Raw genomic sequence first — 288,358 nt, forward strand, 5'->3', positions numbered from 1 at the left:
GTTGTTCCTGAAATTGATAATTGAGAAGCCACAACATTTTTAATTAAAGTTGTCAATTTAGTTCCATCAGGTCTACATCGTTGGAACATTAAAATTACATACTGTCCATATCTTTGAATAAATAATGTTGATAGCATTGCAGAGTTCATTGGGTACAGATCATGTTTTGATTTGCTTCTCTAACTAGATTATTAAAAGACTCTGATTGGCAGTCTGGTAAAGTCAGTGTCTATTGTAGTACTACTTGAAAAGGAACAATTGTCGCAGTCATGCTGCCATTTATAAGAAAGGCCAAAAAGATTTTCAACATCTATACCTTCATCTTGCAATACAACAAGCATATACATTAGAAATTCATGACAATCTTGCTGAATATTCTGTGAAAATTGATTTAGACCAGAACATACGTCTAAAACATTTAGAATATCAGAAACACTTTCTATTTTTGTTTTATCACTGCTACATTTCTCAAACACAGTATTCAACAAACAACAAAATGTTTGATCCCAATTTTCAGCAATCTGCTCTTGTAAAGTTTGGAGAAAAAAACCAACATTAACCACTACATTAGCATAGCAGTTGACACCAGAACTGTTTTCAAACTGAAAACCAACAACATCTTCAACAGAATCCTCTTCCTTTCTGCTTACAATTACTGGTTCATCTAGTTTTTTTTCTGTTTGCTACAACCTCGCTACAATTTTTCTAATTTCTTCTTTTTCGGCCTACCGACACTTTTCAAATAAAGGATATTGAGGTAAATTTGGAGCATATTCTCTTCTTAACCTATTATATTCTTTTACACAATTTAGATCTGCACTAATCTTTGTCTCATCAAAATCAATCAAGTATAATCCAGATAAAGTTCTGACTCGAGATAAAACAACATATGTCATACCCTCCTTGAACACAGAACTTCCAATATTCACCAAAGCACTATCTACACTTAAACCTTGAGATTTATGAATAGTCACCGCATATGCCAAACAAACAGGAAACTGTTTTCGGCGGACATATAAATCTTTCACAAGCAAAAATCGAGCAGAACAACGACTCATTTGTTGTACTTCTTCAATTCCATCAAATTTAATTAAAAAAAATTCAATTTCATCTCTATTTCGGTAATTCACAGAATCAACAACATGACCCATTGCTCCATTTACTAAACCTCTTTCCACATGTAAATTCCGTCGTAAAATTATACGACAATTTAAACATGCATATAGACTCTTTTCAAAACCAGCAGTTTTAGATATTGTCTTCTCTAAAGAATCCAATTTTGATTTCAACTTTTCTGACAAAATAATAGTAGCTCCTTCATGCTCTATTCTATCAATAGCTTCCCGTTTTACAATCTCTTGATTTTCTAACTTTAACATTTTGTTGTTGAAGATTGAACATTCTTGCAGAGTTGGCATCAAGCATATCACAGATTTGTTTTCAGCAATTTTCCTATAACTATTCTCTGGGAGAATATTTTTGTTTTGAAACAAATTTGAAAGTAATCGTGCCTGTAAAGCTTCTTTACAATGTTCACTTACTTCTCCAATTCTTATATCTTTAAGAATATTTTTATAATCTTCATCCTTTGCCTGTCGCATATTTTGAAGCAGTTCTGCATATTTAAAATATAACCATATATTAACATTTCCAATGCTTCCTAGGCACTTTCTGGTATCTTCATGCGTAAGCATTTTAAACACTGGTTGTCCTTTCACAGGAGTTAGCTGCAGTAGATCTCCAAAAACAATGATGTGTTTGCCTTCAAATAACACATCATACTCTGTTTTAAGAATTTGTTGCATTCTTAAATGCACAAAAGCAAGCAGTACATTTGATACCATGCTTACCTCATCAATGATAAGAAGTTTCATTTTCTTCAGGACTCTGGAAACTTCACAACAAGCTTCTCCAGATAGCTTGTGCTATTGTAATTTATTATCATGCTCTACTGGCAGCATCAATAAACGATGTAAAGTAATCCCTTTAATGTTATGTGCTGCCAACCCAGTTCGAGCGGTAACAACACAAGAGAGCGATGACTCAGTTCTTTTCTGTAAATAAGTTGCAATTCCTTTAATTAGAAAACGTTTTCTAGTTCCTGCATCTCCACTTACGTACAGTCGGACAGGTTTAAATGACGTACATGAGCACTCTTTTTTCTCATGACATAAACCAAGCTCAATCTGTTCTGTGACTTCGTCATATATTTGTTTCTGCTCAACGTTTAGTTGTTTTCCCAATTCTTCTAAGTTTACTACATCCTCCTGAGCTTGTTCCATTGCTCTTTCCACCTCATCAATGGCAGTGGCAGCTTCATTTTGGATAATTGGTCCTCCGAATGGATCCTGACTCAACGAAGAAGAACTCTGACTGTCTTGAGAACTGTCTCTAGTAATCTCTGCTGCAATTGTAGCTTCTTGCTGTATTTCATCGTTCAACATTTGCAGATAATTAGTAAAAGCAGGACATTCTATAGTATTTTTGCTTGCATTGAAGGAATCTTCATAACTGAGAAAATCTCCAAGTAGTTCCTCTTCTGTACGCCATGGCTTAAAGAGTTGCAAAAGAGCTAAATAGTAAAATTCCCTTTTGTCAGGAGATTCGCAACTCAATTTTCGATGATTAATCAAATGTCCTTTTCTTGGTTTCATCAGACATCCTTCACATCCAATTACTGCATATACTCCTTTATTGAGATCTTCTGTAATATTCCTCTTAAAAGTATAGCTTTGCAGTACTTCATAGAGACAAACATTCTCAAGATGACTATTTGGATAGTATGTATCCAACATGTTTGTCTTCAAAATATCTGTACTCTTTGGTTCTTTCTCTGCCAAATACTCAATTTCTTGTACAGATTTCAAAACTCGGTTTCGTGTTGCAGCAAGACCTAGACTCACCCAAATGATTGTTCTAGATTTGGCATATAGACTTGCTGATGATAACCGATCTGAACATTCAAATGCTCCAATTTCTCGATGCGACAACATCTTCAGACTGTAACTGTACAATTTCTTACTTAGGCTCTTTTCATGAGAAATTTCCTCCCACATTTCCTTCAGTTCTGTCTTTTCTGATTTTGTTATGTAAGACGTTACATATCGAGCCACAGCAATAAAGTTGTCAGCAACATATTGAATATCCATGTTAGCATTCCACATGGACAAAATGACTGGGTTATAGTCATTTATGTATTTTTACTCTTCATTTCTTTTTAAGTTGTATGTATTTTTGGGTGATTTTCTAGTCACAGTATGTTGCAAAGAAGACATAAAAATGTTCACTCTTCCTTTAGATATTACTGGTCGTGAAAATCCAAAACGACATTTTGTGTAGAACTTTTCCTTGGATTTGAACTTTCGACGACAGTATTTTCCACAACGATGGGTTTGAAACCGTAAGACTTGATGTCTTAAATTGTTTTCTTCTGTACTTTTCGGAACAACACATGTAGAATACTGTTCAATAAAACTCATCACTGTGTCATCCGAATCTGTTCCAAATTTGGGAGCATCTTTGATCCATAGCAGCATGTGTATGTGAGGAGCACCTCTTGCTTGATACTCCTTTCTCCAAAAGAAATCCAAAACCTCTCCAAGAGGAGGATTGTTTTTGTTTGTGATAAAAGACATCACAAGAGGAGAGGAGTTAGCCTAACGGCTAAGGCGCTCGACCTCGGACCTGGGGATCTGGGTTCGAGTCTCGGTAACAACGCCAAAACCTCCTGTGATTCTGGGCAAATCACTTAATCTCCCCGTGCCTAAAAAAATAAAAATAAAAGGAAAGTGTGTAAAACTTAATTTGTGCTATGTAAAGCGCTCTGATACCTGATTCGGTTCGGGTCTAGTTCGCGCTATATAAAACTCTAAAAAAAAAAAAACTTCAAATCTATGATTGAAATACCTGCATATATTAACTGGATCCAAAGAGTACAGTTCTCCAGCTGTCTTGTATTCTATATTTTCTATGTTTGCATTTGCCTCTTGAAGAAATTGAAGTAAGTCTTCCAAAGCATACTCAGCACAGCTAAGAGTAAGGAACCATGTAGGAGTTCCTACGTTTCTTAGCATACATTTCAGTTCCCCATGACGACGGTACCAATACTCGTTAGTACCACGCTGACATGCCATGAGATTAATTAGTTGAGACAACAAAATAGTGTCTTGCTGTTTGACTTTATCCATAAAGTCCCTTGCTGAAACATTTTGCAGATGTACTCCACTTTTTAGTATATGGTTCACTGCATAAGAAAGTCCAGACAAGTCACTTTCAAACAGAAGATTAAACAGATATGGAATACATTGGCGAAACCTTGGATCTTCTGCATAAAATCCTAAAGTCCGGTATTCAGATGCAGGAATTCGAACAGGTCGGTCATCATATCGACCACCTTGACCTGTTGGAAATAACTGAGAAAAACAACGAGCTTCCAAGCTTTCTTCCCATACACTAATGGGACTTTCTTTTGCTTCTTTCATTTGGAACAACTCAATAGCATTCCCCATTACTTCTTTGGAATGCAGAGGATGAACACTATAATGTTCATAAATTTCTTCAGTTCTAGACACATCTACTTTTTCAATTTGCCCAGATGAGAAATCACTGTCCTCTTCTATAGTTGTTTCCTCTTCCCCTACATATTCATTTTTGTAGTACTGATTGTTGTTTACCAAATACAACGTTGCCTTTTTGACTTTCCTAACATCCACTAATTCTTGCCAGATTTTCTTACTCTTTGTAGGAACGCCATTAACTAGAATAACCAGAGGTTCCTCTTTCACTTTTTCAACACCAATTGTATCAATATTTTTCTTTAAATCTAGAGGCAAATAAACAACTCTTCCCTTTAATCCTCTCTGTAAATCTGAAGGAGGCAATTTCCCTGTCTTAGGCTCCATGCGAACAATAGCCTGAAATGGATGCACACATTGAATCAGAATAGACTCCTAAGTATGTAAATCAATCAATTCAGAAGGAATGTTTACCAACTCAAGATTATTATGTACAGCTCTAGCAGGCCTTTTGTTTTCATTTAATTTATTATAACAATATTTATAAATACGCAGATCAGACCCCAAATCAAAACAATTCTCTACCAACAAATAAGTTGCAAAATCCTTCCACTCATTATTATTTTCCTTTTCACTTTTCACATTTAAATCAACTAACCTAGTCTGATTCTTATAATGAGTTCGTCGACAACACACACAAGAAAACTGTGGCCTTTCACTTGAAATGACCTTAAACTTTGTAATTTCATGGTCAAAATTTTCTGTACTTAAATTCTGTACATTCTCTTCCACATTACCTTCTATTACTGTATCAGTTTCTGCACTGTCCTCTTTTTCATCAAAGTAACTAAACTCATTTTCTTCACAAATGTTCTTCACTTCTAATACAGATCCATCCAAAAGAGCACTGTTTAACTGTTTTAGCTTAAGTGCTGGACTTTTTGCATAATACAACCTTCTCACTAATTTCCTCACTTTAGTATGATGTACTGCTAACATCCTAAAATGATGAAAAACACTCTGACATACTTTTCTAGAAAGACAAGCCAGTGAATACCCATGCAAGCCTGTTTTTTCTCTCACTCTGCAAGGATCTAACACTTGCAACATCTTAATTTTTTGTTTAAGACTTTTCTTAGTATATGTACGTAAGAAATTGCGAAACAAATCATTTGAATCCTGTCGCACACTACAAATACTACTACAATTCCAAGTGGGGACTCTTTTTCCCGTTTCAAATGCATCCGACTCCGCTCCTGGTATGATACAGAGAAAGATAATATAGGGGGTAATTGGGAAATCGAGGCAGCTCTCCCGTCTGTTGGTGTCAGGAAGAAAGAGGTAGCCCTCTGGTATAGTGAATTGTTGAATTCGGAAGTCACTACAGTCACCCCTCTAAACCAGGTTTGGAGTGCATCTGTCTTTGAGGCCCCTGCCGCTGAGCTCTATGAAAGATCTCTTAAATTTGTATATAGGTATGTTAAGTCGGCCTCACTGAAAACGAATCACTATTATGTATTAAATAGGTTGTATTTTACGCCAAAAAAATAGCTACGTTTGTTTCCCCCCCCCTTTGTGTCCAAGGTGTGATTCAGTAGAAGCCGATGATATACACATGTTCTATGATTGCCCGGTAATTGGCCCCTTTTGGACAAAAGTGGGAGAGACACTTGATAATGTTTTAAAAACAAATATTGGTTTGAACGGGGTGAGGGTAATGTTCGGTCTAGACTTGGAAACTACTAATGAGCTCAGTGAGGAACAGATAGCATTAGCCTTCACTCTAATTATCATCGCCCGTAGAGAAATCTGCATGTTATGGAAAGATCCAGCCCCCCCACTACATGATAAGTGGCTACAGTCTGTTCTTAAAACTGCACGGGTAGAGTTGGGGGCCATACGTAATAGAAATACCATAGTTTGGCTCCCATTGTGGGAATGGGCACTCGAGCTGAGGCTGGTATCCGATTCCGTGTTTGTCCAATGATTACACCGGGCCCCGGGATAAAGGGGTAGCCAGGACGGCTTCGGGTGCAGCAAGGCCCCCGACCCTGGGCACACAAGAGAGAAATACAAAAAAGGTTGCTGGTGTCTTTCTTTTGCAAGTACCAAAGGTGAGATGAGGACAACAAAAAAAATAAAAAACAATTCCAAGTGTACACTGGAGCCTTAGGACGCCTCCCTAAAACTTCATCAGGTAACACCTCTTCTGCATTTCTAGGCACAATTTTTTTCTTTTTGAATCAGACAACCGTCCTTCACCTCATATCCTCGACCACTGGTGTCAACTGCATGCACCAAATCATTATCCTGAAAATAACTCTCTTCATTAAAAAATGGCTCACAACATGAACTATGTTTCCATTCTCCATAAAAAACATCACAAAAATTAGTCCGATTAATTACTCTTTTCCACTTACTTTTTGATTTCAAAACATTGATTGCCTTGTCTAGTGTACGAATTCTATTGATTACTAAAATATATAATTTTTTTTTCATTTCAAAAGCCTGATCAACTATCCTTTCTATAGTTTTCTTTTTCTTATAAAAAACTGTTTTTCTTTTACAATTTTTAAGATTTTTTAATACATTTAAAACAATTCTGTTGTAAAACATTCATTTACGAATGTCAATGAACTGATTTTTACATCTATTAATATAGACAATATTATCTCCATTAACTTTTTCAACATTTTTGCTGGGATTTTGCTTTTTCTTTGCAGTTGCAGAATTTTTTTTTTCCTTTGTGCATTATCTTGACTTTTTTTACATTGAGTTAATTTACTTAAAAAAACCTTTGTTGCCTTACCAGGAGCATTCTTCTTTTTCTCTGTTTTTTAGATACATCTTGTAATTGCGTTTTCTTGGAAAAGTAAGCTATTTTATGTTTTCTTCTTCGAACAGATTTAGTAGGCCTATTGCTTCTTCTTTTTGGAGATAATTACAATCTATTGTACAGAAAAAAGAATATATTATAGACCACTACTAACATACTACATAGCAATTACAATAACTAAACAATATAAACATTAGTTTACAACATAAGTAAGTTTATAGCACAGCAACTGTGTCTCACCAGAGTAGGAAATCATGCAGTGAGTGCTGTTTCTCAGTTTATGGCAGTGCAGAACAGTTTCAACATTATTGTCACTCTCTGCCTGTACCATCTCTCTCTTTGCGTTTGTCCTCTCACCCTCTGCCTGCATCATGTCTCTCTCCACCTGAGTCATCTTTCTCTTTGTGTGTGTCATCTCAGTCTCTGCCTGCGTCATCTCTCTCTTTGCATGTATCATCTCACTCTCTCCCTGCGTCATGTCTCTCTCCACCTGCGTCATCTCTCTCTTTGCGTGTGTCATCTCTCTCTCGCCCTGCGTCATGTCTCTCTCCACCTGCGTCATCTCTCTCTTTGCGTGTGTCATCTCTCTCTTTGCGTGTGTCATCTCTCTATTTGCATGTGTGATCTCACCCTCTGCCTGCGCCATCTCTCTCTTTGCGTGTGTCATCTCACTCTCCGCCTGAGTCATCTCTCTCTTTGCATGTGTCATCTCACTCTTTGCCTGCGCCCTCTCACCTTCTGCCTGCATCATGGCTCTCTCCACCTGTGTCATCTCTCTCTTTGCGTGTGTCATCTCACTCTCTGCCTGCGTCATCTCACTCTCTGCCTGCGTCATCTCTTTCTTTGCGTGTGTCATCTCACCCTCTGCCTGTATCATGTCTCTCTCCACCTGCGTCATCTCTCTCTTTTTGTATGTCATCTCAGTCTCTGCCTGCGTCATCTCTCTCTTTGCATGTGTCATCTCACTCTCTCCCTGCGTCATGTCTCTCTCCGCCTGCTTCATCTCTCTCTTTGCCTGTGTCATCTCTCTCTTTGCGTGTGTCATCTCTCTCTTTGCATGTGTGATCTCACTCTCTGCCTGCGCCATCCCTCTCTTTGCGTGTGTCATCTCACTCTCCACCTGAGTCATCTCTCTCTTTGCATGTGTCATCTCACTCTTTGCCTGCGCCCTCTCACCTTCTGCCTGCATCATGTCTCTCTCCACCTGTGTCATCTCTCTCTTTGCGTGTGACATCTCACTCTCTGCCGGCACCATCTTTCTCTTTGCATGTGTCATCTCACTCTCTGCCTGTGCCCTCTCACCTTCTGCCTGCATCATGTCTCTCTCCACCTGCGTCATCTCTCTCTTTGCGTGTGTCATCTCACTCTCTGCCTGCGCCATCTCACCCTCTGCCTGCATCATGTCTCTCACCACCAGCGTCATCTCTCTCTTTGCGTGTGTCATCTCACACTTGGCCTGCACCATCTCTCTCTTTGCGTATATCATCTCACTCTCTACCTGCGTCATCTCTCTCTTTGCGTGTGTCATCTCACTCTCTGCCTGCACCATCTCAATCTTTGCGTGTGTCATTTCTATCTTTGTGTGTGTCATCTCACTCTCTGCCTGCACCATCTCACTCTCTACCTGTGTCATCTCTCTCTTTGCGTATGACATCTCACTCTCTGCCTGCACCATCTCTCTCTTTGCGTGTGTCATCTCTCTTTGCGTGTGTCATCTCACTCTCTGCCTGCGCCCTCTCACCTTCTGCCTGCATCATGTATTTCCCCACCTGCGTCATCTCTCTCTTTGTGTATGTCATGTGACTCTCTGCCTGCGCCATCTCACCCTCTGCCTGCATCATGTCTCCCTCCACCTGCCTCATCTCTCTCTTTGCGTGTGTCATCTCACTCTCTGGCTGCGCCATCTCATCCTCTGCCTGCATCATGTCTTTCTTCACCTTCATCATCTCGCTCTTTGCGTGTGTCATCTCATTCTCTGCCTGCACCATGTCTCTCTTTGCGTGTGTCATCTCTCTCTTTGCATGTGTCATCTCACTCTCTGCCTACACCATCTCTCTCTTTGTGTGTGTCATCTCTCTCTTTGCGTATGACATCTCACTCTCTGCCTGCACCATCTCTCTCTTTGCATGTGTCATCTCTCTCTTTGCGTGTGTCATCTCACTCTCTGCCTGCTCCATCTCTCTCTTTGCATGTGTCATCTCTCTCTTTGCGTATGACATCTCACTCTCTGCCTGCACCATCTCTCTCTTTGCATGTGTCATCTCTCTCTTTGCATGTGTCATCTCACTCTCTGCCTGCTCCATCTCTCTCTTTGCATGTGTCATCTCTCTCTTTGCGTATGACATCTCACTCTCTGCCTGCACCATCTCTCTCTTTGCATGTGTCATCTCTCTCTTTGCGTATGACATCTCACTCTCTGCCTGCACCATCTCTCTCTTTGCATGTGTCATCTCTCTCTTTGCGTATGTCATCTCACTCTCTGCCTGCGCCATCTCTCTCTTTGCGTGTGTCATCTCTCTCTTTGCATGTGTTATCTCACTTTCTGCCTGAACCATCTCTCTCTTTCCATGTGTCATCTTACTCTCTGCCTGCACCATCTCCCCTCTGCCTGCATCATATCTCTCTCCACCAGCGTCATCTTTCTCTTTGCGTGTGTTATCTCACTTTCTGCCTGCACCGTCTCTCTCTTTGCGTGTGTCATCTTAGTCTCTGCCTGTGCCCTCTCACCTTCTGCCTGCATCATGTCTCCCTCCACCTGCGTCATCTCTCTCTTTGCGTGTGTCATCTCACTCTCTGCCTGCATCATCTCTCTCTTTGTGTGTGTCATCTCTCTCTTTGCGTGTGACATCTCACTCTCTGCCTGCACCATCTCTCTCTTTGCATGTGTCATCTCACTCTCTGCCTGTGCCCTCTCACCTGCTGCCTGCATCATGTCTCTCTCCACCTGCATCATCTCTCTCTTTGCGTGTGTCATCTCACTCTCTGCCTGTGCCCTCTCACCTTCTGCCTGCATCATATCTCTCTCCACCAGCGTCATCTCTCTTTTTGTGTGTGTCATCTCACTTTCTGCCTGCACCATCTCTCTCTTAGCGTATATCATCTCACTCTCTACCTGCGTCATCTCTCTCTTTACTTGTGTCATCTCACTCTCTGCCTGCACCATCTCTCTCTTTGCGTGTGTCATCTCTCTCTTTGCGTGTGTCATCTCACTCACTGCCTGCACTATCTCTCTCTTTGCATTCATCATCTCTCTCTTTGCGTATGACATCTCACTCTCTGCCTGCACCATCTCTCTCTTTGCGTGTGTCATCTCTCTCTTTGTTTGTTTCATCTCACTCTCTGCCTGCGCCCTCTCAACTTCTGCCTGCATCATGTCTCCATCCACCTGCGTCATCTCTCTCTTTGCGTGTGTCATGTCACTCTATGCCTGTGCCATCTCACCATCTGCCTGCATCATGTCTCTCTCCACCAACGTCATCTCTCTCTTTGCGTATGACATCTCACTCTCTGCCTGCACCATCTCTCTCTTTGCGTGTGTCATCTTACTGTCTGCCTGTGCCCTCTCACCTTCTGCCTGCATCATGTCTCTCTCCACCTGCTTCATCTCTCTCTTTGCGTGTGTCATGTCACTCTCTGCCAGCGCCATCTCTCTCTTTGCGTATATCATCTCACTCTCTACCTGCGTCATCACTCTCTTTGCGTGTGTCATCTCACTCTCTGCCTGCACCATCTCTCTCTTTGCATGTGTCATCTCTCTCTTTGTGTGTGTTATCTCACCTCTGCCTGCACCATCTCTCTCTCTTTGCGTGTGTCATCTCTCTCTTTGCGTGTGACATCCCACTCTCTGCCTGCACCATGTCTCTCTTTCCGTGTGTCATCTCACTCTGCCTGCATCATATCTCTCTCCACCTGCCTCATCTCTCTCTTTGCGTGTGTCATCTCACTCTCTGGCTGCGCCATCTCACCCTCTGCCTGCATCATGTCTCTCTCCACCTTCATCATCTCTCTCTTTGCGTGTGTCATCTCATTCTCTGCCTGCACCATGTCTCTCTTTGCGTGTGTCATCTCTCTCTTTGCATGTGTCATCTCACTCTCTGCCTACACCATCTCTTTCTTTGCATGTGTCATCTCTCTCTTTGCGTATGACATCTCACTCTCTGCCTGCACCATCTCTTTCTTTGCATGTGTCATCTCTCTCTTTGCGTGTGTCATCTCACTCTCTGCCTGCGCCCTCTCACCCTCTGCCTGCATCATGTCCTCGTCCATCTGCGTCATCTCTCTCTTTGCGTGTGTCATTTCACTCTCTGCCTGCTCCATCTCACTCTTTGCGTATATCATCTCATTCTCTACCTACGTCATCTCCCCTCTGCCTGCATCATGTCTCCCTCCACCTACGTCATCTCTCTTTGCATGTGTCATCTCACTCTCTGCCTGCACCATCTCTCTCTTTGCGTGTGTCATCTCACTCTCTGCCTGCGCCATCTCTCTCTTTGCGTGTGTCATCTCTCTCTTTGCGTGTGTCATCTCACTTTCTGCTTGCACCATCTCTCTCTTTGCGTGTGTCATCTTACTCTCTGCCTGCACCATCTCCCCTCTGCCTGCATCATGTCACCCTCCACCTGTGTTATCTCTCACTTTGCGTGTGTCATCTCACTCTCTGCCTGCACCATCTCTCTCTTTGCGGTTGTCATCTCACTCTCTGCCTGTGCCATCTCTCTTTTTGCGTGTGTCATCTCTCTCGTTGCATGTGTCATCTCCCTTTCTGCCTGCACCATCTCTCTGTTTGCGTGTCATCTTACTCTCTGCCTGCACCATCTCCCCTCTGCCTGCATCATGTCTCTCTCCACATGCGTTATCTCTCTCTTTGCGTGTGTCATCTCACTCTCTGCCTGCACCATCTCTCTCTTTTCGTGTGTCCTCTCACTCTTTGCCTGCGCCATCTGTCTCTTTGTGTGTGTCATCTAACAGAGAGAGAGATGCCACAGGCACAGGGAACATCTCTCTCTTTGCGTGTGTCATCTCACTCTCTGCCTGCACCATCTCTCTCTTTGCGTGTGTCATCTCACTCTGTCTGCATCATCTCCCCTCTGCCTGCATCATATCTCCCTCCACCTGCGTCATCTCTCTCTTTGCATGTGTCATCTCACTCTGTGCCTCCGCCATCTCTCTCTTTGCATGTGTCATCTCTCTCTTTGCATGTGTTATCTCACTTTCTGCCTGCACCATCTCTCTCTTTGCATGTGTCATCTTACTCTCTGCCTGCACCATCTCCCCTCTGCCTGCATCATGTCTCCCTCCACCTGCGTCATCTCTCTCTTTGCGTGTGTCATCTCACTCTCTGCCTGCACCATCTCTGTCTTTGCGTGTGTCATCTCATTCTTTGCCTGCACCATCTCTCTCTTTGTGTGAGTCATCTCACAGAGAGAGACATGCCACAGGCACAGGGAGAGATGGTGCAGGCAAAAGAGACATGGTGCAGACAGAGGGGAGAAATAATGCAGGCAGACGGCAGATAGCGCAGGCAGAGGGAGAGATGGCGCCAGCACATGGTTACATGACGCAGGCAGTGGGAGAGATGGCGGAGACAGAGAGTGAGATGGCACAGACAGAGAGTGAGATGGCAAAGGCAGAAGGAGAAATGATGCAAGAAGAGGGTGACACAGCAGAGGGTTAAATGGTACAGGCAGAGGGAGAGAGCTTGTGCAGTATGAGAATACATTTCCAATTTCTGCCTGTGTATAACCAATCAAATTTCTTCCCACAAAAATTCAAAACCAAACTAACATTTTAATTGGTTCTACATTTCAACACTTTGAAACTCACATAATATTCACCCATCCCCCACTGCTCTTTCAGCCTGTTACCATGGTAACACTTCACACATCACCTAACTAAGCACACAGGCGAAAAGTTCTTCATACTATGTTGCAGATGAACCCAGCAAGGGTGTTTGACTTCTCAATATTGAGATTGAGAAAGCAAGGAAACATTTGAATAAGTCTGTTTCTGCTTTCCTCAGAGACTATGGTATGGGTTGTTTATACCACAACAACTTGCGTTACAACATGCAAGGCATTTATAGAGGAGACGGTGTACATTTCACAGATGAGGGGAACAGAATCTTCCTCTTGAATTTTAGACTCTGCATCGGTACCTACTTGTAGGTACTTAAATCACTCACATAACACAACAGCTCTTTTTAGAGCTACCCTACCTCTAAGCACTCTAAATTCTTATTTTACTCTATTGTTTTCCACTGTTTTTCCCCGTGGTACGCTCAGGGTACGCATACAGGTAAACGCACATGTAAGCGTACATGTAAAAGCGCCCTGAGCGTACTCCGCAAAATTTTCAACAAAAAAAAAAGTTTTTTTGCTCTTTGTGGTCCTTCTAGGCCCCCTGCCCCCTTTTAATGTTTTCCCTTTTTGTTTTTCACCTCTTGTGTCTCGGAAGAACCGAGACACAAGAGGCGGACTCTCCGGACCATTTGGAATGTTTTCAGACACCCGAGAGCCAATCAGCTTTCCGCTCGCGCACTTCCGTCGCAAGCCGGTACGCGTACCCAAAGCGCTCGAAGCATGCATATAGATATATACATTTTTTTAAAGTTAATTTTCATAAAAACCACTGGAGCGATTTTAACCAAATATCAAAAAGGCCCTACTGCGTACCAGTCCCTACCATTTTGCCAAGTTTGGGCTGTAGCCGTGTCTAATCGTGTCTAATCGTCGTATGGAAATTAACATGGGGAAAACAAATTTTGGGACCCCCCTTTTTTCTCGGCCCCCGCTTCATGAATCCCCCCGACACTTTAAGGGAAGGAGCGGAACGTAACGGGCCATCTTCTTTGAGAAATTAACAAAGAGTCATCCACCGACGCCAAAGTTATTCCCAATAGAATGTTGCAGATTTCCTATGGAAACTAGGTCCTAACTATAACTACCCACTGGCGACCGCCAGTAGGTAATATATATGTATGGGAGTGGTAGAACCTGTTACAACTCGGTTCATCACCACATACAACAATAAAGGCTTTAAGATCCGTAGAAGCCTGGAAAAGTGCTGGCCAATGCTACATACCGACTCAGATCTTACCAAGTGTGTAGCGGATTCACCGCAGGTGACCTTTAGACGTGCAAGGTCACTGAGGGATTCCCTATGCAGGGCGGTTGAACCACCTAAAACGAGAGTGCTGGGCATACAAGGGTTCTACACATGTAGAAGTTGTAAAGCGTGCAAGAATAGCAGAAATGCCAAAGAGATGATATTGTCACCAGGATGTCAGAAGTTTTGAATTAAAGAACATACCTCCTGCAATACAGAATTTGCAGTGTATGCCCTTTTCTGCCCATGTAAAAAAGCCTACATTGGGAGCACGGTCCATAAGGCCAAAATCAGAATCCTGGAACATTTAAGAGCGATTAAAAATGAGGACAGGCAGTACCCAATCGCTCGGCATTTCAAAAGTCACCATAAAAAGGACACAAATCTTTTGAGTTTTTGTGTCCTAGATTTCATCAAAACAAACGAAAGAGGTGGCAATAGAGTACAATGCCTACGACGCCTAGAGTCGCGATTGATTGTACAATACAGAACACTAGCTCCAATTGGACATAATTGCGATGAGGAATTGGAAGTACATTTGGGGTAATAAGACAGATACTAGTAGTGTTTTTATGACGAACATTGGTTTTAGCAGAATAACCAAAGTGAGTTTTCAAGGGGTAACAGTCTTAATCCTTCTGAATGAATAAATATATTTGTAAATAGAGCTTGTTCTTGTAATTTTAATAGTAGTGGATAGGGTTTTATTTTTACGTTACATATTTTGTTTATTGTTTTACAGATTCTAAAACACAAGGAAATAAGAGAAAAGTTGCAGCCATTGTTTGTTATGCAATTTGTAAAGATTCGAGAAATGGATTTGTTTTCTATTGTTATGGTTTATTTGCCCACTTGGGCAAGAATGTAATGCTAAAATTCAGGTGTAACTTAGCCTCTAGAAAATAGACTGAAGGGCGAATACAAAATGCTTGAAATCATGTAATATAAGCCCACAAGGGCAGAATTGTTTTGTTAAAGGTGTTCACACAGTTGAATAACTACATTGTATCAAATCATAGCCGGGTATCGCTTCCTTGAGGCAAAATAGAGGTGTTTATATATGTGGAAATACTGAGCAACAGTGTTCTGTTTAAATTCATTTTGGGTAAAGCGTTAGACATTTTGTCAGAATATATTTGCTTCAGCCATAACAATGAATGGATAATTGCTTATAGTGTACTACATGTGCAATTAAGTTTTTTCCTTTTAGTATCGATTGGTTATACGGAAGTCTGTTTTCACTTGTTATTAATTTGTTGTCAGCACTTAAACCAATGGAAATCCGCAGATCAACACTCGTGATCAAGAGACTGAGTCTCGAAACGCGTAGAGTGAGTTTGCCGGTAACCTTGCAATAAAAGATTGCTTCAAGCACAAGAGAGTTCGTGGCGGCTGTTTTTTCCAAAAAGAACGGAAAACTGTGCAGTCGATTGGGTAATATGTATATATATATATATATATATAAATATATATATATATATATATATATATATGCGAGCTCCCGTGCTCGCACCAATTCAGCCTCTGCTTCCGCTGACAATTTGGACGCTTCCATGAATCTAGTGAAGCTTCTGACAAGGTACGCCAAAATAGATCGGGAGGAAATCCTTAAAGAGATAGAAGCTTTGAATGGTGAATTGGCTAAAATACCGGTGACTGACTACATTACTAATACCAAGAAGGCTATTAAGGAAAGGCTACAAAAACATGAGGACAAAATTAAAGCCCGTAAAATACACAAATTCGCCAGGGATCTGGCAGATTACGAAAACGGACAAATCTTTACTTTTAGTAGGAAATACGATGTAGCCAAAAGGAAACAATACAGTGAAAAGCATGCCAGCAATTCTGGAAATACCGACACCATTAATCTGGTTGAATCCTCTTCTAATGCTGACACCATCTCTACAATGAGTTCTTCATGTGATAGCATTGACCAAATGGGCACCAATAAAATCCATTTAAACATGAGTGAAGAATTGGATTTTTTAGTAGAGGAGAGACTGAAATCATTGCGCCCGAGGACAAAAAAACAATCAAACGAAAGCTCAGGAATAAAAAACGACGAGCACAGCGCAAACGCCGGCAAGCAATTCACAAAAAAGAAAAAGAAAACCTTTTGGAAAAAGAAGGGACAATAATTGATAACACAGTCATCAATCTCAGTAATGTTGAACTTTCCACAGCAGAACAACAACTACTTGCACTGGGACTGAATTACTGTCCAGGAGATAATTTCAATTATGCTAAAACACGCATAGATATTTATTGTTTCATTCGAAAACTAAAATTAAAGAAATTCTTTGCATCCAAAAACGATAAAGATCAGTCTGTTATTCCAGATACCATGAGACAACCAGACACATTGCCTCTGTTAGTCTCTGATACTTCTACCGTACTTTTGTTGAATGAGTGGAATAATGAGGAGGATAACACAGATACCCTGAACAATGTCGATTTATCAACACAAGATAGGTTACGCAGAATTAATTGTATGCAAAAGGGCGCTGGTTTGAGTCCATTTAAGCCAAATTCTACTTTTGTGCCTATTATGCCTAAAGACAGTATCGATACTTATCATGACATGGTAGTGTCAGATATAAAAAAGTTAAATCATTCTGTCAGAAGCAATAGGCGACAACGTAATGTATTCTTTAAAAATCTAGCCTACACTAACTTAATGAAAAAACTCAGTGATAATTGTAGTGTGATCGTTAAAAAATCTGATAAGGGTGGAAACGTTGTTTTGTGGCCTAAAGTTGATTATATTGCTGAAGCACAAAGACAATTGGCAGATGTCGCATGTTACACTAAAACAAATATAAAAGAGTATGAGAAAGCGAAAGAAAATGTATACAAATTGTTATGTCAGTGGAAAAGAGAGGGCCTTATCTCCAATGAAGAGTTCAAGTTTATGCACAATGAATTCCCCAGGCTCCCCATTTTATATCTTATTCCTAAGATACATAAAAACAGAATTCCTGTTCCTGGCAGGCCCATCATTTCCGCTATGGGAAGCATGGGCGAACATATAGGCCAATACATTGACCATTTTTTACAAGAGATAGTTGTCACTCTTCCCAGTTACATAAAAGATACTGGAGATTTTCTCACTAAGACAGACAATATCATTTGGTCTGAAGGGCTGCTGTTAATTGCACTCGATATAGAGTCATTATACACCAGCATTGACCACAGCCAGGGATTGGAGGCCATCAAATATTATTTGTCCAAGCGCCCTATAGAATACTATGCCCACAGCAAAGTTATTCTAACCTTGATTGAATGGTGCTTGCACAACAATTTCTTTCTGTTTAACGACATTCTGTATAAACAATTAAGAGGAGTAGCTATGGGGGCCTGTTTTCCCCCCAGCTACGCATGTTTACATGTAGGCTGGTGGGAGGAGCAGGTCCTCAGGCGTATCTACCTAGACATATTTGAAAGACATATTGTTGGATACCATCGATACATTGATGATGTGTTCCTGATATGGAAAGGGACACAAGAAGAAGCTGAAACATTTATTGCCACCATCAATGATAATCGTATGAATTTAAATTTTACTTCTACGATTAGTCCACTGCAAATTGACTTTCTTGATGTAAGACTTCAAATTAAAGATGGCATTTTAAACACAACATTGTTTCGGAAACCTACAGCTGGGAATATTACACTACATGCAGCCAGTTCCCATCCGAAACATTTGATTGCCAGTATCCCTTATGGTGAAATTTTAAGATTGAAGCGCATTTGCAGTAATCAAGATGACTTTCTAGCATGCCAAGAATCTTTGTGTACGCGGCTTAAACAACGCGGTTACAGCAACAAAATCCTTTCTACTGCCATTAGGAAAGCCAGGGAACGCCCAAGAAGTTCTTTGTTTTCCACATCTGCCATTGAAATCAACACAACTAAGGAAGTTTTGGATACACCTAGATTTATTACCACGTTTTCTAGGCAAGAGAGACAGATCAGAACTATTATAACCAAACATTGGCCAATAGTTCTGACTGATGTTGCATTACAACAAAAGTTGCCCAATGCTCCCTCCATTACTTTTAGAAGAGGGAAATCTATGGGCACAGAACTTGACACAAACTCTCCAGAAACCAGAAAACCTGTGTTGTGGTTACATGCCACTAATGGCTTTAGGCGCTGCACCACGTGCCGCGCATGTAAATTTGGCTGCAACAAAACAAGTTACCAAATACCCTTTCAGACATCCCCAATACCTATAAGCGGCGATTACAACTGCAAGACAGACCATGCTGTATACGTATTAACGTGCACTTGTGGGTTGAACTACATTGGTAGCACTAAGCAACCAGTGCACGTTCGTATATTACAACACCTACGCGCAATTCTACACAATGACCCTGCTTATCCTGTAGCCAGGCATTTTGCGAACTGTCATAACAAAGACATTAACTGTCTTTCTTACTATGTTGTCAGTGCTATCCCTAAATCCAAAAGGGGTGGCAACAGAGAACGCCAACTTAGACAACTAGAAACGAAATTTATATTAGAATTCGACAGTAAGTGGCCCCAAGGATTAAATAACACTGAAGATATGCATACCTTTTTATAGAGACATCATTGTGTAGAAAATTATTTATGAAAGTGTCTGCTTTGCTTAGTTGTCTTGCATTTCCCTTTAGTTAACATTTTGTTAATTTTTGGCAGTTCTGTAAACGTGCATCAGCATATCTTTTCGCCTTTCCTTGAGTGTTGTCTTACAATATACTGGGTTTTTAGTGAGAATTACATCTCTGTATAATTTTAATACCTTTAATATTTTACCCGGACGGAGTATCTTATTATTAATGAATTAGAGATGTACATGCTATAAATGAAGTATATTGCATTTTAGAATATTATTCAAGGTTTTAACTTATTTATATTGCACCGCACTTTCTTATGCTTATTTGCACACTACTACCTTTTGCACTGTCTTACTAGTCCACTTTGTTGGATGTGATTGCACATAGCACTTTTATTAATTTTTCTGGTTGCGTGGATTTATCCAGTCATATTGATTATGCACGAGGTAAAGGCGGTAACGGTAATTTAGCGTGGCATATAGATACAACATGGATTTAACCAGTTATTTTTCTATCAGCATTTATATGACCAACCTGATTTTGTATATAATGCCACGAATTTATAATAGTAATTTTGTGTGCAAAATAGCCTATTAGCAATTAATGATATGTTTTTAATAACAATCTTAAATAATGTCTATAGCATGTACTATTGTCAGGAAAGGAAGAAATACTTTAAACATTATGTTAGATCTAGTCTGTTTATACTGTTTATTCACCTCGTGAACTCAACTCAGGTGTGCACTTTTCACTACTGGCATATTTAAAGAAAAAAATGGCGCTGTATAAGCTGAATGTGATCAAGGGCTGCATAGCCCGAAACGCGTCGTCGCGAGGAGTGACTTGAATAAAATATTTCTTGCCTACATTCTGCTGCAGAGGCCTGAGTTTCCTTCTTCGCCGAGGTCATTCTCTGGAAGTGGTCGGAATTGTCTGCATATATATATATATATATATATATATATATTACCTACTGGCGGTCGCCAGTAGGTATATATAGTTAGGATTTTTTCTCTATGGGATTTTTGAAAATTCTATGTCTAATAACTTTGGCGTTTGTGGACGGAATTGGCTGAAATTTTCTGGAAAATGGAACATTTTGTTCCTGAGCAGCCCCTGAAAATTTGGGGGGGGTTTGTCAAGGGGGGCTGAGAAAAAAGGGGGTCCCAAAACGCGTTTTTCCCATGTTAATTTCCGTAGGGCGGTTGGCCTCACTTTTAGCCCGAACGGCTGAATGGATTTGCACGAAACTTGGCAAAATTGTAGGGACCGGTAGCCCGATGTGCCTTTGCTGGGTCTCAATATATGTGCTGCAGTGGATTTTGAGAAATTAACGTTCAAAAAAAGATATATATCTGTGACAGCGTCCCGGGTAGCGCTCCGTTTCGCGTACTTTTCGCGTTACGGAGCTTTGCGAAGCGAAGCTGATTGGTTCTCCGGCGTCTGTAAACATTCCAAACAGTCCGTAGCGGCCGCCATCTTGTCTCTCGGTAGGATCGAGAGACAAGAGGAGGCCAAAACAAAGGGGGAAATGACCATAAGGGGGCATAGTAGATCCTCCCTGACCCCCTAGGTTTGATGTGGAGGCTTTAAAAGGGCCCCACGGGGCAAAAAAAATAAAAAAAATTTTGTTTTTTTGCGTGGGTAGCGCCCGGTTCGCGAACCGGGAAGCGGTCTGGGGAGCGTACTATAAGGAAAAAAGAATGATAGACTTTTCAAATATTGTATGTTAATTGATTGTTTGTTTTGTTGATTATTTTTTAATTTCTTTATTTTTTAAGCAATTATTTATTATTGTGATTGTGTTTCAAAATTTAATAAAATGTCTAACATTTCACTGTCTGAAATGTCGTTATTTTCATTGAACATAGCTTGTAATGTTTGAGTGTGTAAAATGTCCTCATTTTCAAGGAGGACATCTACTGCTTGCACACATTGCAGTAGTTCTTGGTCCCAAGTTTCATCCATAAATTCTATATAATTTGGATCAATTATTTCTTGGTTGCTGTCTTGCAGGACAATTTGAAATGAAACTTTCTGTTCGCCTTCCATTTTGCCTGAAATTTGGATAAAAAAAAATATATTAGTACAGATAGGGCACTGTTGGGATTAATTTTAGATAGGCAGTTTTTATCAGTGAATTTATCTTTGGGCAGTGTATAGTATCAGAGTGGAAGTAGGAATATAAAAAAGTGTATGTGATTTAACGTAAGTAAATTCATAATTATACAAGAGAAACCTAACTCCATCCATAACTATAACAGAGAAGTCTATCTAAATCTATAACTACTACAGAGGGATAGTATATAACTATCAGAAAAAGTTTACCATATTAACTTATAGTGCACAATATACTTCAGTTTTTAAAATAACAACTTACCTTTACAAAGAAGTTGAAGTGATTAGTGAAAATCCTATTGAAATGTACACCAGGAAGTAGTAGTCAAAATGGCTGTGTTTCATTCTCTTCCTTTATATATATTCAGGTATATAACCAATGAAATGTCAGGTAAAAAAAGTAGAAAATGAAAGTAACATTTTCATTGGTTGTCAATTCCAACACTTCAGATGTGTTTTGTGAAGTAACTTACCTCACGGTATTTAGAGAGGTCTACAGGCTAAATGGCTCAATGGAATTTCAATCAAATTTGTGAAAATGGTAGGGATTGGTATGTAGTATGAGCTAATCTATATTTGGTGAAAGTGTCTCCAGTCGCTTTTCTGTAAATTACTTTCCCACCTTTTTGGATGGTGCGCTTCCCAGGGAGCGACCCGGTACACGAACTGGCGAGCGCCCCGGTACGCGAACCTTAAGCGTTACGGGAGTCCACCATTTTGTGTTTCGGTCGAAATAAGATACAAGATGGAGGGAAAATAATGTTCAGAATGGGTAGAAGGGGACACGGTAGACGTATTTTGACCCCCTAGGTTTTCTGAGGATGGCTGAGGAGGCCCATATGCATACATGCCAACATTTCAGAAGAGCAAAGAGGGAGATTTAAAAAAAAAAACCATCGGGAGAAGGGGGCCTTGAATCGGGTTACTGTCATGTGTGGACTTTGGAAGTGTGCTGCTGCAGGATTTGACATTTGAAATACAAATGCACGTTTTTTTCATACCATTCAGAAGCATGGAGCGCAATGGCAGACAGAGAGAGGGTGATGCAAGTGTTGTGCACCGGCCTGGCAGGTTGCTGGCAGTGCATGCTCCCCCGCCCTACACCCCTGTGTGACAGCCCGGGCTAAACCAGCTTCCTGTGCACAGACACAGCCCCCACCCCAATACTTCACAGGTCTTTAAAGACCATTCCCAATCCCTTGTTAATGACGCTTTGTTTTGTTTTTCACCCCTTCTAGAGCCCCTGCATGGCCACTCTGACTATTGCTGGAAGAATTGGCACTTTACACAATACCAAGCATTGTCAGCTGAAACCCCGAAGAATCGGGTTTTGCTTTCAGGAATCGGGAGGCGGGAGACTAGCCTTGAAATCGGTAGTCTCACGCTTGAATCGGGAGGGTTGTCATGTCTGCATATGTGCGAAAAAAAAACATTGTTTAAAAAAATTTCGCGCGGTTAGCTTCCGGTTCGCGTACCGGGTAGCGCCCCGGGGAGCGTACTTTGTTGAAAATTAGTGAAAAAAGTTAGAGTAAAATAATCATTGTGAGTGATCAGATGTAGGGTAGCTCTGAGAAGAGCTTTTGGGTTTATGGTACATTTAGGTACTTATAAGTAGGTACCAATGCACAGTCTTAAATTCAAAATGAAAATTCTGTTGCCCTCATCTGAGAAGTGAACTCCATCTCCTCTGTAGATATCTTGCATGTAGTAACGCAAGTTATTGTTGTACACGGAGCCCATTCCATGGTCTCTCATGTAAGCTGAAACAGATTTGTTTACATGCTTCCTCGACTTCTCAATTTGTGGACAAAATTGGTTCGACCACCTCCATTTCTGTCTTTGGCATATATTTGAATATACCAAGGCAGTTTGAGGAAAAAGTGCCATCAATTGCTCAAAGGTGTCCTTTAAAAGCATTTCCAGACCTACCCCAGTCAAAGTGCCCAAGTCATTTCCTCCACAGTGCACAATTAACAGGTCAGGTTTTGGCAAATGCATAAAGGTTTTCACCAATGGTATCAATTGGTGACATTTTAATCCTCTGTGGCCAAACCACTTAATTTCCACATCTTGTAAATTGAGGTTAGGTAAATTTCTGTTCTCAGCATACCTCTGAGCCCAATAGATGTAACTATGTCCAACAATCCAGACAGAAAACATGGTGAGAGAAGGTTCTGCTGCAGTCAGATGAAGTGTGGCAATGAAATGGCAGTTGAAAAAATAAGAGTTTAAAATGAAAAAAACTGTGGAGTTTCTGTGTTAATGAAGCAGTAACAGTGATTGGTGGATTTTGATTGCTGAAAACAGAAAGTTAGGGTGCATGGATGAGTTCTTTGAAAGATGTATTTTGAATGGTCAATAAAAAATCATTAAATGAAAGATTGCACTGGATATGCAGGTGCACTGAGAGTTCAGAGTTCAATTGAAACATTGTTGTGTGAACTTGCAAACACCAGAGATCTTCCAGGAGGTGGTTGCTATGCAAAAAAGGCAGAGAGGGCAGAGGGGGGAAGGGTTTTGATTTGAAAAAAGTGAGGGAAGAGTTTTGATTGGGTGACATGAGAGATATGTGTGATGAATTACAGCATTTCTGTGCTTTCTATAGCTGCAGCCTCTGGAGTGCATACCCTTTGTTCTGCTGAAGACAAATTGGTGTATTTCTGAGACTGTTTTGAAACTCATAAAGTATTTGCTAAGGTGAGAAAAGATTTATTTAATTTAGATAGAGAATAGTGTGTTTAAAGGAGAAAATTATGAAGAATGTTGTGTTTTTAAAATGTTGCTTTGTCTCAAGTGTTTTACAAATAGATTATGTTTCTTTGAGAAATTGTAATGGGAGAAAATGTGAAGTATTAGTACTGACAGGGTGTTTTTGTGCATAGGAGCTGTGCAGTGTGTTTTAAAATTATGACTTAAAAATCGTTTTTGAGGAAAAGGAATGCTTTTAAAATTTATGACAAGGAAATAATGGTGTCTGCTTCTTTATAAGGCATTTGAGTGTCTCTGATGTTATTTTTCCCATTTTAATTTAAGACCTTTCTCCGTGGGGCAAATTCCTTGTAAATATGCTCGCACCTGTGCTTGGCAAATTTAGATTTTGAGTCTTTGAGTTACATAGCCATGTTAAAAGTGACCCAAAAATGCTGCAAAGGCAATCAAAAAACGCTTTCATGTGTCTTAAGGACATTTTAAGTCATTTCCCCATGTGCAGTGTTTTCAAATTATGACTTGAAAATCGTTTTTGAGGAAAAGGAATGCTTTTAAAATTTATGACAAGGAAATAATGGTGTCTGCTTCTTTATAAGGCATTTGAGTGTCTCTGATGTTATTTTTCCCATTTTAATTTAAGACCTTTCCCCGTGGTGCAAATTCCTTGTAAATATGCTCGCACCTGTGCTTGGCAAATTTAGATTTTGAGTCTTTGAGTTACATAGCCATGTTAAAAGTGACCCAAAAATGTTGAAGAGAAATGAAATGAAGAAGCAGACACCATTATTTCCTTGTCATAAATTTTAAAAGCATTCCTTTTCCTCACAAACGATTTTAATTTCATTTTAAGTCATTTCCCCATGAATGTAGGTATACAATTGATTTATATGTTGTGTTTAAAAACGTTTTTTGAAATCAATTACATTTCTGGATATGTACTGCTAGAGCTTCATGCACCTTAAACAAACCTCAGGATAGGCTACACCTTATCGTCATCCTGAATTAATCATTTAAAATGCTAGGGACAGATTTATGATAGGTGTATGCCTCTTTTGCGCCACTGTGCGTCACTTTTGTGACGCAGTAGCGGTGCAAAAGATTTGCTATGTGGCGACATATTTACAACTTGATGCATCTAGGCAGATGTGTCATGCTGTAAAAAACCTGTGCCACATGAAACCGATGCAGCAGTGATGCAAAAGATGCACCATGTTGCAAGACAGCCCTCCCTTCATCTCCAACAAGATAAGAAGATGAGTCTTCTGTAAATGTGAAAATTGTTGTATACACTGCTCAACTTCTGTGTACTCTTTGATATGCTAGACTCCATCTGCACTATGAGGTACCTAAGCAAAGGAAACACAGGTGATGTAATTGTAAAATGAGGAAAAGAAACTCCACATTTTTCAATTACATCACCTGTGTTTCTTAAGTTTACGAATGACATTGAGCAGATGAAGTTACGGTCTGTCCACGGACACAAAAGAGGTCTGGCCTTTGTTCAAGAGTGAAGTGGACATGACTTACTTCATTAGTAGGCCTTCACATGTATTATCTCCTCTGTATTCTTCAACAAGCGTAAATTTGATCTGCAACCCTGAGTAGGCCTCACCTTAAACAAACCTCTGGATAGGCCACACCTTATCGTCATCCTGAATCAATCATTTAACATGTTAGGGACAGATTTATGATAGCCGTGTGCCTCTTTTGCGCTGCTGTGCGTCACTTTTGTGACGCAGCGGTGGTGCAAAAGATTTGCTATGTGCCGACATATTTAAAAATTGATGCATCTAGGCAGATGTGTCATGCTGTAAAGTCCTGTGCCACATGAAACCTGCGTCAGTTTTCATATAGGTGTTTTGTTGCAAGGTATGCATTAATTTGCAAGAAAGCCCTGTAAAACTAACACAGTGAAATTTAGAAGATTTCACTGAGTCAGCTTTATAGCATTGCTGAATCAAATCCTTATGCCTGTTTGAAACAGGCATAAGAAGTGATGCACCATGCAATTTGAGGGTTCCTCATGTGCATTGCAGTAGACATGTCGCGCTTATGACGTGACACCTTCAAAAACAGGTTATGTGTAGTGTCTTCAATAAAATATTAAAATATGCTCATAAATTTAGATCAGATTCACATATAAAAGAGCACAGGTAAAATGAATATGAATTCCATTTCTTTTCTGCTATTTCTGTATTCTAAATTTGCCAAGCACTAAAAAATATTCTATGTAAAAATGTCAAGTAGTGTGTTAAGTTTTTGATGACTGTTATTGATTTACTGTTTGGTAATAGTGGTTAATAACATTTTTTATTATATTTTACCACAGATTCAACTGCAGATCATTTCAAGATTTCAGCATGCCAACCAAGGATAGATTTAGAAAGGCTGCAAAACGTCAAAGACAGCAGGTGTATCAAATACTGCAGCAGTCCTCTACAAAAAAAAGTTGTCAAGTCACCAAGAAAGCACCGGGTAAGACCACGAAATCATTCATAAGTAATATTTGTAGTAAAAAAAGTATTACTACAGAAAATGTTTCAGTCCAGAAAAAGAGAAGCAATTTAAACGGAAAGGAAAGGCCAATGAAAAATGTTACTGCTAGAGCAAGAGATAACTCTGTGCATGATAGTAGAAGGAAACAACAGTTTAGGGACATTCGTAAACGAATGTTCCGCAACAGGATAATTGGCAATTTGTTAAAAAATATTAAGAAAGGTCAACAGAAAGTGGTTTTTTATAAGAGAAAAAAAAAAGTTGAGAAAGTTATTGATCAGGCATTTGAAATTAAACGTAAGTTATTTATTTTGATAATCAATAGAATTAGGAAGCTAAACAAGGCAATTCATGATTTCAAAAGAAATAGTAGATGGAAGAGAATAGTTAATCGTAGTAATTTTTGTGAAGTTTTTTCCGGAGAATGGATGCATAGTTCAAGTTGTGAGGCATTTTTTAATGAGGAGAGTTATTTCCAGGAAATGATTTGGTGCATGCAGTTGACACCAGTGGTCGAGCTTATGAAGTGAAAGATGGTTGTCCAGTTGAAAAAGAAAAACTTGTGACAACAGAGACAGAAGAGGTGTTAGGTAATGAGGTTTTAGGAAGACGTCCTAAGGGTCCTGTGTACACCTGGAAGTGTAGTAGTATTTGCAGTGTGCGACAGGATTCCATCAATTTGCTTTGTGATTTTGTACGGACATTTAATAAGAAAAGTTTGAAGCAGAAAATGAAGTTGTTGCAAGAATTAGATCCTTGCAGAGTGAGAGAAGTAACAGGTTTGCATGGTCATTCACTGGCTTGTCTTTCCAGGAGAGTATGCCAGAGTGTTTTTCATCATTTCAGGATGCTAGCAGTGCATCATAATAAAGTGAGGAAATTAGTTAGAATGTTGTATTATGCTAAGAGTCCAGCAATTATGCTTAAACAATTATGTGCTGCTCTTTTGCATGGTTCAGAAGTAGATGTGAAGAATATTTGTGCAGAAATTGAGTTTTGTTACTTTGGAAGTAAAGAGGAGAATGTTGAAATTGACCAAGAAGAAGAGGGTAATGTGGAAGATAGTGTGCAGGTTTCCAGTACAGATAATTTTCAGAGGGAAATTGCGACGTTTCAGGTGAAATCAAGTGAGAGGCCTAATTTCACTTGTGTGTGTTGTCGACGCACTTATTATAAGAATCAGACTAAGTTAGTGGATTTATATGCAAAAAGTGAAAGGGAAAATAATAGTGAATGGAAGGATTTCATAACATACTTGATGGTAGAAAATTGTTTTGATTTGGGATCGGATCAACGTGTGTGTACTTATTGTTGTAGCAAATTAAATCAAAACCAGATGCCTGCTAGAGCAGTTCATAATAATCTGGAATTGGTTGAGATTCCTTCTGAATTGAAGGATTTAAATACTTATGAATCTATTTTGATTCAAAGTATCCATCCCTTTTAGGCTATTGTAAGAATGGAGCCAAAGACAGGGAAATTGCCTCCATCAGATTTACAGAGAGGATTAAACGGAAGAGTTGTTTATTTGCCTCTAGATTTGAAGAAAAACATTAACACAATTGGAGTAGAAAAAGTGGAAGAGGAACCTCTGGTTATCTTAGTTAATGGGGTTCCGACAAAGAATAAGAAAATATGGCAAGATTTAGTGGCTGTTAGGAAAGTCAAAAAGGCAACATTGTATTTGAAAAAAAATAATAAGTACTATCAGAATGTATATGTTGCAGAAGAGGAAGTAAGTGAGGAAGAGGATAGCGATTTGTGTGCTGGTCAAATTGAGAAAGTAGAACCCTCTACTAGTGAAGAAATATATGAACATTATAGTGTTCATCCTTTGCATTCCAAGGAAGTCATGGGGAATGCTATTGAGTTGTTTCAAATGAAACAAGCCAAAGGGAGTCCCATTAGTGTTTGGGAGGAAAGTTTGGAAGCTCGGTGTTTCCCACAGCTTTTTCCAACAGGTCAGGGAGGAAGATATGATGAGCGACCTCATCAAATTCCTGCTTCTGAATACCGGACTTTGAGATTGTATGCAGGAGATGCTAGGTTTCGACAATGTATTCCCTATTTGTTTCATCTCCTGTTTGAAAGCGATCTGTCTGGACTGTCATATGCAGTGAACCACATCTTGAAAAGTGGTATACACATGCAAAACATCTCGGCAAGTGACTTTATGGATAAAGTCAATGTCCAAGACAGTATTTTGGATTCTCACCTGATTAATCTCATGGCGTGTCAGCGTGGTACTAATGAGTACTGGTACCATCGTCATGGTGATTTAAAATGTATGCTGAGGAACTTAGGAACTCCCACATGGTTCCTCACTCTGAGCTGTGCCGAGTATGGCTGGGAAGACTTACTTGAATTTCTACGAGAGGCAAATGGAAACATTGAAAACATCGAATTCAAGACACCCGGAGAACTGTGCTCTTTGGATCCAGTCAATGTATGCAGGTACTTCAATCATAGATTTGAAGCTATGATGTCTTTCATCATGAATAAGAAGAATCCACCTCTTGGAGAGGTGTTGGATTTCTTCTGGAGAAAGGAGTACCAAGCAAGAGGTGCTCCTCATATACATATGCTGCTGTGGATCAAGGATGCACCTAAATTTGGAACGGATCCAGAAGACTCAGTGATGAGTTTCATACAACAGTATTCTACGTGTGCTGTTCCAAACGCAAAGGAGAAGAAAAGCCTAAGAGAAAAAGTTCTACGTTTCCAAAGCCATCGTTGTGGCAAGTACTGTCGTCGTAAATTCCGAAACAAGGACAAGTTCTACACCAAATGTCGTTTCGGCTTTCCACGACCGGTGATTTCTAAAGGAAGAGTAAACAGTTTGATGTCTTCGTTGCGACATAATGTGATGAAGAAATCACCTAAAAACACATACAATTTGAAGAGGAATGAAGAGTCCAAGTACATCAACGACTACAACCCGGTGATTTTGTCCATGTGGAATGCTAACATGGATATACAGTTTGTGGCTGATAACTGTATGGCTGTGGCTCGGTATGTGACATCTAACATCACCAAAAAAGAAAAGACAGAATTGAAGGATATGTGGGAGGACATTTCCCATGAAAAGAGCCTCAGTAAGAAGTTGTACAGTTTCAGTCTGAAGATGTTGTCGCATCGAGAAATCGGAGCTTACGAATGTTCTGACCGGTTGTCTTCAGCAAGTCTCTATGCCAAATATAGGAGTATCGTTTGGGCGAGTCTTGGTCTTGCTGCAACGCGTAATCGAGTTCTGAAACCTGTGCGGGAAATTGAGTATTTGGCGGAAAAAGAGCCAAACAGTACCGACATTTTGAAGACCAACATGTTGGATACATATTATCCAAATCGAAGCAGTCACCTCGAGAATGTTTGTCTGTATGAGGTTCTACAAAATTACATATTCAAGAGGAACATCAAAGAAGATACTGAGAAAGGAGTGTATGCTGTAATTGGAAGTGAGGGATGTCTGGTCAAGCAAAGAAAATGCCACTTGGTAAATCATCGAAAATTGAGGGTCGAATCTCCTGAAAAAAAGGAGTTTTTCTATTTAGCACTTTTGCAACTTTTCAAGCCTTGGCGTGCAGAAGAGGAACTGCTTGGAGATTTCCTCTGTTACGAAGACTCTTTCACTGCCGCCAAGGAGACCATAGAATGTCCTGCTTTTCCCAAATATGTAGAAATGTTGAATGCGGAAATAGAGCAGGAAGCAACGATTGCAGCCGAGATTGCCAGAGACAGTTCTCAGGACAGTCAGAGTTCTGTTTCATTGAGTCAGGATCCACTAGGAGGACCTGTTATCGAAAATGAAGCTGCCACTGCCATGAATGAAGTGGAAAGAGCCATGGCACATGCTCAGGAGGATGCGGTTAACTTAGAAGACTTGGAAAGACAACTCAACGTTGAGCAGAGGAAAATATATGACGAAGTTACCATGCAAATTGATCATGGATTAAGTCATGAGAAGAAAGAGTCCTCATGTACGTCGTTGAAGCCTGTCCGACTGTACGTGAGTGGAGAAGCGGGAACTGGAAAAAGTTTTCTGATTAAAGCAATTGCATCTTATCTGCAGAAAAGGACTGAATCACCGCTGTCTTGTGTTGTTACCGCTCCAACTGGGCTGGCAGCACATAACATTAAAGGGATTACTTTACATCGTTTACTGATGCTGCCAGTGGAGCATGACAACAAATTACAATATCACAAGCTATCTGGAGATGCTTGTTGTGAAGTTTCAAGAGTCTTGAGGAAAATTAAACTTCTTATCATTGACGAAGTAAGCATGGTTTCCAATGTCATGCTGGCCTTTGTGCATTTGAGAATGCAAGAAGTTCTCAAAACAGACTATGATGTGTTATTTGGTGGCAAACACATCATTGTTTTCGGAGATCTTCTGCAGCTGACACCAGTGAAAGGACAACCTGTGTTCAAAATGCTCACGCATGAAGATACCAGGAAGTGTCTAGGGAGCATTGGCAAAATCAATATATGGTTAAACTTCAATTATGCTGAACTGCATGAAAATATGCGTCAGGCGAAGGATGAAGTTTACAAGAATATTCTACAAGATGTTAGAATTGGAAAAGTGACCGAGCATGGGAAAGAAGCTTTACATGCACGATTACTGTCAAATTTATATCCAGAACAAGATGTTGTGCCTGAGAATATATTTCAGAAAATTACTGAGAAGAAATCTGGAATATGTTTGATGCCAACTCTTGCAGAATGTGCCATCTTCAACAACAAAATGTTGCATTTAGAAAAGCAAGAGATTGTGAAACTGGAAGCTATTGACAGAGTAGAGCATATGGGATCAACAATTATTTTGTCTGAGAATTTGAAATCAAAATTGGATTCATTAGAGAAGACTATATCTAAAACTGCAGGTTTTGAAAAGACTCTGAATGTGTGCTTAAACTGCCGTATAATTTTAAGAAGGAATTCACATGTTGAAAGAGGTCTGGTAAATGGATCAATGGGTAATGTTGTTGATTTTGTGAAATACAGAAATAGAGATGGAATTGAATTTTTAAAAATTAAATTTGATGGCATTGAGGAAGTACAGCTAATTGGTCGTTGTTCTGCTAGATTTTTGCTTGTAAAAGACTTATATGTTCGCCGTAAGCAGTTTCCTGTTTGCTTGGCATATGCGGTGACAATCCATAAATCGCAAGGTTTAAGTGTAGACAGTGCATTGGTGAATATTGGCAGTTCTGTGTTCAAGGAGGGTATGGCATATGTGGCATTGTCAAGAGTTAGAACTTTATCGGGATTGTACTTGATTGAGTGTGATGTCACAAACATTTGTGCGGATCTAGATTGTGTTAAGGAATACAATAGGTTGAGAAGAGAGTATGCGCCACATTTGCCTCAATATCCTTTGTTTGAGAAACGTGTGGTAGGCCGGAAACGAAGAAATGTGACCAATACTAGGGAGGTTGTAGCAAAAAGACGAAAAGTCGATGAACCTGAAATTATAAGCAGAAACAAAAAGGATTCTGTTGAAGATGTTGTTGGTTTTCAATTTGAAAACAGTTCTGGTGTCAACTGCTATGCTAATGTAGTGGTTAATGTTTTGTTTTCTCTAGAAAATGTAAAAGAAGAGATTGTGGTCAATTCTGATCAAAGATTTTGCAGTTTGTTAAATTCTGTGTTAGAGAAATGTAGCACTGATAGAACAAAAATAGAAAGTGTGTCTGAAATTCGAAATCTGTTAGACAGATGTTCAGGTCAAACACAATTCTCTCAAAATATTCAGCAAGATTGTCAGGAGTTTTTAATGTATATGCTTGATGTATTGCATGCTGCAGGTGTAGATGTAGATCACCTGTTTGGGCTTTCTTATCAATGGCAGCATGAGTGCGAGAACTGTATGGTATCAAGTACTACTAGTGTAGACTCAGAAAGATTTATATATTTAACTTTGCCAGACAGTAAATCAGTCTCCTTTAATAAGCTAGTAAAAGCAGCTGATCACAACATGGAATGTAGCCAATGTAAATCTGAAATGATGTCAACATTATTCATACGAACATATGGCCAGTATGTCATTTTAATGTTCCAACGATGTAGGCCTGATGGAACAAAATTGACAACTTTAATTACAAATTTTGTGGCTTCACAGTTGTCAATATCAGGAAGGACTTTTGTATCTGCAGCAATTATATATCATGAGGGTCCTTCAATAACATCAGGACATTACACAGCTTATTTAAAGTCTAGAAATGGCTGGTCATTCTGCAACGATTCTGTTTTAATTTTCAAAAACAAATTGCCGTATGACCTTAAAAATTCTTACCTGGTGTTTTTAAAACCAAAATTTTAGGGAAAGAATCTCGGGATGTGCTCTGAGGAATTTCAAGAGGTTCTAATGGCTCCTACACGATTTGGCCTTGAGGATAAGTGTAGTACAGAGACATAACTTCTTACCATAACAATTGACGTCATGGAAAAATAACTGCATTTTGAATGAGTTCAGAAAAACTGTTTCTTTTTATAAGCTAATTGAAGCAGCCAATCAAAACATGGAGTAGAGGGAATGTAAGTCTGCAATGCTGTCTACTGTTTTATATTGCTTTGTGATTAAAAGTGATGTAGAGAATTAAATAATTGTAGTAGTCATAGAGGTAGTGTAAGTCTGCTTCATAGTAAGCAGTATCAGTGTCATAGGAAATGTAGAACATGAGTGAGCAAGAAGGGTAAGATATTACTAGTCCAGGATTGTGAAAATGATCTTCAACATTTTAATTCTGAAAGTTGCGGAAATACTAAATGACGGGATTGGCTTACAAGAATTCCAAGAGTTATAAATGGCTCTTACACGATTTGGCCTTGTGGAAACGTGTGGTAGAGAGCGAGAAGTCATTTATTGTATGTAACATATTTTTCAAAACGATGGAGGTTTTCTTTCAGAAAGTGGCGGGCTGAAAGTAATAACAGCACAACAGAGTGTAAGCTGTTCATAGGACATCCTTCGACGTCATGGAAAGTAAGTTACTTTTGAGGAGTTCTGAATTCTTATTTGTTATGTTGTATGGGTTTTTTAAACACAATCATTTTGATTGTGTTTTTTTTTCCCCGCTGTTATATGATGAATACCTTCAAGTCACTGTTTTTAGTGAAATTTGATACATTCTGAGAACAGCAAAAATAAACCATTTAACATGTATAATTAATTCTGTACTGTTTGTATTTATGATGTACATGTAGAACTGTGTAGGAGGCATGGAGAAGGTGAGGCTTCTGTAAGTGTCAAAGTTGTTGCATATAGTGCTCACATTCTACGTAGTCTTTCATATGATAGACTACATTTCCACAATGAGATACCTAAGCAAAGGAAACACAGGTGATATGATTGTGGAATGAGCAAAACAAATTGCACGTTTTTCAATTATATTACCTGTGTTTCATAACATTACACATCACATTGTGTAGATGAGGTTTAGGCCTGTTCCTGGAGACAGAGGAGGTCTGACATTTGTTCAAAAGTGCAGTGGACATGACTCACTTCGTTGGTAGGCCTGCACTTGTATTATCTCCTCTGTATTCTTCAAGAAACCTAAATTTCATCTGCAACCCTGAGTAGGACTTACCTGAAACAAATATGTGGATAGGTTACACCTTATCGGCATCTTGAAACAATCATTTAAAATGTTAGGGTCAGATTTATGATGGCCGTGCGCCTCTTTTGCTCCGCTGTGGGTCACTTTTGTGTAAAAGATGCACCATGTTGCAAGATAGGTTTCAGTTCATCTCCAGCAAGATACCATCAGTTTAAAATGTATATAATTAGCACTGTGTAGGGGGCATGCAGAAGCTGAAGCTTTTGTAAGTGTCAAAGTTGTTGCATGCAGTGCTGCACTTCTAAGTACTGTTTCATATGCTGGACTACATCTGCACAATGAGATACCTAAGCAAGGGAAACACAAGTGATGTGATTGTGAAATGAGCAAAAGAAATTGCACGTTTTTCAATTACATCACCTGTGTTTCCTAAGTTTACGAATGACATTGTGCAGATGAAGTTTAGGTCTGTCCACGGACACAGAAGAGGTCTGGCCTTTGTTCAAGAGTGAAATGGACATGACTTACTTCATTGGTAGGCTTTCACATGTATTATCTCCGTTGTATTCTTCAACAAGCGTAAATTTGATCTGCAACCCTGAGTAGGCCTCACCTTAAACAAACCTCTTGAGAGGCCACACCTTATCGTCATCCTGAATTAATCATTTAAAATGTTAGGGACAGATTTATGATAGGTGTGTGCCTCTTTTGCGCCGCTGTGCGTCACTTTTGTGACGCAGCGGCGGTGCAAAAGATTTGCTATGTGCCGACATATTTACAACTTGATGCATCTAGGCAGATATATCAAGCTGTAAAAAACCCGTGCCACATGAAACCGATGCAGCAGTGATGCAAAAGATGCACCATGTTGCAAGATAGGCCTCACTTCATCTGCATCAAGATACTGTTAGTTTAAAATGTATATTTTTAGGACTGTGTAGGGGCATGGAGAAGCAGAGGCTTCTGTAAGTGTCAAAGTTGTTGAAAAACTGTTTGTCCTTCAATCTTTTCCCTTGTCTTTTCTAATTTTTAAAAACATGTTTTAATATTTTTCAAATGTTTGTTCTCTATTTCACAGATTGAAAGTATAAAAATAACAAGTGACTAACTTAACGACAATTATAAGGTAAATGTTTTGTACTCTTTTCGTTACATTTCTATCACATTCACCTACTATTAGTTCCACAGCTTCATTTCTTTAACCCTCAGTTTCCTGCCTTTGCTACTTCCCTCATTCCTTTCTCTATTACCTACTTACTCTACTCCGTCCACTCTTTTTCTCAGTCCCTCTCTTCTCATAGTTCCTCACTCTTGTTCACTCACTCCATCTCTATTACTCTTAGTGTCTTTGACTGATCACTCTTTCACTACTTGTTCATTATGCTTTTTCTGTGTAGTTGAAGCACACTAAGGGGCATATTATGAACACAGCCAATAAAATTATTGCTGTTTGTATCGGCAGAAAACTGCTGCAAAAGTGGTTTTAGCGGCAGTTTTCTGCCGCAAAAGCGGCTTTAGCGACACATTTCTGCCGATAAAAGCTGCAAAACTTTTATTGCCTATGTTGATAATATGGCCCTATGTTATTTACATTTCTTTGCTGTTTCAATTATTCTTTTTCTGTTACTTCTTCTTTTCTGCTTTCTGTTTTTTCTCTCTGTTATTCCACATGTTTTAATCTTATTTTGAACATTCACTCATATTCTCTAAGAAACTCTTCTTTGTTATTCTTCTACTCTCTTTTTTTTCTTTCACTTCCTTATTTATTTTGTTTTTCACAATTATACCCTCTTCCATCTTTTCTTCGGTAAATAAATCTATTAAAGAGTATCTCTGGTTTACTCCCTATAGCTGTCTTTCTTTTAACATTACTCTCTGTTTACTTCCCTTATACTTACTCTTCTTTTTATTTTTTTTTATTTTTTTGGTTCGCTCCCGGTTCGCGTACCGGGGAGCGAACGGGGAAGCGAACCAAAAGAAATAGAGGTTGCCAGAGTGCTAAACATGCGAGCAATTTTTCATAAAGGGAAGGTAGTTCTGAAAAGAACTTTTTATTTTTTATTTTTTGTTGTTTTATATTTTTTTTGTGTTTTTTTGGAGAGAGGGGGGAAACAAAAATGATTCAGTACAAAGGGCTCAACAGGAGCAACCCAAAAAAAAGAAAATTTAGTTTCGGGGACGTTTTGAACATTGATGATGTTCGTATGCTGTATTTATTAGAGTAACACTCATCTGTCCACATGAAATTAATTTGCCACAATCTAAACATGTCATTTTAATCTTTCCAAAGTTCTACTGAATATTTGGGACCGTTTCCCTTGCCTCTGATGCTGTCAGTGCCACTTCATTGGTGGATGTACTGGCAGGTCGGGGGTTGTCCACCAAATCTCTCATTTGTGCAGCACTATAATTAAGCGGGTGCCACCTCTCCATGTGTCGATGCATGGTATAATTACCAAAACTATATTTTTTTTCGGTCCCTCTGGAGAGTTGTTCGTGGCAGATCAGGCAGGTAACGTATCTGGCATTTACTTTCTTTTTATGTGGAGGCAAAGAAAAAAATTGCCAAATAAAATTGACTTTAACATGGGACGTCCTTGGCATTTCTTTCAAAAAAACCCTTGTCCCTTGCTCCTGTTCCTCGTCTTCCTCTTCTTCCTCCTCTTGTTGGAAGATGACCTGGCCAGTTGGACCTCTCTTCTTTGGTGGTGGTGGACGTGGTGGGGAGCCACCAGCTGCAGCTACTACAGATGCCATGAGTAAGCACGCAAAAACAGGTCTTTCTCTCATAAAAATGAAAGTCGGAGTGAAGAAAAAAAGTGGGACTTTCATCATTTGGGAAAAAAAAATTTTGTAAACCAATGAAAAGTGATTATTTCACGTCATATGATCAAACGTTCCATCATTAGGAAACTAAAAGTAAAATGAACCAATGAAAAGTTTTATGAACTAGTCACATGACCTGTTATGCTTACGTTACGCGCTCCGCGCCGCGCCTCGGATCGTTTCCGGGGCTCTGCGTTTCGCGCCTTGGTTCGCGTTCCAGAGCGCTTCCGGGTGCGATAATGAAGGGTGTCATAAGGCGCATTACGCAGTAACGCGATACGTTGTGATTATGCGACGCGTCACGATGTGGCTTTCTAACGTGGTCAGTGAGGGCTGTTTGAGGATCTGACTGCATTGGAAAGCAATGCGATGCTGTGCGTCGCCCCCAAGATGGAGGTTCCTCGGCTGCAGTGGGGCGCCCCTTGGTTTTTCACTCGCTATGCAGCTGAGGTGCAAATAAGTTTCAGACAGTCTAACAAGCACTCCTCAAAACTTTGAACTATCAGAGTGCATGAGTTTCATGCTCGATCGATTGAGCTAGCCGGATCGGGCAACAAAAAGTATAAAATAGTTATGTAAATAGTTATTTAATAAAATGTTTACCCTGTTACTTTGCTAGTGTGTTGTATATATTTGTAATATTTGCATAGCATTTATCTTATTTTGGGCGGGGTGGGTGGCGGAGTCGAGCTGTCTTGCAGCCATCATGGTGTTGAGTTCAGTTCATCTCACTAGTTTCGTATTTCTCATGAGGGGTTGTTCCTAATGTTTCTATTTTAGCGAGGTCAAAAAGAGATCCCATTAGTGGCCTACTGATTTTGCTTGATTCCTTTTGTTTTTTTACACGATTTTTCGCTATCTGCAAAGACTAAACAGAGTATTGCGACTCTGTGCTTGTTTGTAAATAGAGAATGAACCAAAGAGAACCAATTCTAAAACAGTAAATGCTTGGATAACAATCAATCAAATGGAGAGAGAAGCAGGCACGACGGATTACAACGGGGGCAAAGGCCTGCGTTAACTACCCTTCACTATCTGCAAAGAGAGAGTACTCCTAATAGAAATGAGGGGGGGGGCAGCATTCAAAGCAGATCAGTGTGCATAAACACAAAAATGTTTTTACTTACCACGTACTTGACATTCGACAGCTTATGATATTTGCTATTAAAAAACCATTGAAATTCACTGAAAAAACCATAGGTTATAGACCATATATAGTTAGGAATTAGCATTTACAAAACCTTGAAAATTCACTGAAAAAACCATAGGTTATAGACCATATATAGTTAGGAATTAGCATTTAAAAAACCTTATTTTACTCACACAAAACCATTGAAATTCCATATATAGTTAGTTGCACTAACTATATATCGCGCACCCGCAATCCACTGCTGATGATGTCACATATTACATCATTCATGACATGGTCAGTGACATCACTGATGACATCCCTGATGACATCTCAAATGACATCACTGATGACATCACTGATGACATCTCAAATGACATCACCGACCATGTCATGAATGATGTAATATGTGACATCATCAGCAGTGGATTGCGGGTGCGCGATATATAGTTAGTGCAACTAACTATATATGGAATTTCAATGGTTTTGTGTGAGTAAAATAAGGTTTTTTAAATGCTAATTCCTAACTATATATGGTCTATAACCTATGGTTTTTTCAGTGAATATATATATATATATATATATATATATATATATATATATAAAAAACAACGTCTTCAAGAAGACAATAAAGCCGCAACTCCAGCCATTTATCGTTCAGTTAATTTATTCTTAAATCCATTTGTTCTTCGCACAGGCTTGACTCACGCATTTCGGTAGTTCCCTCTACCTTGTTCTTCCCTGTTGTTCATAGTAATGAATAATTAGGACCTTAAAGGGGAGGAATTCTTGCATCAAGTCCAAACAAAACGAATAATATTATCAATATAGAGTATGCCAGATTAAAAGCCATAAAAATATGAATAGAAATAAACAGGTCGCCTTTTGGACATTATAGTTAGGACCTAATTTCTTCAGACAAAGCAATTTTTGGTTTGCTAATAACTTTGTTAATTCTTCATTACATTTTCAAAACTAGTACGACAATCACTTCAGCTGCTGTCTGGAAAGTTTCATAATGATTCATCAAGTGTGGCAGAGAAAAAGGGGGGACACAAAAACCATTTCCCCCATGTAGTTATCCATTGGGGTTTTTGATCATGACTTCAGCCCGAACCGCTGAACGGAATTACACCAAGTTTGGCGCAAACCAGCTCCTGGTCCAAAAAGAGCTGCTTCGTAATGTGATGTAAATCAGCTCAGTAGTTTTGGAGTAACTAAAGAAAAAAGGTTTATAGATATCTAGGGATGCAAATCCTCCAAGGATCCTACAGTACTAGTGGTGAGATCTGATTGCCTACCAGTATTTTAACCAGGAAGTGTTGGCAGCCATCTTGGGACTTGTACTGAACTGAGTCCCCAGAAAAAAACATAAAAAGGACAAGGGGCAAGGTAGAAATACACTAACCTCCCTAGGCCTGGTGGTAGGGTCCTAGAGAGACCCCGCCTGAGGCAAAAATACTGCAAATCTACATAGGATCTGAAAATCCATTGCAAATTCACTGGAAAGCTCCCGCGCTTGTTTTGCCCTCAGGTGGGCCAGGCCCCGTGTTAATGTTATAGGGGGAGTGGGCACAAGTGGCCCCCCTACCCAGGAAGATTTGGGCCCATGGAGCACCATACCCAGGGCCTGGCCTTACATTTTAAGTGGGCCCCAGAGACCACCACCCCCGCGACACACCTGAAACAAATGCAGGAAGGGGGGTTGCGCAGCCCACCTCCCAGGCTGATTTTGGTCCCAGGGACTGGACAACAAAGAAAGGGTGAGGGGCCTACGCTTATCTCCAGAAACTATACCTCTCCCCCTAAGACAGGAATATTCAACCTGGAGGGCCAGCTTCCCTATGGGGGCCCCAAGTGATCCTGGGGGTGGGGAGGTCGAGGTTCTAGCCAAAAGAATCATTATACTGATAAAAGTTATTTAGTTTCAATGGAAACAAATGAGCCGCAGTAAGCAGATCTGTAATGGGCCATCATTAACATATTTTGTCATTTATATACTGGCTGGGATAAGGTGTCAAAATGGAAGGGACTCAAAATACTTTTCAAAACCCCCACTCTCATTTCTAATAATCACCCTGTGGATAATTTTACATGTGAGTAAGGCCTGCCTGACCGGAATAGTATGTTTGGCAATCATGTATTTGACTGCATTTTTAAAACAGTAACAGAACTTACCTGCAACCTTTAAATAGGTCTAGATATATTTAAACATTGCTAGTTTAATAGAATAATTGTGAAAGTGTTTGAGGGGGGTTCGATGATTTTTGTTTTTGCACTGAGGGGTGCAGCAAAAGAAAGTTTGAAGATCACTGCCCTAAGGTAACTATAACTCATGCCCTTGCCATGCATCACTAATTACCCCACAAATTTCATCACTCATAACATCTTCTATGACTTAAATGATTATATCAGTGCAATATTTGCTGTGACAAATGCTCCGCAGCTGGGCCAGGTCGTAGAAGGGAGGACTTTGTAATATAATAGGGGGAGGAGTCATGTGGGGCCCTCCTCCACAAGCCCATTTTGAGCCAGAGAACCACCACCCCCGGGCCCGGACTGATACAAATACTTCAAGTTGGTAGTAATTAGCGAGTCCTTAAGGCTAAAGTGCACTTTCTTTTGTGCCACTTACATTGCATTTAAGGAATCTCAATTTGCGATTCCCTAAATGTAATCGCCAAATAGGGAATCACAATTTTTGCGATTCCTTATTTTGCGAGTAGGTTTAATTCTACCTGCATTGCTCAAATCCAAATTGCGATCACAAAGGCTGAAATTCTGCAAATTTCCACATTTGCGGTCGCTATTTGGCTTCCTACATCTGGCCCATAATGTTAAAATGAGTGGTGTCACTGAAAACATACACAGGGATATTTTGTTTCTCTATATTTGGGGAAGAAAAGGATACTTGATACGCACTGAATATATCCTAGGTGATGGGCAAGGGACACAGAACTAGGCACAACTTCTGATGTTTTGTGGATGTCGGATGAAAAGTACAGAACATTGGATAATAGCTGAGAAAGGCAGGATAGCCACACAAGGGCTAATACGAGGCTGGAGTGTCATGCCTGTGCCTGCGCGCAACGGATATCCACTGACCTATTAACCAACACGTCTACCTACTTCTGTGCTGCACAGTGTTGTTCCGATCTCAGCCAAGATTCTTCCCCTCGGTTGGCAATGATTGGCAAAAGAAGACAGGAAGACGGTGAGCGCATGTGCGAGGAGTAGCGCATGCGCAGTAGTCCGCTAGTGTTATTTAGCCTCGCCAAAGACGCACAGGAAACGCTTCGCGTTTAGCCAGATTGTGGAATCTCGTTCCGGGTCACGGTGAAGGGCGTCCGAGGAGTTAGCGGTGGTTCCCTTGCATCCTAGTTTCCTGCGTCTTCCCTCTTGTATATCTAGTGAGTTCTAGAAGCTATTCGGCTTCGTTTCATTCAGCCTTTTTGCTTTCTCATTTCTGTCCCTTAGTTAACACTGCCGTGAGCGCAAGCCTTGTTTGCGGATCTGGCAGCCATTTAGTTATCGTGTTCTTACGCAAGTGGTACTCCCGCATTGGTGATATTTGCCTTGTGCAAGTAACAAGGCGCTTTCTACTATCGTTCCTTTCTTTACTTCGGATTCTTATATAGCGGGTTGCAGAACCCTTGAAGAAACCGGCAACCAGGTTTTCAGATGCCGTTCTTTCGCATTATTAGTTCCTGACTTTCCCTTATCCTATTATCAGTTTCTCCTCAGTATCTGAAGGTATACATATTTCCACAGAGCATAATTCAAGAGCAGCGTGGGGAGGTGTTGTTTTTGTTAACTCTTTGGTTTCTTTTACTACAGTACCAAGACTAGAGAAGATTGAAGCAAGTCTGTCCTTGGTGAAGATCGAGGAGTGTTGTGTTTATCCCCCTCTACCCTTGTTTTGTTCCCCTGTTTCCCCCGTGTCACTACTTGTGGGTTAGTTTTTTAACCTGACTCCCGAGAGTGATAGGGGTGAGGCAGTGGGCTTAGCATCGAGCCTCCAGGACACTCCCGAGACAACAGGTGCGTGCATGACATGGAGGCATTCAAAAATATATTTACCAGAGATAAGGTTTCAATTGTGGGTACTGGCAATGCAGGGGCGAATGCAGAACAAACAACACTGCAACAGAAATTGCACAAATGGAAAATATTGAAAAGCAAGAGATGAACAGATTGTTGGAATGGACCACCCTCCAACAGTAGATGGATGTAGATAAGGTCCCCCAGGGGCCTTAACTGCAGGGTAGAGAAAAGCCATGCAATGTAAACTCTCCCGTGTAAACGGACTGTTCTTTGTAGAGATGACAGAAATGAAGCAATACAAGTGCTGTTCCTTCCATACCTATAGTGCTAGGCAATCAATTAGCAGTGTGTGACTTACAATGTCAAAGGCTGCGGAAAAGTCCCCCAGGAAAACTGCAGCCTTTCCTCCGTTGTCAACTATAGCTCTAATTTCTTTGGTGGCAGCTATCAAAACACATACTCTGTGCTGTGATTTTTTCTGAAAGCAAAAGACACATAATTGATGGATGGAATGCAGAACAAATCAAAACATTCACCCCCAGTCAAAAGATCTGGGTTAAATCCATCATTCTTTTGCTCACCATGCCACCCCAGTTAAGACCTGGCCATATGCAAATCAGTCATGACCCTGTGCTTCATGGGAACAGTCCAGCCCGAACTGCCAAATCAGGTCCTCCCTGGACCAGAAACAAGCATCTTAGGACCAGTTTGGGATTTTTCTGAAACCCATATTGTGCGGCATCTAGAAGTTCATTGTCTTCTAGGAAGAATTAGGTGTCTTACAAGTATTTTAGCAGGCATGGGCAGGCATGATGTAAGGCGGTAACTTTTAGTCTAATGGGGATTAGGAGAAGGATTTTTTAGCAGTGTATTGATGGGTGTCTTTTTCCAGACCTTGGGAAATTGACCCTTGACAAGAATACTGTTCAAAGGGTTAATGAGAGGACCAACTTCAGTATCTGCCATTTAATGACATTTTGTGAGGGATCGACAGCTCCTGACTTCATGATTTCTATTAATTTGATCACTTAATCTTCTTTCAACAAAGAGTAATCATTAAGCTGACTTTTATTGGCTCTTAGCACCATCCAACAAGTGTGCTAATTTGTTTTATAGTTTACATAGTGGTGGGTAGTTGTCCTATTTTTCGACCTACTTTTGTGCAGCTTTGATTCAGGTAATGCATGTAAGTATTAACAAAATGAATGTGCTTCTAATGCACCATAACTGTTCAGAGGTAGTAAGAATGTTATATTTTTTTTATTCAAGAGTATCTCTGTGTGCAGGCTGAAAAATGTTCCTACTTAGAAAGATTCTACTAAGTAGATACTAACTTATGTAAGCCATCCTGAGTTATTAGAGAGAATCTTACATGATATTTCCTACAAATCTATATATGATCTGCTCGTTTAGACAACACAAACTAAGGGATTTGTATCCAGACTGATTCCAGACATACATCCCCAAAGGATATGTTTGTCTGTAGACCAGCTAGTTCATAGTGCCATTATAAGCCTCACAACCTTACCAATGAGTGAATAGTTTCTGGCAACTATCGAACATGACAACTCTGACTCCTCAGGGATCATTAAAACTGTGTTCTACTTTTCGCTCAGTCACTCATGCTCACTTTTTTTCAGCGAGATATGCAGAATAAATGGAGGGTACGTTTTCAATAAGCATTTATTGAACCAGCATCCTTCTAGTATAAAATACGTGTGCAGCAACAACAATTAGACCTAAATAGATATTTGGTATTACAAGCACCAACAGAGTAAACATCTGAATGTACCTAGCATGTATGTAGGTGTATAGCCAAGAATACTCCTAGGAAAGAGCCAACTCCATTACCTGTTGGGAGAGAATGAAGGACCCCATCTTGGTTTTGAGTTGGACACCCTGCAACTGATGTCAGACCACTGCGTTCTGGAGTGTCTGCGTGCAGACCTCAGTGTCTCGTGTCAGCATGGAAGCTTCTCCTCTGATTTGCCCAGCGAAGATATGGCACTTATATACCTGAAAGGTACCCTCAGGGGTTCTACCTAGAGGTGTCATGGTACTGTGTGCCTTTTGTCCTAGAATGCCAATAGCAGTGACTTTTGTACAAAGTTAATATGCAGAAGATGGTAATCCCGCTGTGATACTAAGAATCTAGGGGCATATTACCAAGCAATAGCGATAATTATCGCTATTGCTTGGTTAGCGAGAAAAATTTATCGCCGAGCTTCGACGATTTTTATCGCAGATAAACCTTGCTATTAGCAAGGTTTATCTCTGAAACGATAAAAATCGGCCGAAATGCATGAATATCGCTGTAAAGTCAGCAATATTCATGCATTACCGAGCGAATGCTCTTAGCCATGTTATCCACCTCCCATTGGATAACATGGCTAAGAACTGTTCAGGGCAGGTGTTAGCTTTTGGAGATATTCGCGCTTAGCGCAAATATCTCCAAAAGTTGGTAATAGGAGATAGCGATGTTAGCGACTGTTTCCAGTCGCTAACATTTTGGCACGCCCACTTTGCATGTCATTAGTGATAAATTTCTCTGACATGCAAAGCGGGGCCCAAGATGGTCGCTATCTCCTACTAGCTGTCGCTAACTGGTGTTAGCGACAGCTAGGTAATAGGGAGATAATTTTATCTCTGCTTTCTTGGCTTTTAAAGCCAAAAAAGCGGAGATAAATCCCTTGATAATATGCCCCCTACATGCATAATAAATTAGGCTAGTTTTCAAAGACAACCACACACCATTTATTCATCACATAACAAGGTAAAAGGTCAGCGCCAGAGTCATTATGTAGAGCAAGGTAGGACAAAGGTAGGTAAAAGGTTGTGCAGCTACTTATGCCTATCTTGGGGTACATTGGGGCTCATAACAATACTTAACCTAGAAGATTGTGTGCACCAGGAAATAAGATATGCACATGTGCTAGTTTTTCTAGAATAGATGAGCTATCTGTAAAGTGAGCCTTGTGAGAGGCAGGGGGGTAATCCCTGGCATGCAGTCCGAGGGGGCAGTGCTTCCTTTTTCTAATGGACTTTGCATTTATACAAAATATATCCTAATGTAGTATGTATAATTTATATACACCAGAATAGTAGCAGTGTGTTTAGTATAATGAAATGCAATCTATTATATCATTGTGGGGAAAAATATATCACTAAGATTTATAAAGAAAAAACACTTGTTTTATCTGAATGAGATGAACTTTGGTACATAGCACACATTGTTACTTATTTATTAACTTTAAGTCCATTTGATATTATTAGAAAAAGTTAAATCACTACTGTTTTACAATCCCACAAGAGTCTTGCAAGATCATAATCCTTTTTTTAGGGGAAGAATATACACTTTCCTTTACAGTACTTATGCCTTAAAGTCCCCATTAGTACTGTGTGGAGAGATAGTAGACTCTCAAATTAGACCTTTTGACAGTATCACAACAGTGCACTGTTGGGTGTAAAGAGACACTGGAATCTCACTGACATCTCTCCACATCCTAATAACTATGTAAAGTAGACTATGGGGATAGACTGGCCTCTCCATTGAAATCTTGTATTAAGATACCTAGGGGCCCATTAGGCTGTCGGGTGGATTGCCCCTGCCAGGCTGGCGGGGGCAATCCGCCCGACATCCTCACTAGTTTTCCCCCCGCCTTATTAGTATGGTGGGGGGGGACCTCAGCGGACGGAAAGACCATCCGCCGCTTTTCCGCCCTGGTCGCCTTGCAGCTGGGACGGAAACGGAATAATATGGTGGCAGTATCTATCAGACACCGCCAGCCACATTAGCATGGACATTTTACAATGCTTTTCCGTGGCGGCAATGACGCCACGGAAAGGCATGCGGTCTTTACTCTGGGGGACCCTGCGGGCCCCCAGAGTGAAGGAGGGGTGGGGGCTGCACACGGGGGGGTTCCTGTGATACCCCCCCACATTTGCATAAACAAAGCGGCAGGTACCGCGCGGTGCCTGGCTCTTTGTATATGCAAATGCTGAAATGCATTTGTAGCATTGTGGCGGGCGGTGCTGAGAGCACCGCCCGCCACAATGCTACAAATGCAGGATGTGCCCGCCACTGTGGCGGGCACATCCTAATGCCCCACACGGGACCCCGCCCTTATGGCGGGCGGTCCCAATCCCCACTAGGATGACGGGCGGACAGAGTCCGCCCGTCATCCTAATGGACCCCCTAGTGTGTAGACTAGGGTGTAGAGACACTGGCTCGCCACTCACACCTTCCCCAGGCTCAGCAGTATGCAAAGTAGGGTGGGGAAGGTAAACATCTCACATGGAAGACCTTAGTATTCTATTCTAACTATCACAAGTACTGGCCTCTCCACTAAGACCTCGCTCCTGGGCAATAAACAAATATATATTAGGTTGCAGGAATGGATTTGACTGTCCAGTCACAGTTCTCCCCAGGATCACAGGCATATACAGTACTGTGTAGGGAAACCTTCTCCTCTTCACTAGCACCTATCTTCAGAACAACATGGATGTGCAGTACGGTGTTGGCAAGGAGCGGCCTCTCTGCTGACACCTCTCACTAGGCTAACAGGGATTCACAGTGGTGTTGAGGGAGAGAGTAACCTGTCCAATAACACAGCTTCTCACGGTATGAGGTGTCTGTAGTATGATGTAGGAAAAAATATATCTCTCTGTTCATACCTCTTCCCATGCTGACAGGAATTCATAGTAGGCTGCAAGGAGGAAATGCCCTGTTTGCTGAAAGATGAATGGATAAAGAAATGCTGTGGCTTCTAAAGTCTGGACCAACTACATGGAAATTAAGTCAGAGATCAGGATTTTTTTTATTAAAAGAGTGAAGAGTCAAGTCTTATGTTGCTTTCTAATGATTGTTTGTTATTCACATGGAATATTTCAATAGGCAACTTGTTCCAAGCTTGAGGGTACAAAAGAGAAAATTATCTACCTCCGGATCTCCGGATCTGGCCTAAGAACTTTGGCCAAGTGGTAAAGATCTGGAGGGATAGCTAAATTGGATTCTGGAGGACAGACAATCTGGGCCAGATTGGTGCAGAGCCCTCTGCCAAAGGGTCAAGGTCTTTAACAAGATTCTTCAGGTGAGAAGTAATAGAAATTGCTTGGGTAATTGTAAGCTGAGCATGCAGCTGAACAGCTTGTAATTTCTGCAGCATATATTGTGGTAGTTCTACATAAAGGGCATTGACATAGTCCAGTCAGGACACCACCAGAGCCAGAAGAACAGTGATCCTAACAGGCAAGGATAGTAGAGGCAGTATGCAAGTATTTTTAAATTTTACTGAAATAATCTCTGACATTTTGTTTAATTTTGGAATTACCATTATTTCTGGCATTGACTGTTGCCACTACTTGATTCCCTAATAATTTTAATAGTTTTACTCACACGTCTAACTACAGGACTGCTCTCCGGTCCACCACAACTTGGCTGCCATCCTATGCCTTTCAACCTATATCTGTAGCATTTCCTGAAGACAATAGTGTAACCAGGTGCAATAGACAGTCAAAAAAAGGAGGCGGAGTAGCTATTGCTGTACGAAATCCACTAAGGGTTAAACTCCTGGACTCCTGCTCCAACCCTGGGTTTGAAATTATAATATTTCAATTAAAAACTACCTCCAATTAGCCCACTCTGTGGAAAAAAAGTTTTTAGTTCAAAGTTAATGGAATGGCTAGCCCCTCATATCTTAGCAGCATATAGGTTTGTGCTCTTGGGGGACTTTATTTACCATGTAGATAACCAATCCGACCCCAGTTCCATTTGTCTTTTGGGCTTTACCAATAAGTATTTAGTCCCAGCCATATAGCTGGGCACACCCTTGATTTAGTATTCACTGATGCCCTGAACTTAGTGGTGGAACCCGCTGTTGCCCAGGTGTGGACTGATCAGGTCTCCTAAGAGTTAGATGTCCAGAAACCTATTGGTACCCCTATTGGTACCCCTCGTGAGGCAATGGAACTCACGAGACCTTGGAGAAAGGTGGTTCCCTCCACCGTTCTCCCTGCGTTTACTCCTCTTGTTGTAAGGGATTATGAAGACATTGCTCTTGTATTAAAAACCTTTGAGGATTCATTTATACTGGCCTTATATACCATGGCTCTGCTGAACTTATGTAAAATGAAAAGAAACAAGCCTCATGCTCCCTGGTATACAGAATCCCTAAAATCAGCATGCGGAAACCTAGAACGTAAATGGAGAAAATCTAAATTAGAAGAGGAAAAACTTGTCTACAAAACAGTCTTAAGGAAATACCTAAAAAAATTGTAATATTGTCAGAAGGATCCATAAACCAGGCAGAATTAATTCTGCTAAGAATTCCTCAAAAGCGCTTTTTAAGATCTTAAAATAACTCACAAATCCAAGCATTTGCAGTTCTGCAACACCTGTATCTCAGTGGAACTGTGATAATCTTGCAGTGCACTTTGAATAAAAGATCAACAATATCTATAACTCTTTCACAAATAACATGATACCAAAACCATTAGAACCTTCGGAAGTCAAGGTTAACTCTCAATCTTCTATTTTGGATTTTTTTTGGGGGGGAATCTTTTTATTAACAAAATTTGGGAGACCATATCATACAAAGACAATGACATGAGTACATTGGTTGCCATATACAGAGAATCAGTATCAACACATTCTTGGATAGAGCAGGCACGCTTGTTACCCCCCAACGTGCCACTATTCTGCCCCCCACAGCCCTCTGTACCTCCTCCATGGCATCCATACCGTCTCTCGTTTCTTAACACACACCCTTCTCTTGTACACTGTTTCCTCAGCCCTCTGGCACCAATTGAGATCACGTTTCTATTTCTCCACCTACGGGGGTGCCAGCGCCCCCCAGCTTCTGGCAATGTTGCGTTTTGCCAACCTTGCCGACAAGGCCAGCCATATACCCACATATCTGGACCAGTCTGCATCGCCTCTAATCATTAGTAAAAGCCATATTGGATCTAATGGAACAGACTCTCCCACAACCTCCGACATGACTTCGGTAACTTTGTGACAGGATATGGAAACCTCTGGACATTCCCACAATATGTGCATGAAGGTACCTTCGTCCCCGCACCCCCTGACACACAGCCCGGATAGGGCCCGACCGTAGGAGAATAGGTGAGTGTGAGGATAGTATGTGCAATGGAGGATCTTGAGCTGAACCAGTCGAAATCTGACACATAGCCACTTCTCTAGGGCTCTGGAGCACCTCCTGCCAATTCCATCATCCAGAGCTCCTAAGTCACTGACCCAGGCCTCCCTAAGAGAGGTCACGGGATCCGGGGAGTTGTAAATCAATTTGCAGTAGATCGTGGAGGTGGGTTCACCTGGATGGGGTCCAGCAGTAGCCGGTCTTCTTGCGGGGAGTAGTCTGGAATGGAAACCCTCTGCTGTATGTAAAAGCCTCAGGTGTGTGTATCGATGCGAATCGTGCATATCGTATTCTTGCTGCAGGTATTCAAACGCACGAGGAGAGTCCCCCTTCCACACGTCTCCCAAATATTCAATTCCAATCAAGTGCCAGCCCTTAAACCCCGACAGCGTAGCCACATCCCTGAGAGGGTCACCCACTCAGAGTGGGGTTCTGCCCATCAGCCTCCCAGCCCAGCCCAGTAGTTTATTGGCGTCTCTCCAACATTGGACCACCACTTTAGTATGCTCCGGCCAGTTTGGGCGTGACCAACGGGAGTACCGGATGGGTTCACAATTCCCAGGTGGCATTGATGCCCTATCCACTCTGTAGGCTGGCTCTTCCTTCCCTACATAAACCCATTCATTGATCACCTGCATCTGGGAGACCCAATAGTACAACCAAATATCTGGCACTGTAATCCCTCCATTGAAGACTCCTCTATGTAGCTTGCGTAGTGCAATTCTCGGCGACCCTCCCACCCAAAGCAGAGTCTGCACTTCCTGTGATATGTGCTTGAAAGTAGTTGGGGGTATCTGAAAGGGAGTGTCCTGCAGTATATAAATAGGCTGCAGTAGCATCAGCATCTTAAAAAGAGCCACCCATCCCATAGGTAAGAGCGGAAGCGAGCGCCAGTGGCTAACATCTGCATTCAGATGACTCATTTGAGGCCCCAGGTTCCTCGCCAGGAATTCTTTCTGATCCCTGGTAATGTATATTCGCAAATATTTAAAGCCATCCACCACCACCAAGGCTGTGCACTGCTGCGAACCCTGGGGGGGGGGGGGAGCCCGAAAGAGGAAAGCCCACCGACTCTGATCAGTTGATATTGTGCCCCGAATAGCTACTAAACAACTCAAAGAAATGAAGGACCTACGCTATGGAGTAGTACGGTCGTGCCAGGTATCGTACAATATTGTCGGTGTACAAAGAAATACATACTTCCCAATAATCCGGCGCCCGCAGTCCCCAAATCTCAGGATCCCTCATGTCCCAATGAGCCAGGGGCACCAGCGCCAAGGCAAAGAGGAGCAGGAAAAGGGGGCAGCCCTGCCGAGTGTTCCTCCATAGCCGAAAGGACCTAGACAGGGCACCATTCACCTGCACGCGTGCCGTAGGCCTCTCATATAGGAGTCTTACTCAGCTACAAAAGGAGGGGCCAAAGCCCAACCGCTGAAGGACCATAAATAGATATGGCCATTCAATAATATCAAAGGCCATTGAGTCATCCAGCGCCATCAATGCCTTCTGCTGAGACACGTTACCACTAGTCATATTTAACACCCTATAAAGCCTCTGTAGGTTTTTCCTAGTGCTTCTACCAGGCATGAACCCCGCCTGGTCCACATGTACCAAGCCCTTGATCACCAATATCACCCTGACTGCCAACACGTGTGTCAGGACCTTGGCCTCTACGTTGATAAGGGAAATAGGCCTATAGGAACTGCACTGATCAGCTGGCCTACCATCCTTATAGAGCACCACGATTGTGACTGCAATTTGGTACACCAGCAGATGACCCACCTTCCGCGCCTCCAGGAACATATCTAAGAGAGCAGGAAGTATGATTGTTGCCTGCTTCTTGTATATTTCTACCGGGAGCCCATTAGGTCCAGATGCTTTTACTGATCTAAGCGAGCCCAATGCTCGAACCAGCTCCTCCATCGTAAGGTCCGCCTTGAGATCATCGTACGACTCTGGGGGCGCCACTGGCATGTTACAATCCTTAAGGAATTCTGCACAGTCTGTTTCCGACCTCGTGCTCACCGGGGCATAGACGCGCTCAAAGTGGATGTATGACGTTACAACTCATACTTTTACAACGCATGCCATTACAACGAATTTTTTACAACGCAAAAACTTTTACAACGCATGCATTTACAACGCATGTTTTTACAACGCAGGTACCTTTACAACGCATACCATTACAACGTAAGTATTGGTAAGTATATATATTTTTTTTAATTTTAAATAATTGAAAATAATTTAATTTAATTTAATTTAATTTAATTTAATTTTATTTAATTGATTTAATTTAAATTAAATTTTATTTTATTTTTACCTTATACCCCTGTACCCCAAAAACCCAAAACTGACCCTGAACCCTAAAAATACCCCTGTACCCCAAAAACCCAAAACTGACCCTGAACCCTAAAAATACCCCTGTACCCCAAAAACCCCAAACTGACCCTGAACCCTAAAAATACCCCTTTACCCAAAAACCCAAAACTGACCCTGAACCCTAAAAATACCCCTGTACCCCAAAAAACCCAAACTGACCCTGAACCCTAAAAATACCCCTTTACCCAAAAACCCCAAACTGACCCTGAACCCTAAAAATACCCCTTTACCCAAAAACTGAAAACTGACCCTGAACCCTAAAAATACCCCTTTACCCAAAAACTGAAAACTGACCCTGAACCCTAAAAATACCCCTTTACCCAAAACTGAAAACTGACCCTGAACCCTAAAAATACCCCTTTACCCAAAAACTAAAAACTGACCCTGAACCCTAAAAATACCCCTTTACCCAAAAACTGAAAACTGACCCTGAACCCTAAAAATACCCCTTTACCCAAAAACTAAAAACTGACCCTGAACCCTAAAAATGCCCCTTTACCCAAAAACTGAAAACTGACCCTGAACCCTAAAAATACCCCTTTACCCAAAAACTGAAAACTGACCCTGAACCCTAAAAATGCCCCTTTACCCAAAAACTGAAAACTGACCCTGAACCCTAAAAATACCCCTTAAAAAACCCAAACATATAAAATGTAAAATATAATTATATACTTACCAATACTTATGTTGTAATGGTATGCGTTGTAAAGGTACCTGCGTTGTAAAAACATGCGTTGTAAATACATGCGTTGTAATGGTTTTTGCGTTGTAAATGTTTCGTTGTAATGGTAGTGCGTTGTAAAAGTTGCGTTGTAATGGTTGTTTCCCGCTCAAAGTGCGTCGCAAAGGCCTCTGTAATGTCAGAACTGGTGGACTGAAGCATGCCTTCTGCATCACCGTTCCCCACCACCCAGGACCAGTCCCTGTCACACCTCTACAGCCATGCTAAAAGTTTAAGGGCCTTATCCCCGACATCATATAGGTGATGTTGGGTGGCTAGTGCATATGCCTGTGCCTCACCTTCCGCTAGAGCCTGAAGGTCCTGTTGTTTCAACGCCAACCGGTGATGCTCTTCAGCACACAAGGTTCCCTAGCCTCACTCTCTATCTGACTTATCTCTTGCTCAATTTGTCTACACTGTAAGTACTCTTCTTTTTTCTGGGCTCCAATTAAAGCCTGCACCTGCCCCCGCAATAGAGTCTTGTAGGTTTCCCACAGAGTGATATGCGATAGCATTGTCCCCTATTTTCTTTAAAGTACAACTCTGAACTCTACCGGAGCTTGTCACTAACTAGCGGATCTCCCAGCCACCCTGGATCTATTCGTGGGAAGGCTGTTCTGTCAATAATTGGGCCTTTGAGAGTGACGCAGACCGGTGCATAGTCAGAGATCCCCCTCACCATGTGTTGACCACTTGAGAAGTACCCCACCCTGTCCATATGAGTCAACAGATGGTCCAATCTAGAGAAGGACCTATGTCTGGCCGAGTAAATGTTATATTGCCTCAGTGAAAGGTTATGAGCCGGCCAGAGGTCCGCCAGCTCCAGCACCACAGCGAAGTCTGCAAGACCACGTTCCCCCTGTGTACCAGATTGAGAGCCAGACCTGTCCATTTCCGGGTTCATTACTGCGTTTGTGTCGCCTCCAAGAAGTAGGGTGCCTAAGGGGAGGTCAGTTATGAGTGAACTGCGCTGTGGGAGGATTACCAAGTGAAGCCCTGGGGGTACATACCATGAGCTGAATACTAGTAAGTGCCCCTCCCATTTGCCCATGGCAAAGCACCCAGTGGTAACTGTCCAAGTGCCCATGATCACCAGGGGTAATGATTTGCGTACTAGGATTCCTACCCCCCTGCACCCCTAACGTAAACCCAGATTGAGCTACCATTTTATAGCCGAACCAGTCTAGGGCTTTACATTTGCTTCCCCTCAAATGCGATTCCTGAATAAGAACGACGTCAGGGGAATGCCTCTTAAGGCACTGCATCACTAGTGTGCGCGTAATCTTATTGCCCAGCCCGTTCACATTCCAGGACCAAAACTTAACGTTAGCCTGTCACCCATTGGTATTGTGTCGAGCTGTTAGCAATGGGGCACACCTGCTCCTCCACCATACTCTCTGCGACTACCCTCAATGTCTGATGGATATGTAGATATCGAGCTTCTCCCCCTGTAAAGAAAAACAAACAACAATCCCAACACCCCACTCCCTGCATCCCTGCTTGGTGAGTCCCCAACCTCCCACCCCCTAAACTTGCAGGGTGCCTGTCGCCCATAAAAAAATCTAGAAACCCATCATTGAGGGGTCGTAGTCTAGCCTCCAATGTGAAGAGAGATCTGCCTGCTGTCTGGGATTCTCAGCCCCACAACAACGCCCCACCAGGCCCACTCATAGGAACATCTGCCCGCGGCGCAGCTATCTCACTAAACAGGTCAAACAAAAAATGTATGGAGTGCTTATATCCCACCAACATGAGTCAAAGGTCCAGGCCCGAATGCCTGGGGAGCATCATGAAGTCTACCTTCTCTCCACAGGTATCACACCCACCACACACAGAGCTGCGTCTCTGTCTCAGCCCATGGAAGGGTGTTCCAATAGCTACTCATCTGTCCTTTGTCGATGCTTCTAGCTGCTGGGCAAGCCCCCAGCCTCCTGCCCCGACTCCTCACCACCCTGGTCTGTCGCCGATCGGCTTTGCCCTCCTTTGCGGCCCATGGTGCGCCAGTCCTCCAGTCAGTCGCTCACCGCTTCCAGCTTTTCGAAGAAGTATGCCTTTCCGTTGTCAAGGATTTTGAGCCGGGCTGGAAAGCGCATCATGTACTTCATGCTCTATTCCCTAAGAGCTCGTTTCACCCCATCGAAGGAGCGTCGCTGGCGTTGTACATGCAGCTTGAAGTCTGGAAAGAGCCAGCTCGTCGCATTTTCGTGCCTGAGATCGCCATGCATCCACACCGTCTGCAATATGGTATCTCGATCCCTGAAGTTCAGGATATGTGCAATAATGGGACCAGGATGCCGGGTTGGGGCTTACCCCCCAGCGCTCTGTGGGCCCGCTCTATTGAGAAAAACTGCGAAAGGCGTTTTAGCTTTAGATGGTTCCGAATTAAGTCCTCCAGAAAGAGGTCCACAGCTGGCCCCTCCCTACCTCTGGCACCCCCTCCACACGGATATTTCGCTTTTGATTAAATGCCCCCAATGTCCGCCTCCAGAGTGGCCACTTTGTCGAACATTTTGTGCAAATAAGTCCGCAGAAGATTCACCTCTTTGGTGACTGAGTCTAGTTTTGGCTCCAGGGTGCCTTTCAACTTGTGAATTGCTCTCATATTGTCTTTCAGGGTTGGGTCTGGGCCCTGGTCACCCACCTCCTCATGTGAGTCTCCTCCGACCGCCCCATCGTCGTGCCTCATGGTGACTGTGAATTTGCCAATTTGGTTAGCTTGTCTGATCCCCGTCCCCTTGGTGCAGCCCATGACGTAGTCCGTGGATGATAAAGGCCGCTTGCCACCGGGTCAGGTCAGCTCTGGCACCGTCTAGGGGGGTCCCGCCCGAGCTTCTCCGTGGATGCGGCAGTACTTAATATAATTGCGTCCCATCTCCTGAGGGACCTCACTGGCTCGGATGCGCTAGGCAGGGACCCACCAAGGCCGATGGGTGGCTGTTGTCCTCGCTCTCTACCAACCTCTCAACTGGCTGATTCACTTCCAGCCACCACGCACCCCCGAGGATGTAGTCTTGCACCACCAGAGGCCGCGCCCAAATCTCTGACCACTGGGGGGACAGTAGGGGTAATACGTCCACACCCCTGTTATACCTCAGAGACATACCAAAATCACTGCATGTGCCCCAAACCGGTGCGCGTGCACCCCTCGTCTTCGTTACCCGCTGGCAAGGGCTCAAGGGCTGCTGGACTTCACGGCCACGCCCGCACTAACCTGGGGCAGCCACCTGGATGCACTGCACAGCGCTGCGGTCCGTCTACAGTCAAGGCACGAGCAGCTGTCCCTACTAATGCCCGCAAATGGACTCATGGCAGTTGCTCCTCCTAAGGCTCCCTTGCCCGACACTCGCTCCCGTCCTCCGATCGTCGCTCAGCTCAACCACGGCCGTTAGCCTCCAGATTTTCGTTGTTATTCAAGCACCGCCGCCACTCTGACAGCTCACCACTTTAAATCAGCCCTCCAAACCAGGATTGTGTCTGATTTCCGGGGCACTTCCACTGTTGCTAACACAGCGAACTCAGCCTGCGGCCATCTTCCGTGGCTGCTAGCCATGCCCCCCTATTTTGGAATTTTTATATCCTGTTACCCCATATCAAGTATTGGTCCGGCCAAAAACAATCACAACCAGATCCCCGCTGGTCCTTGTCCCACAACTATGTTATTACTACTCTGACTCCTGTTCTGCTTACCCCTATAACAGACCTATGTAATCTCTCATTACGGTGTACAGACATAATATCGACTTTTTAATGTTGAAGTACAGAAATATCGAGTTGTGAATATCGAAGGGACAGAATGTCGACATCAAGAAAATCGGTGACCATAATATTGACCTGAAGGTAAGAAATATCGTTTTTGTTAATATCGAAGTCAGAAATAGTGTTTGCAAAAATATTGCTGTTAATAATATCGATGTTTATATTAGTGTTATGCATTTTAATATGTACTTTATATGTATGTGCTTTTTTTTGTTATGTGTTGTATTTTTAATAAAGATATGTATTACATTTTTAGAAGTTAGTAATTTTTTTCAAGTCAATATTTCATTGTAGTACCGTAGCGGGCGAGGGTTTATAGGGGAATAGGGTAGAAAGTAATTTAATTATACTAAAGTAATTATTAATTTTTATTTATTAGTATTGATAATTAATTAATTGTTATTTAATTATTAATTGGTAATTAATTTTTATGTATTGATTAATCGATAATTATATTAATTGTGTTAATTTTTGGGGGGAGCGGGTTGTGGGTTTATACGGGAATAGGGTGGGAAGTAAATTAATTATAATAAACAAATTATTAATTTGTATCTATTGGTATTGATCATTAATGTATTGTTAATTAATTATTAATTGATAATTAATTTTTATTAATCGATTAATTCAATTCAATTCGGGTCCTGTGAAGCCGTTTTTCAGCCTGCGGTTCCAGCAACACCCTGGTGGGAATTCTGTCCCAGGGTGCAGTATCCTGAGCTTCACCTCCCTCCAGCACTTTAACTCTCATCCCTGAAGAGCTGCGCTAGACCCTGGTGGGGCTCCAAGTCCCAGGGTGCCCTACAATCCAAACCAGCGGCCTCAGGTGTAGGGAGGAGCATAACTCAAGCTGGAGGGCCAGCCTGTGGTTCCAGCAACATCCTGGTGGGAATTCTGTTCCAGGGTGTAGTAACCTGACCTTCACCTCCCTCCAGCGCTGCAACTCCTCCAGATTATACAGAATGCAGTTGCCAGAGTTCTCTTTAACATCTCGAGGAGGTCCAGCGTCAGGCAGCATCTGTGTAGTCTGCATTGGCTTTCAGTGGCTCAACGGGTATTGTTTAAGATCCTTATTTTTTCTCACAGATCCATTCATGGGCAAGGGCCCCTCTACTTGAGGAGACGCTTCACTCTGCATACTCCTAACTGCCCCCTCCGGTCGCCTATTCAATGCCGGCGGGTTATGCCTCGATTTTGACGTGTACGCTTGGATGGGCAATCTATTTCTGTGAAAGCAGCCACTGCTTGGAATGCCCTCCCGTTTCGGGCCACTCTTGACCTCAAGCTTTAAAAAAATTTTTATTCAAAACTCACCTTTTCAAACTAACTGAATAAACTCTCCCTTTTTCTGCTTACGGCCACTCTGCATCGCGCCAGGACACTCCTGAGTATTTGAGCGCGCTATAAAACTATCTATAACATATCTATAACATAACTCTCATCCCTGCAGAGCCGCGCTAGACCCTGGTGGGACTCCAAGTCCCAGGGTGCCCTGCAATCCAATCCAGCGGCCTCGGTGTGGGGGAGGAGCCCAACTTGCACTCAAAAGCACTGCTGCTTTTCCTGCTGGACACGCACTGGCAACACCCTGGCGAAGCCTGAGCCAAGGGCGGGCCCATCTGTGCCAGTCAGAGCCTGAAGGAGATTGGGCTGGGCCATTCCATTTGGTTTTGTTGTAAGTACATCCTTCCGCCTTTGAACTTGTGCATGAACTGCTCTATAAGCAGGGTGTCCTCATCGTACAATTGATCTATATATTGCCACTCAATGACATAGAGCTTCACAATATGTTGTAATTTTGTCCCTGGTGAAACCCCTAAAGCAGAATATATTATAGTGTGACTGAATTCTTGTCCCCTCTCCAAACTGACTATATAAACTGACCTACAAGGAGTCAAGTTTGTTCAACTAAAATGGGGAGGCGTATTTGCTCTGGGAAAAAAGCGTCAGTATCCGTGCAATCACCTACAAGCCACCAGCCTACCTTCAGAAGGCTATAGGGGTGGTTTCAAGTGAGATTGATCTGACTGAAAGACAATTATCAATAACACCAGATCTAGCCCGATCCACCTTTAACACTGATTTGCAATCTGTTCTGCCGGTCATCAATCCAGAGCACCCCAGGTACCAAGTCAGAATACAAGCAATAGTACACGACGTGCAAACCCTGGACTTGCTCAATGGGGATACCTCTTCGGTCTCTCGAAAAAGAGGGAATGTTAAAACTGTCGCAAAAGCTGGAAAAACTTGGAGGAAGGGAGCCAAGGATCCAGCAGAAGATGGGGTGTCAGGAATTGCAGGGCTCGGGGGGCTTATTTATTTATTTGTTTATTAAGCTTGTGAGCGCGACAGCTACCCAAAAAGGGTTTTCCGGCGCTAGATAAGGGAGTGTGCCTGAGCACTGAAGTTGCCAAAGTTCTGGATACTTTATTGATTGAACAGCCAGGTCTTTATGGCTCTATGAAATCGGACATAGCTAGTTTCTGTCCGAATGTTCAAAGGGAGAGAGATCCAGAGTTTAGGGCCCAGAAGGGAAAAGGACCTGCCGCCCATTCTAGTGAGTCTGACTTTTGGCACGCTGAAATAGTCTTGAGATGAAGATCGGAGGCAACGTGCAGGAATGTAAGTGTGAACAAGGGATTGCAGGTAGCGAGGAGCAGTACCACATTTTATTTTATACATATAGCTCAGGGTTTTAAACTTAACTCGACTTTCCACCCTGAGCCAATGTAAGTCACGAAGGTGACCAGAAATGTGGTCAGTTCTGCGACTTTTACATAGCATTCTTGCCGCAGCATTTTGCACCAGCTGTAAATGTCTTGTTACTGCCTTGGTTGCCCCTAGATAGAGAACATTGCCATAGTCCAACCGAGACATGAGGGCATTAACTACCGACTTCTGGGTTTCACAGGGCAGTATCCAGATTATTTTCCTTAGCCATCGCAGAATAGTAAAGCAGATGGCCGTCACCTTGTTAATCTGATGTTGCATAGTTAAACCACTGTCAACAGTAATACCCAAGTTACGAACGTGGTCAGATGGCAAAGGGAGGGAACCCATATCTAATGGCTAGTGCTTGGAACTCCAAAGATCTTGTTTTTGGCCTAAAACTAAGACTTCAGTTTTCCCTGCATTCAATTTAAGTAGATTTTCGTTCATCCAGTTGGAAATTTTCTGTAGTCCTGACTGTAAGAGGGAAGAGGAAGCATGGTCAGCATTTGAAAGGGAAAATATGATCTGAGAATCGTCGGTGTTGGACTTGGCCTTTTCCCCAAAAAAATGTCGCTTTTGACCCCCTTGTCTGAAATGTCTCCCCCATGGGATTAAACCTGTATAGGCCATGAGTGGTGTGAGACACCTTGTTAAAAATGTAATGTCAAGTAATGGTGTGAGACACCTTGTTAAAAATGTAATGTCAAGTAATGGTGTGAGCACTTGTAAATTTCCCCATTTTAAAAATGCACCTGACTATAATGTACTGTTTTTAAAATGGATGCCATGGCCATGGGTTTTGCCACTGTACTGCCATAGGTCAGCAGTCTAGCTATTATTACCCAGCTACCCCTAGCATTTGGAGGGAAAGCCTGGCACCCAGGGTGCAAACCCCCTCCCCTTGAGCCAGTTTAGGCTAGTTCTGCCAACATTCTAGAAGGCTCTGGCACTGCCTGGGAGGAGGGTATAAATAAGAGGGATGTGCCACCAGAGAGTCAGTCAGCGCTGGGACAAGGGAGAGAGGGGACCTGCTGTGAGGTGCTACCGCCACATGGGCCTGTGAGCTGGGCCCTGCACCCCTATAACCCCCCCCTCTGCTGTCCCCATGGGCCCCTGACAAGGGAGGGCTCTTACCCAGGTCACTGAAGCTGTTTGGACCGGGTACCACGCCAGCGCTGTGTGAAGAAGCGCCCAGGAGGTGAGGAGTGTGCCCCTGAGGAACTGCTGTGGGACTGTCTGCCCGCCTTGTGAAGCTGTGGCCCCCTTCAAAGCGCCAGCTGGGGAAAAGTATGCCCCTAGGAACTGTCACCCCCTTTTAAGGCACTGCCTGTCAAGCGCTATAATTGGGAAGAAGCGCTGGGTGAAGTTAAGCGCTGATCTGAACTGTACAGCTGGGGAAGCGCTATAATTGTGAAGCGCTAGAAACTCGAACTGTGCCCTGCATAGCACTGTGTGGTGAAGCGCTGGAGAAGTGCTAAATTCCTGCCCCCTCTGTGTGATCTGAGGAAGGAGCAGTGCGCTGAGAATTGCGCCATTTGCTGAGGAGACTGTGAGGAGAAATAGCGCTGGAGGAGCCTACCCTCGTTTTGGCGCGCTGTCCACCATATGAATAATGAAATAAAGGGAGCCTACCCCTTATTACTGCCGCAAATCACCGCCGCGAACCTGGCGCTGTCAGGGAGGCCCCCCCGCTATGGTGGGTATCGACGCAGCGGCCCCCGGTACCAGGAGAGGGCCGCCGAAGTGAAGAAGGGGCCGCGCTAGGCCCTGAGGCCGCGGCACTCGCGTCACGTGACGGGGGTGCCCGGCCGCGTCATCGGCCCGCCCCCGCCAACGCCGCGCAGGGATTGGACGCCGGCCGGCAGCCAGAGAAGTGGAGCTGACGCGAAGCCCTGGGCCCCCGTGAGGGAGGGGGACCCAGATGAAGTACCGGTGCGGGGCCCCCGTGGTCGAGGGGGAGCCCCGATTGAGAGCGACCGGAGCGGGAGCCTACCTCGCCGGTCTGTACCCCTGTGTGAGGGGCCGGTAGGATAGGCGGGGCCGGGGCACACTGTCGGTGCCAGCCCCGCCTTCCCAAACGAAGCCGGGAGGGAGCCTTGCCTTCGGAGAGAGGCCAGCCGGAGCAGGTGCCCACACTGCCGGTGAGTCCCCCACCCAGCCCTGGGGAAAGGAGAGAAGCCGGCTAGAAGATTGCCTCGCCGGGCAGGGCCCCCACCAGAACAGCGCGTCGCCTGCAGGGCTCCGTGAGGAGCGGGAGCCCTGCCATCTGCAGCACATACAGAGGCCCGCAGGAGCCACCGAGTGAAGGCCGGTGAGTGGGGCCTTACTGAGACTGTGAGGGGGGCTGGAGAGAGCACATCGGGGCATATATCGGTGCCCACCCCCCAGGACCAGTGTTGTGTTGTGGGGACTCACCCCCAGGGACCGGGGTGCCCATACCGAGGAAAAGTGGGCCCCCCCTGGAACCGGACCAGGACCAGGGCCCCGTAAAACACTGGGAGAACCCGAAGCATAGGAACCCCTGAGTAAGGCGCTGCGGGGAAACTCCTTGCCAATGTGGCCCCTTTAAGGAAAGGCTTGTGAACTGGGCGGAAGCCCGAATTACCAGGTTGAGGAGTGCCTAAGAGGGAAAGAACCCCTGGGTAGGGGAATAGCCTAGCTTGCCTGGCCCTGTTAGGACCCTGAGGCCAGTGGTGATACCGGCCTGATCAATCTTAGAAGTATCTCCTGTTGCTGATGCAGTGTTTACCCCTATGGGAAAGGTTCCGACGGCTAGTGAAATGTCTTACATTTTAAAGAAGTGATCTACATGTATTGAAATGTTTATTCTTATTCAACGCCCTGCTGATTCCTGCTGAAGGAGAGGTTTTATCCATGAATGAGTAGCCTTATTCCTGTTTAGTGCTGCAACCCTGGGCTGCCTACAGGTGATTGTTGATGGCTCTACATGAAATGTACTTGAATGACTCTTTAATGGATTCCTTGCAGGGGCGGGCTTCATGAAATGTTTAGGGTGTTATGCCTCAGGGAATGGTCGCCCTGTATGTATATTGAAATGGTTATTCTGACATACACCGTTTGATTCCTGCCTAGTATGTTCAGGTTACCTGTCCCGGTGTGATGCGCTTCTGCGCCTAGTGTTCATTGTAGGCTGATTATCCTGCTAAGGTGTGTGCCGAATGTTAAATGCGTTTAGGCTGATGTGTTATACCCACAGGGATGATGGAGTAAACCAGGTTGTGCCCTTTTATTACAGGTGCTCCTGTTTATGATGTACTGTGAAGCCCTGATGTTTTTCCCTTACAGGGGTTGGGTTGGCGTTATCGTGCATGATGTATATCTATGCTAATGTGGGATTTTAAAATTACAGCCACCCCCTAAGGAAGAGAGCCTGAGTTGGCCCCGCCAGATTGGCCCCAGATCTAATGTCATTTTAAACATCCTTCTTTATTTACAGATATGGACTTACAGACTCAGCCCTTACTTCCCATGTAAATAATCCCCCCTTTATACACTTGGCTCTGGCGCCAATTGGCGCCCTGTTGTGACACTACTGTTTTGCATTTTATTTTGCCTTGCAGGTTGGAATCACTACTAAACTACTTATCTTTTTCCAACTCAAACTGGTGTCCTGCCTCTTTTGTGCTGTGCCTGGTGTGTCCTCTGTGGGTACTGCGTGAGTGCTTCACATGTCCTCGAAGTTTGGCCTGCCCGCTTGGTTCCATGCTACCCCCTTGGAGATTTGGGTAACCCCATTTCTTACAGTCGGCATAAGTGAATAGACTGAGGCCTTCTTGTTCAGCAATATATGCCAACGGTGTTACATAAAGATTGAACAGCAGGGGGCTGAGTACCGAGCCCTGGGGCACTCCGTAAGGGGACTCATTGACTTTCGAGGAAGCTGTATTAGAGAAAATTTGAAAAGTGCGATGAGTAAGAAATGATGACAACCAGCCCAAAGCCGATCCACGGATGCCCATTTAGGAAAGTGACTTTATAAGTATGGTGTGAGATATAGTATCGTACGCTGCGCTGAGGTCCAACAGGATCAGCGCAGCTGTGTCTCCTCTGTCCAGAAGATGACGTAAGTTTTCTGTCACACCCAACAAAGTTGTTTCGGTAGAAAAACCGGGTCGAAAACCAGATTGCGAGGGGTGAAGAATGTCGTTGGCCTCAATAAACTGGGCAAGATGGAAATGAATGTACCTCTCCAAAATTTTGGAGAAGGCAGGCAGAAGGGAAATGGACCGGAAATTAAATAGAACTTTCGGGTCGGCAGTGGGCTTTTTTAAAAGCGGAGTCACCATGGCATGTTTCCAACTTGCAGGGACAATCGCATTATTTAGAGAAAGATTGAGAGTTTTGCAGACCATAGTAAGTTGGGGCGTGTCAAGTAATTTGAGTACCGAAATGGGAAGTGGGTCAGATGAAGAGCCCGATTTCACTTTGCCTGGAATCTCAGTTAGGACTTCTAGGCTAATATCTGGCCAAGAGTTTAAAGTCTGAGTATGGGATGCATTGGCAGAAGTAAGACAATCAGGACTATTTAAACAAATATCCTGAGATTGCTGGGGTTTATTGCAGTGCAGTTTAGATATGCAGTTTAGATAGTTTCTATCTTCTTTGTGAAGAATAGCGCAAGTTCTTCACATTGGTTACTGCTCAGGGAAGGTGGTTTGGCAGTAGTTTGAGAGCCCCCAAGTTCTTTAACTAGTCCAAAGAGCATTTTCGATTTATTTGTGACCTCCGCAATGGTCCTAGCGACATAGCTAGCCCTAGCCATAGTGCAAGCCTTATGATATGACTTCAGTTCTTTTTTGTAAATACCCCCAGATTTTAGTGAGTAATCTTTCCTCCAGATCCGTTCCAAGCATTTACATTTGGATTTAGCCACTTTCAGTGGTTCGTTGAACCATAATGCTGCCGATTTATGGGCTTTCACTTTTTTGCAGGACAGGGGAAGACAGATGTTGATCGCCTTAGTAAGCCAAATGTTTAACTTCGTTGATACAATTTCCACATCATCTGTATCGCTAAAATCCAATGGGAGATGGGTATCAAGGAATTGCTTAAGAATATTCATATCTAACTTTTTCCAATCTCTTTTACAGATATTAGATGTTATGTTTGGGGCGACCTGGATGACAGGGGCAGTGAAACTGCATTTCAATAGAAAATGGTCGGACCAGTGAAGAGGAAGTGCTGGAAAACAATGTATATGGGGTAGATTGGAGAAAATTGGATCGAGTAGGTGGCCACCACTATGAGTGGGACCAGTGTTCCATAATGTGATATTCATTACCGCAAGATCGGCAATGAGATTTGTACCAGTGGCGTTTTTGGTATCCTCTAGATGTAGATTCAGGTCTCCCAAGATAGAGAAATTACTAGAATTCACAAATATCGAGGCTATAATGTCAGAAAAGTGCATTGCCCAAGAGTGTACAGGACCAGGAGGCCGGTAAACTAATAGGCCCGTAAGGGTGAAACACGGATGTAAGACCAGTTTGAAGAGGGCAGCCTCACAGCTGCTCAAAGTGAATGATTCTAGAGTACAATTGAGAGTATTTATGTAAATTATAGCAATGCCCCCCCAATTTTATTTAATCTATCCACCCTGACAATGGCATATTTAGATGGAAGAGCTGCGGCAATGTGTGGACCCGAACTATCTTGAAGCCATGTCTCAGTAAGAAACATGGCATCCGGTAGTTCGTCATTTAAGAGATCAAAAATGTTTCTTTTATGCTTTGATAATGAATGACAATTTAAACTGAGAAGCGAATAAGCGGGTGGAGATTTTATACCAGGTGAATAACGCCGGCATAGTTGCGTAGCATCCAGGAAAAACTTGCAATTGGAACAGAATCTGGGGCCACAAGGGTCTACATGAAGCATGCTACACTTGTGGTTTCCATGGGGTCTCAAGGCAAGAAGTAGGGATGAAGAATAAGTAATCTGAGCTGTGGGATTTAAGCCAAGGGTCATGGCCCCAGGGCCCGGTCGGCCGCGGACGGGCGCAGACGAACTTTCCCTTAGCACGAGCAGCGGGCCCGCTGCGCGCGTCCACTGCACGTTCGCGTTATGCCCATCTTAAATACTATCTGCCCCCAAATGCGGTAAATAACTAGACCGCCAACTCCAAGATTGCCGTTATTACTGGCAACCCGGAAGTCAAGAGCTTGGAAAGTGAAGCTCCCTCCACATCAATCAGCTCTAAGAACTGCGGTGGACCCGGGAGTCACTAGTGAGTAATTCTGCCCAAAAATGATTTCTCCAGGTACCAGAACCCTCGAATGGCAATAAATGTAACTTCAATGAACAATTTTAAAAAGAATTAAAAGCGCCCTCGCGCTATGCAAAAACGCTAGCAGCAAATGTAGGTTTTCAACAGTAGCTTAAAAACACTCTCCGCTGGTTTGGCAACTAGCTCTGGCCAGCAAGTAATGAAATCAGCCGTCTTTCCCTTATCATCTGCGCGTCTGCGTCATGCCCATCTTAAATCATATCTGCCCCCAAATGCGGTAAACAACTAGACCGACGACTCCAAGATGGCCGTTATTACTGGCAACCCGGAAGTCAAGAGCTTGGAAAGTGAAGCTCCCTCCACATCAATCAGCTCTAAGAACTGCGGTGGACCGGGGAGTCACTAGTAAGTAATTCTGCCCCAAAATGATTTCTCCAGGTACCAGAACCCTCGAGTGGCAATAAATGTAACTTCAATGAACAATTTTAAAAAGAATTAAAAGCGCCCTCGCGCTGTGCAAAAACGCTAGCAGCAAATGTAGGTTTTTAAAAGTAGCTTAAAAACACTCTCCGGTGGTTTGGCAACTAGCTCTGGCCAGCAAGTAATGAAATCATCCGTCTTTCCCTTATCATCTGCGCGTCCACGTCATGCCCATCTTAAATACTATCTGCCCCCAAATGCGGTAAACAACTAGACCGCCGACTCCAAGATGCCCGTTATTACGGGCAACCCGGAAGTCAAGAGCTTGGAAAGTGAAGCTCCCTCCACATCAATCAGCTCTAAGAACTGCGGTGGACTGGGGAGTCACTAGTGAGTAATTCTGCCCCAAAATGATTTCTCCAGGTACCAGAACCCTCGAGTGGCAATAAATGTAACTTCAATGAACAATTAAAAAAAGAATTAAAAGCACCCTCGCGCTGTGCAAAAAAGCTAGCAGCAAATGTAGGTTTTTAAAAGTAGCTTAAAAACACTCTCCGCTGGTTTGGCAACTAGCTCTGGCCAGCAAGTAATGAAATCAGCCGTCTTTCCCTTATCCTTGTGAACGATGGCACAGAAAAACCGCAGTGGGTGTTAAATTTGGTCAGGGACCTGCACTTGGAGGAAAGAAATATCATCAAGGAAGAGTTGACGCTCTGACCATCAAGGTAGATAATCTTGCATCCTCACTAGATGACTTAATTAGCAAGGCAGGAGCAAGGGAGAAAGACCCCCAACCCCATCTAAGAAATAGTCATGCTTTAGTAACCTCCTGCAATCCAACTCCACAAGCTCAAAGCATTAGTGAAGAAGTAGTGGCTCATTCAAATACATCTAATAAACCAACTGATAGTACCACTAGTTTGGAAAACCGGGAACTAAGTCGGAGGTGGGTGACTGGTAGACAGCAAAGATCGCCAGTGGAAGATTGCCAAGTGGGATCAAATATGCAAATCTTGGGTTCTAAGTGCAGAACTAGAGAGGGGCAAGATCTGCGAAATGTGTCTGTAGAGGGAAGTTCCTGATTTACCATGCATCAACCTCCCCCCCAACTCCACACCATGGGCCCGATGTAGGTAATCGCGATTTACCTACTCTTAAATACCGAATCATACTGATTCGGTATTTAAGAGTAGGTAAATGGGATGTATGTAATTTCTCTTTTTAAATTACCGAATCTGTAAGATTCGGTGATTACCGAATCGGTATTTACCGATTCGGTAATTGCCATTCATTCCTATAGGCCTGGAGACCCATAGGAATGAATGTCAATTACCGAATCGGTAAATACCGATTCGGTAATTGGGGGAAACATTGAAGGGTGGCAGGGTGTCACTTTGACACCCTGTTGCACCCCTCAATCGTGTATGGGTGCACATGTTGCAGACATACATGCCCTAAGGGCATGTATGTCTGCAACATGGCAGCGTTTGAAAAGCAACAAAATGCTTTTTCAAGGCTTTTTATTATTTACCACCAACTTCTAGTTGGTGGTAAATAACGAATTCTTAAAGCCCTGTAGCACTGATTACAGTGCTACCTACATCTCATAATACAGATTCGGTAATTTTACAGAATCGATAATTTTACCGAATCTATAAAATTACCGAATCTGTATTTTAGGTGGCCCTACATCTCATTTTTCAAATACCGATCGGTAACGGCCGAAATTACTGAATTTCGGCCGTTACCGACCGGTATTTGCCTACCTACATCTGGCCCCATATGTTATAATTCTAACAAATGTGCCAGAACTCAAAAATGGGCAAAGGGAATCGCATTATGAGCTAAAAAATAATTGTCTTTTTTGGCTGTCCAAGCAATTTCCCCAAAAGGATGCGAGAGCAAAAGATTTAGATGGTGATAGCATTGTGATCAATTTTAGAAACCCACAGGTTGTCAGGAGACTCCAAACATGAACTCAGTACATGTACGAAGGGGACATTAGGCCCCTTCCACTGGGGTATTTTTACCCCCCAAGACCAGCCCCAGTTAATTAACTTTGGACAGTCAGTGGGGATGGGTCCAGACGCCAATGAGCAAAATTATATCAGGAGGCAAAAACATATGAATCAACCACTTTTCAACCTTTCACTTGCAAATAGATACGCACCCTTGGATTCCGTTGACTGACTAGAACCAATACTGCAATCAAATTCAGAATCTAGGGAAATAGAACAGACAGCAAGGAGGGCTGAGGGTGTGGAAAATGGAGAGGCCCCCCTAAATCACATTGCAGCAGGCTCACCTCCATCGATAGCACAAACAACAATGGGCCACCAGCAGCTGACTCTATTTCTACAGCTATTCCATCTAATAACAAACCCAAGTTCTATGTCTTATCCTGGAACATTGCGGGCTTGATTTCCAAACAGGGCAACCCGGAGTGGGGGTCCTTATTGATGCACACAACATCTGCATGTTCCAGGAAACCTGGGCTAGAGAAGACACCCATAGACTGGGTACTGCAACTTTTTGCTTGGCAGCTACAAGTGGGGGAAGGGGAAGACTCACAGGAGGGCTTTGTGTCTGGCTAAGGATGCACTGCAAAACAGATTGACACATCCTCACGTGACATACTCTGTGCCATCCTGAGCTTCCCCACCAAGACTAGAATAGCCATAACCAATGTCTACTCCTGGCCAGTCACTTATGGTCAGGAGTCATCAACTCTTGAGCATTTGTCAAGCTTTCTACATACCATCACAGATGGCACCCTGGTGGTACTTGCTGGTGATTTTAATTGCCAGTATTAGCCACTGAAGGACCTAATTGGGGGCGATATTGATGAGGAAGACCAGCACTGGTCAATCCCAGAATTGAATGCCCGACCGACCCAACCTTGGACCCCCTTGGTGCTTCAAATGAACTCTCTCACATTGACCCATTCCTTCAGGGCGTGTAATGGCCGAACCAAATCTGATTCCCCAGCTAACCACACTATTAATAGACCTGGAAGTTCATCCATTTTAGATTACATCCTGCTGGCTACTAAATCCTGGAGTTGGGTGATCGACTTTAAGGTCATACCTAGTCATGACAGCGACCACAATGCCCTGGTCTTAGAGCTGATATCACCTTGCCCTGAGGGTGTCCAAGTAGGCAATCATCATTTAAATAGGCCAGGTTATCCCTGACTGGTTGTAGGAGGCGAGTGAGAAGGGGGGACATTTGTAATTCCCAGGACAAGTTGGCCTCCCTTTACAAAATTGTCACTCTAAACCTTGAAGTTGCTATTCAGCTTAGTTATGCAACAGTCCCTATTACAATTATAGAAGAAATTGGGAGCAATCACAAAGACCTAGGGGTCCATTAGGATGTCGGGCGGTGGCACCACAGCGGTGGTGGCGGGGCGGAAAAACAGCTTTTTCCGCCCGCGAGCAGCGGAACTCATGTCCGCCACATTAGGATAGGTAAACACAGGTAATTTCCCGTCCGCCGCGGAGCGCCGCGCACCACCATCAAAGTGCGCCCGCCACCGCGGTGGTGGGAGCCTATCGAGACCCTCCGCCGCGCCTGATGACGTCCACCCCGCTCGTCAAATTAGGATGGCCCAAACAAGCAGACGCACCGCAGTGGAGACACCGCACAGCTGAAGCAAGCGGAAAGTCGACAGCGGAGCACGAACGCCGAGACCCGACATGAACCCCATGGACCCAGCCCTCCACATGCATCTGGTCATGTACCTGCTGCAACACTATCGCCAGATTGGCCGCCGCGGACGCGGCCGCAGTTACGCCACTACACATATGCACCACACAACACACAAGCCGACACAGGGCCCAAGCACCACACTGGCATCCTGCTGGGGGGCACAACACATCTACATGGGCACCCACACATCACCCACCTCACAACAAGGCACCCCACAGCATCCGGAACACACAACATCCGCCAACCAGCAGCAACGTTCCGGCCACGGTCACGTCACCGCCGCGGTCAACACATGCGCACTATGCAGAAGGCAAGGCCACACCAAGGCAAGGGCAGGGCACCAACATCACAGGGACACACCACCCCAAACCACACTGCACCCCACCCGAGCTAGCCACATGCCAGCTGCTTATCCCGTGCACCCCCATGCACACCAACAAGCACTGTAACAACAAGCACAATACACACACACTGCAACACACAACACACAACCAGGGACACAGGCACTGCAGGATTGGCTGACAAGGAACACACAACACCAGTGCACTCCCCACAGCCCACACAATTGCATACAATCATCCACACAGGGCAAGACAAAACAAACAACAGGCATACAACTCCTGGCTGACACATGTGTGTCTCACACCATATAGGGGCACACATACATACACGACAAACTAACACCCTTCACACTGCACACCTCTGCCACACCCAACACCACACATGCCATGTAAGCCATGCTACCAGGACTAAGGGCCAACACAAGATGACCATACACATACACGCCTGGGCACACAGAAAGGAAAACACACACACACCTCATGACATCGCAACAGCTACAAAACCACTGAACAGCTGCACACCCTGTGCTGCCAGTGTCCCCCAAGGTGACCTGTGAACAGTGTATGCAGCAATAGCAAATCACCAACAAGAAAACTGCATGGCCTGTAAAATAGCCATCACAGAGTACAACATCAGCAGGGCTAGAATGGACTGAAGACCCTGTCACCCCTGTCTAAAAATCAGATGGCCACAAAGAACCTTGCAATGGTGAACTGAAAAATAGAGCATGGTACACAGTCAAGCAAATGCAAACAAGAAAAGGACTTTAATCAGCAAGGAGACTGATAAAACACACACCAGAAGTATCTGTATTTATTCATATATTGCACAGATGTAGCAAAACAACATTAGTAGACAACAGCAAGCCACAAAATCATGTACAAATGGTAGAGACTATGCACAGGTCAAACCCAAACAGGAAGGGCAGAGTCCATGGCAGGTGACACAGCACGTACATGAGAGGCTGCACAGGGGAGAGTACAGCACATCAGAGCAACAGGACCAGAGTCCTTGGCAGGGGAGAGTACAGCACATCAGAGCATCAGGCCCAGAGTCCTTGGCAGGGGAGAGTACAGCACATCAGAGCAACAGGCCGAGAGTCCTTAGCAGGGGAGAGTACAGCACATTAGAGCAACAGGCCCAGAGTCCTTGGCAGGGGAGACAGCAAGTACATGAGAGGCTGCACAGGGGAGAGTACAGCACATCAGAGGAGCAACAGGCCCAGAGTCCTTGGCAGGGGAGACAGCAAGTACATGAGAGGCTGCACAGGGGAGAGTACAGCACATCAGAGCAACAGGCCCAGAATCCTTGGCAGGGGAGACAGCAAGTACATGAGAGGCTGCATAGGGGAGAGTACAGCACATCAGAGCAACAGGCCCAGAGTCCTTGGCAGGGGAGACAGCAAGTACATGAGAGGCTGCACAGGGGAGAGTACAGCACATCAGAGCAACAGGCCCAGAGTCCTTGGCAGGGAAGACAGCAAGTACATGAGAGGCTGCACAGGGGAGAGTACAGCACATCAGAGCAACAGGCCCAGAGTCCTTGGCAGGGGAGACAGCAAGTACATGAGAGGCTGCACAGGGGAGAGTACAGCACATCAGCGCAACAGGCCCAGAGTCCTTAGCAGGGGAGAGTACAGCACATCAGAGCAACAGGCCCAGAGTCCTTGGCAGGGGAGACAGCAAGTACATGAGAGGCTGCACAGGGGAGAGTACAGCACATCAGAGCAACAGGCTCAGATTCCTTGGCAGGGGAGACAGCAAGTACATGAGAGGCTGCACAGGGGAGAGTACAGCACATAAGAGCAACAGGCCCAGAGTCCTTGGCAGGAGAGAGTACAGCACATCAAAGCAACAGGCCCAGAGTCCTTGGCAGGGGAGAGCACAGCACATCAGAGCAACAGGCCCAGAGTCCTTGGCAGGGGAGACAGCAAGTACATGAGAGGCTGCACAGGGGAGAGTACAGCACATCAGAGCAACAGGCCCAGAGTCCTTGGCAGGGGAGACAGCAAGTACATGAGAGGCTGCAAAGGGGAGAGTACAGCACATCAGAGCAACAGGCCCGGAGTCCTTGGCAGGGGAGACAGCAAGCACATGAAAGGCTGCACAGGGGAGAGTACAGCACATCAGAGCAACAGGCCCAGAGTCCTTGGCGGGGGAGACAGCAAGTACATGAGAGGCTGCACAGGGGAGAGTACAGCACATCAGAGCAACCGGGTTAGCAACACACCCAGGTCGCAAACAATGGTCTTGACTAGCACACCGGTGTGGGGCACAGGCGTATGAGGGTGTTGTCAACTCACTCCTGGCTGTCATGCGGACTGGGACCTGGCTGTGTGTCAGGGACAGCAGGCCAACTTGACTGGTGTGCAGAGGCCCATGTGATGTGGTAATAACAGAGGGCCTGCAAGGTGGAGGGCTGTGTGGACCAGGTGACACTGTGGCAAGTGGAGGTGGAGTCATGCACACCCCTGACACAGTGTGGGTGGGAGAGGTTGGAGGGGTGCCCTTCCACTTTTTGGGAACATGAAATGGCTTCCCTGTCTTGGGGTTGATGGGAAGTGGTGGTGACACAACAGGCACACACACCAACTGTCCCACATCAGGGGCAGACACTGGCATTCCCTCTGGTGATGTGCTTGATGCTGCAGAACGCTTGGGCTGGCTACGCCTCTGGACCACCTTACCCCCTCTGGAGGGTGTACCCCCTACAGTGCCCACCTTCCCACTCCACCCAGGGGTGGTGTCTACAGTGCCCTCCTGTCCCTTCTTGCCAGGGCTGGTCACAACACTGCCCTCCTTTTCCTGAATCACTGGCCTGGACACAACACTGCCCTCCTTTTCCTGAATCACTGGGCTGGTCACAACAGGGCCCTCCTCTGCCTCAATGACTGGGCTGGTCACAACAGGGCTCTCCTCTGCCTCAATGACTGGGCTGGTCACAACAGGGCTCCCCTCTGCCTCAATGACTGGGCTATTCACAACAGGGCTCTCCTCCACCTGCCTCGATATACTTTGTTTTTGGATTGATGTGGTGGGTGGTTGTGTCCCTGTGCTCTCCCCAGGTGCAGCCATGACATGCCACACATCCTCTGATCCTCTGTGGGCATAGGTGAGTCCATTTCTGGTGATGCCTCTGCATCATGTGAGCCTGATGTCTGCCACAATGATCTTCTGGCCTTGCTCTTCTGTGACTTCACCTTGTCTGTGCATATTGGGGGGGCCCTGCTCTTCTTTGGGGATGGAGTCTGTGGACGGGATTGTTTGGTTTGGGTCTGACCTGTGCTCCTAGTGTTGTAACGTTTAGTTGACGTAGGTCCCAAGTGGTCACTGTAAATGTACTTGAGCTTGCAAAGCGCACTGCTACCCGTACTAGGTTTCCTGGCGCTGTATAACTCTGGGGAACCCGTCCTGGCTTTCCCTGTGGGATGGTCCCTGCTGGGAGTCCCCATGGTGGAGCCAGGCATCCCCGGAGTTGATGGGGCCGTTGTGGAGATTAGGCAAGCTAATGCCCAGATTTGCCGAGTGGAACCCCTGATTAGAGTAAGCACCGAAGCGAGAATTATGGAGTCCACTGAGCCAAGTACACGACCCTGCCGCGTCGGGAATTGAACCCTGGTCCCGGGCCGACTTCTGCTCCCGGGTCTGCCGCCTCTAACCAGTGAGCCACACTGCTCCACTCCACTGTCATCTGATGTGGCCACTGAATGGGTGGACGTCACAGGCACCTGAGCTGCAATGGGAGCATGTGCCTGTTGGAGGGCTGACGTGACTGTGGCTGACAATGACTGGACTGTACGGTGCAGCCCACCCACGTCAGAGTGTATGCCCTCCATGAATGCTAGAACCTGGCCTAATTTGTTCTCGTTGGCACTGAAGGCATTGAGCAGGGCGGTCTGGCCCACGCAAAGTTGGCGCAGGAGCTCTGCGCACTCTGCACTGAGGGCAGCAGGGGGGGCAGGTGCAGGGGCAGCGGTGCCATGTGTGAATGTTACACGTCCCCTTTTAGTAACACGGATACGGCCAGCACCAGAGGAAGTGGATGGGAGGCTGGGCAGTGGCCGCTGGGTGTCAGATGCTGCAGCAGACTCCCCATCCCCTGTGCCTGCCAACAGGGACGCATCCCCGCTGGCATCAGATGAAGTGGTAGTCTGTGTCTCAGCCACAGATTCCTCATGCACACTCCTGTCACCCTCAGGAGCGCTGGTGTGCTCAGTGTCACTTGGCTCAGTCTCACTCGCCTGCGCTGCCGCTGTTGTGCTGGTCTCGCCACCACTTGTTTCAGGATCATGTACCGCCGTGGTGTCTTGCGAATCTGCATTAGTGAGAGAAACAGGTTTGTGTAAGTGTCATCATCTGGTCACACGATTTCAGATCAATGCAGCACAGTAGAGGCCTAGAGCTACATGGTAACCACCACACCCTGCAATCACTGTGCATCTACACCCTATATAGACCACAACAGTGCCTGTCATGCAGACAAACTGCCATGTGTGAGGCATGTCCATGCCACACAGCACTACACCCTGCCCATGGATGGTGTTTCCCCAGCCCACATTGACCTGCCCCATGGACATGATGTAGCCACAACACACATCACCGCTTACAGCCCTACAGGGAACCAGAGGGGACCACACACACCTGTATTGACTACCCATGCCACAATGCCAACTAGGCCATAGCAATCACCATGTGCCAATCAGGGTTCACATTGTCGTCGGATATATGGGCCTCAACCATCATGGTGCATGCAAAGTAGACAGACATGGTCTAACACTCATTAAGTGGACACTGCAGTTCACCACAATATGGACTCCCCACACCATCACAAAGAAGAGTGACCATGTGTACACAAAAAATCTGTCAAGGACTGAGAACTGCATGCATGAGCAGAACAGTAAGGCCATGGTGGCCCAATGCCTCATAAAGGCACACATCACAGTCGCCACTCACATCACATATCACAGCATGGCAACACACGCACATCACATGTGTCACTGCTGCCACATGCCCTGTACACATGCACCCACTCCCAGACAAACTCTCCCTCCCCAGATACTCACCATCTCTGTATTGCTGCTGATGCCCCTTCAGACGTGCATCCAGGTCTGGATTGGTCACTGCCAGTATGCGTCCCATCAGCGGAGTCATGGTGCGCCGTGCCAAACGCCCTGTGTGTGGTACCATCCCCAAGGTCATCTCTGCCACTTGCTTAGCCAGCCGGCTGATGTCGTCCCACCTCTTGTGACAGTGTGTGTGTCGTCTGTTTGATACCCCCAGGGCTCGCACCTTTGCTGCTATGGCCCTCCACACGGCCTTACGTTGGTGTACCTTGAGCTGCAGGTATGAGAGTAAAGAAGGGCAAATGAACAATTACACAATGTCACATGTCAGCATCTATCATTACAGCAGCCAGACACAGACTCAGGACTCACAGTGACCTCCCTCCCTCCAGAACTGGGGGTACACTCACAAGGGCACTCTGCATGGCATACACATTAGTGAATGCATGCACACAGTGTGGTTCCTAGTCCCCATGATATTCACACAAATGCATGATGCCTCAACACAAATGTATCGACAGCAGTGTGTAATTCAGAAATTGTACAGGGCACTGATGGGGCATATCTACTAATCAGTGTGAAGCAACTGTAGCATGTAAGTTGGCTGATGTTCAATGTTTGGTTGTGCAGCCACTGAACCTACTCTGTGGGTCACACTGACTCTGACTAGAGGGGCACCCTGAAATGTCCTCACAAGCGTTCACTGTCCTGGCATCTAAAAGGCTAACAACCATTGGTTCTGTATGCCCGGGAATGTAACACACCCCACTCACACATATGAGTACAGGCCTAGGAAAGAGTCACATTGCAACACACATACTCCCTGGACCTGGATACAGCTTGTCTGTCAGTGTGTGTCATCACCCCACATCCACAAGCATATACTGCAGCATCACAACTACACGTCTGACACCACCCTGCCCTACAGCTCCCTTCATGGTGACTTACCCCAACATTGGGACCACCAAACAGCCGTGGGTACTGTGCCAGCACCTCGTCCACAAGGACATCCAGCTCCTCACTCGTGAATGGACTGGCACGGATCTTATCTGTTCTTGACATCCCTGTGGATATGGCAGACCTGTGGCGGAAGTGAGTTGTGAGGGGTCCCAGGCAGCAGGCTCCTGAAGCAGCAGGACAGGGTCCCAGGCAGCAGGCTCTTGAAGCAGCAGGACAGGGTCCCAGGCAGCAGGACAGGGTCCCAGGCAGCAGGCTCTTGAAGCAGCAGGACAGGGTCCCAGGCAGCAGGACAGGGTCTCAGGCAGCAGGACAGGGTCCCAGGCAGCAGACTCTTGAAGCAGCAGGACAGGGTCCCAGGCAGCAGGCTCTTGAAGCAGCAGGACAGGGTCCCAGGCAGCAGGACAGGGTCCCAGGCAGCAGGACAGGGTCCCAGGCAGCAGGCTCTTGAAGCAGCAGCAGCAGGAGATGGTCCCAGGCAGCAGGCTCTGTGAGCAGTGGAAATGTGAGGCTCACTCCCACAGATTCATAGCCCCCAGCGGTCATCAGGAAGCTTAAAAGCTGCTATAATTGGTTGTCCGGGTCTGCCTTATTCAAAAGCACCCAATGACCGCCTCCGCGGTAGCGGAGCTCACCTTCCGCGATTTTCAAATATGCATCATGCCACCGCGATCATCGCTGCCATTGGGTGATGCACCGCCGGGGCCAGGCGGTAGGTACCGCGACTCATGCGGCGGAGCATACCCACCGCCATATACACATGTCCATATGCCAATGGCTACCGCACTTGTGAAGGAGGTGGTCCTGGGGTCACACCACAGGGGACCGGCGGTATGTACCGCGACTTATGCGGCAGAGCATACCCACCGCCATATACACATGTCCATATGCCAATGGCTACCGCACTTGTGAAGGGGGTGGCTCTGGGGTCACACCACAGGGGACCGGCGGTAGGTACCGCGACTCATGCAGCGGAGCATACCCACCGCCATATACACATGTCCATATGCCAATGGCTACCTTGGCTGGGTAGATGGTGGTGCTGGGGTCACACCGCAGGGGACCGGCGGTAGGTACCGCGACTCATGTGGCGGAGCATACCCATCGCCATATACACATGTCCATATGCCAATGGCTACCGCACTTGTGAAGGGGGTGGTGCTGGGGTCACACCGCAGGGGACCGGCGGTAGGTACTGCCATTTTCGTACACATTGCTGTGTATGTCAATCAAGGACACTGTATCAGCACCCTGCAGCAACATGGTGAAGGGCACATCATTGTACACACGATGCCACACAGCCATGTCATCCACAGGTGGATGCATGTTCAGTGTGAGACACTTTGGCCTGTGGTTCAGCCATTTTAGTAAGAAATTTGATGGCTGATGATGATTGACAGACTTCAGCTGGTGTAAATGATGTTGTGACGTTTAATGTGTTGTGGGTCAGTGCAGACCTTGACATGGATGGTGTCACTGCATTGTATCGGACCAGACTTGTGCATTCACAACTGCTCATGCACATAACCGGAAGTGTCCCTGCTACTGTGATCATTGTGTTGATGAATGTGTTCCGACTTTACATGATGCATTGAGGTGTGGCAGGTACAGCAGATGGGTATGATAGACATGGTAAGTCACAATACATTGGCGGCTCTTGCTGCACCTTGTCTGAACATGTGAATTGTTCATCCATTGTATCCGCATTCACTGTCCCAGATGTGTTTGTGGCACTTGTGTATTGTCACTGGAGAGGCGTGCCCTCTGTGTGTAGCTATTGGCCAGCCATGTAACCTGATGTGCCATGCATCTCTCTGGAACTCGTTGTTTTCCCATTACATCATTGATTCTTTGTGCTATGCTCATCTCATGATGCTTGTCACTGACATATTCATTTCACTCCTCAACTAGGAGGAGGCCGAATCTACTACGTCACCTGACAGTGCTACAGGACATGGAGAATGAGGCAATCATCAGGAAATTCAGGCTGGACAGACCAACACTGAAGATCCTGTGTGATCTATTGGAGCCCCACCTGCAGCCTCGCCGTCACTATCCTACGGCATTCCCACCCACTACAAGGTGATGGCAGCACTCCACTTTTTTGCGACTGGTTCCTTCCAGGAGACCGCGGCTAACGCTGGGGGATGTCGCAGCCCATGTTCAGCATGGTGCTGAGGGATGTTCTTGCAGCCATGATGCTATATCGCAATCGCTACATACATTTCCCCAGGGGACGTGAATTGGCTGCTGTGAAGGGTGACTTCTATCCCCTAGGCGCATCCCACATGTAGTCGGTGCCATCGATTTCACCCATGTAGGTCTGTTGCCACCGCAGGCGACGGAGCACATTTATCGGAACCGGAAACACTACCACTCCATGAATGTGCAGGTGGTGTGCCTTGCGGACATGACCATATCACATGTGTGTGCAAAGTATCCCGGTTCGGCCCATGATTCGTACATCATGAGGAACAGCATGGTGCCACGGATGATGGAGAATCTGCATCCCGAACGTGCCTGGATTGTGGGTGAGTTTCACTACTGCTATGGCGTGCTGTGTGTCACTTGCTGCACTTTGCTGTACAACATTGCAATGTGTGTTTGTCATTCACAGGTGACTCAGCATATCCCAGTCGGCCATGGCTGTTGAGCCCACTCCGGAATCCCCGGACACCAGCAGACATCCGCTACAATGAGGCCCATGGCAGGACCCGACGGGTAATCGAGCGGACTTTCGGCCTGCTGAAGTCAAGGTTCCGGTGCCTTGACAGGACCGGAGGCGCACTGGCATACTCGCCTGGGAAGGTGTGCAAGATCGTTATGGTATGCTGTATGCTGCACAACCTGGCCATCCACAAGGGGATCCCCCTGCTCCTGGACGATGGTGAGGAACCAAGGCCACAACCTGCTCAGGGACCTGAATCCAGTGATGAGGACAGTGGAGAGGAGGAAGGAGTTGACCTGCGCCAGCAGCTCTTCGAACCCTACTTCACTTGAAGGTGGGTGACGAGGTACAACGTGTACATTGTCTGGTGTGGTTGCTTTTGTTGTGAATGGCTATGCGTGGATGTAACCGATAGGCACACGTTCTGTCACCTATGTGTGGTATTGGTGAAATTGATGTTCCGTACGGAGATGTATGCTGGACCGTATTTGTGCACATCTGCTAGACATTGTGTAGTATGCCTGTGATGTCTTGGATATTTTTTGTGCAGTGATCTGTGTGTGTTGCCATAATGAGACCAGTGACTGTTGTTCTGTTGTGTCTCCCTAGGTGCTACAGAGTGTTCCTGTGCATACTGTACATCATTTTTACACATCATGGACATTATCAACAATGTAAATACTGCACTAAAGAATTCACTACACAAAATCTGGAGTGTCAGGTATTTTATTTTGGGAGTGGACATGTGAATTGTGCGGGCATATTTACATGAAGGTGGGGAATGAGCAGTGAGTTGACAGTCATGGTCGCAGAGATGCAAGACTAGACACCACATGGATGTGGTGACCCAGTCCAACAGAGAGGTGCCATTGCCAAGGCAATGCGGGGAAAGACAGTCCAAACAGTGAATGCAGTTGGGGAGAGGGTTGTCTTCACGGCTGGCTCTGTGACTGGCGTGTGGCAGGTGCTTTGCCTCCAGAGACTCCCAGGCTCTTCTTTGGACGCCCCCTAGATCTTTTTGGTGGTGGGGGGTCTTCTGAATGGCCAGCGGCGTCAGAGGACTCGCCCCTCTCTGTTGGCGCAGGGGAGGATGGTGCACTGTCATCCTGCGGCACAACAGGAGGGGACGGAGGTGGTGGTTGGGACACAGGCCTGTCCCTCTGCAACGCCACTTGCTGGCCCATGAGGTCCACCATCTGTCCCAGGCGGTTATCGATGGACCTCATCAGCAGGATGAGCTCCCTTAATAGTTCATCAGACCGGCCACTTTGTCCCTGGACCTCTTGATAGGCCTGCACAACTCTGGTGAAGTGGTCCAGGGATGGTGTCCACTCCTCCCGAGGTCTGGTGGTGTCCCTGGCCCTCCCACCTGCTCTGCTGCCACGGACATCTTCCCTCGCCACTGGGGGGCCACACACTCTCTCCCTGCCGCCACAGGTGTTGCTGTGGGATGGTCATCCCTAGGGACAGGGAGGGTGCTGCAGGTGGTACTGGTGGTACTGGTGGTGTTGGTGGCAGTGGCAGTGGCAGTGGCGGTGGTGGCGTGGTGGTTGTGGTGGAGGCAGAGGCTGTGACAGCAGGGGTATGCTGTGTTTTTATTGCAGCAGAGGTGGTGGTGTGGATAATGCGGGTGTGGGACCACTGGGTCTGTGGCACACCAGATGGGCCGGCCTGGAGCTCATCATCCAAACTGTCCTGGGAGTACACATGTGAGAGTCCATGTGCCGGGGGTGGAGACTGGCTCTGCTGGTCGTTGGTGTGGTCCTCAGCAGTGAGTTCTTCATCACCTGTGGAGTAGATGGGGAGTGGTCAGTGTTTGTGTCATCTGCAATTCATCATCTGTCTGTACACTAGTTATATATGCAGTTATCAGTAGTACAATTTATGGAAACACCGTGTAACATTTCATAGTGCAGAGGGAACACATTGAGTCATACATGTTGAATGTCGATGCATTGCGTGCAGTTGTTGTTGGTTTTCTAGATGCAGGTACCCCACACACACTTCATGAAGAATTACAGTAGGTACGTACCTGTTAGGTGAGTGTGCAGGGTGCAATGGCTGACAGTTGCTCCTGGGTGGGGGAGGCCTCCATGCTGCTGGGGTGTGGGCCAGGGGGTATGGTGGTAGTAGTAGTGAAGGCCTCCCTCCCCCACACACCCTCCCAGTGAAGATGGCTACCAACCTGTGAGTCTGTTTGTTAAACAGTGCAGTGGCTGACACATGTTCCTGGGTGGAGGAGGCCTCCATGCTGCTGGGGTGTGGGTCAGGGGGTATGGTGGTAGTAGTAGTGCAGGCCTCCCTCCGCCACACACCCTCCCAGTGAAGATGGCTACCACCCTGTAAGTCTGTTTGTTAAACAGTGCAATGGCTGACAGTTGCTCCTGGGTGGGGGAGGCCTCCATGCAGCTGGGGTGTGGGCCAGGGGTTATGCTGTGATTTGAGATACAACCATCCCACCCCAATACAGTGTTCCAATACAAGATGGCTACCAACCTGTAAGTCTGTTTGTTAAACAGTGCAGTGGATGACACATGCTCCTGGGTGGGAGAGGCCTCTATGCTGCTGGGGTGTGGGCCAGGGGGTATGGTGGTAGTAGTAGTGCAGGCCTCCCTCCCCCACACACCCTCCCAGTGAAGATGGCTACCAACCTGTAAGTCTGTTTGTTAAACAGTGCAATGGCTGACAGTTGCTCCTGGGTGGGGGAGGCCTACATGCAACTGGGGTGTGGGCCAGGGGATATGCTGTGATTTGAGATACAACCCTCCCACCCCAATACAGTGCTCCACTACAAGATGGATACCAACCTGTAAGTCTGTTTGTTAAACAGTGCAGTGGCTGACACATGCTCCTGGGTGGGGGAGGCCTCTATGCTGCTGGGGTGTGGGCCAGGGGGTATGCTGGGAGTTGTGATACAACCCTCCCACCCCCAAACAGTGCTCCAATACAAGATGGCTACCAACCTGTGAGTCTGTTTGTTAAACAGTGCAATGGCTGACACATGCTCCTGGGTGGGGGAGGCCTCCATGCTGCTGGGGTGTGGGCCAGGGGGTATGGTGGTAGTAGTAGTGCAGGCTTCCCTCCCCCACACACCCTCCCAGTGAAGATGGCTAACAACCTGTAAGTCTGTTTGTTAAACAGTGCAATGGCTGACAGTTGCTCCTGGGTGGGGGAGGCCTCCATGCAGCTGGGGTGTGGGCCAGGGGGTATGCTGTGATTTGAGATACAACCCTCCCACCCCTATACAGTGCTCCAATACAAGATGGCTACCAACCTCTAAGTCTGTTTGTTAAACAGTGCAGTGGCTGACACATGCTCCTGGGTGGGGGAGGCCTCCATGCTGCTGGGGTGTGGGCCAGGGTGTATGCTGGGAGTTGTGATACAACCCTCCCACCCCCAAACAGTGCTCCAATACAAGATGGCTACCAACCTGTGAGTCTGTTTGTTGAACAGTGCAATGGGTGACACATGCTCCTGGGTGAGGGAGGCCTCCATGCTGCTGGGGTGTGGGCCAGGTGGTACGGTGGTAGTAGTAGTGCAGGCCTTCCTCCCCCACACATCCTCCCAGTGAAGATGGCTACCAACCTGAAAGTCTGTTTGTTAAACAGTGCAATGGCTGACAGTTGCTCCTGGGTGGGGGAGGCCTCCATGCAGCTGGGGTGTGGGACAGGGGGTATGCTGTGATTTGAGATACAACCCTCCCACCCCTATACAGTGCTCCAACACAAGATGGCTACCAACCTCTAAGTCTGTTTGTTAAACAGTGCAGTGGCTGACACATGCTCCTGGGTGGGGGAGGCCTCCATGCTGCTGGGATGTGGGCCAGGGGGTATGCTGGGAGTTGTGATACAACCCTCCCACCCCCAAACAGTGCTTCAATACAAGATGGCTACCAACCTGTGAGTCTGTTTGTTAAACAGTGCAATGGCTGACAGTTGCTCCTGGGTGGGGGAGGCCTCCATGCAGCTAGAGTGTGGGCCACGATGTATGCTGTGATTTGAGATAAAACCCTCCCACCCCAATACAGTGCTCCAATACAAGATGGCTACCAACATGTGAGTCTGTTTGTTAAACAGTGCAATGGCTGACACATGCTCCTGGGTGGGGGAGGCCTCCATGATGCTGGGGTGTGGGCCAGTGGGAATGGTGGTAGTACAGACATCCCTCCCCATACAGGCCTCCTAAGCAGGGTGGCTGGCTACATGTTGGGTGGGGATGGACAGTCTAATGGTGTTTGGGTATTGCAAGGAGGTAATTCTCATTGTGGTGTTAAACATTTGTCTGTACTTACCAGCCTCCGCTCCCCCGGCTACTCCTGTGAGACTTTCAGAAAACAGGATGGGAAGCACCTTCTCCTCCAATGGTGTGAATGTCTTCTGTGGGATGGGAGGGCCACTGCCAGTCACGTTTGCCAGCGTCCAGTTCTTGCTCCTCCTCTCCTTGACAACCCTCTTGAGATCATGCCACCGCTTCATGATCTCCTTCTTGGATCTTGGGGTGGCCCCTACTGCATTAACCCTTTGGACTATCCTTTCCCATATTTGTGTCCTGGTGGCAAATTGTGTCTGTTGGACCAGGCTACCAAATATTTGTGGCTCTACTCTTACAATCTCGTTTACCATGACTGTCAAGTCACTCTCGGTGAATTTGGGCATTTTTTGTGATGTCATGGTGTGTGGGGGTTGAGGTGTTTGTGGGTGCAGGGGTGTGTGGGTGCAGGGGTGTGGTGATGATGTGTGAGGTGTGTTGTGTGGTGGGGGTTTGTTTGTGATGGTGTGATGGTGGTATTGATGGTGGTGGTGTGTGGGTGTGTGTGCTCTTTTGCCTCTCCTGTCAGATGTGGTGTATGGCCTTCTCTTCTGGAGTGATGCAAAGTATTGTGGTCAGTGCAGGGGGTGGCTTTGTACTCAGCTGTGTGGGTGTGTCCAATTGGATTTATGTTGTCAGGTGTGTTGTGGGAGTGGTTCTGTGGTTCTGTATATTTATTTTCATTATTTATGTTTCTGTGTATGTGTGTTGTATATTTTGGGTGCAGGGCTACTTTGTTTACGCAGTGTTAGGCATCACTGCGGTGTTTTCACATTGACCGCCATGTTTTTCATGTTCGTCCGCAGCGGTGGCTTTGCTGCTGCTTGACCGCCATTTCTCCCATTCACTCCTGGGTGCGACCGCGGCGGTCGGTGTAGGCGGTTCCGGCCGCGACACGCTCGGGGATATCGTAATTTCCCATGCGGTGTCTCCGCTGTACCTGTGGACGGTTTTGTCTTTTCCTCTGCTTTTCCGGCCGCCGCGGTCGGAGTTTTGGCATCGCCGCATGCGTCGGGCGGTTTTATTTCGCCCGCTACCGCTGCGGTCGGTTTTTTGCGGCGGTTGATCCTAATTTGACCGCCGGTTTTTCCGCGGTCATGGCGGGCGGTTGTTTTCCGCCTCCATGGCGGTCGGGGTGGTTTTCCGCCCGCTATCCTAATGAGCCCCCTAGTGCGTGACCTGGCAAGTGTCTTTTTTCCTGTTGTAAAATCTAAACAAAAGGTGTCTATGGGCCACTCTTAGTATAACGGCAACTGTCAAAGGGCTAAGCAATCACTGATCCTTGCAATTAAAGCGAAGGACAAGTAATGATAAAAGATAAGTGAATAGCCCATAGAAATACAATCAACCCTGCAAAAAAACAGTGGGAGGATGACAAATTGGAAGGTATGAGGGTGGCTTTATGCTCAAGGGACATGCAAACTTTTTGGAACCTAGTAAACACCGGTTCCAAAGAAGGTAAAATAGAGCCAAATCTTTGGGCAGAAACCTGGAGGTCCCACTTTAAATCGTTATATGCAAGGGGAGAGGAAGAACCAGGCCAAACCATGGGCATATCAACCTGAGTTCAGCAGTCTTCCCCCATTGCCCCAGAAATCACTTTAAAAGAAATAATGGCCGTGTGGAACAGAGTGACTCCCGCTAAAGTGCCTGGCTTAGATAAGATTCCAGGTGATGTCTTCAGGAACAAACCGATTATTTGGGCCCCATATTTCTGGCGCCTATTTAATGCTATTATTCAAGGGATGCCAATTATGACGACCTGGTGAGGGGCAGAGATTATCCCAATTTACAAAAAGGGCTCTCCACTTCTCCCCGCCAACTATCGTCCAATTAGTCTCATAGATGTCTTGCAAAAAATATATGCATGAGTACTTTTGGATCGACTAGAGAGGTGGATGAAGGAGCACTCGATACTTAGTCCTTACCAAGCCAGGTTTAGAGCAAGGATATCCACAATAGATCAGATTTTAAGGCTGCAAATCCTCTATTGGAAAACAGGGTTCCTGGAAGACAGTGTTCCTAGAGGGCGGCAGCCTTTATCTGATCTTAGTGGACCTAAAATCAGCATTCTACCTGGTCCCCAGGGAGAAACTATGGTCCATTTTATTAAGTATGGGGTCCCCAAGTACCTTTGTCACAAGATGAAGCAGCTCCACAAATCAAACTATGCACAAGTCAGACACTGGAAAGATGGTGAGCTCACAGATCCTATTGTTATAGACATAGGGGTAAGGCAGGAGTGTGTTTTGGCCCCAACCCTCTTCTGTCTTTTTACCAATGGTCTTGTTGATGACTTGATCAGTGGGAGGGATGTAGATACCCCCAGGTTGGCGAAACGCAGGGTTCCGGCCCTGATGTTCGTCGATGATACTTTGCTTCTATCCAAATCCCCGATGGGAATTCAGCAGGCCCTAGATATTTTCCAGTCATTTTGTAAAAGCCGAGGCTTGGAGATAAACTCCTCAAAGATCAAATACATGGTTTTTAATGCTGGCGACTCCACACGTCCTAATCCCTGCTTAGATGGGAAACCACTGGAAAGTTAACAGTTTTCAATTATCTAGGATTAAACCTTACTGATAAAATGCAGTGGCATGCCAAAATTAAGAAGGCTAGTTTATGATTAGCCCAAACCTTGGCGGGATTGGCCAAGATGTTAAAGAAAAATACCCATACAATGGTCAGCCCGGTTATAGAAATGTATAAGATACAAGCAAGAGGGGCGGCCCTATATGGGGCAGAAATCTGGGGCCATCAATCACCTGATTCCCTCTCTAAGAACAAAAATGTCTTTATTAGGCAAATCTTAGGCCTCTGGAAAAGTACACCATTGACGCCACTCCGCCTGGACCTTGGGGTAAGTCCAATTGCTGATGAAGTTGCCCTCAGGCCCCTTCTTCAATGGAGACGTTTATGGCGCACACCAGAATTAGTGGCTTTTAAGGATGAGATAAAGGAAGTTAGGAACCAGCAGGGTTGGGCAAAATCCCATGGTTAGCCTATATCAAAAATACATTAGTTGCTCTAAGGATGGGTGACCTATGGTCTAATCCTGAATCATGTTGCCCGACAATTCCCAAGATGGCTCTTTCAAAGCTTTTAGAGAATTCAAGATACATCAGATTAAGGGGAATTCCACCACTGGTATTCTGACTGCACATTTGTTAGAAGTCAAGGATCAATATAGGCAAGAACCTGTCCTTGACATTATCCAGCCACCCCTAGCCAAGATACTTTATCTGCAATTTAGGCACGGGGTACTACCACTCTGTGCCTTCACAAATAACTGGGGGGTGTACAGTCTAAGGGGTGTCCGGTTTGCGAGAGCACCTCTGAATCGGACCAACATGTACTGTTTGTTTGTCAGGTATACAAGAAGATCAGGCACCGATGGCTGCAACAGGTCTGCCGGAATCTCGGGACAACTCATTGTGGGGAGGCATACAGGATATTAAATTACGATACCAGCCTCCCTATTGTGTACTCAGTTTCCCGATATTTATTCTCTATGTGGTGTGTTCGTTCAACTGTACTAAAATCTAGTCTGGCATAATCGGATCCTTTTAAACTTTTAAGCAATCTTTGTCCTTCTTTTATTGCATGAAATGAAAAGTTTTTGATGATTTATTGATACCTTTTAATATTCCACTGCCCAGCATCTTATTTCATTATGTATATCTAAACTGTATGAAATGTGTTGTACCTTTTAAATGTACTTTTATGGCCAGATTGGCCGAAATAAAAATATTTTGAATTAAATTAAATTGAATAATTGATTAATTGATAATTATATTAATTGTGTTAATTTTATTTGGAGCAGGTTGTGGAAACATAGGGGAATAGGGTGGGAAATAAATTCATTCGAATAGAGTAATTATTAATTTGTATTTATTGGTATTGATACTTAATTTATTGTTAATTATTTAATAATTGGTAATAATTTTTTTTATTGATCCATTGTTTAATATATTAATTGTGTTAATTTATTTTAGGAGTGGGGTGTGTGTTTATATGGGAATAGGGTGGGAAGTAATTTAATTTTATTAAAGTATATATTAATTTAGATGTATTGGTATTCATAATTAATTTATTATTAAATAATTATGAATTGGTTATTTAATTAACAAAATGATGTAATTGATGAGCATTTTAATTTAAACCCTCTGCTATCCAACACTTTCCCTACAGTTGCACTCTCTGGAGTGGGAATAGTAATTTTGTCCCCTTCGCTATCCAACACTTTCCCACATGTTGTATTCGCTAAAGTGGGAATAGCAATTTTAACCCCTTTGGTATCCAACACTTTCCCACATGTTGCACTCTCTGGAGTTGGATTAGTAATTTTTACCCCTACACTATCCAATACTTTCCCTACTGTTGCACTCACTGGTGTGGGAATAGAACTTTTTAACCCTACACTATCCAAAACTTTCCCTCTCTGTGTGGGAATAGTAATTTTAACCCCTACGCTATCCAATACGTTCCCTACTGTTGCACTCACTGGAGTGAGAATAGTAATTTTTACCCCTTCTCTATCCAACACTTTCCCTACTGTTGCACTCTCTGGAGTTGGAATAGTAATTTTTACCCCTTTGCTAGCCAACAAGTTCCCGGCTGTTGCACTCTTTGGAGTTGGAATAGTAATTTTAACTCCTACACTATCCAACACTTTCCCTACTGTTGCACTCTAATGAGTGGGAATAGTAATTTTAACCCTTTCGCTATCCAACACTTTCCCTACTGTTGCACTCTCTGGAGTGGGAACATATACATTTTAACCCCTACGCTATCCTACACTTCCCGTACTGTTGCACTCACTGGAGTGGGAATAACAATTTTTATACCTACGCTATCCAACACTTTCGCTACTGTTACACTGTCTGGAGTGGGAATAGTAATTTTATTCCCTCTGCTATCCAATATTTTCTCTACTGTTTTTGTTAATGTAGTGTATAACTTATTTTTAAAAGATTAAAAATATTGCAATTTTTTAATTTGTTATATATATATTTTCATATTTTTATTTATATTATTGTTTAATGTGTACAAATGTATTTATAATTATTTATAAATAATATTAAGTAAGTATATATATTATATTTTATATGTACTCTAGCAGCCCGTCCTGACCTTGTCCGGGAGCAATCAGGCTTCCCCGACCCCCGCCTGCCCCGACATTGTCCAGCGTTTCGGGGCCCCCGCCCGCCCCGTCCCCCGCCTGCCCCGACATTGTCCCCCGGAGCCTTAAAAAGGCGATATATGATAGTCACAGCAGTGCACTATAATGTAAAACCGCCTCACTGTATTGCAGCTATTACTCGAGCCTTCGCCTGGAAATTACCATTTCCATGTGTTTAGAGTGGGGATAAACCGAACCAGATTTCCTGGCTTTCCTTCGGGCTGCTTGCTTTGCCCGTCCCCGCCCGCCCCGTCCCCCGCCTGCCCCGACCCCCGCCTGCACCGTCATTGTCCCCCGGAGCCTTAAAAATGCGACAGATGATAGTCACAGCAGTGCACTTCGGGCTGTTTGCTTTCCCCGTCCACATGAAAAGTACTACGAAAAGAGGGCACATTTAAACGCGGCTCCGAGGTTGACGGATCACTTTCGCCTGTTGGGTCTCTTTGAGCGGGGTTTACCCTTGACGGAGCTCGGCGTGCCGAGATTCCAGCATGGTAACATAATGCCCGCGTGTCAACCTAATGACCCTCAAAACTGAAACGCTGAAATGCTGGCGCTGTGCAGTTAAACTTCCTGAGCTGTTATGAGCATGATCGTGGTAGTTTGGAGCCTTACATCACCCTGTCCCCCGCCTGCCCCGACCCCGGCTGCCTTACCTCAGCCGCCGCTCCTCAGTCCACCGCTCCTCGCCGCTCGTCACCGCTCCTCCCCGTGCCATGTCCGCCGCTCCTGGACGCCGCTTCTCCCCGTGCTCCTGACGTCAGCACGCAGGTCTTGGCCGGCGCTACTTCGAGGGGACTACTTTTTTTATAATGTAAATTTATTAAATATAACGTATTTTTTAACTTTATATAGCCTATGTCCATCTGCACACCCTGAGGATTCCAACGATGTATCGGGTGCCTCAAAGTTCTTCCTTTATAATAGTAGTATAGATATTTCATTGATTTTTACATTACATATATTAGGCGTAATTTTTAAAGGTTTAAAAATATTTTTAGCTGTATTTCTTTTAATTCTATGTATTATTTACTTTCTTTTACATTATTTTTTTTAAATTAAAAAACGATATTTTTAACAACAATATTTTTAACAAGAATGATTTTTTCTTAGAAATTTGTGTACTTTACCATAATGTAGATAGGACTTTGATATACTGGACATTGATATTCTTGTGTCAATATTTCTGTACTTCGATATTCTCACTGTCGATATTCCGTCAGTGATCCCTCTCATTACAGTTAGCTACCCTTCCACTTAAATGGAAGACTGCCTGAATCGGACCCATTCTTAAAAAACTCATGGATGATCCCATGGATATGCTAAATTATAGACCATTATCACTACTTTCTTTTATGTCCACAATTTTAGAGTCACAGGTGATTAATCAACTGGTGTTCCGTCTTGAATCCAATTGTCTTTTGGATCCCTCTCAGTCAGGCTTCCGTGCTTCGCATAGCACGGAATCAGCCTTAATGCAGGTCACTCACAGCATCAAACTTGCCTTAGACAAGAGGACCTCAGCTATGTTAATTCTTTTGGATTTATCAGCGGCTTTCGATACCATCTCGCATCAAATCTTAGTTCAACAATTGGAGGAGATTGGTATCAGTGGCAAAGCTCTGAAATGGCTAGAATTTGTTTTATCAGAATGCACCCATTCAGTGCAGAAGAATGTCTTCACTTCAAAATTCAAGGTCCTAGACAGAGGGGTGCTCACTCAGTCTGGTCTACAGTTCAACCATGTCATCTATCTGACACCTCTGGCCACAGTGCTCGAGTCCTTTGGGGCCAAGATAGTATCTTACACCAATGATACCCAGTTACTCTTTTCCTTTTAGAAAGATGGGGCAATCAATCAAGACTCCATCAACCCCTGTTTATCTACGCTTTTTCAGTGGCTGGGTTCTAATCATCTCAAGTGCAGCATTGATAAGACTAAGATTCTCAGCTTTGGACACAATTTTACCTTCATCCTACAAAATTGGTGGCCAGATGAGGCTCCTTTTCCTAACGCCCAAACTGAAGTAGTGAAAAACCTGTGTGACAAAATTAAACCCTAAATAAACTCAGTAGTCATCACATGCTTTGAACTGTTGAACATAGGCAAAAACTTTTTTGTATCCTCCCCTTATTTATTTGTTAGGCGCACAAATCATCTGTGAGGGGATCTCTCAGCGCCATGGCCGCGGAGGACAGTTTCCAGTGCAATATCGATGTTAGAGATTAATCAGCCAGGTTTGCAGAATTTTGTAAAAGAGAGTAAGATCAGGGCAAGAACAGATGGACATAGGCAGCCGATTCCAGTGATGCGGAGCTAAAAAAGAGCAGGGTTACCCCTAATCTAGTCATATGGATACCTTTGGGACACAGCAGAAGTAAGTATGAGGTAGGAAACGTGACTGATCTGGCCAGTGGTTGGAAGGCACAGGGTGTCTTGATCTGGATCTGGATCTAAGCTGGGAAACTGGGATATACGGCTGTACCAGACAAAAAAGTTTGAAGAGTGCATGCTTTTTTACAGGCAACCAGTGAAAGGAGCGCAGTAGGGCTTACGATGGGGATCGCGGAGGAACATTGTGGATAAGGCATTCTGCTATATTCTGTACCACTTGAATCATGGAAAAGAAGCCTTCAGTCATACTGGCCATTATGGTGTTTCCATAGTCAAGGTCACTCACCATCAGAGCCTGGACTAGGGTCTTCCTAGCAAGCAGAGAGGTCCACTGAAACACCTTCTTAAGCATGTGCATCAGGCCAGTACAGGTTCCAGAATTCTTTTTCACATGCTGGTTTATAGAAAGATTATTATCTAATAAGACAGCTAGATTTTATGGATTTTTTTAGATGTCGGTGGTAATCCTAGTTCAGATGGCCACCAGTCTGCAGACCAAACTGAGTGAGCTTTGCCAAATAGAAGGATATAATTCTTATTTGTGTTAAGCTGAAGAAAGTTTGCAGTCATACATGAAGCTATCTTTCACATACAGTCCTTAAATTTTACTTTAGTAAGTGTCGGATTGGTATCCATTGTGATGAGCAGTTGTGTGTCATCAGCATAAGAGATGGTGTCAAAGCCACATGACCTAATGAGCTTTGCCTGGGGGGCCACATAGATATTGAAAGGAGTAGGCTCAAGTTTGATCCCTGAGGCACTCCTCTGTCCAGGACCTTGGGTTTTGAAGTGAAGACATCCTTCTGCACTGAATGGGTGCATTCTGATAAAACAAATTTCAGTCATTTCAGAGCTTTGCCACTGATACCAATCTCCCGCAATCGTCGTACTAAGATTTCATGTGAGACTGTATCGAAATCCGCTAATCAATCCAAAAGAATTAACATAGCTGAGGTCCCCTTGTCTAAGGCAAGTGTGATGCTGTGAGTGACCTCAATTAAGGCTGATTCTGTGCTATGAGAAACACAGAAGCCTGACTGAGAGTGAACCAAAAGATAATTAGATTCAAGACAGAATACCAGTTGGTGAATCGCCAGTGACTCTCATGCTTCTTTCTGCAGTTCTCTTGCCTCCTTCTGCACCTCACTTGCCTATTTCTGTACTTCTCTTGCTTCTTTATGCACCCTTCTTCCCTTTTTCTTCACATATCTTGCCTGTTTCTGCACCTTGCACCTCTCTCGCCTCTTTCTTTACCTCTTTTGCTTCTTTCTGCAATTCTCTCTCCTCTTTCTGCACCCCTCTTGCCTCTTTCTGTACCTCTGTTTCTTCTTTCATTACTTCTTTTGCTCTTTCTGTACCTCTTTTGCTTCTTTCTGCATCCCTGTTGTCTCTTCCTGCACTCGTCTACCCTCTTTCTGCATCTATCTTGCTTCTTTCTGCACCCTTCTTATGTTTTTGCACCCCTCTTTCTGCAGTTGTCTTGCCATTTTCTGTACCTCTCTTTTTCCTCTTTCTGCTCCTCACTTGGCTCTTTCTGCATTTCTCTTGCTTCATACTATACCTCTGTTGCTTCTTTCAGCAATCCTCGTGCTTGTTTCTGTACCCCTCTGTTGCATCTTTCTGTGCCTCACTTGCTTCTTTCTGCACACCTCTTGCCTCTTTCTGAATCCCTTTTCCCTGTTTCTGCACCTCTGTTGCCTCTTTCTGCATCCCTGTTCCCTTTTATTACACATTTCTTGCCTGTTTCTTCACCTCTCCTGTCTCTTTCTGTACCTTTGTTACTTTCTATGAACTCTCTTGCCTCTTTCCACACATTTCGTGCCTCTTTCAGCACCTGTTCTTTCTGCACTTCTCTCACCTCTTTCTGCACCCCTCCTGTCTCTTCCAGTACCTGTGTTACTTCTTTCTGCACTTCTTTTGCTTCTTTCTGCATCCCTCTTGCCTTTTTCTGTACCTCATTTGCCCCTTTGTGTACCTCCCCTGCCTCTTTCAGCATCTCTCTTGCCTTTTTCTGCAGTACTCTTGCCTCTTTCTGCACCTCTTTTGCTTCTTTTTGCACTTTTCTTCCCTTTTTCTGTCTCCCTCTTGCCTCTTTCTGCACCTCTGTTGGTTCTTTCTGCACTGCTCTTGTCTCTTTCTGCACCTCTGTTGCAAATTGCTGCATCCCTCCTGTCTCTTTCTGTACCCCTCTTCCCTCTTTCTGCACCTCTCTTGCCTCTTTCTGCACACCTGATCCCTCTTTCTGCACCCCTTTTGCCTGTTTCTACTATTCCTGTGCCTCTTTCTACAGTTCTCTTGCCTCCTTCTTCACCTCACTTGCCTCTTTCTGCACTTCTCTTGCTTTTTTCTGCACCCTTCTTCCCTTTTTCTGTATAGCTCTTGCCTGTTTCCGCACATCTCTTGGTTCTTTCTGCACTTCTCTTGCCTGTTTCTGCACCCCTCTTGCCTCTTTCTGCACCTCTGTTGCTTCTTTCTGCAATTCTCTCTCCTCTTTCTGCACCCCTCTTGCCTCTTTCTGCACCTCTGTTGCTTCTTTCTGCAATTCTTTTGCCTCTTTATGTTCCTCTTTTGCTTCTTTCTGTACCCCTGTTGTTTCTTTCTGTACTCGTCTTCTCTCTTTCTGCACGTCACTTGCTTCTTTCTATACTTCTCTCGCTTCTTACTACACCTCAGTTGCTTTTTTCAGCAACTCTCTTGCCTCTTTCTGCACTTCTCTTGCTTGTTTCTGTACCTCTCCTGCATCTTTCTCTACCCCTGTTGCCTCTTTCTGCATCTCACTTGCTTCTTTCTGCACCCCTCTTGCCTCTTTCCGAACCCCCTTCCCTCTTTCTGCTCCTCTGTTGCCTCTTTCTGCAACACTCTTCTCTCTTTCTGTACCTTTCTTGCCTGTTTCTGCACCTCTCTTGCCTCTTTTTGTATCTCTGTAGATTCTTTCTGAACTTCTCTTGCCTCTTTCTTTACCTCTCTTGCCTTTAGTAGTTCTATTGCCTCTTTCTGCACATTTTTTGCTTCTTTATGCACTTTTCTTGCCTCTTTCTGCATCAGCCTAGTTTCATTCTGCACCTCTGTTGCAAAACTCTTTCGGTACCCTCTCCCCTCTTTCTGCACCTCTCTTTTCTCTGTCTGCAGACCTGTTCCCTCTTTCTGCACCCCGTTTGCCTGTTTCTGAAACTGTTTTGCTTCTTTCTGAAATGTTCTTGCCTCCTTCTGCACCTCACTTGCATCTTCTGCACTTCTCATGCTTCTTTCTGCACCCTTCTTAACTCTTTCTACCCATCTCTTGCCATTTTCTGCACCTCTCTTGCCTCTTTCTGCACATCTCTTGGTTCCTTCTGCACTGCTTTTGCTTCTCTCTGCAACCCTCTTGCCTCATTCTGCACCTCAATCACCTCTTTCTGTAACCCTCTTGCCTCTTTCTGTACCACTGTTGCCTCTTTCTGCTTTACTCTTGCTTCTTTTTGTACCTCTCTTGCCTCTTTCTGCATCACTCCTCCCTCTTTCTGCAATTCTCTTGCCTCTGTCTGCACACCTGTTCCCTCTTTCTGCACCTCTGTTGTCTGTGTCTGCAACTCTCTTGCCTCTTTGTGCAGTTCTATTGCCTCCTTCAGCACCTCTGTTTCCTCTTTTGACACCCTTCTTGCCTCTTTCTGTTCTCCTCTTGCCTTTTTCTGTACCCTTGTTGCTTCATTCTGTATTTCTCTTGTTTCTTTTTGCACGCCTCTTGCCTCTTGCATCTCTCTTGGCTATATCTGCATTTCTCTTTCCTCTTTCTGTACCCCTCTTGCCTCCGTCTGCATCTCTGTTGGTTCTTTGTGCACTTATCTTGCTTTTTTCTGCATCTCTCTTGCTTTTTTCTGTACCACTCTTGCCTCTTTCTGCATATCTGTTGCTTCTTTCTGTACTTCTACCTTTTAGTACACAAATGTAGAGAGTATGCTGTTTGAAACACAGGTATTCAAGTATTTATATGTTTATTATTTATGTAACGTGTCACTAGGTAAAAGTAGAGACCTAGGCATGCATACCTTCACAAACCTGGTCAGACTTACAACAGTGATATGTATAGGATTGTTGTTTTATATTTGGGAGTCCTAACATTCTGAACAGTCAATGAATATTGAACCTTCACAGAAAAAGTGAGGTTTAAGACATCTTGGGAGACAGATTATTCATTAGGTTAATTTGTATGAGTCTATTGTAAGGTACATTCAAAGTAGGCCTCTTTCTGCCCATCTCTTGCTTATTTCTGCACATCTTGTGCTTCTTTCTGCACCTTTCTACCTCTGTCCGGACCTCAGTTGCCTCTTTCTGCATTTCTCTTGCTTCTTTCTGTACCTTTCTTCTTCTTTCTGCACCTCTCTTGCCTCTTTCTGCACTTCTCTTGCTCCTTTCTATGACTTTCTTCCTCTTTCTGCACATGTCCTACGTATGTGGGCATAGTTAGAAATTAGCATTTAAAAACCCATAGATATTCACTGAAAAAAACAGAGGTTTCAAAGAAGTTATAGCTAGGGATTAGCATTTAAAAGCCTTAGAAATTAACTGAAAAAAACACAGGTTTCAGGGACGTTGTAGTTAAGATTTTTTTTTAAACCTTTGAAATTCACTGAAAAAAACATAGGTCTCAGGGACGTTATAGTTAGAAATTTGCATTTATAAAACCTTTGAAATTCACTGAATAAACTATAGGAAGCAAATCCAATAATCTAATAATCCTCAGTTGATCATTCACCATTTGGGTCAACACTGCTCCTAATCTATCATTACTAGCATCAGTTTTCAAGTACATCTTAGCTGTCACTTCAAAGTGACCAAGAGAAGGAGCTTGCATGATCCTTTCCTTGATCTATTGAAAAGCCCCCTCGGGCATAACACTCCATTCATTCCATATTCTTTTTCATCAATACTCTCAATGTCTCCACTATTTCAGTAAAATTCTTTACAAATTTTGAACAGTATTCCGCTAGCTCAAGAAAGAATTTGAGTTGATCCTTACTTTCAGGACACGGTGCATCACATATCCCCTGGGCAATACTCTGTTAGGTTGTACTCACTTGATTTCTCATGTCCAAGATATGTAACGTGTTTTTTTCCTGAATTGACATATCTCTTGCTTGATAGTCAACCCATATTCATCCAAAGTTTCATCACTTTTTCAAGCAATGCATCATAACATCATCTTGGAAATACCACACGTTTTCCAAGTCTTCAAAAATGTGCTTCATCACTCTCTGAAACACTGCCAATGCTGAGGCCAGCCCAAATGGCATCCGTAAATAGTGGAATGCACCTAATGAGTTGATAAAGGATGTTAGATGCCTGGAACCTCCATGCAATTTAACATGCTGATATACCGCTGACATATCAAGAACAGTGAACACTTTTCCCTCAGAACATAGTTGACAATATTTTGGAAATATTGGCAAGCGGTTGTCTATCAGCCCAAATATTTCTATTGAAGTCCCTTAAGTCAATGCATAATCTGATTTTACCACCCTTCTTGGGAACCACAACAATTAGGGCTAATCATTCCGATGACTCTATGGGTTCAATGATTCCTTGGTAACAACTTATTTAATTCTTCTTGTAAGGGTTGTTTCATCAGAGGAGGGACATTCCTCACCTTATGTACAACTGGAACTGCCCCATTTTTAAGATTTATTTTGTGAGAGAATCCTTTCAGCAATCCCAAATCATCCTTGAACACATGAGGAAATCTCTTCACCACCCACTCATCAAACATATCCACTTGGTTCACATATTGCGATTCAAACAGCGATAACATGACTGAATATTTTGCATTGTGATTTAAAATGATACCCAAGTCTTTCTGATGACGCCATCCCAAAAGGTTAGAACCAAAATAGGTTAGATACCCCTGACCATACACTACTTGTCCCTCAAATGACATATTTATCCATCTCATAGCAGACATTTCAATTGTTTTCCCACCATATCCTATAGCCTTTATATCAGGTGTAGACCAATCATCATATAAATCTTTAGACAAAGTGTCCTTCGACACTAAGGTATACAACCTCCCAAAAATCCACCAACATTTTTACTTGTAACTCATCCAGACACATAATGCAATGTGTTTTTTCAAATTTCTCATTACATTCATTTTTCACACCATTGAGTTCCTTCACAAGTGCAACATCACTGGAGGCTTGCACAGCATATTCCTCTTCATAAATAGTCAGAAACACACTTCCTCAACTTCCTTAACAGTAACACTCATTGAATTAAATCTTCCCCTACACATCGTAGCAAAATGTCCTTTTTTCCACAGTTACGGCATACAATGCCTTTTGCTGCACACTTAAAACTGGTAGCAAGGAGTCCAGGAGCAGCACACCTAAAACATTGTGTTGCTTTTGCTACGATTTCTTCCCTGCCTCCCACACTGTACATGTCCTTTTTCACCTCTCTAGTAGTGTTCCTCATTGTGTTACCACTAGGCGGCCTTTGTATTTCGAAAATAGGAGCACACTCCCCTTCAACCTTGCGGACAATGTTTTAAGAAATGTCCATTTCCTTAAGCCACTTGGAAGCTTGTTCAATGCCTATCACAACTTGAATAGCCTCCTCAAGATTAAGATCATTCGTCAAAAAATTCTCTCTCACTCTTTTATCATTAGTACATCTTAATATCTGGTCCCTAATGAGAGAATCACCTAAGTTTTCAAATTTGCAAGTTAAGGATAACCCCTGTAACACTACATATGTGTCAATGTCTTCTTCCAACAATTGTGTTCTCAAAAAAAACGTATGTCGCTCCATTACTACATTAATCTTGGAAATAAACCGTGCATCTAACATGTGAATGGACATTTCATATACTTTATTAGGTTGACCATCTCTCATTTCAAAGGAAACCTGGTAGATTTTCTTACCACCTTCTTCCTTCTACCCCCAAATGATGTAATAAAATAGCTTGGCGTCTAACTGTACCATACCTATCACCACCTATAGCCAGCATGCATGTGAAAAATATTTTTTTTCACTGTTCCCACGGAATAGGTGGAGAAACAGGTGTGGCCAAAAAGGATGGAGGTGATGCCATAGCTTGATCAGACATGTCCGGTACCTGTAATAAAAATATAAAACAATACATTGACATAATTAATTAAAACAAAGGAGTAAAATAATAAATTCATCAAATAGACTAACACAATGAGTTAAATAATAAATTATTTCAAATCTGATGTGTAAGTCTTCTTTTCCTTTTTTTCTTAGTACTTTTTCTTTGTGGTTATATTTTGTCCTTTTGTCCTATTTCTATTTTGCTTGCTTGTGAGATTCACTTTTTGTGTTTTTTTTCTTTTTTCCTTGGCCGTCACTATTGTTTCTCGACGAGCAGATGTTGGAGTGGAAAATGAGCTTCAAGTATAAATATTGATTTCCTTTGCTTTAGTACTTATTCATTCATTTTGCAATAATTTTGCACCTGCACTCGATGTTGTGCCCGACACATGCATGCCATTCATTACACTGGCAATCGATGTTGTGCCCGACTCGTGCACACCTATTACATCGGCTTGACGTGCCGAAGGTAATCCCTTCACAAATGCTGGGATTTCCTTTATTATTTTAAACAGTGTGCTGAGTTTACATGAGGATGAAGGGAAAACGCGCATCAGACAATGCAGGCGCTTGTGCTTAGTTTACACACAATAAAAGGAACAACCGCATAAGATGCTTTAAGCGCTCGTGACATGTCACGAGCGACAGCCTTTTAAATGGTCAATCTTCAATAACTGGTGACAACGGAATAAAAAATTCACTCATTACTCAGTCTCATTCCAGACAGGAATCCAATTTCCAACAACCAATATCAATTAAACTGTAATACTTCTTCGAGTTTAAAACAATCTTACCGGCTGTGTAGATCGCTCATTATACAAATTCGATTAGACCGTGGGTGAGAACACCATCCATTCTGCCGGATCACTGACAAAATATCGACCTAGAAAATATCGACCTACAGGAATATCGATGCAGAAATATCACATATACAGAAATTATATAATAGAAAATATATAATATATACATACTGAACAATAAGTTGTAATAATTATTTTAATAATTTATAAAATAATAAAAAATATTATAAATTACAAATACATTTACAAACATAAAAAAACGTAAATAAAAAGTAAAGAATTACGTTTAATAAATTAAAAAAATTAAATATACCTTTAAAATTTTTAAAATTTTTAAAATTAATTATATACTACATTATCTAAATTTATACAAAAAATTAAATAGCTAAATAAATAAAAATACTATTCAAAATCCATAAGTAAAAAAAATACAGTAATAAAAAAGTTGGATAGCATAGAACTTAAAATTACCATTCCCACTCCAGAGAGCGCAACAGTCGAGAAACCATTGTATAGCGTAGGGGTAAAAATTACTATTCGAACTCCAAAAAGTGCAACAGTAGGGAAAGTGTTGGATAGCGTAGGGGTAAAAATTACTATTCCAACTCCAAAAAGTGCAAAAGTAGGGAAAACATTGGTTAGCGTAGGGGTAAAAATTTACTATTTCAACTCCAGAGAGTGCAACAGTAAGGAAAGCGTTGGATAGCGTAGGGGTAAAAATTACTATTCCCACTCCAGAGAGTGCAACAGTAGGGAAAGCGTTGGATAGTGTAGGGGTAAAAATGACTATTCCCACTCCAGAGAGTGCAACAGTAAGGAACGCGTTGGATAGCGTAGGGGTAAAAATTACTATTCCCACTCCAGAGAGTGCAACAGTAGGGAAAGCATTGGATAGTGTAGAAGTTAAATATAACATACTTATAAATAATTGTTGTGAATAAAATAATTAAATATTTAATTTTTAAATAACTCTACATCTTTTGCAAATACCCATTAATAATTAATAAAAACATAATTACAATTGAATAATTAATTAACAATAAATTAACAATAAATACCAATAAATATTAATTAATACATATAAATTACCAAATAATAAATATTGAACACTAAAATATTTTTCAAAACAAAAAACATATCGATAATTAAAAATTGATTAACAATTAAAAATGGTAAACACTAATTTATTTTTAAATAAAAATGTTTTTTTAATGAAAAATGAATTACCAAATAATAAAAAAAATTCCAATTAATAATAAGTAATTAACAATTAAAAATATCGATTACCAATTGTAAAAAATGAATTACCAATTAAAAAAATTAATTGCCAATTAAAAAATGTAATTACCAATTACAAACCTTAATTACCAATTAAAAAAATGAATTGCCAATTACAAAATGTAATTACAAATTACAAACCTTAATAACCAATTAAAAAAATTAATTAGCAATTAAAATAATTAATTACTAATTAATAATTAATTTGAAATAAAAAATTATCAATACCAATAAAAAATAAATAATTACTTCATTACAATTAAATTACTTCCCACCCAATTCCCCTATAAACCCACAACCCGCTACAGAACTTAAATGCAATAATTAATTAAAATTAATTTACAATGACTAAAAATTAATAATTCATTTACTATAATTAAATTACTTCCCACCCTATTCCCCTATAAACCCACAACCCGCTCCAGTACTAAAACATACAATTAAATTAAAAATAACATTTTTATTATACAAAAAATAGTACACATATAATTTAAAACAAATAACATACTTAAAAAACAACATATAACATATACATAAAAAATACATAATAAAATACATAACAAACAAATATCGATATTAGTAACATCGAAATTAGTAACATAGATATAGTTGATATCGATATTACTAACTTCGATATTACTTACATCGATATAAAAAAAATCGATATTACTTACCTTAGGGTCGATATTCTGTCCAACGATATTCTTGACCTCGATATTCTTCACCTTCGATATTTTCAACTCGATATTAATGTAGGTTGATAATTAGGAATCGATATTTTGACTGTGCACCCATTCTGCCACCTTCACAGATATAGCTTGACGACAGAAAATGTAGTTACCATACTACTCCAGATGCATGTCCAGTAGCGTTTATTTCATGTAGATGTCTGCAGCAGTAACAGCTGTTTACACAATGATGTCCCAACAGTACTGAAGCTTCCCATTGAACCACATGAGTCATTAAACTCTTAACCCTACCTGGCCATTCTAGTCCATGTTTACATTGCAGCATTGTGTATTAACACCACTGGACCCCATCCCCCGGGGCTTGGCCTCTCATTGGGGACTGCAGGGGAGCCCTAAGTTCCCAGTGGTCCCTGCCAGCTCCCCGCCTCCTACAGGAGCCGCCATTGCTTTTGGGCAGAAGGAGCTGCTGACATGCTTGTTCAAAAGCAATTCTGCTTTGCTTCATGAAAGCAAGTGCATTTTTCATGCTCTCACTTCCATGAAGTGAAGCAGAGAATGCTGAAATGTGGAATGCCTCTCTGGGTTTTGGGTGACAGAAGGCTGGGAAGCAGGAGTGGCTCCAGATAGTCTAGGTGGGTCAGGAAAGGGCTGAATAGGCTGGGGCTGCAATTGGGGAAAGGGAGGGTATTTCCTTGCACCTCAAAGGGTCTGGTCTGCCTCTGACCATGCCATCTGCACCCCCTGCCAGGAAGTGACACCAGAGAAGGCAGAACTGGTTCTGGCTGGGCACAGACACTCTCTGCCTAGATCAAAGGATTGGGAATGTGCTTTTCCTGGTGTTTACTTGGGACTACAGAGGGGACACTGCGTAATATGTGACGCTATCAGCAGTGCATTGGGGGAGCGGAAGTTATAGTTAGCTGAGCTAACTATAACGGAGGAATTTCATGGGTTTTGTTTGAGAGAAATGTTCAGCTAACTATAACGTGTGTGAAACCTATGTTTTTTTCAATGAATTTGCAAGGTTTTTTAATGCTAATTCCTAACTATAACATGTGTGAAACCTATGGTTTTGTCAGTGAATTTCAAAGGTTTTGTAAATGATAATTTATAAATGTATTATTATTATGGCTTTCTTTTTATACTAATTTCTTATATTTTTAATATAAATATTTATATTTATTTTATTTTTTAGATTATAGTTCATATTCTTATTATAAAATAATAACAAAACTAAGTTGCAAAGTAATTTTTGGATGAATTATTGCTTGACGTCTGTTGCAAGTATAACACAGCTCCAGCAATTCTCTTGGGGCTCTATGCACACAATGTTGTATCAATCCTTACACCTGCTTCAAGCATGTGCAAGGTTTTGACGCAGTATAAGCTCAAAAGTCACTGAATAAAATGTAATACATTTCACTGAGTCACTTTTACGAGGCCTTGCTGCACCCCCTTCTGCACAAGAAAGCCTCTTCTGGCGCAGAGCTTTACAATGTAATACACCCTCCAGATGCATCACATTGTTAATAGCACACACCCTGGCACATATTTTGCACCACCGCTGTGCGCTCAAATGTGACGCAGCGGCTGTGTAAAAGAGGCACAAGGGTATTGTAAATCCGCCCCATACACATACAAATTCACCCAGGCACTTTCACCAGCAGTGCAAATGGAAGCATACACTTGTAACATATTTATGTACATATGATACATTCAAGTGCTTCGGACATACTACAGTATACTATAAATAAACACCTTATAGATTTATGCTGTAGCAGTTCCTTATAGTTCTGCACTTTCACATTCTCCATACACTAGTAACATATTGATTCATTCATTGATGACAAACTTTTACACACTACCATAGAAATATAGTTCTTTCTTTGACTAGTGAAGGTAGTTCTAAAAAGAACAGTTTTTTTTGTTTTGTAATTTTTTTGTGTTTTCTCAACAAATTCCAAGCGGAACAAGAGAATGAAAAAAAGAACAACTAATGTCGAGGACAGCAATGATCCTGCATCCTGCGTTTCATCAAGTCTATAGACTGTTCCCTATAACACAAAAGTTTATCGCAATAAATGCATAGAATTTTAACTTTAGCAAAGTCAGAATCAATATGTGGGTGTGGACTGCTTGCTGAAAATGCTGCTGCCGCAGTTGATGTGCTTGGTGTAGCAGCAGGTGGGTTCCCGTGCAACCTCCGTCATGCAGCTCGAGCAAAGTTCTTGGGGTGCAAGTTCTTCACGTGTTGCACCATATTTGCTGTGCCAAAAGAGTATTTTTTACATGGATCACCCCTTGAAAGAGTTGTTTGGCAAATTTTACAGGTTACTTTTGGAGCATTAACCTTTTTTTGACCTTCTGAAAAAGTGAAAACTTTCAAATTAGAGCATCTTTCCTCTTCTTTGCACGTTCTTCATTAATGAAATCTCCCTCTGAAGAACTGCTGGAAGATGACTCCATTGCTCTTATTATTGTGATCGTCCTTCTATTTGAGGAGATTCTCAGAACAAATGCTTCTTCTTAGAAAGTCAAAGTCGAATAATTATAATGGGACTGAACTTTCAACAGTCGCAATAGGAAAAGTTATGAACCAATCAAATCTCTACTTTTAAAATCACATTGCTTTGCGTATGCTTATGATGCGCTTGCGCAGCTCTTTCAATACGAGTGCGCATGATGTTCTACCGCGATTTGTGTAATTCTTTTTAAAAGTAATTTATGATTATTACACGTATTAAAAAAAATCATAGTTATCCCAAATGTCTGCCCTTAGTATGTACATTAAATACATACATGTTTTAAACCAAGTAGAAACATTGACCACTTTTGCGTACAGAACGCCGTACATGAAGTCACACCGAAGCTTTAATGCGATGCGTAACGTCAAAGCATATTTGTACCGTATGCGCGGGTACGCGCTTTGTATGATAAGCAGTACAAACTATGGTGTGATCACCCTCTCAGTGACAAATCAGAGCTCAGGGCGCGCTAAGGAGAATGATTAGAAGTGCTGACTCATTGCAGATACGATTCTGGGCCTGCCTCTTCGCACATTATAACACCGCCCCATCTCTCCCTGTTGTTAATTGTTAGTGCACACACTCATACTTGCACATGATACATTCAAGTGCTTCGGATATACTACAGTATACTATAGATAAACACCTTATAGATTTATGCTGTAGCAGTTCCTTATAGTTCTGCACTTTCACATTCTCCATACACTAGTAACATATTGATTCATTCATTGATGACAAACTTTTACACACTACCATAGAAATATAGTTCTTTCTTTGACTAGTGAAGGTAGTTCTAAAAAGAACAGTTTTTTTTGTTTTGTAATTTTTTTGTGTTTTCTCAACAAATTCCAAGCGGAACAATAGAATGAAAAAAAGAACAACTAATGTCGAGGACAGCAATGATCCTGCATCCTGCGTTTCATCAAGTCTATAGACTGTTCCCTATAACACAAAACTACCCAGATGCCACCATCTAGCATGCTTGCTATCATTTAGCCTGGAAACCAATACATCACCCAATGGCATGTCTCCCAGGGCCATCATTCTTACAGACCGCGAAAACGCTACCAATGACGGCCCTGGGCTTTGTTTGGCCAGCCCCCGCGCTTCCCATATAATGCGGGCACTGACGTGAGCACACTCTCTTTTGCCTACCTCTGCTGCGGTGACAGACAGACAGTCGAAAACACCTCAGACTCAGCGAAACCGCAGCCTTTCAAGATACAACAAAAGACGACAGAAGCAAAGGTAAGAGAAGACGTCACAACATCAGCCTCCACTGTAAATTGTATATGCATAATGCTATTTTTTTATCCTTCATATGGCTTTCCAACCCCTCAATGGTTTTAAATTGTACTTACATAATTGAAATATTTCTTTATAAGTCACGAGGTCCTATACACCTCTAATCTTAAAAATTGTGCGTGCATAAATTTCTGTTTCCTATTTCTGTACTACGCCACGTGCTTAGGCCTCTATTATTATTAATTGTGCATCCATGATAGTATTTTTTTAGCTGCGACACGAGGCCATCCCAGGCTTCTATTAACTTATTGATCTTCCTTTGTTTGCTGGAGCTGCAACAGTCTAACTACGGAATATTTAGAACCCACATTAAAATTTACTTTTGATAGTAGTTACGCAACTCAGTTTACGATGACTAATCAAAACGCCCTTTTGTTTCCTTCACCAAACATCGTTCAGAAGAAACCACGGCCTATCGAGCAACAGCAATGGAATTCTCTGCAACTTATTGAATATACTTTGACGTATAGAAGTAGAGTTCAAGTCGAATGGTGAAATCCGGTGGTCGCACTCTTTATACAAGGTAAGCACAGCAGCCTAGATCCACAAAGCCTTCATAGCAATGCATTAGAAATAAGTCGCCATAACGGGTGTCAGTAACGCAGTAGGCACTTCCATATAGACACCACTTGAACACCACACAGTAACAACTGAAATATACCAGGTACACCGCACTCGTAAAACTGTAGTGTTAGCTTTATTTGAGAAACGAGAGAGGGTCATATTATCAAAACTTGGCAACAAAATTATCGCCACTGTATTGGCAGCAAACTGCAGCTAAAGTGGCCATATTAGGTTTGATAATATGCTCTTTTGAATTTCAATCGAAGCTCATGTTAGATTTGAAGGACATCTAACATGAGCTTCGATTAGAATGCCATAGAGCATATTATCCAACCCATTATCGCCACTTTAGCGACACTTTCATGCCGATAAAGTGGCAATAATTTTGTCGCCCAGGCTTGATATTATGGCCTAGAGTGAGTAGTGTACAGTAGCTTCTCTGTAAAATCTATAATTACCTCCGAGCAGTGACAACAGATAGCTTACAACAGTCTGACAAACAGATCCACAACCTTATTACGCCACTTTTGATTCACTTTTAACATGGGTAAAGTGATACAAGGAACTAGTAAATATACGTCTAACTTTTCAAAAAAATTCTCAACTCCAGACTCTGCGACACAGTTTTAATGTTGTTTTCTCTCTCATTCTCTCTCTCTAACTCTCTGTGACATCATTTCTCTTTCTCTCTTAAACTTAGACACTGCTGTCTGCTTGGACGTGTAGAAGAATTGTTGAAGTGAAGTTGTGAAGTCTACTTCCTTATGTATTTGGCCGCAAGGTTTATACAACGGTAAGCCCAGAGGCCTAGATCTACAAATCCTTCATCGGATTGCATTAGAAATAATTCGGCACAAAGCGCGTTAGTAACGCAGTAGGCACTTCCATATAGACACCACTTGAATGCGGCACTATAACAAGTAAAATGTCCCAGGTAGACTGCACTCGTAAAATTGTAGTGTAACTTTTATTAATGAAAGTAGAGGGGACCATATTATCAAACCTTGGCAACAAAATTATCGCCACTTTATCGGCAGCAAACTGCCGCTAAAGTGGCCATAATAGGTTTGATAATATGCTCAATTAAATTCCAAACGAAGTTCATGTTAGATGTGAAGGACATCTAACATGAGCTTCAATTGGAATTCTATGGAGCATATTATCAAACCCATTATCACCACTAAAGTGGCGATAATTTTGTCGCCCAGGCTTGATATTATGGCCCAGGGTGCGTAGTGTACAGCAGCTTCTCTGTAGAATCTATAATTACCTCCGAGCAGTGACAACAGATACGTTACAACAGTCTGACAAACAGATCCACAACCTTATTACGCCACTTTTGAGTCACTTTTAACATGGGTAAAGTGATGCAAGGAGCTAGTAAATCTACATCTCACTTTTCCATTCTACAGACTCTGCGACACAGTTTTAATGTTGTTTTCTCTCTCTCTCACTCTCTGTGACATCATTTCTCTTTCTCTCTTAAACTTAGACACTGCTGTCTTCGATGTGTAGACGTGTAGAAGAATTGTTCAGATTAAGTTGTGACACCAACTGCCTGAAATGTTCACCAGCAAGGTTTATACAACGGTAAGCACAGAGGCCTACTACAAAGCCTTCATAGGAATGCATTAGAAATAAGTTGCCATAACAGGCGTCAGTAACGCAGTAGGCACTTCCATATAGATACCACTTGAACGCGGCACTGTAACAGAACTGGAATGTACGAGTCACACTGCACACGTAAAACCGTAGAGTTACCAAAACTTGTAGGGGCATAGTATCAAGAATGGCGATAGAATTATCGCCGTTTCAGTGGTAGGAAACTGCCGCTAAAGCGGTGATAATGGGCTTGATAATATGCCCTTGTGAATTTCCATAGTAGCCCAGGTTAACACCAGAACCTGGACTGCTATGGGAATTCACAACACCATATTATCAAGCCCATTATCACCGCTTTAGCTGCAGTTTCCTGCTGCTGAAACGGCAATAATTTTATCGCCGTTCTTGATGATATGCCCCGTAATGCTTCAGCTCATTTACTCACATCTACATATTTCTAAACTCTAAATTTCTTTTTTCTTTTGCAGATTACCAATCGGACACCTTTTGGAATCCATTTCACAATTTGTTTATAACATTGTTTAAGTTATTTTTCCAGTTCTAATATAGTTATAATTGAGTTTCGTTTATATTTATTGTTTAATAAAAGTTCATAAAAAAAAACTACATACTTCTTTTATTTTGTGGGGGAGGGGTATGACAGCCCACAATAAAAATAAGGTTGAAATACTATAGTAAGATATTCAAGACTAGGATTGAAAACTACTGAGTTCTAACTAACAGATATAATAAAAACAACGGTGAGAAACTACTAAAATGGCGGTGGATGGAGTACGTAATCAATGTTTGGCGCCTCGGCACTACCTTTCAAATAAATATATAAAAAATATTACTATTAATACTGTACAAAAGTACAGCAGCGGATGACACACACGAACCGGGAAAAGAAAGCGACAGATTTACTAACTGATATAAAGAAAGGTTTGCTTGTTGAACTTGAAGAAAAAGAAAGCGTGGGCTTCGAAACGACACTGAGCATGCGAAGAGAGTACAACTGCTACACCAAAAAAAATGGAAAGCTTTACATACTATCATAGAAATGAAGGAGCATATTATGAACAAAAGGCGATACATTATCGCCGCTTTCATCGGCAGGAAACTGACGATAAAGCGGCGATAATGCGCTTGATAATAGGCCCTTGTAACTTCCCATAGCAGCCCAGGTTCTGGTGTTAACCTGGGCACCTATGGTTATTCACAAGGGCATATTATCAAGCCCATTATCGCCGCTTTATCGGCAGGTTCCTGCCAATAAAAGCGACGATAATGTATCGCCTTTTGTTGATAATATGGCTCATTGCTCTTTTTTTGACCAGTAAAAGTATTATCAAGGACCGGTGTTAAAATGATCGCTGTTTTATTGGCAGGAAACTGCAGATAAAACGGCGATAATGAGCTTGATAATACAGCCTTGTTATTTCCCATAGAAGCCCATGTTACCACCAGAACATAGGCTTCTATGGGAATTTACAAGGATGGATTATCAAGCCCACCCTCCCAACATTAATAAAAAACCATAGCACCTTGTAAATTCCCATAGCAGCCCAAGTTCTGATGTTATAAAATAGAAGGGGGTTTCCCAAACAGGCTTAAGGATACTGGCAGGAAAAAGGGAAAATAACAGCTGAGTAGAACAGAAAACCCTGCCAGGGTCAGTTTAAAGGTCCCACTAAGGGATCCTTACATTTAGACAACGGTGACAAGAAGTTACATATCAGAGCGGGCACAGATAGACATACACCTTTTGAAGAAAAATATCTATTTTATTGATCATTGATTAAGCTGGATTTAATATAAAATATTCAAAATGTGAGCTAGGAAAAACATATAAAATGCCAGTTCATTAAGAATCTGAGATATAGGGTGCTATACAATATTTACAATGACATACATCTATACAAGTCCCACTCACTCCCACAGTCATCCACTGCAAATATTCTCACTCACAACCTCAATCAATACACTATTTTACACATTCACACACAAACAGTTATAAAGATGCATGGGAGCCTGCAGAGCAGATTAGACAATGGCTGCTAGGACTGAGATGGTAATATGGAGGCAACATAGGGTACATGAGATGGTGAAACATGGGTTGCATAGGTGCCATCCATATGGGTCACGCCAACGCGCGTTTCGATGCGAAGCCTATTTAGGCTGCACCTTCATCAGGGCGAGGAGGGCCAAGGGGGCAGGGACAAGTACACTGTGAATAAAGAGAAATTTAATTTTAAAAAGACATTCTTATATACAGTGATCATTAGAATTTCTTCAACATGGTACTTTTAAATACTCAAAACATTTTCACATCATAAGTCTGGTTTCAAGATAACAATTTATACACAATAAACATTAGAAAAGGAACGGATTTTTCTGATACATAGTGCTGAAGTAAATAGCTCAAGGTGTATGTCACCGCTCTGATACGTGGGCGTCACTCGGTACAAATATAGGCTCCTCTTGGGGGGTGTGTTCACAGGGGCTCAGTCAAAACATTCATTCAGACATCATATCGCTTTGGGGGGGTAGATCTCTATGGGCCAAGGGCCGTTTACTCTCAGTCACTACAGGTGAGATAATGGGTAGTTTGGTTGCTGGGTCAATGGAATAAACAATAGGGAACCGAATCTAACTATGTGATCGTTACATCAAGAACTTACCAATTTAACACACACAGTGCGAAGATTATATAGACGGGTCACCCCTTCTTGGAGTGACAGGTTCAGCTTGAGGGGAAGGCACTAAGCCGATTTGAAGTGCAGCCTCCGGATGATCTTTCTTCCCCTTTAGGTTCCCCGAGTGGTGGTTTCAACTTCCACAGGGCCCACAGGATGGGCAGTTCTGGGCATGACAAGAAGGAAGGACAGATCAGATAGAGTGCATCCGGGAACGTGGGCGGAATAGGTAGGGTTTAGGTAGGATCACAACTATAGGTTCTGTTCATTCAGGCAAATTAATTAATTTTTGATATAGTACATAAAGGTACCTGAGACGGGGAGGGGAGGGTTTGGATATTTCACCAGAGGACGGGTTCCTTGTTTATACAGCCGTTCCGTTAAGGATAATGATTTTAGGTTGACATCTGTAGGTCGCTCCAGATCAAGGGCCACCCCCTGCGGAGCACATAATTATGCATTAACGATACATATTAATGAGGCAGGGGCAGGGTGAGAGCGATACCAAACATGCAGACTTTCTAAAGTTTATATAGCAGCATGTGCATTCAATGGTAAGGTCTATATATCAGAAAGGGATTAATAAGCTGTAAACAGTGAATTACAGAGCTGCTAGTGGAACTCACAGGATTTAGGGGTCCAGGTCAGCGTCCTCGGGAGGTGGAGCTCAAGTAGAGTCTTTGTAAATTACGTAGGTATGCTAGGTTCTCCTTCAGTGTGCAGCAGCGAGATGCGCCCTACAGGGATGACACATGAGTAAAATTCATCACAAGGGGATGAATTTGGTATGAAGGGAAGGGCGAGCAGGTGGGCTATGGGCGGTCCCTTACCTCGAACTGTAGGGGCAAGGACTCTCAGGACCATCAGTTCACTCCGGGCGGGGGATACGGATTGGTGCCGGGGGCGGTCCTGCCGAAAGAGATAAGACAGCGGGTTAGCGAGGCTCAGTTGAGGGAATCGGCGTCCTTCCCATAGTCATCCTATCGTCAGGCGGGCGGTCTAATTACCTGATATGGGGGCGGTTGCACGGACCACAGGGCGGCGTCCTCTTCAAAGGGTGCGAAAGCAGAGAGTGTCTCTAAATCACGGGGCTTTTATGTGGGGAATATGCCTTATAAATATCAGGTGTTATGTGAGCGCATGAAAAGCGCAGATGGACTGAGGCTCTTTGAGAGATTACATAGTGGCCATAATGGATAGGGGAAAAGAATCGAAGGAGAGCATGATTTTTAAAGAGACCAAAGAACCACCACGGCGGCCATTTTGGAGTGGCTAGTCTTTAAGTAAAGAGGCCTGTAAGGGAATAGAGGGCAGCAGTTCCAGTATAGCTGATGGTGAGGGGAACAAGGTATATAAACACACAAGAGGGCCTTATAATGGGGCAATATACCATGGGCATTCCTCATTATGACCTAGAAGTATTATGGCCTACGAGGGAATAGAGAACAGCAGTTCCAGTAATGCTGATTATGTTGAGGACATGGTATATGGGTACACATGTGAGCCTCATAATAAGGCATTGTGCCATGGGCATTCCTCATTATGGCCTTTGGCGACTGAGTCGAACATAACTATCCAAAATACCTCCCTTTTTCTACGGAGATTAGTAGAATCAACTCCGGGTTGGGCCACAATTTTCTCGAGTATGAACCATCGAAGGTCTTTTTCATTGTGGTCTTCGTCCAACCAATGGGAGACCAAGGGGGCAGATGTTTTTTTGTTTCGGATATTGGATTTATGCTCCCCAATCCTCAGGCGGCATTCCCGTCCCGTTTCTCCAATATATGGGAGATTACATGGGCAGAGGATCATGTAGACAACATTAGCCGTTCTGCAGTTTGTCATTTTTTTATTTCGGGCCACCGAGATAGTTCGCTCAGTGGTACTCACTGATTCGCCTACTATGGCATGCGGGCAAGCATGACATGTGCCACATCTGTGGTTGCCAAAAATGGGTTCAGAATTAGTGATGGCTTTTTGGGTGCTGGTTGTAGTTTCCACTACTTTATCCCTGACAAGGTGGTTTTTTAAGTTTCTGTTTCTTCTGAAAGCGAAAATCGGTCGCTTGAGTGGGGTTTGATCTTTTTCCAGATTAAGTAAATGCCAGCTGGAGTTGATAATCTGACGTATTTTGTGATTCATATTGGTGTGATGAGTCACATACACAAGTTGTTCTGATGAGTCCGGTTCCTTGGGGTCAAACATCGCATCTCGGTTGGCATATCTTGCTCTTTTAAATGACTCCTTAATGAGTTTTCTCGGGTAACCACGGTGTATAAGTTTTTCCTTTAAGATGTCACATTGATATAGATAATCTCTCACATCCGTGCAGTTCCTTCTGATGCGGAGAAACTGACTGTACGGAATGCTGTCTTTTTGGTTCGTGGGGTGGAAGCTGGAATATTGCAGGAGGGTATTTCTGGCTGTGGGCTTGGTGTATAACGATACCTTTAATAGGTTGTCCTGATGTTCCACCCACAGGTCCAGAAATTCAATCCTCTGAACACTGTGATGACAGGTGAAATGTAGGTTGGGGTCAGAGGCGTTAAGCCAGGCGATGAATTCTTCTAGGGATGCATCGTCCCCCTTCCAGATTAGGAAGATGTCGTCGATAAATCGACGCCAGCCTCGGACGTTCTCGTGGAAGGGGGCGATTTCGTTGAAGATGTTAATACGTTCAAATTCTCCCATGTAGAGGCAGGCAATGCTGGGGGCACAACTGGCCCCCATGCTGACCCCATTGGTCTGCTTGAACAGTGAATTGTTGAATTCGAAGTAATTCTCCTGTAGGACCAGTTCAAGACATTGTAGTATAAATTCTGAGTTGGTTATGTCAGATTTGGCACTAAGGATGTTTTCTATAGTGTCATATGCTCCTCTCTGAGGGATGTTAGAGTAAAGAGATTCGACATCGAGAGTTACAAGTAACTCTCGATTGGCGAAATAGGGAGTTCCTTCCACAAGGCTGATGAAGTGTCCCGTGTCTTTAACATAAGTCTTGAGCTCAATGACCAAGGGTTGGAGGAATCTGTCTATATATTTAGACAGAGGCTCAGTTGCTGACCCAATGGTGGAGACTATAGGTCGTAGGGGGGGTCCTCAAAGTTCTTATGTGTTTTGGGGACCCCGTATATGATGGGTATCCTGGTGTTAGTGGGTGTGAGAAATTCTGCCTCTGATTCACAGATCCACTTAAGATCCACAGCCTTCGTCACCCTGCCGAGGATTTCTCGTTTGAGGGCAGGTTCAGGATCTTTGAAAACCTTTTGATAATGCCCAGAAGAGGAGAGGAGGTCATTCATTTTATTGCCTGAATGAACGGAACCTATAGTTGTGATCCTACCTAAACCCTACCTATTCCGCCCACGTTCCCGGATGCACTCTATCTGATCTGTCCTTCCTTCTTGTCATGCCCAGAACTGCCCATCCTGTGGGCCCTGTGGAAGTTGAAACCACCACTCGGGGAACCTAAAGGGGAAGAAAGATCATCCGGAGGCTGCACTTCAAATCGGCTTAGTGCCTTCCCCTCAAGCTGAACCTGTCACTCCAAGAAGGGGTGTCCCGTCTATATAATCTTCGCACTGTGTGTGTGTTAAATTGGTAAGTTCTTGATGTAACGATCACGTAGTTAGATTCGGTTCCCTATTGTTTATTCCATTGACCCAGCAACCAAACTACCCATTATCTCACCTGTAGTGACTGAGAGTAAACGGCCCTTGGCCCATAGAGATCTACCCCCCCAAAGCGATATGATGTCTGAATGAATGTTTTGACTGAGCCCCTGTGAACACACCCCCCGAGAGGAGTCTATATTTGTACCGAGTGACGCCCACGTATCAGAGCGGTGACATACACCTTGAGCTATTTTCTTCAGCACTATGTATCAGAAAAATCCCTTCCTTTTCTAATGTTTATTGTGTATAAATTGTTATCTTGAAACCAGACTTATGATGTGAAAATGTTTTGAGTATTTAAAAGAACCATGTTGAAGAAATTCTAATGATCACTGTATATAAGAATGTCTTTTTAAAATTAAATTTCTCTTTATTCACAGTGTACTTGTCCCTGCCCCCCTTGGCCCTCCTTGCCCTGATGAAGGTGCAGCCTAAATAGGCTTCGCATCAAAACGCGCGTTGGCGTGACCCATATGGATGGCACCTATGCAACCCATGTTTCACCATCTCATGTACCCTATGTTGCCTCCATATTACCATCTCAGTCCTAGCAGCCATTGTCTAATCTGCTCTGCAGGCTCCCATGCATCTTTATAACTGTTTGTGTGTGAATGTGTAAAATAGTGTATTGATTGAGGTTGTGAGTGAGAATATTTGCAGTGGATGACTGTGGGAGTGTGTGGGACTTGTATAGATGTTTGTCATTGTAAATATTGTATAGCACCCTATATCTCAGATTCTTAATGAACTGGCATTTTATATGTTTTTCCTAGCTCACATTTTGAATATTTTATATTAAATCCAGCTTAATCAATGATCAATAAAATATATATTTTTCTTCAAAAGGTGTATGTCTATCTGTGCCCGCTCTGATATGTAACTTCTTGTCACCGTTGTCTAAATGTAAGGATCCCTTAGTGGGACCTTTAAACTGATCCTGGCAGGGTTTTCTGTTCTACTCAGCAAGTTCTGATGTTAACCTGGGCTGCTATGGTTATTCACAAGGGCATATTATCAAGCCCATTATCGCCGCTTTATTGGCAGTTTCCTGCCAATAAAAGCGACGATAATGTATCGCCTTTTGTTGATAATATGGCTCATTGCTCTTTTTTTGACCAGTAAAAGTATTATCAAGGACCGGTGTTAAAATTATTGCCGTTTTATTGGCAGGAAACTGCCGATAAAACGTTGATAATGAGCTTCATAATACAGCCTTGTTATTTCCCATAGAAGCCAATGTTAACACCAGAACATAGGCTTCTATGGGAATTTACAAGGACGTATTATCAAGCCCACCCTCGCAACATTAATAAAAAACTCCAGACAATGCAGGTACCCGGAGCTGGAAGGTAATTTTACATATCACTGCCCCAGAAATGTGGCGTTCCCCGCAATGTGTACGGGGAGAGAGAGAGCTCAAAACATATATTTTTTTGAAAAGACCCGAGGGGTGCCTCTCACCGAGACTGCGGGGAGTAGGGCCGTAACCCCCCCCCCCCGCATACTTCAAAATTAAAACCAGAGGAGTGCCATTCCCCAGTGCTCAAAAAATGGCCCCCGTGATCAGTAATGTCATGAGTAATGTAACTGACCATGTCATGAGTGATGTAATACGCGACCTGTAATGCACTGATTTTACTAGTGTATTGTGTGTCATTTGCGAGTCACTTTGCTCGTTTTTAGCGATATTTTAAAATTTTACTTTTTCATACTGTGTTGCAGGCAGCATTCTTTCAGCCTACCTGCACTCATTTTTGCTTCATTTGCACGGCTCTATCGGCCGTTTTGGGGCTTTACGAAGGGCTAGGAAGTTCCTTTGACGGCGGCCATCTTTGTGAGGGCAAGAGCGGTGGGAGCGCTCTAGTGTCCCACATAAAAGGAAACAGCTGTCTCCCGCGCTAGCGGTCGCGTTTGCGGGAGCTCCGTCCCTTGCGCCGTAGTCTGGCCTGAGTCAGCCCGTCTGCGCCCGTCCGCGCTAAGGCTGCGCCAGGCGCCAGTCCCCCTGCAATTCTGGGGTTATAACCTGCATGGTAGGATGTGCTACTCCAAGCAAGAGTTATTGAATCTTCAGCATCATATCTGCACTTGTACTAGACGGAACCCTGCTCATATCTTGCACCCACTGCCTCACCCTTCCAAGCTATGTACTCTCACTAAATTTAACTCAAAACCTCCTCAATCCACACAGACAACCCTTAGGATGGGACACCTCAATGTCAGATCGATGCAGAAGCATCATCTTGACATACATGATCTCCTAGCTGACTACTCCCTTGATGCCTTATTTATTACCGAGATGTGGCTCCATGACGACATGGACTCGGTCATCAACCTCGCCACCCCTATTGGGTTTACTACATGTACCATGAACAGAAACTCTAGAGGGGGCGGACTTGCACTCATAGCTAAATCGCACCTCGCCTGCCAATTAAGTAAAGCTGACATTAGGGGCAGCGAAAGTGCTAGATTTTCCATTAAAGCCAACCCTCAATTTTGCGCAACTGGCCTCTTGATTTATAGACCCCCTGGCGCGGACACTCCTTTCATTAACTCGCTCCTACAGTACCTGGGCACTAACATCACTAAATCCTCCAATTTTACGATCATAGGCGACCTCAATCTACACCTTGACCGGTACAATGAACCTAAAATCTCCACCTTTCTTGCGGATCTTGCCGCCCTCCAGCTCAATCAACTCGTGAGCGGCCCCACCCATAGAGCGGGACACCTCCTAGATCCCATTTTTTCCAACATTGAGAATGGGATCGCTGATACACCTATTCCTATGGCGTGGACTGACCACCATCTGGTGATCATGACAATCCCTTGCAAATCCGCCCCGACATCTGCACCTACCCCCCAAGTCCAGAAGCGTCCGTGGAGAAAACTCCGCTTGGAGGAGCTTCATAATCTCTTAAGGACTAATCCCCTTCCCCTGAGTGACGACATTGACCTAGGATATGACCAGTTTTGTCACTGGATAATCCAAGCTTTGGACTCCCTGATCCCAGCTAAGTGGGTTAAGGTGCGTGCCCACGCGGCTAGCCCCTGGTACAACTCAGAATTAGCCACTCTGAAAAAGGAATGTAAAAAGGCGGAAAGAGGATGGAGGAAAAATTATGATACCAACCTCAAGCATAACTATGTTCAATTACAAAAAACCTATCATCGTCACGTATGTAGAACAAGGGCGGCGTATTATGCCACCGAAATCGACAGTAGCACCAACGCCTCCAAAACGGTTTTTAAAATTTTAAAAGACCTTACTGCAAAAAAAAACACAATTTCTGCTGCCACCTCTCCAGACCTATGTAACAACATGGCCAATTTCTTTACCAACAAAATAAAGAAAATTTACGAGACCTTCCCCTATTCTCCTCAGTTTTCCGTTACTTTAGACCCTAGTAGACCTTGTCTTTCCTCCCTTCCTACACTAGAACGTGAGAGTTTCTATAAAATCTGTAAAAAAATAAAATCTGGCTCCCCGGCTGATCCCCTAAAACCCGAGACCTTTTGTGCAGCCAATGAGCTTGTCACAGAACCAATACTGAATATTATTAACTGGTCTCTTTCTACGGCCAAAATTCCCTCTAAATGGAAGCAGGCATGGGTGTCCACCATCCTGAAAAAGCCCACTCTGGACCCTACCCTTCCTGAAAATTTTCGGCCCATCTCGCTTCTCCCCTGGCCAGCTAAAATCATAGAAGCACATGTTAACACCATCCTCACCAACTTCCTCCTAACGAATAACATTCTGGATGACTCTCAACACGGGTTTAGAGCTGGTCACAGCACCGAGACAGCCTTGCTTAGTGTTACAGAGGACCTCCGTACCATTCTTGACACCGGCGGAACGGCAGCACTGATCCTGTTGGATCTCAGTGCTGCCTTTCGACACGGTGTCACACGAGGCCCTCTTGATGAGATTGGAGGAAGCCGGAATCACAGGTACGGCCCTCGGATGGTTTAAAGACTTTCTTGCCAACAGATCCTTTAAAGTGTCCACCCCCCCTTACATCTCTAAAGAACACAACATTGGACAGGGGGTGCCTCAGGGGTCATCACTGAGCCCCACCCTGTTCAATGTCTACGTCCGACCACTAGCAGAAGTGGCTAAACAGAGTGGTCTGACGTTAGTATCTTACGCAGATGATACCCAGTTGGTGGTGGCTCTTAATGGTAACAACGGTCTGGAGGCCCATCATTTCAAGCAGACCCTTACTGACATCACCAACTGGATGACGGCGAATTTCCTCCAGCTCAATGCGGGGAAAACGGAGATACTGCTCTTGGGGAAAAACACTGCATCCTGGGGCGGTAATTGGGGCCTGATATTTTAGGCCAACCGCCTAAGCCCAAGGAATGTGTAAAAAATCTGGGAGTCTGGGTCGACTCAGCACTGAAATTCACTCACCATACCAAAAAAGTCGCAGCCACCTGCTTCGGCATCCTGCGCAATTTAAGACCTACCCTGAAGTTCTTCAACTGTCACACCCGCCAGGTAATTGTCCAAGCTACCATCCTTTCTAGGCTGGACTATGCTAGCTCCCTTCTACTGGGCGCTAACCTGGCGGAAACTGCCAGACTTCAGAGAGTGCAGAATGCTGCCGCCAGAGCGTTGGTAGGTCTCCCTCGCCACTCCTCAGTGGCTGGAGCTCTGAAAAAACTGCACTGGCTCCCGGTGGGAAAAAGGGTCCAGTTTAAGGCACTCTGCCTTGCCTTCAAAATCCTTAAAACCGGCTCCCCCCCGATGCTGCGCCCCCTGCTGACGGAGTATATTCCTGGGAGGTCACTGCGTTCAGAAGGACAACATCTGGTGGTCATTCCCCGTACTAATCTAGCCAGAATGGGTGGTCGATCCTTCAGCCTGCTTGCTGCCAAGCTCTGGAATAACCTCCCGGAAACTATCCGTGGCATGCAGGACCTTCTGGCTTTCAGGAAAGCCATCAAAACTCACCCCTTTCAGTAACCGCACCTCTTCTCCTTTGGTGCTTTTTTCTTTATCTGCGTTTAGTTTTGCTCGCAGCGCCGGGACGCCCCTTTGCTGGGGCAGCCGAGCGCTATACAAACCCCAATAACATAACATAACAAACATATGTGACGTCATTAACAGTGCATTGCGGGCGCGCTAGTTATAGTTAGCTGCACTAACTATAACGGGGGAATCTCAATGGTTTTGTATGAGTGAAATCTCCAGCTAACTATAATGTGTGAAACCTATGGTTTTCTCAGTGAATTTGCAAGGTTTTTTAAATGCTAATTCCTAACTATAACGTGGCTGAAACCTATGGTTTTTTCAGTGAATTTCAAAGGTTTAGTAAATGATAATTTTTAAATGTATAAATTATTACATTTCTTTCTTTGTATACTAATTTCTTACATTTTTATGAAAAATATTTATATTAATTCTATTTTTAAAATTATATTATATTTCATATTCCTAATGTAAAATATTAACAAAACTAAATCCCACATTTTTTTCTCCATTTTTTACAATTAGAATCTCTATAATTCCTTTTTCATATTTTATGGGGTAATCGCACTGTATGCGCACCACACTTTGGGCCTCAGTAGGATGATGGGCGCCCGCCACCCTATCGGTATTCGGGACCGCCCGCCATAAGGGCAGGGGTCCCGTTGGGGGAATTAGGATGTGCCCGCCATAGTGGTGGGCACATCCCTAATTTTCAGCATTGTGGCGGGCGGTGCACTCTGCACTCTGCACCGCCCGCCACAATGCTAAATATGCATTTACGCATTTGCATATACAAAGCGGCAGGCGCGGTGCTTGCCGATTTGTACATGCAAATGAAGGGGGTGCACCCCCACCTCGGCCTTCACCATGGGGACCCACAGGGGCCCCCAAAGCAAAGACCGCCTGCCTTTCCGTTCAAGACTAGGATTGAAAAGTACTGAGTTATATTTTCTCTGGATACACTACAACACGGTAAGGAAATCAAACTAAAACAAAACAATGTGTACCATATTTACAAACCTCTTGTAACATTTCCCCATGCAATGCCTACCCCTCTACAAATTAATGCCCCCTTATGGCCCCGGGGACCCCATCCCTCGGGCCTGCCATTTGTTTGTTTTCTAAAAATGTTTCAATGGTGGAGTTCCCGGGGCTGTGGGGGCATACTTACTTTGCCCCAGGGGGTGGCGGTCCCCGGGGCAGTGCAAAAACAACCTTTCTAGCTTACAAAAGAAGGTTCGTGGGAGATCAATTGGGGAACAATCCGCCCTCGTATTTTATCAGCAATGAAACCTTAGAATTGTTTTTCAGGCATATTTGACTGATGTGACTAGAATATCCCACCGTTTTGTATTGACACGCTTAAGGTTAGGGATTGTTCACCATCTTTTGGCTTTCCTGACTATGAAAGAAAGTTCAAATTCTGTATGCCCATGTAATAATATATTTCATCAAAGTTGTTGTCATTTTTTAATGTTCTGTAAATGTTACTCCTTTTTAAGGGAGTTTTATTTGAAACCTTACTTCAGTACCTGTAATGTCATCTATCGATTTGCTCTGCCAACAAAGCATATGCTGTTGTATCATTGCAGTAATCTCAGTTTCAATCCATATACAAACTGATACACAAAATGTCCCATATCTTTGTCACCAATATTCTCAAACCCACTCTTTGGCCTCCTGGGTTGTTCCATCAATCTTAACCCAATCCATTTCCTTAGGGGGAAATTTTTCCTTTCAAGAAAGTAATGACCTGATGATACTTTTTTATCACCTCTTCAGATGGTGCACCTGTTTTTGCATCCCTGGCATATTCATCTTTTGGCCAGTCAACAGTAATTTTACACTCTGTTCACAAATCAGCCAGAACTACTATTTCAAAAAGACCATCCAAATCTTTCAACAACACCTTTGAAACCTTTACAAATCTGTCCACTTGTTTATACCATTCAACAGGTTTCTCTCGCAGTCTGGGAAAATCATTGGTGAATGACAATATATCCTGTTTAGACCAAGGTACATATCCTCCACCTGGAATTTCTCTCATAGGACATGCTCTTTCTACTTGCTCGTTTTCCTTCAACGGAAAAATGGAAGTTCCCTTAACAGCTGTTTCTTCTTTCTTTGTCATCCATTTACTCCTCCCAGGCTCCATAGTTACCCATCTCTTCAAAATATTCATTAATTCTTTTATATGTAAGCTTTTTCCTGACGCATTCAAGTTCTATAAATCCTTGTCAATAAAAGACATTCTATATGTTTTCTGCAGTGCTTTTGATTACTCTATACCCTCACCAAACTTGCTTGCTACTTCAGATAGTTTTTCATGAAAGTTCTTAGCTCTCGAAGTAATACTTTTATAGAAATTCAGTAGCTATTCATCACTATAAGTCACTAGTCTATCTGGACTTACTGTTTCAATAATCATTTCTTCTTAATCTACTTTCAATTGACTCACATTTATACTCTTAGGATGGACTTTTGGCTTCGTCATTTCTTTTATCCAATTATTTAATTTCTCTGGAGAGGTACCTGTCGAGCTTCCTGCAACTGGAGTGGTATGTGGCCCAATTTTGCTTGGGTCTAATTGGATACTTCTCATCAGGGTCTCACTCAATAAATCACCGACTGATAGGTCTAACAGTGTGTTGTTTTGGCTATCTTGTCTATTCTTATTTGTTACTAAATCTGTTTTACTCCTTACACTACTTCTTGGAACTGTCAGTGTTGGTACTTTTTGTAATGTCGTATTCTCTCCAAAGGGTGGAACCACAGGACCAATTGTCACTGGTACCGTCAAAGCTACTGCATTCAAGTTCAATTGATTTAACTTCTGCGCTTGCTCCAATCTAGCTTTATTCAACAAACTTACTTTATTTTCTCTTATTATTCTAGCTATTTCAGTGACTTAAGCAGTTAATGGGGGTACATTTACTATTTGTGGGGCACTTGGAATCACCTCCCCTGAATTTTATTCATATGGTGGAGGTCTTTTTGTCATAATTTCTTCTAATACTTCATTATCCGGTTCATCCAAGTCCTCTCTGGATGTTTCTTTTTTTTCTTCTTCTCTTTTGCACCTGTTAGACTCCCTTCTGTTAAAACTGGATATAGATCCTCGGTCACTAACGCTCCTCTCCATCTTTTCATTTGATCTTCTTGCCTCTCTAAAGAATATCTTGGGAAAAATCCTCTGTATCTTCTATTACCTCTATCTTTCTCTCACTCAAATGCTTCTTTTTCCCATTCTACCAGTGCTTCACACTTTGTAAGTCTTGGATGTGGCTCCTTTATCTCTTAAATTTTGTAAAATCCTCACATTAAACATACCAAACTCAGGGAAAGCTAACATTCTATCATTCTTTGTATATTTTCTCCAGTTCTCTAACCAAACATACGTATGGTACCCTTGCTCCATCATCAAATAGGAGGCAGGCATTTTTGGATCGTAATTCCCTGTCTCGTCACAACTGGTTTGTCCTTTTTAAATAAACACTTTATTGTCTTTAACAAACCAATTTTCGGACCAAACAATTACAGCTCACTACGTCACCACTGTCTGAATCAATATCAACGCGACTAACACCAATCAACTAATCTGGTCTTTGTTCATTCCCGCTATCTGGCCAATGCTAGCGTGGCATTCGTGACGTCCGTTTCAACTCCTTCTACTGACCCTCCCTTTACAATCTGCTTCTAATACACTCCTGCTGCTTTGTCCAATACCGGCGCTGCACTTTTTTTTACATCAATATTACTCCTTCAACTGACCCCTCCTTTACAACAAGAAAAAATCTTACGACAATTTTTCTGAGTTTTCTTAATCAAAATTTCTGTTAGTAACAATATAAAAGACAATGCTACCTTGTCTGCTCCACTAAATAAAGAGATGGTCTTCACTTTTCCAAGAGATTTTCTTACACTGCATGCAATAATAATGACCAGTGTTTACGCACTTCTCTAGCAAGCTCCGGGGAGACCTGTTACTCCTCTGGGGATCAAACTGAGGTTTCACAATAGGACTTTTTGGCATAAACAGAGTGTCCGGTTACTCCTCTCGGGAAGTACTGCCAGAGTTTAAAAGGTTGACCCTTCACTTTTTCAGACACTCTACTTACACATGAATGTCCCTAATTATAACACTGACAGCCCTATCTAGCTTTTCAGTATTATTACAACAGACAAAGTACTTCTGCTGTGTGATTTCTTTACCAGCCTCTTCTTTTGACTACTTCAGGCAAATTCCTTCCTAGGATTCCTCAGGCAACTCTGTACCTGTACTTCTAGGCAACATAGAACAAGACTCTAACTTTTCATGTTAAGACATATAATCAATATTCAATAATCATTGCCAAACCAATCAGTAATTAAACCATCCTTTGCTGCCAAAAATTGGATCCAGCGCGAACCCAATATATTGATCAGGGATAATTACTCAATGTCTTCATACTACTTTGCCCCATACATTCACCCAAATCCCTGATGCACTGGGGTCAAGTTTATGTACCTTTCTCCAACGTTCTTTACTGAAAAACATATTTTTAAACATCCTGTATCTTATATTTCAACATATGTAAATTGACTATTCATCTACTTGGTTGATGAGCCAAATAGCTGAAGAGTTGATGGTAATGAAAATTCTAAGAACATTAACAATCAATAATTTAACTACAAGAACCACAGACTCTTTGGTAAAGTTCAGTAATTTTATCTAGTAATTTTAAATGCTCAAAGCAAACGTTATAAACTCAAACACTGGAAACCTCATGAGAGAGTAACAAACTATTCACAGTCATAACGGAAATAACATCTCAAATATATGCTGTCTAAGAGACATTAGATTCAAATAAAATATATTGACATTAGCCATCAATTTCGGAGGGATAGAGGAAGAGACAAAGCACAAAAGGAAATATAACTGGGACAAATATATATCTGCAATGTTAAATACAAACCCAATAATTCTGTAAATGGGGAAACCACCACCCAGGCCTAGGCAGTAGTAAGGGACCCTTGAACTACGAGTCAAGGATCAAAGGCTCTGGAAATCAGGACAGGCACACGACAGGAACAGCAAGGCCTCTCAGCAAACTGACAAATCTCATTGCACCCCTCTCTCGGACACCTTAACCTACGCAAGCTCGCTCCCGACTGCATCACCTAAATCACACCCCTAAAGCACCTGTTCTTATACTTTAAAATTACATGTCCATCTAACAATAGTTGCGATCTTCACATTTTCTAAGTAAGTGATTGGTTGATTTATTGGGGCAGGATGTCACCCCATCATGAAGTTATTCTTCTTTCAACTATACTATTGTTCAACATAATTTTCCCATCGTCTCTCTCATGAGGTACATATGTTACAAAAATTGTTCTACAGTTTATTAAATTTGGCAACTATTGGTTCCATTTCCAACAGGGACACTGGCATGGCTGGCACTCAACGTCTTTGTCCTTCACCAGGTCAGGCTCATGCACCCTAGTGCAGCATTTCAGTTATGTGGTCACATGGTACTTGCTCGTACACAAATCCACCCTCTCTCTAGTCCTGTCAATATAAGAATATGGAGGACTCTTTAACCGCTAAAAGAACAGGGAATAGACATTTATTAGAGAAATGATGACACAATTTTGACTGTTTACCACCCAATTTGTATTAATTCATTACTAAAGTGTCAGCCTAGCATAGCTTAAGCAGAAAACAGCGTTATTGATGAGTTTAAAGCATCACACACCATGCATTTTACTAATTACATATGAGGCCTTGCCATGCAAAACTCTTTAATCCATTCTAAACACAAGATTATTACATTCATGGTTATTTTACACATTATTTCTGATTAGTTCGTGCATATTTGCAAAGCAAGCTTCCCACGTGTAGTGTAATTATGCACATTAGTCGTTTAGACACTACTTACTGTTAGCACATATTATAGGGGTGTTCAATCAAGCAGGATTCTTTTCGTGAAATCCTGCTTCATCAGTGTCTTCCTGCTCTCACCTCCATGAATAATGGCACCATAATTATGGCGCATTTGCGAGCGGACTTTTTATATACCATTGGAGGGCTACCGTTTGGGCCTGGCGCCCCACCAAGACGCATATTGTTAACGATGGGCAAAACCACGTCAGCTCTTATTTCCATCTGATCGCATATTCCATTATGAGGCTCGAAGCTAGATGGTTTAATGGCGGTTGTAGTCAATTTATGACTTTTGCTGTAGTTGCTGGGCGAATCCACATAGAGAGCTTCTATGTGAGTTTCCCATGCTTGGGCAGAAATATTTGTGATGGTAGGTTGCCGATTTGAAATAAAACAGTTGTTCATCCACTTCCAGAAACTCTTCTGATCATGTGACTTTAATATTTTGTGAGCTTTGATCCATTGGGAATTTTCAGTCCTTCTTCGAAGAGAGAATCTGGCTTTCCAATTGCCCCGACGAATTACTGCTACCTTTTCCTGGGCTAATCTATGGTCAGAGATCTCATTTGTGATATTTTGCATGGTGTAGTTTAGTTTGGTTTGATAGCCGTAATTAGCTCTTTTTGTTTTTTAAAACAATAAACTTTTTAATGTAATTTGCATGGTCTTCGGAGCATCCCTGTAAGTTTTTCCTTTATCTCTTTCAAAAGTTATTCCCAAGATGTTGTCGGGATAAGATTGCCATTTTCCTCAGTAGCTCTAGACGGGATTGATTATACTTATTTATCTATTTTGTCTTTATGCTTAGTCGCCCACCTAAGTTTCTTGATTGGCTCCAGTTTTGCCTCCTCTCCGATCAGTTTAATATTTGACAGATGGCAATTAAATGATAGAATATGGCAGGCAATAATACCATGGTCACTAGCCACTGATGTGATTACAGCGGCATCTCGTGCAGCGTACAAATGCGCAAATCGAGATCCAAATGTAAACTAAAGTAGCCAATCTACACTGAAAGAAGTAGATATAAGCTCCTGGTGAGTCTGTGACTTATCTTCCATTTAAGATACGGAAGCCCAAGTGGATAATATAGGCTGACAGTTTAAGTCCATGGTTGTCATTGATATTGGCTGCTTAATTCTGGGACAGACCAGGTTGAATTATCCAACGCTACCAGGGAGGAACGTAGGTCTGATTCCATTAGATTTGCGTTGAAATCACCCATAATTAGCTATATGTCGTCTGGGTGTTCAGCTGATTATTTGCAGCATTCTGGTAAATGTTGTTTCTCTTTCGGGCTTTGATGGATGGAGGTAAAGGCAGGCTAGGATAATTGAATGCAGGCCCTGTCTAAGTGTCGGAATTTAGGAGCCTTGTTTTGAGTAGTAAGCAATCGCCATTTCCCTTACATAGTAGGGATACCTGAATTGTCAAGTTGTTTTTAACGTAAATTTGCTACTCCTCCCGAAGCATGACCCGCAACTTGTGAAAGTGTTGCGAGCGATTCATAGTCAGTATAGTCCAACCATGGAGTTGAACTCAAAGCCCAGGTTTCTTGCACCGCTATGATGTCATATCCCTTCAGTAATTCTAGAGCGTCCATTTTCTCGTAATTGTCAGTTAGACCCCGGGTGTTCCAAGAGCAGATTTTTAATTTAGGAGATGGATTATTCTTGTTAAAGATGGGCCCCTGATTGTTGGGAGCTAGAGTTTAAGGCCCTTGATACCCAGGACGAGTCTTTCGAGTTCTTTCCCTTGGAAAGACATGTTTGTTTTCCCTCTTCAGAGTGCTTAATGATTTGTATTTGATTATTACTCAATAATCTTGTTCTCGGACCAACCTTGATGCAGTGCAAAATGGAGCTGGTTGTGGGATGTATCTAGTTTTTTCCATTCTCTTACTTTGTTATTATCTTTCTTTTTATGATAGTTGTACTGTGCCTGCTAATTTTTTCAAGATTGACGGATATTTATTTCTTACTGGATATCTTAGCTGGATCCCCCAGTCATCAACACGGTTTTTATTTTCCCTTTGTGCTCTTACCATTTCCTTGTTAGAGAAAGTTACTTCTATTACCTCATCCGTGTCACTGGGGTCTGTAGCAAGAATGTCCTGGTTTTTATGCTCTCTAAACCTGGCATGATTGAGCAGAGCCAAAGAATAGGCAAACAAGAAAAAGAAGAACCAATAGGAAAAAATGAAGGAAAGAAAAGGGGGGAAAAAGAAGGCAAGGAATAAAGAAAGGGAAGAAAGAAGATGGAAGGAATGAATGAAAATGGGTTCACAGTATAAAATATTGTATGCTAAAATCCAACTGACATTCCACCTATGTTTAACTAAAAATTTTACAAGTGCTTCTGCAAATCAAACACGATAAGCTTTGGTTTCCTTTTTGTGCAAGTTTATTAAAGAACCATTGTTGAGACGGAGTCCGGGAACACAATTTGATATGCTTCGAAATAGCAGCTTTCCACTTCCAAAGGAATTTACAACAGCAGTGGAAGGAGATAGTAACTGTTAAAGCTGGAATGGGCCCTGTGATCACTTCAAATGCATCCTACTATCACATCAGGCAACACTGGCACTGTTTTTCTCTTTTTTTCTATATGACTAAGCAATATGTTTTCCATTTCTACAATTTGTGATGATTAAAATACCAGTCTTCTTGAAAGTGAATGGTTGTTGCACATCTCAGCATTTCAAATCAACTCATTTTCCTTGCAGACCAAGAGCTGACAATCTGTATGCTCGGAACTCGTATTGAATAACAAACTGTCCATTGAAGGCATCTCTCGTGAATAGATAGGTCTAGGACACTGTTTTCTGTACCTTTTCATTCTAAGTCCGTCCCTGCTTAACTCGATGCAGTCAGACCACAGCCACATTGCAGTTAGTTACCTACCATCTTGTAATTTAGGCTAAGTTGAATCAGATGAGCACTCCATTTTTTGGCAGTCAATGTCCTCACGATTCAGATACTTTGCTGTTCTGAGACAGGAGTCCCGCTAGGAAATCAGACCTAGACGGCATTCATGATATACCAATTCGTTTTCCATTGCAGTTATTAAAATCGGATTTGGTGGATTTAAACTTTGAAGCACTTTTCTGTGCAATAGAAACCTACTGCCTGAAAATGTCTTTAGTACCGTGAACTGCAAAAAATGTTCCACTGATCAAATAAGTACATATTAAAAACAATGGTTTTCACTAGGGGAATTACCAATATGCTGTATAATTTACATACATTTAAATGTGCATGCAGTACGATGTACATCATTTTTTTCAGTATACAAATGTATATGATGCATGCATTTTGAAAAGCATTGGAGAAATTATCTCTAATGAAAAAGCTCTACAGAGAAATAGATAAAATTTGCCATTGGCATATGCGGAATTTGTTAATCATTTAAGTTTCTCGTCCTAATTCCATTGGGGCAGATCCACAAGGAAGTGCCCAAATATGGCACTGCAAGCCCTTTGGCTGCACCACTCTCGGCACTTCTGAAGCACAGGGATGCGACATATTCACAAGAATATGTTGCATCTCTGTGCTTCCCCCCATGCTGGCGCACAAACCGCAGCCAATAACTGGCGCAGACGCCCTTGCACCATGGTGCATGGGGCACCTTCTTGCACAAAAACAATCACTACAAGCATTTTCTTCGAGGAGAAATGAAATAATTTCTCTTCGCTGCGCCACCTCTAAGGTGGCGTAGCATTCAGACACATCTCCAGATTCGCGTTTTCTCATAAATCTGGAGATGTTTCTTGTTCTATGTGTGTTGCGTGGGAACACCCACAGCAACATCCATGGATCTCCCCTTCAACGTAATGTGCTGCGTGTGAAGGGGCTGTATTTAAAAGGAGGGTAAAAGTCACGCACAGTGGCTTTTCCTGTCCTTGTAAATATGAAGGAGCCCACCAGAACGTCACGAAAAGTGACGTACTGGTGCCGCAGGGGGCTTGTAAATCTGCCCCATTATGTTTAGTTACTAATTAAATCACTCATGTTGTTGTCTCTAGTCAATTGTATTAGAGGAACAGCAAACAAATTAGGTTTTTTTTTGTAGTGCGTTCAAACTTTCAGAAAGAATGTGCATTTACTGCATTACTTGCCGTTTTTGTATGTAACTCTAAAGTGCAGTTGCATATTTAAACCTCACTTGCCAAGTTCCTTGTGAAGTTAAGACCGCAGGCATTATTGCAAGCTTTGCACTGGTCAGGTGCTTGTTTTTCTTACATCTGCATTGGAATGTCTTTTCACTACGAAGCAGAACAAATAAATTGCAAAGTCTGACACAAAGGTTAATGTGTTCCTTATATGCCTCCGTGTTCATAAAACCAGGAATAGAGGTCATTTCTGTGCTGCATTTTTCCGGCTTGTATAACTGATCATTTCACGCCCTGTAAATGCCACGACTGCCACAGTCAACACGTTCACATTCAATGCTTTATGTGCCCAATGTTTGCCATGCGTTTACTTGTCTGAGTAGCATGAACCCCTTTCAAACTACTAGCAGAACAACATATGCCACATTCGGATTCGGACTGTGACAATGTAAAGGATTACGCACTGTGACAATGTAAAGGATTACGCACTCAAGGTATTTGCCGACTATTTTAAGATGCCAAGCTTCTCATTACTAGTGGACCGTTATTTTCCGATCCCTTGTGCATGCCTGTGATTACAAGTTTTGTGGTAGTTACAACATTCCTCGCAATTTTCCCCAGGTACCTGCTGAAAATGTGCAGTACATGCAGATTTTGTCACACACACACAGATATATACATATATATTACCTACTGGCAGTCACCAGTAGGTAGATATAGTTAGGACCTAGTTTCCATAGGAAATCCGCAACATTCTATTTGGAATAACTTTGGCACCGGTGGACGAATCTTCGTAAAAATTCTCCAAGAGAATGGCCTGCTCCGCTCGGCTCCTTCCCTGAAAGTTTGGGGGTGATTCATGAAGCGGGGGCTGAGAGAAAAGGGGGTCCCAAAACGTGCTTTCCCCATGCAATTTTCCGTAGGACCTTTAGCCAGGGCTACAGCCTGAACTGCTGAACGGAATTACACAAAATTTGGCAAAAAGGAAGAGTTCGGTTTGCAGATTACCCTTTTTGTTAAATGGTGTAAATCCGTTCAGTAGTTCCTGAGAAAATCAAAAGTAAAATCATAGATATATCTATAGATGTAGTACGGTACTCTGTACTGTACTCTGTAGTGTACTCCGTACCTTCCCGAGCACGAGCTTTATGCTAATTGGCTGTCAACACTTCAAGCCAGGAAGTGTTACCAGCCATATTGTGCCTCGGTAGAACCGAGGCACAAGAAAGCAGCAAAAGAAATGCGAAAAGAACACGCAAAGGGGGCAGGGTAGAAACACCCTGACCCCCTAGGCCTGCTCAGGGGGTCCCACAAGGACTCCCAAGGCCCCCAAAAAAATATTTTAAAACAATCGCGGGATACGCGTACCCCGTGAAACAGGAAAAGAACCCCGGTCTGATTTTTTGTAATTAGCCCCCGGGGGGACCAAAACCCGGGGGCTTTATGAGTCATGGAAACAATAGATAGATATTTTACTTAGTCATTCGTGCATGCTTCGTTTCACCAGAGGTGCAGAGAAATAGAGAGACGGGCATTTTCAATAAAAGTATTTATTGAGAAGTCTTCTTTCCCATGCAGAAGAAATGAACTGCTACAATCGTAATACTGGCGTAACGTATAATGTGTATAGCCAGAAGAGTATTATAAAATAATACTGTAAAAGCATGGTATGGTTTCTAAGCCATAATATACATACATACATAAATAAAGACTAAACGTACTCAACTGGTGCTTCTAAAATATGCCTACCCCGTTGTACCTAACCTAAGTCTAGTACGAGGGAAGAAGTAAGTGTGGTGTAGCATAAGTTTAGTATTCTTTTGCCAAGAATCTATCCAAGATTTCTCTTAGGGTTTAATCAGCTCTGTACCTTTGTTTAGAAGGAAAGAGGTCTTGTATCTCTCTGTCTCAGGACTCGATTTCCCAACACCCCACAAGGGGAGCTTGGAAACACTGGAGCTGGATTTCTCGGCAAGAGAAAAGACAGTGTGTCTCTCTCAGTGCGTCTGCTGGAGAGTCGGCTTCCTTCGGCACTTGCTGTAGCAGGATGCGTCGGGCAAGTAGATAGTCGAACTGCTCCAAACCACTGTGTGTTTGCTTGGGCAAGTGTGGGCATATTTATACCTTAAAGGTGCTGAGTTTGAAGTAAAGGTGGACATAATAACGTCATCAAAGAGTCTCAGTTCTTTGAAAACTCCATGAGTTCTTGAACAAATCAATATTGAAGCAAGGGGACGTCCCTAACTGCTGAAGCCGAGTTTTCCAAGAAATCGTTGTGGATTTTCGCAAGTAGTGGAAGTAGCCATGCCGTATTTGGACTGCATGAGCAGTTATGATTTCTATGCCTAGATGTAGGTAATTCCCATTTGCAGACTCTTAAATACCGAATTTTACCGATTCGGTATTTAAGAGTCTGTAAATGGGAAGGGTGCAGATTTAGATAATTCCAAAATCAGGAATACCAAATCTGTAAGATTCGGTATTTACCGATTCGGTAAATACTGAATCGGTATTGCCCATTGATTCCTATGGGCCTTAAAGCCCATAGGAATCAATGGGCAATACTGATTCGGTATTTACCGAATCGGTAAATTCCGAATCCTGCAAGGGTGCAGGGGGTGTCACTTTGACACCCTCTAGCACCCCAAGTACAGGCTTGTGTCACATGTGGCACACATACATGCCCTAAGGGCATGTCTGTGTGTCACATTGCACAGGTGTGCATGCACAGCTGTGCATGCACACCTGAATTCGGTATTTTACCACACAATAGGATTGTGTGGTAAAATACCGACTCTTAAGGGCCTGTGGCACTCTCAGGAGTGTCAGCTACATATGGATTTACCGATTCGGTAAATATACCGATTCGGTATTTTACAGAATCGGTATATCACAGACCCCAATATAGCAATAAGTCAGTCCAGGTCCAGGGTGGTCTCTATTATGTGGGACAGTAGAGAGAAAACATCTTTCCAGAACCTTCTCACTCAGGTACATGCCCCCATCAGTTGTGCGAAATCTTTTTCTTCCGCATGGCACTTAGGGCATTGTGAGGAGCTGGAGGGGTCAAATTTAGCAAATGCACTTGGGGTAGTGTAGATGCATCTGCGGAATTTACGTTTTTTTGTCTCTAATTCATGGATAAAAGCTTTGTTTGCTGGCAACAATAATACCAGATTTTATCCATGTAGGATGTTGCAGTTCGCGATCCCCTGTGTGATATAGTTTGCACACCATGCATCTGCCAGTTGGGTCAGTGATCTGCATTGTCAAGGGTCCAAATTCCTTGAGTGATAAGGGATACTTAGCGATCTACATACGTAGGATGCTGTGTAGGCAGTGCATTTCAAAATGGTCCATCTGGGTGGCATCTGCAAATGGGTATTGACAGTATGTGATATTACGTGTCTGTCAGGGAAAAGATCCCCAAAGGTGTGCAGTGCAAAGCGAAATAATGTGAGCTTGACCAGTAATTCGCTAATGGGCGCACGCCAAAGATTGTTGCTGATAGGTAAGGAGGGGGAGTACAGTAGATACTTACTCAATAAGGGGAGGAGCTTACGCCAAGCCTAGCTGGTCGTTCATAAGGTCAGTATGTCATCAGGGTCCTGTTGCATTCTCTGTGGGAGTATGAAATACAAAGGCAATGTGTCGGCTTGGATTCTTTCTGGTATGCTGTATGATAGTCACCTATCAACATGGTACCAATGGTACCTGAATTTTTCACTGTGCTGCTAGGTAGTAAATATAAAAGTGCAGCAAACTAAAGCCACCATGTTCGTATGGTAGTGTCCATGTGTCCCAGCCTATCCGGGGTCAGCAGCCTGCCCACACAAGCCAAAGAAGCAGGGTTTGCAGTGACAAAAAAAAGTTTGTGAGTGGGATTCTAATGTTTTAAACCAAATATGAAACTGAGGTAGCACCACCATCTTGATAATAATGATGTGGCCCGCCACTGAAAACAATAGTTTTATCCAATGGTCAACCTGTGTCAATTTATTTATTTATTTATTAATACAATTTATAAAGCGCGTACGTATGCCCGTGGGCGTCTTGGCGCTAAGAATACTACATAGGATCTCTGAGGGAAGTGGCGCGTAGCCATGAATGCTCAATTACTGATGGAATAACCATGTCTTCACCAGTTTCCTAAACTGGAGGAGAGATTGCATCGCTCGAATAGACAGCGGGAGCGAGTTCCAGAGTCTGGCTGCGGACACCGTGAAGCGCCTGCCTCCCCAAGTGACCGTCCTAGTGCTTGGTACTGCTAATTGATGCAGAACCATTGATCGTAGTTGTCGAGCCCGGCAATAGGTGGTGAGCTGTTCTTGCAGAAATCTTGGGCCTTGGTTGTGAATAGCTTTGAACGTAAGGCAGAGTGTCTTGAATTTAATGCGTTTTTTTATTGAAAGCCAGTGGTAACTTTTAATTACTTGACTAACTTATTTGAATTTAGGAGTTTTGGAGAGTAATCTTGCTGCCGCATTTTGTATCATTTGCAGCTTAGAGATTACCCGGGATTGTGCGTTGGCAAATAGGCCATTGCAATAATCAAGAGATGAGAGCACCAGTGTGCTCACCGCTGTTTTTCCCTCACTATCCGAAAGAAATGGAATGATTTTCCTTATAATTCTGAGTTTATGGTGAGCATTTGCCACTGTCTGATTGGCATGTGCTACAAAGTTTAGCTTCTCGTCGAAGACTATGCCCAGATTTCTGACCTTATTGGAAGGAATTGGTAAAGCTCCTAAGGATGAAGGCCACCACACAGGAGACCATTGTGGGGCGATCTTTCCAAAAATGACTACCTCAGTTTTCTCAGAGTTCAACCTTAAACAGTTGGCCTGCATCCAGTCTTTGATAGCCAGCATACCTTCTTGAAACCGTGCCGCTACCTGTTCCCCATCATTGTTGATAGCAAACACCAGCTGAGTATCATCAGCATAGGATGTGAGGCTCATCTGGTAGGTTTTATTAACTCTTGCTAAGTCCAACACATAGATATTAAACAGTGTTGGACTTAGCGATGAGCCTTGAGGCACTCCACAGGGTAAGGTAACCTCCGCCGATTTAAAAGATCCCAGCGTGACTGCCTGTGTTCTACTGGACAGAAACGAGGTTAACAGATCCCTAGCGCTGGCTCGGATGCCCAGGCTTCCGACATGGTCAATCAGGATGGAATGACTGACCGTGTCGAAGGCCGCCGATAAGTCCAGCATTATAAGGATAGCTGTCCCTCCATGATCTTTAATAGTTCTTATGTCATCTGCCGCTTTGAAGAGAGCCGTCTCCGTACCATGGAGTTTTCGAAACCCAAACTGCGTGTTGTCCAGCAGCTTGTTTTGCTCAAGGTAGTCTGCCAGCTGAATGTTCATTGCCTTTTCGAGCACTTTGGCTAAAAAGGGCAGACTGGCTATAGGCCTGTAATTTTTCAGCAACTCCTTGTCTAAAGATGGTTTTTTGAGGAGTGGCTTTAATAGGGTGTTCTTTAGCATGTCCGGGTATATCCCAGACCCAAGGATTACGTTACAGACTTGTGTCATTGCTGTACTGATGGTATCAATCACCGGCATATAGACCCTAGGTGGACATGGGTCCAAAGCCGATCCTGTTTTAATAGACACCATGATATCCCTAATTTGTTCCTCCTCCACTTCTTTAAATTGAGGTAGTGAGCAGGGAGGAAGATTGATTTGTGGTATCGGGGAGGATGTATTATTAGTCGCGAACTCTGAATAGATGTCGTTAACTTTAGTGAAAAAGAAGTTGGCCAAGGAGTCACAGAGAGCTTGCGATGGAGTGGGTGCTGTGTCTGTGAACTTCCCGGCCAACTGTTTCACTACTTCGAATAGCTGTTTGCTAGAGTTTTTGGCAGAATCGATTTGCTCTCCAAAATACTTCTTTTTGGTTTCTACAATCAGTTTTTTATAGATGAGCTGTGTCTCCTTGTAGCGTATTTTACTGACTTGGTCGTGAGACCCACGCCAGTATCTTTCATGCTTACGACATTCTTGCTTATATCTCCTAAGTTCTTCTGTGAACCAGGGGGCGGAGGGCACCTTTCTATTTCTGGAAATGGTCTTTACTGGGACTGATAGCTTCATCGCATTTCCTATCCAGTCTGAGAATTGTGTGGTAGCAAAGTTCAAATCCATGGCTATGGTCGGGAGGGGGTTATTGGCCAGGCCATAGTTCAAACAGAGGATTTATTTCTTCTTACGATGACTATGAATGCCTAGGTATTTATCTGAATCAACGCACAGTTTTAGAGGGAAGTCACTCATCAAAAGAGTTGTAGCATCCATGAATGGTAACAGCTTGACTTGTCTCCATTAAATATTGAGACCAGAATATTGACAAAAATGCACAACCTCACACAGTATGTTGTCTACATTCACTGATGGGTGTCATACAAATAGCAGGATATCATCTGCAGAGAGAGATTAATAAGGGGCCTGCCTGCCTGAAACTGGAGTCTGCGCTGGAGGTGCCTTGCCTGGAGATGGCAGACCAAGCGGTCCATGGCAATGATGAAGAGTACTGGAAACAGAGGGCATCTCTGCATTGTCCCTCTGAAAACATCAAAAGATGGGGTCAACATTGTAGTTGCTCAAATAAGTGCCATTGGTTGTGAATACAGTAGCATGATTAAGGAAGTGAACCTCTTGGGGAGACACAGTTTCTGAAGTGCATCATACAGAAAGGGCCATTCCACAGAGTCAAAAGCCTTTTCTGCGTCAAGAAGGGCGAGGTGTCTCTGGGGCTATTCTATGGAGCGCCAAGAATGGTGTATCTAGGATAAGTAGAAGGGCCAGGCGAGTCGCCAGGATTTTGGCAAGAAATGTGTTGTCAAAATTTAATAAAGATAAAGATCTGTAGCAAAATCATAGCAGTGGGTCCTCACCTGGTTTCAATAGCAGGATGACGACTGCCTCTTGGAGTGTGGGGGGGCAGAGAGTCAGAATCTAGTAACTCTGCATACATTTCCAGTAGCTGCAGTGCCAGTAGATCTTTATATGTTTTGTAAAATATGCCCATAAGGGCCTCTAGGCCTTGCATCTATCATAAGAGTCTATTGCCTGTATCACCTGTTCTGAAGTGATGGGCTCATTAACAAGAGCCTTGAGCATCCAAAAACCAAACCATGGAAAATTCCAAGAGTTAGCGTTTTTCTATCATTTCGCACGTCTGTGCCTCAAGAGGCATAAAGTTGACTATAGTATTTCTGGAGTTCTGTAAAATTAGCGGCGTGATCGGTCATGTTGGAACTGTGTCCCAGGACTTGTTCTAGGATGTAACCTGCTCTTTGCTGTGGACGCAATAATCTGGCCAGGATTCGGCCTGGGCATTCAGCCTCTCTGTATCGCCGAGCAAGAGCGTGCTTTCCCGAATGTCTCACCACCCAGTCTGCTAGTAAATAGAACTCATCTAGCAAAGCAGAATGGCCATGCAACTGCAGTCCCTGGCTCCGCTGAGTGTCAAGGCTATCAATCTCCCATAATTATATTTGACCCAAGTGAGAGAGTTCCAAATGTTGCATAAAATGCTTGCATGTTTTGAGATGCAGAACCACCAGATGCATGCCTTGAAGCCCTCACACAAAGTGGACTGCCAGTTCACAGAGACCACATTAAGCTCAGATTACTCTACAACAGCCATGCAAAGTTCTTCTCAGAAGGCTTCATCTAATAGTGTGTTACACGAGAATCACCAGTGGTGATCAGGCCTAGTTCCTAGAGGCAGTAGTAGTGTTGTATAGTTCCTATAAAAAGTATACAGGATCTGCGCATTTAGACAACATACACTATAGGGTTGGTGTCGGACAAACTCTGATCACCCACACCGGGTATTTTGGCCCTTTTTTACCAACTAGCTCACAGTGCACCTAGAATCTCCTCTTGTCAAGGAGAGAATAGTTCCTGGGAACCATAAAACATGACAACCCTGATCCCTTAGAACAGTGTAACCAATACACTACCTTTCACTCAGTCAATCGTGCTTACTTAGTCTGTCTCAGAGAGATACACAGAATAAACTTGCTGGACTTTCTCAATAGGCATTTATTGAACAGTTAATATTCTGGTGTAGAATAGATGTGCTGCAACAACCGTTCGACAGTATAAGATATTCATCGTTATAGTACTATAAAGATAAATGGATGGTATAGTTCCACCATCTTGCTATTATCATGAATACATTCAAGTATATAAAACACATGATAAAAGATGCGTACTCCTACAATGCCTCCCTAACTTTGTGTTCTTACGTGTACCTAGGATGGATGTAGGGGTTAAGCCAAGAATCCCTCTAGGATTTAGTCAACCCCATACCTGAAGTATGAGACTATGGGACCCCGTCCTGGTCTCGAGTTGGACACCCCGTGAGGGATGTTAGACCACTGCAAGCTGCAGAATCTGCATGCAGGAACCTCAGCATCTTTGGTCAGTGTGTCAGCAGGGAAGTCTCGGTCTCCTCTGTCTATCTTAGCAAAATGTGATGCATATATACCCATAGGTCTCCCCAGGGGTCCTACCTGGCTGTATTACTGTTTCGGCCTAAGGATGACGTGAGGCATGAACATTATACATAGATATTATACAGGAATTTGTAGTCCTGATGTGCTTCCAAGAGTACTCATGCATAATGTATGAGATTTCGAACTAGGGAAAACCTGCGTTTTGAATGCAGTGTCATATCTAGGTAAAAGGTCAGTCCCTGTAATCCGTGACAAGTGTAATGTAGGGGAGAATATAGGTTTCGGGTAATGAGATTACAGAGGCCTATATTATGGTACCTATTTGGAATATACCAGTAGATTCATGTGGACTGGGGTGTTGTCAGATAGTGTAGGTGGATTCCAGCCAAGGGAGGGTGCGGGAGGAAAGAAGCCAATAACCAATTTAAGTCTAGGTATTGTGTGGTGCAGAATAAAATGTGTACTCAAGGTATCCACATGTGTGTAGTGCCAGGCATCCCACAGGAGATCTGTGTCACAGATGTCATGTAAGATGCACAGTGAGCATGGCTTACTGCTAGTTGTTGAAGTGGGAATATCTAGTTGAGGGTTTACAATCATAATAAAGTCACCCCCATAAAATATTGTAGGCATCGACTTGCCTCAGTAGGGTTAGTAATTTAAAACAAAAAAGCCTGGAGTATCCATGTTAGGGGCGTAGACATTGATTAGTAGTGTTTTATGTACTGCTAGGAGGCCCGTGACGGTTACATATCGGCCTTCCACGTCCATATAGCTAGCCTTAAGGGAGAAGGGAACTTATCTGTGTATTAGGATACATACCCAGTGTGAGTAGGTGCTGCAGTTGGAAAAGTACCTATGTGGGCCCCAGGCAGAGACATACATATGTGGGCATCTCAGAGGAAGGTGTGTCTCCTGCAAGAAGGTGACTTTGATATTATGTTGTGTGAGATATTGAGGTAGCTGTTTAAATTTTTAAGGGTTTTTGCTGACCCTAATGTTCCAGTATAGGAAAGAGATGTCAAGCGTTATGGGTTCAATGTCGCATGCCATGTTCAGTGAGGTCAGTGGATAGCAATACCCTAGTATTTGGAATATATGTGTGGTCTGTTCGGCCTAAGAGGTGAATGGGTGATTCCCATCCATTAACAAACTCCCCTCTCCCCCACCCACACCAGGCCCTCCCATGCTCAGCGAACCTCCCAAACATAACAATCCAACCAATGAGTAAAGAAACAAACAAGAAGCAATCTAAAAAAGTGGTGCAGGTAATGCAAGGAGGTAAGTCCCTGATGGTGACTTTAAATGTAGTAATAACAGTTGGATTAAGGCTAAATATTAGGGATTGTACATACGTGAAAGTTCGCCATTCAGAGTTGAAGTCATGCACAATAGCTGGCTGGACTGACCCCGGGAGGTGGAGTTGCACTTTGCTCAATCATGCATGAAGAGTTCCAAGCTGCTGAAGGTATGTAAGTCTGGGAGGGACCGATCTGGAATGTTGTAGCAAGGGCTCGGTGGTCCTTGGCATACAGCTATCAGAACAGCCCAGCGTATGCTGGTGTTTCAAAACCTTCCACCTTGCTATTAACATCCATAAACAGGCAGGGTACAGCATTTCATGTTTAAGTTCAAGTTTCCTAACCTTGTCTTTGGCATCAGCAAACTTGTGGTGGTCCTCTTGGATGGTCATAGTGAAGTCTGGAAAGAAGGAGAGTCTTATGCCCTGAAACTATATCGATCTCTGTTCTCCCCCCAAAGGGCAGTGTCCCCATCCCTAAAATGTAATATATGCGCAATAATTTGGCACAGTGGGATCCCAGGGTGCGGCCGCAGCCCAAGGGATCCATGAGCTCTTTCAACTACAAACGTGGAGGTGAACTGTTGAGGATCAAAGAGTTCAATCAGGAGACGTTCAATAATTAGATCACTCCTATCAGTGCCAGTGGACTCGACAATGCCTAAGGTTCACAGGTTATTGCGGCAGAGTCTGTCCTCTAGATCTTCATTTTTGATCGCAACTTTTTCTAGCAACGTTTGAAGTCTTTCTAGCCTTTTCCGGGTCGTAGAGGTGTTGCCTACAAAGTGGAGAGACTTTCCTCATGTTGTTCCCATTTGGTGTGCTGGTTATCCAGGCATTCCCCCATTTTGTCCAGCCTGCCAGCCAGAATATCAAATTGGCCATCTGTAGTGTGGAATCCCAAACAGAGGTCAGCCATGATGGCATCTGTGCTAGACTGCTGTTTAGGTTGAGAGTGGCTTGTCACATCATACTCCAAATTAGCCGGGGGGCCCGAACTGTCTGACCCTCCCATCCTTTCAAACTGCAACTTCTGCTGCCTGGGGTTTCCCCTTCTCATGTCGTCAGTGATCACTCCAGTGTTATTCAAACCTGTAATTTCCAGTGGCAATGCACATGTATTTGAAGGCCGAGGGTGCGGGTGGGTTGGGAATTACAAGCATCGCCAGCAGATACTATGGGCCCGATGTAGGTCGGTCGGTAACGGCCGAAAATCGGTATTTTCGGCCGTTACCGACCGGTATTTGAGCTTTGGTATGTAGGGACACATATTTTACAGAATCGGTAAACTTACCGATCGGTAAATTTACCGATTCTGTAAAATACCGAATCGGTATTTCTACCGATTAGATAACTTTGGTATGTAGGTGGGACTCTTCTGAGTCCCACAAGCCTTACCGATTCGGTATTTTAGCATCAAATTCAATTTGATGTTAAAATACCGATTCAGGTGTGCATGCACATGTGTGCATGCACACATGTGCCATATGACAGGCAGACCTGCCCTTAGGGCAGGTATGCCTGCCACATGGCCCCCGAACCTTTTTTGGGGGTGCTAGAGGGTGTCAAAGTGACACCCCCTGCACCCTTGTCAAAATCTGTATTTACCGATTCGGTAAATACCGACCGGTAATACCCCATTCATTCCTATGGGCTTTAAAGCCCATAGGAATGAATGGAGCATTACCGGTCAGTATTTACCGAATCGGTAAATACAGATATTTACCGATTCGGTAAATGGAACATCTGGATGTTCCTACATACCCCCCCTTCTTATTTACCGATTCTTAATTACCGAATCGGTAAAATTCGGTAATTAAAAATCGGTAAATAAGTCCTACCTACATCGGGCCCTATATGCCTACATCACCTCTTTCTGGTTCGTGGGCAGGGTACCTTGGGGTGATGGCAGCTCAGCACTGCAGATTATTAGCTCCAGGTCAAGCAGTTGGAGAATGGTACGGCTGGGGGGGTCACAGCCTATGTATAAAATAATGAGGTCAGTAATGCAGGGCACCAAGTCGGGGAGGAATACTCCCCTTAATATAGTCCAGTTGGAGGTCCCCAGTTCCCAAGGAGTGCTGTCGCCTCACATTTGTATCTCCAACAGGCCGTCACAGGGCCAACATCTATGAGTCCCAGACAACGGCAGTAGAAAAATAAAGGGGAGTATTGCATTCAGCGATGGGGTGTCATATGCACCCCGCAATTCACCGCAGGACATCCAGAATGCAGCAGTCATCTCCTTCTGTACCACAGCATGTCAGGCCCCCTATCCAAGCACCCTGCATGCCCACAGGCCTGCACATGTTGTCACTGCAAATGAGCATCAACCAGGCCTCCCGGCCTTAATCAAGAACCTGTAAGACCACAGGGTGGATAAACCAGGCTGTCAGAGACCCCCCACCACAATGCGCTACCCGCCAATGTCGCTCCAGGCTCGGGGCAACCAGCTAGGTCACGCAGTACACGCGGCGGCTTGATCCTGCCTCTGAGCACACATCAATCCTCCTGGGTTTGCTGCAAGGAGATTGCGGGCAGCACACCCCGGTCATCAGGAGTCGGGCCCAACAGGTGGCAGGAGCAGGTCAGTACCTGATGTGGGAGAGGGGTGGAGGAGGTGCACATCCAGAGAGTGTAATGGGACACTGGTGGTCCGGAAGGGCTGGGTAGCCCAAAGCCACGGGTTCTCCTGCTGCCCCTAGCGCCGCACGGTCTCTGAGATTGGTGCTGGGCTGCCAAATGTGTGGGCATCATCTGATCCACTGTATCTGCCATTCAGTGTGATATACCCCTGGATGCTGGGGTGGTGTCTGCAAGTGCTGCAGTACCTCTGATGGTGTACTATTATGTTGTGCGGGCCAGAATTCACAGTTTTCAGGACTCTTACCACCAGCCCTTCACTGCCGCATGGTCATTATGGACACCGGCATGGCCTTGCCACTCCTAAATAGTTAATAACCTTGCGATTCATCTGCTTCATTGTAGTAATTGTCTGGTATAGCAGTTAGTCCACCTGCAAGTGCTCAGTTTACTAGAACGTAGAAAAGTCAGAGATATTTTGCAATTATAGAACATTCACTGTGACTGAACAAGTTCTCTTGTTTAAGGGAAAGGTTGGTATTTCTAAACTTTATTTACACTCTGCAAACAGCACCTGGATCACATTCTGGCAGCATCACATTATTATTATTCATTGTCTCATTGGTAACAAAGTTGCTACTTTTTAACTACTTTAATCCACAGGGACTAAATATCATTCAAGCATAGGCAATACAGTTAAATTAAAGCACTGGGAGAGTGCAAAAGGGTATGTCTTACAAAGGTTTCTAGACACATAGAACACTGCAACCTGCTTAGGCGTCACACTGCAAAGAACATCTCTATGGTCTTTGAACTAAGCTTCGATATTCAAAAGGGAATAAAGCACCCCTCTAATTCTGTCATATAATCTTGCATCACCTAAGGTTGTTTTTCTGAATCAGTGATTTGGTGAGAATCCCTGATACGACGAATGTCTTTATGTCTGTTTGCCTTATGGTCCTTCTGCCCTAGGGTAGCCATTTTAATCTAAATCACTTTTCCTATTGAGAATCAGAAATGTCTTCTCAGCATCTTATACAATTACGTCTTTTTGGAATTTCTACTTACCAACTATTCTGTCAATCTACAGGATTTTACAGCCGTCAATGCAGACAGCAATTATGGGTATCACCATGGTGGCTGCGAACCGTCTTCCAGAAACGTGAGTCGCTTTCCCATGCAAAAGTTCAGGTTATTCGCAGGTATATTTACACAGACACAACATAGTGTGATTCAAGGTGATACCCAAGATTCTGACTTTTGGAAAGTTAGGAATCACAATGCCTATAGTCATAATTTATATTTTAGATTTTTCATGGGACCCAACAAACTTGGACCTACTTCGGTAAACTCTGAATTATTGCTATATAAAATAATACAAGTTCAAATCCTTGCGATCTTGTAACTATATAGTGATTATTTCACATGATTGTGCATATCATACACTCAGGAGACATATTGAAGCACTTTTCTGTGTGTTATTAGTATAATTATAAAATATCGATTACAATTACGAAATATAATCCATAAAAAATGACGCAGCGGTTTACTATAGAGACGTAGGGCCAGATGTAGGAGCCATTTACCGACCGGTAACGGCCGATTACGGCCGTTACCGACCGGTAAATGGGTTTTCGGTATGTAGGGGCACATTTTTACAGAATCGGTAAATTTACCGATTCGGTAAATTTACCGATTCTGTAAAATACCGAATCGGTATTTTTTACCGATTCGGTATATCCAAATGTAGGCGGCACTCCTGAGAGTGCCACAGGCCTTACAGAATCGGTATTTTACCACACAATCCAATTGTGTGGTAAAATACCGAATCCAGGTGTGCATGCACATGTGTGCATGCACACCTAGCCATGTGACAGACAGACATGCCCTTAGGGCATGTCTGTGTGCCACATGGCTCACATGCCCGTCTTTGGGGTGTTAGAGGGTGTCAAAGTGACACCCCCTGCACCCTTGCTAAAATCGGTATTTACCGATTCTGTAATTACAGAATCGGTATTTCCCATTGATTCCTATGGGCTGCAAAGCCCATAGGAATCAATGGGAAATACCGATTCTGTAATTACAGATTCGGTAAATACCGATTCTTAACGTTTCGGTATTTACAGAATCTGTAATACCTACATCTCCCCCCTTCATATTTACTGACTCTTAAATACCGAATCGGTAAAATTCGGTATTTAAAAGTCGGTAAATATGAATTACCTACATCTGGCCCCGAATGGCTTGAAGAGGGGCGAGGCATGAACAACTTCGCAAGTGGGCGTATAACTTTTATGAGTCACTACAGAATACCCCTGGTGCTACCAGCACAAAGATAAGAAATATTGAATGGAAAACTGTAAGGAAACCTTAATGCTCTATTCAGAATACAAAAAACAGTGCCCAAAAAGAACCTTAGTTTTATGTAAAATCAGAAGGTGTTGTTAATTAATTGCAAGATTAAGTACTGCTACCTTTTTACTGAAATATGTTTATCTTAAAAATCCAAATAGTCCCTTTCCATTGATAGCGCATATTATAGAAAGAAAAACAGCAGATTATGTTTTGCAATTGGACCTGGGGTTTCCTAATATTCCTAAACTATGTAATCTTGTCTCTAATACTAGCCAACACAAAGTTATGAAATACCCTTAAAGGAAGTAAACATGAAATTCGAAACTTCACAGATCGAACAGACAACATTTAGTTAATCAGCTGCTGCCATCCCACTCACTAATCTGTTGGCATTTCCTTGCTTGCTTTTGCTTTTTCCTAAATGCAACCCACAGCTCCGAGCCAGTACAAGTAAATTAGCTGGCAGCTTCTTTGGAGTCTGTTACCATTTTTATTTGCCAGGTGTCACGCGAAGTGCCAGATAAGAAATGATGTTTCTCTGTACCTCGGGTCGATATGTCCCATTATATGAGGAAACAGACAGATAACACATCAGAATTGCTTTGTTCATTTTAATATGCTTTGCCACTTCCATGTCTCGTTCTCCCTGTAATTATCTAGACAAGTTCCACAGCCATAATGAAGATTACAAAAAGATGACAAGTTGATAACTATCCAGGGCTGCGTATTAAAAAGGCCATTCTGCATTTCAGGTGTTGAGGAAAATTAAAAAGGAAAAGCTAGAACTGTGATAACATTTGCTAGAAGTCAGAGTGGCATCGTTCTGCATACAGTGTAAAGACGCATTTAGGATTGCAGCATTGCAGCATGGCTGAATGCAACCCAAGATTAGAAAGTGCCAAGGCTTAATGGTTTTAAAACTCGACTAAAATTGATTTGTTTTATGAGAACAGTCAACATTGATAGTCAGTCTCAATACTGAGAGTTGCATATGAATTCAGAATTAGGGCCATGTTACCTGGTTGCTGCTCTATCAAAGTCTTACATTTCACACATATATAAAGAATAAATATTTTGGGGCACATTTACGACCCCTTGCGTCACTCTGCACCATTGTTGTGTCTCTTTTGTGACGCAGCTGCGGCATAAACGTTGTGTTTCATTTACAACGTGACGCATCTAGGAAGACGCGTCAGGTTGTAAAGCCCTGTGTGATATTATACCTGTGTCAGATATAATGTATGCAGGGTAGGCGTTCCCACAGAGGAAAGCCACGTCAAAGTGACGCAGTGAAATCTACAAGATTTCACTGCGTGACTTTTAGGATGCCACAGCATCAAAACTTTACGCCTGCTGAAGCAGATGTAAGGAGTGACGTAGTGCTGGAGTTGCGTTATGCTTGCGACACAACTCCAGCAATGCATGACTTTTCTATCAACAAATGCGTCAGAATTTTTGACGCATCTGTCAATCCTTGCGCCATGGTGCGCCGTATTGTAAATACGGCACATCCATGGTGACTCAAAGGTTTTGCATGGTGGCGCAGGGGAAGGGACGCATCTCTACAGATGCGTCACTTTCTTGTAAATCTGCCCCTAATTCGTTTGAACAATAATAAAATGTCTCCTATGCTGCATCAAAATGCCCAAAGGTCATTGTGGAAGTAAATATTGGTTTTGGAATAGTAATGAACCTAAGTGTTGTGCCTGGGAGGCATCTATATTCAGGTTGTTCTTGCTAGGGAGGTGCAAACCAGAAGGGGCAGTGAGTGCAGCTGGACTGTTTAATCGAGTCCTTGGTCTGAAAATGTTTTCAGTATTTTAGGAATAAACAGTTGGCCTCGGTGCAAACTTTTGTTGTTCTCTGTATGACTGCTGTGTGTATGTGCACTGTGTGTGTGCTTCGAAGACAATACTCCAGGACCAGGCATCACTGATGTTACGTATGGAATTCTGATTAGTTGATGAAACTAGTGTGGATTTATTTGGTAGTGTGATATTCTGTGGTAGCGGTAATCGAATCTAAACTATGCAAGAAGCATATCGTTTTTTTTTTAAATAGTAACAGGTCTGTTTCTGTCCTACAATAAGTGAGGTTGCTAAGTAGTGATCGTTTATTTTTTTGTGAACTTTGTTAATTGGTTATTTCTCCCCTGATTCCTTTGTCTCAATGGTTGATGTTCTAAATGCAGGTTCCACAATGTGGTTACTCCCGGTAGCCTGAATGAGAAAGGATTATGATCTCCTGAATGCCGTAGAGGCCCTTTACTGAGGTATGCTGTAGAATTTCATAGGCAAGCTTGGGTTTGATGCCTCTTATACAACCCCACACCTTGGTTGTGCTCCTCCATTAATGCATATCCTTTATTAATTGGCATCATTTCAGAACTTAAACTTCTTCATGTGCTGTGTTTACTTTACCATGTTAACAACTGTTTCCTCCATGATCAGACATGTGAGTAGGATATTTATTTTACATGATTGCATCTTTCATCTGAGAACCATGACATTTCATCTTCTTCTATTGATTAACAGTAGGTTTTCATGTATATTGGATGCTTATCTGTCACATATGATACTCATGGATCAATCAATCAATCATTTGTAAAGCCCACTACATACCCGCGAGGGTCTCAAGGCGCTGAGGGGGCGCTACTGATCGAATAGCCAGGTCTTGAGTATCCTCTTGAAGGTCAGCAGGTCTTGGGTCTGTCGTAGGCTCAGTGGGAGGGTGTTTCATGTCTTGTTGAGGTGGGAGATGGATCTCCCACAGGTGGTTGTTCTTCGGATGCGCGGGACGGGGGCGAGTGAGAGGTCGGCGGAGCGTAGCTGGCAGTTGGGGATGTAGAAGGAGAGACATCTGTTGAGTTAGGCTGGGCCGGTCTTGTGGAGTGCCTTGTGTGCGTGGGTGAGGAGCTTGAAGGATATCCTCTTGTTGACGGTGAGCCAGTGCAGGTTTCCCAGGTGGGGGGTGATGTGGCCGTGGCGTGGTACATCGAGGATCAGTCGTGCCGAGGCATTTTGGATGCGTTGTAGTCGTTTGATGAGCTTGGTCAGGGCTCCCGTGTAGAGGGCGTTTCCATAGTCGAGTCTGCTGCTGACGAGGGCCTGGGTGACTGTCTTTCTTGTATCTGTCGGGATCCATCTGTAGATCTTGCGCAGCACGCTGAGGGTGTTGAAGCAGGAGGAGGAGACGGCGTTGACTTGCTTGGTCATTGAGAGCGTTGAGTCGAGGATGATTCCCAAGTGGCGTGCGTGGTCGGTGGGTGTCGTGGCTGCCCCCAGTGCCGTTGGCCACCAGGACTCGTCCCAGGCTGAAGGGGTGGAGTCGAGGATGAGGACCTCCATCTTGTCCAAGTTCAGCTTCAAAAGACAGCTGGTCTTCATCCAGTTGGCGACGGCCTTCATTCCTTCGTGGAAGTTGGCTTTGGCGGTGATGGGGTCCTTGGGGAGGGAGAGGATCAGCTGAGTGTCGTAGGCATAGGAAATTATGTTGAGGTCGTGCTGTCGGGTTACGTGTGCGAGCGGGGCCATGTAAATGTTGAACAGTGTCGGGCTGAGGGTGGATTCCTGGGGTATGCCGCAGATGAGCTCGGAGGCTTTGGAACGTAATAAAGGGAGGCGGACGCTCTGGGTTCTACTGGAGAGGAACTGTTTTATGGATATCATTGTTTATATTCTGTTGTCCCACAGTTTGCTGATATGTTCGCTTGAATGTAATCACATTTCATAGTTGGTATGTACTGGAGTAGCACATGATCCCATGAACAGTCTGAAAAAATGTGTTCCTTAGGAAGAGAGGTTTTTGTTTGGCTATTAACTTTGGTGCCCTTTGACAAATCTTTACTAGTAGTATATTTGTGACTGCGGAGTCTCAGCACATAAAAAGGTAGAACTGCCCTATCTATATGTGTGAAGAGGTTTTGCAGTTGTAAAAATGCTACTACTAAAATGCCTTTGGTAATCAGTCACAAATTCTGTTGCAAAAAATATGTGAGAAAACTAAGACATACACATACCTGAATACTTAACAATGACATACAATGCCATACTTATTCTCTTAAATGACAACCTAAATAACAAAAAAGAAATCCTAAAATTTTATAGAGCAGACAACTTGCTAAATCTGAGACAATGTGAAACGTGAATGATGGATGGGACCTTAAAAATGGGTTCCAAAACATTCACACAGCTAAATACTGTACATGGGGAATATCAAAACATAAATATACATTTTATATGTGCTCAACTACCAAATAAACAAAGCATCACTTACTATGAGCTAAAGACTTTTAGCCAGCCATGATTCAAGCCATTCTAAACCTTTACTCACACACAGCAAGTTTGTTACTATCGTTACAATCAAACGTTATAGAGAGACCTCGAAAATTCTACACTAAGGGCCTGATTACAATGTCTGGCGGACATGTCTGCCTGAAATCGCCGCAGTCTCGGGACCGACAGACCTCTGGTCTGCGGTCCCGACATCGCCATCACAATGCAGCCGCAGATGGTCTGGTTGCTTAATCCCATTTCTCCATGGAAGCATGTGCCGTGGCCATAAACCAGCCATAGCACAAGCTCCAATGGAGAAAAGACAGATTCCGTTAATCCCTGCGCCTCAAGGTGCCTGCCAAGTGGTGTAGGGATTAAGACGGGGCACCATAGGTGCTCTATCACCCCCCAATAGCAGGCCGTGGAGGAATGGGGGCATTGCTATAGGCCCCCAAAGTCTCTTTCCGGCAGGCTTTCCATGTCGGTAAGCCCGACATGGAAAGCCTGTTGGAAACCGACATCATAATCCAGACGACAGAAATGCTGATCTCAGGGATTACGTTGGGGCCACCGACTGGCCGACGGGGTCCTTCAGTCCATCGGAATCTAGGCGGAATGACCAACCAGTTTCAATACCAACCACCTATATTGTTATTAGGAGGTCGAAATTGAAAGCGGACATGCAGGTCGGAAAGCCTCCGACATCATAATAGCCCCTTAGTGTAGAACATTCTGCTAACAGCCAATTTGCCTTTGAAATTAAACAAATTATAGCACTAGCCTATGTCCCTGTCACCGAGGTAGTCAGCCACTACAATCTACTAATAGAAAGCCATTTCTACCAACAAAATGAAGATAAACTTAACCCCCTAATGGACTATTTCATTGACACTTGGGTTAGCAGACTGAATTGCTAATGGCACAACGTAAATCTAAATTCCAAATATCATGGTGGAATGTCTATGATAGCACCTTAGCAAAGGGAACACATATAAATAACGCAGTGGGAAGATGGCATAATTCCTTTTAATCTACATTAGGCAGAACCCAAAATACACTTTATAGAAGCATTACCAAAAAGAGCATAGCTACCAACAACCTAGAATGAAACAATTTATTACTCAAATTGCCCCTAAACTCAGCAAACAAACCAAAAGACTGTATGATATGCTACAATTTAAAGTCAAACTCTTCATAAATAACAAAGGAGTAGAATACTTGAAATTATTACTAAAAGCGTATTATAAAATAAATAGTAACCTTCCAAGAGCCTAAAAAACTACCTTCGACCTAATAAACCAAATGTTTTTTATTTTAAATAATAAATATAATATTGTATTCAAACACTCAAAAAGCAATAGAAATACCAATATTAATAAGGACTGATATAATAAAATGATGTATCAATGATTTAAAATCTAATGTAACAATTGCCAACCAAAACCCAAAAATAGTAATCCAACAAAAATAAAAAAAAAGATTGACAAAAAAAGCCCAGAAAATAATGAATAAATGAAACAAATACAATAAAATTCCATCAAACCAATCCAAAGTATGTAGGAACCATAAACCAAAACCAAAAATAATTTTCTTTCGTTATAAAAAATAAACAAACTCCCAATGGCCATTGCACATGATTGTAGACACAAACCTGTAAAGTTAAATAAATTACCCACCTGCAAAAACACATTACTCTACTAAAAATACATATACATAACAAATAATAATCAGAACATAGCTAATATAAATTAATTTACGAAAAATTACCAAAATAGTAAACAAAAACAAAAACCTACAAACTACTGAAAAACAATAACAGTATAACATCTAAATATACAACAAACCCCACATATAATAATATAGCACCCCTCTAGGCCTTCTCCCTAAACCCCATTCAACCTTGAAACCCTTAAAAAATTCTTTAAAATGGACTTACTTCTTCCGACAAACAGCAGGACCTTACCGCAACCTTGTTCTGGGAAAACAAACTAAAAATAGCACAAATAGAAGATAGTGGTAAAAGAAAATGGCCACTAAATTAAAAAAAATGACTATCTCCCTCATAGAAAGGATTGGGAAACATTGTAAAAATGTTGAAGAAATGTTTCTAAAAATGATAAAAAATATGAAACATGGAAAAACATATCAAAATATATTACTATAAAATATTTAAAATGTAGAAAGTACAAATACAAATAATAGTATGAAACATAAGAATAAATATTGAAAATATGCATAATAAAAAAGTTAAGAAATGTTAATGAACTGTTAATCAATGTAAAATAAAAGTAAATAATGTACAACATACAATACTGTGGGGATGCAGTCGGATAAATTTCCGTTTCTGCGGGGTACCCGCCAAGGGTGCCAATTGTCACCTTTATTATTTGCTTTATCCATCTAACCATTTTTAATAGCAATCCAAACGAATCCGGGTATAGTACCATTTTCATCTGGTTTAAATACCCTCAAAATGACGGTATACGCAGATGATATTGCGGTCTATTCGATAAATATAGATGAGGCAATGATAGGGATTATTACGGAGGCCAGAATGTTTGGTTCAGTATCTGGATATAAGCTGAATACTAATAAGACGCAAATTATTATGAATTATAAACCAAAGGATCAAATTCAAGGAGTGTCAAAAACTGCTACTTATCTTGGCGTAAAAATTTCTGCTTGTCCAGAAGAGATAGCTATGCTGAATTATGAACTACTGCTAAAAGACACAGCTACTGTTTTGAAAAAATGGCATAAGGTTCCACTAAGTTTAATTGGTAAGATTAATTTAATCAAAATGAAGATTCTTCCCAAATGTATATACTTATTGTGATCCATTTCGTATTAATAATCTTTTTTTGAAATGCCTAGCTGGCATACTGAGCAGTTTCATATGGGGCTATAAAAAAGCACACCGGGCAATAGATCTAATTAAATTACCTTATGGAAAAGGCGGCCTTGACTATCCTTATTTCAAAGCATACTTCTTGTCGACATTTATAGGACGTATACACCCCTATAAGGAACCATTTTTTTTCTATGCATTTATGTGAGGAACTGAATCTAAAATGTTTTTATATTGTATAACCGATTCAAATTACTTTAAGAGGGTCAAATTTAAGACTGCATGAGATATAGTATATCTTTGGAGAGCTATCATTTGCAAATTCAGAATGTCGCTATATCATTCCAGACTTCCTTTATGGGGCAATCCTGCTCGCCCAGGAATTTTCAATGATGGGGGAGGGAGACCATGGGCACAACTGGGTATCGAAAATCCTGGTGATCTATATGATAATACTGGGTTCTCATCATTTGTGAGACTTCAACTTCTGCATAAGGTGACGGAAAATATGTGCTTAAAATATTATCAAATTAGAGACTATTTTAAACGCAGTCTCAACATTACTGATTTATCGGACTCTAGCATATGGGAATGTATCCACTTAGCTAAAGATAAATCCCTGATCAGCTCTGCATATAAAAGCTTTAATTCTCAGAAAGATGGTGATTGTAGGAAACTTGCCATACGCTGGAGCCAGAAATTGGAGTCTAATGTAACTGATAATTCTATATCTTCTGCATTGGATACTATCCGTAAATCAGTACGCTCATCTAGTCTAAGGCTGCAGTCATATAGGACTATCTGTTTTCTTTACTATGCTCCTGCACGTATTTCGAAATGGGCAACAAGTAACTCAAGTAGTGATCGGGATAGATGCCCAAAATGTGATTTATATGCAGCTGACTTAACGCATATGTTCTATTCGTGCCCATTATTACTAACATTTTGGAGAGGTCTGGAAAACACTGTGTCCCATAAACTCAATAAAACTATATCATTCACGGCCATAGATATATTATTGGGCCCTCAATCATGTGACCATAACTTGAGAGAACTTATTAGTATTATACTGGCTTGTGCTAGGCTAACTATTGCTCGAGCATGGATCGCACAAGACCCACCTTCGACGGCAGAGTGGTGGTCAATAATAACAGATACATACAATATGGAATGTGCATTAGCTAAAGTCAGAGGTGTAAGAGCATTATGTAAAATGGAAAACATTTGGGGAGAATGTGTCTAGGAATGTGTTAAGGAAACTGTTTATCTGCTTATTTGAAGTTATGCTTGTTCCACATGGATTTTGCTTTTATGTAAGATTATTCACCTTGTGTTTGCCGAATCAAAGTGCTTTAACTTCTGTTGTTTGCCACAACTGCCAGTTTATTTTTCCTTTTTCCTTATTTTTTTGTATGATGAGTTTGTTTCTTATTTGTGTTGCAATTTTGTCCTCATGTCATCAATAAAAATATATTTTTTTAAAACAAAAAAACATACAATACTGTGGGCCTGATTATGACCTTATCATCCCACCGATATCCCGCCTCTTTGGCAGTTGGAAGAACTCCAACAAGCCAACAGGATTCTGACCGCTGCATTATTAGATAAGCAGGAGGCTGGCGATGGGACAGCGGCACTCTTGTGGCATGTTTCAGTTAACAGGGAGAGCCTGAAGGTAATACTGCTGCACTGTAGCACCTGTACTGTTGTGGGCGCAATGTTGCCATGCACCATGTTATCCATATGACCCAGTGCGCACACTACAGTGCAGGCATGGGGGCACAACATGTGCTCCCAGCCACAAAGCCAAATGTGCTAAAACACCAAGGGGCTGCGTTTGGGGCCCCTTCACTGCCTTTCTGCCCACCTATTCAAGACAGCTCATTATAGCCTTTACGGTGCCAGAATCAGCACTGCGTGGAATTGAAGATCCTGTTGGTTGCCATACTTGCAATAGGGCGATTAGACTGCTGGGGAGGCAGCGGTCGGACTGCCACAGCGGGTACAGCAGTCTTGGGAAAGATACAGTTTGAAAAAATAAATGAATGATAATATGTCTTTATTTCATAAAACAGTGTAATTAATAATATTATTGGAAACAAACATATAACAAATTATTTTGTATTATATTATAAAAACTAACAATAGTAATAAAATAACACAAACTATTTCGACAATATACAAATAAAAGTAAAAAATTGTTAGACATTAAAGGGATGACATTTACTGTTCCTTCTCCAATCCAATCAAACTGGTGGAAGGCATGGCACACTAAAGAGGTTACATTTACTATTCCCACTTTCATGCCCTCCAATTTGGGGAACGTGTTAGACACAAAAAGGTTTACAATTCCCACTCCAATTTAAACCAATTTGAGCAAGTGTTGGACACTAACTGGATGACATTTGCTATTCCCAACTCCAATCTGAACCAATATGTGGAAGGCAATGGACACAAAAGGGGTCACATTTATAATTTTCACTCCAATGTATCCCAATTTGGAGAAGGTGTTGACAACTAAAGGGGGGAATTTTACTATCCCCACCCTAATCTAAACTAATTTGGGGAAGGAGTTGTGCACTAAAGGGGTGACATTTACTATTCCCACTCCAATCTAAACCAATTTGGGGCAGATGTTGGACACTAAAGGGTTTACATTTGCTATTCCCAATCAAATCAATACCAATTTGGGGAAAGCATTGGACACTAAAATTGTGACTTTTAATAATCCCACTCCAATCTAAAGCTATTTCAAAAATGTGTTGGACACTAAAGAGGTGAATTTACAATAGGCACTTCAATATAAATAATTGTAAACAACGAAAATATATTAAACAATTTAAATACACAATTAATTCTACATAATAGTACACATAGCTTTTACTATAAATTAAATTTAAATACTATCTAAAACAAATGCCCAAATTTAGAAACCTATATATAGAAATACAAATATTGAATTATAAAAAGTAATGTTTATTACCATTAATGGTGAAAAGAATATTTAAAAAAATCTAATATTCCTAAGCTTTAAACAACAAAATAATAAATTATTATTCCAAATTTAAAGACCATGAAATATAAAACGATGTAATTAAATGTTATTATTTTAGAAATATAAAATATAATTGTTGAATAAAATTATACATTACAAACAAATCTACAAAATAAGCTTTCTTGTAATTTCTTTTAAAAGTTAACATTTTACCTGAATAAAATTTTTAATAAACATGTTGCTATATATTTTTAATTGTTTTAATTAAAAAAATATGTTTACCATTAACATATATATGTATGTATATATATAAATATATATATATATATATATATATAGATAGATAGATAGATATAGATATATATTAAAATGAACATTTTAATTTTGAAAAACTTGAATATTAACAGTACAAAATACATTTACAAAATATCCAAATTATTAATTTGCATAGCTTCAAAATTGATAACATTCATTTTAATTTAAAACATACATTTGTTAATATCTCCCCACTGTTATCCACTAAAAACGCAATATAGCACTACTAAATAAAATGATTACATTATTATATGCATAAAAAAATGAAATATTCAAATTTTCATAACCAAAAGAAATCCTTACTAAAAACACAAATATGAAAAACCTGATACAATAAAACACAGTATAATATGTTACATACTAACTAATACTTACAAATTATGCTATATACAATATTTTTACCTTCAATATTCCTGTTGATGATATTTTTGATGTCCAGATATTCTTGCAAAAAACACAGTTGATGGACAGAATGTAGAACAATGTCATACATTCACCCCAGTACAAGGATCTGGGCCTAAATCCATCGTTTTTTTGCACTCCAAACCACCCTGGGTTAGACACTGGCTATATGCAAATCAGCTCTGACCCTGTGCCTCATGGGCACAGTCCAGTCCGAACTACCAAGCCATGTCTTTCCCAGACCGGAATCAAGCATCCAAGGACCGGTTTCTGGCTATCAGCCTTCATCAGCCTGGATAGCTTGACTCCAGTGGTGTGGAGAGCCTGGAACTCACATCTGAGCATACCCAGCCCACTCGGGGTGAAAATTGCAAAAAACACAGTTGATGGACAGAATGTAGAACAATGTCATACATTCACCCCAGTACAAGGATCTGGGCCTAAATCCATAGTTTTTTTGCACTCCACACCACCCCGGGGTAGACACTGGCTATATGCAAATCAGCTCTGACCCTGTGCCTCATGGGAACAGTCCAGTCCGAACTACCAAGCCATGTCTTTCCCAGACCGGAATCAAGCATCCAAGGACCGGTTTCTGGCTATCAGTCTTCATCAGCCTGGATAGCTTGACTCCAGTGGTGTGGAGAGCCAGGACAGGTGTCATACAGACAGGTTCTGGTCCCGGAAGCTATTCGGTCGCCGCGTATGCAAACTTTGCATCGTACTTGGTCATTCAGACCTGTGTACGAATCAGGAGCCGATTCTAATTTGGGTCAAAGCTGGATCCGGTTTGTTTTCCAACCGATCCGGACTCCTGCAGTCTGACCAAGCGAGTACGATGTGGCTGTATGCTGTCGGACTTGGTTTGGTCGCACTCCCATATAAGTCAATGGGAGCCGGTCGTACGACGCGTACATTGGCTCCCATTGACTAAATGGGTACGTCGTGGACAAGAGCGCCCCCTACAGTGGGTACGCGTCGGTGCCATCCACGCCGTACATGCCTGTGTTGGGGAGACCCATGGGTCTCCCCCTGTCTCTGGGTCATAAGGCTGTGGGTAACAAGGGGTTAGTCCGCGGACCCCCGAAGTCCAACTCCGGGAGCTATTGCAAGCCGGACGCTCCGACTCAATCTGGCTGTCCTAATCGAGCATCATACTAGCTCGGTCATGAAATGTCTCCATTGCACGCCACGGTTTACTTGTGACAGAGTCGTATGGGACGATTCGGATTGAGATTTCGCGCTTGTTTGCATCGTACTTCGACGTCCGGACCCGTGTACGACTTGAACGGAAATTCAGCCTTCAACCCGGATCCGCTAATGCCGAACCTGATTCGGTGCCCTTCCGACCGAGATCGGAATCGGCCCCTCAGTTGTAAACAAGGGCTACGATAAGGGCCGGTAAAGCCAAATCCGATTCAGAGGCCTTCCAAACAAAATCAGAATCAGGCCCTTTATCGTTTGCACTGATTTCCACAATATTTGTCCCTACTTACAAAACTTTGGTATCATGCAGGATAATTTTGTCCATGATTTCCGATTTATTGATCCATTTTTTGTTTTAAAAAAGCAGATCTATTAAATCTTTTGTTTCAAATGAAGGGACAGTGTGCGGCACTATCTCTTTTCTGTTTTTAGTATATTCTGACTTAGTTGCAGGTGATATGATGCATAGTCACATATCTGTTGATTCAGTTAATAATATGTAGGCCATTGTTTTTCCAAATTGCGAAAGGTGTTTGTGTGATTGAAGATAATGACCAGATTCAAAATGGAAGAGACTCAGCAGTCATGTCGCAGAACTCCTTGCGTAAAAAGATAGGCCTGTCCTAGGTTTGTCGATCCGCTAAAATGATTTGATTGCATGCCACAATGTTGGAAAAAAATATTGTGGCAGCCAATAGAGAACCTGAGGACTTGGGCCCTTATGACCTGAAACCAAACATTTGAATGGACACTTTAGGTGGCAAGGTGAGCACACACTGACTGCCAGGCCCATGTAGGAAAGTTTCAAAGGGATCCCACAAGTTTACAATGAAAAAAAGATTTTTTTGTGGGATCCCTGGATCCTTGAAGGATCATTGAATCCCAGTGATGTCCTCCTGTGTGTGAATCTGCAGATTTGCGACTCCTCGAGGATCCCCAAATCCAGAAATGGCCAGGGAAACTTCCACACTTAAGCCTCACCAGTGTCTGGAAGCTTGCACTAGATCTGGTGGCTTTGTGGACTAATGTGTCCACTGTAGGGGACTGTGTTTAACCACATAGTCACAAGTTAAAATCCTGGTGGGTCCACTGAGACTTTCATCCTTGTGAGGTCGATAAAATGTGTACCATTGAGTTTGGTAACAATAAACATCTGTCATTCAGCACCAAGATGCCCTTGGGTGAATGTGCACTTTACAAATACATGTTATGTTATCTAAGGATACCATTTTTGATTGATCAGAAAATATATCTAGAAAAGAGAAGAAGGTTGTGGTAACAGATTAGGCCTTGTGGCCAGTTGTCATGGGAGAGGCCACTCAGGTAAGTTTAGATTAGGACCTGGGAACCACCTCTGTGTATGGACTAAGAATAGGCACAGCAGGAGTTGGCCATCCACATAGGGTTGGGTGACTGACTTCAGATGTGGCACCGGAATTGCATCTTGCTTAGGTCAATGGCACAAGGACAGAGAAGCTTGCCCTGTATCTGTGGATCTCCTATTGAATGCACAGATCCATAAAAATAGTAAGAAAGAAATAAAGAAGATTCTGGGTAAAGTTCTGAGCCTACAGCCAACTGCCACTGCACAGGCCATATGCAGTAGATGTGGCTGCATGCACAGGGTGGAACAAAGGGCTCTGTCCTCCATTGCACACCGTCAAAGCCCATGTACGGGTTAGGGGTGGATAGGGTGCAGAGCCTTCCCCGTGGCATGGCCCTTAGGCCAACCACCCACTATGTATATTCAGAAGCAGTTAGTTGCAAGAGTTGACCACAGTTTAAGGGTTGGTGCGTGGAACTCTTGGATGCAGTATATGATAAAAAGAATCTTTCAAAAAGTAAAGTAATGATTTGCATTGTTATAATACAGAAATCCACCTAAAACCACAGTTACATTCCTGTTAGTGATAAACAATAAAACACTGGGGGCCTCATTACGATGGTGGGCAGGCCGTCGGTAATGATCTGCCCGACACCCAGGTCATAGGTCTAGCTGCCGGATTACAATACTGGCGGTCAGAGTGCAGAGATCGGGGGTAAAGACCCCCACCACTGACAGGATCTAAGCTTATGTCGGGCTGCAATTGCAATACTGTCCCTAAAATGGAAGTGGTGCCTGCACAGGCACCGCAGTAGGGATTAGGAAGTTCCTTTCCGACTGCCTTTTCATGGTAGTCAGACTGCCATGAAAAGGCAGATGGAAACAGACTTTAGGGGCACCAAGCAGGGCTCCCGTCCTCTGTTGGGCGCTGCTAAGTGGCCTGGGGGCACATGTAGTGCCCTCTTAAACATCCATGCACTGTGTACCAGGCACCACTGTGGTTTGTGCTGCAATCCTTTTCCTTGTGAGCTACTTGTAGCACATCAACATCCCACGAGTAGTTCTCCCATGTGCAGTCCAGTATACTAAATTAGACAATTAGAACATTTCACTCGGTTGCATTGAGATAAGAATATTAAAATTTAAATGCATAGTTTTGAGACTTAGATGTGTGCATTTCCAGAGCTCGCAAGCTGATGTTTGAAGAAAAATGGCTGAATTTCACAAATATATTTTCAGCTAATTGATAAATCATGTGGCGCCGGGGAAACTTATTAATATTTATTACTTTGTGCTGAGGCATTACAGCTATGACTGTTATTTATTACCCACAGTGACACCTTTTTTACATTCCAACTGGCACTATGCCTGATAAACTCAGGTGATTACTGCTAGTATTCTTGTATATGGCAGCCACAAATAAATCTTGTCTGGTCATTATTGCAACACTAATGATAATAGTAGCTTCTGATAATTTGTATTGAACTTAAGTAGCTCTCTTTGTAGAAAAGGTTGGAGACCCCTGCTGTAAAATGATTTACATTTGCAATTGCATCTGTTCAATAAGGGTGAGCAGTGTGTTTGGCTGCGAGTTATGTTTGCATGGCTGTTGTTCGACATATTGATTTATAGGGAAAATTGTACTGCATGATATTTAAAAAAAATACCTTTTGATGGAATTGTATACTATGTTTATCCAACATTCATACTTCTAATGGATTAGAAAAAAATTGAAAAATTCTAAAAATACAAAGAATGAGGAAGAAAATTGTACTGTACAATGACAACACAACAGCGCAATATTCTGGAACCAGACCAGACGTTATGCTGATAACTTTATACCAATATATCATCCACACCTTGGAGAAGCTGGCATCGGCATAACAGAACGGAGAAAGACAGAAATGGGCTTCTAGCAATAGCACAATACCTGGAAGCAGTGGCATGAACAGAAGCCTGCATGAAGGAATTCTTCCTTATTCTAGGAGCGGATAACTCAAATACATTAAATGTTTTCCAGTCCCAGAAACCCATCCCTAGCCATTTACCACATAACGTTATTTAGATTTTATGATACAACAGAAAACCTAAGACATCTCTCTAACTACTGGTATATCTGTATCTTACACTTCTCCAGCAAAACACTGGCGAAGGAGGTACCACACAAACTAGAAGAGCATAGTGGATAAGGTACCTCCTGCCATACATTATAAGACGATGGCAAGTCACTAAATATTGGGTGACAATATAGAGAAATGAGACTGAAGGCAAAGTGGTCATGGAACTTCGAGGGGACTTGGAAAATAATTTTGCCATGTGGCAGAGGGTATTTTATTCTTTATAATACATGGTCATGCACCTACATTCCCACAAACCACTTAAATCATTGGCATTATGCTCTTTCTTGTGAAAAAAGAGAGTGGTTAAAGACATGAAGGATAACAGTAGAATATGCTGTGTGAAATTAAACAAAAGGTAGTTCGAAATGTGTTGCAAAATATTTTAGAATCATTTTTCTCATAGAAGGATTAAACAATTATATAGCTCTGAATGTGTAGAAGCATGCAGAGAGTGTAGAACGTTATTGTAATGACCCACAATGAGAAAAATAAACATGTTACCAGGAATTTCTTCTTTCTGCTGTTCATTTTAGAAAACCAGGTTAGAAAAAGGAAAAAACTGTTCTCGTTTTCACGGTGTAAACTACAGCTGTAATTACACTCTGTCATCTGCCTGTCACCCTGGCTGCTTGCTCTGGCAGTAGGCATTATGATGTCAGAACACAATTGTTATACCTTATCATAGGTGAGGAGCTGCATTATTTGGTTATTACAGGTGACCCCAGACGTCATAGCTTTTCTCAAAAAGGGAAATAAGAGGCAGGATGTTCCACTTTATTTGTAAGCTCCCACATATTTATTAACTATTAATGCCATGCCTTAGGATCACCTACAATTGGGCTATATACAATTAATTTAGCATGGGGTTTCTAGACCAATTGTGCTGGAAATATAGAGCATCCTACCAACACTTGAGATTTTGACTTCATTTTTCATTAATTTTGTGTGTTCAGATTCAGGGTTATTACAAATGATGTGGGCCGGTCTGTAAGTACAGTATGCTTCATAGGGAAGCCATATTAGATGTGTCAGTACACCCAGTACTTGGTTTATTTTCGGTAGCTTGACTCTATTTTGGCTGCTACATGGAGAACGACTTGAATGGGAGGTCTATGGATCACGAGGAGCCCTGAAATAATAGGTCTCTCATACTCTAGCTGTAAAACAACTGGAATCTCGACTATATGCCAACTGTCATACAGTGGTGGGCAGCTGAGTTGGAGGTATTGAAAATCATACATTGTGCCTGGAAAGATTCATGCAGGCACTGGTATTTACTTACGTCTCTTCCATATGAAAAATGGTTAGTGCAGAACCGCTAAACTAAACAGGTGTCCAGTAGCAGAGTTTTTTCTTCGTTACACCTCACCTGGCGAGGCTTAGCATTTTGAGACTTCCCAGATTAACTACTGTTGGTTAATCTGCAAATTGGTGGGAACATCCACACTCTACCCAAGGAATGCCTCCCAGGAGAACAGTAATAGAACTCAGTGATTTGAGCAGGGGTGCGTTACTCTGGATTTATCAAGCATGGCCGTCCATGACTTGATAAATCAAACATAGGAGTTAAGTCACTCTTGTGCCCCGTTGCATGCTTGTGTATTTACATTCCATTTTCTATTTACACAAATCACAAAAAAAGCTAAAGGACTGTTGCTCTTCCTCACCACATTCGACAAATGAGGATGTCATGCACACTGCTCTCATGCCTGCCTGACTGTAGGACTGAGAGTGCGCGTGACCTGTATTCATCAGTGACCAGCTACTTGCACGTGCAACAAGACTAAAATCTGACTTCATCTGCATATGTTAATCCACCAGTGTGAAGCTCCATAATTGGAGACCAGCTGGTGTTGACACACAGTCTCTCTTAGAGTGCTGGGAACTGTATTATTAAAAGAACAGGCTTCAGTTGTGAAGACAGAAGTTATTAATATAACTTTTCCTGCTGATTTCATAGTACACTCTCTCCATCTTGGTGATGGTTGTGTCTCCCTTTAGTTGCAATTTTCAGAATAATATTTACCAGCAATCGAGATTATTGATGTTTTAGGACTTATTTTTTCCAAATGCTTTATATTGGAAGAAAAGACTTTGAAAAACATGACTTTCGCTAAAACTATCTAGAGGTTTACAAAAAAACATTTATATCCAGTTGTAAATCAACATTTCCTCATCCAATGCAAGTGGCTGTGACCTGAATACAACACCAGGGACCTGATTACTACATACGTGGTGTGGCCCTCCTCCAGATTAGGAATTTTCTCCTGTCTGGTGGGCTTTTTGGGGCGTTCCCACAGCGGTGCCTCAAAAAATGGGCTGAAAAGTCCATGGCATTCAGCAACTAGTGTGCATGCACACAAGGGGGCACATGTGGTGCCCACTGTGTGCATGCACAGGGCTTGAGACACCGTGAGTCCTTGTAGGGTCCCCTTTGTTTCCTCTCTGCCATGATTTCATGGAGGAGGAACTGCCATGAAAACTGCAGTGAAGAGAAACTTGTCCCACCAAGCGGAGAGGAAACTTATCTGCCGATGCATATTACTGCCTCACCACAGCCAGGGAACAGCAGTTCACTGACTGCTGCGGCGAGCAATGGTGGTCCAGCCGCAGTAACCATAATAGGGCACTTGGGAGACCACCACGGCCTTGGGTATGGCAGCCCATGGACTGCCAGACTCATAATTAAGCCCTTTATGTATGAAATGCCTGTTACTGTATTTGGTTATAATATCTCATATGGTCTTCTTGTTGGATCAGTTTACAAAAGCTAAATAGTTTTCTATAGCAAAGTCAGCTAAGGATAACGTCTGCTGAAAGGGCAATACAACAGTGAGTGAAAGTCAATTAGAAGTCCTTACATTACACTCACAATGAAAACAGATGTAATTCAGAAATGCAATTATAAAGTAACAACATGTATTAAATTTAAACAATATGGAACATCAAGGCATCCTCACTGTACTTTGTTATAGTTATTAGTCGTGTTTATTTATAGCAAATTGCATTTTTCTTTTACTCTTCCTTTTCTCTCTTCTTTATACCTTCATTCTTTTCTCTTTTGCGATGCTTTATACCTATTTCTTTTCTTTAGAATATTTGAATTCATTTTTATGTAACATGTGTTTATGATATGTTATGCTTACCTTATCTGAACTTCTTTTAATAAAAAAATTTTTGAACTGAAGAAGTCCTTACATTACCCAGACAGTTGGGCTCACTCAAGTTGTTCACTCGCTCTTTTCTATTTGTGGCAGATTTTTAGGCCCCACAATTTAAATAGTTCACTAGACATCACTGTTGCTGGTGGTTCTGGTGCTACAACCAAATGCAAAGAGGGTGTCCTCATGACACAGAGGGTAGCACCAGTGGTGGAAATAGACCACCATAGCAGTAGGAGAAGGTGGTGTCCTCCTATTACAAATGAAGCACCTATGCAAAAAACAGCCTTTGTTCACCCAACCAAAAGCTACTCCACATAAACACAAAAAAGCTAAAAGGAAGAAAAATACCCTGAAGTTTACATGCCCTAACTTTGGAAAGTTTCCAGCCTCTCAATCTTGCCTCCAATCTCTTTCTAGTATCTGCTTCCAGGAAAACTATATTTCTTAAATTTTTCTCACTTTCTTTCTCATCAAATAAAGTGTGTTTACAGGTACTAGGGGACATATGTACAAAGTTTTTGTGAGTCAGTGATCAGTCGCAAACTAGTTACTGGTCGCAAAAAGAGCAATTTGCTATGCAAAAACCATTCATGTATGAAAATTTTGAGTTGCAAATTAATTTCAAATCATTATTTTACCATCTCTAAATAACTAATCTCTATTAGGAAATTACAAATTTAGAGCCAGATGTACGACCATTCTAAATTTCGACTTGCAATTTGCGCTCTATTGCGAGCCGCAAATTGTGAGTCTCAATTTAGAATGTACAACAGTGTCAGAGACACTGATTGCAATTCCAAATGGGGTCGCAAATTGCAAGGTTCATGAATATTAATGAGCCACTCGCAATTTGCGACCCCATTTGGAATGGCTGTCTCTCCCAGGGATGGTAGTGTTTTGCCACCGCAATTGCGGTCGCAAAGCATTCATAAATGGCTTTGGGGTCGCAATTCGGAAGGGAATGCACCTTCCTAATAGCGACTCGCAAAAAACTATTTTGCGAGTCGCAATTCATTTGCGACTCACAAAATAGTGTTTGTACATGGCCCACAAGGATTTAGCATGCGTAGACGGGTCAGAAACCCCTTCGCGCATGTAAAATCCTATCGTACATCTGGCCCTTTGATTCCCTATTCACCATTTTGTACATGCAAGTTACCACCAACTCAAACCAGGTGCTAACTGTGTTCAAAGTATAAAAGGTGGCCCAGAATGCTTCTTTGGCTTTCCAAACCGAGGAAGAAATATATATTAAGTACAGGCTATGTAGCACTGCTATACTGAAGCACATAGATGATTTAAAACATCAGCTTGAGAGACACACCTTGTGCATTTAGTCCACCCCGTCCATGTGCATGTCTTATGTAGTTTGCCTATATATATTTACTCAGAAATGCACAGGAATTGCACACCCCCAAAATAGGATTCTGTAGGACATCCCACCTTCAAAATGTCATACCACATATATAGATGGTACAAATGTGCTTATAGGCCCACCATCTTACAGAGAACCTTATTTATGGGTAATTGGCATAGGGCAGCACCAAATCTCTTCTTGCTGTGCAGTCCTGCGCCAATGTGAAAGGGCAGAAGTGCACCGCATTTATAAAATATGGTAGATTCCTGTCCTTTCCACCTGTGCTGGTGCACAATTTGCTGCCTAGCGCCAAAGTAGGCATTGTTGCATCATGGTGCAAGGGTGCCTCCATTCGAGGCAGGATTGTTTTTGCACAGGAAGAGGCACCTTCCTGCACAAAAACAATCCAGAGAGACATTTTCCTCTTTCTGTGCGTGCATGCAGAATGCAGCACACACGAAAAGAGAAAAAACAAGGAGAAATAAAATATGTCTCCTTGTTATGCCTGCTCTGGGGAGGCCTAAGGTTTACATGATTTGGTAAATCTGGGGCAGGGTAAAAATCCATGGGTGTTCTGTGGACAAACCACCACAATGCACACGGAACACCTCCTTAATACAGAGTAGCGCAAGGCAGCGAATTGTGCTGCTTTGTCTTACTCCAAATCTATGAGCACATGCATATCCACTCAGAGTGGATTTTTGTCGCCCTATAGATATGATTAAGAGGCTTGGCCACCAGAGTGTCAAAAAAAGTGAAGTTCAGGAGATGCAAGCCTCTCATAAATAAGTCACTGGGCATTTATGCAGGAATCGTAAAAATGCAAATTCCCTGAATATTCAAGTGGTGTGTGATGCAAGAAAGCTCATATAGTATCCTGATTTCAAGGGAACACCTATGAGTCTTTCATATTGTGACATTGGAGTTTACCAAAGGCGTGGAATTTAACAAACAGGATATTTTGAAGGTGGATATTTATTGGGTTATTATACATTGAGTTAAATAAAATATAGCTTACCTGTGATTTTTATTGTTAAACAAATACGTTTAGTCTGTTTGTAGATGAAAGTATGTATGCCTCAAAGCCATTGCAAATGACACCATGGGCCATATTACAATAAGTGCCCCGGGGGCACAACAGGTGTTTCTGCCCACATTGCGCGCCCCCAGGGCACTCTGGTATTACGAAAGGAGGTGCATAGACGGAGGCATAGAGGCAAAGAAGCTCTCAGGGGGCGCACTCACAGTGCGCCACCTTCCGGTTGGCACACTGTAAATGAGCCCCCTGAGAGCAGCCCTCTGGAGGGAAGAATGGGGGGTCACTGACTGCACCCGTCTGCAAGAGGTTCTCAATTCCCCTGTAAAAGTGCAGGCTGCTGCCGCTGCACTGTAAAAATATGGAGCAGCCACTCTGTGTTTTCACATGAATGCTCTGCCCCCAGCACGTACATCATGATAGGGCACACTGTCATTGTTTGCACCTGGTGCACCTTTTAGCAGGTGCGCCGGGCGCAAAAAATGACAATGCGTAAAACTGCCCCATATCTGTTCACTGCTACCCCCATTGAACGTCGGTAGAATTGGACACATCGTAGAACCAGGAGCATCATAGAAGGTACTTTTGGACTCTTAAAAGTCAATTTATATTTCTGCACAAGAGAGGTGGTGCACTGCAACATTATACAGAAATCAGTTGTAGGGTTGTAGCAACATGTGCCATTCTGCACAAAATTGCAACAAATAAGGGACTAACAGTATCAGAATCTGACTGAGGAGAAAATAGATGACATCCTACCACCTTCCACACAGGACGAAACCTGTGATGCAGAAGGGCGCTTGAGACGTGCCAGGAGAATCAATCATTATTTTCCAAGAAAGTTTGTACATTGATTAAATTTTACATAAATAATCATAAACATCCAGTGTAAGCTGTATAACTAAACATACCTTTATTTTCAGTTAAGCAAGGACATATCTGAAAAGATGCTTCTATTTCCAGACTTTTTTCGTAGAAACAATTTACCATGAAAATGCTGGGTTAGGATATTCGCCCTTTCTAAGGCTTGTGTTTGTAGCGAGCTGACATTTTAGCTGCAACAATTTCAGCAGCACCACTATGAGTTTCGCTTCTCCGCCGAAATAAACTGTGTTGCTGAGATGCTGCTGATATTTTATTGGTCCTCACTTTCCCCCACTCCAACCTGTGTGCCACTTGAAATGCTTTCTGTTTGCATTGTCTCTACTGCATTTGTTACCTGGATTAGGAATCTTGCCACATCCTCACAGTAGTGCCCCATTTCCACCTGTAAACCAACGGTGTGAAGAGATAAGGTGGCTGCAGCATGTGCAGAGTGATTGATGGTATGAGTTAGCCCATCAATGCAGAGTGATGTATGGCCCTCCCTATGCCTTTGCTGAATGTTTCCATGGTGCAGTTCCTGACAAATGGATTTGACGGCATCTGCAAGATCATAGAAAATGTCATTCATCACAATCTGATTGGCAGCATAGGATACTTGTGATATTTTGTAACCCAGTTGTTATGTTTTTATCTAGGGTTACCAGTTTTTGATTACTCATTCTGATATGCTTCTATTGCAGGCACTGAACCTTGAACATAGAGGTTTCTAAACATCCAAAGAGGTGTTGGTTTGGAACAGAGTACTGTGGTTCAGTGTTTAGAAAATTACAAATGTCACGTCGATATCTTCCCCGCAGTTGGCATGGCGTCCTGTGCAATAATTGACGTGATGCGCTCACTCCCTTTTTCTGCTGTCTCTCTATGCTCTATACCTGCAAGACTTATATTTGCAGTATTTGCTGGACTGGCATGGCTTCCACTATCATCGGGGTCAGCTACATGCATGTCTGTATCTTCTGGGTATTCCCCTTCAGAGCGGTCACTTTCTGGATGCGGATTAGTAATGTAAAATCTAATTGACAAGACTTTACTACTTTCTTCTTGGTTGTGCAAAATTTCTGACAAAAACAGTTACATTCTTTTAGTCTTTCTATTTGCTGTAGATTTGTTACACTACATATCCTTTGAAAGTCATCTACTAATAATAATAACTTAGATCTAGTCTTTAGTTTTTTTTATTTCAATACATTACTATTGGTATATGTTTACCTATTTTAATGGCCCCCTTCATATACAATGTTTAGTATTAAAAGTCTACCCTGTGAGGTTCCTGGAAGTCTGAGGTGTTCATTGCACCAAATCCACTGATGGCTTCTGGCTCCAGCGTGCTTTGCACAAGCTACTCTATGGCAGTTGGTGGTGGTACAGGGGGGAGAAGGGGGCGGGGGGGAGGGTCCTCCTCCTTTTCCTCGGCATTCACGCGGCTAGCTTGCCATGTTCTACTTTTTACGAGATGATACCATATCTTCCTTATTTCACTACCGACCTCTAGGGTGACTCCAGCTTTGTTGATCTTTTCTTGCATCCCCTTCCATATTCTTTTCTTTTGGCCCTCAAGCACTGTCTGGAATGACTTGCCAAAAAGTTGTACATGGTGGCCAACACATTCCTCTGTGAGGATTTCAAGTTCCTTTTCTGAAATGTTTTCTTTTCATGCTACCAGCATCCTTCTCACTCTCATTACATATTCATTGTCTAAAAGGCTGGATGGCTAACACACGCTAGGATACAAATTGCATTCTCCTAGGGAATTGCTGCACCAAATTCCTCCAGCTTTAAAGTGGAGGCCTACTTCCTGGTTATGATGTCATCACTGTATGCTCAAACTCTGGTTGCTATTTGCGAATGCCTTCGCTATTTAGGAAATCTCTAAATGGAATTTCCTAAATACCGAACTGACTACATAGCGAATCACTATTTATTTAACAACTCATTTCATACATACTGATTAGCTATTACAAAATAGTGAATTGCATGGATTCGCTTTTAGGCAATTACTGTTCGGTATTTTTGCACATGTGGCCCTCAGTTCTCAAAGCTGCACTACAAAGCTCCCTCATTCCATCAATGTAAACTCACTGGGGCAGATTTACAAGCCCCTTGTGCCACTTTTGCGTCATTTTCCCCATGTTAAAAATGACGCAAAAGTGGCGCAAGGGGCTTGTAAATCTGCCCCACTATACATCTGTTGCACCTCTTCACTTCGACGGAGAGCCATATTTGTAAACACAGTTCAGATAAGCTAATTTCCGAGTCTATCAGTAATCATTAATGCTTTTTGAAAAGCGTAATTCTTTATAAGAAATGTGAGTACAAGAATAACACCTTGTCCTGTCTACCTATTTCTCACTCTGTGTCTGACAGCCTTGACCAACTATGTATGTGGCGAAGTTTATTTTGAGATGTTTCATTATGAATAGGCTTCCTGCAGACAGAACATTGAAATATAACCTGTATTCATTATTGGCACCATGTACATCCTTATTCTGCTTCACAGCTGTTCAGAGTAGCAAAAAGTAGTCATGATGAAAAAACGCATCACTGAAATATTTTCCATCTCAATTTTCAGTGTGCAGTCAGATTTTAGCAATGCTGAGAGCTCTTTTTTCAAAGTTATGAATCATGGGCTTAACGCACAACAAGCTGTTTTGTTTGTAGTCTTTTTTTCCAGACACAGCAGGTTGCTTTGGGAACCACCAACCAGCCTAATTAAAAATACTTTTTCCTGTAACAGAAGCAATTCCCCAAATGCTTTATGTTTCCGCAACCATATGTGCCCGTCAGTCGCTGCATGCAGTGTGTACCTATCCCCATGTGATGTTCAAAACGCAAACACACACATACACAGTGTGCAACTGTGTAATATGCTCAAATATTGCCATTGAGGGGTTCTGTAACACCATAAAACATGAGGCCAAAGGCTGAATGTTTTGTAAATGTCACCGGAATGTAGGGATGGGAAGAAAGGTCCGTATTATACAAAAGAAACCCGTTATGTATTTTTTTTTTATCTTACTTGTTTATTTTAGGGCAGTTCGAAATGCTATTGTTGTCAAAGTGCAGCTACAATGTTCACTGGTTGGAAATCCATAGGCTGTTTTTACTTTTTAGAATAATTCATTAATAAAGCAAGGGATACTGATGAGTGACAGATTCTGTGGTTCAACTTTTACTTTATAATTATGTAAATGCGCCATTTGCTACATACTTTGTCACACAATTTGTAGATCTCTCGAAAAATATTTGTATCTCAAATAGAAATAAATAATCCTGACAGAGAATGAGTAGCATCATTTGCCGTTCATGACGAACGTTGATGATTATTTGTTATGATTACCGACATGCAATATTGTGTTCTGATTACCCTGACTCAGCAGCATGTTTTCTATGCTCAAGGACATGTTTTTGTACTTATCTCTATGGTTTACTGGCACATTTCATTTGACAAAGGCTTTTTCTAAACCAAAACACTTAATTTGACGTGACTACACATTAAAGACGTATTGTTACATTTGGAGTGCTGCAGATTCCTTTAGGAAATGTATTTTCGATGTATGACAGATCCCACAGCCCATTGCTGGCACCGAACCCACTTGGTGGAGGAGGTTGAAAATCATGTGGGAACAATATAGTCTTTCTCACTCTCGTACTCTCTCTCTCTCTTTCTTCCGCTCTCCCTCTCTTTCTTTGTCTCCCTCTCTCCCCTGTCTCTGTCTCTCTCTCATATTTAAAATAAATGCGCCACAAAAACCCTTGTTATTTAAACCACATGTACTGATAAACATTGCATGTAACAATTACATTACACTTGGAAAATACTCATCTATTAGTCACTGAGGAAGATGCATCTTTTGGGTTGGTCACCTCCAGTTTTTGGGGACTGATGTTGCTGTTTTTTTGGCTCTGTACACTTGGTCTCTGCTAACAAGGCCCGATTGCATGTTCTCTGACCCCTATAATGTGTTGAAATTGGTTATACTCCAAATTGGCATACTTAACATACCTAGTATATGGTACAAAGTGTACCAAGGGCTCATAAGTTAAATTTCACTAGATGACTGCAGTACCTACTGTGCCATGTACTATATATATATATATTCTTTATTGTTTAGTTAAAAAAACCATTACAATTTAAAACTTCATCAGTTCATTGTAAAAAGGACCACTGAGTAGAAACCCACTAGAGCATTGTCAATAAATGATGGTCAACATGTAAAAAAAAAATAAAAAAAATATTAGAATTCAAAAATTAAAAGTTATTTAAAACCTTCGAGTGAATTTTAGGCAGATTATCTTCACCTGGAGGACCGGGAACAGTATGGCTGATGTTAGCAGTTTGAGGTTCTGTTGTTAATCCAGAAGGCAGGCTGCCGCCCTGCTGCGGTGGGTGAGATTTGGCAACGCTAATTTCTTCCAGCTGCTTTGACGCTTTGAGGACTAATTTAGTAAGCCCAATGTTCAGCTTGGTGTTTTCAGGATTTAGGGCTGCTAGTGTTGCCTGGCGGCAGGTTCAAACTCCTCGCCTGATCCATTCGCCCGCGGTAGTAGCCGTCTGTCTGTAAGCATGACGGGGCATGCACAAACTATGTGTTCCATTGCTTCAGAATGATAGCCACACATCCTGCATTCGATGTTATCTGGGCGACGCCCCTTGGGCAGGTTCTTTAAAAATGGCCCGTCGCCTATCCTTAGAGCTAAGAACTTTTGTTTCAAGTAAATGAAAAAGTGCTGGATAAGTGAGGCGACTCAACTCCTGGTTTGAAGTTGGAGATTACTGCCCAGGCATGTTTCCTTTTTGACAGAATTGCCCTGTCTGAATGAAATGACCACAGACGGACGCTCTTCTTAATAACAGCCTTAAACGCCTTCTGGAAAGGGGTTATTTCCCACAGTTCTTTGACTCCTAGTAGTTTTAAGCTGTGATCCAGGTGTTGCCGGTGATTCAGGCTGGACAGGCATTTCACTATTTCTCGCCAAAGTTTAACCTCCAGGGAGCCCTCCCTTGAATGGCGCAGTCTATTGCAGAACTTTATAAATGCGCCGGCCTCAACGTCGTGTTGATCCAATAGGCCCAGTTCAAGACGGACATGCGATGGTGAACTTGATTTTGATAGGCGGAAGGCACGTTTAAAGATTTTGGTTATTAATTTGTTTATTAATGAGCTAGTTGTGCCCCTCATAATCTCTTGCCCATACAACAGAGAGTTGATTATTCTCGCCTTCATCACTTTCAGCATAGGACTTAAACTTGGGCCAAGTAGTTGTTTTGATAATTTCGCAGCAGTGGCCTCTAGTGACAGGGCTATGGTCCTTAGCCCTTCATTTTGGTTGACGAAAGAACATCTGTTGTCCAACAAAATACCCAAATATTTATAGTGAGATGTTGGTTCGATTTTTGTTTTGTTAAAGAACCACCCGCCATGTGGCATTTTTTGCTTCCCGAAAGATTGTTTTAGTTTTGGACAGGTTCAATTCCAAGGAATTTCTTATGGTGTAGGGAAGCAGTTTCTCAAGAAGGCTTTGTAGGCCCACTTTGGTGAGACTTAGTAACACCAAGCCGTCGGCATAGAGCAGGTTGCTGATGCTGGTTCCATCTAGTTAAGGGGGATGGCAGTTGACACTGTCTAGTGACAGAGATAGATCTGATATGAACAAGTTAAAAAGAAGTGAAGCCAGCACACAGCCTTGTTTTATGCCGGAGTTGGTACTGATTTTTCTGGACAAGTGGGAGCCTTCGCCCAGCTTAATTCTGATCCAGGTTTCCAAATGGAGTTGGACGATTGCTTTTAACAGGGTCGGGGGTATGCCCCAGGACTCTAATTTTTGCCACAGTAGGGCCAGGGGTACGCGGTCAAAAGCCGCTTTAAAATCAACAAAACAGCAGTGCAGCTGGATTTGTTGGGTTGCCGCTTTCTCCATCAGAACTGCCAAGGTGAGTAAGTTAGTTGTTGTAATGCAAACAACAAAAGAGTGTGCCTTCTTTCAAGAAGAGCAAGCGTGAAGAATCTTACTAGATTCTTTAGAAAGCCCTCACTCACCAATCTAGTTGGTGACATGCTACATCATCGGGCCCCACCAGGAGAGGCCAAGTGCCTCCCCGGTGTGCTTCAATGCCAGAATTACTGCTGAGCCATCTATGCAGAAACATGTAGATGGGATGTAGCCGAACAATCGATCTAGCTTTTTTCATCCTACACCCTGTTTTTAGTGTGTCTGAGTGGCCATTTAATAAAAATTGTCTTTGGACACAATCTAGACACTTTTAATCACTACACTTACACTTGTCACTAAACAATCCTGATCCGCAGTAATTCTCGGTTGAATGGATGAATGATAGCACCTCGCCAAGACTCAGGGACAGTGTTGTTTAGCCAGCAATGGAGAAACAGGGGGGTCAGATAAGCTGACCATAAGTCCACGTCGAACTTGAACATGGCATGGGGAAGATCATTTGGCCCTGGAGCTCCTTCAGTCCTGGCTTTCCCTATGGAACAAGAAATCCTGTTTTTTAACTGATGCGATGTCCCTATGGACTCCGACGGAAAAACGTTGTTAATTGCCGGGCCCTTAATTGTTGACAGTTCAGGCAGCATAGTAAGTGAGTAACTGCGCTCATGTCGTCTTGGACTCCTTTGTTCTAAATGTAAAATCGCCGAGTTGGCTGGGCTGGCTCGGCTATGGACTTCGGAATGGTCATCCTTAGTGTTCTGATTTTTAAAGCTCGTTGATAAAAATTGGCTCCAATCGTCTGCGCTGATGTTTCCACTACATTGACAGTATAAACATTGCTTCAGGCCTACCATTTCAGCCTGACTTTGGCAGTTTAAAACCTGCAATTCAACCTGTCAAAATAAACCCTTTTTGTCAAGTTTAAACTTTCCTTTTCAATAATAATGTCACCTCTATGTAGGCCTTACATCAGAGTGCATAGTATCTAAATGTAGGTCATGTAGAAATGTAATGTTACACATGTCCTTACAGTGGAAAGACCCCAAGAACTATTTTCACTCGAGCAAGGCTGGGTGTTCTAAAGAAAAAGAGTGGAATGCAATATTACATTTAAGAATGCTATCTCTAGATTAGAACATGTTATGTTATAACTATTTATAAAGTGCACAAATACCAACAAGGGTGTCTCAGCACTAGCTACTCCTGAAACAGTGCCAAGGAAAAGAGAAAGACACATTTTAACAGACTTAATTATTAAAAAGTCAAGTTTTTAATTTTTTCCTGAACATAAAAATTGAAGGCATCTGTGATCTGGCAGGGGAACAGACGTGAGTCTGTTCCAAATTTTGAATTCCAAATCTTGGCAGTGGCCACCAGAAAGCTTCTGTCGCCTCATTTGGATCTACAGGCTATGGGAACAACTAATAGATTTGTGCTGGTTGAGCACAGTGGTATGGTGATGGACGGAGCATATGAATCAATCAAACACTCACACCCAGTCAAAAGATCTGGGTTTAATCCATCACCGTTCTTTAGCCCACTCTGCCACCCCAGTTCTGACATGGGTATATGCAAATCAGTCTGACCCTGTGCCTCATGGGAACAGTCCAGCCCGAACTGCCAAGCCATGTCTTCCCTGGACCGGAAACAAGCTTCCGAGAACCGGTTTCTGGCATTCCAGCCGTCTTCAGCCCGGCTTGCTTGAATCCAGTGGCAAAGTGAGCAACGGACTCACGTCTGAGCATACCATGCCACACTTATGGCGGCCAAAAGCGGTACAAAAGGGGGTGGTGATGAACGGAGCATCTGAATCAATCAAACACTCACACCCAGTCAAAAGATCTGGGTTTAATCCATCACCGTTCTTTAGCCCACTCTGCCACCCCAGTTCTGACATGGCTATATGCAAATCAGTCGGACCCTGTGCCTCATGGGAACAGTCCAGCCCGAACTGCCAAGCCATGTCTTCCCTGGACCGGAAACAAGCTTCCGAGGACCGGTTTCTGGCATTCCAGCCGTCTTCAGCCCGGCTTGCTTGAATCCAGTGGCAAAGTGAGCAAGGGACTCACGTCTGAGCATACCCTGCCACACTTATGGCGGCCAAAAGCGGTACAAAAGGGGGTGGTGATGGACGGAGCATCCGAATCAATCAAACACTCACACCCAGTCAAACGATCTGGGTTTAATCCATCACCGTTCTTTAGCCCACTCTGCCACCCCAGTTCTGACATGGCTATATGCAAATCGGTCGAGCACAGTGACCTATTCAGGATGTACATTTTTAAGGATTTTTCTTCAAGAATTTGGGTCCTGTATTATGTATAGCTTTATAGGCAATACACAGTTCCTTAAATTGTATTTGGTTTCTAATAGGCAACTAGTGCAGCTGTCTAAACGGGAAACATCCTTAACAACGATAATTTTATAACAACTTACCTGAACAACAAAGCCGGAACCACGACTTTCAAAAACCACGACTTTCCTTAAGCACGACTTCCCTGAACCACGAGTCTCTCCACTACCCTCCGCTCCTGTATAACGTCACTCCTCAGAATTAAGGGAACATTAGGGGGGGTGTGGTGGGGTATCCCCCCACAAAAAAGGGAAAAAAAACTAATGGTATGGGTTGTAAAAACAAAAAAAGAAGTTGATTTAGATCCGTTTATTTTTTACGAGTGGTTCACGCAAGACGTATTGTAATTACAATAATGCCATCTACTGCCCAAACACGAGATGTTTCATTTCGTGGTTTAGGAATTCGTGTTATTAAAGGTAGTGGTTGAGAATATCTCGTGGTTAGGCTTTCGTGGTTAAGGAAGCCGTGGTTTAGGCAGTAGTTGTTTAGACATACAACCGTCTAAACACCTCAGATACAGACTGAAATTTCGGTGTCCCAGACAATAGTCTGGCAGGGCATTCTGCACTAGCTGCAATTTGTTCAAAATAGACTGCTGAACGTTAATCAGATGACCATTGCAATAGTCTAACTTAGACAGAACCAAGGCCGATAAGATTGTTTTTCTAGCTTCCAGTTTCTTGTCTATTCTAAGAATATAAAAAGATGAGCTGACTACTGAGTTAACATGATGTTTATAAGAAAGCTTATCATCAACAATGACCCCAAGATTCTTGTCCTTGGTTACTGGGACAGGAGTCGGGCCAAGCTAGTCCTGTCACCAAGGAAAAGACTATGCTGGAAGAGATTTCCAAACACAATCACTTCGGTCTTTGAGGAATTTAATTTAAGGCAGTGATTGGACATACACGTACTCACTGCCACCATACCATCGTGAAAGTTGGACCAGACACTGTCTCCGTCTTTGTGGACAGCAAAAACAATTTGTGTATCATCTACGTAAGATGAAAGATCTAAGCCAGCCAATTTGATCACTCATGCCAGGTTGGTCACATAGATATTATAAAGCGTGGGGCTAATGGCGGAGCTCTGTGGTACTTCACATGGAAGAGAAAAAAGAGGGGATTCAAAATCACCCAACTTAACTGATTGTGCTCTGTTGGATAGGAAGGATGCTAACAGAGCTTTAGTCTTGTCCCTGATGCCTATGGAGGAGATACAGTTGATCAGGAGGCCATGATCAACCACATTGAAGGCAGCAGATAGACCAAAAAGCACCAGCGCCGCTGCTCTACCTCCAATCAACGTGAACTGTAGCGGGGCTGAGCCTTACATTTATAGAGTGTTAAGTTAGCATGAGCTTTTTAGAAGTTTAAACGCCATTTTACCTTTTGCTTTCTTGTGCACAGGGCACACACGTTAGTTATTGTTTTGCGTTAGGCTGACAGTTTTGCTTCACATGAGAATAACTTGTTTTTCCACATTGCTAGAATTGCTTTGTAAGCTTAGTCTGAACAGTGAGTGCCGAGGCCTTCAAGGTTATATCAACACTGTTGCTTTTGTTCGAACTGATCATCGCATGTTCGAGACATAACATATATGCAGCTGTGGACAGCTCAGATACTGGTGCCTTTAATAATACACTGTGTAGGCATGATTGAACACACTTGGAGAACATTAGTATGCTGAGAGCTTGGGCAGAACTCGATGTGATTCACTCCTGCTAATCTCTGAGGTATGGGGTCGCCTATGCAAACCTAAGAGACCTTCTTTATTTATAAAATAACCTACTAGCAAGGGAGTGTGAAATATAGGTATATATTTAACCTGTTTCCATTTAGCATTATAACATGCTTTCTCCCTTTGTATTTTCTGGAATAGTACCTATGCTGACAATCTTATTTCTTATCATATGTCTTCTTGTATTAGCTAAGATGCTGCACCTGAGATCACGGCATTAAAATAAACATTTTAAACTTGCTTGTGTCTCCCTTTACTCCCTGTTCTGGACTGGTATCAGAATATAACGAAAGAGTGCTCGTGTTTCCCACCTTACCTGAGGTATCATATGTCACATGCTCTGGGTTGTCTAATCATTGGTGACTTTGCTATAGGACGAAGAGCTAATGTGACACAGATGCTAGACTGGTAGGGGATGTTGGGTACTAAGGTGAGTTTTTGGTACACCCAAATTCACTGAGGTCCTGAGTCTCTGTGCACAGTTCTGTGACTGAGCAGAATTCCTGCAACAGAACGTTATTTCCTCTCTAGCTTTAATGAGGTCAGTTTCTGTACTATGGCTTCTCCTAAATCCAAATTGCATTTCATCCAGCAGATTGTGGGCCGGAATATATTGGGTCAGTTGATCATTTTTGATCTTTTCAGCTAATTTGGCTGGTAGCAGCAAACGTGCAATTGGACAATAATTGTTAGTGTCTTCTGGATCCAGATTTGACTTCTTTAGTAATGGCAAAATGGAAGATGTTTCCATTGAGAAGGATAGACAACGGCCCTAAACATAGAATTACATATATTTGCCAAAACTGGCCCAATTAGCTCAGAAGAGTCCTTTAGAATAGCGGGCGTACAAGGGTCCGAGGGAGAACCTGATTTGGCTGCCCTTAACAGGTTTTTTACAAGCTCCGCGAAAACCAGGGTAAATTCGCTTAAGGAGATATTATCTAAAGATTCAGTGCAACAATTTGAACTTGTTGGGGGACAGAAGAGGCAATGAACTTGGAATAGATGGAATCTACTTTAGTCTGAAAATTAATGGCCATTGAATTGCAGAAAGAATGAGTTGCTAAATTTGCCAGATTAAGAGAAGGTGTCCCAATCATGGTTACCACCTGAAATAAGCATTTAGTAGAATCTTGAACAGCTTCAATTTCTCTTTTGAAGTTGTTGGTTTTCTCCTTAAAAAGGAGATGTTTATAATTAGCCAAGGCTTGTTTATAAAGAAAGTTTTCCAGACTATCGTAGTCCCGTCTCCATCGTCTCTCTTGGTTCTTGTAGTTCTATTTGTAGAGGCTATCTTATAGGGAGCTCGTCTGGCAAATGAGACATGAAGCCAATCTGAATAGCTCAAAACTGCCTGCTCTGGATCATGAGAGAGTATCTACTAAATCTTGTTTAAGAAGCCCCAGGTCAATATTCTTCCAAGCTCTAAAATATTAGGGGACAGCTTCCTAGGGTGGGTGGAATTCATCTTTAGCAGATAGATATCAAATAAAACTGCATGATGGTCCGACCACACCAACTGAAGAATCTCCTTAAAAATTAAGGCATCATTGTTATTTAAGAGGCCATTTAGTATATGACCCGCCGCGTGTGTGGAATGGCCAACTTTCTGTAGAAGGCCTACTGATCCCAACTCCATAATAAGGTGATCAGGGTCTTTTTCAGTATTACCGTCCAAATTAAAATGTAAGTCTCCCATTATAGTTAAACTGGACTCAACAGCTGTAACGTCTACTAGACTGTCCAGGGTTGCTTCTTGGACTCTTTGTGATATTTAATACATGTCCAATTCATTGGTGAAGTCAGGTTTGTAATATATTAAGAAAAAGTTATCTTCAAAAAGTTACCTTTACTAGTCTATAGCCTCTGTAGACTAAAATGCATCAGCCTCCAGCTGGAGTTGTCTGAGTGCCTAGTGCTAAATTAGGTGTGGAAACTGCTCTCAGAGCAGGAGATAAAGGCCTGGATGTGGGATGGTGTTATTGTTCCTCTGCAGAATGATGATTTGGGCAGTGCCCAGGAGCTTGGTGAACTTCCAACAGGCTTTTCCCTGTCACAGGTAAATGTTAGCCTACACTTGGGCAGGCCGTTGCTTTGTTTACCGTGTCAAGCAGGCTCCAGTCGGAGTGGGGTGGGAGCTGCCCCTAGAACTGGTTTTAAGTGACAACAGAGGACGGGTTGCTCATTTCCTTGCCCACACCTCTGGGTCAGTAACAAATGGTTTGCACACGGGAAGAAAGTCTTGGATTAAGGCAGAGAAGAGGGACACTGTGGGATTGTTTGCAGTAGGACACAGATTAATAACTAATAAAGTTGGTAGGGTTACCACTGAGAACCTTTCCCTATTGGTTAGTGAGGGGCCTAGAGTCACCCCCCTACCCACAGACAATAACAGGCATAAATGTGGCTCCCTTAGACACCCTCTTCAAAACACTTTTCACGTATGGAAGAGCAGAAGAAGGACTGCAACCGTTGTTTGAGACCTGTAGGGAGACCTGAACTGCTCGACCTACTGCCACTTGTACCCAGGACCAAGAAGTGGACAACAAGGGTCACTTGGCTGACCTCCTGTTAAGCTACGGGGACACAATAAGCTGAAGTAAGTCCTTTTCATGAAGAGCCCACATGGAACTTCGGTGGACCCTACTGTTGGTTTCTGCTGGAGTGAGTCTTGATTAAGGGTGGGAGCAAAATCCGTTCCGCTCGCGGATTTTGTGGATATTCTGCAATTTCACGATCCACGAATCTCGTGAAATTGCCGAAAAATCCACAAATCCGCTTGCGGGCGGATTTTTTTTGGGCAGTAGATACTATCAGCACGGTGGCATCTTTGTGGATTATTATGCAGGCAGGATTCATTCTGGCACGATGCTCCTGTCACAAAAATTAAACCTCAACAGGAAGCACTTACAGATATAAATAAAGCAGGTGCCCGAGTTGAAGCTCAAATTCAGTCACGCATTATAATCAGCCCAAACAACCAGTGAGCACAGTCTAGGCTAGGCAGGTTTGCTTCCTCCCCATATCTACCGTCTACAATTAGATGTAATCCTTGATGGAGGTCTTTGCATCCACGAGTTTCTCGAGCACAATCCCCGTATACTTGCAGTGACCAGGAGGCTGCTTCCTTCTCATCTGCTGCTCTGATCGGTCTCTGACCCTTTATAATAGGAGGCATTGTGAACCCGCATAGAAGCCCCGCCCGTTTTGCCCCACCACACACACACACTAGGGTATGCAACTTCTTCCCGCCCTTTCCTCACTATGATGGACAGCTCCCTCGAGGGACCTCGGCACCTGTCGGGGCGGTGGCAAAGTTACAGACACACGTGGTCATGCCGTCATGGTCACATTATGCAAATCTGCGAGTTCGCGGATTTTCGTGCAAACCTGCGGATTTTTTCCCGATTTCGCGCGAATTTGCGGACCGCAAATCCACAAAATGCACCCATGGTTAGTCTTGATCCTTAAGTGCTGCTCCTGAGGACCTAGTAGCTTTGAGTGTGTCAACGTGTACTCCTATCGTTATGAAGAACCTAGGACGTAGAAAACTTCTGGGTATGAAGAACTCCAAAGGACCAGAACAAACCTTCTAAGTTGATCAAACGGAGTTGTGTTGCCACTGGGCTGATGATTCAGCTTTTTCTCACTCAGTGCTTTTCTGCAGCAGCAAATCCATTTCATCAGGACATCTTGGAGAAGGTGTCCAGCATCATGGAGCCATCTCCGGCTACAGTTTGCAACCTTGCCACACTGAAGGAATCTGAGTTCTAAAAAATTGACTAAGTCTGAACATGGAGAACTGGATGAAGGCACAAAAAGTATATGGCAGTTGAGAGTACTTCCCTAGGCACAAACCTTTAATTTTCCCACTTGGACATTTCTCCACCTGGGACGTCTTCCATTGAACTTTTCCAATGCCTGTTCGATGTTGAAGAGTGCTTCTTGGATATAACCTGCTGTTTTACATCTGTTAAGGACTTCAGCTTTCATTTGCAAAACTAAGGGCCTGATTTATATCTTGGAGGTCTGCCATGATAGATGTTTAAATCAATATGTCGGCCTGGCAGAGTAACTTCTGTCCGATTTATATGTTGAACAGGAAAACTCTCATCAGTCATGGAGGAGGTAGATATGTCATACTAGCTGTTCCACCATGCATATAGTTATCAATCCACTGCAGTCGGTACCACTCCATTGTTATTGGCATTGCAGTATCCCGCCTGCTAAATATAACTATGTCCATAATCGGGTGGGCTCGCAGTGATGTTGTGTCAGAGTAAATTGGACTTGATCCATTTTGCCATGATATAGCTTTGTATCTAAAAGACTGATGCATAAGTCAGACACTTGATATTAATGTTCTGAGTAATCTCACCTGCAGAGCACACTCTAAAACACACCCCATGTCATAACATGAGCCTTTACATTTTTCGGAAGCAAGCAGCATTCTCTTTTTTGTCACTCTATTTTGCTTTCCCTGTTTAATTTTTTACATTTACCCTACAGTTAGTTGGTTCCCCTACCTCCACATAATTTTTACTTTTAAACCAGGGCTGGCACAAGAAAACTCAGAAACGCAGACACAGAATTGAAAGTCATGGTGGATGATATCATTAGGGTAGAGCCACGGGGCATGGTTTGAGCACCCAATATGGCAGACTTGCTATGAATAGCTACGCTGATCATCCCGATGATCTGCCATTTATCCTATGATGGATCTGCCATCTCCCCTGGATCACTCATGCCTTGTGAGGCCTAACTGATCCGGGGCAGACGGGCCAATTTCTGCCCTCTGGTGGGGACCCCTGGGTCTGTGGCTGCCTGAGAGCCATCCGGGTCTGGTGCGGTCTGCTGCTAGGATGTGAGCTGTACGTGATCTAAGGGCCCGGGGGGAGCCTTTTTTACCCAGGACCTGCCCTGTGCATTTCCCCAGACCCCCACTGCCTTGCCCCTACTGCTGGGACTAGAGCTAGAACTGGTGGCTAGCTGCATGTCTGGCCTACGTGCTGCCACAAGCCCTGAGGCCTGCTGATTCCAGCATGCCCATTGGCGACCATTGAGACCTGGGCCTCGGCTGAGATGTCTGGCAGACTATGGGGGTCGGCCTCCAGTGGTAGGTGCTGAGTAGATCGCACACAGACCCTCATATCTTTTTCTTTTTTTTCCCAATCCCCTGTTCCTCTCCTCTGGCTTGTGCCCTAGATATTCAGCTCCACAATTCCCCGGCATCACTGATCCTAGAGGTACAGGCCACACTAGAGGCACTGGGGTGTTCTCCTACCTCTGATGCTCCCAAGGGGAGGGATTGTTTGATGGAGATATTCCCGGCTGACACCTCTCATGATTGCTGCTGGTTGGAGTCTGGGAGGTGGTCCCTGCATGAGATGCTGTGGTGCTATGCCATGCCCTGGAGGAATTTGATGTCTGAGATTGCTTGTGGTGTTAGATTTGAAATTCCGATCCCTTCAATGCACTTGTTTCATGCTATATTATGGTATCAGTGTATGATTAAATAAACGCCATTTGTATTCACATTATGCAACCCACTGAATTATCCCCATAATGTGCAGGCTTCAGTTAACAAGTGTGACTCCAATTTGTATTTTATAATCCCTATTAGGCTGCTTAGTCTGTTCCTGAACAAGGACTCATTACTCGTATTGCTTGCCTCAGCAGAACACTGTATTTTGTTATTATTTTCTCTTCTGTTCAAGGCTGTTTCTCAACTTACTAATGAATAGGACATTCTGCCCTTGCATACTTATCGGAGTGTGTAGTTCTGCTCCCACGTTAGGAGACGCTGAGGCTCAGCGCGGTTATCTTGAGTTGCCTTTAACATGGACCCATCTGGCAGGTGGTACCTCATCCCTCTGTGCCTTTTTTGTTCATGTTCGGCCCAGGCTGGTAACTTTCCAATGTCGGTGTGGTTGGAGGCTCTTGGTAAGATTCATTATGTGATGTAGACTGTTAGGGGGCCAGTCCATCGGAAGACATCTTAGGGTGCATGTCAGAATGGACTCCTCTGCAGAGTATTGCTAATAAACATATGTTTGTATTCTCTACTGTCTGACTGACTCTTCATTCTTGGGAAGGCATATCAGGTGATTGTAAGTAACCCAGGTGGCCTCTAAGGGCCGTTTCCTTCAGCGGGGCTACCAACCCAATATTTGCAAGGCCTTTGACCTACTCCTGCAGGCCTGCCAAATGACTGGCTGTCATTGACCAGACCCCTGTACCCATGTTTTGCTCACCCTTATTTTCTACAATCAGCATTCAATATCAAAATCCAACTGTGCCTATCTTGTCACCTGAACTACACCCTCTTTGACGGCATCAGCAAACTGACAATTGTACCTATCTATGCCCTGTGGCTCTTCTGCTGCCTGCTTGTGTCCCCACCATGCGGTTACTTTTTCACCACTACAGTCAGCTATTGGGGTATTTGGCAACATGTCCACCTGCCCACCTCACCTGGACACACCACTGAAGCTGCAGCATTCAACTTCTTCCTTAGCTGCTTCTACTTTACCCAGGGGGATTATTTTTGGCCTCTCCTCCATCGACCATTGAGTGCTGCTCACACTGCTGCACCCATAACCCCTACAGGTGCAGGCAAGCGGGCCTACTGGATATTGCCAACACCCAAATAAACTCAATGGTTTCCACCATAAAACTCAATAGTTCGTTTATGAATCAGCGCCCAGGGCGGGCCCCACCGTTTATATCAGTGATAAACTAGACTCAGTGTTGGTAGCAGTTGAAAGACTGGAGTCATTAATGGCAAACACTTGCACATCCCTAGAGATTAAAATCGACAATGTGGCATTAGACCTCACACTGCTCCATGCGGATCACCCCAAACTAGCAGACAAAGTCAAGAATGCTCAACAACACCTTGCCGAACTTCAGCCTAAAACTCATGAACTGGACTCCTCGATACAATCTCTAACAAATAGCATTTACGTCCTGGGGAAATGTGCTGAAGATCCTGAAGACTGCTAAAGGAGCTAGAATGTACGAGTGGGCAGCCTTCCAAAGAAGGGTGAGGGCACGGATGTAGTGACATACACTAAACAGTGGATGCAAGACTTACTCCCTTCCACAGCGCTATCCCAGTTCTTCTCTGTCGAACGTTCCCACAGAGTTCCATCACGAGGACTGCCTCCGGCACTGGTCCCCGTCCATTCCTCTTTTGGCAACTCCACTATTGTGACAGGGATTCTGTTCTGTGTGAAATGCAAAAACTTAATGATGTGACATCTGCACCCGCACTATGATCACCTTGAGATCCTGTAATGGGCTGCCACAGCACACATCGGCCCAGCTCCTTCCACTCATCGCAGCTGAAAACTACCCCTGACCTAGAACAAGTCATACCAGAGAGGCGGCAAGCCTTGCAGAAAGCTGCTACATTGCGAGAAGCCACACAGACCTCAGAACCTGAAGAACACTGCTCATTCTCTTAGTGATGATCCTCCATCACCTTGCACTCCATTTATCCCTACTGAAGTGAAACCTCAGACTGCTGACAATGTTATGAGAGCTATTATTAGCCAGCTGTGCTTTGATTCAATCTTGTCTTGTAACCATGCACTTAAGCACTGCTAATTCCTGGTGATTATCCAACCAACTTGCCTTTGCAGGGGAGGTTTTGTATAAGTGCCCACTTTTCAATTGACATTGTATAAAGACACTCCCACAACTCACCAACCCCACACGCATGACCGGGGAAGGCAACTGGAAAGTTCCCACACATTCCTCCTTTTTGAGATGGAGACACGCCTTCTTGGTTGTTGCCTCATCCCCTCCTATCTTCTCCTCTTGCCTAAAATGTTGTTTGGCAGTTTGGGCAATGGCTGCCAACCCCCACCCAATTCAACAGGTGACAACTGTCCGTTCTTTTGTCACAAACCCGCAATAGGATCCATTTTAACATCATTACTGGGAACTTGAGGGGCATGCACACCCCCTTATGTCGATACTCAGTGTATTCATACCTCAAGTGGCACTCCTACAAGAAATATACTTATCAAAAGCCGAAGCCTCCAAGATATAGCATTGATGGCGCAGCCAGGTTGTTGCCAATACTTTCTTCTCTTATGACAGAGGTGCTCTACTGTGGATAAGGCGGTGATAATCATGGTCTGTTAGGTATATCTGGTAATGCTGCTAGGGTGAAACTAACTCTGTCTACTATCACTTACACCACCTTGTTGTGTCTACACCTGTGCAACAGTCAGTAGTTATCACTGTTCCCTGTGGCCCAACATCTGCAATGAGCACCCCAGTCCTTGCTCCTGCTTTGATATCCAAAACTCCAACATCAACATCTGCAGGCGAGTCAGGGCCCAGTGTGCTGGTGTCAACTCTACCAAGATAACTCTACCTGTTTCTGTGGGCCCACAACAGTAGAGGACCATAAACCACCCTCTTTCACAGAGAGGTAGAGCTTGAAACCCCAGGAGTCACCTGCATTCCCCTCTAACCCTGCAGATGTTGAGCCATAAGCCACTCTGAGATGGGATCCTCATCAGGACCAGTGAAATAAGCTCCCACAAAAATCACCACTAAGAAGCGCAAATATTTTCCTCCTGTGCTACTGCAATAGTTACTTTGGACATGTACTCCAAAGAATTGTGGCTGAACCCTTGAAGATCTCATCCCTCATTATAGTCAATTCATTGTTTGATAGTTTAATAGCTTTTGGGGGAAATTCATAATTTTTCTTGGTTTTCTAATCCCACCATAACCATTATATGTGACATTTATAATTATTTTTTTCATTTTCACTACATTGAAATTGCTTGCTGTGCTACCCTTTGTTGTTTTTTAATGTTTATTATTTTACCAAAGGTTCACATATTGTCAAGATTTGAAATAAAATCCACTTGATTCATTTTACAATATTCATGGTTCAATAGTCATATTTAAAACATTTTCACAGCTTAACTCAAAAAACAACACACACTTTGATGGTTTTAAGAATGAAAAAGGTTTCACTGCATTAATCAGAATCATCCAGTTCTGTTCTTCATATTTTAAAATATCTGCAGGTTTCATATTTTAGGTGTATGCCATTACCGTCACATGACATGCGTTTACTCACACATGAGTATAAGCCATTCATAGGAACAAACTATGAAATAATGACAGGTGAGGAAAAGGGTGGCACATTTAGGTTATTGTGTACCAACTCTGCTAGGGTTGTTCCATGGTGGCTGGAGGATGTCTCTGAAATTGAAACGTTCCCGAAAGATAAGTATACCTGTAAATCAAATAATACAACTACATTTTCTTTAATATTTTCACTATTATGGGATCCAAAAGCATCACTATGTTATTACTAAGTTATTGATGCCTACAATAACATTGCAACACATACATATGAATTCAAACTACTTCCCCTACGAGTGCTTAGCTTAGACAAGAAAGAGGTTTTATATATCTATATTGTAATGTATACTCCACTATAATGAAAGAAAACATAAACAAGAGCTAATACCTTTAGAAGGCAATATTTTATTCAAATCTGTTTAATTAAATCAGTCAGGGAGAAGATTAACTTGTTCACTATGAATGATTTTCCCTGCTATATTTGTTATTTCGTTTTTAAAATCCATAAAAGGAAGTATAAATTGTATTTTGTGCAAAACAGCAATACAGTAAAATTCCTCTATCGCATATAGAAAATGTTAGGCTTAATCCAAAGCAAATTTTTAAGGATAATGACATTTTTGCCATTTAAGTGGCCATTTTCTGTTATTTTCAAGTATTCCCTCTGCAAATGACTGGTGCCTTAACTCTGTGTCATGACAGATGGAAATAGTACATGATACTATGTAGTACACACTCATAAGTTAACGTTGGGCGATCGATTTGCCAATATCCAATGGTTTTGGAATGTGTCAATTAGCACATTGTATATGTCACAGTGACGTTCACCTAATGGAATTTCACTTTCCTCCTAGCTTTGGTAATGTTAAGACCTCCTATGAGTAAGCAGCTTCACCTGAACTGTGGGTTACCATGGCAGAAACTGACTGGTGACCTAATTTCACTCCAGATGAGTTGGAGATTCTAACTGAAGAGGTCATGCCCCAGTATACCCAACTGTATGGGAAGCCACAGCAACAGGTATGAACATCATTTTTCATATTTTTCAGGCTATCAACTAATTTTTATTTTTTACAGAGAGCCATATAGTGTGTAATTTAAACATTGTTGAGATGTGACACATGTTAAATTAACTTCAGAGTTAAATAAAAGTATCTATTCCCAGTTTGATCACATTTACATTGCTAAGTTGTTCCATTAAGTTGTATCAGTTGAAATTTTAAAACAAAAAATGCATTTCATACAGAACCATATCATTCCCTGTTGCATGTACAATCTGCTTACATGGTGATATGTCATCTTTGAGTAATGTTACCTTGCATATAAATTGCAATGGAAAAATGACTTGACGGATAAGCGTATTCTGTATGTACAAATTATAGAGTCAAGATAATTCTTGATTTTCTAAATTCTAATTTAGTATATCATAGTACTATCAATACACTTTTTATACAAGATACACATTTACCAAGAGTAAGGAACACACAGGCAATGTGGCCTAGAAAAAGACATACATAGGTTAGGGACAAGTACCTATACTTAATACCCACCAAGCTTACATTGGGGGGCACAGCGGGAGCCCAAGGGCCCCAGTAACTCCTGCAAGCTCCCATCATGGTGTGGGAGCCAGCATTGCTTTTACCAGGAAAGAGAAGCTATTTATGCTAGAGCAATATGTTTTAGTTTTCCCTGCTTGCATTAGTGCTGGCAGGAAAACATATTTCAGGTCAGGTCCCAGTGTAGGCGTTCATATTTTTAAAGCTCCATCCTGGTGGGAGCAGACTTTGTGTTTGCTCCCGTTTAGCAGGATATTTGAAAATGCTCCAGCCAGATGGGAGTAAACACATGTTTCCCTGCCAGAGCTAGTGCGAACAAGGACACTACTGTGTCCCATGCTTGAGCTGCCTGGGACAAACCAAATGAGCCAGCCCCCAGGGCCATTAAAGACTAAGGGAGGCTTTAATGCATCCCCCTCCCTTTAAAGTTAAGTTACCGCCCTGAGAGATGGGGGTCTTATAAAATACTTTGGGCCCCAGGGAATGTGGTGCTGGGGGCCAAAAACAGCTTAGGGAGGGGGGCCCTTAAAAATATGTTGGGGCCCAAGGAATGCCTGCTACGCTTTCCTACGGCAAAACCTCATAAATGAGGCCCCAGGTATCTGCTCTACTTTCCGGCACTTCAGAGCTACACGCTTGAGCTAAGAACGCAGTGAATCAAATGAGGCGCAACAACATCCACACCATAGGGGTGCCTGAATCCAGTGATGGTACTGCTCTACAGAAAATGACCAACTTCATTGAGACCTGTATTAAGTCCAGGATGCCAAATTTGCGTTTGTCCCGATAGTCTGCCGTGGAGAGAGCGCACCGAGCCCTGACTACCAGGCCTCTACTGGAGACCTCCCCGCAGCCCATAATTGTTCATTTTCTGAACTATAGGGACAGAGACACGATCCTGAATGCAGCCCACTCTCACTCAGATCTGAGGTGCAAGGACGAGAAGATCCTCATATTCCTGGACTATACCAGGGAGGTACAACAACGTAGGTGGTCATACCTAGAAGTTAAGCAGAAATTGCGAGCCATGGGCCTGCAATACTGTCTTTTGTTCCCAGCCAGACACAGAGGCATCCATCTTAACAAGTGTAATTCCTTTGATACTCCTGAAGCAGCGTGGCAGTGGCTCATGGAGGGACAGCAGCTGGATGGGCAGGCTCCTTTTCTCCCAGTACTAGACGCACAGAGCCAGCTACATCCTCCCAATCGCTGCCCAGTTATCGGAGGCACCGCACTTGCTCCCGCCTGCCTCTTCTCAAAGAAGCCATGGCTTTTGGGGGGTCCGCCTGGGGGTCAAGCCACTGAGTTAGAGAACAAAGATTGGGTCATTGGATCCCTCTCGCCAACGGGGTCGGTGGACTACCCTACACTTTAACCGGACTTAGATCCCTCTCGTAGCCCTGTCATCTGAAAGTCCGGGCATTCCTCTGGCAAAAAGCTCCTGTACCACATGTACGAAACAGGATTTGTGTCTTAGGTGAAGGCATCTAAGCATAATGTCTAGCTATGTTTGGGACTTGAACCTATCTAATGACCGATGGTAGCTGCCTTTACGAAGTCCACCCAACTCTTGGATTCCCCCTTTTGTGTGAGAACGAACGTCCACTGTAGTAAATTATGTTGCTTCTAGTATTGGGGTTTCATTGGGCGAGAGATGCTTCTGGGGTAGAAATGTGTGGTTTGATGGGAGTTAGGTCGTGGATTTTATTCAGTACACTGTTGTTTCTTGTTTCCTTTCTTCCTTCCTTTTTTTTGTTTTGGTGCACTTTGTCCTCCATAGAATGCCTGTAGCTTGTGGGCACTGCGTTTAGGCACTGCACTGCCAATATCGGGCCTACTCCAGTCTTTAGGCCAGGGATGGGTTCCCTGGGATCCTGCTCCGCCTCCACGCCCTCCACTCCGCCCAACATATGACCTTCCAGCATTTATCGTGGAACGTTAACGGTTTGGTGGACTGGGTGAAAGGATCCCCCGATCTTCACATTTGCTTACCACCACCTTCCCGAAGTCCTGCTACTCCAGGAAATGCATCTCCTGGGTGATAGATGTCCCTTCCTGGCCCGCAAAGGGTATGACAGGATATTACATGTGGGATATTCCCAGGGCACCAGAGGGGTAGCCATCCTCCTCCACTGTTCATTCCATATGGTGATCTTCCAGGTAACGTACAACCCACAGGGGAGATTCATCTCCTTGCAGGGCACACTGGAGGGTAGGACTGTTGTGCTGATGTCTGTGTATGTTCTATCAGCCTTCCTGGCACTCTGTCTTAAGGATCTCTCTGACTTCTTCCATGTTTCCTATAGGTACTCATTATAATAGGGTACAAATTTCTTCCGAGCACTCAATGTCCAAAAATAACAGTCTTATGATTATCGAATTTTCAATTTATTTTCTTCATTGAAAAGTTCATTTCTACTGTTCCATAACGTTTTGACGCAGCCAACACGTGTTTCGTCTGGTCTGTGTCGACCTTTGACTTCTTCAGGGCTGCAAACCAAATAGTAAAAAATATACATATTCAAAATTAGCTCCACACATGGCGGTTCATCCAATTACATTAATATTCGCAGGTACATCATAAATTTTAAATGATACACCCTCATGCCATAAAGTGTCCATAGTAAAAGTAAAATCTAGAACAAATTCACACTCAAGACACCCAATGTGGTATAAAACATCGATTTGGATATAGTGCATGTAGTCACCAAAGAGTAATATCATTCTACCGTCATAACAATGTAACTCATGACTTTTGTCATTAGATGCGGTCTGATCAAGCTACAATACACCAACATAACATTATTTTGTAAATTTTAAATCAATAACAGTTCTACGATGTTATCATTTGATGTTTTTCTCACCCGTCTATATAGTACCTCTGATTCTGTACTTGTCATCATAGTTGGCGAGTATTATCTACAAACAGAGTTTCTATTGTTAATCTGAACTGTCTAATTTTCCAATCATATTATACTGTGACGAATTCTCATCTTTAACCCCCACCTCAATTTCACAAATATTTTTCCTAGAATCACTTATGTGGTTTGTTTGTGTTGTCGTGGTAACCGACTTCTTTCAACCTGAGCACCTATCTTATATAATTGAATATCTACAAGTACCTTTACATGCAGTGCGCTCAAATATAACTGTTACAAATTCCTTTTGTGTCATTATAATAGGGGGTGACTTTAATGCAGTCCTACACCCTGACTCTCATAGCTCTGGCCTCCCCACTACTTCCAGAAAAACAGGGGCCCACCACCTTGCAGATTGCTTCAATGCCTGGGGTCTCTGCGATGCCTGGACGTCTTAGCACCCTAACCTCCGTCAGTTTGCACACACTTCAATGGTGCACCACATGCATTCATGATAGACCTCTTTGCTCGCATGACTGCCAATTAGTGACCCATGTTAATATCCTGCTGTAGGGTATATTTAAACATTCCCCAACGCATGTTATTTCCAAGACATGGGCTTTGTACAAGCGTTAAGGGTCGTACTAGGTGCATATTTTCGCGACAATGACAGGTCTGTCTCCCACATGGCACCCTTTGGACTCCCAGTAAGGCGACCCTTTGGGAGGCTGCAAAGTGCTTGATTAGGAGAAGGGAACGCCAATGTGCTGCTCTTACTACCCAGTTAGAGGCCCACGCCATACACCTGAAACACTGCCTGGAATGAACCACGAGCGAGGCTGTCTCTCAGCAATTCTACCTCGTCCAGGAAGACATGTCTTTGGTGTGCCTCCACAGCTAGCGTGTATGGTTGGGGGGATAAGAATGGGAAAATGCTTTTTTGGCTGGCTTCCCATCAACAGGTGAACCGGATGACCCCCGAAGTGATGGACAACTCAGGCTGTTTGAGGCAATCACTTCCGGAGATTACAAAGCCCTTCGGTCGTTTCTACAAGAAGCTGTATTCTGTGCTCTCAGATAGGGGTCCAATGGGGCCTGAGAATTTTCTAGCTTTAGTCCCTCTGCCTGTCCTGCCACTGGTGGACTCCTGTGTACTAGACAAACCTCTTACTGCAGAGAAAAAAGGTGAGGCTGCGGGGAACACCCCTGGCCGTGACGGGTTTCCAATGGAATACTCTGTGGCATTCCACGATCTCCTCATCCCTCACTTGTTGGCATTATACGGGGAGGCCTGTTGGATGGACACTTTCCCATGAGAGCTAGATACCACAACCATAGGAATGCTATGTAAGAACCATTCGTCCTACACATCCTGTGCCAGCTACCACCCTATATCATTGCTTAATCGTGAAACAAAGATCTTCACCACAGTATTAGCAAACAGATTAAAATGGGTGCTGCAAACATTAGTGCATCCGTATCAATGTGGCTTTATGCCCTCTTGGAGCATAAGACTCTTCATCCATTGATTTCATGATGCCCTATCCCACTGTCATTGTCTGCCCCAAAATCTACCCTTACTCCTCATTGACTTTGAAAAGTCGTTCCATACGGTGGACTGGTATTATCTACAAGAGGTCCTGAACCGTGCGGGTCTGGGCCAGTGCTTTGCCAGCATGGTGCATGTGTTTTCTATTCTCATCCCACAGCCCCGGTACGTGTCAATAGGGTGCTTTTGGATCCCTTTCCAACACGGTGAGGTACTAGTGAGGAGAGCCCCCTGTCCCCCATCCTTTTTGCCTTGGCCATGGAACTCCTCACCCAACTTATCCGAACGGATTTGCAATACCAGGGCTGAGCCTGGTGGGCGGGGCATGAGGACTGTAATGCATTGTATGCTGATGATGTTCTCCTTTATCTCGTGCACCCAGTGGAAAGTGGCCCTCGCTGCCTCCAGTTACTCAACACCTTCAGAAGGGCTTAGACAACCCAAATGCCCAGGCAATTAAAACTTGACCGGTGGAGGGGTCATGAGTGATGTAGTATGTGACGTCATCAGCAGTGCATTGCGGGCGCGCAAGTTATAGTTAGCTGAACTAACTGTAATGGGGGAATTTCAATGGTTTTGTATGAGTGCAATGTCCAGCTAACTATAACATGTGTGAAACCTATGTTTTTTTCAGTGAATTTCTAAGGTTTTTTAAATGCTAATTCCTAACTATAACGTGGCTGAAACCAATGTTTTTTTCAGTGGATTTCAAAGGTTTTGTAAATGATAATTTTTAAATGTATTAATTATATTATTTCTTTCTTTTTATACTAATTTCTTACATTTTTTAAATAAATATTTTTATTTATTTTATTGTTTTAATTATATTTCATATTCTTAATGTAAAATAATAACAAAACTAAATTCATTTTTTTTATTAATTACATTGTTTTTTCAATATATTAAAATGACATTCTATATAATTCCTTTTTCCTTTTTTTTCTTTTTTGGTAATCGCAACATAAGCGTACGGTGATCTCTCACCATACTTTGTACGGTAAATCGTCCTCTGCGCGTTCCCGCGCACACGTTACGGATACGCTTTGACGTTGCACGTCGCATCAACGCTTCCGTGTGACGTCATATACAGCGCCCCATACGCGTACAGCGCAAGTTTCTAATTGTTCAAAAACATATATGTATGTATTTAATGTACATATTAAGGGAGGACATTATCTGGGATAATCATGAAAATAGTTTTTTAAACTTTTAATAAGCGTATATTACTTTTAAAAGCAATTACGCAAATCGCGGCGGTACGTCGTACGTACTCGCAGCGTAAGAGCACCGTAAGAGCTCCGTAAGCGTATGCAAAGCCATGTGACTTTAAAAAAGAAGAGATTTGATTGGTTCATAACACTTCCTATTCCAACTGTTGAAAGACCCCTCCTATTTTAATCATTCTACTTTGACTTTCTAAGAAGAAGCATCTCTTCTCTGAAGCCTGTCAAATTAGAAGGAAGACAAACATGGCAACACCTATCAACTTGTCTTCCAGCCATTCTTCTGATGGAGAATTAATTGCAGAAGCACTTCAGAGGAAGAAAAATGAGGCACTTATATGGAAGTTTTTTACTTTCCCTGAAGGGGAAAAAAAGGTAATGCTCCACTTGCGACCTGTAAAATTTGCCAAACAACGCTTTCCAGGGGCAATCCTGCGAAAAAATACTAATTTGCCACTGCAAGTATGGTGCGGCAGGTGAAGAACTTGCACCCCAACAATTTTCCGAGAGCTGCAACACGAAGGTTGCAAGAGGACCCACCTGCTGCTGTAGCAAGTACATCAAGTGCACCACCACTACCTGTGGGAAGCAGTCCACACCCACAGATCGAACCTGATTTTGGTGAACTTAAAATCCTTTGCATTTATTGTGACAAACTTTTATGTTACGGGGAACAGTCTATCGACCTGATAAAACGCAGGAAGCGGGAGCATTGCTGTCCTCGTCATTAGTTTTTTTTTTCACATTCCATTTTGTTCCTATTGGACACTTTTTGGGTTCCAGTTCCATTTTTTTGGTTTAAAAAAAAAAACTTGTTGAAAAAATACAAAAAAAAGAAAACTAAAAACACAAAAAAGACAGTTCTTTTTAGAACTACCTTCACTGGTCAAAGAAAGAACTATATTTCTATGTTAGTGTGTAAAAGTTTGTCAGAATGAATGCGTAGTTCATAAATGAATGAATGAATACATTACTAGTGTATGGTCAATGTGAAAGTGCAGAACTATAAGGAAGTGCTACAGCATAAATCTATAAGGTGTTTACCTATAGTACACTGTAGTACCTCCGAAGCACTTGAATGTAACATATCCATATAAATAGTCTATGCTTCAATTTGTACTGCTGGTGAAACTGCCTGGGTGAATTTGTATGTGTTAGGAGCGGATTTACAACCCCCTTGTGCCTTTTTCACACATCTGTTGTGTCACTTTTGTGATGCAGCGGTGGTGCAAAAGATGTGCCATGATGTGTGGTATTTACAATGTGATGCATATGGAAGGTGCACCACATTGTAAAGCCCTGCGCCGGTAGGAGACTTTCCTGCGCAGGGGGGTGGGGTGTTCTGGCGCAGGAACGCCTCCTAAAAGTGACTGAGTGAAATCTATAAGATTTAATTCAGTCACTTTTAGGCTTATGTTGCATCAAAACCCTGCATCTGCTTGAAACAGGTGTAAGGATTGACACAGCATTGTAAGCATAGGGCCCCAAGAGGATTGATGGAGTTGCGTTGTGTTTGCAACGCAAGTCAAGCAATGTGCCACCTTCACAACACAAATACATCACATATCTGTGCCGTTTTTGTCCCATAATACACCACATTGTAAATACGGTGCATCCATGGTGGTGACATCACAGTGCACAATAACTGGCATATCTCTGTGGATGTACCACTTATTGTACATCTGCTGATTACTGTTTGAATGTAGTGAATGGATTACTACACACTGATCAATGAGTCACTACAAAACTATAACAGGAATGACAGAGTGTTTGGTGGAAGTGTAAGGATAAAGACTGGGGAATTGAACATATAAAAGGTAAATTTGCAGGTGCATAGAACAGTGCATGCATAGTCTATAGGAGTTTGAAGCAGTCCATGCCCTAAGGCCCACTTTGCACCACGAGTACTTGGGTACTGACTGAATGATTACAATTCTGCAAGGAGAGTGTGTGGTTGAATATAGAGCAGATCTACTTTTACAACAGTGTATAGAGAAGCACATACTGCTGTATGGTTCACTACAATACTGAAACAGTAGTGTGAGAGTGTTTGATGAAAGTGTAATGATAGAGACTGGGCAATTGAAGGTATAAAAGGCAAGTTTGCCGGTGTATAGAACAGTGAATGCATAGTCTATAGGGATTTGAAGCAGTCCATGCCCTAAGGCCTACTTTGGTGCATGACTACTTGGAAACCGACTGAATGCTTACACGTCTGCAAAGAGATTGTCTAGCTGAATATATACCACCTTCACTTTTAGAACAATGCATACATAAGAGCCTACTGATGCATAACTCACTCTAATACTAAAATAGCAGTAGCAACATTTTTGGAGGAAGTGTCAGGATACAGACTGGGCAATTCATACTTTAAAAGCCACGTTTGCAGATGTTTAGAAAAGTGCATTTGTTATCTATAGATCTTTGAAGCAGTCCATGCCCTTAGGCCTACTTTGCTGCATGACTACTTGGGTAGTGGCAGATTGATTACACTTCTCCAAGGAGAGTGAAGAGCTGAATGTATAACTGCTACACTTTTTGTACAGTGTATAGATAAGCATATGTTGCTATATGGCGCACTACAATATTGAAACAGTAATGGCAAATTGTTTGGAGGGAGTATAAGGATAGAGACTGAGTAATTAAAAGTGTAAAAAAGTTTTCAGGTACATAGAAGAGTATATGCATAGTAAATGGGAGTTTGAAGCAGTCCATATACTAAGGCCTACTTTACTACATGAATATTTGGGTACTGACTGGATGATAAGAGTTCTGCAAGAAGTGTCAAGCTGAATGTGTAACTGCTTCACTTTTAGAACAGTGTATAGATAAGCACAGCAGTGCCAGAGTGTTTGCTGTAAGTATAAGGATACAGACTGGGGAATTGAAGGTAAAAAAAGACAAGTGTGCAGGTGCATAGAAGACTGCATGCATAGTCTATAGGGGTTTAAAGCAGTCCATGGCCTAAGGCCTAGCTTCCTCCATAATTACATGAGTACTGACTGCATGATTACAGTTCTGCAAAGGGACTGCATGACTGAATTTATAACAGCTTCATTTTTAGCACAGTGCATAGATAAGGACATTCTGCTGAATACCTCAGTACAATACTGAATCTGCAATCACAGAGTGTTTGCTGGAAGTGTAAGGATAGAGACTGGGGAATTGAAGGTATAAAACACAAGTTTGCCGGTGCATAGAAGAGTGCATGTATAGTCTATAGGGGGTTGAAGCAGACCATGGCCTAAATATTAAATTTCCTATACAGATTTAAGTACTCGATTTCGTGTTGCAGCAAGACCTAGACTCACCCAAATGATTCTTCTAGATTTGGAGTATAGACTTGCAGATGATAAGCGATCCGAACATTCATACGCTTCACGCTCCAATTTCTCGATGAGAAAACATCTTCAAACTGTAACTATATAATTTTTTACTTAGACTCTTCTCGTGGGAAATCTCTTCCCACATTTCCGTAAATTCTGTCTTTTCTGATTTGGTTATGTAGGATGTTACATATCAAGCTACAGCAATGGAATTGTCCACCACGTATTGAATATCCATGTTAGCATTCCAAATGGACAAAATGACTGGGTTGTAGTCATTTATGTATTTTGACTCTTCATTTCGTCTTAAGTTGTAGGTATTTTTTGGAGACAATCTTGTCTTTCTCGCAAAGATGACATAAGGCTGTTCACTCTTCCTTTTGATATTACAGAACGTGGAAATCCAAAACGACATTTGGTGTAGAACTTGTCCTTAGATTTGTACTTTCGATGACAGTATTTCCCACAAAGATGGCTTTGGAATCGTAAGACTTGTTGTCTTAAGTCCTTATCTAGTGTACTTTTGGGTATATCACATGAAGCATATTCTTAAATAAAAGACAACACAGTATCATCTCAGTCCGTTCCAAATTTGGGAGCATCTTTGATCCATATTAGCATATGTATGTGAGGAGCACCTCTCGCTTGATACTCCTTTCTCCAAAAGAAATCCATAACCTCTCCAAGAGGAGGATTTTTTTTATTGGTGATAAAAGACATCATAGCTTCAAATCTATGATTGAAATACCTGCATACATTAACTGTATCCAAAGAGCACAATTCTCCAGGTGTCTTGAATTCAATATTTGGTATATTTGGATTTGCCTCTCGAAGAAATTGAAGTAAATCATCCGAAGCATATTCAGCACAGCTTAGAGTAAGGAACCATGTAGGAATTCCTAAGTTCCTTAGCATACATTTAAGTTCTCCATGACGATGGTACCAGTACTCATTAGTACCAGGCTGACATGCCATGAGATTAAATAGCTGAGATTCCAAAACATTATCTTTCTGCAGTACTTTATCCAGAAATTCATTTGCCGACCCATTTTGTAGATGGACACCTGTTTTCAATATATGGTTTACTGCATAAGAAAGTCCAGACAAATCACTCGCAAACAAAAGATGAAATAAATACGGATACATTGTCAAAATCTTGGATCTTCTGCATACAATCTTGATGTCCGGTATTCAGATGCAGGAATCTGCACAGGTCGGTCATCATATCGTCCTCCTTTCCCTGTTGGAAACAACTGAGGGAAACAACGAGCTTCCAAGCTTTTCTCCCATACACTAATGGGACTTCTCTTTGGTTCTTTCATTTGGAATAACTCTATAGGATTCCCCATCACTTCTTTAGAATGAAGTGGATGAACACTGTAATGTTCATAGATTTCTTCACTTCTGGACACATCCACATTTTCAATTTGTCCAGATGACGAGTCACTATCTTCTTCTACAGTTATTTCTTCTGCTCTCACATACAGATTTTTATAATATTGATTATTTTTTACCAGATACAACGTTGCCTTTTTCACTTTACTAACATCCACTAATTCTTGCCAGATTTTCTTACTCTTAGTAGGAATGCCATTAACGAGAATAACTAAAGGTTTATCTTCTACATTTTCTACACCAATTGTCTCAATATTGTTCTTTATATCTAGAGGCAAATATACAACTCTTCCCTTTAATCCTCTCTGTAAATCTGAAGGAGGCAGTTTTCCTGTCTTAGGCTCCATACGAACATTAGCCTGAAAAGGATCCACACATTGAATAAGAATAGACTCATAGGTATTTAAATCCATCAGTTCAGAAGGAATATTTACCAACTCAAAATTATTATGCACAGCTCTAGCAGGCATTTTGTTCTCATCTAATTTGTTATAAGAATATTTACAAATACGCTGATCAGAACTCAAATCAAAACAGTTCTCTACCAACAAATCAGATGCAAAATCCTTCCACTCATTATTATTATTTTCCTTTTCACTTTTTAAATACAAATCAACAGTCCTGGTCTGATTTTTATAATGAGTTTGTCGACAACAGATACAAGAATAATTTGGCCTTTCACCTGAAATCACCTTAAAATTTGTAATTTCTTGCTCGAAATTTTCTACACTACAATGTTGTACATTCTCTTCCACATTTCCTTCTAGTAATGTCTCAGTTTCTGCACTGTCTTCCTGAGGACCAAAGTAACTAACCTCAATTTCATCACAAACATTCATTACATCTGATACAGATCCACGCAAAAGAGCACTGTTCAACTTTTTTAACAATAGTGCCGGATAACCATTCGCGCAAAATTGCAAAAAAATCCGCAAGTTTGCGTGAAAATCCGCGAACTCACGGATTTGCATAATGTGACCATGACGGCATGACCACGTGTGTCTGTAAATTTGCCACCGCGCTGACTGGCGCCGAGGTCCCTCGAGTGAGCTGTCCATGATAGTGAGGAAAGGGCGGGAAGAAGTTGCATACCCTAGTGTGTGTGTGTCGCGGGGCCAAACGGGGGGCTTCTATGCGAGTTCACATGCCTCTTGTTTATGAAGGGTCAGAGACCGATCAGAGCACCAGATAAGGAGAAAGCAGCCTCCTGGTCACTGCAAGTACAAAGGGATTGCGCTAGAGAGACTCGTGATTGCAAAGACCTCCATCAAGGATTACATCTAATTGTAGACGGTAGATATGGGGAGGAAGCACAACTGCCTAGCCTCGACCGTGCTCACTAGTTGTTTGGGCTGATTATAATGCGTTTCTGAATTTGAGCTTCAACTCGGGCACCTGCTTTATTTATATCTGTAAGTGCTTCCTGTTGAGGTTTAATTTTTGTGACAGAAGCATCGTGCCAGGATGAATCGTGCCTGCATATTTATCAGCGATGATGCCGCCGGTTGTGCCATACCTATACTCAACTGGAGTACTTTCTACTGGCTAATCATTGAGTGCCACCTCGTTGGGTAAATGTATAGTGCTTTTCCTACACTACAGCTGCGTAAAGGACCAGAAAAGTTGTCTCCAGTGACCACGTGTGTCTGTAACCTTGCCACTGCACCGACAGGCGCCGAGGTCCCTCGAGTGAGCTGTCCATAATAGTGAGGAAAGTGCGGGAAGAAGTTGCATACCCTAGTGTGTGTGTGGCAGGGCCAAACAGGCGGTCGTCTATGCGAGTTCACAATGCCTCTTGTTTTTAAAGGGTCAGAGACTATAGTGCCCATTTTAAAGAAGCCTGGCGCGGACCCGTCTATCTCAGCCAATTACCGCCCCATCTCCCTGCTGCCCTACCTGGGCAAGGTGCTGGAACGCCATGCCACCGCGGTATTCAGCGCCCACGTAGAGGCTAATGGGGGGTTGGCCTCCCGCCAGGCTGGCTTTCGTCCCAGGCACTCGACCGAATCAGTTGTGGTTTCGGTCTTCGACAACCTCAGGAAGGGTATGGATAATAACAAACATCAGGCGCTGGTACTCCTCGATCTCTCCGCCGCCTTTGACACGGTGGACCACACCATCTTACTGTCCTGTGTCAAGGCGGCTGGAATAGAGGGTTCAGCCCTGATATGGCTTTCCTCCTTCCTGAGAGACCGTACCCAGGCGGTCCGGCTAGGAGACTTCACGACCACACCTCTTCCTGTCACTTGTGGTGTTCCTCAGGGCTCCTCCCTTTCTCCCTTATTATTTAACCTTTATATCTTTCCTCTTATTTTCGCTCTTCAGCAGCTTGAGGTCACCGTGTACAATTATGCCGACGACCTCCAGCTCATCTTCGACCTATCCTCCTCTCCTCTCTCTGTCTCCAATTTCCAGTCCACGATGACATTCATCAGGGACTGGATGAACTACAACCATCTCAAATTGAACCCGGACAAAACCGAGTTGGTTCTCACTGGTGGTTCGTCCAGTCCCTGGAACTCCCTCTTCTGGCCCTCCTCTCTTGGTCCTTCCCCCACTCCCTCAACCACAGTTAAAACACTGGGGGTTAAAATGAACAACCAGCTTACCCTTCACTCACAAATCAGCGGTGTAGTTTCCTCTTGTTTCCTCACCCTTCGAACCATCCGCACTGTTTCCCGTTTTTTCTCCCCACAGGCACTTAAGCTGATCATGGCCGCACTGGTGATATCGTGGCTGGATTATGCTAATGCCCTCTACAACGGCATTCCAGCTTACAGCCTGCGGAGACTCCAGATGGTCCAGAACCAGGCGGCCAGGTTGGTCTATGGTCTCCCACGTTATCATCATTCCACACCTCTTCTCAGGAAGCTTCATTGGCTTCCTGTTAAGGAACGTTCACTGTTTAAGACCAGTTGCATGGTCTTCCAGGCTCGTCTAGGCACTGCCCCTGCATTCATCTCCTCGCTAATAAAAGAATATGTCCCCACTAGAGAGCTTCGCTCTTCCTCCAAATCTCTCCTTCAAATCCCACGTTTCAAACGCAAAAAGTGGGGTGGAACCAATTTTTCTACCCTGGCCCCCGCGTTTTGGAACTCCCTCCCTGATCACCTACGTTCTACCACTCATTATTTTACCTTCCGTAAAGACCTAAAAACGTTTCTTTTTAAACAGGCCTTCTCCGTGTAATTTCCCCTCTTTCTACGACAGGTTTCTTTTGCCTTAGTTGCTGATCTCTCCACTAGCGCCAAGAAACCGTACGGTGCACGCTGCGCTCTATAAATGTTTTAAATTGGAAATTGGAAATTAGAGACCGATCAGAGCAGCAGATGAGAAGAAAGCAGTCTCCTGGTCACAGGAAGTACAGGGGATTGCGCTCGAGAAACTCGTGGATGCAAATACCTCCATCAAGGATTACATCTAATTGTAGGCGGTAGATATGGGGAGGAAGCACACCTGCCTAGCCTAGACCGTGCTCACTGGTTGTTTGGGCTGATTATAATGCATGACTGAATTTGAGCTTCAACTCGGGCACCTACTTTATTTATATCTGTAAGTGCTTCCTGTTGAGGTTTAAGTTTTGTGACAGGAGCATTGTGCCAGAATGAATCCTGCCTGCATATTTATCCACGAAGATGCCACCGTTTTGATAGTATCTACTGCCCCAAAAAAAATCTGCCCGCGAGCGGTGTTGCGGAATTTTCAGAAATTTCGCGAGATTCGTGGATCGCAAAATTGCCGAAAATCCACAAAATCCGTGAGCGGAACGGATTTCGCTCCCACCCTTAGTGCTGGACTTTTTTCATAATACAATCTTCTGACTAATTTCCTCATTTTAATTTAATGAACTGCTAACATCCTGAAATGGTAAAAAACACTTCGACATACTTTTTTAGAAAGACAAGCCAGAGAATGACCTTGCAAACCAGTATTTTCTCTCACTCTGCAAGGGTCTAGTCATTGCCACATCTTAATCTTTTGTTTAACACTTTTCTCAGTATAGTTACGTAGGAAATTGCATAAAAAATCAATAGATTCTTGCCGTACACTACAAATACTACTGCAATTCCAAGTGTACACTGGAGCTTTAGGACGTCTCCCTAAAACTTCATCAGCTAACACCTCTTCTGCATTTCTAGAAACAATTTTCTCTTTCATAATAGGACAACCATTTCTAACCTCATGAGCACGACCACTGGTGTCAACTGCATGCAACAAATCATTACTCTGAAGATAACTCTCTTCATTAAAAAAAGGCTCAGAACTTGAACTATGTTTCTATTCACCCAAAAAACCTCAGAAAAATTACTCCTGTTAATTACTCTTCTCCACTTACTTTTGGCCTTCATTAAATGGATTGGCTTATCTAGTGATCGAATTCTATTGATTACTAAAACAAACAATTTTTTTTTCCAATTCAAAAGCCTTCTCAACTAGATTTTCAATACTTTTCTTCTTCTTATAAAATGCTGTTTTTTTTTACATTTCTTCACTTCCTTAATTAAATTCGACGCAACTCTATTATAAAACATTTTTTTCCTAATTTCCTTAAATTGTTTTTTCCTCCTTTTACTATACACTGTATTTTCACAAGATGATTTTCTATGGTTGCTCTCTTTTCTCTTGTTTTAGTTGCAGATACACTAATAGTATTTTTGACATTGTGCACACTACTCTTAGTGTTTAATAATTTCCTAAGAAAAGTCTTCGTTCTCTTACCAGGACTTTTTTTCTTTTTGTTAACACATTGTTCTTCAGGTAAATCTTGTTGATGACTTCTCTTTAAATGAACAGTTTTCTTTCGTTGTTTCCTGTTTTCAGTTTTTGTAGGCATGATACATTTTTTTCAGTGTTGATAAATAGAATCTGTTATAAAATATATATAAAATTACAAAAATAAATATATGAAATATACTATTATATTACTTATAAGAAGAGAGGGGGGATTATGAGGACAAAGGTGGGAGTATGAAAATAGAAGGAGTTACAACAAGAGAAGGAGGAGTATGAGACAAGGGAAAATATGAGGAGAAAGGGGAGTATAAGCAGACACTGCAGTTTAAGGGGATAAAGGGAGTATGAACAAACTGGAAAGTATGACGAGGTAAGGGAGAGTATGAGGAGAAAGGTGGGAGTATGAGGAGAGAAGGGAGAGTATAAGAAGAAAGAGGGAGAGTGTGAGGAGAGAGGGGGGCAGTATAAGAAGAGAGAGAAGGACTATAAAGAGAAAAGAAGGAATATGTGAAAAAAGGCGCAAGTATAAGGACAAAAAAGGAATATAAGGAAAGAGGGGTGTGTGTGTATAAGGAGAGAGAGGAGAGTACCAGAAGAGAGCAGGGAGAATGTGAGGAAAAGTGGAGCATAAGGAGAAAAGGGGTGTACAAGAACAGAGGATACAGTATGAGGAGAAAGGAAGGAGTATAAACAGATGGGGGATTATGAAGAGTGAAAGGGGTATGAGGAAAGAGGCAGGAGTATGACAAGAGAAACAAATATAAAGAGAGAGGACTGTATGAAAAGATGGGGAGTATGAGGAAAGTGCTGCAGAATGTATGCAGGGATTCAAGGAGGAGTAAGAGAATAGAGCAGGCAGTATGAACAGAAAGGGGAAGTATAAAGAGAGAGGAGAGAAAATGAAAAGAGAAAAGGAATATGAAGAGAGACAGGAGAATATGAACACAGAGAGGAGTATAGGACAAAAGAGAATATATACGAAAAAGGCAGTAGTATGAGGAGACAGGGAGAAGTAAGAGGAGAAAGAGGAGAATATGAAAACAGGTGGAGTATAAGGACAGGGGGAGAATGAGGAGAGGAATGTGACAATAAGAAAAGAGGAGAATATCAGGAGAGAGTGAGGAGTATAAGAAAAGAGAGGAGAAGTGTGAGCAGAGAGAGGGGAGTATAAGAAGAGAAAGAAAAGTATGAGAAAAGAATAGGGAGTATGTGCAAAGAATAGCGAGAATAAGAAGAAAGGGAGAATATAAGGATAGAATAGTACATATGAGGAAAGAGGAAGGAATATAAAGAGAGAGAGAGAGAGAAAAATGTGGAGAAAAGACAAATATAAGGGAAGACTGGTTGTATAAGGAGAGAGTGAGTACTATGAGGAGACAATAAGAACTACGAGGACAGGGGTGAATATAAAGACAGGAGAGAATATGCAGAGAAGGGGAAGTATGCAAAAACAGGGGCAAGTATGAAGAGAAAAGAGAAGTATAAGAAGAGAGAAGAATATAAGAAAAAAGAGGTAATACGATGAGAGAGGAAGGAGTAAGAGGAGAGAGGAGAGAGTTTAAGTGACTATACACATTGCATGTAGATAACTACCACATTTCAGTGAACAACCCTAACTCATTTTGCAAATACATATGCAATTTACTACATTATTTCTGCCAACATTACATCAAAAAAAAGTGATGCAATAAAAAAACAAAGACACACAAGGGGCTTGTGAATCTGCCTCAGATTCTATGCAGAGAGAGAGAAAGGAGAAAGAGGAGAGAGCAGGAAGTATGAAGAGAAAGATGAAATATGAATAGAGAGGGAAGACAATGAGGAGACAGAAGGAATATGAGGAGAGACAGCGAAATATTAACACAAAGAAGGGCAGTATGAGGACAGAAGAGAATATAAGAAAAAGTGGGTAGTACCAGGAGAGAAGAAAGAGTAAGAGGAGAGAGGGGGGAGTATGACAAGAGAGGGTAGAAAATACAGAAAAAGGGGCAAATATAATTCCTTAATGTACAAAGATGCACAGTATGATGTTAGACAAAAAAATATGAGACCATGGATTTTACAAAAAAACACATTTACTACTGTAAAACGGGTAAGTGACTGTACACATTACATGTATATAACTACTACATTGCAGTGAACAACCCTGACTCATTTTGAAAATACATATGCAATTTACAACATTATTTTTGCCAACATTACATCAAAAGAAGTGACACAATAAAACAACAAAAACGCACAAGAGGCTTGTAAATCTGCCCAGAGTGTATACAGAGAGAGAGAAAGGAGAAAGAGGAGAGAACAGGGAGTATGAAGAGAAAGATGAAGTATGAAGAGAGAGAGGGAAGAAAATGAGAAGACAGCAGGAATATGAGGAGAGACAGGGAAATATAAACATAAAGAATGACAGTATGAGGACAGAGGAGAGTATAAGAAAAAGGGGGTAGTATCAGGAGAGAGGAAGCAGTAAGATGAGAGAGAAGGGAGTATGACAAGAGAGGGTGGAAAATATGGAAAAAGGGGCGAATATAATTCCTTAATGTACACAGACGCACAGCGAGATATTAGACAAAAAAATATGACACCATGCATTATACCAAAACACATTTACTGCTGAAAAACGTTTAAGTGACTATACACATTCCATGTATATAACTACTACATTTCAGTGAACAACCCTGACTCATTTTGCAAATACATATGCAATTTACTATAATATTTTTGCCAAATTTACATCAAAAAAAGTGACACAATAGAACAACAAAGACGCACAAGGGGATTGTAAATCTGCCCCAGAATGTATGAAGGGAGAGAGGGAAAAGTAAGAGGAGAGAACAGGGAGTATGAATAGAAAGATGAAGTATGAAGAGAGAGGGGGGAAATGAGGAGATAGAAGAAATATGAGGAGAGAAAGTTGAATATAACAACAAAAAGACAAAAGAAGCTTATAAATCTGCCAAAAGTGTATGCAGCAGTGTATGTATACTGACTGCAAAATTGTAGATTTAGAACACAAGCCTAATTCTAAACAAGCAACACTATTAACTACTCTACAACTGAAAAAGTGACTGCACACATTCTACATATTTTAGTACTGCACTTTATTGCACAAAGGTGACTCACTAAACAAATTAACTTACCAAATGATTTTATCACAATAGTTATACAAATGCAGAGAACACATTACTCTTACTAAAAACAAAATGTACCACATACATTCCCTTACAACTTATCAACTCACCTTTGAAATTGATTTGTAGATTAAGAAGAATGCCACTTACACAGCAGATATTCTTATACAGAATCTCTCTACTTCAGTGTTTGCAGCAGAACCAAGAAATGGCACATTTTCCCTCTCAATTTACACTTATATACGGGTAAATAACAAATCAATATCCTTCACACATTAATTCAAAACCAAACACACATTTCTATTGGTTCAACATTTCAAACCTTTCCAACTGACATAACTTTCTACCCTACCCCCAACAGATCATGCAAAATTCAACTGTCAACAAATGTCGAAAGTTCAGCACTCCATAAAACACTACTACTCAACAAGTTTAGACTGTGCATAAGTACTTACTTATAAGTACCAATAAAGAGAAAAGGTCTTATTAGAGCAAACCAACAAACTTGATAGATATCTGTAAAATATATTTTTTTTATTGATTTTTTCTTGCTTAGGTACGCTTATGGGACGACTTACAAACTTCGCACCGTACGTCGTCCGTACGTGCATGGTACGCATACGGTAAATCTACTGTAAAAAAAATAGCCTCTATCACTAATTTTTTATAATCCCCGGGGACCCCATCCCCCGGGGCTTCTTTAAAAAAAAAAATATTAAATACCTGTGCGGGGGGTTAAAGCCCCTCAACACGCCCCAGGGACCGCCACATCCCCGGGGCTCTAATATAGAAAATAGGGGGGTCCAGCCCTGGGGACCATTACCCCTCCTGCGAACCGAACTCTACCTTTTTGCCAAATTTGGTGGAATTCCGTTCAGCCGTTCGAGCTGTAGCCCTGGCTAAAGGTCCCTATAGAAAATTGCATGGGGAAAACACGTTTTGAGACCCCTCCTTTTTTCTCAGCCCCTGTTTCACGAATCAGCTCCAAACCTTCAGGGGAGGAGCGGAGCGGAGCAGGCAATTTACTTGGGGAATTTCACGTGTATTCGTCAACCAGCGCCAAAGTTATTCCAAATAGAATGTTGTGGATTTCCTATGGAAACTAGGTCCTAACTATAACTACCTACTGGCGACCATATATATATATCGCGCTCCACTCCTTTGTCGTACTCCAGGTACCAGAAAGAAAGTACCGCACTCCAGGGGCAAGTTCAATTCATTTATTGACAGACCTCACAGCAACAGACGCGTTTCGGCGGAACTGCCTTTGTCATATATATATATCAAGGTTTCCCAAAACGTGAGCAGCACCCCAGCACTTGCCTTAAGCAGAACGCTTTTATTGTGGTATAGACAGCATACAGTCTGTCAATTTCATTTAGACAGCTTTTCGCCACAACATGCCTGACGCGTTTCGAAGGGGTTCCTTCTTCCTCAGAGGCGTATAGGCAGAAAAGTTCACATGCAGCCGGTCTTCGTCCCAATTTAATGATGCATATTGCCATGCCCCCAGATGGGCTAGGCATTATGGGTTTCGAAGTCCAGCATCTTTAAAACGCTTGAATTGCTTGCACTAATTACTGCCCCAAACATTTCCAGCGCATAGATGGGCCTCAACACTCAGCTGCTGTCCTAAATCCAGTGCAGGCGCTCCCAGTATTCCGGCTCGATAGATTATCAACCCAGCTGGCCCCCAGGTACATGGGGTGGTGCGCGCTCGGCAGCCGGGACAGCCGACCTAATATCAAAAGCTCCAAGGTTTCCCAAGACGTGAGCAGAACCCTAGCACTTGCCTTACGCAGAACGCTTTTATTGTGGTATGGACAGCATACAGTCCGTCAATTTCATTTAGACAGCTTTTCGCCACAACATGACTGACGCATTTCGAAGGGGTTCCTTCTTCCTCAGAGGTGTATAGGCCGAAAAGTTCACGTGCAGCCGGTCTTCGTCCCAATTTAATGATGCATATTGCCACGCCCCCAGATGGGCTAGGCATTATGGGATTCGAAGTCCAGCATCTTTAAAACGCTTGAATAGCTTGCACTAATTACTGCCACAAACATTTCCAGCTCTTAGATAGGCCTCAACAGTCAGCTGCTGTCCTAAATCCAGTGCAAAGCGCTCCCAGTATTCCGGCTCGATAGATCATCAACCCAGCTGGCCCCCAAGTACATGGGGTGGTGCGCGCTCGGCAGCCCGGACAGCCGCCTTAATATCAAAAGCTCCAAGGTTTCCCAAAACGTGAGCAGCACCCCAGCACTTGCCTTAAGCAGAACGCTTTTATTGTGGTATGGACAGCATACAGTCCATCAATTTCATTTAGAAAGCTTTTCGCCACAACATGCATGACACGTTTCGAAGGAGTTCCTTCTTCCTCAGAGGCGTATAGGCCGAAAAGTTCACGTGCAGCCGGTCTTCGTCCCAATTTAATTATGCATATTGCCACACTGCCAGATGGGCTAGGCATTATGGGTTTCGAAGTCCAGCATCTTTAAAACGCTTGAATAGCTTGCACTAATTACTGTCACAAACATTTCCAGCTCTTAGATGGGCCTCAACAGTCAGCTGCTGGCCTAAATCCAGTGCAGGCACTCCCAGTATTCCGGCTCGATAGATTATCAACCCAGTTGGCCCCCAGGTACATGGGGTGGTGCGCGCTCAGCAGCCAGCACAGCCGCCTTAATATCAAAAGCTCCAAGGTTTCCCAAAACATGATCAGCACCCCAGCACTTGCCTTAAGCAGAACGCTTTTATTGTGGTATAGACAGCATGCAGTCCGTCAATTTCATTTAGACAGCTTTTCGCCACAACATGCCTGACGCGTTTCGAAGGGGTTCCTTCTTCCTCAGAGGCGTATATGCAGAAAAGTTCACGTGCAGCCGGTCTTCGTCCCAATTTAATGATGCATATTGCCACGCCCCCAGATGGGTTAGCCATTATGGGTTTCGAAGTCCAGCATCTTTAAAACGCTTGAATAGCTTGCACTAATTACTGCCACAAACATTTCCAGCTCTTAGATGGGTCTCAACAGTCAGCTACTGTCCTAAATCCAGTGCAGGCGCTCCCAGTATTCCGGCTCAATAGATTATCAACCCAGCTGGCCCCCAGGTACATGGGGTGGTGCGCGCTCGGCAGCCGGGACAGCTGCCTTAATATCAAAAGCGTCCAGCTTAAGGCAAGTGCTGGGGTGCTGCTCACAATTTGGGAAACTATGGAGCTTTTGATATTAAGGGGGCAGTCCCGGCTGCCGAGCGCGCACCACCCCATGTACCTGGTACCAAATTCACTGAAAAAAACATAGGTTTCAGGCCTGATATAGTTAGGAATTAGCATTTAAAACACCTTTGAAATTCACTGAAAAAAACATAGGTTTCAGGCCTGATATAGTTAGGAATTGGCATTTAAAAAACCTTCGAAATTCAGTTAAAAAAACATAGGTTTTAGGGGTGTTATAGTTAGCTGGACATTTCACTCGTACAAAACCATTGAAATTCCTCCGATATAGTTAGTTGTACTAACTATATCTTGTGCGCTCGCAATCCACTGCTGATGATGTCACATATTACATCATTCATGACATGGTCAGTGACATCACTGATGACATCTCAAATAACATCACTGATGACATCACGAATTCGTTCAGTAATTTTTTAGAAATATCGAAATTTACAGATATTGATACTTGGGAATTCTGCCATCTGATTGGCTGAGGCGTTACGAACACGAGCTTGCTGCTGCGAGCGGTATGAGCTGTTGCAACTAGGAAGTGTTGGCCGCCATTTTGTGATTCTGTTGAAGCGAGTAAGGGGAAAAAAGGGCAAAAAAAGTGGGAAATAGTAGGGTAGGAGCACTGTAACCTCTGTGGGGTGTTTAGGGTGTGCTGTAGAGGAGGTGCAAAGCGAAGTATTCACCCCTACCGGTGTGAAAGTGGTGCAAATCCGCACATTTATGCATTTCTCTTCTGGGTAATAGACGCCAGTGAAGGGAGGGCTATTCGGCTGCAGAGAAAGATACCACACGTACCCGTGTGTTCTTGAAGGATATTAAATTTGCCGTAAATAATGGATTTTCCGAATATTGGAATGCGTAAATTTGCGGATTAACTGGTGTTTTGGGGATTATTTTAAACAGATATCGGTGATGACTATACCACACAACGAGATTACCCTTCCGGGTTGGAAGTATCACCGGAATTGGGCCTAACTACTGAGGATTCAGCCATTGAGCCCTGAAGAGTTGTAGTAACTGTGTGTGTACAGTCCTACAACGAAACACGTGTCGGCTGGCTGTAAATTATCAATGATCTGATGACCAAATAAAAGAAGATATATATGAAACTCCAAGACTCGACGTTGGACAGATTTCTTTTTGATTTTGTATATTATCACATTGTTGTATATACGTTGTTTGAGTGCGCAGGACTTTGTGTTCATGTTAAATTGAGCTGCTGCTGGAGTCGGGGATTAAACCCTGAGCCTAAAGTGTGTGTGGTATGCTGTGAAGTCATGTGCTCTGGGCGCTGTGCCACACGTGTTCAACTTGTATATGGTGCTTAGGAGGTGTTGTATATTGAGTGCAAAGGTAAATCAATAAGGTATTTGTAAAATACCAACTACTCACCCTTATGGGTGAGCAGAGCCGGGGATCAAAGCAAGAGGTCTGTGCTGCAAAGTGAGAGGGTCTGGCCGCTGCGCAACAGCTGTGTGGAGAATACATTTTGGCGAGGGCTCAGGAGTTGCTGTTATCTTGCCCTAAAATAGCGGGCCTAAGTTGTAAGTTATAGGGTGGCTCTAAAATGAGCCCTTGTGTTCATCAGTTGGCGCTATATATAAGTGCGGATGCACAGCTTCAACTTATTCAGGAAAACTCGGTTTCCCTGATCTGTGAAGTGTACTCCATCACTTCTGTATATTTCCGCCATATCAAAGCGTATGTTGTTGTTTTAGATGGAGCCCATTTTTTGGTCTCTGAGGTATGCAGACACAGCTATGTTGACTTTCTTCCGAGATTCTTCAATCAGAGGACAAAATTGTTTGGACCATTTCCACTTCTGTCTTTGGCATATATTGGAATATACAAAGACAGTTTGAGGCAAAAGTAACATCAATTGACCAAAGGTGTCCTTCATAAGCATTTCCAAACCTACCCCAGTCAATGTGCCTAGGTTGTTTCCACCACAGAGCACAATGATGAGATAAGGGTGTCGGGAGATACAAACAGGTTTTAACCAAAGGCATTGGTGCCACTTCAATCCTTTCTGTCCAAACCATTTAATGTCCACATTTTGTAAACCTATGTCTAAGTCAAATCGTCTCTGTTCTGCATACCTCTTGCACCAGAAAACATAGCTATGTCCTACGATCAACACAAGCATTTTGAAGGTATGGCTGGAAGGCATGGAAAGATGTCTGTAGCTCATTCAGTTCCTTTGTAGAATAAGAGATGTGCTTAAGGATGGGGAACTAGTTTATTTTCACATACAAAACGGTATCTGATCAGGAGATGAAAAGCATGTTTTTTTAAAAGTAGGGTGCACATTCGTTTTGTGAAAAAGCATCTTTGTGATTGGTTAAGAAAAAGCAGTTTGCATGTGGAGTACATATTATAGGGTAAAATGTGCTCAACTCAACCACACCTGCTACTTGCATTTGGAAGGCACTGCTCAAACACAAAACAATCGTGAACTTTTAACCTGCACGTACCGTTGAATGTTCGAGAAAATGTTGCAAAAAAATATTGTTAGGTTGAAAAAAATTGATGAACTTTTAACCTCCACGTGTTGTAGAATGTTTTAGAAAGTGTGTTGATAGAATACGTTGCATTTCTGACCTCTGTGTGTACTTGAATATTAATAAAATAGTTTATCTGGAAAATTAGAAAGACAATAATAGAGAGAAGTTGTGAAAGCTAAAAGAATCAAGGAACTATTGTAACTTGTTCTTTATTACCGACTGGCGGTCGCCAGTAGGTAGTTGTCATTGTTACTGGTCTGAAAGTGGGGTGTTGCTCAAAGTGGCATGGTGCTGATATGATATGGTGCTACACTTGGGTATGAAACCGAGAGTCTAAACCGTGAGTTCATTGCTGTAAAGTGATGTGGTCTGGTGTTTGTAGCATACGTGTGCAAGTAGTGTTAGTAGTCGTTCATACCATACAGGGAGTGGGAAGCAAACTACTGACTGCTACTGTATGTTGATAGTATACCGGAAGCAGGAAGCGAAGTAGTTACGCCTACCGGTGTGAAGACTTGGGGATGAAATCGAGGTGATTGCGGTAAAGGGATGGGCTCTGGGTGCTGTAGTATACGTGTGTAAGAAGCTTTAGTAGGCGTTTATACCATACAGGGAGTGGGAAGCAAACTACTGACCAGTGCCGTGCGTTTATACTATACTGGAAGTGGGAAGGGAAGTACTCATGCCTACCGGTGTGAAAACTCGGGGGATCAAACCAAGCTGATTGCTGTAAAGTGATGGGTTCTGGGTGCTGTAGGATACTAGCTGCTGTAGTATAAGCGTGTAAGTAGTGTTAGTATGCGTTTATAATATATAGGGAATGGGAAGCGAACTACTCACCAATACTTGTGTGTCTGGATTAAACCGTGAGCCTAAATTGTGAGCTCATTACTTTAAAGTGATGTGCTTTGGGCGCTGTAGTATACCTGTGGAAGAAGTGTTAGTTTATGTTTATACAATCTAGGGAGTGGGAAGCAAAATACTTACCCCTACCGGTCTCAAGACTCGTGGAGGAAACCATGAGCTCATTGCTGTAAAGTCATGTGCTCTGTGTAGTATTCCAATGGAAGTCATAGGATAATGTTAGTATGTAATTCTACTAGAATCTAAGTATGTAATGTTAGAATGTAGGGCTGTCATGAGGGGAACCTTGCAGAGTGTGTACACGGTGCTGGAGAAGACGGCTGCCTTGCTGTCTGCTCCTGTTGGTGGTTGTTTCAGGTGTCTTGTTTTCTTGTTATAAAGCTACTTATTGGATCCACTACATAAATTAGGCAACATTGTGCTGAAGACCCATTTTCTTCTTGTAGCTGTTTCTACTCATGCCAGGGTCATCGGGTCATTGAACTGTCATCCGACTTCTGGTAGGATTTATGTTTTGCATTTCCTCTGCTTCTTCACTGCATTCTGGTCACTGTACCACATGTGTGTAAGTAGTGTTAGTATGCGTTTATACTAACAAATGAATCATGGTCCTAGGGAGGGCAACATGTGAGGGGCAGGGCATACAATGTCCCGGGGTGTGCATTTGTGGGACATTTGTGTTTGCTATTAGAGGGCTGGTGCATGGCTTCCACCCTGTGATAGCAAACACTTGTTTGACTACTTGAAGCGAGAGGAGGAAAACCTCATATCGTTTTAACAGAGGGGATGCGGATGGTAAAAATGGAGAGAAAACAAGCGGGGTCTCACCCATTCTTTTAAATGAGGCCTCTGGTGGGTAATGGTCCATGGCCAATCCAATTATTATATTGTGGGGTCTCTGTAGGACTTGGGATTTTAATGTCACATGTAAATTAGGCTTGGAAAGGCACAGAGACGTTTTGCAGCCTAGGGGAGTGCGACCTTCCCGGGTATTGTTTACTAATTGTTTGGGGGGTTCAAGGCAAACTGTCCGGGGCTTTATTTAAATATGCAGGGTGGACCTCGGCAGTCCCTGAAGCCTCGGTGGTCCTAGACAGTGCCTTATTTGTTCGGTAATCACACGGGCAGTACTTATGGTGTTATAAAGTGATGCACTCATAGAACTCTTGCAGTTGTAGAATTACCCAGGCTTCATTTGTCTAATAGTCAGTTAGATTATGTTTGGTAGGTGCACTCTAATATTAGATAAGTTTGTCCTTAAAATCTCCTATAAACAGATGATTTTCACAATAAATAATAGACAAGTGTTGTCAGAAAAAGAAGACCTATACACTTAGTTATTTATTTGAAAAAAAGTAACCTTTATTAAAACACAAATAAATAGAAACGTAACTTTAATAGAAGAAACAGTATAAGAGAAAAACGTGGGTTGGACTCCAGTGGAAGCAGCGTAGGAAACCTGCAAGACAAAAATAAAACATAAGTATGTGTGCTACGTGGAAGAGGTAAAGAAAGGTAGTCCGAATGAAAGGACCATAGTGAGAATGGAAGGGAGGGGGAGTGGGTGGAAGGGAGAAGGAGAGGGAGAGTGGAAAGAGGAGAGGGAGGAGGAGACAAAGCGTCTGCCTACTGCACCCAGCCCTTAGTGTTTACCCTCCCGTCACCCGTTTGTCTAGTATTCTGGGGTCCGCAAGAAAGATTGTGGTTCAGCAAGTCCTTAAAATGAAACACATGAGGCCAGAGATTATGGTCATATTATCAAGGAACTGTAATAACATTATCACCACTTTAGTGCCAGGAATCTGCCGCTAAAGAGGCGATAAGGGGTTGATAATATGCCCATGTGAATTCCCATAGTTCTGGTGTGAACCTGGGCTTCTATGGGAATTGACAAGGGCATATTATCAAGCCAATTATAGCCGCTTTACCTGAAGTTTCCTGTCGCTAAAGTGGTGATAATGTTATCACCGTTCTTTGATAATATAGTCCTACATTATTAGCAATGGGAAAATCGCTTGCATGCACTTGTGCACCCAGGGTGCTGCACACCAACCCCTTCCCCTCCACTGTGCTCAATTGTAGGTCTTGCACACCTAGGCTTCACTGCTCACCTGCCACCACCGGTGTGTCCCACAACGTGTTGGTGCAAGCTCTGAGTCCGGGGTACTTTGTATGGTAGACCAGGTCTCCGGTCAGGGATGGTGTCTTGATACCACAACAGAAAGTGGTGTCTGAATCCCCAGGGCATCATTGCGGGGTCAGCTCCCGCTCCGCCCTTCTTGCGGAAATCAATGGAATGTCTGAAAAGGGAGAAATAATTTAATGGTGGAAACGTCTGGAGGTAAATGAAGGTTTATTTCAAGCTTGATAGAAAAAAGGAGTTGAGTGCATCCTTCGTTTTTGAAGTACGATCTACTAAATGTTAGTGATAATCGTGGTTCAAAGAGGAGATGGAGTGCTCGAGAATTCACAAGGTTAAATAATTATACCTTATACAAAGGATTATATAGAAAGGAACAGAGCGCATGCTAGAAGCATAATGTGCGCGTGTAATGCAGTGGCGGAAGCCTGTGTGCATGTACACTTAGTAATGATCTCACTACAGTGTCCTAAAAGCCAATGCCACTTGTCTGTAGGGCAACACTGCCCGCTGGCTCAGGCCTACAGTACGGGCCTTAAAATTAGAGAGATTTGACTGAATGAGTTCAGAAATCACATCATTACGCATGGCAACATCGTTTTTTGGCACGTGCGCACTGAGGGGGTTGTATGACGAACCATCGCGCGCAATGACATCGCAGCACTTTAGATCGCGGCCACTACATCGCATCGGCCGTTACACCGGCCATTATTTCGTCGCAAGCATTTGCGCCGCAAATGCGGCAATTTCATTGGATCGCGTGTCACATCGGCGATTTAACATCGCGCGACATGACAACGCGATGTGTTAGCCTACAGTTAAAAAAAAAATTCGGCCAATGGGTTTGTGGGGGGGTGGGGGTATATATAGTATTGCCCACCGCGTCTGCAGCTATTTGTGCCTGTGACCCTGTGACATACTTTGGAATAAGTAAGTCTTCTGCCCTCTGTTTAAATCGTTCCCCCCATGTTTTTTGTGCCTTTGACTCGTTTCTCGTGCCCTTCTGTCCTCTCTTCCCCCTCTTTTTCGTGTCCTTCTGCTCTCTGTTCCCCTCATTTTTGGTGTCCTCGGTCTGCCTCGTTTTTTGTGGCCTTTTGCCCTGAGTTTCAATCGTTGTGCCTTTCCCTCGTTTCTCGTGCCCTCTGCCCCCCCCTGTTTTTCGTGTCCTTGCCCGTCTCGTAGTACCTGTCAGGCCAAATAGGAGAAATGAATGAATGATTAATGAAGAGCTCTTGCGTGGATTCATTTGTGGAGCCCCTGGCATTTGGAAATCTTGTTTTTTTACGTCGATTAGTTGTTAGAACACAGAATAGGGGCACTGTTCAAGTGGACAAAAAAACTAAATTGTCTTAGAATCAGTTTTATAGCTCATCTAAAGAAAAACCCTCCAGGCACCAAAACATACTCCCCACAGAGTAATGCAAGTCAACAATTTATATTTGGTGGCCACTGCGCACCCCTGAAACACCACATTCTCAAAAAGGCACAATCCTCATGATTATGATTTATTTATTGTATCTAGTGCTTCACCTCTAATGGGTGTTAAGTGCGCTTTACTTTTTAACAACCATAGAAAATGAGTTTTCTTATATAATAAATATTTAACTTGCATACAAATGGGAGTGATTTAGTAGGAGAGAGTGACAATTGTTTATAGGGAACATTTGAAGATAGGGAGGTGTGGCATTTCCTGTGGAAAACGCGGAAGAGACTTTTTACAGTTGAATGGAAGGGGTGAAGGTGAGGGGTGTCATAGAAAGCTTTATAGCCTGTACACATTTTGTTTGACCGTGCCATTAAAGTAACACGTGTGCAATGCACTCTGTACTATTTTCAGCTCATGCAATAAAATAAGCTCTGGAATTAGTACATGGAAAATATTTCAGTACATAGACGTATGACACGTGCATTGCGACTGGGATCATTTCAATAATATACGTGTGTTCCAGTTGTGAAATGACATCTAAAATTGATATTCTATTTATCACACCAAGCCACACAGTGCTTTATTAGATCGCTCTCTGTATTATATCAGAACACAATTGATAACGTGTTTTTAAATATAAGCCTTTTTTCCAACTCTTTGTTTTGTTTTTGTTTTGCGAAGTAATCATAGGCATTCAAGCGCCTATAATAGAACGCTTCGAGGCACAAAGGGTTTCACAATATTGCTTTTCACCACTTTTATTGTGACACTTTATTATCGGCAGGTCATTATTAATAATTCAAGGACAGGCGAATGCATACGACCCTTACTTATCGTATGTATTTAAAAAGCAAATGCAGATTAATTTTGGTAAAAGCGGGTTCCACCAAATTCAAATGTCTATGCAGCGCCAAATGAGTGTGAGCGATTAAAGCAGGCACTAGGAAAGGGGGCCAGAAGCAGAGAAAACTGCCCTGTAGCATTTCTGCTTGCATAATTTGACGCAAAAGATCATACTCCTTTTAATATGTACATTTTTCTCCAGCCACATACATTTAAATATATATTTTGTGGGGAACTTCTTAATCCTCTAATGTGGTTTCCTGGTTTTTTTTTTACTTGTTTTTTTATTAAAACCGCCTCCACTGTATCAGGGGTTTCCTGATTAGTGCTGGAAAATCAGATTTAATGGCGCTGAAAAAATTTAGATTAATCGTGCTGGAGCAGTGTTTTAATCGAACGCCCTCTTTGTTTATAGCATCCAGGGTAAGCTGGCACCCTCATTGGGAAGCATGCCTGCCCCTCTCTTTGAAGTGCTTTTTTTGTACAGCAGCGCATTGAGGCGGTGCAGGCGCTACACACGTGACCTATGACATAACACGCGGTAAAGCTTCTCAAAAGCACTTCAGGGGTTAAATGTTACATTTAAATGAGGACCCTAGACACACACATTCTCTCTTCTATCCTACAGAGGAGCCCCAGCGCCTATCATACAACGTTTCGAGGCACAAAAGGGTCTCACAACAATGCTTTTCGACGTTTTTAGTGCAACGCTTTAATATGAGCAGGTTGTTTTTAATATTTTAAGAACAGGAAAATGCATGGGATCGTTACTCTGTTACTTTTTTTTTATTTAGCTGGGACTAAAGGGGGGGGGTGACAATGTGATTTCGGACAATATATGAAAACACTTCCCACTGCCCCCTCCATCAACTAAAATATGAAATGGTTATTCAGCAGTCTTTGGAAATTCCAGGAGGCAGAACAAAGTGTGTGGGGTGTCTGGCTTCACGAATTTCAAGAATGCGTTCTTCATTTTTCTTAATCATCAATTGTCTTGAAAGAACTTTGCAATTCAAATCACAGCTGTACTAAAATGCAAGGCAATCAGATAGCCCCCCTCCCAAAATATCAGATATACAAATACATTGTATTAATTTTCTGTTTGATGCATTTCTTAGCTGGTTCACTCCCCCGTGGCCTGCTGGGGAGAGGGAAGGGGAGGGGGCGGCGGAAACACCGGGGGAAGGGGTGTTCCACCCATCCCACCCACCCCACCCATCCATCCAGCCATGCATCCATCCATCCATCCACCCATCCCACCCACCCACCCAGCCAGCCATCCATCCATCCATCCATCCATCCATCCATCCATCCATCCATCCACCCATCCCACCCACCCATCCATCCATCCACTCACCCACCCATCCATCCATCCATCCATCCATCCACCCATCCCACCCACCCATCCATCCATCCATCCATCCATCCACTCACCCAGCCATCCATCCATCCATCCATCCATCCACTCACCCAGCCATCCATCCACCCACCCATCCCACCCATCCATCCATCCACCCACCCATCCCACCCATCCATCCATCCACCCACCCATCCACCTACCCATCCAACCACCCATCCACCCATCCATCCTTCCACCCACCCATACACCCACCCGTCCAACCACCCACCCACCCACCCATCCACCCATCCAACCACCCACCCATCCATCCATCCATCCACCCACCCATCCCACCCAGCCATCCATCCATCCACTCACCCAGCCATCCATCCATCCACCCATCCCACCCACCCATCCCACCCATCCATCCATCCAGCCATGCATCCATCCATCCATCCATCCACACATCCATCCACCCATCCCACCCACCGACCCATCCACCCAACCATCCAGCCATGCATCCATCCATCCATCCATCCAACCATCCATCCACCCATCCCACCCACCCATCCCCTTAAATGTACGTGCTAAATACACTTGCCATCAAAGTTTTGTAAAAAAAGAAGCATTCTTCGTAATATAACCTAAATAAACATTGTCACCACCATTAGTACAATCTGTTGTTGCAGTGTCATAAGTAAATTAAAATACTTAAATAAACATTACTAAAATCATTGCAGGCGCAGTGTCATAAGTAAAATAAAATACTTAAATAAACATTACAAAAATCATTGCCGTCGCGAACCGTGTCTGTCAGCACCAAAGTCTGTCTATGTTTCCGTTAGTCCACCTGTAGTTGCAGTGTCACTGCGACGGAAATAAACATTAAATAAACATTGTTCATCTGCGCTTCATATTGTCATTGTCTAAACATGAGTAAAACATTACGGAAATAAACATTAAATAAACATTGTTCACATATGCGCTTCATATGTTCATATGCGCTAAATAAACATTGTTCATCTGCGCTTCATATTTGTCAAATGTGAGCTGTTGCTTAAATAAACGCTTCATATGCATATATTCATATTATTACGGAAATAAACATTAAATAAACATTGTTCATATGCGCTAAATAAACATTCTTCACCCGCGCTTCATATTGTCACTGTCATATGCGCTGCTTCAGCGCTTCCCATTTGAACCTAATTCGATGCCATCATTTACGATGTATTAGCTAATGCGATGTACTTGCATGCGCCCTGATGACATGCGATGTGATGACGGGAACGATGTAATGGCCGCAATGCAAAGTCATCGCGATGCGATGTATCCGATGTAAGGGGTGCTTCCCCACTGAGGGTGATGCACAAAGTTTATATTACAGCATCAGGATGTGCATCAGATTGTCACATGGAAGATGTCATGAGTGATGTCATCAGTGATGTCATTTGAGATGTCATCTGTGATGTCACTGACCATGTCATGAGTGATGTAGTATGTGACATTCTCAGCAGTGCATTGCGTGCGCACAAGTTATAGTTAGCTCAACTAACTATAACAGGTGAATTTCTCTGGTTTTATATGAGTTAAATGTTCAACTAACTATAACGTCCCTGAAACCTATGTTTTTTTGGGTGAATTTCTAAGGTTTTTAAATGCTAATTCCTAACTATAAAGTGCCTGAAATCTATGGTTTTTCAGTCAATATATATATATATATATATATATATATATATATATATATATATATATATATATATATATATATATGTATATATATATTTTATATTACCTACTGGCGGTCGCCAGTAGGTATATATAGTTAGGATTTTTTCTCTATGGGATTTTTGAAAATTCTATGTCTAATAACTTTGGCGTTTGTGGACGGAATTGGCTGACATTTTCAGGAAAATGGAACATTTTGTGTCTGAGCAGCCCCTGAAAATTTGGGGGGGGTTCGTCAAGGGGGGGCCATGAAAAAAGGGGGGTCCCAAAACGCGTTTTTCCCATGTTAATTTCTATAGGGCGGTTGGCCTCACTTTTAGCCCGAACGGCTGAATGGATTTGCATGAAACTTGGCAAAATTGTAGGGACTGTTAGCCCGATGTGCCTTTGCTAGGTCTCAATATATGTGCTCCAGTGGATTTTGATAAATTAACGTTAAAAAAAAAATATATATCTGTAACAGTGCTCCCGGTAGCGCTCCGGTTCGCGTACTTGACGCGTAACGGAACTTCGCGAAGCGAAGCTGATTGGCTCTCCGGTGTCTGTCAACATTCTAAACAGTCCGGAGCGGCCGCCATCTTGTCTCTCGGTAGGATCGAGAGACAAGAGGAGGCCAAAACAAAGGGGGAAATGACCATAAGGGGGCATAGTAGATCCTCCCTCACCCTCTAGGTTTGTTGTGGGGGCTTTAAAAGGGCTCCGCGGGGCAAAAAAATAAAATATATCGTTTTTTTGCGTGGGGAGCGCCCGGTACGCTTTTGTGCAATGGGCGGTGGTAATCTAAATGATGAGGGGGGGGCAGCGTTCAAAGCACATCAGCGTGCATAAACATGAAAAGGTTTTTATCTACCACGTACTTGACTTATCTCTAGCTTTATTAATACAATATTTGATAATGAAAAATCGACATCAATAGGGTTGTCCGTATTCCCAGTCAGTACCCTTCCCCGCCCGCCATGTGCACAAAGACCGCATACATCCCCCATAACGTCAAGGCTAAGTAACTAGAACGTCATAAGGAGTTGCAAGTCGCTCCCATACTGGCGCCATTTTGGTCGAGGCCAGGCAGGTCCAGAGTATAGTTCAATGTCTCCAATAAGTAGCGGCAGGACCAGAATCCCTTTCGGCAGTTCTGGCTTCGTCATTACGAGCATTAGAAAACAAGACATTATGGGCAATACCACCCTTGACGCAGCCCTTTATTCTACAAGATGGTGTCTTTCAAAAGCCAGGGGTATAGGAGTATGTAACAAGCGAGCCATTTAATTGAAAAAACTAAACGTGACAAACGGTTGCAGAATCAGTGAAGGTTGACTTTTTAATTGAAAGTATAACAGGATCAGTTACAATAAAATCGTCCATACGCACACCATGGGCGAGTATCATGGGTAACATTATTTCGAAGCTTTATTAATACAATAATCAATAATGAAAAATCGACATCAATAGGGTTGTCCGTATTCCTAGTCAGTACCCTTCCCCGCCCGCCATGTGCACAAAGACCGCATACATCCCCCATAACGTCAAGGCTAAGTAACTAGAACGTCATAAGGAGTTGCAAGTCGCTACCATACTGGCGCCATTTTGGTCGAGGCCAGGCAGGTCCAGAGTATAGTTCAATGTCTCCAATAAGTAGCGGCAGGACCAGAATCCCTTTCGGCAGTTCTGGCTTCGTCATTACGAGCACTAGAAAACAAGACATTCTGGGCAATACCACCCTTGACGCAGCCCTTTATGCTACAAGATGGTGTCTTCCATTCAGAAAATATTGTTGGCAGCATTTTGAAAGGAAAGATAAACGGCCGTTCTCCTAGTCTCACATTGTTACATTTATGAAGAATGTTGAAGAGTAGTATGTTGACAATCTGAAGCCATCGTTCTACAAACTCTCAACCAGCCTTGGATGGAAAAATCCTGAAGAATGTACAAACTGAAAACCAGTTTTTGTCTGCATAGCATCAGCAGCAACACTTGAGTCAGCTTTGTGTGAAGCCGCCATCTTGATCCAATCAATACCGTCCCCCTGCACACATTCAGGGACCAGGCCGCATTGCGAGGGCACCGCAAGACGTGTCTTCAGGTCAAACGGATTGTGGGACAAGGTCCAGAATGAAGAGTCACCAAAAGGCAAAAAGTTCCGCCGGACCCCGGGAACCGGCCACCTATGTCGGGGGCGATCTCAAGCCACACCAGGGCAACAAGACTTGGGGAGGGGGCAGGAGCCAAGCGCCCCCTCCGAGTCCGCGCCACCACACCGCCCCTCGGGGGCCTACGTCAAGCGGCTCAGGGAGGCACCGCAGGCAGCCGTTCTTCAGATCAGTGGTCTCACCGGCAAGGCTCCCCTCCGTCAGCAGCGATCGTTGGCGCTGTGGTTGCGGCCGGAGGCCCCGCCTAGTCAACGCCCCGGCCTCTCCATCTCGTAGGCCGCAGAGTAGTCGGGGAGAAATCCAGGGAACGGCAGCATGTATTTGGATCGATGTTGCAGCAGGCTGCCATGTAAATAGTTATTTAATAAAACGTTTTACCCTGTTACTTTGCTGGTGTGTTGTATATATTTATAATATTTGCATAGGGTTTGTCGTTCTTTTGGGCAGGGTGGGCGGCGGAGCCGAGCTGTCTTGCAGCCATCATGGCGTCGCGCTCGGTTCCTCTCACTAGTTTCATATTTCTCATGAGGGGTTGTTCCTAATGTTTCTATTTTAGCGAGGTCAAAAAGAGATCCCATTAGTAGCCTACTGATTTTGCTTGATTCCTTTTGTTTTTTTCTAACGATTTTTCACTATCTGCAAAGACTAAACAGAGTATTGCGACTCTGTGCTTGTTTGTAAATAGAGAATGAACCAAAGAGAAGCAATTCCAAAACAGTAAATGCTTGGATAACAATCAATCAAATGGAGAGGGAAGCAGGCACGACGGATTACAACGGGGGCAAAGGCCTGCGTTACCTACCCTTCACTATCTGCAAAGAGAGAATACTCCTAAAAGAAAAGAGGGGGGGGCAGCGTTCAAAGCATATCAGCGTGCATAAACACGAAAATGTTTTTACCTACCACGTACTTGACATTTTAAAGCTTTTGATATTTGCTAATAAAAAACCATTGAAATTCAATGAAAAAACCATAGGTTATAGACCATATATAGTTAGGAATTAGCATTTACAAAACCTTGAAAATTCACTGAAAAAACCATGGGTTATAGACCATATATAGTTAGGAATTAGCATTTACAAAACCTTATTTTACTCACACAAAACCATTGAAATTCCATATATAGCTAGTTGCACTAACTATATATCGCGCACCCGCAATCCACTGCTGATGATGTCACATATTACATCATTCATGACATGGTCAGTGACATCACTGATGACATCACTGATGACATCTCAAATGACATCACTGATGACATCACTGATGACATCTCAAATGACATCACTGATGACATCACTGATGACATCTCAAATGACATCACTGATAACATCTCAAATGACATCACTGATGACATCTCAAATGACATCACTGATGACATCTCATTTGACATCAATGGTCACATCACTGATGATATCATTCATGTGACAATACAATGCATCTCCTCACACTTTAATATAACCTCTGTTACACCCAGTGTTAAATACAGAATATAATTTTTTAAACCATTGACACACCAATACTAGTTACTACATACGCACTCACTGATTCCTACGTCTACACACACATTCACTCATTCACCCATACAATCATTCATACATACAATCACTCATCTTTACAACACTATCATATGCACTCATACACCTATACAGACACTCACACTCTGCCACTCATCCATGGAGTTACTCACACACCTAGTCAGTCCTGTAAAGAATCAATCACACTTCCATTTTCTAATCTATACAGTTAAACATAGAGTACCTTACATTTTCAAACATATACTAACACATACTTACTCTCTTATACAATCATTGATACAAGAACACATTGATCTGCACAGAGTTACACATCTCCCAGCCAGCCACACACACACTCAGTCTCCCATACAAATACTTGGACAATCAATCAATAACCCATATAGTTACTCATATAGCTACTGATCAACACATGCAGCAGTTTACAGAACAACAGACATAATGATGCACAAATTAAGACAGTTTAGTCACTAACCCATGCATTCAGTGAGACACATTTAATCACTCACTCATACAGTCAGTCACGCACCTACTAAATCCTTCATCCAGACACTTCTACATCTACTCATTCTTCAATATGTAAAACATATTTAAACTTTACAGAAACACACAGTCACTGGATGATGTCATCAGTGATGTCATTTGAGATGTCATCAGTGATGTCATCAGTGATGTCATTTGAGATGTCATCAGTGATGTCATCAGTGATGTCACTGACCATGTCATGAATGATGTAATATGTGACATCATCAGCAGTGGATTGCGGGTGCGCGATATATAGTTAGTGCAACTAACTATATATGGAATTTCAATGGTTTTGTGTGAGTAAAATAAGGTTTTGTAAATGCTAATTCCTAACTATATATGGTCTATAACCCATGGTTTTTTCAGTGAATATATATATGTGACTTGGGGGCGGGATCATACTCACCTTCCAATGAGGGTGATATTGGACACTTCAAAGGTGCAGGCGGGGTGATCACGTGACAGTAACAGCAACTGAAGAAGGCTATTTGCCGAAATGCATATTGCAACGCTGTCCATCATTAAACGGCTCCTGCTTACTTCCCTCTGTGGCCTCTTCTTTCCAACCTGTGAGGAGTCTGTTTACTTATATGTATATATATATATATATATATATATATATATATAAATATATCAGCACAATTTTCTTCCAAACCTCCACAATGGCGAAAAGAAGAAGCGGACCCCACGGCTTGAGGCAGGAAATGATTTATTTAATCCAACCTTCTTTGTATATATATATATATATATATATATATATATATATATATATTTTTTTTTTTTTTTGCATAGGTATATCTATGATTTAGAAAAACTATACTTACTTACCTGTTGATATTTTAGTTTGATATTCTGTACCATTGATATTTAGGTTTCGATTCTATGTGAATGATGTTTTACATATTAAAACACACACAATTAACTTTCTGCAATCCAACTTTAAATCCTGTCAAATAGATGGGATTTAATGGAGAGGGGATTAAAGTTGGAGGGGAGGCTAGTTCACAGTTTTGTGTATTTTCTAAACTTTTCAAGCTTTGTGAAATGCAAAGCTTATAAGGTTCTTTTCTTTGAAAAAATAATAAGCTGGCCTAATCTCAGAACCCTCCCTTATGAACCTTTAACCTCAGGTGGTGGATATTCAGCCTCCACACTCAATATTATTTTTGCTGGAGAATGTTACAGGCAGGTTGTTCAAAAGGTGTTGTACAAAAGGATATTTTTATTAGACATCCACCATTAAGACAGGAAGGTATTGTAAAGGATAGATGATTGTGTGAGCAAGAGATTGCTCTATTTGAGAACTGTGGGCTAGCTGAGGACACTAGTTCTATCTGTAGTTGGAGGTGCAGTATATGGACAGACAGCAGCACTGCCTCCAGGGGTCTAAGTGGTGGTTTTATGGTTTGCACCTAAAATCCTGCTCTGTGATAACATCTCTCTTTGATACTGCATATATGATACCCCCCATTTGGTTGCCACAGAGTGCTTCACATCCAGGATTATGGACATTCTCCACTCTTTGACATAGAGTAGACCCCTTGCATAGAATCCTCAAGGTGGTATCCTTTATGTGGCTAACATTGCTTGGACACGCATACACTTTTCTGAGTGGTAAATGAACAAAGCATGGATGCCTGTTGTGTGTACTAGAAATGTACAATATTTACTTGCAGACGGAATGTTTAGCATTGCTACAAGTGCAATAAAAGTTAAGCGTCATGTTATGAAACAGTTAAGCGGCTGCCTATTTTCATTCTACACTAGAAAGCCAAATCACCTCCTTAATAGAACTCAGACTTCTCAGCAGGTAGGGTGTACTTTCCAGCAACTATACAAGCAAATGTAGACATGGCTGATATGCATTAAAAGGGAAGGAGTCAGTACTTCTCACTCATCAAGAGCATATAGTAACAAATGACAAGGGGATGAGAGGTCAATTGTAATACAAATGCTTTCAGCCTCATATGCTCTGAGTTTTTGGTTGAAAGAGATAAATACTCAGCATGTAGACCCTGACAGGATTATCTAGATATTAAACTATTTTTGAAAGATAAATAGTCTGTTATGACAGCTCTTTGTGACATGGCAGGCTATATTGGGTCATTTCAGCTTCACAATGCTGCTAGTTAGGGATTAGCAGTCCTCTGCAGCAGGCACATTAACCTAACAAACTGTCTGGATCCTGCAAACAAAATAAAGATTTCTAGAGTAGATACATTATCTCATTAGGCTGTATTTAAGTTCAAGCAAATTTAGGCTGGAACAATATCAGTCAAATGTAAGTTGTACCTGACTTGTGATGAACCTACCCCTGCACTAATAAAGCACTATGCCATTTTGGAATCAGGAGTTTCCTCCTGATTCCAAAATGAAAATCTTCCCACCTTACACATATGATGTGTCAAACAAGAATTTGCTATGTGAAAAGATTGCACAACAGTACAGGACAGGACATTGAGACATGTTGTTATTAAGTCAGCAACGCCGTCCCCTTTCCTATTCCTGGTACATAAGTGGACGTTACTAACTAATAGTATTTGGAATCAGGAGTTTCCTCCTGATTCAACATTGCTTCTGAATGGCTATTAGTTAGTAACGTCCACTTATATACCAGGAATAGGAAAGGGGACGACGTTGCTGTCTTAATAACAACATGTCTCAATGTTCTGTCCTGTACTGTTCTGCAATCTTTTCACATAGCACATTCTTGTTTGACACATCATATGTGTAAGGTGGGAAGATAGTTCAGCCAATGCCCATTGAATTCTTAGCCTCCAAGTTTATACTGTGAACTAGTGGTGGTACCAGCTTTCATATCAACTCTTCACACAAAACACTCTGGTGTCCCTCAGGGTTACACCATATCTCCTCTATTATTCAGCATTTACCTAACTCCCTTACCAAACCTGATTAACCCCTTCCGCGCTCATGACGAGCTCAGCTCGTCATGAGCGACGACGCTCGTAAGCTGATGACGAGCTGAGCTCGACATGTAACGCGGTATTTTTAAAAACGCAGCGCGCAGCGGGAAAACCGCTAGCGCGCATGCGGTTAAATCATTCAACCTCATGTGTTACAACTTTACATATGACACCCAATTCATTTTGAAAATGGAGGGTATGGAAGACCTCGACAATTTAAATCTAGAAAGGCAGCTGTACCAACATGCTAAATTCAAGTAATACAAACACAACAAGACATTGTGCTCCAGGCTCCCACCACCTATCAGCATACCACCTTATTAGAATAAATCCATTGGAGGCACTGCCTACTCAGTACTATCTCCTATGCTCTGAAACTTAGTACTAGCCAGAATCCAAATCATCCTAGATCATTTACACATCCAAAGACATTTGAAAACATGGCGATTTCCAATCAATCAATCAGAGGTTTATAAAGCACGCTACTCACCTGTGAGGGTCTCAAGGCACGGGGGGCAGCTCTGCTACAGTCGAAGAGCCAGGTCTTAAGGTTCTTCCTTCCTGAAGGTGTGGAGGCTGGGGGAGCATCTGATGTTGACAGGGAGCTTGTTCCAGAACTTGGCTGCGATATAGGAGAAGGCTCTGGTTCTGCAGATGCTGGGGGTTTCTGCGAGGGCGAGGTCTGCGGAATGAAGGTTCCTCTTGGGTACATGGGAGGATACTCTCTTGTTGAAGTATTTGGCTCCGATGTTGTTGAGTGATTTGTAGCAGTTTGAAGGTTACTCTTTTCTCGACTGGGAGCCAGTGGAGGTCATGTAGGTGTTGGATCATGTGTTTGTGCCGAGGTGTTCTGAAGACGAGTCTGGCTGCCACGTTCTGGATGGTTTGGAGCTTATGGAGGAGGGTTTTGTTGATTCCAGCATAGAGGGCATTGCTGTAGTCTAATCGTCTGGTTATGAGAGCATGGGTGATGGTTTTTCTGCATTCTCCGGGTATCCTTTTGAAAGTCTTGTGGAGGATCTGAACACAGTTGAAGCTGGTGGAGGCAATGGAGGTGATCTGGTGGGTCATCGTGAGGGAGTAGTCGAGGATGATGCCAAGGTTCCGTGCGTGTTCTGGCGGGGTGGGCGGACTCCCGAGGGTGGAGGGCCACCAGGTGTTGTCCCAGGCGGAGGTAGAGGGTCGGAGGATGAGGACCTCCGTCTTCTCCAAGTTGAGTTTCAGGCACCTGCTTTTCATCCAGGCAGCGATGAGGGCCATTTCGGTGCTGTGGTTGCTGCAGAATCTGGACTGGGAGGCGTCTAGGATTGATTTATCTTCGATGGAGGCTGTTAGTAGGGTATTTATGAGTCTCTCTGTGACTTTGGCTGTGAAGGGGAGGAGAGAGATGGGCCGGTAGTTTTTTGAGTCTATTGGGTCTGCCGTGGGCTTCTTGAGGAGGGGTTTGACCTCCACCTGCTTCCAGTCATCTGGGAAGATGCCGGATTCGAAAGAGGCGTTGATGGTTCGTCCTAGTGCGATGGCGGCAGTGGCCCCATGGTATATGTGCAGTGGGCAGCGGTCAGTGGGGGCTCCTGAGTGGGTGTTCTTCATGGTCAAAGTGGTGTGTTCGACAGTGGCCGGAGTCCAGGTTGTGATGATCGGCTCTGTGTTGGTGGTGGTAGCGCTTGGCTGGTTGCAGAGTTCCTGGGATGGTGTGATGTCCATGGCTTCACTGGGGAGTTTGGTGAGTTGCGGTATGACTTTGAAGAGTTATTTAGTGTTAGTCGCGTTGGTGTGGATCTTTTTCTTGATGAAAGTCCGCTTGGTGTCTCTTAGACGCTGGTGGTATTCCTTCAGGGTGTCTCAGTAGCTGTTCAGGTCTTCTGTGGTTTTCCAGTTTCGCCAGGTTTTCTAGAGTCCTCTGCAGAAGCGCCTGACTTCTTGGATTTCGGTGGTGAACCAGGCGGCTTTCAGGGGTCGTTGTTTCCCGGGGTGGCTGAGGGGTGCGAGCTTGTCGGAGCAGCTGGAGATCCAGCAGTGAAGTTCCTTGGCTGCGGAGTTGGCGTTGGTCATGGCGCGGAGAGGGTAGAGAGGAGGGTGGTATTGAGGTGCTCTTCTGTGAACTTACTCCAGTTCCTATGGGGTGAGTGTGAGGGGGGTTGGGTCCGGTGGAAGTGTTGAAGGTGAAGTGTATGCAGTGGTGGTCCATCCAGGGTGGCTGTGAGGTGTGGCTGAACTGGATGTTCATCCCTCCTGCGAAGATGGGGTTGAGGGTGTGTCCTTCTCTGTGTGTGGGGATGGTGACGAGCTGCTTCAGTCCGAGGTTGGAGAGGTTGTGGAGGAGGGAGCCAGGGTCGCTGCGATTGTCAAGGTGGAAATTTAGGTCTCAGAGTAGAATGTAGTCCATGGATGTGATGGAGTGGGGGCAGCGACAAGGTCGGCGATGGTGGTTGCGGACTGGGTGCGCGGTCCGGGGGTCTGTAGGCAAGGGAGCCCTGTAGTGTGGTCCTGGGGTTGGTCTGGATCTGGAAGTGGAGGTGTTCTGCGCTGGCGTGGGGGTCACTCATGTTGGAGGTGGAGAGTCAAAGGGAGGTCTTGTGAGTGATGGTGAGTCCTCCTCCAGGGCAGTGGGGGTCCCTTCTCTGGATCTTGTAACCATCGGGCCGGAGGTGGCGTTTGTCCAGGTTTCAGTGAGGATCGTGACGTCAGGCGAGAGTGTGTTTAGCAGGTCCTAGATCTCTAAGGCGTGTCTGTGTAGGGAGAGTACATTGAAGAGGATACATGTCAGGGCTCCGGTGGTGCGGGCGTCCGCCGAATCTTCAGCGGTCTTGGTGGCACAGTCGATGGTGAAGGATCCCCGGCAGTGTCTTCAATAGAACTGTCTTTGGGTGGTGTTCAGTGTTGCTCTTTGCCAGTCGTTGTGTCCTCCATGGTTGAGTGTGTGGAGGGCCGCAGAGCTGTATTGGTGGGGTTCCGGCGGAGATCCAGTGTTCCTGGCTCTGGCCGCAGTCGGGTCGCAGAGGGGCGCAGACAGGCTTGCCTTAGGCATGCCTTCGGTGCACCAGCGGCGTGACTGCGCAGCGGCTGCCATTAAATAGGGGAGGGGAGCGGGACTGGGGTAGGGAGGCGGGGTTTAGGTACGTACAATTAATTTTACCACAATCATTATTGTTCAGCTAGTTAAATTGAGTGTGATATTGGATGTAGGGGTGGTCCCCCTTTAGTTCACTTACTCCCCTTTTTCACCCCTCATGGTGTAAAGACAATTAAGCTACTAGTCAGACAAATGAACCATTTAATTATTAAAGTTGGTCCAAATATTTGTGCGGAGTAACCTATTAAAATATCAGCCTAAATTATGGATATTTTTAGAATCCAACTCCATCTAGCAGTTAGTAACTGTCCCCACGCATATTTGGGCCCTCTACTCAATATATTTTCACATACCATGAGCATGAAGCCCAATGCAATCCCTACTCAGTGATTTTGTGACATCCTGGTGGACTAGCTGTGTACATCAAATGCTACTCTATTGCCAGATCTAATAAATTACTCTGAATAAATTCTAATAAAAAATCCATTGGTATTCTCCTACTTTCAAATCCTAATGGTTCAAAAACAGCAAGTATCAGGCTTTGACCTGTGTATACATCCTTTTAGCTTTCTTGGCTTACTTCCGCTCTAGAAAGGATTAGAGGTATATTCCTACCAGAGATAGAAGTAAATCTGTCTCCAGGGTGGAAAAGGGGAGACCAAACTCTCAAATATGTTGGAGGTGTATGAAATAGGTTTCTCCAAAGGGGCAAAAATACATTTTCCCATGAAGAACAAAATACCAATTCCACATCCACCTTGGTGAGCCTTTTCAAATGGTAATTGTGCACTCTGTTCAATTAAATATGCATAAATACTCAGAATTATGAGCACTCATTTCACGACTTTCATTGAGTACTCCTGGAATTCATTGAGAATTGTATGAGTTGGAAAATGTACACCAAAATATAGTTGTTTACTATAAGTGTAGCTTATCAGTATCATTAAATAACATGAAATATGTTGGCTAGGGTACAAATGCTGGGTGATGCACCAGCCAATTACCACCATCACAGAACTACCTTTAAAACCCCTTTTTAAATGCAGGCGAGTATTTGGATATCTGACATATGGCGCGCTTATTCTTTGTAAAAATCTCTTCAAAATGTTTATATTTGCACAAAAATCTGAAAAACATAACAAGCGCAGCTGAATTGTCACTATGAATAACAATCACATTTGTGCAACTGTAATAATGAAACAATAGGGATTCTGTCACTCAAACAATCAAGTTGGGTTGCCCTTCAGAAGACATATTGAAGATGGAGTTGTTTTTCTATGTTGGTTCAAATTGGCTTTTTATATGAATGCTGCTAGTGATTGACAGGATCTTATCATTGAAAAGGCAGCAAAGAAAAGCTCAGCTTTCGGAGAAAGGTATTGACTTCTTGTTTCCAGTCAGAATTGTTCCCGTGTAATCATTGCCTAAACAACCGCTAACTAAGGGATCTAATTTCATTTTAGCATTGCAGCAAAACACTGATCCATATTAATAATTATAACAATTATCATAATGGGAATAGTTTTTATACATGTTTTACTAACTAATTAGTTTCTTTTCCTGGAAGGCGGTAGATGGGCTCTCCTTTTTCGACTTTCTCAGAAAGAGTTGGATAATTTATCACAATGAGACCATCACATGGTTTTTCTCGTATTCATTATTCTAGCAGAGCCAGTTCCCATGTGAAATAGATGTGAATGTTCCTGCAAAAGTAGAATACAAAGGACTGCATTTTGCCAAGTATCACAAACATCTAACTGCAGACTGTTAAAGTGTAAGTGAGCCCTTTGTGATCTGCAATGTAATGCATGCATAATAACCAGTAATCACACTACTGCAATTCTACAATTCTACATCCTCGTGCCAGTCCTTTAGTCATGAGAAGTGTCCACAGCTTGGAATCAGTCATGCCGCTCCTTACCTAAAAGAAACAAACACTTCTCCTTTTTGATGTGCCTGTAAGTGGCAACTTCTCCCCAGAAATTTCCAGAGGTACCAAAGCAGCCCAATAGATGACAATTGAAGCATGCACACAGCAACGAGGGCAGGAGGGAAGTAAGGACTGGGAAGAGGTAGTAGATTCAAAGTAATTGGATTAACAGTAAGTATTCCAAGAATTACCTCTTTTCAGTGGTGGCCGGCAAAGGTAAGAGCGGTAGGTCAGTGCGGTGTCTGGGTGGGTTTGACTTCGGGAAAGTCGACATACGATGGAACAACAAGCAGAATGCCACACCCAACATAGGGCACAAGGGCAGCTCAGCCTAAAGTAAGTACTAATGGCAAACCCAAGGAAAAGCCAGGAGAAAGGCCATCAGTCACCCACAAGACAGCAGATCAGTGTCCAACACACAGGGATGATGACAGAGGCCAGACAGGTATGTCAGAATAGAAAAACCCAATAAAGCCAAATAGGCCACACCTCATACACAAAGGCGAGAACCCAGCTTGTAACTGAAGGAGGTAAGACCAAGAGGCAAAAACCACCAAAGCCATGCAAGTCATGTCTACTGCTGGCAGTTGATAGAAGTCAGGCAAGTGCAGGACATCCACAATACAAACCAATGATCAGGGAAGTACCAGTGGATCTGTGGCAAGGAACCAAATAGTAATAGGAAGGGAATATGTGGCCCCTGACCAGTGCATGATTGGAAGCATTCTCTTATGAAGTCTGTGCTTCCCCTCTGAGCTGCTTCCCTGCTACATGCCGCACAACACATTTGCATACACACTCTGCACAACAGTTCTATGTACAACACACACTCCACACCGACATGTCTCCTCCTCAACACTCACTCTTTCATAAAACACACCATCAATATCTGGGACATCATAAAATACCACTTCCCGGACCTCCTCTTCATGACAGAAACCTGGCACATCCTGAGGCTGGCTCCGACATCGTTTTGTTCATCTCCACAGCTTCAAAATAACAAGCAAGACCCAGAGGAGGCCTGGCTATCATCCACAAAGAAAACATCCGCTGCTCCACTACCCTTGTAAACTGCAATATCCACCTGTAACACCTGGTCTTTAAACTTCTCAATTCCAAAAATACTACTCTGGGGGGAGCCCTCCCCTATCCACCACCAGGACTGTGGGCTAAAGTGGTAATCAAGATCATGAAACTCTTCACCCCCTTACACTCAACTCCAGCACTTTCATCCTCCTTGGAGATCTCAACTTCCACATGGAAGACCACACAGATTCCAACATAGAAAACATCCTGGACAATTTTGAATCACGTGGATTCACCAATGCATAAAGGACCCATCTTCATGAACTTCAACAGCATCACAGTGAACAAACCCAACCCTTTCACCTGGATGAACCGTTCCCTGGTCACCCTCAAACTGTACGTCGCCCATCAGCATAGAGCCACACCCCTCAATACCACAAGACACAACTGGAGCAGAATACCAGATACATCTTGAACCACCAAATTCCAAACCAACCGCCCGCAACATGTAGATAACCTCACACAATCCAACACACACAATTAAACACCCTCATTACCTACCACACAGATTTACTGGCCCCCTCAAAACCACCGCCACCACCAGGACAAGACCACAAGAAAGCTATTGCAATTGCAAGCAGCTAGAACACTGTGAAGATAGAAACATGATGAAAACAACAGAAGAACCTCCAAATCAGCCCGCTGATACTACCATCAGCAAATCAGACACCAAGAGGTCGGCTCCGACTGACCGAATCATGAACAGCTTCGTCTATAACATTGTCAGCCATTCAGACACATTCATCTTTGACACATTCCAACCCAACAAGATAATCCACCTAGGAATTATTTCTGACATGCTGGCCAATGATCTCTACAACTGAAACAACCTCAAACATACAATTCATCTACTCAGGAGCCCCATCTCACCCCTCCCAAACTTCATCTTCACCAGAGGGGTAGACTATCTACGCTGCATTCACCCCAATCCTCAATAACTCCCTCACAAAGGCTACTTTCCCAGAAGCCTGGAAACACGTCCCATTTGTCCCCTTATGAAGAAATCAATAGCAGGCTAAAAGGTGTTGGTTAACTACTTTGCAACCTCTCTGCTTCCCTACCCAGAGAACATCTTAGAAAAATGTATCAACAGATGCCTATCAGACAACCTCAACAACAACCATTTCCCCTCGGCCCCTCCAAATCCGAATTCAGCCAACCACAGTATCAAAACTGCTCTCATCACCATGACCTATGATATTTGCATGAACATGGATGGAGGTGACATGGCAGCTCACATCCTGCTTAATTTGATATTTCTGCTGCCTTCGATACCGTCTCCCAAATCATCCTAATCCAAAGCCTCCATGACTCTAGCTTAAGAGTACATGCTTTCCAAGGGATCTCCTCCTTCCTCATAGGATGCACCCAGTCAGTCAGCTTGCATCATACACTCTACAGCCACAAACCTGATCTGCAGAGTGCCCTGGGGATACATGACTCTGTTTGCTGTCCAATTCAAACTCATGGACTCAACATCATTGCTTAGGCGAATGACACCTAAATCATACGCACCCTCTCTGATGGCAATTCCAACACCCAAACAAGCTTTTCACCTGCATATCTGACGTTACCAACTGAATGAAGATCAACAGTTTTAAGCTCAACTAAAACTACTCATCAGAAAGCACATCTGTCTTTTGTCTCTGGCCTAGGGGCCAGCCTAACTCGGACAAGTGCACAACAAAGTCCCCCAAGTTAGCAACCTCAGCATAGTGAGGTACAAATAACACTTGATGACCAGCCAAATGAATCCAATGGCATTATCCAATTTCCCCACCCTCAAACTCCTCAAAAATATCTTCTAGAGGCTCCTTCTCGACACCCAGATATGTTGTGTTATGAGATTAGTGCGCAATCTAAAGCGTCGGGACACTCTTCTGAGTAGCCGTACGCTATACAAAACCCCTGCATAACATAACATAACAGTCACACAGACCCTGATAAACAGTAATTGGATTACGACAATACTCTCTATGTTGGCATCACTGCTCACCTCACCAAGCATCTACATGTCATCCAAAACAATGCACAAAGTTTCAAGTTCCAGCTCACTCTCCAAACACACATTACCAATTTAGGAAATTGGGCTATTGATTGAGGGGGTGAGACCCTACTCAAGCAGCAACCACAGTTTTCATCAGGTTGAAACACAAGCAAACCCTAAATGAACCTGTGCTTAAACCAATGATAGCTTGGCAGAAAAAGCAGTGGGGATTCACATAGAGGCAACGTTTTTTTTGAAGATGCACTTTGCAGCGATCGTTCTGAGAAGTGGCTGGGCTGCTTTGCGAAGTTCTCTGTCAACCATGCGTCATACAGCTGCAGTACTGAGGAGCTGTGAGTTCCTGCGTGGGGATGCATCGTGCCACAGCTGTTACAATGTGACGCGTCAGTTTTGCTTGGATCTCAGCAGAGTTGGGAGAGCACTTTCAGGCCCACATCCAAGGATCCAGGACTGGGTGGTACCACTTGAGGGGCACCAAATCTGAAAAAGTCCAGGTGCTGGGCTGAAGTTGGTTGGAGCCTTTTCCGTTCCTGAGCCCCTGATTAGCTGGCCAACCAACTAGCCCTTGGAGTCACTCTGGTGGTCCTGGGTTCATGATGCAAGTCCAGTCCTTTTCATTCAGGCAGCAGAGTAGCAGGGCAGAAGAGTTGCAGTTCATCTTCCAGAAGAGCAGCACAGCAGTCCTTCTGACTTTTTCACAGGTCCAGAGAGGCATTCAAAAGTTGGGTCTGAGGGTTTACTCTTTTTCCTTGGTGCCAGCTTTGAAGTAGCAGAAGTTTCTAGAGGTTTCTATACCTAAAGGTGTGTGGAATTTCCTCTCTCCGTGCCCTGGCCCCAGCTTATCAGGGGGGGCACAAAAGCCGAGTGTGAAGCCCTCTGTGAGTGTGCTGAGGCAGAGTCTTTGTGATGTGCAAGATTGGAAGGTAACAGCTCTGCCCACTTATTAAGCCAGAGATGGCCCATCCCACCAACACCTATTCCTGATTTGTCTCACTGGATCACTGATAAAACATAAAATACAAAAATATCGAGTCAATAATATTGTATACAAAAATATCGACACCCAATACACAAAACTGAAATGACACAAACATTAATAAAAAAAATCGGTAACATTTTTTTCGATTACAAAATTATCGACAACAAAAAAACCACATAAATATCAATAACATTAGCCTCTTCCATGCTTACGACAGCTCCCGGCCGTCATGAGTCACGGTGGGCGTGTGCTCATGATGGCCGGGATCCGTCATGACCATACCCATGATTCGAATGTCTAGCGGCGGAAACTGCCACAGTGAAGAGGTTAAAATAACACATAACACAACAAAAACATCAATATAAATTATATCGACAACACAAATATAAAAGAATACATATAAACAATACTAAAAAATAACATTTAAACATAAAATAAACTACTTTCAATAATATAATAAAATAACATATACCAAACATTAAAAACAAACAACAAAAAAAACAAAAACCGGAAATTAAAAAAACAAATACACTAAAAAACAAAAACAAATAAATAAACAATACAACATAACAAAATATCACACCCATCAAAATAAACAAACATATATATATATATATATACATATATAAAATATAAAGAAATATGACATTTATTTACACATATTACATGAATAAGCAACACTAATAAACAAATTAAAAATAAACATTAAATAAACATAATTAATATTAAACAAATTAAATTATAACTGCCCAAAAAATTTAAAATAGCTATCTCGACAAACAAATTTAAACTACACCAACAAAAACCAATAGAAAACTCTAACTAATTAAATAAACAATATAAAAGCAACCAATTAATGAACACAACATTTTGGGAGAAACGGACAAACACTCAAGAAGCATGAAACTTTGCGAGACAGAAAACAGAAATAAAAGAGCTACAGAATCAACTATTCAGAAAAATTCTCATTGAAGGTACGAACAAAACTTTTTGACTAAATTAATAAAATTAGCTTAAAAAATGTATACAAATTAACTAAAACTATAACATATTTCCCCTTTAGATTTCACAGATTAAACTTCACTAAAACTCCACCTAGAAAATTCAAAACAACAATTTACTTCCAAAACTAGTACAAAATCAGCATTAACAAAAAATATAAAAACAAAGTAAGTATATGACAACCAACAAATAGAGTAAACTAAAAAATATTTTTTTTTATTAAAAAGGAAAATAAAACTAACAAATTGGTTTCTCTTAACAGCTTCTATAGACTTCAACAAAACAACAACAAAATAAACTTCATCAACTAAAAATAGTAAGTGTTTTTTACAATTAAATAAAAATAGAGACTAAATAAAAGAAATAATCAAATTAAATGTAAACTTTAATAAAAATAACATTTCCTTTTAAACCAACAGAAAAAAAACTGTGAATAAACCACGAATATCCAGCAAGAAAATCAAAGCAAGACAAATGTAAGTTTATTTTCAAATGTAGTAATTATAAAAACATGTTTACTCTTCAATACTTTATAATTAATAAATAAATATATTAATATATTCACAGACATACAAAAAAATGGAACAGGGAGCAAAATTCATCACATCACAAAAGGGAAAACTACTCTGTGCTACATGGGTCTTACTTACTATTGGGACAAGTTACTTAGGCACTGCAGGGAAGAGTCTGATTTGTGCTTCAGCAACAATTCCGCTCGAGTTCTAGCAAGGGCTGGGAAGTTTATTAACATTATTGTAACTGCACTGCACACAGATCAGCACTAAGGAATAGATAAAGAACCTATGACGGACTTCTGGGGGTCAAATCCGATCACCTTGTAAGGTCTAACAATGCACTTTCAGAGATAGTTCAGGAAGAGCTGTAAAAGCAATCTCAAGTTCTTTCTCATATTGCTATTGCACAAATGGACTCTGCAGAAAGCTAGGTATCCCATTTGCAATAAATCTTGGGACATTCTGTTATTGCCTTTTGCACTCTGCACTTTCCTTCTGTCACTAAACCGCTTATTTTGACATACTTGCCATCAACCAGAAATGCTGCTTTGGAATTGTTACTTATCTTGTACTGCTTGCTTTTATAATGTGTTTACAATTATGAATCCCTGTTTTAAATAGGTATCAAAGCAACATTTAATTAACTGTCCAATAAAAGAGATACAAAACTATAAAGAGTCTGCCCTAGTGAGTGATGGTTAGTGGCTCACAAAGAGTTCAACATATTAAAATAAAACAACATTAGAACACACAATCAGGCCAAACGATTGATCAAACTACATATAGAAAAATAGATATTTTTATTCTCGTTTTAGCTTTGTGGTGCATCAAAGATTTAAACAACAAAACAATTCATAACATTTCATATTTCACAAAGTTTCCTAACAACCCCACCTCACCATCTCAACAATCATTCAACATCATCCTTTCTCTTCACTTATACCTCCTTTTGCATTCACACAACTCAACACACAAAACACAGTTCATACAACATCATTGTAATCAATTGACAAGGTAATGCACTTAGGAACCCAAAAAGGGTCTTCTCGGCACAAGGCCGGAGACCCAGATCAAATTTGAAGGATCCGAAGAAACAACGCCGACGGGGTGGGGTAGAACAGAACAGTAAAACCGGTGGCCAATCTGTAGTGTATAAAAAACATTTTTTACCATTTGCATCATGTTTTTTATACACTACAGATTGGCCACCGGTTTTACTTATCTGTTCTAACCCACCCCACCGACGCACAAGCCCTGATGAAGGTGCAGCCATAAGATCTGGCCAAGCACCGAAACGCGCGTCGGCGTTGTTTCTTCGGATCCTTCAAATTTGATCTGGGTCCCCGGCCTTGTGCAGAGAAGACCCTTTTTGGGTCCCTAAGTGCATTACCTTGTCAATTGATTACAATGATGTTGTATGAACTGTGTTTCATGTGTTGAGTTGTGTGAATGCGAAAGGAGGTAAAAGTGAAGAGAAAGGATGATGTTGAATGATTGTTGAGATGGTGAGGTGGGTTTGTTAGGAAACTTTGTGAAATATGAAATGTTATCAATTGTATTGTTGTTTAAATCTTTGACGCACCACAAAGCTAAAACAAGAATAAAAATATCTATTTTTCTATATGTAGTTTGATCAATCGTGTGGCCTGATTGTGTGTTGTGGTGAGCTCAATGTTGTTTTATTTGAATCCGTTGGACTCTTTGTGAGCCACTAACCATCACTTACTAGGGCAGACTCTTTATAGTTTTGTTGCTCTTGTTTTCCCCTGCTATCTGACCTGCATTTAGTACAGGGGGCCTCTCTATTCATTCGTCAATAAAAGAGATGTCTATACTTACACTCACAAGAAAGAAAACCCATTGGAAATATAGGAAATACTACTCCAAATCTTGCTATGGGAGAGCCACAGCAGTTGAAACAAATGGTATTATTATAAGGGAACACAACCTCCCCGCCCCCAATGTCACAGAAAGACAGAGTTGCTTAAGAAACCATTAGAGAAGCAAGCACAAGCTCCCAGCAGACCAGTACCCAAATATTAAATCATTTACTAACTATGGTTCCTGAACATGTTACAGGACAACTACCATCCATCCCCGCTCCACAATGGCTAATGGCAAGAACTAAAAGAGCTACTGCTCAAACACCACCCACACCTCAAACTTTTCCAGGAATCAAAATATCACAAGAATACACAAAGATGAGAAAGCCATTCTTCATGACAATAACAGGCATGAAAAAATGCAGTATTATCTTTGCCACCAAGAACAACATTCATAAGTTAAAAAACTCCAAAACATGGATGATGGGTGGTACATTCAAAGTGTGCCCCAAGCCTTTTTACCAACTCTCTACCATCCACAGCAAATATGAAGACACTAACATCCCCTCCATATAGGCACTACTCCCCAACAAGCAAAATACCACCTACATAGAACTCCTTACAATAATAAAACAACACACCAACAAATATTTTCCACAAAAAATAACAATTGACTTGAACAAGTAATGATTCAGTGAATTTTATAAATATACCCACACACTGCAATACAAGGTTGCTATTATTACTTAAACCAAAGTATCTGGAGACACCTCCAAAAGTCTACTTCAAGTATAGATATAGCCACAAATTGCAACTTTGCTTACAAAAATCAAAAAATGAATAGCCCTGGCCTATATATCAACAACACATGTAGCCAACCACTATAATGTAATTCTTGAAAGCCCTTTCTACCAACAGAGCGAAGCAAAACTAACACCCTTCCTTGACTACTTGGAAGACACCTGGGTGGGAAGGCTACATAGGTCAGGGCACCAAATGCAACCAAAGTTCCAAATCTCATGATGGAACATCTATGATAGCAAACTAGCTCAAAAAGCTAAAACTAATAACACAGTGGAAGGACGGCATAACGTCTACCAAGCCACAATAGGAAGAAGATAACCAACCTTACACAAACTAATAGAAGCCATAAAAAATAACAGAGCTATAAAGAACTAAAGCTAAAGCAATCCTTAACTAAAACAGGCCCTAAACTCAGTAAGCAAACAAAAACAATGTATGAAGACCTACAACACAAAACTCGACTATTTCTAAACACCAAAGGACTAGAATACCTAGACATGACATGATAGCTAAATCTATACTATAAACAAAAAACAATGCTAAACATTATAACCATTTTAGAATGACAATGCACTTAAACAACATCTTTTTTTAAATAATAATTATAATTTTTGTCATTTAAAAACTAAAAACATATATATAAGAATATGATATAATATAAGTATTAAAATAAAAAAGAAACAAACAAACCAAATGTAAAGAAAAACATTTCCCACCCAAAATAATAAAAAATAACTTACAATTATGTTGCAGTAGAAGGTCCTCAAAAATGAACAAATCCATAGTAGACAAATAGAAACATGAATCCATTCGAAAAGGCAGCCCAAAAACATGCAAAGATAGAACTGTAAAAAAAAAGGCTCTAACAACGCGATCATCTCAATTTCGGATACCTCCAAAACCTGAAAATTAGCATGAAAAAAAAGCTCCAACAAACCAAAAGAAAATGTAAAAAGTAATTTGTTTCAAGGAAACAAAATACTTTGTCCTTCTAAAAAAAAGAAATATGATTTCAGCACCATCCGTTCACAAAATGCGTCACCTGCAAAAAAACAACTTGCTGTGTGTTCCCATGGGTAGGAACCCCACAGCATCTAACATCATAGTGACACCCACAGCTGTGCTTCATCAAGACACAGCTGTAATTATCAATACAGCATGCCCAAAATGGATATCACAATATATAATCCCACAAATATTTATTGCAACATTAAATTCAACTTTACACAATTAAACAACACATAACTAACACTATACAACACACTACTACTCTTCAACACTACCTCAAACACATCAAACAATAAACTACCAAAACAAAACCTAACTACACAAAAACAAACAGTTAATGCCCTAACAAATCTAACTACACTACTACTACCTCGCCCCTACCCTTAAACGTAAATTAAATGAAACTTACCTTAACTGATTAAACACAGCTACCAACAGTGAGGTTTCATCTTCCAAATTGACCTAAACACAAAACAGATAGATAGAAAAGTGAGGAAATGGAAAATAAAATGGCAGTGTAATAAAAATGAAAAAAAATGACTGACTCAACATAGACAACAATGGAGAAATAATAAAAGAATCACGAAAATCAATTTTTGTAAAAAAAAAATTATATGCAGAAAATATGTAAAAAAACATGTAAAATGTATATATTACATATTATGGGGTTATTATTGTGGCAGACGGACTAAAGTCTGCCCGCCATCGTTGTGATGACTGAAACCACCTGCCACAATGCTAACTAGCCATGTCTTTCTTTTCCGTGCACTACGTGGCAGGTACCACACAGTGCCTGCCATGTAATACATAGAAATGTAGGGGGGTACAATTAGTACCCCTAAGTGCACCCCCCACACAAGGGGCTAATCCCCGCTAGCCTGTGAATCGCAGTTTCACCACCATACACCGACTGGCAGGGATTCAGCATCGTAATATGGCGAATGGTGCCTGCTAGGCACCGCCACCATTATACAGATGCTGACCACTCCACCAGGCAACCAAAAGCATTGCCTGTGGCTGATCCATGGTGGGCGGTCTTTGCACCCACCACGGTCGCAGTCAACTTCACCCCGCCATCCTAATTTGGTGAGGGGAAAATCACTGTCCGATGGGGGAGGACCCGCCACTGCACGGCTGGCGGTGTAGGGCCTTCCGCCATCAAAATGTCCCCCAATATTATCAAAAAAACTAAAAATATAATATTTAATATATATTAAAATGTATAGTTCTTTGATGTACTCACCTTCAACATATAAAATTACAATTATAGGGCCCCATTAAGATGGCGGGCGGATCGCCCCACCGGAACGGCGGTAGCCACCGCAGCCCCGGCGGGGGCGATCTGCCCGCTATCCATAACTAAAAGACCCCCCACCATATGAGGATGGCTGGGGGGTCAGAAGCGGATGGAGAGACCGTCCACCGCTTTTCCGCCGTTCGACTCGTCGACCGGGCAGAAAACATGTTTAATATGGTGGCGGTGTCTACAAGACACCGTCATCCATATTAGGACAATGGCAGTGATCAGCTTTTCCATGGCGTCATTGCCACCATGGAAAGGCATTTGGTCTTTGCTTTTGGGGGCCCGTTGCGGTCCCCCAGGGTGTTGGGGGGTGCACATGGGGGGTACCTATGGTACCCCCTGCATTTGCATGCACTAGTTGGCAGGCACCGCACAGTGCCTGTCACGTTCTGCATGCAAATACATGACATACATTTCTTACATTGCAGCAGGTGCTGCTGCCAGCACCGCCCGCCGCAATGTAATAAATGTGGGATGGGCCCACCCCTGTGGCAGGGGCTTCCTAATGAGTAAGGCGGGATCGCCGCACCAATGGCGGGTTGTTCCTTTGGCCATAGCGGTGTCCGCCCACCATCGTAATAGACCCCTTAGTTATTATACATGTGCAACCAATATGAGAATGTTAAATTAAAAAAATATATGATACAAAAAGATATTTGTGATTTTTATTATTCAATATATGAAATATATATTTTTTAAATAATAATATTTAATAGACTAAATAATAAAAAAATATGTATGTAAAATATATTTTATATTTTGTAAATGTACACTAAAAATATATGTTATACATATATTATACTTTATAATGTATTCTGAATAACAGTAACCCTTGTAAATCATGTTTTTCAAAATTTGCAAAAATTGTATAACAAAACCAAATGAAAACAATTTAATTGTGAACAACAATAATAAATATGTGTTTGCAAATAAAAACATTAACAATAAAAACTGACAAGTGTCTCCTTTCTTATTTTAATTTACATATAAACTCTAAGAAAATACTACATAATTAACCATAATTAATGACTGTTCCCAACTCCAAAACCAACTAAATTTGGGGAAAATGCTGGATAATACACCATAAACAAATACTATTCCAAATCCAAAACCAACTAAACTCAGGGAAAGTGCTGGATAATAAAACATTAAAGAAATTACTATTCCTAACTCCAAAATCAACAAAACTAGGGGAAAGTGCTGAATACTAAACCATGAAAGAATACTATTCCATCTCCAAAACCGAGTGACCTCATGGAAAGTGCTGGATAATAACCCACAACAAAATACTATTGCAACTCTAAAAATAACTAAACTCAGGGAAAGTGCTGGATAATAAACCTTTAAAAATGACTATTCCAACTCCAAAACCAACTGAATTCAGGGAAAGGGCTGGATAATATACCATAAATAATTACTATTCCAACTCCAAAATTAACTAAACTCAGAGAAAGTGGTGGATAATAGACCATAAAAAAATGCTAATCCAACTCCAAAACCAACTAAACTCAGGGAAAGTTCTGGATAATAAACCATGAAAAAAAGTAAATTCCTAACTCCAATATCAACAAAACTAAGGGAGAGTGCTGGATAATAAACCATAAGAAATTACTATGCCAACTTCAAAACCAACTGAACTCAGGAAAAGTGCTGTATAATAACTATAGCATATTACTACTCCAACTCCCAAACCAACTAAACTCAAGGAAAGTGCTGGATAATAAACCATAAACAATTACTACTCAAACTACAAAACCAACTGAATTCATGGAAAGTGCTGATAATAAATCATGCAAAACTACTATTACACCTCAAAAACCAACTGAACTCCGGGAAAGTGCTGGATAATAAACGATAAAAAATTACTATTCCAACTCTAAAAAAAACAAAATTCATGGAAAGTGATGGATAATATACTTTCAAAAAATTACTGTTCGAAATCCGAAACAAATAAACTAAGGGAAAATGTTAAATAATGTAAAAATTTTAAATATATGCAACTGTAAAAAATTTCAAAACTATGAAAAAACCTATATTTATAAAAAAATATACACTTTTTTGCAATATTAAAACTGTAACTGTATTACAAACATTTTCAAGAATTTGCCCAAATAAAAAAAAGAAAAGATATACATGAAATTAACTTTATTATGGAACTACCGGCGCTGTGCACATTTTTTTGCCCTGGCAGAGCCACATCTGGAAATCCAGGTGGTTAGAATGACAAATAATTGTGCATGTATTCGAAAATGCAAGGCTTGGGGCTTCACGAACGGAATGGAAAGCACAATACAAATACCCTAAGAATTCGATGCCTCATAGCTGCTAGCTGTCCAAAAATAGCAACCCCTCTTGCATATTGGCTCCAGGAAAAACAAGCAGTAAGTATATGGATCGGTTTCAATATTGTCAGTATTGGAGTTAGTGTTTCAGGTATATTCAATACCCCTTTGCTCTCAGGACAAACATTTTGTATATATTGGCAGCTCTGCCCCAGGCAGATCCAGTGTTAAAAAAAACCTTTCTTATGTTTCGTATATGGTCAAGCGCTATAAAAATGCTCATAAAAAACCCAGTGAAGTGTTTTTTTTTCCTTCAACCCCTCTCTACATTAGTGTACAGATTGTTGTGATTGCATAATCAGTTTACGTTGACCATTTTTCTGAAGGCTGAACCCCCTCCAAGCACCTGCGATGATTTCATCTGATCTCTTGGCGCATGTAGTGTTATTGTTGCGCAACACCCTCTAGAGTCACTTATTGAAATTTTTCATATACACTGTTAGTTTGAGAAATGACTCACAAGCGTAGTTTTTGAAAATGTGATGGCTACCTGAGACACGGCAGTATTTTCTGCAGCCGCTGTTGGATTCGGACTTCTGGCACCATTTTACTGATTATGCAGTTTAACTTCCTGCATACATAAGTCAGCAAAAAGCCAAGCAAGGCCTCCCAGTGACAGTGCTGCGGGAGAGGTGTTTATATCTGCGTGGTAGCAGGGATGTGAACTGGTGCTTGTGGTGGCCTTTCGTGGGCGTGGTTTGCTGATGAGTAAATTCTCCCATGATTTGCGTCATCTTGGCTCTGGTGTAAATCCTGTTAGGAGTTGGTTCCACAGAGATAACCATTTCAAAATCCTCCCACGTATTTTTGTAATTCAAAAAGGCCTCTGTGCTCAGCGTTGAAACATATGCAAACTGCAGAGAGTTATTTCTAGCTGTTGCAGAGCAATTACAGAGGGCTCTTAGTAGTAAATGGCCTATAGTAAGGTTACCTGACCAGTCTTTCATAAGGAGGCTGCGCTTTAGTACCTCAGGATTTTTATTTAACTTGCCAATGCATTCTGGTGGGAGATGTAGTCCTGGTACACAGCCGTTGATCCAATGGAACGTAAAACAGTATAAATGTAGGATTAAGAGGCAAAAGCTGTAAATTATGTGGGTGTCCATTTCTAGCTTTGTGTTTATTTTTGTCATGCTTGAAAGTTATTGTTAAAATTCATTTTGGTTAAGAGGAATATTTTTTTCAAATAGCTGATGCTATCAGGTTATTATACGCACCAGATAATGTTTAAACTATTTGGTTTTTAAAAAATATCTTTAGCAGTGATATGATTATGTGTATTGTATTGGTCTGCTGAACTTTATTAATTTGTTTAAATCAAAACTCGGTCATTTAAAAACAATGGTTTGTTAAAAAAATGCCCAGGACTGGAGTGTTGTACCTTTGGGATTTCAAGCTATATGGCGACCTTGGCTATCAGCTGGTAGCGAATGACATTTTATTTAAGATATTTGGCTGCAGCATGAGAAGGTTTTGGAGAACGTGGTGGGTGTACATACAGATGGAGAGAATAATATGCAACTGTACATATTTTGAATGTAGTTTTATGTAGCGTAACAGAGGCCCCTGTGGGCATCAGAGCAGTTTAACATGAATGGGCGGACGCACAAATGCATGTGAGTCTTGTTACCGCTTGCTACTTCTCCATAGCTCTCCCTATCCATCCCACACACCTCTATCTAGTAATAACTGACCTACCCTCTTGATTGGCAGGCAGTGATAAAAATGGGCGTAATGATATAATTTACAGTAATGTCAATTAAGGATTTCTGGGGCCTTGTAGTATTTTTTATACTTACACATAAGAGGAACTGGTAACAATGCATTACAGAACCTTAAAATGGGTCATCTTTTTGTGATGTGGATAATATTTGTTTAAATACCTGTTTTCGCTGGTAGACCTTACCTCTGCTGTTTAAACTTGATCACAGTTTTATAAGTAGGACCTGGTGAATTAGTGCATCTATTTTATGGGTGTTATAACTCAGCTCCAGTGAAGGAAAAGTTTTGAAAATGGCTTCTGCTGCATAGTGATACAGAAGGAAGGGTATCGAAAGGGTGGGTGTGCCTAGGAAATGCATCTGACCAAATACTGCCCAGATGTTGCTAACCCCCACCTCCATTCTTTATACAGATAGGTGAAATTTTGTCATTGAAAGTCTCTGAAGGATGATGTTACCTTTGTGTACCATGTGCTCATGCTTGTCAGACATAACTTGGGCACATCTGTGCTTTCTTTCAACAGGAAATGCCTTACGTAGGTCATACTTATAGTATGAAAACAAGTTGGGTCATTATTCAGTGTGACACAGGTGTTTAGCTGTAGCAGGAGTTGGTCTGTGTGGCATGACAAATGCATATTGACGGGATATGCGTGTGCTTGATTCACAAATCTATTTCTGTGAGTAAGCGTGACTTACACCCTATTTAGTTGTGTCTTACACCAGAATTCCTGGGAGTAAGATAGTAATTATAGAAAAAAAACTATGAGAATCAGGCACTACTAGTGTTTATATTTGTATTTCTCAGGATCATTAAGCATTTTCTACATAAACCTACATGGTAAAAGGAAGTACATTGGCAAATGACTTGAACATGTGGAAATGGCAATGGAATGTGGTTGATGATGAATTGGACTTCCACAGAGACATAAATACATAAATATTAAAGTTGAATATTTCATTGAAGAACATGGTTGTCAATAAAATGGGCAGTGAGTCAAGGCAAAGTGGTTTAAGGAGTTAAGTCCCCACTGACCTCCTACTGTGATGTGTAGTGTAGCAAGTTCGAATCCCTGCAAGGCCAGCACAGCCTTTAGAGGTGAAATTGTATAATATTAATTCTTGTGCTGTGCAGCTCTCAGAAATGGTAGAAGCATGCTTCATAAAAAGATGTTTCTAGATTGACCCTGCCAGACAGCTTGAAAAAAAAGCCTATTGTTCTTTTACCCCGAATCTAAGTCTTCCCATTGCTTAGCAGTGGTTTCTTTTATTGTTGCTCTTATTTGCTTTCCTTTTATTTGATGGATTGCTTTGTCCATTTGTGTTTGTCACTTCCCTGAGCATGGCCTCTTTACCTGTGTCCTTCCACTGCTCACTTTTAGAGAACTACTTTTTCTTTTTGCACCCCATGAGTGTGCATGTTTTTTCCAGTCGCTCTCTCATGTGCTTCTTTCTCTATGTGCACTTGTTCTCTATCACCTGTGTCTTTCTCGCCTGTGCACTGTGTTTTCCCTCGCTTGTGCGCTTCTCCCCATCAATCTGTCCCATCAGAATGCACCTATCCCTCTCACAGTGCTTCCTGTTTCTCTCTCTCTCTCTCTCTCGCTAGTATGCTGTGTGTCTCCCAGTCCCTGTTACTTCCTGCCCCCACCTGTTCCTCCATTGTCTGCTCACCCGACAGTCTGCGAGACTGCTGTAGTACAGTATGGGAGAGAAGCCGTGCCCACTCTTTGCCCACATTATTAATTGGCTTTTGTCATTGTCTTTCATAAATGCTGCTTTCGGATTCGTTAATAGGCTTGTTAGTCCCTCCTTAGTACAGCCTTGTCTTCATTTGTAACCTCCCATAGCTACTGCCCTCTTTACTTCGGTTGTTACAGGGGACCTGTTATTTAGTCTATAAGCCCTATTTACTTTTCTGAGTTTCTCTTACTCCAGGCCGGACATGTGCTGTTTCAGCTGAAACCGCTTTCGTTTCTTAAAGCAGCACGGCCGCCCCGTAACACGGGTGCCCGCTTTCAATCCCTTTCACACAGCATTATCTCCTGTCTGTTTCAACCCCCCAAGTGAAATGGCTTTAGAAATGATTAGTGAATTAATTCATGTGAATTCCAGGGAGTACATAATGCTAATAGGCTCAAGCTGACAACAAAACAGCTGTGTTACAGGTCATCTGCACAAAGCCACCTGCTGGGTTGTTTTCAAAAGCCTGTTTTATTAACAACAACACCACCACCAATACCCCCACAAATACCACCACCAACAATACCATCACCAATACCACCACCGCCACCAATATCACCAATACCACCACCACCATTACCACCTCCAATACCACCAATATTACCACCAATACCACCACCACCAATACCATCACCAATACCACCACCACTAGTACCACCACCAATACCACAACCAATCAATCAATCAATCAATCATATCATTTGTAAAGCGCACTACTCACCCGTGAGGGTCTCAAGGCGCTGCGGTGGGGGATGCTGCTACTGCTCGAAAAGCCAGGTCTTTTCTGAATGTCAGCAGGTCTTTGGTCTGCCGTAGGTGGATGGGGAGGGTGTTCCAGGTCTTGGCGGCGAGGTGGGAGAACGATCTGCTGCCTGAGGTCGCTCTTTGGAAGCGGGGGACTGTAGCGAGGGCGAGGTCGGCAGAGCGGAGCTGGCGAGTGGGGGTGTAGAAGCTGAGTCCTCTATTGAGGTACGTTGGTCCGGTGTTGTGGAGTGCCTTGTGTGCGTGGGTGAGGAGCTTGAAGGTTAGCCTCTTGTTGAACGGGAGCCAGTGCAGGTCTCTCAGGTGAGATGTGATGTGGCTGCGGCGAGGGATGTCGAGGATCAGACGTGCAGAGGCGTTCTGGATGCGTTGGAGTCGTCTCAGGAGTTTGGCCGAGACTCCTGCATAGAGGGCGTTTCCATAGTCCAACCTGCTGCTGACAAGGGCCTGGGTGACTGTTCTTCTCGTTTCAGTGGGGATCCACTTGTAGATCCTACGGAGCATGCGGAGGATGTTGAAGCAGGAGGAGGAGACGGCGTTGACCTGTTTAGTCATGGAGAGGGTGGAGTCGAGGAAGACCCCTAGGTTGCGTGCGTGGTCAGTGGGTGTTGGAGCGGTTCCCAGTGTGGTCAGCCACCAGGAGTCGTCCCAGGCCAAAGGGTTGGATCCAAGGATGAGGACCTCCGTCTTGTCCGAGTTCAGCTTCAGTCGGCTGTTCCTCATCCATTCAGCAACGGCCTTCATTCCTTCGTGAAGGTTGGTTTTGGCGGTGTGGGGGTCCTTGGTGAGGGAGAGTATCAGCTGGGTGTCATCAGCATTGGAGAGGATGTTGAGGTCAAGCCGACGGGCGACGTGGGCGAGCGGTGCCATGTAGATGTTAAACAGGGTTGGGCTGAGGGATGAGCCCTGGGGTACACCGCAGATGATCTCTGTGGCTTCGGAGCGGAAGGGGGGAAGGCGGACGCTTGTGTTCTGCCGCAGAGGAAGGAGGTGGTCCAGTCCAGGGCCTTCTCTTGGATCCCAGCGTTGTGGAGGCATGTTCGTAGTGTGTGGTGACAGACCATGTCGAAGGCGGCTGACAGGTCCAGGAGAATGAGGGCCGCCGTTTCTCCGTTGTCCAGCAGGGACTTGATGTCATCCGTTGCGGCGATGAGGGCAGTCTCGGTGCTGTGGTTGCTGCGGAACCCGGACTGGGAAGGGTCCAGGATGTTGTTCTCCTCGAGGTAGCGGGTCAGTTGTTCGTTGACGGTCTTCTCAATGACCTTTGCCGGGAACGGGAGGAGGGAGATGGGCCGGAAGTTCTTGAGGTCCTTGGGGTCCGCCTTGGGTTTCTTGAGTAAGGCGTTGATCTCGGCGTGCTTCCAGCTCTCCGGGAAGGTTGCTGTCTCGAAGGAGGTGTTGATGACTTTCCGGAGATGGGGTGCTATGGATGTGCTGGCTTTGTTGAAGATGTAGTGTGGGCATGGATCTGACGGAGATCCGGAGTGGATGGTGTTCATGATCTTGATAGTGTCATCGCCGTTGATGTTAGTCCAGTAGGGCAGGCAGTTGGTGCGGATGATGGTCGTGGGGGCGGAGGTCTCAGTGGTTGTCGGGGCGGTCGTGGTGTTGAAACTGTCGTGGATGTCTGTGGTCTTGCGGTGGAAGAAGGTGGCCAGCGAGTCGCACAGGTCTTGCGAGGGTGGGACGTCGCTGGTGTTGGAGCTGGGGTTGGAGAGTTCCTTCACGATGTTGAAGAGCTCTTTGCTGTTGTGCGCGTTGTTGTCGAGGGGGTCTTTGAAAGAGGCCCTTTTGGCGGATCTGATGAGGTGATGGTGTCTGCGGGTGGCATTCTTCTGGGCGGCGTGGCTGTCAGGTGTTCGTTCACGGAGCCAGATCCTCTCCAGCTTTCGGCAGGTTTGCTTGGAGGCCCGGAGGTCTTCAGTGAACCAGCTGGCTTTCTTGTTGGTATGATTGTTGGAGGGTTTCTTGACCGGGGCGAGGGTGTTGGCGCAGTCGTCGATCCACTGTCTGAGGTTGAGGGCGGCGGTGTCGGGGTCGGTATGGTCGGCGGGTGGGCTCTGGGCGAGGGTGGTGGTTAGCTGGTCTTCGGTGACTTTGCTCCAGCAGCGGTGAGGCATCTGTTGGGTACGGTGGTGCGTGGTGGGTTTCTTGAAGGTGAAGTGGTTGCAGCGGTGGTCGGTCCAGTGGAGTTCGGTGGTATGGTTGAAGGAGATGTGGGGGCTTGCGGAGAAGATGATGTCAAGCGTGTGACCAGCGGAGTGGGTGGGTGTTGTGACGAGTTGTCTGAGACCGAGGTTGGCTAGGTTGTCGATCGGGGTGGTGGAGTTGGTGTCGTCATTGTTCTCGAGTTGGAACTTCAGGTCCCTGAGGAGGATGTAGTCCATGTAGGCGTGTGTGCTGATGAAGTCGGCGATGGAGTCGCTGAACTGTGGTCGGGGTCCGGGCGGTCTGTAGATGAGGGTTCCTCTGAGGGTGGTGTTTGGGTTGGTGTGGATCTGGAAGTGCAGGTGTTCGGCGGTGCTGGGGGTGTCGTCGGTGTCGGTTGTGACTCTGAGAGTGTTCCTGTGGACGATGGCGATTCCTCCTCCCGCTCTGCTGCGGTCCTTGCGGGTGATCTTGTAGCCTTCCGGGACGGCTATGGCTATGTCGGGTGCCGAGGTGGGGTTCAGCCAGGTCTCCGCCAGGAAGGCGACATCTGGGGAGGTTGAGTCGAGTAGGTCCCAGAGTTCAACGGCATGTTTTCGGGCAGAGCGGGTGTTGAGAAGGATGCATCTGAGGTGGTTGGGTTCTTTCCTGTTCAGCAGCATTGTGGGGCAGATGCTTGTGAAGCTGCAGTTCTGGCAGGTGAAAGCTCCGTGGGTGCGCTTCGAGGCGGCCAGGAAGTAGGTGTGTGATCGTCCGATGTTGAGTGCGTGGAGGGTTCTGCATCGTAGCAGTGTCGGGCGTTGTGGCGCTCGTGGTGTCCAGGGGTCTTGGCGCTGGGCGCGGTCCAGGCACAAACGGGCACAGACGGGCTTGCCTTAGGTGCGCCAGCAGCGCGCCCGCTGAGCGCGGCCGCGTAGCGGCTTCCATATGAGGAGATGTGGGAAGGAGGAGCAGCTAAGAGGCGGGAGCGGGGCGGCGGGGATTGCAGGTGGGCAGGGCCGCAAGGACGCAGTGGCGGGAAAAATGGGTGGGGGCCGCGGGAGAACTGGGCACAGGAAGGAAAAACAAGTTTAGGCAAGAAAACAAGTACAGGCACAGAGGAATAGAAACAAGTCTGGGCAAGAAAGCAAGTACAGGCACAGGGGAAGAAAAACAAGTCTGGGCAAGAAAGCAAGTTAGGCACAGGGGAAAAATACAAGATTAGGCAAAAACAATGCAGGCAGAGCTGTGCAGCAGCATGGGAAGCGACCTGTCTGCGAGCAGGGTCATAGGTCGCTCCTTTCACCACTGCGCGGCTTCCATATGAGGGGATGTGGAAGGGAGGAGCAGCCTGGAGGCGGGAGTGGGGCGGCGAATGGGATTGCAGGTGGGCGGGGCTGTAGGGACGCAGCTGCGGGAAAAACGGGCGGGCCGCGGGAGAATTGGGCACAGGAAGGAAAAACAATAACACCAATGCCACCAACACCAATACCAGCACCACCAATACCACCACCCCAATACCACCAATACTACCACCACTACCACCACCACCAATACCACCACCACGTCCAGTACCACCACCACTAGTACCACCACCACCAATACCACCGCCACCACCAATAACCCCAATGCCACCACCACCAATACCACCACCAATACCACCCCCATACCATCAATACTACCACCACCACCAACAATACCAATATTACCACCACCAATACCTGCATGGACAATACCACCACCGCCAATTCCACCAATACCACCAGCAATACCACCACCGCCAATTCCACCAATGTCAACACCAATGCCACCACCCCCACCACCAATACCACCACCAATCCGACCAACACCACAAATAACACCAATATCACCTCCTCCAACACCACCAATATCATCACCAATACCACCACCAATATCACCAATACCACCACCAATACCACCACCACTAGTTCCACCACTACCACCAATAACACCAATGCCACCAACAATAATACCACCATCACCAATACCACCACCCCCAATACCACCAATACTACCAACAGTACCACCAACCCCAATACCACCATCACCACCATAGTACCACCACCACCAATACCACCAACACCACCAACAACATCAATGCTACCAACACCAATACCACCACCACCAACACCACCACCCCAATACCACAAATACTACCACCACCACAACCACCACCAATACCACCATTGACAATACCACCACTGCCAATTCCACCAATACCACCACCAATAATACCACCACCAGTACCACCATGAATAACACCACCACCAATATCACCACCTCCAAAACTACCAATATCATCACCAATACCACCACCACCACCAATACCATCAATACCACCATCAATACTGCAAATGCCACCACCATCACCAATACCACCACCACCACCACCAATACCACCACTACCACCAATACCACCACCACCAACACCACCGCCACCAATACCAATACCACCACCAATACCACCACCACCAATACCACCACCACCAATATCACCACAATACCCCCACCTCCACCACCAATACCACCTCCATCACTAATACCACCTTCACCATCAAAACCACCAATACCACCAACACCACCAATACCACCAGCCCGCCCTGCACCAGGAGGTGTAGACAGAGCCCTACTACAGCTGGAGTGTTTTTTATTAGGCCAAAGATAGCAATGCCATTAAGCAATGCCACAGTGCACACTCAAATCATGGAGAGGGCAGGAAAAAGCCCCCCCGCTCTTCCTCCAGAGTCGCAAAATTCCTATCACAGAGCGAAAGGTGTTGGAGTACTTTATTAGTGTTTAAAGCACAGATCATATGAAACTCACACTTTGTGTCTGTGTAATTTACAACACTTACACATCTTCTTCACTGCACTATTTACCACTACTGTGAAGAAGTCGCAGGCTAGTCTCTTCCTCTGATATTTACAATCTAACAAGCGGTCGAGAAGTCTCTTTATTGCACTGCAATAGATCTCGCATTTGTGAGAGTTTAAGCTATTGGTGTTGTAAATGACAATGCCTTTTATTTATGTTTTAAAACCCAAAACCTAAATAAAAAGCATTATCATATACAATGCCAATAGCTCAACCTTGTGTGAATGTGAGATCTATTGCATTGCACATGCTTGCTTTTATAACAGCTACAATTTGTTGTCAAGCTCCTCCTTACTTAAAATCTGCTTTTGCACACATTTCACTCTCTTGCTTTAAATTTACCACTCCAAGATTGGCTTCCATGATCTTGCTATTGATATTGTAAAGTAAAAAAAAAATAAAAGAGCGTCTATATCATGATATTCATGCATGCGCAGGTCACAACACGTGTCGGTGTGTCAGGCAGGTGTCATCATGCATGTGTACACATGAATGCTTTGAAATGCATGGCAGACATCATGCAATAGGTTTCCTATTGTAGGAAATCCATTCCAAGATTGCCCAACATGCGTGTGCATATGTCCTGTCATATGCGTTTGTATTCAGGTCTAAACAAATATTGGCAAAAGCAATAGTTTGGCTATTTAAAAACGAGGTCTGTTGTCAATTATAAGGGTGGACGTAACTGATGGAATCTCTCTAGCCTAATTACTTACAAATACCATAAAAGTACTTGTAACTGCGTGTGATTATGTGTGAAGCATAATCCGACACATAGCGTTATTTTATTAGTGCAAAATACACCCTTGCGTCCAACAAAGTTCCAGGAAGCATTTTTAGCTAACAAATTAGTATGTAATTCCACAGGACACTAACAACAGTAGCCAGCAGCCGATTGCTCTTTTATTGTTCATTGGTCCTGGGGCTCCTGAAATAGGATTTTTGCCATAAATTACTCTTAATACCTGAAACTGGTGTAGTTGTGTAATTTCAAATATTTCGCTTCACAGGAGTAATACATGTTATTACTGCATTACACAACATTAATAACAATCACTGCCACCATTCCTATCCTGGTTGTTGTTAATTTATTATGATGATTATTATTATTATTGATGTTTTGATGTTGTGGTTGCTGCATCTATATTAATTTTATGTAAGTATGTGGGCACTGACCAGAGAAATATTACGCTTCATTAGTAACTGGAGAAACGCATCCTTTCTAGGTACTGCCTAATCCAAGTCAAATCAAAAGCCTTGAGGGTTGGATGATAAAATCTCACCTATTTTTAGTGACCTGATTATACCAGTGAAGAACAGATATATTTCCGGCAAGAGTAACATCCCAGTCGTGGACAACTAATGAGGTGGTTATTAAAAATCTACAAAAAAATACTGAGACTACATGTTATCAAGTGACATTTCTAAAATCCAGTATTTGATGATATCTTTGTTTAGCTTGTATTGGTAACCTGAACATGAGCAGAATGGTTGGCCTGATTACTGATGAATGTCTTCCTGGAGTTCTGGCACCTTTGGGGTGTATAATGATCTCCTGCAATGATTCGAGAAAGTGCTTGAGAGACTTTTAAAGCCAGTTTGGCATGGGTCAGATCAAAAACTGGAACAGGAAAATGATCATAAATCCCTGAACAAAAATATACAAAGAGCAGGGCGTTCTGGCAAGAGCAGGGCTTTCTGCCAACATCACGTTTGTAAAAAGTTACAGGCTTCATTCTACACAGATGAATAATTTAATGAACGAGGGGGCATATTATCAACAACTAGCGATATTTATCGCTAAATAAGCTTAGCGACATTTTTTTTATCGCCGCGCATCGCCGGATTTTATCGCAGAGATAACGAGCTATTAGCAACGTTTATCTCCAAAGCGATAAAATATCCGTCGATAGAGGCGAAATACGTGAATATCGCTGGAAATTCAACGATATTCAGGCATTATCGCTAATAGGGACTTAACCTGAATATCCACCTCCCATTGGATATACAGGCTAAGAAGTGTTCTGAGCAGGCGTTAGGATTTGGCGATATTCGCGCTTATCACGAATATTTTAATCGCTTCGCCTGCATTGATAATAGGCGATAGCGATGTTAGCGACTGCTTTCAGTCGCTAACAGGTTGGGTTCTCCCACTTTGCATGTCATTAGCGATAAATATCGCTGACATGCAAAGTGGGCCCCAAACTGCTCGCTATCACCTAAAAGCTGTTGCTAACTGATGACAGCGACAGCTTGCTAATAGGGAGATGAAATTATCGCCGCTTTGTGGCCGAAAACGTCCGCAAAAGCGGCGATAATTTAATTTCGCCTGCCTTGGTAATATGCCCCCAGTTTCTCAAAAGTTTATAAAGTAAAATACAGTGAAGCTTTCCTTTTGCATCAATTCATAAACAAGATATACGCAGAAAGTTAACCCATATTATAGAAGTCTGTCAAAAAACGTTAAGGAAAATCCCACACAAATTTTGAAAAATAGAGTGTATTTTATCTATTAGTATACAGGACTGGTTTAAGCGCTGGAGGCGACTGGTGCGACAGTCTTTTTTGGCAGCCCCCCGACCTCCTTCTCCATGAATTCCCTCACTACCACCCTCTAACAGTGCACCGCATCTCTCCATAGCCTCCCTCTGACATACATTGAATTTTTTATAAAAATGCTACTTATAGTTCACTCACACGCAGTTCATTGATCTGCATGGTACACCTTCTATGCATCAAGCACATTAATCCTTCGTACTACTTTATGATTAGCAAAACTGCCACTAGATCTCTCACCAGTAGGGGACATTAATCACCAAAGTAGTGTTGACAATGCAAATCAACTTATGCACCAGACAATCAAGAGAATACAATGCCTATGAGCACATGTGCATCCCTCGTGGCACATGGCGCGAGGAGGCTGGTCCAGGCATGACGCCGGAGCAGCAAGGGGACCAGGTGAGAGGACCTGCTCACTGCTTAAGGTTTACTGAAGGTAAAAAAAAGGGTGTTAATGTTTCTTTGGATATCAGCAGCTCCAGTCATTCAAAATCAGCAGTATTCTTTATGGTTCAATGTAACAGGCCAAATTCCACTGTTAGACCTTGTTGGAAAATGGCCTTCTCTGAAGGCTCACCCGAAACATTTTGCCTTCCTCAACCGTTTTCTGAGCTCATTTTTGTTGCTTTTAGTACTATGAGCACTTTCTTACTACTGACCACTGCTCCCAATGTTAGGTGCTGCACAGATGGTGTCCACAGGTGAGGAGAAGGGTTCCGCTTGGATCAGCTCAGTGCCCCCTGAAAGCACAGACAGAGGGATCCAACGGGGTTCAGAAAGGGACAGAACTGGCAATTGCCCCTGCAGTCATAGGCCATTGTCCATGTTCTATTCCCCTAAGGAGGGAAGTCTACCAAGGTATTGAATAGGCTGCCCTGACTTTAGGGTCTGGGGTGGTTTTGGAAAATGGCCTTCTCTGAAGGGTCACCCCAAACTTTTTGCCTTCCTCCCTCTATATTTCTGACCTCATTTTTGTTCGCTTTGGGACTTTAACACTGCTGACCAGTGCTAAAGTACATGTATTCTCTCCTTTAAACATGGTATAGTTGGTTTACACCTGTTCGGAATATTTGTTTTACCTTTAAATTCCTTGTAAAGTGCTAGACTATATACCCAGGGCCATCAAAATAAATTCTACTAGTGGGCTTGCAGCAGTGATTGTGCCACCCACAGAAGTAGCCTTTAAAGCCTATCTTAGGCATGTCACTGCCGGGCCTTAGTGTGCACTTTACTGCAACTTTGACTTGGCATTTAAAACTTCTTGCCAGGCCTAAAACGTCACGTGTATTACATATAAGTCACCCTTAAGGTAGGCCATAGGTAGCCCTATGGTCAGAGTGCTATGTAAGTAAAAGGTTGGACATGTAATTGTATGTTTTGCATGGCGTGGTAAAGACTGTCTATTTTATTTTTCACTACTGTGAGGCTTACCCTTCGCATAGGCCAGTAATGGGAATTTCTTCAATACATTTTTAAGCTGAATTTCCTGATTAGAGGGAAATACCTTTTTCATGCTTGATATGTTTGTAATGGTAGTGATAAATCCTTCCTACTGGTGAAGTTGGATTTCACATTACTGTTTTAGAGATAACACTTTTAGAAAGTGATAATTAAACTTGAGGAGTTAGGTCAATACCTCAGCAAAACCCTAGACCACACTTAGAAGGCTAATATGTATTGCTAACTTTTACTCATGTTTCTCTCAGGCATTTTCTACTGTAAATCTACAGTTGCACCTTAGTTCTGTAGTATGCCATGAATGTTTGTGTCCTTTTGTTTGCTAGCGCCTTGTTAATTTTAATGTATTGTACCCTAAATGCTGTGTGTATAATATTGTACATGGAGATCCGGGTCACAAAGAAATGTGCTGGTTTGACTCAACAATGCATGTCTTCTGCTATATATGGGTTTATGGTATAAAAATAAGGCTTTAATGTTTTTTTGTACTGTATCTGGTAATCTGTTCAATACAAAATGTACAAAAAAATAGAAAGGCAGCTTGATAATATTTTTTGAAATGAGGCAGCACTAAGCCCCCGTCCGCATCGTTCCGTTGTAATGTCAGCAACTTAGACAGTCTAATTAGTTTTTCACTACTGTGAGGCTAACTCCTCTCACAGGCCAGGAGTGGTAATTCCTTAATTACACTTTTAAGGTGTAAATCCTGATCAGGGAAGAGTAGCTTTATCATATTTGATTTGTTTGGAAAGGTAAGGATAAGTCCTCCTTACTGGTAAAGCTGCATTTAACATTACTGTTTTAGAAATGCCACTTTTAGAAAGTGGATAACTACTGCTCTTTGTGCCTGACAACCTACCTTTAATACACGTCTGGGTTGGGTGCCAGCAACACTTATTCATTTCCTCTAGACAGCCACAAACACAGGATGGTGAGGCATCTCAATTCTAAGCACTCATCTTCATGCATCTGCATCTTGATGGGTTTTATGTTGGCAGGGAGGAATGGGAGGGGCTGACACTTCAAAAGGTATTGTCCTGTCCACAAACAAAACACTGGATTAGCCTGGCAAACAGGACTGGGTTGAAAGGGATCCTTGTGCACGTCAAGGAGTTCCTTTGTAGTCACCCTATGTATCACTGGCACTTTTGTGCATAAGTACTGGGTCTCTGACCCCCCTAAAATCAGAAAATTCTGGATCTTGAACCGAACCTCTGTCAGAAGGACTGTTGTGCTGCTTGAAAGACTCGACTTGACTGCTTGTTGCCCTGTTGCCTGCTGTTCCCAGACTCTGCTGGAAGGACTCTGCCATCCCTCAAAGTGATCTTCAAGGGCTCATTGACTTGCCTCCTTATTTTTTTTTTAACTCTAGGGAACACAAAAGGCTTTGTACAATTCTGCTGGTGCTGCTGGACTCTACCTTCTGTGAGTCATACACTTCCCTGAGGTGCCCCCTTTAAGCTCTAAGCCTCAGAAGTGGATTCTGCATCTGTGTTCTGCACAAACAAATGCATTGGATCAACTAAGTGAGAAATTCCACTGCATCGCCCTTCGACTCTGACAAAAAGGCAGCCCGACCACAGAGGACCCACAGCCTGCATGGCTTGATGATGACGCACTGGATGGCTTGATAATGACCCATTTCATTCACTTCTATGGCACTCGATGACAATGCACGACCCCCTTTGCACAGCTCTACAATGAAGCAGTAGGCTCTAGATGTCAACACTTGCACCAGTCAAGGTATTTTTTCAGCGGGGCTTGTCTGGGTCCTGTAGCCAGCCTGCCATTGATCAAGATAGACCTAAACCTTGTATTTGCTTAGGTCCATTACAACCTCAAGTAACCTTTTCCTCGCGAGAAACTTCTAAGTACTATTTTTGCATTTAGTTTCTGAAAGTTCATACCTTGACTTCTACTAATTGAATGTGTGTTGTTCTGTTCTCATTTTGCTCAGATGAATATTCTATATTAGTCTAAGCCTATGGGGAGTCTTTTTATGGTGTATTCATTAAGTTACTGTGTGTGTGTTGCAAAAATACTTTACACATTACCTCTTTAGATAAGCCTGCTCTGTGCCAAGCTATGAGAGGGTGAGCACAGGTTATCTTCTAGTGAGTATCTAACTTACCCTGACTAAAGTAGTAGTTCCTGCCTAGCCTGACTGTAGACCTCTGCCAACCAGCAAACCCATTTCAAGCATTGGTGGCAGCAGTGGGACAGTACTTGTGTTTGTGCAATACCATTAAAAGTTTCAAATTCTCTGTTTTTTTCAACTGGTAATTTTTCAAAAATGACTTCTGCTTTGTCTTTATCAATTTGGGACTCTTTTCAACCATGTAAGGATATTCATTGGTCTCAACTGCCTAGCATACTACACTAGAAATGAGCTGAAGGAGTTCTGCAAGGAGAGGGCGCTGAACCAGGCCGGAAATCTTCCAAAGTAGACCTACAGATAGCCCTCAGAGCCTATGAGGATAGTCAAAAGGCTACAAACAAGAACAAAAAAAGAAGAACCCTGAGCCGAGGGGAGAACCCCCTGCAGCCAGGTGTGGGACAGGGTGCAGTGTATCTACTAGGGGTCTGTCACATTTGAATTTGGACACCAACACCATTGAGAGCCACCACATGTCTGTGCTGAGGAATTTCTGCTTCAAGAGTGGACTAAACATTCTTATGGATGTCCCAAAGTTTGAGTTTCAATTAGCCCTTAAAGTCTGCGAGGAGGTCCACAGAATGCAGTGTGCACCACTGGAAGAATCTGAAGAGGATTTCTTCAGTACTCTTGAAAATGTTGAACCTTGGCTGTACCTGACCTCAGAATCGGGGCCCCAAGAAGGCAGTTGCCACGAGAAGGCAAGGAGGAAAAAGATGACTCTGTTTCCTCCTGATCCCTGTCCCCAGAGGAGCTCAAGGACAGATAGGCTGAGGACGACCTGTGAATGCAGCTCGCCCTGCCGGCTTCAGTGGAGCGAAAGGCTGAGAGAACATTGGAGGAGAAAATGGTCTTGTAGGCTCATGAACTGAGTCTCAAGCTTCTGGAAATCAGTACCCTGCAGATAGGGTCCAGCAACAACAATAATGAGGGCAGAAACACTAATGTGCCCATTGCTTATGATGCTATCCACATAAACAGAAACTTGGCTCCTAAATTAAAAGAGGGGGATGACATATACAGTGGCTTCAGGCAAACAAGTTATCTCTAGAGGGGCAAAGGCTCCTTGAGGAGGTTTGGAGAGCTGGCATATAGAGTCATTCCTTGTGGTGGGCAGGATGCCCTACTTTCCCTAGTAAAGGATGCCCTGGTTAAAAAGTGTGAATTCACCCCCAGAAGAGTGTAGGTTGAGATTCAGGGGCAAGTTGGAATCTGTCTGTCAGAAAGACTGCTGTGCTGCTTAAATGACTCAACTTGACTGTTTTTCTGGAAGTACTGCTTTTCCACATATTGCCCTGCTGGCTGCTGCTCCCTAACTGCTGGAAAGACTCTGCCTTCCCTTCAAGTGGCCTCCAAGGGCTCGCTGGCTTAACTCCTGTTTTCTGAAGTTTCAGGTACACAAAAGACTTCGTACAATGTTACTGGTGCTAGTGGACTCTGCCTTCTGCGAGTCCTATCCTTGCCTGAGGTGCCCCTTCCAAGCTCTGCACCTCAAAAGTGGGTTCTGCAGCAGTTTTCTACAAAAACCAATGCATTGCATTGACTGCGTGAGATATTCCACCACATCGCCCTTTGACACCGCCGCACAGGCTGCGCGACAACAGCAGATCCTCAGCTTGTGTGGCTCGGTAATGATGCTCTGCAGGGTTCGACGACAACAATTTGCATTCACTTCAATGAAGGTCAACAAGGATGTGGTAGCCCCTTTGTACAGCTCGATGATGACCCATTAGACTTTTGACGTCGACACTTGCTCCAGTCAAGGTATTTCTTCAGCAGGGCCTGTCTGGGACCTGTAGCCAGCCTGCCGTTGATCACGGTCAGCTTAAACTTTTGATTTGCACCAGTCCCTTGTGATCTCAAGTAACAGTTTAACAGCTAGTGACTTCTAAGCACTAATTTTGCATTTAATCTTTGAAAATTAATATCTCAACAACTACTGATTGTTTTTTTTTCCATTGTTGGTCTCATTTTGCTCAAATACATATTCTCTATTTTCCTAAACCAGTGTGGAGCCTTTTTGTGGTATATTCATGGTGATACTTTGTGTGTGTGTTTTGCACAAATACTTTACACATTGCCTCTTTTGAAAAGTCTGAATGCTCTGTGCCAAGCTACCAGAGGGTGAGTTCAGAATATATTTTAGTGTGTATCTACCTTAGCCTGACTAGAGCGGTGGTTCCTGCCTGACCTGGATGCAGACCTCAGCCAACCAGGAATCTCAAATCAAACATTGGTGGCAGTGGTGAGATAGAACTTGTGTTTGTGCAAAACCATAGTAACTCATTGTTCAGTACAACTCTATACAAAGACCATTAAGAGTTTCAAATTCTCCTGTTTTATCTTAACTGGTATTTTTTTTTATAAAACTGGTCCTGCTTCATCTTCATCAATTTGAGACTCTTTTTGTTGGTCACTTGGCACACTACACTGGGAGTGAGCTGAAGAAGTTCTGCAAGTCGAGAGGGGGCTGAATGTGGGCAGGAAAGCTACCACAGTAGACCCACAGATAGCCCTCAGATCCAATGAGGAAGTCAAAAAGCTGCAACCAACAACAGAAGAGAAGAACCCTGAGCTAAGGAGAGAACCCCGTGGACCCACAGTGGGGCAGGGTGCAGTGAATCTACCAGGGGCATGTCACATTCGGAGTTGGACATCAACGCCATTGAGAGCTGCTGCATGTCTATGCTGAGGAAGTTGTGCAGAGAGAGAGGACTAAATCTCCCTAAGGATGATTCAAAGTTTGAGTTTAAAATAGCCCTGAAAGCATGTGAGACGGTCTCCAGAATACAGTGTGTACCATTGGAAGAGTCTGAAGAGAACTACTTCAGCACTTGTATCTGACCTCAGGATCATAGCCGCACAGGGGCAGTGGCCATGAGAAGGATGATACAGAGAAGAAATATGACTGGGCAAAGGCTCCGGAAGAGAGAGGGGAGCCCAGAGATACTGAGTACCCTACTATATCCTATACTAGGAGCAACGATGTCCCCTGACGAGCTCCAGGACAGACAGGCTGGGGGACCTGCGGCTGCAGTTGGCTCAGCTGGCTGCGGAGGAGAGAAAACCTGAGGCTGAGAGAGCCTTGGAGGAAAAAAAGGTCTGGTGGGTTTATGGACTGAGTCTAAAGGAGCTGGAAATCATAGTCCTGCAGCTATACAACAATGTTGGTGGCAGCAAAACTACTGTGTCCAATGCTAAAGACACAGTGCACATACCCAGAGACTTGGTTCCTAACTTCAAGGAGAGGGATGACATACACACTTCGTTTCAGGCTTATAAGGTATGTCTGGAGGGCTCAGGATCACTGAAGAGGTTTGGGAAGCTGGCATATGGAGTCATATTACTGGTGGTGGGACGGATGACAGGTTGAGGTATATCCCCATGAAGTTTGCCCTAGTTAGAAAGTGGGAATTCACCTCAGAAGAGTGCAGGTTGAGATTCGGGGTCAGTTGGAAACTGCCTCACTAGTCCTGGGAGGACTTTGTGGGGTATTTTTTGCAGAGCACTGAATGGGTGGGTGAAAGTTAGCATGGTAAACACTTTGGAAGGGCTGTAAAATTTGATTTCCAGAGAGCACATGTTCAATATTGTTTTACATGGCTACACCATCAACTGGTGGACTGTAAGCTCTCTGATCCCAGCATTCTTGCAAAAGGAGGCAGACCTCTGGGTGAGTACCTTAGTGTCAGAAAAGGAATTTGGGAGTGATATTAAGGGGATTGGCTCAGGTTGCCCCCAACCAAGGTGGAGACCAGACAGGTCTCAGTATAGTAGGGTGGATAAAGGGTCCTGTGTTTCTTCTCAGAGTACAAGGAGAGGTGAGGGTGGACAGAGAACAGGATGCCCTATTTCCAACCCCAGAGTTTGGATTGTTGCCAGAGGGAGCACCAGCAGGGCAGCATAGTCTACACCAAGAGACGATCCAGTAAGGAGAGTCCCACAGTGCCAAAAGAACTTGGGGGGCAGCTGCCAAAAGAGCTGATCAGTTCCAGTTTCTGGTAGTACCACTTACAGAGGAGGGTGCAAAAGCCCAGATAGGGGCGAAGAGGTGGAAACAGTCCACAGTGTGAGGACCAGCGGATCATGGGTTGCCAGCTCTGAGATTAGAGCATCCCAAGATTGACCCTGGTGATGTCACTTCTTCCCTGGGGGGCTCTAGGCACTGGCACATAAACAGAGGGCTGGAGACCTGCACCAGGCAGTTTGTTGCACAACTTATGCAGAATGTGTTTCTCTTGGGTGTGATAGTGGGGGGGGGGCACATGTTCAACCTAAGGGTACAGACACTGGGTTAAATGAACAGGTTCAAGATATCAACCATGAACTGATGGGTGGGAGAGTGGAAAAAGCGTACAATTCACTGTTGCTACTGCCCCCCACTCTGAGAAAGTTCAGAGGTCAGAGAGCCCTGAATGGCATGTGGCCTGCCTCATGACACTGGCAGCTGTAGGTTGCCTCTGTTATTGGACAGAGTTTTTTTTGGTTGGGCACAGAAGTGAGAACCAAGGGGTGGGATGGGCCACATCACTTTGTTGGCTTTGGTGGTACCGTCTGCCTACTGGGATGCATCTGTGAGCAAGTTAAGATTGGATGCTGCACAAATGGGGCCCACAGGTGAGGAGAAAGGTTCCCGTGAACCAGCCCAGTGGCCCCTAACAGCATAGACAGAGGGATCCAACTGGGTTCCGAAAGGTTTAGAGCTGGCAAGTGCCCCCAAAGTAGTGCACAATTGTCCATGTTCTATTGCCCTAAGGAGGGAAGTCCATCAAGGTATTGATTAGGGAACCCTGCCTTTGGGCTGTGGGGGGGGCATGTTGGAAAATGGCTGTCTCTGAAGGGTCAGCCTAAAACTTTTGCCTTCTTCCTCCTATTTATTTGACCTTGGTCTTGTTGGCTTTAGGACTCTGAGCACTTTACCACTGATGACCAGTGCTAAAGTGCATTTGTTCTCTCCTCTAAACATGGAATAATTGGTTTACACCTCTTTGGCATAATTGATTTACCTGTAAGTTCCTTTTAAAGTGGCAGACCATATACCCAGGGTCTGTCAATTGAATGCTGCTAGTGGGCCTGCAGCACTGATTGTGCCACCCACTAAAGTAGCCTTTCAAACCTGTCTAAGGACTGCCACTGCAGGGCCTGGGTGAGGAGTTTACTGCCACTGCGACTTGGCATTTAAAATTACTTTCCAGGCCTAAAACTCCCCTTTTGTTATGTACAAGTCACCCTAAGGTAGGCCCTAGGTTGCCCCAAGGGCTGGGTGCTGTGCAAGTAAAAGGTAGAACATGTACTGTTATGTTCTGCATGTCCTGGTAGAGACAAACAGCCTAATTCCTTTTTCACCACTGTGAGGTTTACCTTTCTCATAGGCCAGCTTTGGGAATTCTTTAAATACACTTTTAAGCTGTAATTCAAGATCAGAGAGAAATACGTTTTTCATGTTCGATATGTTTGTCATGGTAGTGATAAATCCTTCTTACTGGCGAAGTTTGATTTAAAATTACTATTTTGGAAATGCTACTTTTAGAATGTGATAATTAAACTTAAGGAGTTAGGCCAATACCTCAGCCAAATGCAAGACCACACATACAATAAAAATCTATTTGTTGCATCGGCTAGAATCATTTACACACAATATTTATTTGTTTAGGTTCCGGGATACCTCAAGCCTTGGTTTGTTTTTTCCCAATTTTTTGATTCAATTATATATTTTTTTGATCAACAAATTCATTAGATCATACATAACAAAAGTTTTTCATTCAGACAATGGTTAAATCCATATGACATTTCAAAGAAAACTAAAGAGACATATAACCATACACTTATTCAAGGTATGCATGTTTCACAGCAGTTAATTTAACACATGTACATCCACTTTTTTACATTTGATGACATCGAAGGAAGACCAGTCTTGAATTTTCTTGCAGGAGTCAGTATTAATATTGTTTATGTTAAAAAAAAGGCGTCATAAATGCCTGCATCTATTCACGGGTTGTGTCAGCCATTACTTTTGAAAAGGGCACCTATCTCTATCTCATGGTTTCCTAAAAAGAGGGGAAGACTGAGGTTTTTTTCAACTCCCTTGAAGCGGGTGAAAGTCGATGCGTTTCGACCTCTTTAATTTGAGGTCTCTACAGGATCAAGGCCGTTTTTTTGACTGAAAAGTTAAATTAAAATAAGGGTAGTGAAACTTTTTGTTGCAAACAAAATTAAATATCAAGTTTACTTATTTTTTCATTTGTTCCAGAAGCTCATTGTTTGAAAAATCTCTCCATACTTTTTTTCTGTTTCAATTCTATTTCTGGTTAGGTTGTATTAGTCTGATTTCCTTTTCTGTTAAAAAATTAATTTTTGTTTTATGTTTCTTAGCTTCTGCTTTCACACAGATTTTGTTACTCAATTCTAGATCACTTCCCTTTCAGTTAGCTTCAGAGTCATTTAGTCAATCCTATTGCCAGCGTGTCGTAGCAGGCCGAGGCATCCTTCATAATGGAGCTCCTCGATACTTTGTTGCAAACTATAAGTAAAAAGTAAATAGCTGGAGATTCTTCACTCAGCTGCTGTGTTCTACTTTGACTTTCTATCTCTCACAGAGGTGGCAGCTACTTTTCATTTACCTTGTTCTTGCTTATCCCTGTCTAGTAGTTCCTCACCGGGTTTGTGAAATGTTATTTCTCCACTTCAGCGCACGTACTTAGCCTGTGCTGCCATGCCTACTGATTGTTGCTTTCATCAGTAATGAGCAGCCAATTTCCAATCCTAATCTATTGTATTGCTTTCATTTGATATTGTGATTGGTTCTTTTGTACTAGAGGTAATGATGAATCCTTTTTTAAAGAAAGTTTTTGCGAATTGAGGCACAATTTTTTGGTTTATTTATGTTTTTATTTAAATGTTTGGAACATTCATCACACTAGAGATGATTTCTGGTGCATGTTGGGATATGTGGTTTCGATCAGGCAGTTTCGGACTTCTATTGGCATTTGTGATTATTTAAAAAGTGGCACCGTGAAAACTATTGATATGGCCATTTATGTTGCTCCTTCAACCGATCTTTTAGTTATATTGCAATTTTCTTATACTATATACTTTCATTTGTACTTTCCCCAAACTTGATGGAACGTGTGGTTCCTCTCAAATCATATCTACTATTCAAAGCATCTGTACTTCTGACACTTCATTCAATCCTATTATTGTGGTATTAAATTGTGAAATGAGATAAACCTCTTTTTGGACTAAAGTTCTTTCAGTGTCCCCACCTCTCGAATAGGTTCTATGACCATCAGAACTGTCCATTTTAAATCATTTTCAGTGTGTCCCTTCTCCAAAAAGTGCCTTTTGTGCCTGACAGCCGGCCCCAATATATGTCTTGGTTCGGGGACAGCTACACTTTGTGCATTCCCTGTAGACAGCCACAAACACAGGAATATGAGGCTCATCTGCATTCCAAGCACTAATCTGCATTCATCGGCATTCTGGTGGGTCTTCCAGGGCAGGGGGAATGGGAGGGGCTGACACTTACATTTCAATAGGTAGTGTCCAGTCCACACACAAATCACAAATGTACCACCCCCCACGGTTAGCCTGGCAGACAGGACTGGGTTGAAAGGGATTCTTGTATATTTCAGAGAGTTCCTTTGAAGTTAACCCTACATCAAAAGAACTTTTAGCCATAAGTAATGGGTCTCTGACCCCCTTAAATCATACACTTCTAGATCTTGAACTGAACAGCTGTCAAAAGGACTGCTGTTCTGCTTGAAAAATTCAACAGAACAGTTTTTCTGTTAGCACTGTTTTTCTGCTGGTTGCTCTGCCATCCCTCCAAGTGATCTCCGAGGGCTTGCTGTATTGCCTCCTGTTTTCTAAAGTCTCATGGGCACAAAAGACATCCTACAATTCTGCTGGTGCTGCTACACTCTGCCTTCTGTGAGTCCTACTCTTGCATGAGGTACTCCCTCCAAGCTCTGAGCATCAGAAGCGGGTTCTGCCACGATTTTTTACAAAAACCGACACATTGCATCAATTGCATAAGAAATCCTGCCACATGGCCCTTCAACGCTGATGCAGAGCCTGCCCAATGACAGAGCATCCACAGCTAGAGCAGCTCGATGCAACGATCTGCACAGCTCGACGACGACGCATTGCATTCATTTTAAAAGAGCTCGACTATGACATGGGAACCCCTTTGCGTGGCTTAACAACAATGAAGTAGGCTCTTGATGTTGAGTCTTGCTCCATTCAAGGTATTTATTCAGTGGGACTTGTCTGGGTCTTGTAGCCAGCCTACCGTCTATCCTAGTTGGCCTGTATTTTGAATTTGCACCAGTCCCTTGCGACCTCTAGTAACCCTTTGACTGATAGAGACTTCTAAGCACTGTTTTTACATTTAGGCCCATATGTATGAACACATTTTACCATAGACACAGAATGGGTAAAACCCTTTGATACATATGGCCCCTAATCTTTAAACATTCATATCTAGACTTCTACTGATTGGCTTTTTGTTGTGGTGCTCCTATTTTGCTCAATAACATCTATTTTTCTAACCCTGTGTGGAGTCTTTCTGTGGTGTATTCTTTGAGTTACTTTGAGTGTGCCACTCAAATACTTCACACATTGCCTCTTTAGATGAAGCAGACTGCTCTGAGTCAAGCTACCAGAGGGTGAGCACATCCTATCTTTTAGGGTGTATCTAAGCTTACACTGAATAGAATAGTAGTTCCTGCCTGACCTGCTTGCATACCTCAGCCAACCAGGGATCCCAATTCTAACAGACCTGCATTGGGTAGACGGGTGTTGACACATGTAACTATGGATTCCACCTTCATAATGCAATTAGCTATCTTGGTATGTTTCTTTATGTTATGCAGATTTGTAGAGCAAACTATGACCAGGTAGGGTAGCCTGGCACTGAGCAGGTGGGGCCTAGTGGGAATACTCGAAATGCCAGTTTCTTTAGCTTCTTTCAGAATTTGAGAATTGAGGTGGAGGGTCTAATGTGTATTAGCAGGTCAGTTCACACTTTAGGAGTGGTGTAAGAGAAGGCTTGACTGCTGGATCTAGCTTTTCATATGCATAAGTTTGTGCAAGTAGGAGTTTAAATGAGTGGATTTGACCGGAAGGTTTGTGAAAGCATGTGTGATTATTGAGGCATGCCTTGCCAGTATTGTGTAATGTCTTGAAGTGTCTTGACCACTGGATTAGCCACCTGTAATAGTGACAACCTAAATTTATTTAGGATGTTGAAACATAATTCACTAGTTAAAATTGATCTCTTAATGTCTACCCATTGCAGAGGATCGGGGATTGCCAGCATCCAGTATTCCAGTGGTGCTTTACTTTTACTACTCTGTTTACCTTGCCAGAACATGAGAATTCAGGATCTTACAACATAACAGGACAATGAAGGCTGTGGAGGAATTGTAATAATGTATTCACTGTCAGATTACATTTTAAATTATGACTGACACCTTGCCAAAGTGGATCAAAGCAATCAAAAACACAGAAGAAAAGATAAATCCTGATCTAAAATACTGTTCTCTCCTTTATTACACAAATTATGTTTTTTAAATGTTATATTCATTTTAATCAAACAGAAAAAAAACAGTGCATAGCCATATTTGAACAACAAGACATGCCTCACTTGAGAAAGATTGCAGTGGCATAGCAATCAGCTGTCATCAAGTCAATGCCCAAACCCAGCACATAAAGTCAAAAGGGTGTCCCCCATCCCTTCACCTATGACTGAGATGAGTACATTTATCAAAAGCATAGTAGTGAATACTTCAATTTAAAAAAAAAAATTTTTTAAAGAAGTGTTTGGCGTTTAGCGTGAGGAAGAGCAGCTGCCAGTGGAAATGTTGTGCAGAAGATACCGGTAGGAGCACTAGTACTAGCTGGCCAGTACACCAGGTACGCTTGTACAGGTCAGTCAATGCTTCAGCCCCTTTAACAGCCCTTTAGCAGTCCCTTAGCAGCCTCGTTGATAATCCCTGTAGTCCCGACTGCCACTATGGTATATATTGGAAGACAATTAGGAACCCTCTTTATTGTTTTTCAAACACCAGAGCCAAAGTCTAAGGAAATCCCCACTGTCACTTGTTTCAAGCCTCAAGCGATCGCTGCTCTATATATCCGAAGCTGAGGCTAATGGACCCAAGTTTCAAGCTTCACATTTCAGACCTTTTTTTACTCCCCAAAAGTGCCTCTTTTTCTTTTTTTTTCCTCCTCCCAGAGTTCAAGTTCAAACTTCTTTAACATTTCCCAAATGTTTCAGAAGTATGTTTTCAGGAACATGTTTTCCTCCTTACCATATGCCTTCCTGATGTCACGAGGTAGTTTTATCTCATTTATCCAGCTGGCGGGCAGGCAGATTTATTCGCCGGTGTTATCGTTCTGTGCTCACAGTATTCCACCTGGAGCTCGGCTGCAGAACCCCTCTCTCCGATGGGCTGGGGGCAGTCCTCTCAGTTCTCTGCTCTGTCCCTCTTGCGCTTATGCTTGTGCTACCGCTCGATTCAATCAGAGTGGGGACAGGAGCAAGCAGGATATGATAGGGCAAGCAGAGGAATAGATATAGTACGGACGCCACTGCACTGAGCCAGAATAAACACTGTGGCCATGCAAGGATCAATGGCAGAACAGGCGGTAGGTTTCCATAGCGGTAGGTTTCCAAATGCCTGAAAGCCTAATCGGCGCCCTGTGCCCAGCGTTCAACGCTCGTAGGCCAGCGATCCACGGTCAGCGGTCGGCGTTCGGTGGCCATTAGCAAACAGGGTGGAGCTTGGTGAGACAGGAAGCGCTCTGGCAACGTGTGTGGGGTCACGTTAGCCACATCCCCCCAAAGGATTGTGAATGTCGTGAATACTTCAATTTGATAAGCTGGCCACTAGTTCACTCTTCAACTTGTGTGGGCCAAAATTGTCTCAGGAGACCTTGGTGTTACTGTTGTCTAATGCTGCAACAGATGGAAAACAGTCCTGACTGGGTTCCAGATGTCTCTATGTTGAAATGTGAGAAGGAGAGGTGAAGCATAAAGCTCTGTTTTCTCAATATAGTTTATTAAAGAATCAACCCATGGTTATACTTGGGGATCTCACTCTGCTCCAGCAGCACATGGCAAGCCTTTTCACCAGTAGTAACACTAGCAGACTGCACCCACCCAAGTATTGCTTCCCAATGGTCATGAGGACAATAATGCCCAATCATCTCTGATAAGGCAGATGGATAACAACTGTTTTTTAAGATATTGAAAACACTGAAAAAACCCCACCAGAATTTACCAGAAATAGAAACTGAAAACAGGAAAGCCTATGTATAATAAAGCCTATGTAAAAACTTGAAATTAATAATGGACAGTCTACTACTCAGTGTTATCTCATCTGTTTGCTTCCAGAAAAACGTCCACATTTCCTGAGGTATGTCTATTCTAAATTCTGTCTCCCAGCTCAATTTTGCATTATGTCTGTCAGCTGAGGTTTCTTCTAGAGCCGTCTGCTATCATTTTGAAATCAGGTGTTTTGTGTTTGTTGCTGCAAGTTGTGTGTCCAGGATCGTAGTGGTGATCGTACCTAACACCCCCAATAACTAACAATAAAGAAAGGTCTCAGAAGGGTTTCATGGTGTGGTCACCGTGACGCGCCTAATGAAAGAAATTGCTTATTATCATAAAGTTCCCTGAAGTTGTCAAACCCCGTTGAATGAGCTGGGAGATTTCTTTCGACTCATGGGTGACAGGCAGAAGAGGGTGGTGATATAGTGGTAGGAAGTAGAAAACATCTGTACCTTTTTGCTTAGCAATTGCATTCTAGGCTGTGGAAGTGCATGTTATTGTTGACATTTTTAGTGGATAGTGAGGGGTAGGGATATCAATAGCACCCATTTCCACTGCATGGTGTCTTAGATATTGAGTTTGAACCCAATGTTGTGCAAAGTGTGCTTGCGCACAAAGATAGTGGAGCATTGAGTACGGCACCACAAAACCTCTGAGATGGAATGGTGAGATAAGAGTTTCCCATTTAATTCTAATATGTTTTCCCACTCTTGTTAACCTAACACACTGTGTGTGAATCCGACAGAAGGCTTTGGTTAGTGGGAGACGAATACTAATAAACATTTAGAGTAACTTTGGTAGCAGTATCATTTGTGTGAGTCCTATGCGTCCCAACAAAGACAGAGGGGAGATCCACATCTAGTAATTTATTCTGACATTTCTTGCATTGCCTGACCATACTTTTCTTGTATAACAGAGTCCATATAGAGGTTTATCCATATGTCAAGATATTTAACAGAGTTCTCACACCATTCTACGCAGGGAGATTGAGCTATTTTGTGTTGCTTTTTCAGTAAGGGGGAAGATAACTGATTTTGTCCATTTGACAGTAGAGCAAGAGAGTGTACCGAATCTCAAAATTTTGGAGTAAGCTGTTGAGGTAGTTCTTGTAATCTCTAAGATGTAACATTATATTGTCAGCATATAATGATATGAGGATATGTCTACTAGTATTTCGGAAGGCATGGTCAGACTAGTTTTGGCAAAGCTTAGTGGTCAGCAAGTACAAATAAGATCAGGGACAGTGGGCACATCTCTCTTGTACCACTCTGCATGTAAATAGGAGATGACTAATGATTAGTTATATAGATTTTTGCCATTGGGAGAGAGTATAGGAATTAGATCCATTCTATAAATTAATATGATAGCCACATCCTGGACTGTATGGTAAACAAATAGTCCCATTCTAGGGAGCCGAATGTGCACGAAGTAACCATAAATATAGCAACTGCATCTAGGTCAGGATTTAAACCTTGCATGATATCAGAAAGCAGGTTATGGGCTGTGGAGCACCTATATCTGGTTATACCAGGTTCAATAGCAGCAAGTGTATTTGATTTGTGATTAATTTTGACAGGATTTTACGGTCATAGCTCAGAAAGGACAGCAGTCGATATTATTCATGGAGGTGAGCTGGCTTGTGTTGTTTAAACAAAGTGATAATTATCTAATTTCTTAATGTAGAGGGAATATGTGTTGCTGTTGAGGCTCCTCGTACAGCGCTAGGAGGTGTGCCACTAATATAGTTGACATTTATTTACAACATTCAGTGGGAAACCCATGTGAATTTAGGGTCTTACATGTGAGGGCACCACTTGTCACTCCTTTAATAATAATAATAATAATAATAATCCACATTTGTATAGCGCACAATCACCCGTTAGGGTCTCTAGGCGCTGGGGGCCGTTGGGAAGATTAAGCAAGCTATTGCCCAGAGTCGCATGGTGCTGGGCTAACCTGCCGCCGGAGCCGGGGATCGAACCCTGATCCCCAGATTCCAGCATCAGTCGCCCTGGCCGCGGCGCCACACCTCTCCCTTTGATTTCATCAAGAGTAGAAGGTTCCGCTAGAAACTGATGTTGTGTATCATTGATTCAACAAAGAGACATATCATCCATGTATTCCAGCAGTAGCATAGTGGTGGACACCTGTGTTGCAGTGATGACCGCTACTAATAAAGGCTGATGGGGCAGGTGGGGAGGGCGCCGGGGAGCATGCGCAATGAGTTGATAATAATCAGTGTTTAGTCACTTAACGACGCTTAACGCTGGCTTGTAAATAGGGCCTCCTTTCACGCTATACTTCGTGTGAAATGGGCTGGCAATGGGTGTTGTGGTTTGCGTTCCACTGCATTACCTATTGATTTTAACGCTCTCCAATATTTACAAGGTCAGCATAAATATGGGGCAGTGGCAAAATTAAGACAAGGAAAAACCTTGCTGAACATAAACAGTCTTCCCCTACAATACAGGCACTCATGCACTAAGGTGCCAGGGTGTCTGCGTTGGTGCTAGGCAGCTAAAATTAGCAACGGTGCAGGAGGAAATACAGGGCTGTGCATAACCTTATAAATACAGTGCAGCCCTACACTTTGAAAGTGGCAGAGTGGGGGGTTAAGCAAAGGCAGCTAACACTGTGCTCCGCCACTTCCTAGTATATATGCCCCAGAGTGTCTATAAGCAGCCTGTGTTCTTCAACACTGGATCTGAGACTTAGCCTTGACAGTGTAGTGTAAATGAATTGTCTATCACCCTGCGTATTCAACATTTTTCATAACTGCAACCCCTCCCGAACTCTGCCACACTAACAGCCCAAGCCCATCAGGACAAACACCAAAATCATCCCTGCAGATGGTGAAATCAACATATTGTTCCAAACAGGAAACAACAATAAGAAATGTTAGCCAAGTTGGCCACTAATAAATGGGGAACTCTCTTGGGGATTCACCAGAAGAACCAATGGTATAGTCCTCGAACATACATTGAGGGTGTCAGTTGAATTATTATTGTGCATCACTATTTAACCAACATTTAACAGTGAATTCTATGAACTGATGACAGCTGGGTTAAATATGAAGGGCCTAAACTTATGTGTAACTTTATGCCGCCACCATTACAGGTGGCTGCCGATGACATCTTACCATGCCTGTGGTTAATACAATGATATTATGTTAACCAGAGTCAATTTGATGCATCTGCGAGTCTTCTCAATCTAGGCCATTAAACCTCCCTCCATGTTTGACATGGCAGTTTTTCTAGGAATTCGGCTACTTGCTGTGGTAGTGAAAAACGTGATGTTTCAAACATGATGGCTTCCCTCAACCAAGCAGGAAAAAGCATAGCTTGACTTTATGAAGTTGTTGCTTAACTGGCAAAATGTTGCTTCTGGCTTCTTGAAGAGCAAAGGAGAAAACTAAATAAAGGGATATTAGCTAGCCATCAAATGACAGTTGAGGTTTTTCTCTGGCCAAGCACTATGCAGTGCCACTGTCTCTGAAGTTCAGTGAGCGCACAATGATGGGCACCCAGTCAGTTCTCGACAACAGGCATTAATGTGCCTGTCCTACCACTAGTAAATGTGAAAAGGTCTCCATCATAAAGATTTCAACAGCAGCCATTCCACATAAACTTCCATGTGTACTGTGTTTGCTCATTTTGGGACTCACAAGATACACATATTGTTCCTTGAGGATCTCGCTTCCAGGTCCTCATTCTTGGAAGTCACTCCTTTTGGGATGAGGCTGTCTCCTACAACTGATATTCTTTTCTTTGACTCCATAAAATGACTGCTGTGTTTTGGGAGTTTTCAGGTTATGAAGTCCATACGGGTTGGGAGGGCATCCATTTTAGAATCAATAGAGGCCAGGGGTTCCTGAAGGAAGATTTGATCTCTTCCCCAAAAGGATTCTGGTCTTGGAGCCACTGTTCAGCTGCATTGCTGTACTGCAAGGTCATTTTGGAGCCTTGTCTGGGTTTAAAGTGTAGTGGGAGGTTTTCGGTTTTCCGCATACAGCTATGACGTGAGGGTACAGAAGAAAAGACATGCTACACAGTGTGGTGTACGAATCATTTGCCTCATATTGAGGCCACAGGGAAATGACGCCCCAGTTTTTGCATCAACACTGTCTATACTCCACTGCACACTACCTCATAACCCCTCAAGGCACGTGTATTCCGGATTTTGGCTGATACTCCTACACAGGCCTCCAACTCAATGAGTATTGTGGTGAAAGCGCCCAGGAGTATTCCCTTGTTCTTTGCTCCCTTTGATGCAATTTCATGTGATTAGCAGTTCTCAGCATGCAACCTTAAGGGCAACCAAATAGCATCATGTTGCCCATCAAGAGCCCTAGCCAGCCAAGCAGTCTCACCTCCGATCTGGGGATTGGTCAGGTGCAGTTGCAAAATCCCCTCACATGTGCAACCCCAACTGCACCAGTAGCCCCAGAGGGCTGGGAAGTAGGCAAAATGGCAAATGGGTTCCACCTCCCCTCCCAGCTCTCATAGGGCTGGGGGAAGACATGAGCAGAGGCATTTGCCTCTCTCACTCACCAAGCACTTTAAAAGGGCGGGCCTTCACTTCTCTCCCTGCAGAGGGCACCTTCTCGAAGCGCTCGATTGTAGCTCTGCCCTTTTGCACAATGACCCTCACCTGGACTTGTCATCCAGTTGATGTCTCCATAGATGATTGTGGGAGGTTCCTGGTCCCCTAACAGGATTGCATCTGTTTAACTACCAAGGCAGTTCCACGGGCCACTATTCTGTCTATGTCTCAAGTGGTCTTTGCAAGAGTGTCAGCCTCAGGTTGCGACCACAGCTGAGTCAGAGCATGTGCCGTCCCCCTCACCGCAAGGACAGGGCTGAAAGTTATGGCTGCATCACCATCATTGAAGGCATCATGGGTGTGTAGAGAATGCTCCAATGTTGGATGTAAGGAGTACTCTGGTAGGCAAGTTATACAAAGATTTAATATTATCTGGACGCTATTGATCAACTAATGCAGAATAAGAGCATAACTGAGCAAATTTCACGATACATATAGGCCGTTAAGACCAGAAAATGTCCCCTGACTGCAAGAGCCACACCTAGATGCGACCAACTTGTGCACTGGCTCTCTGGCACCCCCTAAAAATAATGATTAATTGCTAGCACAAATAACACAAAGTAAGTTACATCAATACTTGAAATCGCCATTTACTAAGCAGACCATCATATCACAATATTGTTCTGAATTGTTAGCATTGGCAGGAATATACATAAACTTCACCAAACGTAAGGTATTTTCTTTTTACCGAAGATTTACCAACATGCAGTTTGTATGCATACCACTGCCAATGTTTTTATCACCTCCAGTAATAAATATATCACTCTTCATGCAGTAAATTGAATTAAGATTGTTTTTCTTTCATTTAGAAATATTAATTCAGCATTGCATCCCCAACATTAAGGTAAATGATCTATTCTAGGTACAAGGGTGCTTAATGAGGGAGCTTCAAATACAACTATGGAAAGGCCAATATCTGTACATCCTAGAAGACATGCTATGACAGTGGGAGCTAGCAGGGATCAAAATATCAGGCTAGATCAAAAGAACAGGAAATGTGAATCACTCACTGTGCAATGCCTCATCACCCACACAATCTAGCCAGTAAGAGAACCAAAAGGACTCTCACCATTTTACACTGCAAGGAAGAGCCGCAAAGGTATCCAGGATGAATATTGTTATGCTCCAGAGAAGGCAAAGAAGACTTATTTGGTGCTGTCATGACTTAATCATAAACACATGGGTGCCTTTTAGCAGCCATCATATAGTGTGCCCACATGCTGTCTGTATAATAAATGCCACAATCAATAGAATTTCTAGTGGGTAGATTGTGGTGTTTGCATAATGGACCCAGAGGGACAGTGGGTTGAAGGAGTATAATCCTTCAATATAATAACAAAGATGCCCTTTCTTAGGTCTATTTTATAATTTCAAGGCGGGAATTAAAGTCCACTTACAAAGGCACAACTGCGTTGAGGTAGTAGTAGCAGAAATATTTCCATATATTACATATACATTTCATAGGGGTGCAAAGGGGTGGTTTCTGTAAACTCATTAAGCACCAACTTGTTATTTCACCTTCATTAAATCCTCTTTTAATTTTTATAGTTGATTTGCTGTGATATTCCCCCCAAATATCAAAACCATAATATTGATGGGACAGAATATGGAAAATATAACATTGACAAGTAAATAAATCTAGATTTTCTCAACATAACTACCCATTTTAGTATCTATATAGTATACATATTTTCAATCTATGTAGATGTGGAGTTAGGAATAGTAAATCTATACTTCCCTATATGCACTTATCTTTTTATAATTTGCCCCACGATATTCTTTCCTTGATATTCCTGTATAGCAATATTTTTGGTGTCAATATTTAGTAGTGAAATGGATTTGTAGCACAGCCAGTGCATTCTTACAATAAGTGAACCCATTGAAAATGAATGAATGAATACAATGTATAGAAACAAACATTACCTTAGGAAGCAGAAGTAGCCAGCATAATTGTGTGAGTGCTTACATTTATGTAAGCATAATAAGCAGAATTTCAAACAGAGTGCCAACACTTGGGTGAACTTGAGATACACCTGGAGGTAGTAACTACTGGCAGTGCTTAGGCCAAGTTATGCAAGTGCAAGCCAATTTGCAAGCACCAACCCCTTTCAGGATGATGAAGACAAGTAATGCTCAGATTCAAAGATAGCAGATATGAAGAGCACAATAGTTTTTTGAGAAGCTGCAAAGCAAACTGAAGCTGAAATCAAGCCATGAGAAATAGGGATTCTCTCCTAGCAGAGCTAAGGCAGACATTTAGAGTAAACAGACATACACACAACAGGGTGGTGGCAAAGTGCAATCAATATAAAGACGGTCACCGATGGAGAAATTTGAAGTTAAGGAATTTTTTTCACATGCTGAACAAAACAAGTTATAAACAACATAGCAATGAGGCTTAAGCAGAGGTGGCAGTACAGAAACTAAAATACACAAAACATCAGATGATGTAACCCGAATGTTCAGCAATATGGAACCTGCCTCCTCATATCCTTCTAGATCTGTTGGTGGCCTTTGATGCAGCTGGTGGTTACGACTCATTTAGGTCATTGATAAAAACATGGGTGTTATGATTGGAATTCTGATCTCTTCTCTTTTTTCATGACTATTTGTAAGCACTGACAATAGAAAATTCACCTTTGTCAGTGCCTTTTTCTCGTATGATGTATATCAAGGCTCTGCAGCTGATGTTATTCAATTTTTTTTTACAAAACTACTAAAGGTCTTGAAGAAGGAAACATGAGAATATATTCACTAATATGAGCATTACAAACAAATACATTCAAAGATCTCCCTAATCCCTGATATTCCATGCTCTCATAAAATGCTCTTGACCTTGTATAATTTGCCGTCCTCAAACACTGTCAATCTCAGTCATGAGAAAACATAATTTATTTTTATCTGTAGATCATAGCATTCTAAATGTATTAAAGAATAGCTATCACGGTAAGACAATGAAGGTTTGGACACTCATTGCCCCAAAAAATCAAATCCTGTGTTTATGATTTACCCTCATCTGCCCATGTCACATTGAGCATACAGATAAAAACCACATACCAAATTTCAGTCTGCAAAATACATTGGAATCTTTTCTTCATCTCAGCTACTTCCAACATGTAGTACGGGTTGTTAGACATAATCTGTTATTGGAATGTCATCTTGACCGGTACTCCTACATGCTCTTTAACCTCATAAGCATAAGTACTTTCACAGTCAGTCTGACCTCAGGCATGAGATATTTTGGCTGCATTTTTCCATTTATAAGGCATTCTCCATGGGTTGGTTTGTAAGAATGAAAAAAGTTAAACATGTACTTCACTTCTAAAAAATCACATCTTGAAGCTTTGTATGGGACTATATTGAGGAAAACAATATCAACATGCACATATTTTGCCAAATGTTTTTGAAAACATACATTTGTAGTCCTATACTTAAACAGTAAACACAAAAATATTGATTACAAAAATATTGAGGAAAAAATATCTAAAATGCAACACTATTGAACACAATAAACAGAAATAACAAATACCTCCTGCACATTAAAACTAAGGAAACAAATCAATAATTGCAAAAAACAAAATATTGAACAAAGAAAAATCAGCATAATTCTAAATAAAACACATAATGTTGCTTTAAATGTATGGACACTGTTAGAATGGGGGGTCTCTAGTTGGCAGAGGTAGGTACCACTGTCCAAATAGGGACCCTAGCTTATAGTCAAGGTAAGGAGCAACCACTCTTTAGATAACCCCAGTCAGGTTTATCAAAGGCAATGTGTAAAATATTTGAACCAACACTCAGAGTAACACAGTGAAAACAACACAAACTGACTCCACAACAGTTTAGAAAAATAAAGGTATTTAATCTAAACTACACAAGACCAAAACGTCAAACATCCAACATACACAGTTCAAGAATATGGTTTCAAAAACCCACATTTGCGTCACGTTTTAGCCATTTAGATGTGACAAAAGTTCCAAGTGAAAATCTGTAGCGATCAAAAGCAAGCAATCCGTCACTCCTGAGACTCTGGGGAGGCGATGCGACAACGCCCCTGATTGTAGCTGGCGTGTTGTGATGACTCCGGTCTGTATGGGGAGGGATGCGATACCTTGCGTGGATTCCGGTGCACAGGTTTTCGTGGAAGCGGCTTGCAAAAGTGACAATGCGACGATCTTTGGGGCGGCGATGATCTCCGGTGTGGCGGCGATGTGCGGCTCAGCGGCAATCTTATACTCTCGCGCCCCCTCGATGCGATGGCTCTGCGATGATTCTCGCAGCGACGTGATGCAGTCCGCAAGCAATCGGTGCGACGATCTCACTCAGTGACGACAGGCTCTGCGACGATACTCGCAGCGATGGTAATCTTCCCGCACCGGACTGGTGCATCCCGCAAACGAAGGATGCAACGACTCTGGCAGCGGCAACAGGTGCTGCGACAATCTCGGCCTTCGTAGCGGCGGGAATTTCCTTGCACTGACCAGTATGCTCTCCGAAAGCGAGCAATGCGTTAAAACTTGCAGAAAGTCTTTAAAATCTTGGTTTCCAGCTCCCCAACACAGGTACAACTTCCAGAGGCACCACAACTGGCCCAAGGTCTCTAGAAAGGACAGAACTCTCTCAGCAGAGTTCGGGGAAGCTGGGAGTGAAGTCCTTTTGTTCCTGGGACTTCTTAACAGGGAGCCAGCTCTTCTCAGGCCCTTGGAGATTCCTTCAAGCAAGGGGACACACCACAAAGCAAAGTCCTTCCCCTCTCCTTGGCAGCAAAGCAATAGCAGGTCAGTCCAGCAGAGCAACAGCAGGACAGTCTTCCTTCTTCATTTTCAGCTTTCTCCTTGGCAGAGGTTCCTTCTTGATTCCAGGATGATCTACTTTTCTGTAGTCAGGGGTCCTGTACTTATACCCCTAAAAGTGTTTGTTCCCTTTGTGCAGGAGGCCCCTGAGTGTCCCCTGAGCACTTTGTTTTCCTGGTCTCTCCTTTCCTTTCAGAGAGAGGGGCAGGGGCGTCAGCCGCCCATCAGGAGGTGGAGCCAGCATTGTGGAAGGCAGGCACAGCCCTATTCAGGCCCAGGTGCTTCCCCCTCCCACCATTCTAGATGCAGATGGGGCTATTCAGCTCAGGGAAAGCCCTCTCAGCCTCTGGGAGCCACCCAGCCCCTGTCACAAACAAACCAGACAGTAACTTCACAAACAGGCCAAGGCACACAGAAAGGTCAGACAAGTGAAGAGTCACTTTCTAAAAGTGCTGTTCTCAAATGCAGGATTTAAAAACAACCTTTCCTAAAAGATGTGTTATTAAATTCTGAGTTCAAGGATACCAGACTTTTATGTCCTATCTTGCTCCTATGGGAATATATGCTGGTAGCCACTGTAGCCAGCATTCCCCATGATAGCCTATGGGGCAAGATAGCCTTACAATAGTAAAAAACGAAAATGGCTGTAATTCACTACCAGAGCATGTCACCTGCACTAGTACATGCTCTACCTTTCACATACACTGCACCCTGCCCAAGGGGGTACCTTGGGCCTTCCATAGGGGTGACCAATGTGTACAGAAAGGGAAGGGTTAGGCCTGGTCAGTGGGGACACTGACCAGGAGGACAGGGCAGTTTACAGACTGCACACAGGCACTGTGGTGGCAGGCCTGAGACACCATTTTAGGGCTACTCATGTGGGTGGCACAATCAGTGCTGCAGGCCCATTCATAGCATTTGGATCACCAGCCCTGGCACACCCAGTGCACTTTACTAGGGACTACTTGGTGATACAGATATGCCAATCATGGATAACCAATTACCATAACAATTTACACAGGGAGCACTTGAACTTTGACACTGATCAGCAGTGGCAGAGTGCCCAAAGAATCTATACCAACAAAAACGAAATTCAGCACTGCGTCACAAATACAGGAGGCAGAGGCAAAGAGACAGGGGAAACCACACCACGGATGCCAGGTCTAACACCCACACATAAAAGTATGTCAAAATAAAATTAATATATATTCAATAAATACCAAAAACACTATTTAGCATTTCACATAAATGGTGCAAAAAGTCTAACTAGTACCCAATTAACCAATCAAATTAAACTTTAAAAAGTTAATAAAAATACTATATAGTATGAAAAGGCAATAATAGCACAACTACATGGTTCCTAAAAAAGAATTACAGGAAGACAACATCACTCTGTCGAATTGCAAACCTACAAGTGAAGATTGCAACACTTCAATGAACCACTAAATACTACAAAGTAAGTTCAAGAATCAATGAAAGCAGAAACATTTACTAAATAGCTAAAAATATATTAAAATAACAAATAATTAAAACTATGATACATGTGTATTTCTCCGAATTGAAGGTTCATTACATACGAGGAGGAAAAAGTACAAAAGCAAAAGAAAAGACACAGCATTGAATTGTTTGAAAATTCTAAAAGACCTCCTCAAAAGTAAGCATAGCAGCAAAGCACAAAGCTAAAACTAACACTTAAACAGATTGAGAAGCATTAAATAAAACAAAAAACAAATCAATTTTAGATTAAAAAATAAACAACTAACACAGTTTCCTCTAAACAGATTAAACAAAAAACACTGTGCCAAAGACAACATCAGACAGACCTGCAAAGCAAAATTCTACAAACAAAATGAAGAAAAGACAACATTGAGTATGCTAAGTTAATATGTGCGCCTACAATGTAAATGTTGAACATGAAGATATCAGAGGTCATGCCACTCAACATTCCAAACCCTTCGCCAATTGAGGTGAATGGAGAGTACCTAGTCCTAACTGAAAAGTTCAGTTACCCATGCAATATTATCAGACATGATAGATGGACAGGCAGTGCTATTAATGGCAGACTGAACAAGGCTGGGAATGCCTTCTGAGTTCGGAACAAAATGTGGAGGGTGTCTCAGTACAGCACAAACACGAAGCTGCATTCTATCCATACTCTTGGATGGATCAGAATGCTGACGAATGACAAAAAGCAACATTGTCAATCCACTAACCTGAATAGAATCTTGCACTGTTTCTGGCTGGGAATCATCTCTGATCAGGACCTGTTCACCAGTTGCATGCAAGAGAACTTGGACACCATCATTATGAGAAAAAGATGAAAATCGTTAGACTCACCATTCGAAGTGGAGAAGGCTCCATCACAAGAACACTCGATTCCAAAAGGCAAATTGAAGAGAAGCAGGCCAAAGATCACCCGAGGTGAACTTTGGAAACATAAATAATGACCCTTAACCTCTGCTGAGGCACTTTACAGAAATGTGCTCAAGTCACACAGAAGTGGAAGTCATTTTTTGCTGTCCTACATGTCAGTCAGCGTAATGGGCAGTAAGTAAATAAGCAGGGGAAAAATGTTAAAATGATTATAACATCATCTATTGAATTTATTAAATTGAAGTATATATTTGTTGTAAAATGGCATTCTCTGTAGGGCCACCCCACACTTCTTGCCTTCTTCCTCCTCTTTTTCTGACCTTTTTGTTGGCTTTAGGACTCTGAGCACTTTTTCACTGCTAACGAGTGCTAAAGTGGCTGTGCAGTCTTCTTTAAACATGGTATAATTGGTTTACATTTGGTTTACTTTCAGTGTTAACATCCCCTGTTTTTCTGTTGTCCTTTATACCCACAATCCAATGGATTTAAAAACTGGAAACTTACATTAGCAGCTTTAGGGCACTGCGTTTTCACTGGCATTATTACTGGCATTATTACTGCATACTAAAACTGCATGCTTGAAAAAATTCCTGCTCACATTTTGCAAGCAGTAATACAATTTTCCTGCATCTTTCACTGGCAGCGTTACTGGGAAATATTCCCATTACTATGTTCTTATGGGAATGTCCCAAAACTCTAAATGGGTCTGGCTAGAAATTAACAGCATGTTGCTGCTTGTTGTTTTTCAATACATATTTAGTGACCAAATGTAATATTTTAGCAGACAGACGGTTTTATTTTGTATGCTCTCTTAAAGAAAGAGTGGAAAATTGGTCTCAGACACCCAAATACAGCTTAATTTATTCTGATACAATTTAATCTGAGCTTTATGATGCCTTTTTCTGCAGCATCTGTCTGCAGAAGAATTCGAAAGAATCATCGGCATTGCAAGTATTGCCTCGTGGCATTTCCATTTTGAAGTTCTCATTTTCCATTTGCAGGCAACCTTTCCCCTCACACTACTGTACCTATTTGTGAAAGCGGTCCCTCTTCGCCTCAGTTTGGGCAGCCCTTCAATGCCGACAACCTTAAGCCCATGGCACATATCACAGTATTCCAAATGTCATTTCAGCAAGAGCTCTCGTGCAGGAACATGGGTGAGATGTCTGCCGAGTTCATGTGCTATATGATCTCATTTAAAAATGTGTCTGATCTTTCCACTCTCTGTTTCTGCTTTTGGAACCGAGCAATTCACAGCAATCTGGCCTGTGTCTGTCCCTTCAAAGCTCCCGGCTGTCCCCTGATGACTGGACTCTTATCCTTGACAATTTGATTTGCGATATTTCTCTTTATAAATCTTCTTTGAGAAACATTTATAGAGTTGTACAAGCAAAAAAATAAATGTGACGATTACATTCTACAATCACATATGTTTGAAGCTCCATGAAATGTTGGACCTGTTCAGGCTTTTTCAATACATGATGTATTTATGTGTCATTTGTTTAGCGCAAATGAGACCTGTGAGGACACGGAAAATCAAAAACAGAATGTGGTTTAACCGTAAGTATCATTAATATAATATGCATTCGTCCTGATGAGGGAGACAATTGGACTGATTGCAAGTAGTGGACTAAGGAGCAGGGCACACTAACTTGGATACCTGTCTCAAAAGGTAAGGCATGTACAGGGCTCAGCTATCTGAGATCTCTCAGATGGAAGCACATTAATGTAGACCAATTAGAGGGCCCATATTCAGTGATCACTATTGAGATGGAGGCGTGTTTGGTCTGTTTTAAAGGTAGCACATAATACCTCTGCTGGGTAACTCATCCTCATGCAGGAAATCAAGTGACACATCACATTGCGGTGTGTTCTGCAGGAGTGGGTGCCAAACACAGAGGAATTCCTTTGTATCTACTTAACATTTCCGTAGTGTGCTCACTATGTGATGATGTCTGGGGTATTCTCTGATCTCCCAGCTGCCATGTCAGTCACACTCTCCTTTTTGCTGACAGCTATCCGCTGTGTATAAGCTCTATAACTAGCTAGGTGTGCTTTTGTTTCTCGGTCTAGTTCTACTAGGATGCCAATTTAAGTCCTCCTAAATCTCGGAGTTCAGTAAAAGTGTAGATTCTTAAAAACCTCTCTCATATTAATGACAAATACACAGCATGCTGGGTATCCACAGCCCTTAACCATCACTAAACATGTCTGTTAAAATCCAAAATCCAGAGTTCAAATAGGTTTTGCAAGAGTTTGTTGGAAAACAACACAGTACCTACCTACAGTCCAGGCAGATACCTCAACTGCTCATCATTCTGGAGCCACAACCTATATAGCACTCCCTGGCATGAGAAGAGAGTTAAAACACAAACAATTCCTTGAAGTAACATGCATAAAGTAAATAAATAATACATCTATCCCCTTAAACAAACAAACTGACAACCATATGAAGACCACGCATTTGACAGAAAGGAGAACAAAAGGTTCTTACTTATCCAACTACAAACACCAGACAAAACATATAGGGCCAGATGGACGACCACTTTTAGCACTCGCAAATGGAAATGTAGTATGTACGAACCCTATTCTGTGAGTTGGTAACCTATTACTGCTTCGCAAAATAGGGCTTGATGGTCTCTATTAGCAAGGGACGTGCCAATGCTTCCCTATTGAATAGCGAGTCGCACTGGTATTCACGATTAATTGCAGTTACCACCTACTTCAAGTAGGTGGTATACCAGTCGCAAACAGGAAGGGGTCCCAAGGGGACCCCTTTCTCTTAATGAATGCGTTGGACTTGGCCCTATTTGCAGGGTCATCCCTGAATGCCCTTGCCATCCTCCTGTATTTTGTCTGACCTATTTTTGTTGGTTTTATGACTCTGGCACTTTACCACTGATGATAAGTGCTAAAGTGCGTATGCTCTCCCTATTGTAAATTAATGTATGCATTTGTGATTCCATGATTGGCTGGTTTGGTTTACCTGTCAGACCCTAGTACAGTGCACCTGGAGTTGCCATGGCTTGTAAACCAAATGTCGCTGGTGGGCTTGCAGCACTGATTGTGCCACCCACAGAAGCTGCCTGTCAAAATATGTCTAAAGTCTGCCATAGCAAAGACTGTGTGTAGTCTGGTATTGCCCTGATGACTGGGCAAGTGCACCCACTTGCCAGTCCCTAAACCTTCCCTTTTCGTCATATCAGACACCCCTATGGTAGGCCCAAGGGCAGGGTGCATTGTAAGTATAAGGTAGGACATGCCATGGTGTGTGTGGCATGTCCTAATAGTGAATTACAGCCATTTTCGTTTTTCACTATTGCAAGGCTAACTATTCTCCATAGGCCAGAATGGGCAGTAGATTATTACATTCTTATAATTCTAACTGACTCAGGGAACATGGTAGAAATTCGAGTTTAGTGTGCCTGAACTCAGAATGATAACATACATCTTTTAGTGAAGTTGGTTTTAACATTCTGTGTTTGAAAATACCACTTTTAGAAAGTAGGCATTTTCTTGCCTAAACTTTCAAGCCTGCCTCTGCTAGGTTGTGTATTCCTTGTCTGGAGTTTGAGTGACAGCTCTGGGGGATTCCAGGAGACAGAATGAGTCAGACCAGTGGTGAATAGAGAGATCTACATCTATATGGGAGGGAGGAGTTGCACCTGGGACCTGAATAGGACTGTGCCCGCCCCCCACCGGGCTGGCTCCACCCCCTGTGGTGCGTCTGATGTCTCTGCCCTGCACTGTGAAAGATGAGAAGGAATCATGTCTACAAAGGGCTCCAGGGCTGTGCTTTCCCTCCATAATGCTGGCTCCTCCTCCTGTGGGGCGTCTAATGTTCCTGCCCTGCACTGTGATGGGAAAGAAGGAGTCTTGTAAACAGAGTGCTTCAGAACTGGTTTGGACTAGGCAAAGGCCCCTCTGCCCTCAGAGGACAAAGTATTTTGAGGTATTAATATTAGGACCCTGATCACAAGAAATTAGATCACTTTGGACTACAAGAAGAAACCTTTACTGAGGAGAGGAACATGAAGGAACTGAGGAGAGACTATTCCGAAGTTGAAGTGCTACTTGGGGGATTGGCCTGCAGTGGTTGCCTTACTGCCAAAGGAAGGAGAAAGGAACTTTGTGTACTTTGCCTTCAACTTGTGAAGGATCTCCAAGGGCTTGGAAAAGAGCTTGCCTCCTGCTGAAGTCTCCGGGACAACAGACTTCAACCCCCAGCTCCCCAGAGTTCTTTTGGAAGTGCCTGCTGCTGTTTTGGGCCTTCTGAGTAACTGCGGGTCACAAGGAGCTGGAAGCGCGACTCAACGAGAAGAAGCGTGTTGCCGTCGCTGTGCCTGCTGTCGCAACTCCGAAGGATGGTATTGCCTCTGTAGCTGTCCCATCGCACCGCATCAAGAGAAGTCTTGCAACGAGGTCGGAGCGTGTCGCCGTTGCTGTGCCTGCCGTCGCAACTCCGAAGGAGGGTGTCTCCGCTGAAACTGTCGTACTGCACCGCATCAAAGAAGAGCACCTCACATCCCTGAGAAGCACGCCGCCGTTGGAGCTGCTGCCGTTGCATCGTGGATGTCGCCGCTGTAGTTGTCGTATAGTGCGGAAGCTTCACGCATCGTGGGAGAAGCATGTCACCGCTGAAGCTGTTGCCCTCGCATCCTCTAGGTGTTGCCGCTGCAGTCCACGCATCGAACCGAGAAGCGTGTGCATCCGAAAAATCTTCACGTCTTTATTTCTTTGCACCTGAACTTTGCCGCATTTCCCTCACTGCGACATTGCTTGTAGTGCACTGCACCGCACTGGAGAGAAGCGTGCCGCAACGAAGAGGAAGCATGTCGCTGCTGCTGCCGTCGCAACTCCGAAGGATGGTATTGCCTCTGTAGCTGTTCCATCGCACCGCATCAAGAGAAGTCTTGCAACGAGGTCGGAGCGTGTCGCCGTTGCTGTGTCTGCCGTCGCAACTCCAAAGGAGGGTGTCTCCGCTGAAACTGTCGTACTGCACCGCATCGAAGAAGAGAACCTCGCATCCCTGAGAAGCACGCCGCTGTCGGAGCTGCTGTCGTTGCATCGTGGATGTCGCCGCTGTAGTTGTCGTATAGTGCGGAAGCTTCACGCATCGTGGGAGAAGCATGTCACCGCTGGAGCTGTTGCCCTCGCATCGTCTGGGTGTTGCCGCTGCAGTCCACGCATCGAACCGAGAAGCGTGCGCATCCGAAAAATCTTCACGTCTTTATTTCTTTGCACCTGAACTTTGCCACATTTCCCTCGCTGCGACATTGCTTGTAGTGGAAGCGCAACGCAACCTAAGCTACATTGACGCAAAGTGTTGCATCTAAGAACTGAACTGAACTAAGCTAAAATCTACCATCTTAAAGTAATAGTATTGTGTATTTTTGTTGTTTATGGTCTTGTGGTAACTCTATATAAAGTATACCTATTTATAATATAAAACCTTGTGTGGTGTCCATCTGTAGTGTTGTCACTGGGTTACTGTATGTGGTCACAAATGCTTAACACAAAGCTCGTGCCAAGCTTCCAAGGGGGTGAGTAGTAGGAGTGTAATCCCCTTATTCTGACTAGAGGCGAGGGTCCCTATTTGTCACAAGTACCTACCGGTGACAACTAGAGCTTCTTGGGAAATTCAATTATCACTGCAGTACTAACTTGGGAAACAAACTTTTCTTCCGCCCATTTAGAGTGATAATCTACTAAAACCATAGCAAACCTACACTTGTGCAGTAAAGAATTGAAGGGTCGAGAAAAGCAAAAACGTACCTTCTGCCACTGAAACTCCAGCCATTCCACAGCACACAAAGGTGCCGGTAACACTCTAAGCATCTTTTAACTATTGGCACATACTTCACACTCCCGTATAACTCTAACCTCTACTCTATCAAGAACCAGCCACCAAAATGTCGTTCTTATCAACCTTTTCGCAGATGACATTCCCAAATGTCCTTCTTGGGCGAAAAACAAAATGCAATCCCGCAAACCAGCAGGTGGTTTACACTTCCATTTCTTAAACAACATATCACCTTTCACTTCCAGGTCTCCAGAAATCTTCCAATATGGAAAGATTACAGCCGAAATTCCTTTCCTCTTTGGTCACCCTTTCGTTTACATTCTTCACAACATTTTTATATTAAGAGTCACCTTTCACAGCAACCTTCCACATTTCTTCATCCACAACTTCAAATTCTCCAGATATCACATCTCTAATGCTGGCTATTACCTCAGTATCTTCTGCTCCATCAACATTTTCTTTTTTTTTTACACAGTATTCTGGATAAACAGTCTGCATTGACATTACATTTCCCAGTTACATGTTCCACTTTGAAATTCTATTCCTGGAGCCTGGACATTAATCTTGCAATGCATGCCACAGCTGTGAACCCTCTCCAGGAGACAATATTCCTACAAGCAGCTTGTGATATGTTCTTAAGGTGAAGCACCAGCCCCACAAATAATTCTGAAAATGTTCCACAGCCCACACACATGCCAGCAATTCCTTCTCATCACAGCATATCGTTTTGTGATATCACTCATGGTGCGAAAAGCAAATGCCACATTCTACTCCTCATTACCACAGTTCTGTGATAACAAACTTCTCACACCGGACAAACTAGCATCTACTGTTATAATGCATTATTTGTTTACAAAAAAAGGTTTCAAAGTGGGTGCCCCCACAATCACTTACTTGACTGTGTCAAATGCTTGCTGTTGTTTTTCGGACTGTGGGAAACTGGGTTCTTCTTGCTGTACACTACCTCCCCACTTTTTGTCTGGATTTTAATACAACTTTAACTTAAGGGTACTGGGCCCCTGCCAACCAAGGTTCCAGTACCAGTGTTCCTACCCTAAAACCGTATCACAATTGACAAACTTTAGCAACCCCTGTAAGTCCCTAGTAAATGGTATCCCTGATACCAAGGGCATTGTTACTGAAGAGGGTCCACTAGGGCTGCAGCACAGAATTTGCCATCCTAGAGACCCCTCACCAAGACCAAGCAAACTCCCATTGAAGGCTACATGTCTTGGTGCAGAGAAAACTAAAGAGTCGATATGGCACACATCACTTAGTGTCATGCCCACAGACACTGCATGAGGTATAGGTAAGTTACCCCTTCTTCAGGCATTATAGCCCTAAGGGTGAGTGCACTATAACCCATGTGTGGACATATCAGCATGAGCATAAATGACCCTGTAATATCTAAGTCAATTCTTGGAAATTGTGAGTGCAAAGAGAAGCCATTGAGAGTATATGGGCTGGTTACTTATCATCACAAGTTTCCTAGCTCCATGATGTCTTTACTGTACTCTAAGATGTTTGGTACCAAACATTGTGTCTTAATACATTCTCACTGATGCCAGTGTTGGATTTATTAATCAATGTACACATGAGACCCTTTAGAGGGTCCCCATAAAACCTTCTAAGCACTGGTGTGGTCTCTGACTAGTCTTAGCCAGCTTGCCACCACCAGACATGTTTCTGACATCATGGGGTGAGGCTAGAAACAAAGGCTGCTCTGGGCAGAGTTCCTTCACACATTCCCCGGGGCAGGATTCCCTTCCAAGCTGGGCAGCTTCAAAGGCAATGCTGCCTTTGAAATATGACCCAGACCTCTACAGATAGTGGAGGATGCCAACAGTCCATTCCTGCTCCACATTTGTTGGGAGGACAGGTGGGAAATTAAGATAAATTAGGAGCTGGGTCCCTATTCAGCCAGCACCACCCCTAAGCAAGGGCAGGCAACGTGGAGCCCACTTTTCATTTCTCTATATCTTGGTTTGTGAGGGAATTAGCCAATTAGGGTCAGGGTAATGTCCGATCCCACAGGAAGTAGTCACTAAGAGGATGTAGACACCCTTAATGTAGGTAGCCCATTGGCTACTTCCTGTTACCCCCTTTAAAATCCCTAAATTTAGTATTTAGGTGGTAACCTTCGACCCTGAACTTATATTCGCAGGACACAAAGATGAAAAGGCCAAAGAAGAGCT

Source organism: Lissotriton helveticus, chromosome 2_2, assembly GCF_964261635.1.
Source record: "Lissotriton helveticus chromosome 2_2, aLisHel1.1, whole genome shotgun sequence".
In the NCBI taxonomy this organism is placed as follows: domain Eukaryota; kingdom Metazoa; phylum Chordata; class Amphibia; order Caudata; family Salamandridae; genus Lissotriton; species Lissotriton helveticus.